General features: G+C 42.7%; 7 protein-coding genes and 1 long non-coding RNA gene across 27 annotated transcripts; 5 read left to right on the top strand and 3 right to left on the bottom strand.

Moving 5' to 3' along the window:
- Positions 1–74,130: 74,130 nt before the first annotated feature.
- On the top strand, positions 74,131–75,640 carry LOC139534195 (uncharacterized). Its single transcript, XR_011666921.1, has 2 exons — positions 74,131–74,302; positions 75,552–75,640. It is a non-coding gene; the product is annotated as an uncharacterized lncRNA (long non-coding RNA).
- Positions 75,641–75,895: 255 nt separating this feature from the next.
- On the top strand, positions 75,896–81,198 carry LOC139533310 (troponin I, slow skeletal muscle-like). The gene is made up of 6 exons (XM_071331371.1): positions 75,896–75,907; positions 76,444–76,485; positions 78,252–78,383; positions 79,787–79,876; positions 80,169–80,345; positions 80,689–81,198. The coding sequence occupies exons 1-6, from the start codon at positions 75,896–75,898 to the stop codon at positions 80,767–80,769; spliced, it is 534 nt and encodes a 177-aa protein (XP_071187472.1). The 3' UTR covers positions 80,770–81,198.
- Positions 81,199–109,047: 27,849 nt separating this feature from the next.
- LOC139534192 (caldesmon, smooth muscle-like) lies at positions 109,048–165,473 on the top strand. 11 transcript variants are annotated; one of them, XM_071333078.1, is made up of 17 exons: positions 109,068–109,290; positions 127,487–127,580; positions 133,137–133,219; positions 142,101–142,235; positions 144,682–145,057; positions 145,155–145,184; positions 145,281–145,484; positions 146,151–146,224; positions 146,879–147,143; positions 148,540–148,680; positions 150,549–150,592; positions 150,713–150,788; positions 153,800–153,934; positions 154,135–154,227; positions 157,260–157,328; positions 160,707–160,743; positions 163,556–165,473. In XM_071333078.1, the coding sequence occupies exons 3-17, from the start codon at positions 133,146–133,148 to the stop codon at positions 163,570–163,572; spliced, it is 1,770 nt and encodes a 589-aa protein (XP_071189179.1). In that variant the 5' UTR covers positions 109,068–109,290; positions 127,487–127,580; positions 133,137–133,145; the 3' UTR covers positions 163,573–165,473. The 11 variants fall into 11 exon arrangements, 10 of the variants coding, with proteins under 10 accessions (XP_071189185.1, XP_071189179.1, XP_071189182.1 ...); XR_011666920.1 differs by lacking the exons at positions 109,068–109,290; positions 127,487–127,580 and adding exons at positions 130,540–130,779; positions 158,804–158,869; XM_071333081.1 differs by lacking the exon at positions 142,101–142,235 and having other exon boundaries at positions 109,135–109,290.
- A 299-nt stretch (positions 165,474–165,772) lies between these two features.
- Positions 165,773–177,694, top strand: LOC139534194 (troponin T, cardiac muscle-like). Of its 5 annotated transcripts, XM_071333087.1 has the most exons (19): positions 165,773–165,858; positions 168,086–168,130; positions 168,939–168,962; positions 169,696–169,722; positions 170,032–170,052; positions 170,707–170,730; positions 170,953–170,979; positions 171,252–171,269; positions 172,279–172,296; positions 172,652–172,669; positions 173,180–173,198; positions 173,312–173,375; positions 173,548–173,664; positions 173,904–173,981; positions 174,088–174,201; positions 174,332–174,444; positions 174,743–174,833; positions 175,927–175,964; positions 177,485–177,694. In XM_071333087.1, the coding sequence occupies exons 2-19, from the start codon at positions 168,109–168,111 to the stop codon at positions 177,522–177,524; spliced, it is 873 nt and encodes a 290-aa protein (XP_071189188.1). In that variant the 5' UTR covers positions 165,773–165,858; positions 168,086–168,108; the 3' UTR covers positions 177,525–177,694. The 5 variants fall into 5 exon arrangements, with proteins under 5 accessions (XP_071189188.1, XP_071189190.1, XP_071189192.1 ...); XM_071333089.1 differs by lacking the exons at positions 170,032–170,052; positions 170,707–170,730; positions 172,279–172,296; XM_071333091.1 differs by lacking the exons at positions 169,696–169,722; positions 170,032–170,052; positions 170,707–170,730; ... (1 more) ...; positions 171,252–171,269; positions 172,279–172,296.
- Positions 177,695–182,464: 4,770 nt separating this feature from the next.
- LOC139534187 (dynamin-1-like protein) lies at positions 182,465–193,842 on the bottom strand. 4 transcript variants are annotated; one of them, XR_011666918.1, is made up of 20 exons: positions 193,611–193,840; positions 192,950–193,094; positions 192,174–192,220; positions 191,998–192,069; positions 191,796–191,882; positions 191,464–191,626; positions 191,112–191,232; positions 190,840–190,971; positions 188,240–188,446; positions 187,724–187,844; positions 187,364–187,519; positions 186,937–187,026; positions 186,745–186,837; positions 185,258–185,311; positions 185,003–185,080; positions 184,620–184,757; positions 184,432–184,541; positions 183,875–184,034; positions 183,608–183,723; positions 182,465–183,361 (listed from the first exon to the last, which is right to left on the bottom strand). XR_011666918.1 is itself a non-coding variant. In XM_071333069.1 (19 exons), exons 1-19 carry the CDS (start codon positions 193,710–193,712, stop codon positions 183,667–183,669), a joined length of 2,133 nt encoding a protein of 710 aa, XP_071189170.1. In that variant the 5' UTR covers positions 193,713–193,840; the 3' UTR covers positions 182,465–183,666. The 4 variants fall into 4 exon arrangements, 2 of the variants coding, with proteins under 2 accessions (XP_071189170.1, XP_071189171.1); XM_071333069.1 differs by having other exon boundaries at positions 182,465–183,723; XR_011666919.1 differs by lacking the exon at positions 184,432–184,541 and having other exon boundaries at positions 182,465–183,723; positions 193,611–193,842.
- Positions 193,843–194,464: 622 nt separating this feature from the next.
- Positions 194,465–197,490, bottom strand: LOC139534190 (dnaJ homolog subfamily B member 9-like). Its single transcript, XM_071333073.1, has 3 exons — positions 197,355–197,490; positions 196,674–196,913; positions 194,465–195,891 (listed from the first exon to the last, which is right to left on the bottom strand). The coding sequence occupies exons 2-3, from the start codon at positions 196,888–196,890 to the stop codon at positions 195,446–195,448; spliced, it is 663 nt and encodes a 220-aa protein (XP_071189174.1). The 5' UTR covers positions 196,891–196,913; positions 197,355–197,490; the 3' UTR covers positions 194,465–195,445.
- An 83-nt stretch (positions 197,491–197,573) lies between these two features.
- On the top strand, positions 197,574–207,226 carry LOC139534189 (sugar phosphate exchanger 3-like). 2 transcript variants are annotated; one of them, XM_071333071.1, is made up of 14 exons: positions 197,574–197,711; positions 198,347–198,546; positions 199,221–199,335; positions 199,736–199,828; positions 200,334–200,417; positions 200,624–200,769; positions 202,405–202,501; positions 202,815–202,899; positions 203,371–203,600; positions 204,061–204,202; positions 204,552–204,653; positions 204,961–205,160; positions 205,268–205,333; positions 205,480–207,226. In XM_071333071.1, the coding sequence occupies exons 2-14, from the start codon at positions 198,470–198,472 to the stop codon at positions 205,570–205,572; spliced, it is 1,530 nt and encodes a 509-aa protein (XP_071189172.1). In that variant the 5' UTR covers positions 197,574–197,711; positions 198,347–198,469; the 3' UTR covers positions 205,573–207,226. The 2 variants fall into 2 exon arrangements, with proteins under 2 accessions (XP_071189172.1, XP_071189173.1); XM_071333072.1 differs by having other exon boundaries at positions 197,578–197,711; positions 198,432–198,546.
- Positions 207,227–207,960: 734 nt separating this feature from the next.
- Positions 207,961–216,195, bottom strand: LOC139534191 (cyclin-dependent kinase inhibitor 1C-like). 2 transcript variants are annotated; one of them, XM_071333075.1, is made up of 3 exons: positions 216,073–216,195; positions 211,780–212,279; positions 207,961–211,191 (listed from the first exon to the last, which is right to left on the bottom strand). In XM_071333075.1, exons 1-3 carry the CDS (start codon positions 216,081–216,083, stop codon positions 211,133–211,135), a joined length of 570 nt encoding a protein of 189 aa, XP_071189176.1. In that variant the 5' UTR covers positions 216,084–216,195; the 3' UTR covers positions 207,961–211,132. The 2 variants fall into 2 exon arrangements, with proteins under 2 accessions (XP_071189176.1, XP_071189177.1); XM_071333076.1 differs by lacking the exon at positions 216,073–216,195 and adding an exon at positions 215,330–215,679.
- Positions 216,196–227,049: the final 10,854 nt, after the last annotated feature.

Genomic DNA, 227,049 nt, shown 5'->3' with positions numbered 1-227,049 from the left:
GCACTCTTGTTGGGACCCAGTGTTGAGGATCAGCGAAGTGGAGATGTTGTTTCCTACATTCACCACCTGGGGACGGCCCGTCAGAAAGTCCAGGACCCAATTGCACAGGGCGGGGTTGAGACCCAGGTCCTCAAGCTTAATGATGAGCTTGGAAAGTACTATGGTGTTGAATGCTGAGCTGTAGTCAATGAACAGCATTCTTACATAGGTATTCCTCTTGTTCAGATGGGATAGGGCAGTGTGCAGTGGGATGGCAATTACATTGTCTGTGGACCTGTTGGGGCAGTATGCAAACTGAAGTGGGTCTAGCTAGGGTGGCAGGTAAGGTGGAGGTGATAAGATCCTTGACTAGTATCTCAAAGCATCTCATGATGACAGACGTGAGTGCTAGGGGGCGATAGTCATTTAGTTCAGTTATCTTTGCCTTCTTGGGTACCTAAAAAAAATGTATGTCTCCAATTTAAAAAAGCTACTGTGGAATCTAACAATACAACAATACTGTACTTCAAATGCTTGGACTTTCAGGGCACATTTTCTCTATCGATTCCCCACTGAAGAGCTCTAGAGGCTGTGTTGGTCTCTGTGGGGCTAGGGGGGGTTAACGGTGGTCACACAGGCTGGAGTCAGTGTTGGAGCCCCAGCCAGGCTAACAGTGCATGAAAAAGGAAGGGCTTCTGTGGCTGCCTCTCTGGGGATGACAGGGAGTGTTGTTGATCAGTAGAATGCTGGAGATGCAGAGAGAGAGTGTGTGAGAGAGAGCGAGAGAGAGAGAGAGAGAGAGTGTGAGAGAAAGAGAGAGAGGGGGAGAGAGAGGGGGGGAGTGAGAGAGGGGGATTGAGAGTGAGAGCAAGAGGCGGAAAGACAAAGACAGAGTGACAGAGAGAATGAGAGGTGGGTTAATACACTGGCTGGCTGCTTGCCTTCCTGCCAAAGAGCCCTCATCCCCAGTCTGGGCTTTGCAGCTAGGCATCATGAGGTGTGGAATGATGTGGAACCGTGCATCATTGGCTGGCAGAGGACCCCCGGCATTGTGGCGCACAAGGGACAAGAACGGGCAGCCAAATCCTGGTTGTCACGGGAATAAACCCAGGTCTTCAGGAGGGTCCTCAGTGGAGGCGATGGAGAGAGCAGGTAGAATCTTTTAGGGGGGTGGATTTAATTGTACCGATTTCTTAGTCATTGCCAAGCAGCTACTGTGCTGTTCGCTGTGTAGGTATGGTGAGTGGAGAGGAGAGAGGGCTGACAGTATGTCAGAGAAGGGGATATCACGCTTGGGTGCGCCAAGAGATTAGACAGCTGACAAGGCAGGGCTTCGGCCGCTCGCTCCCTCACTCTGTGTTTACGAGAACACAAGGGGGAGGCCAGGCCGCTGATAGGCTTTTGGCACAAGGAGGGTTACTGGAGTCCCCTCTCTCTCTCTCATATCCCCCCTTCCCGTCGACCGTCCCTGAGAAATTAGTAAATTCGCATGAAATCCAACCTGGGTTTATGTGTTCACAATATCCCACACTTCAGGGAGATTGGTGCTCCCATTTCGGATGAAATTGTTCCATAATTGGAGCTTTTCTTAGGCAAAGGGATGTCATTCCTCTTTTGTGCTGGACCTTAATCAAGCCATACTCTTTCCATCACAGCAAATCTCATTCTCACCAATAGCCTGTAGGAAGTGATGATACAAGTTTAAAACGCTGTATAGTTGTGGGTCTAGGCTTACACAAGTTGTATGCCTACATATTCTTTACCAAGATCAGGTTAGGTTAACTACACTCTTAGAATAAAGGATTCCAAAAGGGTTCTTCTGTTGTCTCCTTTTTGATTCCAGGTAGAACCCTTTTTTGGTTCCACGTAGAACTCTTTTGGGTTCACAAAAGGGCTCAACTGGAAACCAAAAAGGGTTCTTCGATAGGTTCTCCTATTGGGACGAAAAGCCAAAAACCGTTTTAGGTTCTAGATTCTAGAATTGCAGTTAAACCCCAACAATTGTTGTCAAATTCTTCCCATTACTTTTCACAGACTTTTTGGTCACTGGTGTTATTTTTTAAGCTGTGCCCACTCTATTCTCAACCTGTCACTCTCCTGTCAGAAACTACAAAAGCCGGGGAGAACTGAAGAGTGAAAAGCAGTCTTTTCACGTACTGCAGTTCTGAACACGCTCTGCAATAATGTATCAAAATATCTGTCATCTCATAAAAGTCACCAAGGAACCATGTAACAATAACATTTGTTATTTAACCCTTGTGTAGTCTTAACATTCTGTATACTCCCCTTGTCCTAAGGGTCAAAAATGACCCGCCTTCACTAAACCCCTAAAATAAAGCAGCTTAATTGAATTTTAAACCCCAAATCTATTTTGCATGAAGACACAACCTGTCATTCATCACAAACGTTGTGAATATCTGGGTTTTCCCCTCTTCACAATACAGAAAGACTGCATTTAATCAGTGAACACTCGTTATTATTACAACCCACCTGTCATACTTGTTATCTTTACTAAAGTAGAGGTTTATTATTATTGTTATTATTATTGCTAAAGGTACTGCATAGGTGTAAACATACATTTTTTAGCAAGAGCTAGCACTTGTATAACTACAAAATACTAGTCTTCTCCCATTTTTTTAACCATTGCCACTACCTACAAGGTGTATAAAGAACAACAATAAGAATAAAATAAGATAGATACAAAACAAAAACGTGAAGAACATAAATCAGTCAACTCTAATTAGCACATGTATGACAGTATGCAAGTGTGTGCGCATGGACTATGCAGTTGTATTTCTCACATGTACAGCACATAGTATTTGTTTTACAGTCCTTCTTTTGGGGGCAGAATTGGCATCTCCCCCTCTTGCCTGCCTCATGTGGATCAGGACAAGATTCAGCCCCCTGAACAGCTTTCACAAGCACTGCATAGGCTGCTGTTCGGGGGAGGCGCTCCCTTCTTTGAATGTGTGGGGTTACAAGTGACTTTCCCAGCTACTCCAGGAACTCCCTCCTCTTGTTTCGCTTATCAGGCATCCAGGTTATACGGACACAAGGCGAGACCCAAATGCAGACACAGGAAGCAGATGGTTGAGCTCTGATATTTATTCATCCAAGGGGTAGGCAAAAGGTAGGTCGGGGACAAGAGAGAGTTCATAAACCGGGTCAGAGTCCAAAACAGTACCAGACGAAGGGCAGTCTCGAGGTCAGGCCAGGCAGGGGTCCAGTAACCAGATCCGAGTCCAAACAGTACAAGGGGATAGGCAGGCTTGAAGACAGAACAGGCAGAGTGATCAGGCAGGGGGGTTCGGAGTCAGGACAGGCAAGGGTTGAAACCAGGAGGAATAGAACCAAAAGAGACTGGGAAAAAATAGGAGCAAAGAAATACGCTGGTTGACTGGCAAACAAGACGAACTGGCACAGAAAAACAGGAAACACAGGGATATATACACCGGGGATAATAAGCGACACCTGGAGGGAGTGGAGACAATCCCAAGGACAGGTGAAACAGATCAGGGTGTGACACAGGTAGGGCTGAGCTTGTTCCATATCACGAAGGCATTGTGTATGAGGATACATCAATGATATTATAGAAGATGACCAGGGGACAGTGGGCAGTCATCCTCCTGCAGCTGTAAGTTCCAATAACCTTGTCCAGGTTGTCCACGCCTCCTTTGTTGTGGTTGTAGTCCAGGATGATGGCTGGCTTCCTGTCCTCCCGATCACTTATCTCAGCTGTTTTGTGCAGTGTGCTCAGGAGGACCACATTCTTGTTCCTCTTTGGGAGGTAAGAAACTAGAGTGGTGCTGGGGGTGAAGGCAAACTTTGATGAGAAGGCTTCTCTCCCCCTTGTTGCGAGGAGTGCAGGGGGGTGCGCAGGCTTGTTCTGTCTAACTGTGCCAACCATGGTGATCTTCCTCTTCAGGAGCTGCTGGCTGAGTTCATAAGAAGTGAAGAAATTGTCACACGTGACATTTTGCCCCTTCAGTCCATCTGTCACATAAAGCACAATCCGCATTCCCTGGTTCTTCTCCGGGCCTCCACTGGTCGGCTTCCCTGTGTAGACTTGCATCTTCCAAGCGTAGCTGGATTGTACGTCACAGGCCATCCATATCTTGATGCCATACTTTGCTGGGTTGCTGGGCATATACTGCTGGAAAGGACAGCGACCTTTTGACAAAAGAGATTACTATCAGTAATTAGTATCAGTGTCACAGAAAAATATTACATAATTCAATGATATTACAACAATACATAATAAAATGAACAGTGAAAATCACTTACATTACGGATATGAAAATAAAAATGTACCTCTGAATGGAACCAGTTGCTCATCCACTGTTACTTCAGGCCCAGGGTTGTAGAGGTATGGCAGACGCTCCACCCACTTTTCCCAGACCTCTCTTATGGCCGCCAGTTTGTCTCTCACACGTCTTGCAGGTCTTGACTCACTGTTATCAAATCGTAGCGTTCTTGAGAAAGTGTGAAAGACTTTCAGTGGCATCGTGGTACGGAAAATCGCCCTTCCACTCTGCATCCAAGAGAGTCCTTATAGCCTCGTCTTAGGACCTGTACACACCAGTTAAGATTAGCAGCCCTATGTAAGCACGCAGGTCAATCTCATCCATACTTTTCCAATTGTCTCCATATTTACGGAAACCCTCCAAATGTATCATCTCCAGGATGATTTTTTTCGATGGCTGGGGTGATGAACATGTAAAATGTTGAGGCGATGACCTGGGCATGGGAAACTGCATGTCTTGTAGTCCCTGGGGTCATGCTTATGACATTTTGTGCTGCCATCCTGCCCTGGTTGTCATATGGTTACAAGGACCATGTTATTTTGCTATTCTTTGACAAAAATGTCTTTCTTTCAGCTTGGGGGATCTTCTTCAGATACCTCCTCCTCTTCTAAATCATTGTTCTCTTGTTCTTCCTGGATATCTGAAAAAATCTGATCTACGACCTGTTGGGCACTGAAATGTGTCATCTGCAGCACCTTTATAGCCTCTGACTGCATTCCCCCATTATTAAGCAATGCTTTCAAGAAATGTTTATTTTGTCTGCAATTGTTTTTATTTTATCTGTGAATTTGAGTCATGTGTGGGGTCGTGGAGGGGAGATTCTGCACATGCACAAGAACGTTTTTAAATTAGTAGCACACATAATCTCAATTTCTCATTGTTGTGTGTTTGTGTCTTTGTGCTTTTTGTGGTGTCTAAATTATTTTATAACTGCCGGGTCAAAAATGACCCTAAGACAATCTTTGTACACTGAGTGGTGTACAGTTTTCATGGAAATATGAACAAAGGTAATGTTTCACGTTTTCTAATGTTGGGGTCACTCTAGGAAAAGTCATCAAATTTTAAGTTGAAAAAATATAATTTAGAGGGTTTTCTCTGCTGTTAAACGTAGTGGTGGGTAATTCTTTACCCTTATTTTTACCCTTAATATGTCTTTACAAATACAGAGTGTACAACACATTAACAACATGTTTCCTAATGTTCCTAATATTGCGTTGAACACCCTCGATTCATCGAAGCATGGACTCTACAAGGTGTCGAGAAACGCTCAACAGGCCCATGTTGACTCCAATGCTTCCCATAGCCACAGTTGTGTCAAGTTGGCAGGATATCCTTTGGGTGGTGGACCATTCTTGATACACACAAGAAACTGTTAAGCGTGAATAAACCCAGCATCATTGCAGTTCTTGACACAAACCGCTGCGCCTGGCATCTATTACCATACCCCGTTCAAAGGCACTTAAATCCTTTGTCTTGCCCATTCACCCTCTGAATGGCACACATACACAATCCATGCCTCAATTATCTCCAGGCTTAAATATTGTTCATCTCCTCCCCTTCGTCTACACTGATTGAAGTGGATTTTTAACAAGTGACATCAATAAGGGATGATAGCTTTCACCTGGATTCACCTGGTCAGAGCAGCTGTTCTTGATGTTTTGTACACTCAGTGTATGTTTGCCTGCTCTGTCTTGTAGTTTAACATTTATCTACACACTTAGGAAAAAAATGTGCTATCTAGAACCTAAAATGGTTCTTCAGCTGTTTCCAACCCTTTGAAGAACCCTTTTGGGTTTCAGGTAGAACCCTTTCTTCAAAGGGTTCTACCTAGAACCAAACAGGGTTATCCTATGGGGACAGCCGAAGAACCCCTTTGGAACCCTTTTTTTGTGTACTGTAGTCTTCTCCCAAGGTACTGTTGAGCATTGTTGTCTACCACATCAATTTAGCAGAGTGTCCTCATGCCAGTTTCAACAAAAGTCTGTACTTGAACTACAGGTCAGTCTTAAATGAGAACTTTGCTCATTTTGGGGTTCTGAGTCACTGAGATAATTATAGCCCACTGTTTAATGTGTGGGAAGTTAACTTGGCAATTTGCACAACAAAATATCAACAGGGCCCATGGCGAACTTCACAGGCCCTGTTTTCATTTTAGAATTGGCTCCTCCACTGAAGTGTGTTTTTAGAAACGCTGCCTAAACCTCAAATAGTTAGACAATGGCTGTACATAATTCATGATGGGAAATGTGGAGTGATTTGAACATTTTGAAAATAAATTTTTTAGCTGTAAAATCAAGGTCCAAATTGAATTGGTGGCTTGCTGGACTATTAATGTTTAAATCATCCTCTCAGACAGGGGGCCGGTGGCTACTTGTGTTATTATCACCACCAGGGCATGTTTTAATGTCAGCTTAACCAGAGAACTGATTGTACTTCCTCCATTAGTGACAACCCTGTGGGACTAAGTGACGGGCATTTCACGAATAAATGGACTTGCCATTTAAATGTTACTGTGCACGTCAGTCAGCTAATGTTCCTTCACATATCAAGATGCACGACGCCGTAGGAGAGGAATTGAGTAGAGGCAGTTAAGGTATTGAATCGAATAGCGCCTCGAGAGAACGTAACATTTGTTGTATTAATGAAGTGGGTATAAGCCTGGTCAAAGCAGAGAGGCACAACTCAGCACCAGCAGATGGGAAAGGCCAAGTCTGCCATGTGTACTGGCTTATGAGGATGTAAGGGGAGCTGAGGAGGAAGCTAGCTCAGAGAGCCTAGAGAGATGGGGCTGATTTAGAATGTGATAAACTATCTTTCCGTTGCGGGAATAAGTGGTGGGAGCTTTAGAATGGGGGTTTTTTCGCGGCTCATATAATTCCTCCATCTCGGCTGCGCCAGTGGCAGACAGTCAGTATTAATCCATTCCATCCCGAGGAAGATTACATTGTTTTGGGAGACACGGAAAGTCAGCTGGCCGTTGCTGTACTGAATATAAAATGGTTGAATCAAATTATTCAAATACCACTGGTCACTGTGTTTAATTAGAGATATGTTACATTTAAGGTAATGTCTGACACCTACAAGGAATTGTCACCCCGTGATGGACAGTTAGACAACCGGAGTGATCTGATTGGCTCCCTTAAGAAGGGATGGTACATTGAAGTGGTGATGTGCTGATGAGGCACAGGGAGTCAGGCATAAAGAGAGGCATGCTAAATAACCATCAAACAGAAAGAGTCAATGGTGAGGAAATAATCAGTGATTCACACAGATACCTCTGGGTGTTTTCACCCTGGATGACAACGCTGATTTGATACCGTCAAGGGACGGAGAATACTTTCCCCTCTCTTTCCTCTCTCTTATTCCCTCTTCCTATCCTTCCCTCTGCAGGTGAAAATGCCACCAAGTCATCTTTCCTGAGACTTGTTTATAGAACCGGCGTGCTTGTGCTAGCCTGCAAGGGACCACAATTGATAGTAGCCCAAAATGTTATTGTGTGGACTCATACCAAGCGGACTTTTCAGTCTGCGTATCAAACAAACTCTCACCAGGTCAGATTCAGATGATGAGATGATGAGAAGAAAATGAAGCGTCTTTGTGATGCATATGGGGTCACAAAAACCCACGTGTTTCCTCAGTCCAATGCATTGGGTTGTGTTGAGAGGCATAAAGGGTAAACGCAGACAAACACATTAAGGGAGTGTTGATGTAACCAAATGTTAAACTGCTTATTAATCATGCATTTCCTCTAGTTACATTATTTACCAGAGCAAATCAGTTCAACTGCAATGCTCAACTGTTGGTGTAAATACTTAAACTGCCTACATAAATAGTATTCCATTGTGCTCTTGATTCATGGAGTAATCCAGATTTTTCTCTACAACTACTTTAAATAATTAATGCACTTTATATCAGCCGCCCCATGCATAAATGTTAATAAAGTGTGTGTGTGTGTGTGTGTGTGTGTGTGTGTGTGTGTGTGTGTGTGTGTGTGTGTGTGTGTGTGTGTGTGTGTGTGTGTGTGTGTGTGTGTGTGTGTGTGTGTGTGTGTGTGTGGTGCGTAACGTGTAGTGTACATATAATACTATCCATATATGAAATATATGTATAAGAAATACTAAAATTAGGATACATTAGCATTTTAGGTCCATGTTTTATCCAGGGAAGTTAATTTCAACTTCTGAAAGATTCCAAAATAAGGAAACACTGAATCATTTTGACATTTTTTCCATCTACCGTCAGAAACAACAAAAGTCTTAGCCACTATTCTACTACAATAACACTTTTGATGTCAATATAAAATGATTATAGCAGCATGGCCACTAGTGGTCAAATATTGAATAGCCATCTTCTCAGCAGAAAGACAGTTAAATCATTCTTTATCTTTGTCAAAGTGGACAGAGATTGGAGAAGGGGAAGCACTGTCTGCCACCTGAGGTTACCACAGGTCCGATGTACAAGGCTTCAGACAGTAGTATGCCTGGCTGCATCCTGTATCATGTGTTGTTAGGCCACTATGGTAGCTTGAAGCCTGGGCATACTCAAAGCACTGGTCCACTTTGCTTACCCTTTTGAAATCCGTTATTCAAACATTTCGGGGAAAAGGCTGTGTTTCTGTTCCCCATGCTACCTTTCAACACACATTCACAAACCATGTGCCACGACAAAAGGCTGACCCGGTGCTTGTCGAGATTTGAGACATTGTGCAGATTATCAATAGATGATGGTGTTCTTGTAATTGACCTTGCTAACAACAGAAAGAAAAAACTAAACTAGGAAAACATGGTTATGTTAGCAGAAAGGATAGCAGAAGGTTTGGAAACTTATACAAACCCTATTTTGGGTGTTCCAGTTTTAAACCAAACCTTTAAGTCAAGGTATTTTGAAAGTGCGGAATAAGCAAACATTTTTTTATATAGTACAGTCTCTATGAAAGCCTGCGCTATCAGACAGATTTAGGGTGGCAGGTAGCCTATCGGTTAGAGCATTGGGCCAGTAATCGAAAGGTTGTTGGTTTAAATACCCAAGCTGACAAGGTGAGAATTCTGTTGATGTGCCCTTGAGCAAGCCACTTAACCATCATTTGTTGCAGTAACACACACAATAATAACACACACACACACACACTTGGCTTGGCTTTAATTTAAGAAACTAGTCACAATTTCCATTTTAATAATCAGCGAAGACAGTATCAATCCGATACTCTAAATAAACACTATCCACTTTTGAGATAAGAAAAGATAATGAGGATTGTTTTCAAAATGTCACATTGTCATGTAGCAGTGAACTCCTTATGGCCATGATTTGTTCATGGGGTTATATTGCAGTCTGGGCCATTTAGACATGTTCTTCATCTCTCTCCTAATGTTGTTAAGTATTGGAGGACACCGGGCTGCATGTAAAAGGCTATTCCAGGCCATTTATCTTGCGTTCAGTAGCCTTGAAATGGCATTTAAAGATTTTATTGTGCATTTCATGAAAGGTCGGCATTGCTCGTTGGGCACTTGGTGTGCAGTGGACTGAAAGGTACCTTGCAGCCAGTCCTGTCTAACCCGTCTGCCCCCTCATCCTCTCTCCTCGGATCAGTTCCCTCAGAGAGAGGGTGCTTTTTTGTTGTTGTTTATTATTATTAGTATTATTTTCCCCTAAATGGAGTAAACTAATGGTCAACAACACTTAAACTTCTACTTCCAGCTTATATATACCATATACATTTTACGGACACAATATATTTTACAATAGTTATATTTTATTTGTTTTTAGTCCCATCCTTCAGCTACTTTCAAGCCCTCCCATCTATTTCTGAAGACCAACCAGTGTTGATTTCTATCTTGTCACGTGTGCTCCCTCTCCCGCCTCTGTTATTAATTATTTCTGTGTCATCTCTGTGCGTTGTCTGTTTTTCCTATTTTGTATTATGTTGTATATGTTTATGAAAACACTCACACCCTGGACTTGCTTCTCGACTCTCAGCGCACATCGTTACAGAATAACACCTCACCTAAGGGTGTTATTTGTTTTGTTTCTGTTTCGGAGCTGATGTCAGATCCGGGTGTCAGAACCGGAGATACCTGGGACAAAAAAAAAAGTGCTTTTCTTTCAAAAACAAGGACATTTCTAAGTGACCCCAAACTTGTGGACGGTAGTGTATTTTTCAAATGTGCTGTTTCACAAAAGTTCTGAACCTGTATACATTTTGCTGACACAGTATATAGGAAGGGTACTTTCACTAAACCTGTGTGGGCAGAGCGATCAGCTCCTGATCCGTAGTGCAGCGGATAATGCTGTAAGCTGTGTGTATATGGTACACACAGAGCATGTACACACACACACATACACACAGCGCCCACGTTTACACACGTACACAAGCACAAACGTGCACACATACACACACTGTTTCAGCAGACAATGCAACAACAACAACAAAAAACAGTTTCTTCACATAACAGATTGAACAAGCCTCCAGTACATACTCCCTGTTGTGACTCTGTTTTTAGGACCTTTGTTTCCTTGTTGCCCTGGTACAGTCTCCTGGCCTCGAGATGATCCAACTAACAACCCTAAACCCCTACAGCTACATCGATGTGGGGTCTGTAAGGTTGACGGCACAATATGCAGATGAAAAGATTTCCCACAAGGTCAGAGAACAAGATGTGCAGCCACGCTCTCCTGCTGTTGCCAAGACGGCTGTGATCTCCGGGGTTATACCCTTCTGGGTCCCTACGGGCATTCTGAGTCTGCCTCCGGACAAATTACACATGGTTCTACAGTACTTTACAGTTTTCAGAGAGCATCGCATGCTGCTTTGTGTGAGGGATTCCAAGTATTCACCTACAGTAATTTAAGCTGCCTAACATAGGACTAGGTTATACTCTACCCTTTCATTCTACTAACCAACTACGAATTAAGTGTGGCAGTCAAAGCCAGCTGTAACAAATACCTCAGTATAATGTATTGCGTAGTAGTGTTGTTTTCTTTAGACCAAGTATCCCTCTCCTGGTATGGCAACCTGAACTCAGAGCATTTCGTATTATTCTGTACGTAAATCCGGATTCTCCATTTAGTATGGTATGTTACTTTTGGTATGGTTACATAAGACAAAAATAGGGTGGGTGGATGGATAGGCATATAATGCGAATGTCTAGCAACTTAAAGGTTGGAAGTTCAAATCTCATCACTGACAACTTTGGCATTTTAGCAACTTTTCAACGACTCACAATTTTTTAGCTACTTTGCAACTACTTAGCATGTTAGCTAACCCTTGCCCTAACCCTAACCTTAACCCTTTTAACTAACCCTTCGCCTAACCCTAACATTAACCCTTTTTGCTAACCCTTCCCCTAACCTTAACCCTTTAAACTAACCCCTAAACTTAACCATAAACTTAACCCATAGCCCTAACCCATAGCCTAGCTAACGTTAGCGAGCTAGATAGAATTCGTAGCATATCATACGTCTTGCAAATTCGTAACATATTGTACATTTTGAAAATTTGTAACATATAACACATTTTGCAAATTCGTAACACATATCATGGACATCCACGAATGAATACATACCATACATACTAATTGAGTGTCTCAGATTTAAACAGAATAATACGAAATGGTCTGAGACCAGGTTGGGTATGGTGGTATGGGTGTGAACCTAATATTCGGGTTTATGAGATTACACTACAGCAATTGATGAACTTACTGTAATGTAATTGGATTCGATCTACTGTAAAGCACAGTGTAGAATTCCAAACATCCATGATTATTTCTAACCACCAGTCCAATGAAAAAACAGCAAATTCTTACCTTCTTGTGAAAAGGTTGTCCCCTACCTTTTCACGAGTCCCAATTACCCAACAAAACCATGCATTCCAAACATTGCTACGAGCCCAACTGTGCATTGGCTGCCCTGCGGCACTCTCATTGAAAGTTACATATAGCCCAAATCGAATTCATAATGCTAAAAGATGACAGACAACGATGATCATGTTAACAACCATATGGTAACTTTATTGGTAAACCCACAATGATATTTACATAGCAAAAGGAATGCTGTAACTAACAGAATGTTGTCTTTGCTATTCCTATGCTGAAGATTACAAAGTATGTGTCACGCCCTGACCGTAGAGATCCTTTTTATGTCTCTATTTTGGTTGGTCAGGGCGTGAGTTTGGGTGGGCATTCTATGTCTGGTGTTCTATGTTGTCCTTGTTTTGTATTTCTGTGTGTTTGGCCTGGTATGGTTCTCAATCAGAGGCAGCTGTCTATCGTTGTCTCTGATTGAGAATCATACTTAGGTAGCCTGTTCCCACCTGTGTTTGTGGGTGGTTGTTTTCTGTTTTGTGTGTTCACCTTACAGGACTGTTCGTTTATCGTTTTTGTTGTTTTGTCAAGTGTTTCATATTTTAATTAAAATAATGAACACTTACCACGCTGCACCTTGGTCCTCCTCTCCTTCTCCAGACGACGGTCGTGATAGTATGGATAGCTGCAGCCCAATATAGCGACCGGAGTATGGACGTGTGGGTGTCTCGAAAATAGTGGTTGTATGAAAAGTGAATAAGCTAATTTGGCAGATTTATTGCCACTCAAGACCGTTTTGCGTTGCTGATTGGGCTCCACGACAAGTCGACAAGCTGGCGATCAGTGCACTGTTGGTTTATGGACATGCTTGTCGACCTGAGACCTGACCATGATACCCAGTAAGAAGCCTCATACTGGGTACCACGGGTCTTGTCACCGGCACTAGCTAACATGGCTGTTTTTTTCTCTCTCATCATTGTATTTCAAGTAGGATTGCAGCCCACACAATAAATAACTAATATCAATAACCATCTAGATGTCACCTTGATACATGCAAATACAATCTACTCAACGGGGAGGGCATGAACGTCAACAACAGCGGGACACACTGCCCTTTGCTCCCGCTTGTCAAGCACTACTGTCCGGCAACGGCGTGGGAAGTATCTACCTAGTATCAGGGTGACAGTCACAGTAAGAACACACATACAACGCATGAAGCAACAGTACACTCATCATCAGTACTTTTAATAAAAAACTGTCAGTTTAACGGAAAAATGTACAATTATTTGTGTAAAACTAACAGTGAAACACGACTCAGACTCATCCTCTGGCTTCAAAACAGAAGTCCAAACTCTCGTGGTATGGTAACTCAATATATGGTAGTTGCGTTGTAAGAAACTGAATTATATATTTTTTTGCTCAATCGAAACCTTTAGCAGAGCGTTTGACACACCCACTCTTTCCCACCCTTTTCTTTCGACAAACCCACTCCTTTTCACACACCCACTATTTTGATTACAATACACCCACTCGCCCATCCTCCAGTCGCCATATTGCGCACCAGCTACCCCCTTCTCAAGTTTACTTACAAAGCGGCGAGACAAAGTGTCTCACTTCCTGCCTGGTTGCCCAAACGGGAGTGCAAGAGGGCACGTCAAGTTTAAAGAGAAGGCCTAGTGCCGTACAGTGGCTTGCGAAAGTATTCACCCCCTTGGCATTTTTCCTATTTTGTTGCCTTACAACCTGGAATTAAAATGGATGTTTTGGGGGGTTGTATCATTTGATTTGCACAACATGCCTACCACTTTGAAGATGCAAAATATTTTTTATTGTGAAACAAACAAGAAATAAGACAAAAAAACTGAACTTGAGTGTGCATAACTATTCACGCCCCAAGTCAATACTTTGTAGATCCACCTTTTGCAGCAAGTACAGCTGCAAGTCTCTTGGGGTATGTCTCTATAAGCTTGGCACATCTAGCCACTGGGATTTTGCCTATTCTTTAAGGCAAAACTGCTCCAGCTCCTTCAAGTTGGATGGGTTCCGCTGATGTACACAATCTTTAAGTCATACCACAGATTCTCAATTGGATTGAGGTCTGGGCTTTGACTAGGCCATTCCAAGACATTGAAATGTTTCCCCTTAAACCACTCAAGTGTTGCTTTAGCAGTATGCTTAGGGTCATTGTCCTGCCATTGTCCTGCTAGGGTCATTGTCATCCCAGTCTCAAATCTCTGGAAGACTGAAACAGATTTCCCTCAAGAATTTCCCTGTATTTAGCACCATCCATCATTCCTTCAATTCTGACCAGTTTCCCAGTCCCTGCGATGAAAAAAATCCCCACAGCATGATGCTGCCACCACCAATCTTCACTATGGGGATGGTATTCTCGGGGTGATGAGAGGTGTTGGGTTTGCGCCAGACATAGCATGTTCCTTGATGGCCAAAAAGCTCAATTTTAGTGGGGAGTCTCCCACATGCCTTTTGGCGAACACCAAATGTGTTTGCTTATTTTTTTCATTAAGCAATGGCTTTTCTCTGGCCACTCTTCATAAAGCCCAGCTCTGTGGAGTGTACGGCTTAAAGTGGTCCTATGGACAGATACTCTAATCTCCACTGTGGAGCTTTGCAGCTCCTTCAGGGTTGTCTTTGGTCTCTTTGTTGCCTCTCTGATTAATGCCCTCCTTGCCTGGTCCGTGAGTTTTGGTGGGCGGCCCTCTCTTGGCAGGTTTGTTGTGGTGCCATATTCTTTCAATTTTTTAATAATGGATTTAATGGTGCTCTGTGGGATGTTCGGATATATTTTTTTATAACCCAACCCTGATCTGTACTTCTCCACAACTTTGTACCTGACCTGTTTGGAGAGCTCCTGTTTGGAGGTCTTCATGGTGCCGCTTGCTTGGTGGTGCCCCTTGCTTGGTGGTGTTGCAGACTCTGGGGCCTTTCAGAACAGGTGTATATATACTGAGATCATGTGACAGATCATGTGACACTTAGATTGCACACAGGTGGACTTTATTTAACTAATTATGTGACTTCTGAATGTAATTGGTTGCACCAGATCTTATTTAGAGGCTTCATAGCAAAGGGGGTGAATACATATGCGCGCACCACTCTTTAATATTTTTTGTTTTTGAATTTTTTGAAACAAGTTATTTTTTTCATTTCACTTTACCAATTTGGACTATTTTGTGTATTTCCATTACATGAAATGCAAATATAAATCCACTTAAATTACAGGTTGTAATGCAACAAAATAGGAAAAGCACCAAGGGGGATGAATACTTTTGCAATGCACTGTATCTATTGAATATTATGTTGAAAGATCTACTGCAGTATAAATATTGAATCATGTATTGAGCTCTATTATTATGACATTGATGTTGTGTTAAACCAATGTTAAAAACCTATTGTGTGATCATGTTTAAAAGCATTTACTCTATACTTCCGGTGGTGTAGCCTACCCTCTACTTACCTACCGTAATGATTTAGTACAAGCTGGGTAATTCTTTGTAAATGTATTTAGCTTGGCATTTAGCCCAGACTCTTGGTTGGTTAGTAGTTTGTCCTGAGGCTGTGGAGACTTTTGAATATGTTTATTCTTACTTTGTTTCTTACTTTACATGTACATTCTTTACATTCTCATTTTACATTTATTCTTTACATTTATTCTTTATTCTTTTTGTAAATAAATCCACCACCTCTTTTGTACCGAACCTCTTGCATTCCGCTTCCACCCTTCTCCATGTACCTTCATCTTTAAAGGTTCATCCATTACCAACTAGCCACAAACACATCCCTACTCAGTGGTGCTACTGGCATCACCACACTTCTCATACTATCAGCCTTAAACCTGCCAATATGATTGCTCATAACCCTGGGACTAGCATAAATCTCTATTCAGGCTCTGTCACCGGTTGATAGATGAACGGGTAAAAATTGCGGTATTGGCAACCAAACAATGCCTGCACTATAGTTAAATATGCTGTATCTCTGGAGAAATATAAAAATATGTTCTCTCAAGGACATAGCGAGAGAAGAAAAAAAAAGACACAGAAAGGGCCCAGTTTTTCCCCCCAGCTGTTTACAGGGTGCCACGGAGGCCGTAAATTTAGAGGAGTTGAAGCATATTGGGCATCATCTCCGGCACCCATCATTCCAGAAATTGCCCCTCTTTACCCTCTTTGCAGAAGTACTCAGTTCATTGCTATGCTTGCGGATCCCTCACTCTGTCACTTTGCGGGTGACACTCCTCGCGGGCCCGCTAAACAACCAGGCGCCATGATATCCCAAGTGTAGAGGAGCCGATTGGAATTTGGCCTCCTCGAATATGTAAAGGCTAATAATATTTCCCTTACTAGACCCTTTTCGCACTCTCAGTCGTTGAAGTCAAACCTTTGAAGGCATTGCGAAGAAAGGCTCCAGATGTCTAATCTGTCAAGGAAATGCTCCAGTCATGAGCGATTATTTTGCCATCTAACTGAATATCAGATCTGGCCATCTACACATCAACCACATCTTAAGGGGATTTAAACATGGCTTAACAGATTCCCTTTGACTCAATAAGCTCAGTCCTTTGAATGGGGGGGATCCAAAGGGTTGCCTGGAGGTCTGCAGTCTCTGCACCTAAATTCACAAAAGTGAAATATCCCGACACCAACTGTTATCGAATTCGACACTTTGAAGGGCTTTTTCTGTGCTCCATCTCTCATTTTTAAAACTATTGATTTCCCCCCCAATCATATCTGACCTTGCATTTGTCAATAAGCTTCCTTTTTTCCTTCTAGCCATTTTAGTTTCTTTCCTATAGCCGTACAACGCGTCTCTCTCTCTCTCTCTCTCTCTCTCTCTCTCTCTCTCTCTCTCTCTCTCTCTCTCTCTCTCTCTCTCTCTCTCTCTCTCTCTCTCTCTCTCTCTCTCTCTCTCTCTCTCTCTCTCTCTCTCTCTCTCTCTCTCTCACTCTCAGAGCTGGCAAAATTGTAACTGTAAACACACCATCTACTCTCTGCAATTATCAAAGGGGTTCGAGTGGGAGAGGAATTGATCTACATGCAGGCAGCACAACAGCAAACAAAGCCTCTGTTTCCCCTCTGTGCATAGCAATTATGAAGTGCAAGAAGAAGCAACATTTGCACGAGATATAAAAAGACATCTAGACAGACATCGACAAACATTGTGTCACAAAAAAAAACTGTGACCAAACAGAAACACTTTAGCAATTGGTTGTAATTATCACTTGCGTTTTTGTTTGTGTTCCTCTGCAAAAAAACACATTCTTGATGTTTGCCTGCCCTCTTGACGATCATATTGATCATGTTTACCATTTCCAAGTGAGTGCAAATATCCTCTTGCGAAGGCAGTTAGAAACGACTACATCAAACATTGTCGCTACAGACGACCTATTAGGATTTTGCACATAGGGCGTCCTCATACAACCTCTTTCCTACTTCCATAATAGATTTCATCCCTTTGTTCTGTATGTTTATCACAACTCTCGCCTGTCAACTTTATGTGACTGTGCGTTTGTTCCTCTGCCTCCCATTCAATTTATTCCTGGAGTGTTTGAGGCAAACCCTGACATGAAATGTCCCTCAGTCGCTGGAGCGATATATAGATAAATGAATGACACGTAGGAAAACATTTATTGATGTGACGTAGCAGCAACAGTCTGTTGTTTTTCAGTGCAGTGCATGATGGTACAGTCAAAAAAAATGCTGGGTTGTTTGGTTGACCCAACTTCTGGGTTGCTGGCGTTGGTTCACTTAGTTGGGTTGTTTTCTTTAAAAACGTTGGGTTATTGATGCTGGGTTCTAGGTTATTGGTGCTGGTTTTTTGAGATATGACCCAGTGGGTCAGATCAGAATACTGGAGGTGTAGTTTACTAGGGGCAAGGCATTGAGAGTAAATGTCATTCCTGTTCATCTGTTCCGTTGTATAGTTATTGCATGTGAAGGTTGAACATTGACATATTTGTAGCTTCAATGACACTTACAGAAGTGGATTAGTTCCTTGACAGCATATGTAAATCACATTGTTGGGAGGCAATAAGGTGGTTTACTGTACCTTATTATAATATGCAATAAATAATCTAAATCTTATAGAAGAATGTGTACAAAAAAAAAGAAGGAAAATTGCATTTGCACAATATAAATGTAACATGATGGACAGCTCTAGCTGAAAGCCATGCCCCTCCTGAAAATAGCCTGAAGATTATATTACAAAAGACCCAGCTGCTTGGTCAACCCAGCATCAGATGGAAAAACTACCCAGTTGATTGTTAAATTAACTGATGTTTGGGTAATCCCAAAAACCCAACATGTTGGGTTATTCGCAGGACCCAACTGACTGGGTCCAAATAACTATTTAGCCAAGCGCTGGTTTACCAAATAATACAAATTGGGTTGTTTTTTGCCCATAATCTTGGGGTTTAGAAATGCACTCACAAGGTCTGACGGAATCAAAATAAAAGCTATTATCTTGGTGTGATGTATTAGTGGTGGTGGGAACATACTGGTTCCTTCCATTTACACAGCTATAGTAATAATCATTTCTTACACTTTTATAGAGCTTTTTGTTACAATCTGAAAGAGCTTTATGCAGGAAAAAATGACATGCCCTTAAAAAAAACGTGACAATAGATGGACGATCATGGCAGGCAAGGTAGTTCGTTGGCTTGAGCAGTCAGCACCAGAAGGCTAGAGTAGAGGCAGTTTGGAGATGAAACAGAGTGGGGTCACATCCAGGGGGTTTCAGACATGTATACAGTGCTTTCGGAAAGTATTCAGACCCCTTGACTTTTTCCACATTTTGTTACGTTACAACCCTATTCTAAAATTGAGTAAATCTTTTTTTTCTCAGCAATTTACACACAATACCCCATGACGACAAAGCGAAAACAGGTTTTCTTTTTTTTTTGCAAATGTATTAAAAATAAAAAAAACTGAAATATATGTATTCAGACCCTTTGCTACCCTTTGAGATTCGAAATTGAGCTCAGGTGCATCATGTTTCCATTGATTAGCCTTGAGATGTTTCTACAACTTGATGTCTCCATCATTCTTCATTGGAAGAAGTTTGGAAGCACCAAGACTCTTCCTATAGCTGGCTGCCCGGCCAAACTGAGTAATCGGGGGAGAAGGGCCTTGGTCAGGGAGGTGACCAAGAACCCGATGGTCACTCTGACAGAGCTCTAGAGTTCCTCTGTGGAGAAGGGAGAACATTCCAGAAGAACAACCATCTCTGCAGAACTCTACCAATCAGGCCTTTATGGTAGAGTGGCCAGACTGAAGCCACTCCTCAGTAAAAGGCACATGACAGCCTGCTTGGAGTTTGCCAAAAGGCACCTAAAGACTCTTAGACCATGAGAAACAAGTCTCTCTGGTCTGATGAAACCAACATTGAAATCTTTGGCTTGAATGCCAAGCGTCATGACTGGAGGAAACCTTGCACCATCCTTACGGTGAAGCATGTTGGTGGCAGCATCATGCTGTTGGGATGTTTTTCAGCAGCAGGGACTGAGAGACTACACGGGAACTAGGCATTGATGAATGGAGCAAAGTACAGAGAGATCCTTGATTTTTTTTTAAACTGCTCCATAGCGCTCATGATCTCAGACTTCCAACAGGACAACAACCCTAAGCACATAGCCAAGACAATGGACTGGATTGGCTTTGGGACGTCTCTGAATGTCCTTGAGTGGCCCAGCCAGAGCCCGGACTTGAACCCGATCTAACCTTTCTGGAGAGACCTGAATTAGCTGTGTGGCAACACTCCCCATCCAACCTGACAGAGCTTGAGAGGATCTGCAGAGAGGATTGGGAGAAACTTCACAAATACATTTATGCCAAGCTTGTGGTGTCATACCCAAGAAGACTCAAGGCTGTAATCGCTGCCAAAGGTTGTTTCAACAAAACATATTTCAGTTTTTACTTTTTATACATTTGCAACATTTTCTAAACCAGTTTTTGCTTGATCATTATGGGGTATTGTGTGTAGATTGATGAGGAAAAAAATGTATGTAATCAATTTTAGAATTAGGCTGTAATGTTAAAATGTGGAAAAAGTCAAGGGGTCTGAATACTTTCCGGCTGCACTGCATACTGTCACATGAAGGACGTGTACATACAGGAACGTACACCTGTACCTTTAGTGCTTTCAATACAGACATGAACTCTATGTACTGATTTAATTGATCATTTGCACGGCCTGATTGCCAGTGTTTGGCGTCTCAATTAAAGACATGAGTAAGAGGACCATTTCTATTCTCAGGGAACGTTTGTCCAAGGATATAATTGCTTATTTTCAATAGCGACCACAAGTTATGTACTCCACTTGAAAGATACTGGGAGAGAAATCATACCAAACAGCTCCATTGAGTCTATACAGATGAGATGCACTGGGCAAAAACTATTTGAATCAATGTTGTTTCCACGTAATAAAATGATGTTGAATCAACTTGTAAAACTGATTGGATTTGAAAAAAAGTAATTCAATTAAGGGAATTTTGTCATTTTTTTCACCCAACTTTTAACCAAAATCCAATGACATGGTGACGTTTCACGTTGAATTCACGTTTGACAACAACCAAATGTAAGTCAAAACTAATCTTTGTGTGCCCAGTGGGGAGCAGTATGAGCAATTGGCTGAACATTGGCATCAATCTACAGTAATTAGCCCAGGCAGCCGATAGTGCGCACCAGATCTGCACTATCATCTAATACCCTGAATACACCGCTCGCGCACGCGTTGCAAAATAAATTAAGAAATCTATATTATTAAATTATTGCACCCACACTGCTTGCGCGTGTCAATGACCGTCTGCGTTGCCAAGGGCTAAAATAGAAGTCAGTTCTATTTGTGATGCAGATCGCGGTGCAAGTCCTGCCTCTCCCATCTCCTCATTGGTTTATAGAAGCAGATACCCACGTGCCATCTCCTCATTGGTTATACCCACGTGGGTGATTGAAAGACGAACTATGTTGTCGGTCATCGTGGTAATACTATGAAAGTTTAGATGTCAATCACCATATAAATTCAAAGAAGAAAAAGCCTGGAAGGAGGAGAGATGACTAGAAATGATTTGATTGACAGTTTTATGTGTGGATTAATTGTCGGAGTAGAGGACCTTGTGCATTTTAGGTAAAATAACAACTCAACGCTTATATCCCAGGACAAATTAGCTAGCAACAGCAAGCTAGCTAAATAGGACAATTAGATAGCAAGTGCAAGCTAGCTAGCTAAATTGCCATAAATGTTTAATGCTTCTCGATCTGTTCGTACATAAACCATTCATGATTCAGGCTTTTTTTATTTATTTCACCTTTATTTAACCAGGTCGGCTAGTTGAGAACAAGTTCTCATTTGCAACTGCGACCTGGCCAAGATAAAGCAAAGCAGTTCGACACATACAACAACACAGAGTTACACATGGAATAAACAAACATACAATCAATAATACAGTAGGAAAATCTATATACAGCATGTGCAAATGAGGTAGGATAAGAGAGGTAAGGCATCAATGGCATCATTTCCCTCCTTAACTAGCTTTAACAGTGAAAAGGCAACAAAAGAAACTGGAAATATATGTGTACTGTGAGTAAAACACAATTTTCCACCACCATTTTCGCATTTTCAGACAATTTAGGATGTTGCACACCCTTGGCTGAACGCAGTGTGTCCCACATTGTCAGACATCCAAATAGACATCCAATAGTTGTGGAAAGTTGTTTTATTCAGACAGTACAGATATTTTTGCAGTTTTTTTACAGCCTTCTCCCCTTTCAAGGTAGTTAAGGAGGGAAATTATGCCATTGCAGCCTGAATCGAGGATGTTTTATGTAAGAGCCGGGCCACGGAGTACACGAGCATATTACTGGGAATGCACATCAATCCTAGACGATAGTGCAGATCTAGCATGCACTATCGGCTGCCTAGGCTAATGAGATTTTTTTTATGCATGTGCTGAGAAACTCCACCTGATAAGGATAACGTTGGATTCTTGCTATCCCCATGATTGACAAGAGTCCATGTGACATTATTCTTCGCACATCCTATGAGTGCCAACAGCCGTAATTGGCTTTCTTCCTCACACAAGCACGCTCATTGTTTTGGTTCTCAGATCTTCCGAAGCTCCCTTGTGTGCTCCCTCTCTCTCTCTCTCTCTCTCTCTCTCTCTCTCTCTCTTCCGGGTTCACACATGAGTAATAGAGGCCATCTGCCTAAAAGGGCATTGTCAGCAAAAAGTACCAAAAAGATTTCAATTATCAATATACCATTTAATACATCGCCTCCAGGCCAAACAGTCTGGCATCTAGACAGCGCGAGACGGAGGATGTTATCTCTCAAACGTATCAGCAGTATGGCTACTGCATTACTGTGGCAATTTGGCTTCTCATGGCTGGGGGGATGGCCAGTCCCATTTGAGTACACTGTAGTGTAAAGTTACAAGAGTATGATGCTCTAGTGCAGGTACTCCCAAACTGGGGTACGCGTACCCCTCACAATTTCAAACAATCCATTTATATTTTCCAACAGGTCTAAACATTTGGGTGAGTTGTTTTTCTCGCCAGAGTAGCCTCGTTTCACTGCCAAAAATCAAATTAAAACATTTAGTGTTCAGCGAAATAACAACACAATGTCAAATACAGGAAGCCTAGTCAAATAATTAACATCCAATCACATTAACCGTTACTCTCTCGCGGGAATTCCACTAACGGTCCGTATGTAGCCAAACGTAGCTGCTGTTTATTTTGGTATCTGTACTGATGGTCAAAAGCCATGACAGGGAGACATAGTGGAGTGGTAACACGTGTGCAAGCAGTTGCTCCCAATGCCACTTGGGTACACTGCAGCATTCACCGAGAGGCTCTTGCTGCCAAGGGAATGCCTGACAGCTTGAAAGACATTTTGGACACTACAGTGAACATTTTGTTAAAGCTAGGCCCCTGAACTCTCGTGTATTTTCTGCACTATGCGATGATATGGGCAGCGACCATGTAACGCTTTTACAACATAAAGAAGTGCGCTGGTTATCAAGGGGCAAAGTATTGACACGTTTTTTTGAATTGAGAGGAGCTTAAAGTTTTCTTTACTGACCATAATTTTCACTTGTCTGACTGCTTGTATGATGATAAGTTTCTCACACGACTGGCTTATCTGGGTGATGTTTTTTCTCGCCTGAATGATCTGAATCTAGGATTACAGGGACTCTCCGCAACTATATTCAATGTGCGGGACAAAATTGAGGCTATGATTAAGAAGTTGGAGCTTTTCTCTGTCTGCATTAACAAGGACAACACACAGGTCTTTCCATCATTGTATGATTTTTTTGTGTGCAAATGAACTCAAGCTTACGGACATTGTCAAATGTGATATAGCAAAGCACCTGAGTGAGTTGGGTGCGCAATTACGCAGGTACTTTCCCGAAACGGATAACACAAACAACTGAATTCGTTAGCCCTTTCATGCCCTGCCTCCAGTCCACTTACCGATATCTGAACAAGAGAGCATCATCGAAATTGCAACAAGCGGATCTGTGAAAATTGAATTTAATCCGAAGCCACTGCCATATTTCTGGATTGGGTTGCACTCAGAGTATCCTGCCTTGGCAAATCGCACTGTTAAGACACCGATGCCCTTTGCAACCACGTACCTATGTCAGAGTGGATTCTTGGCCCTCACTAGCATGAAAACTAAATGCAGGCACAGACTGTGTGTGGAAAATGATTTAAGACTGACTCTTCCAATATAACCCAACATTGCAGAGTTCTGTGCATCCTTTCAAGCACACCCTTCTCATTTACCTGTGGCGAGTTAATCACCATTTTCGATGAACGAGTAAGGTTTTATATGTAAGATGGTTAAATAAAGAGGAAAATTATTTCTCCACCGATACAATTATTATTTTATTATTTTTATGCCCTGGTCCTATAAGAGCTCTTTGTCACTTCCCACGAGCCTGGTTGTGACAAAACTCACACTCATTCTTATGTTTAATAAATATATTGTATAGTGTGTGTGTGGCAGGCTTACAATGATGGCAAAAAACAACATTTCAGAGTGCGCTGACCCAGGTGCTAGAGTGGGTACGCAGCTGGAGGTTGAATGTTTGAAAGGATACGGGACTATAAAAAGTTTGGAAACCACTGCTCTAGAGAGACGACTTTGATCATGAAATAGGAAAAGGCTTTTGAGACGTATCAGCTTTTGCATGAACTCACTACATCCTAAGGTATTATAGACGGATCATCATGTTGGTATCATCTATTTGTATTGATTCCAATTGGTTTCTCCATTGACATATCACTCTTATATAAGATGATATATTCATAAACTGTACCATTTTTCAAAAGTACCTATGAAGTCCTTATATAATTTGGTTCAAGTGTGACCCAATTTTCACTGCATTTATTTAACCAGGTAACTTGACTGAGAACCCATTCTCATTTACAGCAACAACCTGGGGAATATTTATAGGGGAGTGGAGATGAATGAGCCAATTGGAAGCTGGGGATGATTAGGTGGCCATAATGGTCAGATTGGGAATCCAGCCAGCATTCCAGGGTTAACACCCCTACTCTTACAATAAGTGCCACAGGATCTTTATTGACCACAGAGAGCCAGGACACCCATCAAAAGTCCCAGCCAAAAGACAGCACCCTACAGTACATAGGGCAATGTCCCCAATCACTGCCCTGGGATATATTTCTTTTAGACTAGATGAAAGAGTGCCTCCTACTGGCCCTCCAACACCACTTTCAGCAGCATCTGTTCTCACATCCATGGACCAACCAGGGCAAACGCTGCTTAGTTTCAGAGGAGGTTCATTCATACAATCAGTCATGTGAGGTGTAACTCCTAGCAGACTTCTGTATCACCCATACTATGTGTAAAAGAGAAAGCTCTATGTGTGCTCATCGAACATATCCCACCCCTTCATATTTTCAATTATATCTCCATTTGTTTTACGGTTCAAAATTCAACTAATAATGGGAATCAACAAAAAGTTATTGAAACAAATTTTGAAGCAAAGTTGTGCATGTGCATAAATTACAGTAAGATATGCGCATGAACAACTGAGAGCTTAAATATTAAAGTTTTATTTGGGTTTCACTGCTCTTAGTCTTCCGCTGAGCATTCACTGTGCACCTGAATGAACATACTGCTTAAAGACAGTGAGAAATATGATTAACTTTTTATACCTTTCACACTGCCAACTATTCAGTTTTGGCAATGGCATCACAAGGTACAAGGCCTTCTTACATACATGTATGAGTGAATAACACAAACACTGCTCAGATTTAAATAAGTCATTGTACTGTAGTGTAAGAGTTGGATTTAAAAGAACGGTATATTTCTAAGGATTTTTTAAATAATTTTTTAAAGGATTTTTACAGTTTCTTTAGGCTAAATACGTATATAACATGCTACGCTGGTGACCAAGTTTTAAGCAAATGTTTATGTCAGTAAATCATGCTTTCAAGGCTGTTATGATCTCCTTTTCTCCTGTTATTTTTTCCAACATCTGCTCCTGAAGCCTCAAGGTTAAAACTGCCTCCAGGGTAACCGTGATTGTTTGGAGCATATGTTGTTTATGAGTTGAGCCAGAGCATCAAAACAGTGCAGACGAGCTAGCGAGCTTCTCCTGGAATGAAGCTGCTTAAAGCTGCATAAGATTAGCAAGGATGTGTGAGTTTTGATGAAGATCTATCGTGAAATATGTTTCGGGCAAAAGGTGGCAAGGTGTCCTGATGAGAATCTAGTCAGCTAGCTGAACTTGTCACTACAAACTGTCATACTGCATGTGTTATTTGCATGTCTCTTGGAAATATTCATAAGTATTCATAACACCCATAGTAGTGCATTGAAAATGTCCACCATCTGACAATGTATTTACAAGGCAGACTACATGTTTCAAATATGTCATTTCACTATTTTGCCAAGAGAAACATTTCGGCTCCTCTGTCCTGTATGTATGCAGTGGATATTAGATTGCAGCAGCTGTCTTGCAGTGTCCAGATTGCGTCCCTCTCCTGTGGCACCAATCACACTCTATCAGGGGATACTTTAGCTCCAGCTCTGACTTTAGACATGGTGACAGAAAACTAAAAACAGTCTGTCCTCAGGGATTGGTCTATAACATCATTCTAATATAGGCCAATTTGACTTTATATTTTTCCCTCCCAAGGACAGGGTAGCACCTGCTGAAAGAATGTGATTTTTATGTGCATGTTTATGGACACCTTGACTCTGGAGACTGGAAGGTGACTGATGGCTCGCTGCTTCCCAGAGAAAAACTTGCCCTACCCACAGACACACCTCTGTTCCCATTAATCAAAATGACACGGAGAGGGGAAACTTCCCCACATCCCACGTCTCCTAAAGACGTCTCCACAACATAAAGAGGACATTATGTCTCTAGCCCCGACAGGTGGAGTAGACACAGGGACAGCACATGGAAAACAGAAACAAATGAAGAAAGAGTGAAAGAGAGGGAGAAAGGTTAAAAGATATATAGAAGCACATTTCTTGACATACCTGTATGTTATTCAGCCAAGAGTAAAACAAAGGTGCATTGATTCTTATGAATTATGTAGGCCTTACAATATAGGTGTGAAAGTGAAGTGCAAACATATTTATAGAGGTTAGTTGGTGGGGCAGATAGGTGGGTGGGAAGGAATGCACATATAGCTGATAGTCAGATACATTGATTGACAGAGACATACATACACAGCAAACGCTCCAGTGTTACATCAACACTGACAGTATTGCATTTAATACTGGGCCAGTTTCTATACGGGTCCACACTTTTCAGTAACAAATGAACACTGTGCTTAGTTCTTATGCTCGTACACTTTGTCAGTGTGAGGGAATTAACAGTTTTAGTGTTACGCAATAACACCTCCTCCTCTTCTTCGTCTTCTGCTTCTTCTTCTTTGGGATTTGGATGGCAGATCGCATCCAACTTGTAGGTGCACACACCGCCACCTACTGTACTGGAGTGTGATGCCAGGCACAGCCTACCTACATTCATTTGCATGAATACAAAATTAATTAATTAATACAACAACAAAAAAATTGCCCTTGCAATTATTAGCCCACACAAAGAAAAACACCACCTATTACACTATCTAATCCTACTCCAGGCCAATGGTCTGGGAAGACAGAACACTACCACTCAACACACCCTGCAAATCTTCTGCAGTAAAATCTTGCAATCCCAAGCACTTCTCTGCAGCTGCCACCACAACCTCTATTTTCCGTGACTTACGTTCCATTTCTCCAGTACAGTTGTCAACCATGGCTATGAATTCTAAGAAACCCACCTTACTGAAGCACATATTATTCCTATCCCTCTCTCTTGGTCTCTGCTTACTCACAGGAATCCTCTCAGGATCCTTCACCCTGTACCCATCTTCCTCTACCACTCTCTTCACTGCTTCAGCATACAACACTTTCTTTACTACTTTGACCCTGGCAACCTCAACCTGCCTTTCTCTCACCGGACACCTCCGATCTCCAGCCCCATGGGCACCCCCACAGCTTATACACAAAACGTTCTCCACCGATACTACACATTCCTTCGTCTCATGCCCTCCAGCATACTTCTCACATCTAGAAATCTCCCTTCTACACGCTGTTGCAACATGACCATTAGCTTGGCACCTAAAACACTGCGGTATATTCGGAACAAAAGCTCTTACGGGATAACTAACACATCCTAACTTGACCTTGTCGGGCAAAGACTCTGTATCAAAACTCAGCAGGACAGACAATGTCTTCACCGTTTCACCACGCTCTCCCCCGGATCTGCGTCTCACCAAACGGAGGGCGTCACAGACACCAGGAATCTTCCATTTCAGCTCATCCTCAACACTTAATGCCACCCCCCATTATAACTCCTTTCAACGGCGCCCTTCTCCGAAGAGCAAAGCAAGTCACAGTTCTTGTCCCTATTCGCATGGATCGGAGCACCCGCTACCTCTTCGTCAGATCTTCCAGAAGGCTTATGAAATCCCCTACTCCATATTTACTCATAGTACGTTCCACTTTCTTCCTTTTTTTCCTGTCCACTATCTTACCGCCAACCTAACCTGCCGCTCTTAGACCACCACCACAATAACACCTCATTTTTTACACCAAGAGGTGTAATTTTTACACCAAGATGTCAGTATCTCTTGACAAGGTTCCTCGCGTTGGATTAAGGACCTTACAATAATATTTACAAGTCTTTAATGCCATATGCTCGTATGTACTTTAAGTGTAATGTGGTAGAACCATCAACCTATTTTAAGGACGTGGTGTAAATGCCTTCCATTTTTGTGTTATTCCAGGGGATCCTTTTTACCCTGTTAAGGTCGACGTGCCTTGGGAGGACGGCGGCAGTGGCTAATCGGCAGTAAGTATGGAACTGTAGCAATTTTAAATGTGGTGTTTAAGCCTCAGTGCCTTTGAATCCCCTAGACCTGCTCTCCTCCTCCCTTGACACACCTTCCGTGAGTGTTGCAACACATTAGTGTCTGTTTGAGTATGTGAATAAAACATATTAACCTAGTGATATTTGTTCGTGAGAAATCTGATATTGCTGTCTATTGAAGTCTGTCTTGTAGGAGCTCCTGGAGCTGAAAATGTTTGGAAATGATGTAGGCCTATTGAGATAGTGCCTTGTGGTGCTGAAAATGAAAATAAATTGCATCCTGATATTGTTGTCTGATTACCATGCTCCACTCCTTGATGCGAAGACCCTGTGCTATATTTAGCTTAGTCCCAAGGACTTCACATTGCATATAAGAAAGTAGCAGGGTACTGCTAAAGAAACTGTAACGCTCGTCCTCCTCCTCTTCTGAGGAGGAATAGTAGGAAGGATCGGAGGACCAATGCGCAGCATGGTAAGTTTCCATATTTTAATAAAGAAATAGAACACTGAACAAAAAAACAACAACATGAACGAACGAAAACGAAACACAGACACAGGAACAATCACCCACAACACACAATGACAAACAGGCTACCTAAATATGGCTCCCAATCAGAGACAACGACTGACACCTGCCTCTGATTGAGAACCATATCAGGCCAAACATATAGAAACAGACAACCTAGACATACAACATAGAATGCCCACCCACATCACACCCTGGTTTACAGGCCACGTTAGGCCTGCAAAGCACATTATGCTGGCTTGCTAAGTGATGTATAATTCCTATTCGAATCCAGACAGAATTAAGAATGGAACAACTAGTTCAGTAACGGGTGCAATACATCTAACTAATGTATGTTATTTATCTTTGTGTACCATAAGATGAATCAATCAATGTACATGACAAAAACACAGATATTAAAAACAATCCTAAAAAGGTCTACCTGCAGTAGATCGAGCATGCTAGGAGATCTGATAATGATCCGTATGGTTTTGATGGGAGCGTTTTACTCTCCACAGAGTAAAACCGACACAATCACACTCTCACACTCAACACTGTTTATTAACACCAACCCCGGGGTTATTTTACACCACTGAGTGTTCATTCAACACTGTCATGACTGGCCTGTTCAGGTCAGGTTGCCGTGGACCATAATCCTACAGAGACCCACACCCACCAGCGGGGGAGAGATCGAGAGGTAAGGAGATAGTTTTTTTATGACACATCCCGCCCATTGTAAATCTTAAGGCAATCTTAAAATCCCTTTGTCCTCTCGGTGTGGAGGAATGGAATGTATGACGGGCCTATGGAGAACCTACCTCAGAACAGTAACATGCAATGAATGGACTTTGGGACAATATGTTTCGGCAGCCAAAATGGTAGTAATGACGACAGATGGGATATGAAAATGAATGTCGTTTTTGTTATGTTATTACAAGTTAAATGACGACGTTATAACGAAAACATTGTAACTTCCACAATTTCACAATATGTACCTGACGTTTGCATACTGTACGGTGTGTGTGGGAAATGTCCAGACCAAAGAGAATGTTTTGTAAAGATGAAATGTGAAGTTAGTTGTCTAAATTGGATCTGAGTAAAATCCAGACCTTGCCTAGTAACTAGTTACGCCCAGAGAACTTGCCCTAAAGGGTATAAAACATGTGAGTTAAGAATTAACATATCAGACTAGGTGACTACGAGCTGCAGCCAAGGTACGAGGTAGTCGCAAACCCAAAACACAACACGAGGTTGAAGAAGACAAGGGAACCTTTTCACAATCTATGCTACGGATGAGTAGCTGTGTCTAAGAGGGTGAATTCAAGCAGGACCACTCGGTTACCACTCTCCAAGGAATTGTGTTTCTACACTGCTTTCAGTCCTACACTGGAGCCCTGAGCTACACGGCTGACCGTACTCAGAAGACCACCTTTCAGAACGAGGGTGAGGAAACAGACCACTAAGAGAAAGGACATTGACATCGTGTGGACACTCAGAGAGCTACACCCGGTAACAACAGAAGTGCCGCCATCAGACGAGAAGGAGGAACTCGGTACACGAGGAGATACCCCATCGGAGACCTTTGGCACGTAAATACATTATTATATTCTGACGCATAAGAGCGGCAGTTTGGGGCAAGGTTAAGGTTAAACTAAGCATAGTTTAGAAATGTACCCAAGTGTGTTTTTCTCTCGTGCACTCTCTCTTTCTCTCTCTTTTGAAATCCCCATTTTGTGTAACATGTGTCATATTTGCAGCATACCTCCGTGCATACATACCACTGCTGGCTTGCTTCTGAAACTAAGCAGGGTTGGTCCCTGGATGGGAGACCAGATGCTGCTGGAAGTGGTGTTGGAGGGCCAGTAGGAGGCACTCTTTCCTCTGGTCTAAAAAAAATATCCCAATGTCCCAGGGCAGTGATTGGGACATGACAGTGACACTGCCCTGTGTAGGGTGCCGGCTTTCGGATGGGACGTTAAACGGGTGTCCTGACTCTCTGAGGTCATTAAAGATCCCATGGCACTTATCGTAAGAGTAGGGGTGTTAACCCTGGTGTCCTGGCTAAATTCCCAATCTGGCCCTCAAACCATCACGGTCACCTAATAATCCCCAGTTTACAATTGGCTCATTCATCCCCCTCCTCTCCCCTGTAACTATTCCCCAGGTCGTTGCTGTAAATGAGAATGTGTTCTCAGTCAACTTACCTGGTAAAATAACGGATAAATAAAATAATACAAATATTGTGTTGGCCCGCTAGGGACCTGTTTCATTGTACTAAGTTCTAATCTATCGTCTAGACTGTGTGTTTGTGTATCTTATATTATCATTTTAGCTTGTTAGTAAATAAATGATCAACTCAATTGGTGTGGTACGGACTTATTTAATGGGACTCGGCTTTGTGCAGATTTCCGGATTACTCAACGTTCAGGATAAGACTGTAGAGGAAACTAATTAATTAGGAATTGTTGTAAAATCGATATTCTGATATTCTTTGAGTTCATTTGGGAAATAGAAACTCAATAAAGCTAAAACCTTCCCATGGTGCCACAGGTTAATGAGTTAATAATTACCTGATTAATTTAATCACACAATTATAAACAGTTAATCATTCGATGAACAGCAGTCGTCACATTAATCAATACAATGTCACGACAACACGTACATCGTTTATTTAACACCTGAATCAACTCTAGAAATGCTACACAAAAAAAATCCACATGAGGTAACAATGGCCAATTTGCTGTGTAGATGGGTGGACAGATACAGTACCATGGATGCATACAGACACACAGAATTTGTAGATAACATAGTTGGATACATGCTCTTCTCAAAATGACTGCATCAGCCTCCCTCCATTACTTAGAGAATACCAAAGTGGCCTTTGCCCTCGTCACTTTCAATATCACACAGGCCACAATATCTGCCTTGACAATATCAACCTCCCGCTCTCTCTGTTCCCTTCACTGTGACGATATTACAGTACGAAGGTGAGCGAGATGGTGTGTTGCTCCGTTTAAAGCATTTTGATAGTGTCCCTCGCCGCGACATCCCCAATCGTTGGAAATGCAATTATGCTAATCATCACAGCCGAGGACAGGGGCAACAGAGCACTGTGAGTTTTTACCTCCTCTCTGCCACGGCCCTCGTCCCCGAGAATAATTACACTTAAAAGCATATAAGTTGGGCCCTCTCAACAGCTCGAACAGAGATGAGTTGGAGAGCTAGGTGCTTTATATGTGTGGCAATGCTCTTTAAAATGTTTACTGGTCAGAGGGCGGAGGTGGTAAATGGACAGCTAGGGCTGCAGCAGAGACTCTGACCTTGTGCGTACTTCCCACCCCCCCCACCCCCCACCCCCACCCCCCCATTTCCTGAATGCTCTCAGCACTGTTGGTCCTTTACCTTCAGCATCTTCACATTCATAGGACTGCGGAGACCAGAGGAACGATGTTCTCCAAATGACAGAGTAATTGTTCGACTAATGATTTAGTGGAGTTCTTCTGCCCTTTACACGATAACATGACTATTACCAGTCTAATTACATGGTAATAACATCATAGTTTGTTGTGTTATTATTATTGCGTTTTATTGATTTTGGTTACATCTTTATAGCGTATTTTGCTGTTAGAATCCTTATTACCTTTTTGAGACTAATGTATAGGACAACTACGCTTCTTTACTCTCACTTCGACCAGAAGCGTACATCTTTATCTACCATATTTATATTTAGTGTTACTTCCCACGCATGGCTGGATTCATAATTGGGGTAGAATTCATGATATTGAGCTGTGCTGTCAAAGAGCGGATTCTCGCCTCATGCCTCTCAAAGTTTTGCGCCTTTAAATATATAACTCTGATCTTTCAGGCCACACTGCCCTCTCACTGGGCTAATTATCCTAAAGTGTTCTCCAAACCAATAATGTCACTTCGCCTCAGGGTAGCGGAACATTCTAGCTTCCTAAAAAGAATCTCGGAATGAACCAGAGACAATGATATGTAGTGTGTGTGGATAGAACAGCAGCACCGGAAGCAGCAGGGGTCAGCTGTGGCTCTGCTCTGTCTGTGTCCCCCCCCACACTAAGTCAATGTAGGTCATTTCTGCTGATTATATTTCCTGGGTTTTTCCCTGTAGAGCCCCAGAGTGTAATTATGTGTGATTATTAGGTCATGGCGAGATATCATTAGCCCACAGAATGTAGAATGGGATGCACTTATCCTACACTGCAGTCTTTGAAGATGTATTTTTCTAAGGATGGGGATGGGGAGGACAGGCTCAGACAAGTTTCCATGTAACTCTAGTCATTTTAAGATTTCAAATGGGGTAATTAACAATGTTACTCGTAGAGAAATAGCGAGAATACTAATAATGGTAGATACAACTACAGTATATCCACGCTGCTGAAGCTCTCTTCTTGAAACTATACAAATAAATGTGGCTGGATGGTTTTGGGGGGACCCCGAAGAGAAACAGTGTGGTCAACATGTCTTTTCAAGAGGTCGTGCACGCTCTGCACTCTAGACCTCACAACCTTTTTCTCCGGGAAACGAGCCCAATCTGACTCGCGTATGTTAATCCTCGGGTGTTTAGAAGTCAAAGGGAGCGCCTCCTAAACATCTGTTACTAGGACTACTGTGCCGGACTTTTCACCCTTTACTTAAAAGAGAAGTGTTTCATTTCATGGGAAATACACAGTAGATTGGATATGCGTTCTAAAGCAGGGAACGGTAAGCCTCTAATGCAAACATTATCCATACATCAGAAGCCATGTATGCTCTCACAGATTAAATTCGCTATTCCTTACATGCTCTCTTTGCAACTATCTTCTGGATACCCCTTAAAACTATTTTACTCTTAAAAGCAAGTTTACACTCTGACGGTCAAGGTGGATCTTATTCAAGAGTAAAGAGAGTCGTCTCCAGCATCACTTGCCTTACACTCAGTGAGGATGGCACTTGGGAATAAATGGAGGATGTGATTGCTGGCATAAGTCATCATTCTCTGTAAACCAGGATATGACACACTGTGGTAGAACGTCCTTTGCTGGCTCATCATAATCGGTCGTTGCATGATGCTCTAACTGTTTTATAATAGTAGCCACTTAATTGGATTTCTTTTAATGTCACGTATACGGTTGTGGAATATAGTTTACTCGTGCTCCAGTTGGTTAATATGACTGATGTTGTTGTCTTTGTTCACATTGCTGGTAGAGAGACTGGATTGCCTAATGTACTGTGGACCGCACACTGTTTTGTAAATGTATTATTTCATTTGACGAGATTGCCGCTGGCAGATGTGTGTGTGCCTCCCATGTCTCAGTCAGTACAGCTATTTAGCCTTTCTCTTAGCCTGCAGTCAAATATCATACCTAGTACATTTGTCCTACAGGATCTTATTAGTGAGGCAATAACTGTTTCTTTGAGAGAGAAAACATCCGCAGAAGTGTGGTCCATCATTTACCCTTTCAATGTTCTTTTTCACTTGTATGCAGAAATACTAGTTTAAATTGAATGTGGGAGGGTATAGGCCAATATACTGTACAAAGCATGTATGCTACGTGCTCAAAAGGAATTGAATTTCATATAAAACACATATATCATTTTATTTCTATTGCTATCTCTGTTGAGTGGAGGAAGAGAGGTGGAACAGGGCAGGTACTGTGGCGGAGCTGCCTGAGATATCGTAGCCAGTACAGAGATGGCGGTCCTGGCCAGGCTGAGGACAAAGAGGTCATACTCAGTGGGACTTGGCCACACACACTATCGCACCTGCCAAGGAGCTATGGGAACTTCAATGCTAGGGCTGGACAGGGCTGGACAGGGCTGGGCTACAGTGCTGTAGACTAGTACTGGTGCAGTGAAATCACACTGGCAATGGCTTTCAAAATCCTACTCCCAAAGAATTTGAAAGAACACATTTATGTCCCATTGAAATATACTCACGTGTAATCAAATAGCCCGTTTGTGATATATGATCATACGATGACATGTTTTTCTGACAACAAGGTCATTTTATTTTGGTTTGAGATTAACAAAGATCTTGGATGATGAAGTTGATGAGAAATCATAATGACTTATGAAAGAAAATTGCATTAGATGTGTTTTCAGGACAGGGCCGAGGCACAATGGAGAGGGATTGCCCCTGACTTGTATTCAGCAGATTACTGTATTAATGTGACATAAACCCGGGCAATTCCAGTCCTATAATGGCCAGGGAGAAATGTCTCAAGCAGGGATTGCTTTCAGCTTCATAGCCCTTTAGACAATTGTAACAACGTATACACAGAGTATGATGACTGTAAGTAAACCCCCAATGAATGGCATGGCACGTAGTCATTGTAAATGACACAATGAAGCCATTTTAAATACACTGTGTGACCCACTGGAGTGTTAAACATGTACTCTCCGATTAGATATGATAACATATGCAGTAGTAAAACTCCAGGGCATGTCCTGCCAGGCCCTGATAATAGCTTGTTAAGATTGACTACTGGTGGATGGTGGTCGAAGAGCTAAGTGTAGGGCACCACATAATCAGCTCATTCAGAGGGAAAACTGACATAGCGAGTGACAAAATGTTTTGGAGTTTTACTCCAGTGTTAATGCAACTCTGGTAATGCTGGAGTAAATGTAAAGCTCTTTGACAACATCTATTGAATCCCTAAAGGAATTAGCCCACCTACAAAACAATGTCAGACATGCCGGTAGACTACGTCAAACAACACCGCATAGAGGATGTAGACCCAAAAAATCCTGTGTTAAAAACAACTCAGCGCTGTGTAAATTGTGGAAAGAACACACGTTGGGTTATTTTGACCCACTCAGTTGGGTCACTTAGTTGGGTTGTGTCCTTTGATGATTGTAGGCATGGCTTAGTAGGGGCTTGGCTTTCAATAGTTATTTTTGGCAACCCTTGAGAGTAAATGTAATTTCAGCTCGTCTGTTCTGTTGTGTTGTCAGCACGTTTTAAGGTTGAGCAAAGACACTTTAGTAGCTCTACATGCATAGCCACTTGAGAAACTCATACTCTTGGGTAAGCCCTGCAAAAGTGTCAGTGCTCAACATACAGCTAACAATATAACAGAACAGATTAACCGGGCTGACATTTACATGACATGACACGCCTCCAGTCTTCTGATCTGACACAGTGGGACATAGCTCAATAACCCAGCATCAATAACCCAACTGAGTGAACCAAATGGCTGGGTCAAAATAATCCAACATGTGTTCTGTCCGATATTTACCCAATTTGGGATGTTTTTATGCCAGCATTTATTTGAGTGTATGCAAGCAGGACACCAATTGTGTCACTGCTCATATTCCAAACTTCAATCGTCCTGTCAAAGTTGGAATCCTCCAATGGATGAGCCCCAAGGCAAGGGTGAAGGAGAGTTCAACCAAAGGAGAACTATCCAATCAAAAGGATGGCTTGAGATGGGGGGGAAAGGAAGAAAGGAGGAAGAGCAATACTCCAATCAAGGAGCTAGCAAGATAGTCTTAGCGAGATAGCCTCGAGTATAAAGCAATGGTTGTGATTAACACTTCTGGTGTCATACACTGAAGATGAACTCTTAAAACCTTATTTGAAACTGTTGGGATTAGCTCAGTGGAAAGGCTTTCAAAAGAGAAGTGCTCACTATCTGATTTCCCTTGCGTTAGTGGCTATTATTCTTATTCATAAAATACTGCCAAAGACCTCTGAGGGTTTTATACGTCTTTGGTGGTTTCATTAAATGGAGACATTCTAATTAGACTGGATGGACTTTGATATAAGAGTAGTTGAACACATTGATGAAACATTGATAATCTGTTACCAACGGTTACAGACTTAATTTGATGTGTACGCTTCTATGCACTGTACTGATCGTGTTCACGCCTGCTCACTCTCCACACATTTTCAGGATCAGCCATTGTACATTCTTTCTTGTGTTTGCAACATTCGAACTTCCTTTGCATGAATTGTCATGTACGTACATAACCCAAAACGATCTCTGGAGCTTTCGACTCCTGTCCATATTTGATCACTGTTAGGGTATTAATGTTAACAAGGATATAGATGTCACAATCTGTTAATACGGAACGTCAGTAGTGATGTAGGGGGGAGAGTATCTGACCGTCCTTGAAACCAACCAGTAACAATGGTTTAATAAGGTAGAATGCATCATGCGTCTCCAGGGCCTGACAACATTAATCTATCTGTCAATCAACTGTAGGCGCCGGGGCCACTTTGATGCCCCCTTGAGTGTGAAATAATTAAGATGCTGTCGTACTAAACGCAGAAGCATTTGGTGCATAAAAATACAATATCTCTCAAGTAATTATCATGGACACTAGCGCACAACCGTGCCTTTATGTAATTACCAGTGACATTTTTTCGAAAGACTTTTGCATAGTGATTTTACGTATTGATGCCATGTGCATCCAAGCGTCGGCCTGTCACTAGCAGTCTGTTCATTGTGAAGAGAAAAAATGCACCACTGGTAAGACAAATTTCAATTGATTTTACTCGCCAACTAAACAACTGCTTGTTAGCATTGTCTACACGTCAACTGATATGACACTGTCAAATGGAACATTTTGAAAAAGTAGAGGAAGTTAAATTTGAACAAATCTTAAGTAACCAATCACACGTGGATGTAAGGAACATTGTGTTCATTGGTCGTTTTTTGGAGCTAGGCTATATTAAGAACCCTGTAAAGTGCCTCAGCGGCAGGGACTTGGTGGTGAAATTAGGCTACCTTCCTCAAGGGTTCCTGTCTGTCTGTTTCAGATGATAATTGAAAATAATGTCAAAATGGTTATTTCCTGCGGACCTGAAGCAGGGTTAAATCTCTGAGGACCAGGTCAAACCTTTGCTTTTTACTTGAATTTCACAACCATTATTTTACACTATTAAAGTTTTACATTGTATTACCATTAATATTGGTTAACCCAGAACTAAAATCTCACGCAGTTTGGTCAGGATCTATCCACTAGAGATTATATTATCATTACCAAATGCGATTACACAAGGTAAAGGACAATCTGAAGGACACGTAAGGGATATTTCAGTGTAAGTGATATTTCAGTATAAGTGATATTTCAGCGCACAAAAAAAACTATTTCAAACTTGTTGGAAATCTGTGTTCTTTTTCTAACAAAATAATGTTTTTCTTGCAAGGTCATTACATTGTCAATAGTTGACATGACATCTCGAATGTAAGGTTTTGTTCAGCCATCAATCCGATTATCAACCTCCAGAGCTGGATAATGACAGTAATATCAGAGTGTTCTCACCAATCAGCTGTCACATACCAAGGAGATCATGAGATGTGCTTTGTTGCTATGGTCACAAGCCCCGAGTGCACCGATATGACACATATCAAATCTCGAAGAGAGGGACACAATTTGAACTGCATCATTGCATCGCCTGTACATACACCAACTAGCTAACCACAGCAACATCTCTTTTAAATATGTTTATCAATTGCAATCAATCAGGTATTAAATAGTATTATTGGATAGTAATACTTTGATTACTGCTTAAGAGCACTTCATCTTTTTAGAAAGCCTAGCTAGGGGTAAGTAATCCTACTTTGATTTCCTCACTGATCACAGCAGCATTGTTCTTATCAAAGTGTTCAATGAGATTACATTCATAATGAACATGATTACTCAGGTAAAGCAGGGGTAGATGTTTTGCCAATGGCAATTCAATCACCACCCAAATGTAAAATCTGGAACAAGATACACCTTTATCTAACTCTGTAATGTTATCAAAATGATCAATGCATTGTATTTGTTTTTATTTTTTAATTTTGAGTGGCAGCCCACATGTAAATATGATATGAACTAATTATGAAATTATCTGAATTTGTATATTGTATCTGTAACCCCTGCCCCCCTAAAAATGGACACATTTTTTAATTTATTTTTTAATCTATTTTTTAATTTATTTGGTCACAAAAAGAAAGATACACCTTTATCTACCACATCTTGAAAACAATCCTTGAAATTAAGGATCTTGCATCTCAATGATGTGAATCAAGCTGTGTGAACCTTCCCTTTAGAAAACAAAGATCACATATAGAAAGATAGAAGACATGGTGTTCCTACATGTGTTCTCTGCACTCATTTGATTTCCTCAACCACACCTCCTTAATTCCTCTAAACCATATGAGTGGGAGTGGGATAAATGTCATAAATGGCAAACCACTTTCCTCCACTACACTACAAGAGACACTCTTTAATGCTCTGTGACATTAGACAACACTATGGCTCTTAAAGGAGGTCTTGCAGTTGCACGTTTATTTCCACATGAAGAATATACTAATGGTTGCGTTTTCCACAAACAACTTGTGAATAATTATTGCAAGCACGCATAATTAAATTTCACACAGATCAAGTGCTCCGACTTAATTCTCCCATGTCTCCCCCGTTATGACATATCGGCTTATCCTGTTAAATCGTTCTGGCTATCAGACGCTGCAGTGTGATTGGTATGTCAAGCTCATATCCAGTTTGGAGAGGAGAGTAAATCAGCAGGATTGGGGACTGCAATATTATGGATACAGCAAAACAGTGTCTCAACAGGGTGTGGAAAACAAATGCACATTTATTTTAAGTGTCTCTGCCCCTCACTGTGAGATAGAGAGATCAGTCAGTCTTTGATGTTGGGGAAAGAAACATTCCCAAAATCAACAGGCCCTGTAATCTACAAATAAACCAGTGGCAGAGTTGCTAGCAGGAGCCCAAAGCCAGAGGGAGATGGATCCAATGCAACTTAGATTTGTCAGTTAATGCTCTCGTGCTATCAGAAACAAGGCTTTCTGCTTCACAGGAAGAATATCACACAACGAAAAACCCCATGGGAAGACTGTCTGAATCTCACCAACGTGGAAACTAGTTTGTTCCAGTCAGTTTTTTGGCATTTCAACTTCTTAACTAATGAATGATGGAAACATGGAACACTTGCACAAGTCCAGACTGCTTATCAAGATGTCAGTATGTTCACACCAACCTGTAGAAATACTCAGATATAATGCTAGCATTTACTGAGGACATACAGAATGTACAGCAGAAGTGATGGGAGTATAAAGTATGTCTGATATATTGGTTGTGTGGTCAATGTCTTCTTGTACTCATCCATGGAGGCGTAAGTGGCCATCATTACCTTTGGAACGCGTAACAAAGCAATGGTGATCATGTTGAAATCATTTCTGTACATGCAATCTTTATGCTCCTGAGATTGGCACCAACTTGCCACCCCTGAGTCTGAAGACTAGACATGGCCATATTGTAAATGTGCAATAAAATATAACTTTAATTGTCAATTAATCTGTGGTTCATCAGTGTTCATTATGATGTACTTAGCGGAAGCGACTTTAACATTGTGTAGGATAAGCATTACATTCTGTGATGCTAAAGCTTAATTTACAAGGTCGTAATTTACGGTCAGGTATCCTCCTCTGATGCACTATTTGCAATTTGGCAAGCAAACACATCTTCGGGCAAAGCCAAATGTCCCTGTGGAGACCAAAGAGCGATGGAGAGAATGTGAATTGTGAAGGTGATATATTCAATTATATGATATAGATATATCCCAAAAATATGATTACATTATTTTGTTATCAGAGCAGACCTTGGGGGCATTGAAGTATTATTACAAAAAAGTCATAGTGCAGAGTTTAAACTATTTACTTTGCTTTACAATGCCGCATTACAATGTCTTCCATATAAACTATGATTACACTATGGGAACGATCCAGACATCCAGTGTGCACCCCAATCTCTTCTCCTACTTAATAAAAGTGTACTTGCTCAAACAAAGTGGTTTGCATGCCTTCCTTCCACCACTTTGGCAAAGAGGCACAAATCAGACACTTGCTGAGAGACAGTTTTACTGCGGCAGTAACTCTCACAAATCAGCCATGTAGTCTGGCCACGGCGCCCCGCCGTTGCTAGGCAACACCTTGGGGCCAGCTCCCCCAGCTGCTGACCTGATTAGTTAATCGCAAAAGTAAACTGAGTGAACAACGAAATCACTAAAAGAGCAAGGCATTGACTAGGCTAACTATCCCTCTTCTATTGTCACCTGGTGACGGCCGACAAGACGTGTTTATAATGCCTCTCAGGAGGAGATAGGCGAGTAGATAGTGCCCTTTAAGTCATGGGGTCACTAGTGCAATAACTTATGTAGGTCTGTCCAACTGCTGAACATGCAATAGCTTTACGACAAATGACCTGATTCTGAAAAGTCTGTTCTGGATCATTTTTCAATCAGCATTAGCTATTCCTAACAATTAGCCGTGATCAGTCTTTGTGAAACAGTGGATACATTTTTTTTATTAGAAGGTGGATACCATTTACATTCCACATGGTCATACAGTTAGTTTGAACCGTACAAGAGACCATTTCATGTCCTCTGGACCACCCGGCATTTGCACCGTCTCACTTCTATGTATAGCATGTAAAGCCATTCCAGTGTCCTCGCTTCAGGTCAACCATGTCACAGTGCTGTAGTGAATGTAATGTGATGACCAGTGTCTTTTTGCTAGCTTATCTCCAACTAACTTGTTAGCTCTGATTCAGAGCTCCTCTCCTTTTGTCCACTGTTGCCATGAGAGGTCTCACCATGGGGACAGCGCTTTGTTACACAGCCAGATATGAATTCATATTCACAAAGAAAGACAGACATGGTAGAGGATTCCAACAGATACGTGAAGGTCGCCAATTTGAAAAGAAGATTTGAATCACGTTGTCGTGTTAGGCTATAGCCGACAATTCTTTGATTTGGCTTAGTGACGACGGCGAGTGGAGATCAAATGGTACTCTACGGTGTCTGACTCACATCAAAAAAGACAGACAGCATTGTGAGGTAAGAAAGCCGGTCTAACCAAGAATTATGTGTTATCTCTTTAGGGTTTCAGCTGATGATGACCAAACATCATAGCAATAAAGAAGTTCTAAACATAGAATGAGTCGACATTACGAGTAGCAGCAGCCACAACAGATCTTCCTAATTGCATTCAAGTTAATTCAAGTGATTTGATTAATTATGTACCTTGCATGTGACAGTGGATGTCGTTTCGAAAGGGACAGACACGCATGCTTTGCCTTGGTTATCCGACGTACAAAGTAGCTTGTACATGTTATTACATGTGTGTGCCTGCTGCGCGTGTCATCGCCAATGCAACTTCAACCACGCACCAAGTCTATTGACAATCAAATCATTTATTTCTCCCTTCCATCTCCATCAAAACACGAGGAGGAGGAGGAGGCGGAGGAGGAGGAGGAGGAGGAGGAGGCGGAGGAGGAAATACTTTGACTGGAGCCAGAAATGACCTTTCTCTAAGAAATCCTTGCGAGAAGTCATTGGTAACCCAATTAACAGGAAATGTCACGCTGGTAATTACGTCCCACAATGTGAATCATCCACGGAGGGTAGCTGCCACTGGCCTCTTGCGGAACGGACGATAGGTGACATTGAAGGCTTCTCTCTCTCTCTCTCTCTCTCTCTCTCTCTCTTCTCTCTCTCTCTCTCTCTCTCTCTCTCTCTCTCTCTCTCTCTCTCTCTCTGTCTCTCTTTTTCTCTGTCCCTCTGTCTCGGTCTCTCACTCTCTCTCTCTCTCTTTCGGTCGTGGTCTCTCTCTCGTCTCTCTCTCTCTCTGCTCTGTCTCGGTTAGTAATTTATGGAGCTGGAGACAGGATGTGGGAGTATTGTCGAGCAGGTGATCAAATCTGGGACATTTGTGAGAACTAACCCAAGGTACAGCAGAGTCTGGCTATAATGACTAGAGTCTGTCTCAGATCAGAAAGAATTCACGAAAATAAGAAAAATTATACAAGAATAAGACATGGAAATTCTGATTTGAAGGCTCAGTGCATGAGAAATGCAACAGTTGGGAGTTGGTGTGTAAACAGCTGTTACAGTCCACATTATCATATTTCACAGTTGTTGTGTTAGGGAGGTTTTGTATATTTAGTGTTTTTCGCAGAAGCTGTATTTTAGATGTATTGCACAGACATATATCACACATATATCACCCTCGTGGTTTATTGCTTCCCTTTACATTTCAAAATATTCAAATATATAATATAGGCTAGATACTGATGGAGAACTAATTAACATGGAGAATGCAGTGATTTGGGGATGTATTTGTCCAACTAGTGTAGATGTAAAAGACAGCTCCATGCACAGATGGTCACAGTACATCTATCCCCCAGCAGAGCAGATGGGAGGTCTTGGCTTCACAGCACTAGATTTATTTTGTTCTCAATTCCAGTTGTAAATTAGCTTTTGATGTTTTCTGTTGTTTAATATCTAGATTTTCCTCAGCCACTGTGGCAGCATATTCACATGTCACAATCAATACATCTAGTAAATAAACCGACCATAACATTCCACGGTTCCTGCTTAATGTGAAATACTGTTTACAGAAGAATATTGACATCGTGACACAATGCACCTAAAATGATTCAAATGCTCGCATCGTTCATGATTACTGACGTAATGTGGGAAGAAATACACTATATTTGGAGATAATGAGGAAAAACTATTCAAAGCTTTACACGAAATGCTTTTACTAAGATTAGCCGTGCACTTCTTACTTACCAAATACCAATGTGGTTAATGTTTATTTTATCCAAAGTAGTCTGTTGAGAAACTTATTGGCAGGCTGAGAATAAAAGATTCTTCAAACAAGTATTTGTCTTTTCACTTCCAAAGACTTAAGTTGAAAATGAACACCCTCACAGCATATACCCACTCCTCCGTACATTTCAGAATTGTTTTGTCCAATCATGAATGTGCCTAGCAGACGCCCTCCCAAAACATTTTCCCATATGTGTTCTTGTCAACGAGGGGTGGGAACATTCTTTCTCCAGAGTCTCAGAGCTTGACCTTAGACATTTTTGTGCAATTCACTTTTGATAGGATTATCTTCTCAATTATTATGAATGATGGAGGCCTTAAAACACGTGGGCCACTCTCTTTCATGTATTGTCCCTATCTATAATTACTTATTTTCATAAATATCATGGTGAAAAGCGCAGTTCATCACTGGTAAATGTTATAGGTGCTCCGTCTAGATAGTCAAATGGAACAAAGAGAGAGGAGAGCTTAGAGAAGACCAATTCTGATAATACGAGATTTTGACCCCGTTTTTTTTATTGTTTTTGGAGTTTTTGGAGTGTATGAAAATAAAAATGGAGTCTGGACAGTTTACCAATAATACGAATATTTCCCCTTGAATAACTATTTGAGAACCATCTGAAGAGTAGTTTCCAGATAGGTTGGCTACAGATTAATGGATTAAAGTAACAATCGTTCAGGATACCGATAAAGGGTACCGATAATGCTTTACGGCTGTATTTAGTGACAGTGAGGTGCCCGACATTGAGTCGAAATGGATTCGAGTTGAGGACATCTGAAGTCTCTCTCTGTTTAAAATATTGAATACCTCAGATACATATTGAAACCCTTTGCAATGACATTAGTGCAGTAGGAGATATACACCCTGTGCCAGATTAAGACAACATACTTACCTAGACTATCACCGTGTCCATGACATCTGAAGATATATATTATTTTTTTTCACCTTTATTTAACCAGGTAGGCTAGTTGAGAACAAGTTCTCATTTACAACTGCGGCCTGGCCAAGATAAAGCAAAGCAGTACGACACATACAACAACACAGATTTACACATGGAATAAACAAACATACAGTCAATAATACAGTAGAAAAAGTATATATACAGTGTATGCAAATGAGGTAAGATAAGGGAGGTAAGGCAATAAATAGGCCATGGTGGCGAAGTAATTACAATATACCAATTAAACACTGGAGTGATAGATGTGCAGAAGATGAATGTGCAAGTAGAGATACTGGGGTGCAAAGGAGCAAGATAAATAAATAAATACAGTATGGGGATGAGGTAGTTGGATGGGCTATTTACAGATGGGCTATGTACAGGTGCAGAATGAAGAATGACTCAATGATTTTACAGATTTTATTGGGGACATTGGCTTATGCAGACAGTTACAGAGTTTGGTTGCAGCAGGGGTAATACAAAGACATGCGCCACTGATTTCTGGAGAGCCTACATGTAAATACCAAGATACAGTATATAATACTGCTTAAGTAAATATAGGCTCATTAGTGTACTTCATGCAGATAGCATTATAAAACTAATGGCATTATTCTATTAGCTCACGACTGTAGGTTATCCAAGGTCCATATCACTTACAGGTCTCACATTAGCTACAGCCACTTTCCAAAAAGAACGTGTTAAAAATATCAGGCTCAATGGCTTTATCATATCATGGGCTTGTCTCATAATCTATATTCGATGCTAATTAGCTGATTAGCCTGCTTAGAAGAAAGAAATGTGCCTGATCGCAGTACGCTCCAATGACTGCCAACTGTCATCACTCGTCTGTGCGAGCGAAGGAGAGAGAGAAAGCGAATGTGGACTACACTTCATTTGGGTGTCTGGCTGGAGGGTAAACGCCATATCTGGATTTTTTTTCTGTCATCCCAGTTTCTGTCTCTACTGCAAACTGAAGAAGAGATTGAAGAAGAAAAGCCTTTGTCATAATAAGTAACATTCTTTTTGGAGAGCGACAGCTGAACACTGAGAGACCGGTGGTGGTTGGAGTTGATCCATGGGAATGTGTCCCAGCTCCAATGGGAGATGGTGTGCTTTGAAATCTTGGTGATGAGAAGTCGATTGAAAGATTTTATCATTTTTATCTTGAAACATTAATATGATGGCGTGACGCTTGGACTGTTGGCACCTTGGTCTGGCTCTTGATTCTTCACAGATTCCACACACCTAGATGCCCAGGTTGCTAAAAGTGCAGGAAGTAGCTAGACTATCTGTCCCCTTTTCCATACTACACTGAACAAAAATATAAACGCAACATGCAATAATTTAAAAGATTTTACTGAGTTAGTTCATATAAAGAAATCAGTCAATTTAAATAAATGCATTAGTCCCTAATCTGTGGATTTCACATGGGTGGGAATACACACGATGCCCACACAATGCCGTACATGCTGTCTGTCATCTGTTCGGTACAGTTGAAACCGTGATTCATCCGTGAAGAGTACACTTCTCCAGCGTGCCAGTAGCCATCGAAGGTGCATCTGTTGGTCATAGATAACTTTAAAAAAAGGTAGGGATGTGGATCAGAAAACCAGTCAGTATCTGGTGACCATCATTTGCCTCATGCAGCGCAACACATCTCCTTCGCATAGAGTTGATCAGGCTGTTGATTGTGGCCTGTGGAATGTTGTCCCACTCCTCTTCAATGGCTGTGTGAAGTTGCTGGATATTGACGGGAACTGGAACACACTTTCGTACACGTCAATCCAGAGCATCCCAAACATGCTCAATGGGTGACATGTCTGGTGGGTATGCAGGACATGGAAGAACTGGGACATCTTCAGCTTCCAGGAATTGGGTACAGATCCTTGCAACATTGGGCCGTCCATTCTCGTGATGAAACAAGAGGTGATCGCGGCAGATGAATGGCACGACAATGGACCTCATGATCATGTAACAGTATATCTGTGCATTGAAATTGACATCAATAAAATGCAATTGTGTTCGTTGTCCGTAACTTATGCCTGCCCATGCCATAACCCCACCGCCACCGTGGGGCACTCTGTTCATAACGTTGACATCAGCAACCGCTCGCCCACACGATACCATAGACGTTGTCTGCCATCTGCCCGGTACAGTCGAAACCAGGATTCATCCATGAAGAGTACACTTCTCCAGCGTACCAGTAGCCATCGAAGGTGAGCATTTGCCCACTGAATTTTGGTTACGATACCGAACTGCTGTCAGGTCAAGACCTTGGTGAGGACAATGAGCACACAGAGGAGCTTCCCTGACACGGTTTCTGACAGTTTGTGCAGAAAGTCTTCTGTTGTGCAAACCTACAATTTGATCTACTGTCTGGGTGGCTGGTGTCAGACGATCCCGCAGGTGAGGAAGCCGGATGTGGATGTCCTGGACTGGCGTAGTTGCACGTGGTCTGCGGTTGTGAGGCCGGTTGGATGTACTGCCAAATTCTCTAAAACGACGTTGGAGGCGGCCTATGGTAGAGAAATTAACATGAAATTCAAATTCCTGCACTCCCTCAAAACCTGAGACATCTGTGGCGTTGTGTTGTTTGACAAAACTGCACATTTTAGAGTGGCTTTTTATTGTGCACCTGTGTGATGATTATACTGTTTAACCAGATTCTTGATATGCCACATCTGTCAGGTGGACGGATTATCTTGGCAAAGGAGAAATGCTCACTAACAGGGATGTAAACACATTTCTGGGATCTTCGTTTTTGACAGTATCTATACTTTACTTTACTATTTATATTTTTGACTACTTTTACTTCACTACATTCCTAAAGAAAATGATGTACTTTTTACTCCATTAGATTTCCCTGACACCCAAAGGTACTCATTACATTTTGAATGCTTTGAAGGTCAAATTCACACACTTATCAAGAGAACATCCCCTGTCATCCTTATTGCCTATGATCTGGTGGACTCACTCAACACAAATGCTTCAGTTGTAAATTATGTCTGAGTGTTGGAGTGGGCCCCTGACTATCGGCAAATTAGAAGAAAAAAAACAGGAACATTTTGCCATCTGGTTTGCTTAATATAAGGAATTTGAAATGATGTATACTTTTCATTTTAATACTTAAGTACATTTCAGCAATTACCTTAACTTTTGATACTTCAGACTTTTGCTCAAGTAGTATTTTACTGGGTGACTTTCACTTTTACTTGAGTCATTTTCTATTTAGGTGTCTTTACTTTTATTCAAGTATGACAATTGGGTACTTTTTCCACCACTGAGTATCTGCTTGGAGTCATGTACCTGCCGTTTACCCATGGGGTACGTAGACCTGCACTATTTCTTAATTTATCTGAGAAATTAAACAGGGTTTACTTTACTCTTAAACACTAACTGAATAATTATCCTCTGCCATTCATTAGCATTGGCAATTTCCTTTTGTTGAGATGAGGAAAAGGAGGGCTGATTGAATTCCAAATAAAAAATGAAAGGACTGCAAGAGCTAAACACATGAACAGTCCACTTTACTTTACTCTGCTCCGCCTTATCTCAGTTCACTGGTCACGATGGCTACACCCACCTGCAACACGCGCTCCAGCAGGTGTATCTCACTGATCATCCCTAAAGCCAAAACCTCATTTGGACGCCTTTCCTTCCAGTTCTCTGCTGCCTGCGACTGGAACGAATTGCAAAAATCTCTGAAGTTGGAGACTTTTATCTCCCTCAACAACTTTAAAAATCTGCTATCCGAGCAGCTAACCGATCGCTGCAGCTGTACATAGTCCATCTGTAAACTACCCACCCAATTTACCTACCTCACCCCCCATACTGCTTTTATTTATTTACTTTTCTGCTCTTTTGCACACCAGTATCTCTTCTTGCACATGATCATCTGATGATTTATCACTCCAGTGTTAATCTGCTAAATTGTAATTATTCGATTTATTGCCTACCTCATGCCTTTTGCACACATTGTATATAGATTCTCTTTTTTTTTCTTTTTTTCTACCATGTTATTGACTTGTTTATTGTTTACTCCATGTGTAACTCTGTGTTGTCTGTTCACACTGCTATGCTTTATCTTGGCCAGGTCGCAGTTGCAAATGAGAACTTGTTCTCAACTAGCCTACCTGGTTAAATAAAGGTGAAATAAAAAATTTAAAAAAAAGGTGTGGAGTTGTGCAGGATGTAAAAAATTAAAAACACAGTTTGTGTTTGACAATCTTAATATATTCTTTCTGAGATCAGGTAAGGATATGAACTGAGTTGATCAGCAACACTCCACTTCTGAAATCTACAATTGTGTTACATTTCTTTTGACTTTTGACTACTTTTTCTAGAGTTAGCAAGATACAGTCTCAGTCATGTTAACCATCGAGAGCAACTAGTTCCAGATCTAAGGAATACAACACATTACATGCACAAGACTAAACCGCAATATTGGTCTGTCTTGCAGATAAATTCTACTTCCTGTCTTTGTCATTTACAGGCACACAGTTTAATGAGGAATGTACTGTATCTCTACACCAGAGCCATTAACGACATCCCTCTACCCACTCAGTGCTGTACTGCAGCCCAGTTTTGGCACCACAGATCTTCTTTGGCACCTCAGATGACATAGCTACTACAGTGACACAATTATTATAAAAATGGCTAAATCTGTTCTGTAAATTGTTAGACATTTATCATCATAAGTGGGTTAGAATTGAATGAGAATTCAGGGGTTTGCGTGCTCAAAGTGATTAACGTGAAGCATGTCCGTCTGCAGCGCACAGCATGTAGCATAGTGAGTTAGCCCTCAGCTAATTAGAGAAAGAACACTGAGGTCAAACACAGCACTCAAAAGAGATGCTAAAAGCATTTTAGCCTATTCAACTCCCACCGCTTCTCCAAGACCTGAACATTTACTGTATTTTTACAGTGTATCTAGCGTGAATATCCTTAATGAAAAATGTATGTTATCGTTTATGCCGTTTTATCCACATCTCCCTCTGTCCAATATCTTCAGGAAGTGGAAAATACCTATCTGAATGCATTTTAGTGTGTATATACAGTATTTGAAGGTTTTCTGCAGGCAAAGGCAGAGTAGTGCCCTGCGGTACACTACCTTCCATAGGAATTGTAAAATAGGTGGTCATACGTCAAATTAGATCACAAACTGTTATTGAGGCAGGGCTCCTCATTTACCCTGTGGGATTCAGCTTGGCAGTAAGGACACTTTCAATAGGCGCTAATGCGTTTTGCTGTCTCATAACGCTTATATTTGATAGCAGCCAGGCAGAGCTGAAGGGCAGGTGTGTGTGTGTGTGTGTGTGTGTGTGTGTGTGTGTGTGTGTGTGTGTGTGTGTGTGTGTGTGTGTGTGTGTGTGTGTGTGTGTGTGTGTGTGTGTGTGTGTGTGTGTGTGTGTGTGTGTGTGTGTGTGTGTGTGTGTGTGTGTGTGTGTGTGTGTGTGTGTGTTTCCTCATCCCAGCCAGCTCTGTGATATTTTGTGGCTCTATACTCCATACATACCAACTCCTGAAAAATGACCTTTAATGCAACATGGATGTCCCCAAGTTCTTTTCCCATCTAAATCTCCCTCCCTCCTCCCTCCCTCCATAAATCCCAGCTCTCTCCCTCCTTTCCTCTCTCCAACATCAGGCGGGTGGGTGGCGGTCTGGTTGAATAAAGCGAAAACAACTCTAACCTTAACAATTCAGAGCTAATGCCTAATCTTAACCTTAAACACTTCGAAATTAGACGTTTGGAATAACTTCAACATTTTACATGTGAGAAACATGGATGAACGTCTACTTCTGATGTGAGGCTGTGAGAGCTTGTTGATTTCTTTCAGCCTATCTGGCATTAGTGAGTAAGCCTATAGCTTTACGGCCTAACATGCTGACCAAACTGGCTCGGCGCGTGTGCCAGCGTGCGCATGCTGGTTTTGTCTATCCCCACCACACGGGTTCACAACACTCATGTTCAAATATTTAAATCGGGCGCCTCCTGAGTGGCGCTGCGGTCTAAGGCACTGCGTCACAGCAGTGGGGTAAAGTACTTAAGTCAAAAATACTTTAAAGTACTACTTAGTAGGTTTTTGGGGTATACTGTATGTCATTTACTTGACTATATATATTTTGGACAACTTTTATTTTACTACATTCCGAAAGAAAATAATGTACTTTTTACTCCTTACATTTTCCCTGACACCCAAAAGTACTCGTTACATTTTTAATGCTTAGCAGGACAGAAAATGATCCAATTCACACACTTATAAACAGAACCTCCCTGGTCATCCCTACTGCCTCTGATCTGGTGGACACATGAAACACAAATGCATCGTTTGTAAATTGTGTCTGACTGTTGGAGTGTGCCCCTGGCTATCCGTAAAAAAATAAAAAGAACAAAATAGTGCCGTTTCCTTAATATAAGGAATTTCAAATTATTCATACCTTTGATACTTTATACCTTATTTGCCTGCTCATACCTTCTTTGCCCATTTTGAGGATAATACAGTGCCACCGACACGGCCCGCTACCAAGGACTGTTCCCCCCCCCCCCCCCCCCCTCCTTCTTCGTGGCCAACATAAGTAAGACATTTAAATGTGTTCACCCTTGCAGGGCTGCCGGCCCAGACGGCATCCCAAGCCGCCTCCTCAGAGCATGCGCAGACCAGCTGCCTGGTGTGTTTACAGACATATTCAATCGCTCCCTATCCCCGTCTGCTGTGCTCACATGCTTCAAGATGGCTACCATTGTTCCTGTACCCAAGAAGGCAAAGGTAACGGAACTAAATGACTATCACTCACTTCTGTCATCCTGAAGTGCTTTGAGAGACTAGTCAATGATCATATCACCTCCACCTTACCTGCCACCCTAGATCCGCTTCAATTTAAAATCAAATCAAATTTTATTGGTCACATACACATGGTTAACAGATGTTAATGCGAGTGTAGCGAAATGCTTGTGCTTCTAGTTCCGACAGTGCATAATATCTAACAAGTAATCTAACAACGACTACCTTATGCACACAAGTGTTAAGGGATGAATAAGAATATGTACTGGATGAGATGAGCGATGGCCGTGTGGTATAGAGTACAGAATATACATATGAGATGAGTAATGTGGGGTATGAAACCATTATATAAAGTAGCATTGTTTAAAGTGACTAGTGATGCATTTATTACATCCAATTATTAATTATTAAAGTGGCTAGACATTTGAGTCCGTATGTTGGCAACTGCCACTCAATGTGTTAGTGATGGCTGTTTAACAGTCTGGTGGCCTTGAGATAGAAGCTGTTTGTCAGTCTCTCGGTCCCAGCTTTGATGCACCTGTACTGACCTCGCCTTCTGGATGATAGCGGGGTGAACAGGCAGTGGCTCGGGTGGTTGTTGTCCTTGACGATCTTTTTGGTCTTCCTGTGACATCGGGTGGTGTAGGTGGAAGAGTTTTATGGCAACATATAATGACAGAAGAGAGGCTGCATGTATCTAATTACAGACAAGATGACAGACAAATAAGAATTATACCTAAATTAGGCAACAACAAACAAATCCTGCACCTCCTGTTTTGCTATCTCTGACTCTAGCCTACACCACATTTTCTATATTTGCGGGTTAAGATCAGGTGCGGGCTTTATCACAGTGGGCATGTGTGGATGAGTTGCTTAGCAATTGCGGGCGGTTGCGGGTGAACGAACAGCTGACCCGGGCACCACTAACACACAAACATCTTGAGTATTTTCATTCCCATCACATACCTCCTGAATCCTCATGAGGCAGCTGTATTTGAAGAGGAGGAGGAGGAGAGAAGAGAGAAGAGAAAATAATAGCATCAGATTTTTTCATTTGCTATAGTTTCATAAAGACAAGTTATTTGTGACCGTTTTAACAGAATCTGTCACATCTGACTCATGGTGTAGTTTACCTGCTCTGCAGTCACATATCACGAAGAGAAGCCTGAGGGGGTGGAGGTTTCCCCCGCCCCCCGAATACACACACACAACACACACAAACACATGGATGACGTGTAGATGACACACACACACACACACATACACAATTTCAACAGCACAACATACAAATGAGTTTGTTCACCACTGCACCCCCAAACTCCACACCTGCCAACATGTGTTAGATGTTAGAGATGCTGTGTGTCTGGGATATCAGCAGAGCTCCACGCTCAGCATTCATGTCACTCTCCTTTTTGTGTGTTTCTTCTTGCCTCGACTACTGTGCAAACGGCAGATTGAGTGAGTGTACTCAAAGCAAAGTACTTTGCTGTTGTTTTCGTTGGCTTTTACCAGACAAACAAACACTTTCCCAAACTTCCTCCCCTAAATGAGGAACACATGCTGGATGCCCTGTCTCAAATGCAGACAGTTTAACCAAATAGAAAGGTCAAGATGAGGATGATGACGGGGGGAAATTGCAGTGGGTTTGACCTCTCTAGTGTTGCCAGGGGGAAGTAAATTGAACTAATCATCTTTGATTAAGGGATGGACTCTGGCCGCGAGTTAAGGTGACAACAAAAGTCATTATTCATAATGTGAAATGACGCATGGCCCGCAGCACCAACCAAGCAGCGCCACCGAGACAGACACCAGTATGGCAGTGCTTGTGGATGCATACGGTAGTTAAGACAAATCATAGTTTCACATCATTCATTTATACGTCTGAATAATGCCTGACAATGTGATGTGAATAAACTACGCTGAGCTCTTGCATTGTCAGCTAAACCCAAGAGAAAGTCACTCTGAATCGAGTTACAGTGCATTCTGGAAGTATTCAGACCCCTACACTTTTTCCACATTTTGTTACGTTACAGCCTTATTCTAAAATGGATTAAATAAAGATTTAATATCCTCATCAATCTACACACAATACCCCATAACGATAAAGCGAAAACAGGTTTTTCAAAATTGTAGCAAATTTATAAAAAATGTATTAATAAAATATCTTATTTACATAAGTATTCAGACAATTTGCTATGAGACTCGAAATTGAGCTTGTTTCCATTGATCAACCTTGAGATGTTTCTACAACTTCACTGAAGTCCACCTGTGGTAAATTCAATTGATTGGACATGATTTGGAAAGGCACACACCTGTCTATATAAGGTCTCACAGTTGACAGTGCATGTCAGAGCAAAAACAAAGCCATGAGGTCAAAGGAATTGTCCATAGAGCTCTTGGACAGGATTTTGTCGAGACACATTTCTGCAGCTTTGAAGGTCCCCATGAACACAGTGGCTCCAGAGTGCTCAGGACCTCAGAATGGGGCGAAGGTTCACCTTCTAACAGGACAATGACCCTAAGCACACAGCCAAGACAACGCAGGAGTGGCTTTGGGACAAGTCTCTGAATGTCCTTGAGTGGCCCAGCCAGAGCCCGGACTTGAACCCGATCGAACATCTCTGGAGAGACCTGAAAATAGCTGTGGAGCGCGATGCTCCCCATCCAACCTGACAGAGCTTGAGAGGATCTGCAGAGAAGAATGGGAGATACTCCCAAAATACAGTTGTGCAAGCCAAAGGTGCTTAAAACAAAGTACTGAGTAAAGGGTCTGAATACCTATGTGAATGTGATTTTTCAGTCGTTTTTTTATACATTTGCCAACATTTCTAAAAACCTTTCTAAAAATACATTATAGTGTATTGTGTTGATTGATGAGGAGAAAAAAAAGATTTAATCCATTTTAGAATAAGGCTGTACCATAACAAAACGTGGAAAGAGTCAAGGGGTCTGTTTACTTTCCGAATGCGCTGTATAATTGTTCACAAAATCTGCCTTTGTTCCTAATCAACAGACAATCTTTGGTGCTGAAACTTTGCAGATGTCGAACGTACAATACATGTAACAGCACAAGCGATGATATTGACAGTCTTTTGCAGTTTACTTGTCCGCGGGGAACGAGCAGCTGTACATATAATTCATCTTTAAACACATGTTAAAGGTCTGGATGCTGGGGTTGTTTATTTTACTGTCATGCTGGGGTTTTTTTTGTTGCAGTTTGTCTCTCTGCTAGCTAAACGGATGCAGGCAGAATCCAAAATCGAGTGTGTGGGTTTAGGAATTCAATATTCCATGGTTCTTGTTAGAGATTGAAGTGCAGACAACTCTTGCTCATTAAAATAATTTCTGTCTCAAAGTCTGGGTGAATTCAGGCTGACCTTGCTCTAATAGTTTAACTCGGTTTCATCACCTAAGGGAATGGATGGAGTCTCACAAGTTAACCGTTGAGTTGTGCTGTGTCTTCTTTGAAATGTGCAACCCAAACTCCTACAGTTAACCCCTTACACTCTTGGGAATTCTCCTAAATGGATATAACCACTGTAGAAAATAAAAGGAACCGTTTGGAGATAAGGGGAATAATTATAAGACTAAAGATGAGGACACAACACTTCACCTGTCACAAGACTGAATCCAAATCCAAATGACACTGTTGATTTCATGTGCATTTGACATGTACTGTACTTTCCGCCTCATTTGTTGATAACGAAATCTGAAAATACTCTGGATACATTCAGTAACATAATACCAATATTCTGGGAAAATTTGGGGTAGGTGCAATTTAAGACCAAAAAATGGCAATGGTTTGAGTGAGAGGTCCAACTGGTGTTTCCAAACGGCCACACACCTCTCCAAAGTGTGCACAGTTCCTAAGTAATTGCAATGCGCTTTTATGACTTAAAAAAAGATTCTTCAACTTTAAGGTGCTTTTTTGAGGTCTCATAGCTGTGCCGTTTAGGAACTAGGAACTCCTTTATACAATTACTGTTGTAGTTTATGCATTCCAAACACAGTCCATTATAAATCGCAATCTGGGTCAGACGGGCATAATTTGAAAACTGGTTCTATTGCCAACATGACTAGCTTAATTATAAAACATGATCTTACAGTGTTAGGCTTTTTTTACGAGACAATTCATAGAAGCAGATCATAACTTTGGTGCGTATAGAATGGAGTTATGAGTGCATTTAGATGCAAGGACCGTGGCAAATATTCTTCAAAATACATCAAACATAGGCTCATTCTGTTCAGAACAACCCAGGGTATAACGCCATGTCATCTTGTAACTGTACATCAAACATCGCGATCATAAACGTTGACACTCTATATTAAGAGTTTTATGATATGGAAATGTGAAGCGCACATTTGGACTCATGGGTGTTTGGCTTGCTTGAATGACATCAAAGCGGCATTTATTATAATCCTCAAAGTCTCATCTTTCAAAATACATAGAGTCCTCGTCATTTATAGCTACTCCCTCACTCAGACAACAAATATTTTCAAAAGTACCCAATGAAACCACTGTCACTGAGTCTGCATTCTTCTGTTTACAATACAGAAAGTTCAGGTCTGTCAATGTTAGACATTTGTGAGAAAAAATGTCATACATGTTATTCAAAAGTCTTTTTGTGAGTCTTAATCCATTTATGTCCTTGACTAAATTAATTTCCCAAACAAGACTAGTTTATTCAGGGCCACAGTTTATGTGCTTCTGGACGCAAATGTTTGCAAAGCTACTTATCATGACTTCTGCTGAGGATCTAAGCTCATCTTGTTTATATGAGAAGAAAAATATGATTTGAATAAGCTTTTAATGTGCAGAGAAATGGCCCAAAGGACATTGGCAGTCTGAGGAAAGCATTTAATCAGTGGAGAATCTATTTAGCGGGACAGTTTTCTGTTAGAAAACTTGGGAAAACCTATACTGTATCAAGTGAATCAAGCAGGGGCTTGACAAATATGCACCTTTTCATTGGAGGATCCTTAGAGAAGTACACATTTGTGTCAATGTAAAGGCTATAGTTCAGTGAGCCGTGCTTGTGTAATGAGTAACCTTGCCTAAGGCGTTTTAGCTCCCTAAGACTTGTGTTAGCTCCCCAAGTGAATGCCCAGGCTATAGCTCAGAGGACTAGGCTGACAGCCTTATGAAGCACATGAAACCCAGGTTCAAATTCAGTCTATTAAATTGGTATCGCTATCTTCTTTGGGATCGTAATGTACACTTCTACTATATCTTGTTAAAGTATTTCATAAGTTGACGCAGTAGACCATATTGGCAAAATGAGGATTCTTGGAGATTTTGTTGAGCGATACTTATCTCAAATTCAATTGCATTGTGCTGGAGAAGAGCTGTGCCTCGCGGTTGCAGCACTGCGGCGTGGCGTTTGTCTCGATACGGTTGCTGCTGTGGGCTCAATTCGCTGAGATTGCAAGCAACCCATTTTCAAGGGGACATTTTCTAATATCCAGTGACAGAGAGACAGAATGTTCTCGCTGGTTGAATTAGAATATGGTATTATGTCACACCTCACCATCACTGATCTAGACAGACACCGTTATGTGAGGCACTTGAACAGATCCACCATTCCCTTTCATTTCTTCGCTTAGAAACATATTGATGAACGCCAGATGGAAAAAGTACTGCACAGTATCAAAATCCATTTGAATCTCCCGTCATTCTTGGCGTGTAATGCTGAGATGATGCATTCACCTCCAAAAAACAGAATTAATGCAATGCTCAAAACCCACTGGGGGAAAAAGATAAAAGTCAATGTGCTAAATATACTGATCTCTGAGATAAAGAGTTAAAGTTGAGGCTTCTCAAACACATTTCTGCCAGCCGTGTGTCATGGCTCAGCTGTGAAGTCAAACCATTATGTGTGGAGAGAGAGGAACTATCGCAGTTCTGGGTCTTGACTTCATTGGAATTGCTGGTAAGTGCATGGGCTTCGGCACGCTAGTCCCCAAAGTGAAATAAGTACCATGTGATCAAATATATTACCAAAAAAGAACTAAGTATTTGAGCCAGTGGGAAAGTGGCCTGAATTTATTTCCCTTCAGGGAAGGTTGCCTCCACAGGTAACCAAATTGATGAAAAATCAGCTACACTACAGTATCACCATGGGCGCTATTGGCAGTGGTAAAATGACGTTGACCTCCAGTTATTTGACAGAGCTGAAATCCCTCCATTTGCACAGATACTGCTGGGAGGCATCTGAATGCAATGCAGTATTCTACCTACCTGGGACACAGTTCATTCAGCTGTGTATTTGACTTGATGTGTTTTTATGTTCCATGTTTCCACCTACCAAAATGTGTCGAAATACATAATGACAGAGTTGAAATGTAAAATATTTTCTATCTTCTGTTTCCCACCCCTACGTTGTCACAAACAACTGATTGGCTCAAATAGATAAAGAAGGAAAGACATTCCACAAATTAACTTTTAACAAGGCACGCCTGTTAATTGAAATGCATTCCAGGTGACTACCTCACGAACCTGGTTGAGAGAATGCCAAGAGACTGCAAAGCTGTCGTCAAGGCAAAGGGTGGCCACTTTGAAGAATCTAACATATAAAATATATTTTTATTTGTTTAACACTTTTTTGGTTACTACATGATTCCATATGTGTTATTTCATAGTTTTGATGACTTCACTATTATTCTACAATGTAGAAAATAGTAAAAATAAAGAAAAACCCTTGAATGAGTAGGTTTACAGGTACTGTATATATACAGTTGAAGTCGGAAGTTTACATAAACTTAGGTTGGAGTCATTAAAACTCGTTTTTCAACCACTCCAAAAATGTCTTGTTAACAAACTATAGTTTTGGCAAGTCGGTTAGGACATCTACTTTGTGCTTGACACAAGTCATTTTTCCAACAATTGTTCACAGACAGATTTCACTTATAATTCACTGTATCACAATTCCAGTGTGTCAGAAGTTTACATACACTAAGTTGACTGTGCCTTTAAACAGATTGGAAAATTACAGAAAATTAGAAGCTTCTGATAGGCTAATTGACATCATTTGAGTCAATTGGAGGTGTACCTGTGGATGAAAACTCAGCAAAAAAACAAATGTCCTCTCACTGTCAACTGCATTTATTTTCAGCAAACTTAACATGTGTAAATGTTTGTATGAACATAACAACATTCAACAACTGAGACATAAACTGAACAAGTTCCACAGACATGTGACTACCAGAAATGGAATAATGTGTCCCTGAACAAAGGGGGAGGGTCAAAATCAAAAGTAACAGTCAGTGTCTGGTGTGGTCACACGCTGCATTAAGTACTGCTGTGCATGTCCTCAAGGACTGTACCAGATTTGCCAGTTCTTGCTGTGAGATGTTACCCCACTCTTCCACCAAGGCACCTGCAAGTTCCTGGACATTTCTGGGGGGAATGGCCCTACCCATCACCCTCCAATCCAGCAGGTCCCAGACGTGCTCAATGGGATTGAGATTAGGGCTCTTCGCTGGCCATGGCAGAACACTGACATTCCTGTCTCGCAGGAAATCGTGCACAGAATGAGCAGTATGGCTGGTGGCATTGTCATGCTGAAGGGTCATGTCAGGATGAGCCTGCAGGAAGGGTACCACATGAGGGAGGATGATGTCTTCCCTGTAACGCACAGCGTTGAGATTGCCTGCAAACTCAGTCCGATGATGCTGTGACACACCGCCCCAGACCACGACGGACCCTCCACCTCCAAATCGATCCCGCTCCAGAGTACAGGTGTAACGCTCATTCCTTCGACGATAAAAGCGAATCCGACCATCACCCCTGGTGAAATAAACCGCGACTCGTCAGTGAAGAGCACTTTTTACCAGTCCTGTCTGGTCCAGCGATGGTGGGTTTGTGCCCGTTGTTGCCTGTGATGTCTGGTGAGGACCTGCCTTACAACAGGCCTACAAGCCCTCAGTCCAGCCTCTCTCAGCCTATTGCAGACAGTCTGAGCACTGATGGAGGGATTTTGCATTCCTGGTGTAACTCAGGCAGTTGTTGTTGCCAACCTGTACCTGTCCCGCAGGTGTGATGTTTGGATGTACCGATCCTGTGCAGGTGTTGTTACACGTGGTCTGCCACTGTTAGGACGATCAGCTGTCCGTCCTGTCTCCCTGTAGGGCTGTCTTAGGTGTCTCACAGTACGGACATTGCAATAAGGCACGTTCATGCAGATGAGCAGAGACCCTGGGCATCTTTCTTTTGGTGTTTTTCAGACTCAGTAGAAAGGCCTCTTTAGTGTCCTAAATGTTCATACCTGTGACCTTAATTGCCTTCCATCTGTAAGCTGTTAGTGTATTAACAACCGTTCAAAGGTGCATGTTCATTAATTGATCATGGTTCATTGAAAAAGCATGGGAAGCACTTTACAATGAAGATCTGTGAAGTTATTTGGATTTTTACTAATTATCTTTGAAAGACAGGGTCCTGAAAAATTGAAATTCATTTTTTTGCTGAGTTTATTTCAAGTTCTACCTTCAAACTCAATGCCTCTTTGCTTGACATCATGGGAAAAACAAAAGAAATCAGCCAAAATTGTAGACCTCCACAAGTCTGGTTCATCCTTGGGAGCAATTTCCAAATGCCTGAAGGTACCACGTTCATCTGTACAAACAATAGTACGCAAGTATAAACACCATGGGACCACGCAGCCGTCATACCGCTCAGGAAGCAGACGCGTTCTGTCTCCTAGAGATAAACGTACTTTGCTGCGAAAAGTGCAAATCAATCCCAGAACAACAGCAAAGAACCTTGTGAAGATGCTGGAGGAAACAGGTACAAAGTATCTATATCCACAGTAAAACGAGTCCTATATTGGCATAACCTGAACGGCCGCTCAGCAAGGAAGGAGCCACTGCTCCAAAACCGGCATAAAAAAATCCAGACTACGGTTTGCAACTGCACATGGGGACAAAGGTCGTACTTTTTGGAGAAATGTCCTCTGGTCTGAGGAAACAAAAATAGAACTGTTCGGCCATATGACCATCGTTATGTTTGGAGGAAAAATGGGGAGGCTTGCAAGCCGAAGAACACCATCCCAACCGTGAAGCATGGGGGTGGCAGCATCATATTGTGGGGGTGCTTTGCTGCAGGAGGGACTGGTGCACTTCACAAAATAGATGGCATCATGAGGGAGGAAAGGTATGTGGATATATTGAAGCAACATCTCAAGACATCAGTCAGGAAGTTAAAGCTTGGTCGCAAATGGGTCTTCCAGATGGACAATGACCCCAAGCATACTTCCAAAGTTGTGGCAAAATGGCTTAAGGACAACAAAGTCAAGGTATTGGAGTGGCCATCACAAAGCCCTGACTTCAATACCATAGAGAATTTGTGGGCAGCACTGAAAAGCGTGTGTGAGCAAGGAGGCCTACAAACCTGACTCAGTTACACCAGCTCTGTCAGGAGGAATGGGCCAAAATTCACCCAACTTATTGTGGGAAGCTTGTGGAAGGCTACCTGAAACATTTGAACCAAGTTAAACAATTTGAAGGCAATGCTACCAAATACCATCTGTCCTTAGACAACCTGAATGTGATGAAAGAAATAAAAGCTGAAATAAATCATTCTCTCTACTATTATTCTGACATTTCACATTCTTAAAATAAAGTGGTGATCCTAACTGACCTAAGACAGGGAATTTTTACTAGGATCAAGTGTCAGGAAATGTGAAAAACTGAGTTTAAATTTATTTGGCTAAGGTGTAAGTAAACTTCTGACTTCAACTGTTCATACAATTCTATGTATAAAGGCATAATGGTAGAAATGTAAAGAGCATCCGTAGGTGGTGTTGTGAGTAATAGTAGGATCCAATGTTGTGAAAGGGGACCCGCCGCATGATATTTACAGCTCCCGTTCATCATTAGTGACATCCAATCTGCACTGCATAGAAACTACCGCGATAAATTACTACAGACGAACAAAAGATGTTCCAGCACCAGCCAATTTGACAACTCCCAATTACTACTAGACCTACACTGTAAAACAATTCTGTTGTTTTAACGGTAACTAACTGGAACCAGTTACCTGTAAGTTACTGTAAAATAAGGTACAGTATGTTACCGTAAATTCTAACTAAACTTTGATTTAACAGTACATTACTGTAATGTAATGTTAAACCAATGTTTCTTTGGTATTTACGGGTACATACTGTACCTTTTTTTACAGTAAGTTACTGTAATAACGTATTATTTAAATGTTTTACTATGTATCAAATACCTGGCTTACTGTCAACCAAAACAATTATTTCATAAAAATACACGCCAACGTGTGTACCATAGGACTAAATGGTCTCTTATGGATACATTCTTAGAAGAAAAAGAGCCTGGAAGAACCTTTTGGTGTTCTAAAAATTGCCACACAGGGGAACCTTTTCAGTTCACAAAGGTTTCTCTAGGAACCCCTCTGAAATGTCTTTGAGGAATCCCTGTGTAAAGGTTCAAACCGGAACCTTTTGTGATGGGAGGGGTTAGATGTTTTACCTTTTTCATAATATATTGTAGAGGTCGCAGCCTACCAGAAGATTGTAGGCGTGGCTTATTGGAGGCATGGCTTTCAGATAGTTATTTTTGGCCACCTGCTACAGCAACTTTAATTCCTGTTCATCATGTAGAAAATGAATACACTACAAAGTGACATTTTTTTATATTTATGCATATTCTAATATAATGTTAATGACTAAGTATTGTAATAAAGTGGTAACTAGTCCAACTTTAGCACTAGAGTTACTCTGTAACCTCATTGAAATGACAAAACCGTCAATATTCAACCTTAAAATGTGATGACAATTACAACAGAACAGATGAGCAGCATTGACATTTACTCCCATGGCTGGTTTAAAAAGGATATATCTTAAAATCACGCCGCTACTAAGCCACACCTCCAGTCCAGGGTTCCTCCAGGAACCCTTTGCTACATTAAAAACAAGAAAGGTTCCTCCAAGAACCCCTCAACTAATCCAAAGTTGCAAAGATGAACCATTGACTAGCAATGAGGATCTCCATGGTTCCTCGAGTCACCACTATTTCTAGGAGTGTATAGTGATAATCGCTTTGCAATGACTCACCACATTCATCAGCTAATTTATATTCATGTTTATCCTCGGAGATTGTATCAAAATGCAGGAGAAGCGTCTCTTCAACTTAGAATGCTAGCTCTTCTGAAAGCAGGCCTGGGAGTATCAGATACTAGCTATACCCGCTTCTGTTACACCCAATCACATTTCACCTCTCTGCCAGATGCAGTGGTTTAGCATTCAGGGAGATTCATATATCCAAATTTACTTGAAATTAAACTTCAGATTGAGCCACTGAGGACTTCCTTGCAAAATTGTTCAGCTCCAGTGTGCGGAGCAAAGCAGAGCAGAGTGGAGCTCTCTTGGATAAGGCGGGCGGTGCGTTAGCTAGCGCGGGTTATGAGATACCCTTATCAAGATGGCAGGCAGGCCTACATAATAAATGTGGAAATAAAGCAGCCAGCATCTGTGATCTGCTGCAGCAGACAGCCCTTTTTTCTGGCTATATCAGAGGCACATAATAAAGCTTTGTTTAATGCCACAGCTCCTCTCCTCTGCTCTCTTCTCTTCTGTCAGGGCAGAGCTGACAAATGAAAGGGCCCTCCTGACTCCCAGATAAGCCCAGGAGATCCCGGGCTAGGGATCATGGGCCATGGAAAGAGCTGTATGTAGTCCTGTAATTATCCCATCCCGGCTGGCCGGCTGTGAGTGAGAGACAGAGACATGTGCCTGCTACCTCTCAATTAGAACACAATTCAATTGTACACCGAGGGGGTTGATGTGCGTGTGTGTGTGCATGTTTGCGCGCGCGTGTGTGCGCGTGCATGCGTGTGCGTGGGACAATAGCCAGATAGTCTGAGGTTGTGGCATTGAAGGTTTCTCCTGTAAGCTGTCTTGTGGTGACTGTGTCCGCCGCTTAGCTTTAGCCAATTAAAAATCAATTAATGAGTTCAAAGTCCTCTTGCGGGCTAATGGGATATGTATGGTTGGACTGATAAGATTCACTGTAGGTATCCTCATATGCACTACGTGCTTTATCCACCATTATATTTCAACAATAGCAGTATTTTTATATCTGTACAATCTGTGCAGACAGAAAGCAATTTGTTCGAGGTTATAAACTAATTAGCTAACACCTTTTGTTTCTAACCCCAATGAAACATTGAGCTAATTTCTTGTTGTATTTTTCAGTATTTGTGTCCAGAGGGGTTTATGAAGCAACTCGGGAGAAAATGCCCTACTTTCACATCGGATTATGAGGCATTACAATATTGCAATCGCACAAGCAAACCTTAATTCTTACAATTTGTATTTATTTATTCAGAGAGTTGAGGAAGTGGTGTACTGTATATCCTGTATGTGTTTACAATCCACATCCTCAACAGAGAGATTGACAGGAGTCAGGAGAATAAATTGCTTGATGTAGCCTGCTTGTCCATTTCTCAAGATGCCTGATCTGACATTAATGGTAGATAGACTGTACTGTTTATTGTCTTTCCCCACTTCTCCTCTCTTCCTCCCCTATCCCCCCTATCCCATCCCCCAGTAGCCCGGCGCCTTATAGGCCCATCCTCCTTTATCTGTGGTATGTGTAGTCATCCGCCCAGCCTGCAGCGCAGCAACCCACACGAGGGTCAATGGAGGTCATCCAACCGACAAACCAATCTGAGACATGCGTGTACTTCTCATGACCCAATCCGTCACTCAGAAACACTCCGCCGCCACCCTGTCTCATCCTACCGTAACCTGTCTCATGCCCCAACAATCCCAATGACAGTACACGGGATCTTATCAGGGCTGCTGAGCCTGCCCGGGGACAAGGAGGGCCGGCCCAACACACAGGTAGGTAAACCAGTCCCAGTCTTCTGGGAAGAGGTGGTTAGGTTGAGTAAGGAGGTAGGGTAGAAGCAGAATAGGGCCTAAGAGGATGCAGGTTAGCAAAAGTGTTGGTGTGCTATCTGTCCTTAGACAAGCTGAAGTTGTTTACATAAACTAGTATTAACATGTATGAATTTCTTATGGATGTGTGATATGGTCCTTATGTAGGGGCCATGTAGTAAATCATTATGGATAAAATGTCAAATCATTCAGAAATATAACCTTTCCGGAGAAGCAGAGAGTTGTGCAGTGGACAACAGGTTGTAGTGCAAACCTTATTTGACAGTAGAATGTCAACAGAAGAAATGCTGGATCCAACCATGTCAACTCCTACTAGTCACCTATGTCAACAGCCTGTCTCACCAGTCAACCCTGCAGTAAAGACTGTCAATACAATACACACCCACATTTACCATAGACAGAGTTAGCGTGACGGTGATCTGGAACTGTCTACAGCAACACAATAAATAAGCACCGTTAACGTTGACAACAGAAGTTTAATATGCTGTCAAATGGATGAAGGATTTAATGTTGCATTATGTCTTCTAGCTGGACGAGGGAGAATTCTCCACTCCGTGCGTCAGAGATGCCTCCACTCCCCGTTTTCAATGTACATGTGGGAATTGGATTCAATGTGTAGCGGACTGCAGTGTGTCACGCTCCACCTTCTCTATTATCATCTTTAACAACTGTATGTGACATGTTTACGAGTCCTCTCATTTGGAACCATTGCGTCATCTATTTTCTCCCTCCGTATGTGATCAGTCGTGAAAAGCTTCTCCCTTGTGGGCGAGGAGAGTAATGCATGTCAGAGATCAGTAGCAGCTTGGCTAGAGAGAGAGAGCGAGCGCGAGAATGAATTAATTGGCCAGTGTTACATCTGGGGAGAGTAAAACGTTCCCATCAAAGCCACTCCCATCATTATCAGATTCCCCAGCATGCTCTACTGCAGGTAGAATTTTTGTTGGATTGTTTTTAATATCTGTGTTTTTGCATGTTCATTGATTGATTGATTAATTTTCTGCCACACTAAGATAAATAGCATACATTATTCTAAACTAATCCATTCTGTTAGTTAGATTTATTGCACTGAAATGGTTGTTCCAGTTTAAATGGTTTAGATAGTCTCCTCACAATTGTTCTAACCCTGACAATCATCCTGAATGCAGGTTGTGGTTGACTAAAAAGTCCAACTGTTGGCTGGATTCCAATAGAAATTACACATCTGTAATGTGGCATATAATCCACAAGGTTCCTAACATCACTGTGTATGGGCAAAATTTGGCCATCCAAGTAAGGCATTATGACATACAGTGCATTCGGAAAGTATTCAGACCCCTTTACTTTTTACACATTTTGATACGTTACAGCCTTATTCTAAATTGGATTAAATAAAACATTTCCCTCATCAATCTACAGACAATACCCCATAATGACAAATTTCGTTTTTTTCGAAATGCTTGCAAATGTATAAAAAACAGAAATACCTTATTTACATAAATATTCAGACCCTTTGCTATGAGACTCGAAATTCAGCTCAGGTGCATCCTGTTTCCATTGATCATCCTTGAGCTGTTTTTACAACTTCATAGGAGTCCACCTGTGGTAAATTAAATTGATTGGACATGATTTGAAAAGGCTGTCTATATAAGGTCCCACAGTGCACGTCAGAGCAAAAACCAAGCCATTAGGTCGAAGGAATTGTCCGTAGAGCGCTGAGACAGGATTGTGTCGAGGCACAGATCTGGGGAAGGGTACCAAAAAATGTCTGCAGCATTGAAGGTCCCCAAGATCAAAGTGGCCTCCATCGTTCTTAAATGGAAGAAGTTTGGAACCACCAAGATTCTTCCTAGAGTTGGCCGCAAAGCAAAACTGAGAAATCTGGGGTGAAGGGCCTTGGTCAAGGAGTATACCAAGAACCCGATGGTCACTCTGACAGAGCTCCAGAGTTCCTCTGTGGAGATGGGAGAAACTTGCAGGACAACCATCTCTGCATCACTCCACCAATTAGGCCTTTATGGTAGATTGGCCAGACGGAAGCCACTCCTTAGTAAAAGGCACATGACAGCGCGCTTGAAGTTTGCCAAAAGGCACCTAAAAGACTCTCAGAGCATGAGAAACAAGATTCTCTAGTCTGATGAAACCAAGATTGTACTCTTTGGCTTGAATGCTAAGTGTCACGTCTGGAGGAAATATGGCACCATCCCTACGGTGAAGCAAGGTGGTGACCGCATCATGCTGTGGGGATGTTTTCAGCGGCAGGGACTGGGAGACTAGTCAGAATCGAGAGAAAGATGAATGGAGCAAAGTACAGAGAGATCCTAGATGAAAACCGTCTCCAGAGCGCTCAGGACCTCAGACTGGGGCGAAGGTTCACCTTTCAACAGGACAACAACAGCTAAGTGCACAGCCAAGACAACGCAGGAGTGGCTTCAGGACAAGTCTCTGAATGTCCTTGAGTGGCCCAGCCTGAGCCCGGAGTTGAACACGATCAAACATCTCTGGAGAGACCTGAAAATAGCTGTGCAGCAATGCTCCCCATCCAACTTGACAGAGCTTGAGAGGATCTGCAGAGAAGAACGGGAGAAACTATCCAAATGCAGGTGTGCTAAGCTTGTAGCGTCATAGCCAAGAAGACTCAAAGCTGTTATCGCTGCCAAAGGTGCCTCAACAAAGTACTGAGTAAAGGGTCTGAAAACGTATGTAAATGTGATTTTTCAGTGTTTTATTTTTTATTAAATGTGCAAACATTTCTAACAACCTGTTTTTGCTTCGTTGTTATGTGGTATTGTGTGTAGATTGATGAGGATTTTTTTTAAAAATGTTTTAATCCATTTTAGAATAAGTCTGTAACATAACGACATGTGGAAAAAGGCAAGGGTTCTGAATGTTGCATGAATTCAACAACCACGTCTCTGTTACTAACAAATACAGTCATGGGTGGCGACACCCGGAAAGTATGGCTCAGTGGGGGCGTGGCTTTCAACTTGTTGTTTTTGGCCAAACGCGAGTAGAAGTGGTGCACCAGTTTAAGTGGTCTATGGTTATGCCAGGTATCGATTCATTATGTTTGTGGACAGTTCTGAAGTTTTGAAAATGGTTGCTTAAGACCGTGTGCCATTAAAGAAACGTTCTTAATCCAACATGGTTGTCAAAAGTGTACGATCTCTTTGTGTAATGGTTAAAAATACAACAAGGCATTATTGCATGACACCATGGGTGTCAAGTAAATACACTTCCTAGTGTTACAAAATACCATATGAGGTGTTATTGTGTAACACTTAAAGTGTTCATTCCTTGACACTGACAGAGTGTAACAGAGTCAGCGCTAAGCAGTGTTAATTTAACACTAAAAGTGTTATTACATAGACACTGGCCCAGTGTTAAATTTAACACTGGAGAATTTGCTGTGTAGCATAACATTACATTGAATGTCATCCATTGTTGCTATTTACTGAATATCATGTTTGTTGACTCGCACACCAATGAATGGCATTGGCTGTTATTGAATAGGCCTCTAGGGAGTCTTTACGCTGTATGTTTCCCTTCTCGCTTTTGAGAAACATTTAAAATGGATTCTGAGTAAAAGTCATTCTAAAATGCATAGAGCAAAAGAGCACCTTTAATTGTCAGCGTAGTGGAATTGGGTTTTTAAAGCTTAAGTCATTGGTGTGTGGTGAGTTTGCCCATGCATGTGTTGGCAAGATTAGTTATTATTGTTAAATGCAAATAGCCTCTCATGATCCCCACATTGGATGAATTGTAGCTTGCATCCCTCCACTTTGAAAGAAAAAATTATATACTGCCCTAAATATTCATTCAACTGAATTCAGGCCATGAGAAGAATGGGAAACAGTTTCCCTTTTTCTACATTTCCCCCTATTCGGAGGGAGTGGAGACTAGAGAGGAGCCGACACAGTACACAGATGCTTTTCAAAAGCCTTATGCCAAACATGCCCCTTGTGTGGTGATAGGTACAGCGATTTGGTAAATATTTGATAGCGTGGCCTCGTGTCTTTGAATCATTGCGTCCTTTAGGAGTTGTTTTTAGGTCAGTCTGAGAGACCGTCAATGTTGATACAGGGCAGTACAGGACGTGATAGGCGGAGGAGAGTATGTTTGAAATTGACCCAGTTCAGAAAAAAAAATACTTCAACTCTGTACAAAGTATGTCAAAAGATAGCAGCGAGCCGCCGCTTCTCGGTTCTTTTCCTGCAGAGCAGTAACTCTCTATCCAGCCTCAAGAGCTTTCATCCGTGTTAAACAATATGCCCCCCTCTGTGACTGAACAGAAGCGCTGAAGAGTGAGGGTGGAGAAAACACTAAAGGCAAAATAAAGGTTGTTTACTTCAAGACATTGATTGAGCACCAAATAGTAATATGATGGGGTGTAGACTGAGAATAAACTTTAGCTGTTCAGTGAACTTGAAGATGATGAAGAAGGACCTGTATCGACCACGAGATGATTAATAGCGTGTACTTGTTATGATAAACAGGATTCTTGACATGGGAACTTCGGTCTTCTGTCTTTCTCACCTTGTTTCAAATCTGGCACTACAAAGTAATGGCAATTTGAGACTAGTGACATAACCATTCATGTACCATCGTGTCAAGTAGAACTGTAACTGATTTGGGCCTAATGCATGAATCTCTTCACATCATCATGTTCCACAGCTTCAATTGCTTGTGTCCTCGGATACCTTCTATAACAGCAACAATAATATCCATTGTATCATGTGTCGTGTGTTGATAATAGTGCAATACTTGATTCAGTATAAGTGGGTCCATTGTCCAAAGGCCTAGGCAGCCATGATGGCGATTGAACTGGATACAGACAGACAGAGGAGTGACGTCACCAGGCTTTATTAGCAATGTGGGCATTGGGGAGTAGTTGACGCTATCTGTGAAGGCTCGTTGGGGACCCTGTTAATGGAAAACTGTTATGTAAATCCAATCGAATTAAAATTAGAACCACACTACTCATGTCTAAGGTATGCAGAGGGAGAGTGGAGTTGAGTGGGGGGAGGGTTGTTAAATTATATTATTACTGCAGCTAATTTGCATAAACCAATTGGCTGTAGGGCAGTATTTCCTTTCACCCTGGTATTAACTACCATTACTAAACCAAATAGGGAAAATGAGTCGTATTTTGTTTAGTTTTCGGATTGATGAATGAAATCTGTTGGAAGGCATAGATCTCTTCTTTCAAAATAAGTAATTATTTCATCCCACTCCTTTATTTGGTTGGTCGTACTTCAGCAGATATAGGACAAAGTTCATAGTTTGTCAGTATGCATTTTTATGATCAGATCCTGTATGCAGCGTGTATCCCTACTGAACACGGCATGCATGGTGTAGGGCCCGTCAAACTCGACTCTGGACCTCGAAGCACGTTTCTCTGCATTTTGTCATTGTTCCCCTCTTATCGGGGACTTAGGCCTAAAACACCAGGTGGGTGCAATTAATTATCAGGTAGAACAGAAAACCAGCAGGTTCCAGACTTCGTAGGGTAAGAGTTGCATACCCCTGGTGTAGGCTATATATTGTCATCTTCCTCTAGAACACGTGTCAAACTCATTCCACGGAGGTCCGAGTGCCCGCTGGTTTTCGCTCCACCCTTGTACTTGATTGATGGCGGTTATTAATTAATAAGGAACTCCCCTCACCTTGTTGTCGAGGTCTTAATTGAAAGGAAAAAAACAAAAACCTGCAGACACTCAGCCTTTAATGGAATGAGTTTGACACCCCTGCTCTAGAAATTATGCAAGAATCTCAGTGTGCATCAGTTCATTCCTGAGGACTCATATTGTCGTATTATCCTCACGGTTAATGGTGCGTTCAAGACAACTGGGAACTCGAGAGAGAAAAAAAACGAGGTCAAAACATGACATCGGTGATCTTCAGGTTGGAAAGTCGGAGCTCTAGAAAGAGGATCGAGTTTCGGACTTGGAATTCCGAGTTGGAGGACCGTTTAAAAAGATATTTTTCTCATCCCAGCTCATTTTTTTCCAGAGTTCCCAGTTGTCTTGAACACACTGAAGTTGAATATTTCCGAGTTCCCAGTTGTTTTGAAAACGGCATAATAGGCGAGTTATCCCGTATAATGACAAGCATTCTCTCAATCGACAAATGCAGCAGGGAGATCATTGTGATGCTAACACACATACAGCGCATTGAAAATAGTGTTGAGGACTCCACTGTGGCACTAAGTACACGTGACAGCACCTCAAATCTCTCTGATTCCTCGCTGAATGGATTATTAATTAATAATGCCTGCCTGCTTGCCCACCTGCCTGCTTCAAGTTTAAGGCCCTAAGACCCAAGTGTTTGCTATCTGTTTATGACGGATTAACCTCTAAAATTAGATGTGTGACAAAGGGCATGTGGCAGACCAGGTTGAACAGCACCTTAAATACTGGAGCACATTTATGCTTCATCCCAAATGGCACTCTATTCCCAACATAGTGCAAAACGTTTGACCAGAGCCTTATGGGCCCTGGTCAAAAGTAGTGTACCATGTAGGGAATAGGGTGATATTTGGAACGCTTACTCAGTCTCATGGAAAACAGCACCGTGAGACATATCGAGTTACTGTGTGTGCATCACTATGCAGCAGTGAGATCAACCCCAGCTATTTTAGAGCATGGAACAGTGGGCATTGTGTGTGTGTGGATAGTGCCCGATGTGTGTATGGGTGGGAGGGTTTTGTGAGTGCTGCATACCTGTGTGCATGTGTGGGTGTGTATATCACACCACACATTTCTCTGTGTCATATGCCAAGAAATGGCCTGTCCCTGCACCCTCTGATTTTCTCACGTGTGCTGGACGCCACTAACTTGACTCAGATCTCTAAATAGAGAGATACAGTAGTTACCTAGAGAGTACCATCCTTCCTACCACCAGGCCCAAGACTATACTACACTGAAGTAAGTGGCGCAGTTGGCCATTACATTACCCAGAGTAATATCCACCTGTAATTAGGCCTGCGCTACTGAGCTCAATGTGTTCTCATTTACAAGCCAGAGCCCCTGGCTGCATGGCTCCACTGAATCATAGTGTCAGACAGCTCCATAAAATGCTCAGTTAAACAATTATGTGCTTTTATAGCTGCCGCACCTGACCATGAGAATATCATAAGGCTTTGTTGTCTTTGAAACTGGTCTTGGGAGTATTATACACATTGTAAAAAATTATTTTGATTTTATCAACTGAAAAAAAACACGTTCTTTCAACACTCAACCGACTTTTCTGCTTTGGTTAAACGTAATAAATAACATAAATACAAACTAAATTATACTGTATATACAACAAATATTTTTCCATGTTGTACCAAGTAGATTTTTCACTTTGGAATGACTTAATCAAGATATTAAGTTGGTTCCATAAAATAAAATAATGACTCATAAAGACTTTCGTCACATAAAACTTCCACATTAGCTGGTTACAATACAGTAACCAAATGGTGATCTCATCAATGGATGGCTTTAGTATCACAGTACGTACAGTTGAAGTCGGAAGTTTCCATACACTTAGGTTGGAGTCATTAAAGCTCGTTTTTCAACCACTCCACAAATTTCTTGAAGACAAACTATAGTTTTGGCAAGTCGGTTAGGACATCTACTTTGTGCATGACACAAGTAATTTTTCCAACAATTGTTTACAGACAGATTATTTCACTTATAATTCACTATGTCACAATTCCAGTGGGTCAGAAGTTTACATACACTAAGTTGAGTGTGCCTTTATTAAACAGCTTGGAAAATTCCAGAAAATGATGTCATGGCTTTAGAAGCTTCTGATAGGCTAATTGACATCATTTGAGTCAATTGGAGGTGTACCTGTGGATGTATTTCAAGGCCTACCTTCAATCTCAGTTCCTCTTTGCTTGACATCATGGGAAAATCAAAAGAAATCAGCCAAGACCTCAGAAAAAAATTGTAGACCTCCACAAGTCTGGTTCATCCTTGGGAGCAATTTCCAAATGCCTGAAGGTACCACGTCCATCTGTACAAACAATAGTATGCAAGTATAAACACCATGGGACCACACATCCGTCATAACGCTCAGGAAGGAGACGCGTTCTGTCTCCTAGAGATGAACGCACTTTGGTGCGAAAAGTGTAAATCAATCCCAGAACAACAGCAAAGGACCTTGTGAAGATGCTGGAGGAAACATGTACAAAAGTATCTATATCCACAGTAAAATGAGTCCTATATTCGACATAACCTGATAGGCCGCTCAGCAAGGAAGAAGCAACTGCTCCAAAACCGCCATAAAAAAGCCAAACTACGGTTTGCAACTGCACATGGGGACAAAGATTGTACTTTTTGGAGGAATGTCCTCTGGTCTGATAAAACAAAGGGCATTTGGCAGACCAGGTTGAACAGCACCTTCAATACTGGAGCACACTCTGGTCTGATGGCCATGATGACCATCATTATGTTTGGGGGGGGAGGCTTGCTAGCCGAAGAACACCATCCCAACCGTGAAGCACAGGGGTGGCAGCATCATGTTGTGGGGGTGCTTTGCTGCAGGAGGGACTGGTGCACTTCACAAACTAGATGGCATCATGACGAAGGGAAATTATGTGGATATATTGAAGCAACATCTCAAGACATCAGTCAGGAAGTTAAAGCTTGGTCGCAAATGGGTCTTCCAAATGGACAATGACCCAAAGCATACTTCCAAAGTTGTGGCAAAATGCCGTAAGGACAACAAAGTCAAGGTATTGGAGTGGCCATCACAAAGGCCTGACCTCAATCCTATAGAATATTTGTTTGCAGAACTGAAAAGGCGTGTGCGAGCATGGAGGCCTATAAACCTCACTCAGTTACACCAGCTCTGTCAGGAGGAATGCACCAAAATTCACCCAACTTATTTTGGGAAGCTTGTGGAAGGCTACCCAAAATGTTTGATCCAAGTTAAACAATTTAAAGGCAATGCTACCAAATACAAATTGAGTATTTGACCCACTGGGAATGTAATGAAAGAAATAAAAGCTGAAATAAATCATTCTCTCTACTATTATTCTGACATTTCGTGTTCTTAAAATAAAGTGGTGATCCTAACTGTCTTAAGACAGGAAATTTTGACTAGGATAAAATTTCAGGAATTGTGAAAAACTGAGTTTAAATATATTTGGCTAAGGTGTATGTAAACTTCCGACTTCAACTGTACATCGATTAGACGCCGATGTCATTTAAGAATCAGTGCTGGTACAGAACATTCAATCATCAAAATTAGAAAAAATAGAACAGAACAGAACACATAGGATGAAATTCACTCTCACGGGTGGCCAAAAAGAACAATAAGAAAGCCACGCCCCCAACTATTCTGATAGACTTCTGTCGCTACGTTCCACCCAACGCTATGTAATGTGTGTGTAATCTTTATTTAACTAGGCAAGTCAGTTAAAACAAATTCTTATTTACAATGACGGCCTGCCCCGGGACTGTAGTGACACCTCTTGCACTGAGATGCAGTGTCTTAGACCGCTGTGCCACTCGGGAGCCCACATGTGAATGCATACAATGTTTAAAAGCTTTAATTTTATTTTTGTATTTCTCCAGTATCTTTCCTGAAGGAGAAAGCCTCCACTTCTATGTAAAACATAATCAAATGAAAAGTAAATACTACAATATAGTACAGTCCTGAGTAACACAACAGTAAAAACTACAGTATAGTACAATCCTCATTAAAACTTTGTTCCAGACATTATTATGAGCCGTCCTCATATAAGTCTTCTACATATCAAAGTAAAGTGCCATTGTGCCACTTTATGTCTATATCAGGGCAGTGATTCAAGGGTTGAGGACACGGAGGGGCAGGGTCCACACACACACACACACACACACACACACACACACACACACACATGATGATCATAATGTAGCCAATGTGTGTTAAGGAGGCGTATTAAGGGGCCCTATTTTAGAGAGCCATTCACATGAGGCAGCAGAAGCCATAAATCAATCATTCAAAATAAATCATAAACCGCTTTTTCCTGCACAACATCACTGCCACACGTTCACTCTCTGATTGGCTTCTCTTTTAAAGGTAAGTTATCCGATCGTCTCGGCTCAGTCTATGAAGGCAAATAATATTCTGAGAAATATGTGAGAGCAATTAAAGCAGATAGGTCTTTTGAATGTTTCAAGTATGTGTTATTTTTTGGTTAAGACCGTTGTCGATAGCAATCTGCCATGTAAAGTAGAATTTGGGTTGACATTGTTCAAATAGGAAATGTGTTCGCTTTTCAGGGATTATTTCCTGTAAATTAACGATACAAATAGATTAAGTGTCAGTAGTTGCCAGCAGTGTGTATGGTTTGTGTTTACCTCATTGGGGCTAGTGTGTTAACGCTTAACCAGTCACACCTCATATCTTTGCGCATATTTACAATGAGTAATTCTTGTTATAAAATTGTATTTTAATGGTGTTTGACCTGCTTGGTTGTAAAATGGGGCATTGATTTTGAGTCCCCTCCCACCGTTACTCAGTGGCAGGAGAGGGCAATCTGAGACGTGTGTGTGTGTGCGTGTGCGTGTGTGTGTGAGCCTGGGTCCGTTCACACGCGTGTCTCTACTTTGGTGTAAGGAGCCAAGAGGGTTTATTTTAACACTGGGGACTAATAAGGCTTCTCTACCAGTAGAACAGCATGTCACCGGAAAGGTCACAAGTTTGATCTTTCCTTGTAATGTCACAATGGTGACATTAAAGCAGACAGCCTTTTTACTCAATGGACCTCAGTTATTTGGTGGCCCGGTGCAGTATATACTGCAACAATGCCCTTGGTCGGTCAAAATGTCCCCTTGCACAGTAGCTCATGCTAGCACCAAAGGTGATAATGGCTCAAGGGTATAGCACCACACACTTGAGGGGAGAGGAGAAATCCTGAGAAAATGTAAGGAAAAAAAAAAAAAAAAGGATCTTGAGTATTTAAACCTTTTTCTCCTTCATCGTTTTCTATCATCGGACAATTCCATCCAAGGACCCTGTTAACCCTGACAGTCAACCCCTGTTCTCTGGGTAATAAGAGAGCCAAGGTCAGACTCTTTTATCTAAGTCAGGACATGAGGACCTTGTGGGGGACCTTGATTATCACCCAGATAATCACAACTGTTTTTTCCAATAACTTCTATGATAAGAGTGATTTTTTTTTTTTTTTTACTGTAGCCCATACTAATCACAAGTCTAATACATGTGTGATGTAACCTATTACGGTACATTATTTTCATAAGTGATAATTGTTCCTAGTACGACACATTGACTCTTACATCTCTGATACTTTCCATATGATGTCTAGTGTTGGGAATGTTCTGCCAATAAACCTCTGACCACAACTATGTTGGCTCCCCAGCAGTACTCATAAACCAGAACAGCCATGTCTGAGGGGTGAGTCTGTAACTGTCACACTCTGTGTCTTTCAATCAATCACCCAACTATGGCAATGTTGTCAATATGGGACAGAAAATAATGCCTTCTTTCGATTTGTTTGTTTGTTTGTTTGGTTTGCAATATGTTGAAACAGACCGGTAAGTCAGTTTTGGACATATTTTTCCCCCCCTCATACCCTTTGTTGTACCTCATATCTTAGAAATGCCCTTTTGTTCATTACTTTGCTTTGTTTTGCACAATCAAACCTTTGTAATGGTCATTTTGGTACTGTATACATATGCTATGCAGGCAGTTAGCATGTCATGCTTATGAATAGCCACACTGACATCTTGGCAACAGCTTGTGGGACTTAACATGTTAGACGTTATAATCTATCAGCAATTACTGAGTAATTGTCGTGTCGCAAGGCCATTTGTCTCGGGCTAACTGATAATCATCCAAATGATCCCAAGACCACCGTCGCAGTATCAACACGGAAGGATTCATTTGGTATCAATAACGAGCCACATACACAGTAGAAATGAGCCCATTGCTCTCTAAGACTGTGCTTCAATGAAGTCTGGTGATTTGGTGGCGGAGCATTACATTCTATTACATTAGGAACCACAGCTCATCCTAATCAATAGAGACAGGCGGTTGTATGCTCTGTGGCTCCGCTGTAATAGAGACCACATATGACTATAGGCTAACATCATCAGTGACTGTAATGAATAAGCCTACCTACATATGAAGATGTGCTAACATGATTAGTGACTGTAATGAGCCTATAATATACCTGGTATGTCTCATCTCTCTTTCAGAAAAAGACAAAGTACTCAGCAACCCGCAGGTTACTGCTGAAGGTAGGTCGGTCTGGTGGGAGTTTCTTTCTGTATGGAAGTGAACAAGAAAATGTATTCATAGTACTGATAGCATACTGTATGTATGTTTAGCAGGCTGCATATGACTAGTACACATGTTCAGATGTAGGATCTTAATTTGACCTACAGTATATTGTCACAGTAAACAATCTGGATCCGGCCCACAAGGATGTCCAAACCGGCCTGCGAGCGGTTTGAGGACAAAAAAATATACGCTACCGTTCAAAAGTTTGGGGTCACTAAGAAATGTACTTGTTTTTAAAAGAAAAGCTACTTTTTTGTCCATCAAAATAACATCAAATTGATCTGAAATACATTGTAGACATTGTTAATGTTGTAAATGACTATTGTAGCTGGAAATGGCTGATTTTTAATGGAATATCTACATAGGCGTACAGAGGCCCATTATCAGCAACCACCACTTCTGTGTTCCATTGGCACGTTGTGTTAGCTAATCCAAATGGATCATTTTAAAAGGCTCATTGATCATTATAAAAGCCTATTGCAATTATGTTAGCACAGCTAAAAACTGTTGTTCTGATTAAAGAAGCAATAAAACTGGCCTTTTTTAGACTAGTTGAGTATCTGGCGCGTCAGCATTTGTGGGTTTGATTACAGGCTCAAAGAAATATGCCTTTCCAGCTACAATAGCCATTTACAACATTAACAATATCTACACTGTATTTCTGATCAATTTGATGTTATTTTAATGGACAAAAACATGTGCTTTTCTTTCAAAAATAAGAACATTTCCAAGTGACCCCAAACTTTTGAACGGTAGTGTATATTATATATACTGAGCATACAAAACAGAACAGCCTCAACTCATCGGGGCATGGACTCCACAAGGTGTCAAAAGCGTTCCACAAGGATGCTGGCCCATGTTAACTCCAATGCTTCCCACAGTTGGCTGGATGTCCTTTGGGTGGTGGACCGTTATTTAGACACACAAGAAACTGTTGAGCGTGAAAAACCCTGCAGCGTTGCATTTCTTGACACACTCAAACCTGGCACCTACTACCATACCCCATTCAAAGGCACTTAAATATTTGTCTTGCCCATTCACCCTCTGAATGACACACAATCCATGTCTCAAGTGTCTCAAGGCTTAAAAATCCTTATTTAACCTGTCTTCTCCCCTTCATCTACACTGATTGAAGTGACATCAATAAGGGATCATAGCTTTAATCTGGATTCACCTGGTCAGTCTATGTCATGGAAATATGTTTTTTTTTGGGGGGGGGGGTGGACAAATCCAATACAAAAACTATGGATAGAGGACCATTTTTTTTCACATTTTGACGGTGTGAAAATATAACACATTTTCAGTGAGGCCGCCCCGGACCTCATTGGAGACTGAATACGGGCAAAATTTGTTTGACACCCCTGCTTTAGTCCATAATGTTGCTTGATAGGTGGTTAGGCTATTACCTTGCCAAACGTAGGCTAGATGAAAAGTGCAATACTGTTAATTTAATATAACTGTGCGCTAGAGTGGGTTTTCAGTGAATTTATGTACATCACAAAATTCTCAGCACCAAAGAATTATCAAATGAAGATCCTACAACTGTACACACACAACAACAACAACAACAACATACAAGTGCCTAGAAAATCATGTTCGTCTAAACTAATTGCAATAATAAATACAAGTTCAAAAACACTTGAAAACAGACTATTTTGTACGTCATTTAAACTATGAATTGTATTGTGTTATCATTAAGTTGTTCAGTCATGTTTCCTTACAGCAAAAACTACTGAAGAAAGCTGGGGTCTTGCTGGTCCAGGAGCAAAGCAACAAGGTGACAGAGAGGGAGAGCACCTTGAACGAGAGAGTACCACCGCTGAAACTCTCCGGCCTATCTGTGCAAGAGCTTCAGGTATGCTTACATAGCGCTAAGGCCCAACGTTCAAGTACCTATATAGTGCACTTCTATTGTCCAGGGTGTATATGGCTCTGGACACAGATGAGCAGTATTTCTGTTACATGTTTTTGAAATATGTATTTCAATTTGTATTTCACTGGCCTGAACTACAATTCAATGTATTTTGTAACAAGATACAGTACTTTTGAGATCTGTATTTTTATTTTGTAAAATACAAAATACTTTTCTAAACCATTTTTTTTATAGTGGTTCACAATTTATCGGCCCCCTTTCACCCTGCATTGGTATCAGAAGTCTGATGGCACTATGGTGTGATAAAAGTGTCTGGTAAATGACCAAGATGTAAATGTAAAAATGAACACTTGCAGGGAATTATTCTAATGATCTCCTCACCATGAAACAAGGCCAAAACGAATACCCAGTGTGCTTTGCAATTGTTTCTTTTTACATAAACATTTACATTTTGCTCATTTAGCAAACACTCTTCTCCAGAGTAACTTACAGTCAGTGCATTCAACTAAGGTAATTAAACAACCAAATATCAAATTAAATCAAAGCTTATTTGTCACGTGCGCCGAATACAACAGGTGTAGTAGACCTTACAGTGAAATGCTTACTTACAGGCTCTAACCAATAGTGCAAAAAGGGTATTAGGTGAACAATAGGTAAGTAAAGAAATAAAACAACAGTAAAAAGACAGGCTATATGCAGTAACGAGGCTATAAAAGTAGCGAGGCTACATACAGACACTGGTTAGTCAGGCTGAGTGAGGTAGTATGTACAGTATATGTAGATATGGTTAAAGTGACTATGCATATATGATGAACAGAGAGTAGCAGTAGCGTAAAAGAGGGGTTGGCGGGTGGTGGGTGGCGGGTGGTGGGTGGCGGGACACAATGCAGGTAGCCCAGTTAGCCAATGTGCGGGAGCAGTGGTTGGTCGGACCAAATATTGTACTTGCAAATGAATTTAGAAAATACCTAAAATAACTGTATTTTGATTAAATACAATACTTTGCAGAAGTATTTGCTCTTTTATTTTGATACATTGGTCTTTAGAGTATTTTTTAATTGTAGCAAGATAGTATATCTGCCCATCTCTGGCTCTGGTCAAAGGTAGTAGGAAATAAGGTGCTATTTGGGGCGCAGATAGTAGCCATCCAAGCTTACGTTGTCAGGATTTATTCCCTGACGCGCTGTTGGTAAAGAACACCATCTCCTTTTTTGTTTAGACGTGTCAAAATAAATACAAATTGTAGCGCCCTTCTACCTGTCTCATTGATGAGTGAATGGAATTTTAAAGAGGTGGCTTTTGTAGTCTGTTTGATGCATCCTCCCAGAGTACTTTTTCAATAGTCCTTGGTGGCTTATAGATGACTGAGTCTTTTTTCTTCACAGGAGCTCTGTAAGGAACTGCACAGGAAATGTGACACAGTGGACGAGGCACGATACGATATCGAAGCCAAAGTACTCAAGAATGAGAAAGAGGTTTGCTTTTTGTAATGTAAATGAAATGAGTTTACACTGTCAGACTCAGGACAGTTACCTGAAGTTACCTGACATCTATGAAAGTGCCTCAAAGTGTATTTCGTCGAAGATAACTATTTTTATACTGACTTCTATTGGTGACTTCAATATTCTGGAAGTTCCAAAAGTGCCACAAAATGCATTCTTTTTCAAATAAAAGCATTTTGATTTTCATTGAAATGCCAAGACCATAAATGGCAACATGCTTAGCTGATAAGGGTACAGGAGAGTGAACCTTTTTTCTGTATCTCAGCTCGTGGACCTGAATGCAAAGATCACCGAGCTGAAGGGGGGGAAGCGACCTAACCTCAAGAGGGTCAAGAAGTCTGCCGATGCTATGCTGGGGGCTCTGACTGAGGCCAAACTCAGCTCCAAGTCAGACTTTAAGTCCAACCTGAAGACAGTCAAGAAGGACAAGAAGGAAGAGGAGGTAAGACTAGGAAGTTTAGAATAATAAACTCATGCAATGGCGTCAGGTAATGTTATAGTTTACAGCGCAGTTTCAGCTGGTATTGTATTTCCTTGGTGCATAGTACACAAACATGTGGTACCAATGGGTACTTAGTCCAAATAATTCAACACATTTGGTAAAGGTTTGATTCAAATGATACTGATCAAGATACAGAGTTCACTGGTCTTGTTGCCGTGTCCGAGTCGTGGTTGATCATCCATACTGTATGTGACCATGGTAACCAGGCCGTCATTGTAAATAAGATGTTTTTCTTAATTGACCTTCCCGGTAAAATAAAGGTTACTGTCCATTCTCTTCGCAGAAAGCAGACCCGGGTGACTGGCGTAAGAATGTGGAGTCCATGTCTGGAATGGAGGGCAGGAAGAAGCTTTTCAATAGCTGAAACAGTTGAAATACACTGGCTCTGTAGAGATCTGTGGCTGCATTACCTGATTGTTTACTAATTCATATTTAGGATTTTCATGAAAATATATTTTTGCAGTGAGATTGTGTGTTTTCGGAGAAAAGTATGAAGTGTGAGGTATTTTACACTAAAGACTATGGGAACTATTTCGACTGTGGGAACTAATCAATATTTTTATTAAAAACGATTTAGTGTTGGCTACTTTGGATAATTATTTTTCGACGTCATGTTTGATTTAGATTCCTATAAAGAGAAAATAGTACAATGTGGAACAACGTAATATACTCATCATATTAGTTCATTTTGTAAATATTCAATTCCAGTTTGTTATTAAAACATCAATGATTCTGTTTTGGTTTAATATCTGTGTGTCTGCCAATATTGCTGATAAAAAAAAAATATGATGAAGTTAGTTGTCTTTCATGTTGTTTACCTTTGTCATATTGCAATATGCAAATATTAAATACACATACAGCGTAGATGCTGTTTATAACATGGATAAGCCACTCAATGTGTAGTTCTGGCTTTTCAAGAGCAGTTCTCCTTTCAGCCTGTGGGTGACGCTATAGACAAGCAGTTGGACTGTTTAACCAAGGTTGCCCTTTTCAGTTCATTCCTATCACCACTAGGGTGTGTTAAAACATTACCCTTTCATTTAAAAGTTGACCTGTGGCTGGTTTGTGCTTACAAATGATACCTGGGAGGTATCACTCACTCTCTCTGGCCTTTGGTTATCAATGCCAAAGTCAACAATTAGCATGATGATCACAGTCTTCCCTGGGCCAAAGACTCCTTGCAAAGTAAGGAGACGTTTGAGTAGTTGTGTAGTTCAGGTGAATTACACCTTGAAGTCATTGAAGCGACCGAAACTGTTTGAATTCAACAGACATAAACATAAGAGCTTTCTAAAATGGGTGCCATACTGCGACCAATATGCTGCTATAAATGACCTATAAAACCAGTCATAAGAGTGTCTAAGTCCATAGTACTGCATTGGAGAGGGGAGGCAATGTTTTGGCAGAGAAAGAGGTGGCTAGAGGAAGGGAAGGGCAGTATGGAACAATGTATCCTCTCTGCAGATCATACAGATGGTACAGAGGCACATATAGGTGTGTGACCTGCCATAGGGGCACAAAGGGTGGAGGAAGTCAAGCAGCATGCTTCAGCATTCATTTTTATATGGCAGTGACGGGTTGTTATTGTTTTTCTGTGATAAAGGACATAACCCTTTCCACAGCTCTCTTTGGCGTGAGACACGTTTGCCAGTGCTGATAGGAAAATGGTCAAGGCAAATGTGATCGGGGTAAACATTTGCAGTGTCTGACAGAGGCTCTAAAACGATCGACATGCTGTATGCAATGTGTTGTGGGAAACTTAATTTTGTTTATATTTACAATACAGTACAATGTGATTCTTCAGGTAGCAGATACTCCTCTAATAAAGTTGTTTTTACGTTTTATGATTAGCAGATGGCCCAGTTTTGAACGAAAGCAGATGCGGGCCCCGTAGTAATATTAAACATCCCACACGATGTTATACGTGACCTTGCTGTGACTGGACTGCAGGAATGATTTCAATGGTTTGTTGTCTGTTGCTTTCCTGTATGTCACTGTTATTTACACTGAAACAATCAAGGAACAAGGCTTAAGATCCACTTTGAGTACATGTAAAGGGTTGGTATTAAAATCAGTTGCTCAACATGCAGTGGCCTGCAAAGCTTTGATTGGCTCATATAGCATCAGTAGACAGCTTGGCCAGGCTTGTGAGATACAATAATTGGCTAGGCTACATTGAAGTGTGGGAAATCAACTTTGCTATAAAAGAAGTATGTTGTTCATTGCTCTCTCTTCCATGTCTGGCAATCGTTGACAGTGTAATATTTCCTTTCAGCAGTCGCCCTGTAAAATGCATGCATTCTATATCAGACTAGTGACATTTCCTTAAATGACAATAAACAAGGGTTACCCACTAGGGAGGTTGTTGAAGTCATTCTTTCAGAACTAACCAATGAAAGTACCCAGTCTTCCATTTATGGGCATCAGTCGGCATGGCAAGATCACTGGAGGGCCGTGGGGGAGATGCTCTTTAAGGCCCATTGAAAGTAGTGACCTGAACCACATGCTGAGGGAGAACAAACTCAGCAGATGTGTGGAGGAGTGGTCCACCTCCTGCCTTAGTGGGATGTTTTATTAGGCTTCCTATGGAGCATAGGCTGTTGGGCACGTGCCAGGGCCCATCACACTTGACAGTGTCTTTATGCTATGGGATTTAAGAATGCAGCGTTAGACGTCTCTGAAGCCTCCGCCTTGTCATGGTGATGGTTCCCCACCTGCTCAGAATGGAGATGGCTCAGTTACTGTAAGGGGCTGTGCTGCTTAAAATGTGCAGCAAATTATGTACGCCATTTCATCACGAGTTAAGTAAGGGTGTTTTCACACTTGTTCCCTTTCAGTCAGTTTTTGTGAACTCAGTTCGCAACAAAAAAATGTGCAGTGTGAACACTCCAAAGGAACTTAGACCCAATAAAAAGAGCCCCGAAGCGAACCGAACTTGAGACTATCTCGAGAGGTGGTCTGAGTTCGGTTCGCTTGAATTCCGAGGTCCGGTTACTTTTTTTAGGACAATGTGAACGCAAAGCTCCCCCAGTTCGCGTTTCATTATTCCCTCACCACACGCTAGACTACTGCAACACCGTTTCCCCTGCCATAAACCCTTACATTGGTACCACAAAAGAGAGATGATGATGTGCAAGTTCGCGGGAAAAAACGTGTGCTGTTTGTGGATATTGATTAGCGATCGTCAAGGACGCACAGATATTCCAAAATGAGTTTTTGGTTCAGATTATTTGTTTGCAAAATATGTGATCTATAGGCTAAGAGAGTTTCATAAATTGTTTATTGATTGTGGGGTTTGTGAGTTCCGGAGTTCCAAATTAAGCAGCAGCAGCTGAAAAGATGAGCTCCTACAAATATTGAAATTTAAATGTTTTTTTAGAGTAAAGTACATCGAAAAAAAATCAAAAGAAAACTGCAAACTGAATAGGAGACCAAACAAGCAGCAAACAAAGAAGAAAGGCTTTTGAAAAAGTAACAATTTTTCATAAAATTATACCGTTTTCTTAGCTAGCTAAGTTGTTTACCTGTTGCTAGGCAGTTGCTAGGGACATTCCTGAAAGAAGCTAGCTAGCTAACAAGGAGTGTCTAGTTGGCAGAAGAGAAGAAGGGACAAAGTGGGACAAAATAAGGACAGAAGAAAAGGGAAAGGGGACATTAAGGTGAAGCAGTCCTCTAAAGACACAAAAGACAATAATACAAGAAACAACACTTCTATTGCCTCTCCCTCTACGATACGCACTTCCGGTTTGGTTTGGAGCGAGTAGTTGCATTCCGCTTTGCTCCACAGGTAGTATTACAGGTAGTATTACATTTCATTTCATTACAGTACAACAGTTTGATTTGTTTGATCTTAGCTGGCTACATAGCCGTCTTTGTATCCAAGATAATTGTGTAGTCTAGAGTAATTGTCGAGGTTACCTAGCCAGTTAGAGGTTACCTAGCCAGCTACACTTTCAAACAAAGTCAACAACGCAGCCACTGCTAGCTAGCCTATTTCACCAGCCAGCAGTACTATATCATTTTAGTCAATAAGATTTTTTGCAACGTAAGCTTAACTTTCTGAACATTCGAGACGTGTAGTCCACTTGTCATTCCAATCTCCTTTGCATTAGCGTAGCCTCTTCTGTAGCCTGTCAACTATGTGTCTGTCTATCCCTGTTCTCTCCTCTCTGCACAGACCATACAAACGCTTCACACCGCGTGGCCGCTGCTACTCTAACCTGGTGGTCCCAGCGCGCACGACCCACGTGGAGTTCCAGGTCTCAGGCAGCCTCTGGAACTGCCGATCTGCGGCCAACAAGGCAGAGTTCATCTCAGCCTATGCTTCCCTCCAGTCCCTCGACTTCTTGGCACTGACGGAAACATGGATTACCACTGATAACACTGCTACTCCTACTGCTCTCTCCTCGTCTGCCCACGTGTTCTCGCACACCCCGAGAGCTTCTGGTCAGCGGGGTGGTGGCACTGGGATCCTCATCTCTCCCAAGTGGACATTCTCTCTTTCTCCCCTGACCCATCTGTCTATCGCCTCCTTTGAATTCCATGCTGTCACAGTTACCAGCCCTTTCAAGCTTAACATCCTTATCATTTATCGCCCTCCAGGTTCCCTTGGAGAGTTCATCAATGAGCTTGACGCCCTGATAAGTTCCTTTCCTGAGGATGGCTCACCTCTCACAGTTCTGGGTGACTTTAACCTCCCCACGTCTACCTTTGACTCATTCCTCTCTGCCTCCTTCTTTCCACTCCTCTCCTCTTTTGACCTCACCCTCTCACCTTCCCCCCCTACTCACAAGGCAGGCAATACGCTTGACCTCATCTTTACTAGATGCTGTTCTTCCACTAATCTCATTGCAACTCCCCTCCAAGTCTCCGACCACTACCTTGTATCCTTTTCCCTCTCGCTCTCATCCAACACTTCCCACACTGCCCCTACTCGGATGGTATCGCGCCGTCCCAACCTTCGCTCTCTCTCCCCCGCTACTCTCTCCTCTTCCATCCTATCATCTCTTCCCTCTGCTCAAACCTTCTCCAACCTATCTCCTGATTCTGCCTCCTCAACCCTCCTCTCCTCCCTTTCTGCATCCTTTGACTCTCTATGTCCCCTATCCTCCAGGCCGGCTCGGTCCTCCCCTCCTGCTCCGTGGCTCGACGACTCATTGCGAGCTCACAGAACAGGGCTCCGGGCAGCCGAGCGGAAATGGAGGAAAACTCGCCTCCCTGCGGACCTGGCATCCTTTCACTCCCTCCTCTCTACATTCTCCTCTTCTGTCTCTGCTGCTAAAGCCAATTTCTACCACTCTAAATTCCAAGCATCTGCCTCTAACCCTAGGAAGCTCTTTGCCACCTTCTCCTCCCTCCTGAATCCTCCTCCCCCTCCTCCCCCCTCCTCCCTCTCTGCTGATGACATCGTCAACCATTTTGAAAAGAAGGTCGACGACATCCGATCCTCGTTTGCTAAGTCAAACGACACCGCTGGTTCTGCTCACACTGCCCTACCCTGTGCTTTGACCTCTTTCTCCCCTCTCTCTCCAGATGAAATCTCGCGTCTTGTGACGGCCGGCCGCCCAACAACCTGCCCGCTTGACCCTATCCCCTCCTCTCTTCTCCAGACCATTTCCGGAGACCTTCTCCCTTACCTCACCTTGCTCATCAACTCATCCTTGACCGCTGGCTACGTCCCTTCCGTCTTCAAGAGAGCGAGAGTTGCACCCCTTCTGAAAAAACCTACACTCGATCCCTCCGATGTCAACAACTACAGACCAGTATCCCTTCTTTCTTTTCTCTCCAAAACTCTTGAACGTGCCGTCCTTGGCCAGCTCTCCTGCTATCTCTCTCAGAATGACCTTCTTGATCCAAATCAGTCAGGTTTCAAGACTAGTCATTCAACTGAGACTGCTCTTCTCTGTGTCACGGAGGCGCTCCGCACTGCTAAAGCTAACTCTCTCTCCTCTGCTCTCATCCTTCTAGACCTATCGGCTGCCTTTGATACTGTGAACCATCAGATCCTCCTCTCCACCCTCTCCGAGCTGGGCATCTCCGGCGCGGCCCACGCTTGGATTGCGTCCTACCTGACAGGTCGCTCCTACCAGGTGGCGTGGCGAGAATCTGTCTCCGCACCACGTGCTCTCACCACTGGTGTCCCCCAGGGCTCTGTTCTAGGCCCTCTCCTATTCTCGCTATACACCAAGTCACTTGGCTCTGTCATATCCTCACATGGTCTCTCCTATCATTGCTATGCAGACGACACACAATTAATCTTCTCCTTTCCCCCCTCTGATAACCAGGTGGTGAATCGCATCTCTGCATGTCTGGCAGACATATCAGTGTGGATGACGGATCACCACCTCAAGCTGAACCTCGGCAAGACGGAGCTGCTCTTCCTCCCGGGGAAGGACTGCCCGTTCCATGATCTCGCCATCACGGTTGACAACTCCATTGTGTCCTCCTCCCAGAGTGCTAAGAACCTTGGCGTGATCCTGGACAACACCCTGTCGTTCTCAACTAACATCAAGGCGGTGACCCGTTCCTGTAGGTTCATGCTCTACAACATTCGCAGAGTACGACCCTGCCTCACGCAGGAAGCGGCGCAGGTCCTAATCCAGGCATTTGTCATCTCCCGTCTGGATTACTGCAACTCGCTGTTGGCTGGGCTCCCTGCCTGTGCCAATAAACCCCTACAACTCATCCAGAACGCCGCAGCCCGTCTGGTGTTCAACTTTCCCAAGTTCTCTCACGTCACCCCGCTCCTCCGCTCTCTCCACTGGCTTCCAGTTGAAGCTCGCATCCGCTACAAGACCATGGTGCTTGCCTACGGAGCTGTGAGGGGAACGGCACCTCCGTACCTTCAGGCTCTGATCAGGCCCTACACCCAAACAAGGGCACTGCGTTCATCCACCTCTGGCCTGCTCGCCTCCCTACCTCTGAGGAAGTACAGTTCCCGCTCAGCCCAGTCAAAACTGTTCGCTGCTCTGGCACCCCAATGGTGGAACAAACTCCCTCACGACGCCAGGTCAGCGGAGTCAATCACCACCTTCCGGAGACACCTGAAACCCCACCTCTTTAAGGAATACCTAGGATAGGATAAAGTAATCCTTCTACCCCCCCCCCCCTTAAAAGAGTTAGATGCACTATTGTAAAGTGGTTGTTCCACTGGATATCATAAGGTGAATGCACCAATTTGTAAGTCGCTCTGGATAAGAGCGTCTGCTAAATGACTTAAATGTAAATGTTTGAATAGCGTGAGAAGACAATATTTGGTGAGAGTCACAACATAGCGTACAAAATCTATTCTAGCTCTTAAAGTACCCTACCTTGGCTGTACGACAGTATTATTTATTCTGCAGTTATTGTATTGCTTATCTTCTGTTACCAATCACATTTACATGTTAATAATATATTCTGATTGCAATTAGTAGGTCTCATCTATTAGCGTCCAAAATGTAAGTAGGTATATCTAGCTGTCCATAGCACATTCTGATTGGATAGCTTGTCCTGCACTTTGTAAAAACCCAGAGTGCATGTTTTTAAAAAGATCTTAGTTCCCTTCTAAACATAGCAATATGAATGCAAAGAGGACTCGGCCCACAAAATAGGTGAAGTGAACTGGCAAAAGAGTTGAGTACTCACTCAAACAGGGAGGAAAGTAGCCTAGTGGTTAGTGTTGGACTAGTAACCGAACGGTTGCAAGATCAAATCCCTGAGCTGACAAGGTAAAAATCTGTTGTTCTACCCCTGAACAAGGCAGTTAACCCACTGTTCCTAGGCCATCATAGAAAAGAAGAATTTGTTCTTAACTGACTTGCCTAAAATAAGATGTATAAAAATGCAAGGGTAGTGTGTATGCGAAGAAAACTGAGTTATTTTGCTTTTCTTTACCCCAGAATTCACTTTAAAGAAGACTGAGATTGGTTCTTTTAAAGTGGACTAAATGAAAACACCCTAATTTATTGGCAATTGAGGCATAATTTTTCAGTTTCATTATTAAACTCCACTGTAGCTTATGGGAACAAGTAACATTATTCAACCTCGTTCCATGTTCAACGTTTTATATTCTCTGCCACGATTTGTCCAATTCGGCATGAAGGCTCAAGTTTAAATTAGGTCTAGAGCTGAAGATGTAAGTAAGATAGATTCTCTGTATGTGCTTTAGCCTTATAGCTGGGGATGACGGTGTCCCCCAGGGATGTGTTCTGGTGCACCTTGACATGTAGAAGAGGTGGAACCTGAGCCAGGTGGGTCACAGCTAGGCCTTCTAATCTCTCTGTGGGCCCGTAACACGCTACATGTAATTGATCATAATAAATCATTTGGCATAATGCAGAGTGGAAATTGGCCATGGAAGGAGGTCATTGGGGGATGGAGCAGGGATATGTTCAGTCCCATATACGAATTCATCATGCAGCTTAAAAAACGAGTATCCACAGAAGGGGCTTGGGTTTCACGAGACCTGTGGGGGATTTGGGAGATTAAGCACATGTATGGATGTTATGTTACCGTCATGCGTTCGTCAGTTTCATTTCGAATTTCGGGTTCAATAACAGTGTTCATTCATGAATGAAAATGTGACACATTTTTTCTCTCACATTTTTCAAGTACAGAGTGTTTCTGGTTCATCTACTATGCTGTCACTTGCCGTGCTTGTGTTGAGGCCAAGCACACCAAATCCACTACAACTTTGTAACAACCTTTCCATGATGTTTCATTAGTGTCAAACAGCTTTACAGCAGCGTATTTACAACAACATTGTGTTTTTACTAGGATTCACTTGCCACAATTCACTAAAACTGGGATCGCTGCTCTGGAGACAGATTTGTGAAGCTGACGTTCTCAGACTAATGTTTTCTTTGCCCATGGTCCGAGGAAGATCAAAGGTCAATTTTTTATTTTTTTTATTTAACCTTTATTTAACTAGGCAAGTCAGTTAAGAACAAATTCTTATTTTCAATGACGGCCTAGGAACAGTGGGTTAACTGCCTGTTCAATGTTGAGTCAACCATGAGATCAGAAGCTCTGGGAGTGTAGCCTTGATTGTGGCTACTGCTGGGCATCCATCCTCAGGTTGACCAAACACAGGGAGGAGAAAGCACAGCGTTAATCCACCCTGTCTTTGATGTCGGCCGTGGTGTCGGCCGTTGTTTTTCTGCCGCGGTGCTGAAGGTCAACACAGCTGCTGATTGAGGCTGAATGCTTCTGATAGAGCAGCAGAGAGCGTTTGTAGCCAGCTTCAGCATGGGTAACATTTTAACACTCACACTTGGTTATACTGTATATGGGTGTGTTTGTTTGTTCCGTAACACCTAGCGATCATGAGAGTGCTCAGGGAACTCCCTGATTGTTTTTTTTTTTACCTGTCTAATAGACTGACACACAATTAAAATCAAATCAAATGGAACTGCATTGGTCGAGTACACGTATTTTTAGCGAAATGCTCATGTTCCTTGCTCCAACCGCGCAGTAATACCTAACAATACAAAACAATACACGGAAGTACCCAAAAATGTAAAGAAATGAATTAAGAAATATAGAAATATTAAAACGAGTGGTGTCAGAGTCTGGAATATAAATATATATGTACAGTGCCGTCAGAAAGTATTCACACCCCTTGACTTTTTCCACATTTTGTTGTGTTACAAACTGGGATGAAAATATATTTGTCATTTTTTGTAAACGATCTAAACAAAGTATTCTGTAATGTCAAAGTGGAAGAAAAATTCTAACATTTGTAAAAAATAAAATATTTGAAAAAATAAAACACAATTTAAAAAATAAGTTATTTATTTAACTAGGCAAGTCAGTTAAGAACAAATTCTTATTTATAATGACCGCCTATCAGGGAACAGTGTGTTAACTGCCTTGCTCAGGGGCAGAACAACAGATTGTTACCTTGTCAGACTCAGGGATTCAATCCGGCAACCTTTCGGATACTGGCCCAATGCTCTAACCACTAGGCTACCTGCCACCCCTAATATAACTTGAATAGATAAGAGTTCAACCCCCTGAGTCAATGCACATTAGAATCACTTTTGGCCGTGATTACAGCTACCATGCTGTGTTGTCATGTGTTGCTGCCTTGCTATGTTGTTGTCTTAGGTCTCTCTTTATGTAGAGTTGTGTTGTTCCTCTTGTTGTGATGTGTGTTTTGTCCTATATTTATATTGTATATATTTATTTATTGTAATCCCAGGCCCCTGTTCCCACAGGAGGCCTTTTGCCTTTTGGTAAGCCATCATTGTAAATAAGAATTTGTTCTTAACTGGCTTGACTAGGTAAATTAAATTAAATGTAAAAAGCTGTGTGTCTTTCTGGGTAAGTCTTTAAGAGCTTTGTTCACCTGTGTTGTATAATATTTGCACATTATTATTTTTTAAATTCTTCAAGCTGGTTATTGATCATTGCTAGACAGCCATGTTCAAGTCTTGCCATAGATTTTCAAGCCGATTTAAGTCAAAACTGTAACTAGGCCACTCAGGAACATTCAATGTCATCTTGGTAAGCAACTCCAGTGTATATTTGCCCTTGTGTTTTTGGTTATTGTCCTGCTGACAGGTGAATTTGTCTCCCAGTGTCTGTTGGAAAGCAGACTGAACCAGGTTTTCCTCTAGGATTTTGCCTGTGATTAGCTCTATTCCGTTTCTTTTTATCATATAAATATCCCTCGTTGGTGCCGATGACAAGCATACCCATAACATGATGCAGCCACCACCATGCTTGAAAATATAAAGATTGGTACTCAGTGATGCTCCAAACATAACGGTTTGTATTCAGGACATGAAGTTCTATTCTTTGACACATTTTTTTCAGTTTTACTTTAGTGCCTTATTGCAAACAGGACGCATGTTTTGGAATATTTTTATTCTATACAAGCTTCATTCTTCTCACTCTGTCAATTAGGTTAGTATTGTGGAGTAACTACAATGTTGTTGATCCATCCTCAGTTTTCTCCTATCACAGCCATTAAGCTCTGTAACTGTTTTAACGTCCCCATTAGCCTCATGGTGAATTCCCTGAGCGTTTTCCTTCCCCTCCGGCAACTGAGTTAGGAGGGACACCTGTATCTTTGTAGTGACTGGGTGTATTGATACACCATCCAAAGTGTAATTAATAACTTCACCGTGCTCAAAGGGATATTCAATCTCTGCTTGTTTTTATTTTTACCCATCTACCAATAGGAGCCCTTCTTTGAGGCATTGGAAATCCTCCCTGGTCTTTGTGGTTGAATCTGTGTTTGAAATTCACTGCTCAACTGAGGGACCTTACAGATAATTGCATGTGTGAAGTACAAAGATGAGATAGTCATTCAAAAATCATGTTTAACACTACTATTGCACACAGAGTGAGTCCATGCAACTTACTTGACTTGTTAAGCAAATGTTTACTCCTGAACTTATTTAGGCTTGCCTTAACAAAGGGGTTGAATTCTTATTGACTGAAGACATTTATTTTTTTCATTTTTAATTAATTTGTAAAGATTTCTAAAAACATAATTCCACTTTGATATTATGGGGTATTGTGTTTAGGCCAGTGACAACATCTCAATTTAATCCATTTTAAATGCAGGCTGTGACACAACAAAATGTGGAAAAAGTCAAGGGGTGTAAATACTTTCTGAAGGCATTGTATCCTCCCTGGTCCCTCCCTGGTTCCTCTCTAGGTTTCTTCCTAGGTTTTGTCCTTTCTAGGGAGTTTTTCCTAGCCACCATGCTTCTACACCTGCATTGCTTCCTGTTTTGGGTTTTAGGCTGCGTTTCTGTACAGCACTTTGAGATATCAGCTGATGTACGAAGGGCTATATAAATAAATTTGATTTGTATGATGGTGTGTACAGACAGTTTGGACAGTATATGAATAGGAAAGGTGTGTACAGCAGTACTGTAGTTGTATAGGATGAGCCTTGACTAGAATACAGTATTTACATATATAGTGGGGAAAACAGTATGTAGACATTATTAAAGTGACCAGTGTTCAATTACTATGTACATAGGGCAGCAGTCTCTAAGGTGCAGGGTAGAGTAACCGGGTGGGAGGCCGGCTAGTGGTGACTATTTAACAGTCTAAAAGTCTGATATTTAACAGTCTCCCACCTCCTCATTGGTTTTTAGGAGCATATACCCACATGGGTGATTGAAAGATGAACAAGGTCCACACTCCAATCCAGCTGATTGCTGTAATGCATCTTAAAGTTCTTTGCCAACGCCATATAAAATCCACAGAAGAAGAAGACTGAACTAGGAGAAATTACTAGAAACTAACTAGGTTTCCACTTTTATCTGTGGATAGATTTTTGGAGTAGAGAACACACGATTTTGTGTGACTCAAAATGGGTCGATATTCTACAAAGATCCAGCAACAACAAAAAAACTTTGACATTTCAGGTAAAATAACAACCCAATGTTTATATCTCAGGACAAATTAGCTAGCAACAGCAAGCTAGCTAGCTAAATGTCCATGTTTCATGTGTTTCGTCCTGTCCCCAAATTAATATATTTGGTTCAGAGTTCGTTTTCATATTTCAACCTGCATGTCCTGATCGCGTCTGGTGTGGATGGACAAAAACAACATGCGCGCGTGTCACGTTCCTGACCTTATTTCCTTTATTTTGTCTTTGTTTAGTATGGTCAGGACGTGAGCTGGGTGGGCATTCTATGTTATGTGTTTCTATGTTGGGTTCTTTTCAATTAGCCTGATATGGTTCTCAATCAGGGGCAGGTGTTTTACGTTTCCTCTGATTGAGAACCATATTAAGGTAGGCTGTTCACACTGTTTGTTTGTGGGTGATTGTTCCTGTGTTAGTGTTTATGCCACACGGGACTGTTTCGTTTGTGAGTTTGTTCCTGTTCGTGCGTTCTTCGTTGTCTGTAAGTTCTCATGTTCAGGTCTGTTTACGTCGTTTATTGTTTTGTAGTTTGTTAAGAGTTTTTCGTGTTCGTCTTTCTTTAAATAAATCATTATGTCTTCATACCTCGCTGCATATTGGTCCGATCCTTGCTCCTCCTCTAACGTTTATTACGTTACAGCGCGATAGCGCACGCGGACACACTTGCGTGCCCGGTGTAGACACCATGTCAGGGGCCAAGCCAAATTTCTTCAGCCTCTTGAGGTTGAAGAGGGCTGTTGCGCCTTCTTCACTACACTGTCTGTCTGAATGGACCATTTCAGGTTGTCAGTGATGTGCACGCCAAGGAACTTGAAGCTTTTTACCATCTCCACCAGATTGTTGTTGACTTCTCTACTAATTGGGAAGCTGCCATTGGATATCTATTTCCTAGAAAGGAAGGGGTATATTTCACTGGGACCGAGCTCCTGCCATCAGGACCTCTGTACCAGGCGGTGTCAGGGGAAGGCCCTAAACTCCAGCCACATAGACTGTTCTCTCTGCTACCGCACTGCAAATGGTACGGATGCACCGCTTGCCGGGAACCAACAGGACCCTGAACGGCTTCTACACCCAAGTCATAAGACTGCTAAATGGTTAGTTAAAGAGTTAAAGAAATAGCTACCCAGACTATTTGCATTGACCCTTTTTGCGCAAACTTTTTTGAATCATCACATAGGCTGCTGCTACTGTTTATTATCTGTCACTTTATTCCTAGTCATATGTACATATCTACCTCAATTACCTCGTACCCCTGCACATCGACTTGGTACTGGTACCCCTTTTATATAGCCACGTTATCGTTACTCATTACTTTTATTATTGTGTTTTTACTTTTCGATTATTTCCCTATTTTCTTTCTCTCTGCATTGTTGGGAAAGGCCCGTAAGCATTTCACTTTTAGTCTACACCTGTTGTTTACGAAGAATGTGACGAATAAAATGTAATTTGATTAGATTTGGCCTAGCATAAACCACAGTGTATTGCTGAGGTAAACACCTGAGATCATGATGTAATTATGGAGTGAACATCAACAGTCTGCAGAGCTCCAGGTTATTATAACAACTATAAACATACCTTCGCTACATGATATTTTAAGCAATCAAATTATGCATGAGAGTGGTTTTGCATGAGAATAGTGAAGGTTGGCGATTTGTGGGGCTGGGGATTTGTGAGTAAAGGAGAAGGGGAAATGTGCCGGTCTGAATTGTCTACCTTGACATTAAATACCTGGGACTTTATCTCGATTTACGCACAGAGCAAACAGACATTTCATATTTTGTGTTTGCTGGATTTATCTGATATGAGCAAGGTTGATTGGAATTCTGTTTATGCAGAACATGACAAAATATAACAAACACTTTGTCACACACACAAAGTGGCACTCACTCACACACACACACTCACAACGTATTGCTTATACCATAAGTGTACGGATTATGACTTAACATGTGCAATAGAGAATTACTATGCATGTGTATTCTTCTGGTTCAATGGCCTCATTTGCTTAAATGCAGCCTTTGTCTATAATATCATTGTTTTAAGAGGAGAACAAAAGAGCAGAGATGCCCTTCTGCTATTTCCTAGTAATCTGCAGAACACTGGCTCTATTGTTTTATTATGGGGTGGCGGCTCCTTACCAATCCACTAACATTTAGACCAGGGTTGGAGAGACGTTTAATATTAGTTCAGATTGCGATCTGAGCCCGTAGTTATCAAGCGTCTCAGAGTAGGAAATGGCCCCAAAATGTGGTTCTACAGTACTTTTACGCATAGGAGTAAGAGCATGTTATCTACATTCCTGTGACAAAAGTACTCATATCTCAGGGTGTATTTATGAGAGCTTGAGAGGTGTCCTAACCGGCTAAGAGTTGCCAGAAGATGGATGCCTTGAGATGACCGCAAGCGCACACATTTAGGGAGAGGAGGGATGTTTTAAAAACGTTTAATAATGGCAATTTAATCAAAAGATACTGGTTAGATAGGGATGGTATACTTTGTGACTGACCTTGTCGATGATGCCATTTCTCCACCTACTGGACGATCGTGTGCTCTCACCGCAGAGATCAAAGTAATTGGCAATTAACACTTCTATGGCAACAGGAAAAATGCAACAGTGTAACAGCGATGATTTGCGTCCATCACAGACTACAGAGCAATCCGTCAAACCCTGATGGCACTTACGGCACCTTAAATCAATCGAAGGTTCATTGATTTTCCCACCACTCAACGCCAGATTATTCAAAAACAAGCTGCTTTCATGCAAATCGCTGGTTTTCCCGGAGTTGTTGAAGTCATTGACTGTACCCACATCAAAATCATTGCCCCACACATGGATGAGGACACGTTCATCAATGGAAAGCGGTACCACAGTATTAACACCCAAGCGGTTATTAATGCAGTCTATATGATGCTTGATGTTGTAGCCAACTTTCCTGCGTCTACACATGACTCCAGAGTGCTCAATGAGTGGCCTCAATGTGCTGTTAGAGCACAATGTTGTTCCCCCTGGATGTCACCTGCTTGTTGACAAGGGGTACCCCCAGAGTAGATGGCTGCTGACCCCTTTCATACGACCTCTTCCCGGTGCTCAGCTCAAATTATATACATTTGTTGTAATGGACTTTAGGCCAAAACTTTTTTTTATTGGACTTTATCTGAGCATATTAAAAATATGAATCTACAGTTGAAGTCGGAAGTTTACATACACCTTAGCCAAATACTTTTAAACTCAGTTTTTCACAATTCCTGACATTTAATCCTAGTAAAAATTCCCGGTCTTAGGTCAGTTAGGATCACCCCTTTAGTTAAGAATGTGAAATGTCAAAATAATTGTAGAGAGATTGATTTATTTCAGCTTTTATTTCTTTCATCACATTCCCAGTGGGTCAGAAGTTTACATACACTCAATTAGTATTTGGTAGCATTGCCTTTAAATTGTTTAACTTGGGTCAAACGTTTCGGGTAGCCTTCCACAAGATATTGGGAGAATTTTGGCCCATTCTTCCTGACAGAGCTGGTGTAACTGAGTCAGGTTTGTAGGCCTCCTTGCTCACACACGCTTTTTCAGTTCTGCCCACAAATTTTCTATAGGATGGAAGTCAGGGCTTTGTGATGGCCACTTCAATACCTTGACTTTGTTGTCCTTAAGCCATTTTGCCACAACTTTGGAAGTATGCTTGGGGTCATTGTCCATTTGGAAGACTCATTTGCGACCAAGCTTTAACTTCCTGACTGATGTCTTGAGATGTTGCTTCATTATATCCACACAATTTCCCTTCCTCATGATGCCATCTATTTTGTAAAGTGCACAAGTCCCTCCTGCAGCAAAGCACCCCCACAACATGATGCTGCCACCCCCATGTTTCAAGGTTGGGATGGTGTTCTTCGGCTTGCAAGCCTCCCCCTTTTTCCTCCAAACATAACGATGGTCATTATGGCCAAACAGTTCTATTTCTGTTCCATCAGACCAGAGGACATTTCTCCAAAAAGTACGATCTTTGTCCCCATGTGCAGTTGCAAACAGTAGTCTGTCTTTTTTATGGCGGTTTTGGAGCAGTGGCTTCTTCCTTGCTGAGCGGCCTTACGGGTTATGTCGATATAGGACTCGTTTTACTGTGGATATAGATACTTTTGCACCTGTTTCGTCGAGCATCTTCACAAGGTCCTTTGTTGTTGTTCTGGGATTGATTTGCACTTTTCGCACCAAAGTACGTTCATCTCTAGGAGATAGAAAGCCTCTCCTTCCTGAGCGGTATGGTCCCATGGTGTTTATACTTGTGTACTATTGTTTGTACAGATGAACGTGGTACCTTCAGGCATTTGGAAATTGCTCCCAAGGATGAACCAGACTTGTGGAGGTCTACAATGTCTTTCTGGGGTCTTGGCTGATTTCTTTTGATTTTCCCATGATGTCAAGCAAAGAGGAACTGAGTTTGAAGGTAGGCCTTGAAATACATCCACAGGTATACCTCCAATTGACTCAAATTATGTCAATTAACCTATCAGAAGCTTCTAAAGCCATGACATCATTTTCTGGAATTTTCCAAGCTGTTTAAAGGCACAGTCAACTTAGTGTGTCACGTCCTGACCATAGTGCGTATGTGTTTTGCTTGTTTTAGTGTTGGTCAGGACGTGAGCTGGGTGGGCATTCTATGTTGTGTATTTAGTTTGTCTGTTTCTGTGTTCAGCCTAATATGGTTCTCAATCAGAGGCAGCTGTCAATCGTTGTCCCTGATTGAGAATCATATATAGGTGGCTTGTTTTGTGTTGGGATTTTGTGGGTGGTTGTTTTCTGTGTCAGTGTTTGTGCCACACGGGACTGTGAAGGTTAGTTTGTTTTGTAATTGTATATTGTTTTCATGTTATTAAATCATGGAAACTTACCACGCTGTACATTGGTCCTCCGATCCTTCTCGCCTCTCCTCGTCTGATGAGGAGGACGAAATAGACTGCCATTACATAGTGAATGTAAACTTCTGACCTACTGGAATTGTGATACAGTGAATTAAAAATGAAATAATCTGTCTGTAAACAATTGTTGGAAAAATTACTTGTGTCATGCACAAAGTAGATGTCCTAACCGACTTGCCAAAACCATAGTTTGTTAACAAGAAATTGGTGGAGTGGTTTAAAAACGAGTTTTAATGACTCCAACCTAAGTGTATGTAAACTTCCGACTTCAACTGTATATAAAATTACAAGTAAATATGTTTTTATCAGAAGAGGTGTGTCACAGCTCAAGGATGGTCTGCCGCATAATAATGGCTTGTGCAATAGACTGGTTGGTTGTTTAGCAGTAAAACAGACAACCCCATGTTGACAACATGTGAACATGTTCCTCTTCAATGTTTATTGAAAACATAAATACATTTGTACAATGAGCACTTGTTTCTCAAATACATGGTTACAGTTGTTGGTTAGCTAGCTAGCGAATTTTAACCATATTAGCATTGACATAAAATCTGTCAAAACACCTCAAAACAAGACATGGTATCAAGTACAAGATGAAACTAGCTGAAACAAGTCACTTACGATTCCCCACAGTAAATTAGGTCACAGTCATACTTTTATCTCAATAACCTAGGAGTAATTCTGAGACGCTTGATTACTAAGGGCCCTGATCCGCACTGACCAAATGTGTACGTGTTTGGAGGCGGAACTCATCACAATAATTCCCAGCATGCTTGCAATTGTTTGTTTTTACATTTACATTTTGGTCAGTCAGCAGACGCTTTTATCCAGACCGACTTAGTCAGTGCATTCAACTAAGGTAGATGAACAACATATCACAGTCATAGCAAGAAAAAATAACATTCTGTAACCGTTACTGATGATGTTATTGTAAAATGGCGCCAACAGAGAGGGCCACATGCTTCTAGTCCTCAGGAAACGTTGCAATATTTTGTTTTTATATGTATTATTTATTACATTGTTAGCCCAGAAAATCTTAAGTGTTATTACATACAGCCGGGAAGAACTATCAGAGCGATGTCAATTTACCAGGAATACGACTTACCCGAGGCGGATCCTTTGTCCGAACCACCCAGGGCATTGGAGCTGAATCCAGAGGTTGACCCAAAACAACGTTGCCACAGAAGAGGTAGACGGAACGGCCTTCTGGTCAGACTTCGGAGGCGCACACACCACCCACCGCTTCCGAGTATATTACTCGCTAATGTCCAGTCTCTAGATAACAAGGTAGGCGAAATTAGGGCAAGAGTTGCTTTCCAGAGAGACATCAGGGATTGTAACATACTCTGTTTTACGGACACATGGCTCTCTCGGGATATGCTGTCAGAATCAGTACAGCCACCGGGATTCTTTGTGCGTCGCATCGACAGAAATAAACATCTCTCCGGGAAGAAGAAGGGCGGGGATGTATGTTTCATGATTAACGACTCATGGTGCAATTGTAACAACATATAGGAACTCAAGTCCTGTTTTTCACCTGACCTAAAATTCCTCACAATCAAATGCCGACCTTATTATCTCCCAAGAGAATTCTCGTCGGTTATTGTCACAGCCATGTATGTCCCCCCTCAAGCCGATACAACAACGGCCCTCAAGGAACTTCACTGGACTATGCAAACTGGAAACCATATATCCTGAGACTGCATTTATTGTAGCTGGGGATTTTAACAAAGCAAATTTGAGAACAAGGCTAAATTCTATCAGCATATTGATTGTAGGACGTGTGCTGGCAAAACTCTGGATCACTGCTACTCTAACCTCCGCGATGCATACAAGGCCCTTCCCCGCCCTCCCTTCGCCAAACCTGACCACGGCTCCATTTTGCTCCTCCCTTCCTATAGACAGAAACTCAAACAGGATGTACCCGTGACAAGGACTATTCAACGCTGGTATGACCTTCAAGATTGTTTTGATCACGCAGACTGGGACATGTTCCGGATGTCTCAGAGAATAATAACGATTTATATGCTGATTCGGTGAGTGTTTATAAGGAAGTGCATAGGAGATGTTGTTCCCACTGTGACTATTAAAACCTACCCTAACCAGAAACCGTGGATAGATGGCGGCATTCGCGCAAAACTGAAAGCGCAAACTGCCGCATTTAACCATAGAAAGTTGACTGGGAATATGGCTGAATAGAAACAGTGTAGTTATTTCCTCCGCAAGGCAATCAAACAAGCAAAATGTCAGTTTAGAAACAAAGTGGAGTCGCAATTCAATGGCTCAGACACGAGACATATGTGGCAGGGACTACAGACAGTCACGGACTACAAAAAGAAAACCAGCCATGTCACGGACACCGACGTCTTGCTTCCAGACAAACTAAACATCTTCTTTGCCCGTTTGAGGATAATACAGTGCCACCGACGTGGCCCGCTACCAAGGACTGTGGGCTCTCCTTCTCCGTGTCCAACGTGAGTAAGACATTTAAACGTGTTAACCCTCGCAAGGCTGCCGGCCCAGACGGCATCCCTAGCCACGTCCTCAGAGCATGCGCAGACCAGCTAGCTGGTAAGTTTACGGACATATTAAATCTCTCCCTATCCCAGTCTGCTGTCCCCACATGCTTCAAGATGGCCACCATTGTTCCTGTACCCAAGAAGGCAAAGGTAACTGAACTAAATGACTATTGACCCATAGCACTCACTTCTGTCATCCTGAAATGCTTTGAGAGACTAGTCAAGGATCATAGTACCCTCCAAACTCATCATTAAGCTTGAGGCCCTGGGTCTCAACCCCGCACTGTGCATTTGGGTCCTGGACTTCCTGACGGGCCGCCCTCAGTTGGTGAAGATAGGAAACAACATCTCCACTTCGCTGATCCTCAACACTGGGGCCCCACAAGGGTGCATGCTCAGCCTCCTCCTGTACTTCTTGTTCGCCCATGACTGCATGGCCATGCATGCTTCCAACTCAATCATCAAGTTTGCAGACAACACAACAGTAATAGGCTTGATTACCAACAACGACGAGACAGCCTATACGGAGGCAGTGAGGGCACTCGGAGTGTGGTGTCAGGAAAACAACCTCTCACTCAATGTCAACAAAACAAAGAAGATGATCGTGGACTTCAGGAAACAGCATAGGGAGCACCCCCCTATCCACATCAACGGGAGAGCAGTGGAGAAGGTGGAAAGTTCCTCTGTGTACACATCACGGGCAAACTGAAATGGTTCACCCACACAGACAGTGTGGTGAAGAAGGCGCAACAGCACCTCATCAACCTCAGGAGGCTTAAGAAATGTGTCTTGTTACCTAAAACCCTCACAAACTTTTGCAGATGTACAATTGAGAGCATCCTGTCAGGCTGCATCACCGCCCGTAACCTCAGGGCTTTCCAGAGGGTGGTGCAGTCGGCACAACGCATTACCGGGAGCAAACTACCTGCCCTCCAGGACACCTACAGCTCCCGATGTCACAGGAAGGCCAAAAATATTATCAAGGACAACAACCACCCGAGCCACTGCCTGTTCACCCCGCTACCATCCAGAAGGCGAGGTCAGTCCAGGTATATCAAAGCTGGGACTGAGAGACTGAAAGAAGCAATTTATCTCAAGGCCATCAGACTGTTAAACGGCCTTCACTAACACAATGAGGCTGCTGCCTACATTCAGACTTGAAATCATTGGCCACTTTAATAAATGGATCACTCGTCACTAATAATGGCACTTTAATAACGTTGACATATCTTGCATTTCTCATCTCATATGTATATACTGTATTTTATACCATCTAATGCCTATGTCGCTCGGTCATTGCTCATCCATATATGTATATGTGTATATTCTTATTCCATTCCTTTACTTAGATTGTGTGTATTAGGTAGTTGTTGTGGAATTGTTAGATTACTTGCTGCACTGTCGGAACTAGAAGCACAAGAATTTCGCTACACTCGCAATAACATCTGCTAACCATGTGTATGTGACCAATAAAATTTGATTTGATTTGAAGTGTTCTGTTGGTTTATTTAGTAGGTTATATTATTGTGAAGAGCATCACTGCCAGTTTAATGCTTTTGAAAAGTGAACATAAGTACAGTGCATTTGGAAAGTGATCAGACTACTTGACTTTCTCCACATTTTGTTACAGTACGTTACAGCCTCTTTTTTTTTTATCTTCCGCAATCAACGCACAATATTCCAGAATGACAAAGAAAAGCAGGTTTTTATAAATGTTTGCACATTTATTAAAAATTATAAACAGAAATACCTTATTTACATAAGTATTCAGACCCTTTGCTATGTAACTCGAAAATTCAGCTCAGGTGCATCCTGTTTCGATTGATCATCCTTGAGATGTTTCCACAACTTGAGTGTAATCCACCTGTGGTATATTAAATTGATTGGACATGATTTGAAAAGGAACCTGTCTATATAAGGTCCCACTGTTGACAATGCATGTCAGAGCAAAAACCAAGCCATGAGGTCGAAGGAATTGTCCGTAGAGCTCCGAGACAGGATTGTAATTGAGGCACAGATCTGGGGATGGGTACTAAAACATTTCTGCAGCTTTGAAGGTCCCCAAGAACACAGTGGCCTCCATCATTCTTAAATAGAAGAAGTTTGGAACCACCCAGGTTTTTCCTAGAGCTGGCCGCCCTGCCAAACTGAGCAGTTGAGGAGAAGGGCCTTGTTCATGGGGGTGACCAAGAATCCAATGGTCACTCTGACAGCGCTCCAGAGTTCCTCTGTAGAGATGAAAGAACCTTCCATAAGGACAACCATCTTTGTAGCACTCTACCAATTAGGCCTTTATGGTAGTGTCCAGATCAAAGCCACTCCTCAGTATAAGGCACATGGTCAGAGTGACCATTGGATGCTTGGTCACCCCCCTGAACAAGGCCCTTCTCCCCAACTGCTCAGTTTGGCAGGGCGGCCACTTGGAGTTTGCCAAAAGGCACCTTAAGACTCTCAGACCATGAGAAACAAGATCCTCTGGTCTGATGAAACCAAAATTGAACTCTTTGGCCTGAATGCCAAGCGTCACGTCTGGAGGAAACCTGGCACCATCCCTACGGTGAAGCGTGGTGGTGGCAGCATCATTTTTTTTATTTTTTTTATTTCACCTTTATTTAACCAGGTAGGCTAGTTGAGAACAAGTTCTCATTTGCAACTGCGACCTGGCCAAGATAAAGCATAGCAGTGTGAACAGACAACAACACAGAGTTACACATGGAGTAAACAATAAACAAGTCAATAACATGGTAGAAAAAAAGAAAAAAAGAGAATCTATATACAATGTGTGCAAAAGGCATGAGGAGGTAGGCAATAAATCAGATAATTACAATTTAGCAGATTAACACTGGAGTGGTAAATCATCAGATGATCATGTGCAAGTAGAGATACTGGTGTGCAAAAAAAGCAGAAAAGGAAATAAAAGCAGTATGGGGATGGTGAGGTAGGTAAATTGGGTGGGCTATATACCGATGGACTATGTACAGCTGCAGCGATCGGTTAGCTGCTCGGATAGCAGATGTTTAAAGTTGTTGAGGGAGATAAAAGTCTCCAACTTCAGAGATTTTTGCAATTCGTTCCAGTCGCAGGCAGCAGAGAACTGGAAGGAAAGGCGTCCAAATGAGGTTTTGGCTTTAGGGATGATCAGTGAGATACACCTGCTAGAGCGCGTGCTACGGGTGGGTGTAGCCATCGTGACCAGTGAACTGAGATAAGGCGGCACTTTACCTAGCATAGCCTTGTAGATGACCTGGAGCCAGTGGGTCTGACGGCGAACATGTAGCGAGGGCCAGCCGACTAGGGCATACAGGTCGCAGTGGTGGGTCGAATAAGGTGCTTTAGTAACAAAACGGATGGCACTGTGATAAACTGCATCCAGTTTGCTGAGTAGAGTATTGGAAGCCATTTTGTAGATGACATCGCCGAAGTCGAGGATCGGTAGGATAGTCAGTTTCACTAGGGTGAGTTTGGCGGCGTGAGTGAAGGAGGCTCTGTTGCGAAATAGAAAGCCGACTCTAGATCTGATTTTGGATTGGAGATGTGTGATATGAGTCTGGAAGGAGAGTTTGCAGTCTAGCCAGACACCTAGGTACTTATAGATGTCCACATATTCTAGGTCAGAACCGTCCAGGGTGGTGATGCTAGTCGGGCGTGCGGGTGCAGGCAGCGAACGGTTGAAGAGCATGCATTTGGTTTTACTAGCGTTTAAGAGCAGTTGGAGGCCACGGAAGGAGTGTTGAATGGCATTGAAGCTCGTTTGGAGGTTGGTTATCACAGTGTCCAAAGAAGGGCCAGAAGTATACAGAATGGTGTCGTCTGCGTAGAGGTGGATCAGGGAATCGCCCGCAGCAAGAGCAACATCATTGATATATACAGAGAAAAGAGTCGGCCCGAGAATTGAACCCTGTGGTACCCCCATAGAGACTGCCAGAGGACCGGACAGCATGCCTTCCGATTTGACGCACTGAACTCTGTCTGCAAAGTAGTTGGTGAACCAGGCAAGGCAGTCATTAGAAAAACCGAGGCTACTGAGTCTGCCGATAAGAATATGGTGATTGACAGAGTCGAAAGCCTTTGCCAGGTCGATGAAGACGGCAGCACAGTACTGTCTTTTATCGATGCCGGTTATGATATCATTTAGTACCTTGAGCGTGGCTGAAGTGCACCCGTGACCGGCTCGGAAACCGGATTGCACAGCGGAGAAGGTACGGTGGGATTCAAGATGGTCAGTGATCTGTTTGTTGACTTGGCTTTCGAAGACCTTAGATAGGCAGGGCAGGATGGATATAGGTCTGTAACAGTTTGGGTCCAGGGTGTCTCCCCCTTTGAAGAGGGGGATGACCGCGGCAGCTTTCCAATCCTTGGGGATCTCAGATGATACGAAGGAGAGGTTGAACAGGCTGGTAATAGGGGGTGCGACAATGGCGGCGGACAGTTTCAGAAATAGGGGGTCCAGATTGTCAAGCCCAGCTGATTTGTATGGGTCCAGGTTTTCCAGCTCTTTCAGAACATCTGCTATCTGGATTTGGGTAAAGGAGAAGCTGGGGAGGCTTGGGCGAGTAGCAGCGGGGGGGGGGGGGGGGGGGGGCTGTTGGCCAAGGTTGGAGTCGCCAGGAGGAAGGCATGGCCAGCCATTGAGAAATGCTTGTTGAAGTCTTCGATCATCACGGATTTATCGGTGGTGACCGTGTTACCTAGCCTCAGTGCAGTGGGCAGCTGGGAGGAGGTGCTCTTGTTCTCCATGGACTTTACAGTATCCCAGAACTTTTTGGAGTTAGAGCTACAGGATGCAAATTTCTGCTTGAAAAAGCTGGCCTTTGCTTTCCTGACTGACTGCGTGTATTGATTCCTGACTTCCCTGAACAGTTGCATATCGCGTGGGCTCTTCGATGCTATTGCAGTTCGCCACAGGATGTTTTAGTGCTGGTCGAGGGCAGTCAGGTCTGGAGTGAACCAAGGGCTATATCTGTTCTTAGTTCTGCATTTTTTGAACGGAGCATGCTTGTCTAATATGGTGAGGAAGTAACTTTTAAAGAATGACCAGGCATCCTCAACTGACGGGATGAGGTCAATATCCATCCAGGGTACCCGGGCCAGGTCGATTAGAAAGGCCTGCTCGCAGAAGTGTTCTAGGGAGCGTTTGATAGTGATGAGGGGTGGTCGTTTGACCGCGGACCCGCAGCGGATACAGGCAATGAGGCAGTGATCGCTGAGATCTTGATTGAAGACAGCAGCGGTGTATTTGGAGGGCAGGTTGGTCAGGATAATGTCTATTAGGGTGCCCATGCTGACGGATTTAGGGTTGTACCTGGTAGGTTCCTTGATGATTTGTGTGAGATTGAGGGCATCTAGCTTAGATTGTAGGACTGCCGGGGTGTTAAGCATATCCCAGTTTAGGTCACCTAACAGAACAAACTCTGAAGCTAGATGGGGAGCGATCAATTCACAGATGGTGTCCAGGGCACAGCTGGGAGCTGAGGGGGGTCGGTAGCAGGCGGCAACAGTGAGAGACTTATTTCTGGAGAGATTAATTTTTAAAATTAGAAGTTCGAACTGTTTGGGCATAGACCTGGAAAGTATGACAGAACTTTGCAGGCTATCTCTGCAGTAGATTGCAACTCCTCCCCCTTTGGCAGTTCTATCTTGACGGAAAGTGTTATAGTTGGGTATGGAAATCTCAGAATTTTTGGTGGCCTTCCTAAGCCAGGATTCAGACACGGCAAGGACATCAGGGTTGGCAGAGTGTGCTAAAGCGGTGAGTAAGACAAACTTAGGGAGGAGGCTTCTGATGTTGACATGCATGAGGCCAAGGCTTTTTCGATCACAGAAGTCAACAAATGAGGGTGCCTGGGGACATGCAGGGCCTGGGTTAACCTCCACATCACCCGAGGAACAGAGGAGTAGTAGGATGAGGGTGCGGCTAAAGGCTATCAAAACTGGTCGCCTAGAGCGTTGGAGACAAGGAATAAAAGGAGCAGATTTATGGCCGTGGTAGAATAGATTCTGGGCATAATGTGCAGACAGGGGTATGGTGGGGCACGGGTACAGCGGAGGCAAGCCCAGGCACTGGGTGATGATAAGAGAGGTTGTATCTCTGGACATGCTGGTCTCAATGGGTGAGGTCACCGCATGTGTGGGAGGTGGGACGAAGGGGTTATCAGAGGTACGGAGAGTGGAACTACGGGGTCCATTGCAAACCAAAACAATGATAACTAAGATAACTAGCCTGAACAACAGTATACAAGGCATATTGATATTTGGCAGAGACATACAGTAAGGCATAAAGTGATTGCAGGTCTTGATTGGGAGAGCTAGCTAAAACAACAGGTGAGATAACAGCAGCTAGTCAGCTAACACAGCAACAGCAGGTAAAAATGGCGACGACTAGGCAGAGAGGGTCGGATTAACTACACACAGAGCCTGAGTTAAAACACAGAGCCGACAGATAAAACACAAGTAAACAGAATGGAGTACCGTAAATTAATGGACAGTCCGGCAGGCATCAGCTATGTAGCCAGGTGATCATAGTGTCCAGGGGGCAGCCGTAGATGGAGCAGGGAAGTCGCCGCTAAGCTAGCACGCGGTGTTTAAAGTTAGTAGCCCTGGGGGGTGAGTCTGCTCAGACGAAGGGGGTCTGCTCAGACGGAGGCCGGTTGAGGGTACAGCGGATGGGGTATTCGTCTGCAGACCAGATGTGGACGTGTCGACAGAGAATCCAGGCCGGATGGCGAGAGAGAGGTTGTGATTGTAGAATTGTGTTTGCTAACTGATGCTAGCTTCGTAGCAGTGGCACTAGCTGTGCTAGCTGCGTTAGCTGCAGGCTAGCTGTGAGGATCAGAAGTAGTGGCTCAGGGATTACGGCAGGGATCCGGCGTTGTTGTCGAGAGACAGTCCGATGCTGTTAAATTGGTGAGTAATATCCAGGCTAATAACAGGGCTGGTGTCTGTGCCGAAAGTAAAAGCTGCTAGCATCGGTTAAAAATGGCTAAGTAGCTTGTAGCTGGTAGCTTGTAGCTGGTTAGCTACTGGGGGTTCTTGAATGTGTTCCACAGTTCCAACGGTAAAAGCTGCTAGCATCGGTTAAAAATGGCTAAGTAGCTTGTAGCTGGTATCTTGTAGCTGGTTAGCTACTGGGGGTTCGTGGATGTGTTCCAAAGATAAAAAATTATAGCGATTCCGTACCACATTGGGTGAGGTAGGTTACCGGAAGGTATAATCGAATTGAAAATCGAAAAGAGATAGAAAAAAAATAATAAATATATACAAGAAGTACGAAAAAATACAATGTGCACGAGAGCACTAAAAAATACACGTCTACACTGCTACGCCATCTTGGATTCATGCTGTGGGGATGTTTTTCAACGGCAGGGGACTAGTTAGGATCGAGGGAAAGATAAACTAAGTACAGAGAGATCCTTGATGAAAACCTGCTCCAGAGCGCTCAGGACCTCATACTGGGGCAAAGGACAACGACCCTAAGCACACAGCCAAGACAACACAGGAGTGGCTTCAGGACAGTGGCCCAGCCAGAACCTGGTCGAACATCTCTGGAGAGACCTGAAAATAGCTGTGCAGTGACACTCCCCATCCAAACTTATTTTTTCCTCCCTTTAATTAACTAGGCAAGTCAGTTAAGAACAAATTCTTATTTTCAATGACAACAGATTTTTACCTTTTCAGCTCGGGGATTTGATCTTGCAACCTTCCGGTTACTAGTCCAACACTTTAACCACTAGGCTACCTGCCGCCACTCAACCTGACAGAGCCTGAGAGGATCTGCAGAGAAGAACGGGAGAAATACAGGTGTGCCAAGCTTATAGCGTCATACCCAAGAAGACTTGCGGCTGTAATCGCTGCCAAAGGTGCTTCAACAAAGTACTGAGTAAAGGGTCTGAATACTTATGTAAATGTGATATTTCCATTTTTTATATATAAATTTGCAAACATTTCTAAAAAACTGTTTTTGCTTTGTCATTATGGGTTATTGTGTGTAGATATATGGGGGGACAATTTAATCATTTTCTGCTATAATGTAACAAAATGTGGAAAAAGTCAAGGGGTCTGAACACTGTCTGAATGCACTGTACACGTGACGGATGGGAAAAATAATGAACATTATGTTGCAATCTTCAGTTGGCTCCTCTTTCCTATAATAAGAGGTTTGGAAAAGTATTCTTGTGCTTACCCTGAAAACATCTGGAAATGAAGTATTTTCAATGTCCAGACAATATGTATTTTCACCTTTCATTTAGCACCTAAAATGCACCTGATGTCAACATCTGGAAAATACGCTTTTCAACTTAATTTTGCTCAAAATTTGTTGACAAAAAAAGGTCACAATGGACCAGAATGATAAGAATGACATCTCAACCAAATTAATCACACAAAAATGTAGGCTATTACATAACTGAATGAGTAAAAACGTTGTCTATAAATTTTTAAAGGTGCCCTGCAATACACGAATGTGTAAAAAATCGCACTTTATTACCTGGTTAATCCCAGCATGTATCAGAAGAATGGGGGATATTTTGAGTCCTTTCTAAATAGGTTTTACGCTAGTCTCTAAGTGTTTGTTTGAGCAAACGGCCGCCTTTTTCGCCAAGATTAACATTTCATATGATCTTTCCTGACAGAGGATTTTCTTTCAGAGGCCCCTTGAAGGATAACCAAAAAAAGGGTATTCTGCAAGTGAGTTTTGGCTGCTTCGATTTTTTGTGCTATTACTTTCAATGTCGGCATTTATTTCTTCACTTTTTTACGAAGTGATGGACTGAGTTTTTGACTTTTGACATCGTGTATTTTTTTTCACTGACAAGTTTGGCCAGAGTGAATTTTGAAATACATAGGTTTGGTAGCTTTTGGACCAGACTACGGACAATGCATAGGGCTCTCCAGCTGTAAACATTATGAGAGATGTGTGCGATTATGTTTTGAAGGGAGGGGCTTACGCTTTGTAGTAGCCTATTATTGAATACTGTGGAGCAGACCGATCCGAAGGCCGATTCTATCTCTCTACATTGACTGGCCTGCTTCGTGGTTGTTTGCTAACCAGGTGAATCAACAATAGTTTACTTTGTGAACTCAATAGGTAAGTTTCGCGCCTCCGAAATTGTTTGTGTTGTTTATCCAACTTGGTGAAATGTGTGTAGCGCGCACGAACGTAGTGCTTATGTTGACAACTTGTGCAATGCTCTTTTGGGGCTATGCAATGCTGCAATTTATTATGTAATTTTAAAACGATAGATTTTTACAGCAAACTGCACAACCAGCAGATTCCTAATTACTTTTTCAAAAACGAAATTGAAACTATAAAGAATTAAAGAGTTCATGTAGATTATTTGTGCATGGCAATGAAATGTGGTTGTTCTCGAAAATAATATGTTTTATTATATGGAAAATCACTTTACAAAACCTATTACCGATCTGGATGTGAATTCTGGAATGTCCCCTCAGTCCCTACCCGCCCCATGCCATAGATTCTTATCAGACAAATATGAGGCAGTCTCCAAACTCATGGAGAGGGATGGGAGCCAGATCTCTCTCCATTATAATAGACAATACATAGGCTGCATATTAATTGACAATTTCAGGTAATGTGGCATGTGATGATTTAATTATGCTTTTGATTGGTATTTGCCAGTGGGCTAACTTATATAAATAATTACGTTATGAATGCATTAGTTTTAACTTGATAATGCCTCAATGAAAAACAAACAAAACAACATCCTCCTTTACACAAAATAAAGAATTTTCCACTTAAAAGCATTTTCCTTTAATTTTCTGTCTACCCAAAATATATCCCCAAATATTTGTGGGGAGCCTTTGCCAGCACTGGACATTCTCCAACAGTAAACTATGGCCTTTGCGCTGTGGTGTGGGATGTTACTGTCTCTTGTAGATGAATACTAGCTGTCTTCAATTGCCTGAGCCAAGGGATGTCATGAAAGCAAAGGATCCGTCAGGTCCTCTCCACTGGAGGTCTAAATGACAGCCTTGGCCCACATCAGGGGTAGGCTTAACCATCTGCATTGGGTTGGCTAGAATCCTTATCCCTATTTAGATCTAGCTGATGCTACACAGCACCAGTTGAGCCCAGTTAAACCATGATTCATCTGAGTAATCAACTTGATATCTAAGTTTATCAAAGCAACAGGAAACGCTGAGGTTATAACTGGCTTTAGGAGGCCACTCACTGATTCAACACTGTCCAAACAGTGTGTGGTATTCCAAGAACCTTGTCTCTCTCTCATCGGAGCGCGTTGTGGTACAGTAAACCATTGCAGTGAGATGCAATAACTCCAAAATGAATCCACCCAACTAGTTTGAAGGAATCATGTCCTGTGCAATCCCACCATCACTTGAATCCCACCATCACTTGAATCCCACCATCACTTGAATCCCACCATCACTTGGGCCAACCAGCCAACCACCTCTTTTTATTTCAACGTAGTTTATCTCAGCCTTCCGTTTGATCTCCGGTTGATTACAAAGCAGTTACTGTGAAGTGAGTGAACGGTAGAGAAGGGGGTTAGGGGGCTATGGAGCTGTAGAATTCTCCAAGCTAGACAGCACAGTAATTGTCCATGAAGCTGTATCTGATAACACTGCGGTGTTTGGAAAATATGAGGGGAATGCCTTATAAGGAACAGATTGAACCTGCTGACAGACGATTGGAATAGCCTTTGGAATGCATAACAGCCAGGCTTAGTTTTTTCGTCTCTTTCTGCCTTTTTTTTTTGCCTCTTTCGTCTTCTTTTCTTTAGCGTATAAAGAGCCTGGGTAATGCGCTGTGCTGTGCGGAGAGAGAGAGGGAAGGGGGGTCTGAAGGTAATTCTGCACAGTGATAACAAGGGTTTGGCATGGGCTAGGGCCCGGGCAGGATGTAGGGAACACTGCCCAGGGTTTCCGGAGCCTGGTGTGCCCTGTGTAGTACAGGCTGTAGTTCCTCTGCTCTCTCTGCCCTTCATTTACAGACTGTTTCAGGATCAGTTCTTCCATAACCGTAATCATGACTCAAAAAGACATAAAGATGGCTTCAGACCAGTGGTGAAGGGAGGAGAATACACCCTCAAGGACCAGAGAAGGGAGTTTAGGCCTAGTTGGCCGAAGGTTGGACCTTTGGGATGGGACTTGGACATAGACTTGAGGCTTGATCCTGGAGCATGCGATAGATTGTGGCCAAGGGCAGGGCTTAAATGCAGCCTTTGGATTCACAAACAATATAGTAGATCCCCCTTAACTGTACTAGATAACTTTTCATTGCTCTCTGACTGAGCTGAGCTACTCGTGTTCAAGGTCCCCGCAGGTGTGAAAACACACATTCTACTCTGGAATCAATACCACTGTCTTCAGGGTTGAGAAGCTGATGAAGTTATTGAGGACGATGTGAATCCAGGCCCTCTCTCTTTCAAGGAGTGCCTGGAGACACTGTGGTTATGAGAAGAGGCTATTTGTTAGATGCAGTTAGTATTTGAGAGAAGGCTAGTTGAAGCATAATGTCTTTTAAAGGTGGCGTCCTCTTAGGACTCATGAGAAATAGCGCCGTTTTTTTTCTGTGTGTCTCTCTGGCTGCGTTTACAAAGGCAGCACAATTTTGACCAATCACATCAAATCTTTTCATATCAGATATTTTCAGAGCTGATCTGATTGGCCAAAAGACCAATTAGAGAAAAAAATATCAAAATTGGGTTGCCTGTGTAAATGCAGACCTAGAGTCCTGCAGTGCCTCTGTGATGCGAGGCAGAGGTTTAATCCACTGCAGTATTCAGTTCCAGAAGTTCTTAATATCTCTGCTGCAGCCTGCAAGCCTACAGTTACTATTACCACGACTGAGAGAAGCTGCCAACTAAACTGAAGTACGAAAAAGAGAACTCGCATCGGAAATTGTGTAACACAAACTATTCGTTTGTTCGTTTTTCCTCTTACCATTGTAATATATTCAATTTATGTTTGTCAAATGTTCTGCAAGGAGTTGAAAATTATTACATGTTGACATGTAAATCAAATCATACACAGTGTTCTTAGAGTTCGCCAGAGCCTATTTTCTGGTTTGTCTTATTATGGACAACTTAAAGTATGTCAAGCATGTTTTGCCTAGTTCAGTTTATTGCCACTTGGGTTGATTTTATGCAGATTTGCCGCCTCAAGATATATTGTGGGTTCGAGGAGCCATCTTTTATATGCTGTCAGTTACACAACAAAGATGTCTCTTCTTCATTTTTTGATCAAAAGAGTCAACATCATCAATGTCTCCAAGGGAGAAATCGAATTGGAGCACAAAGCTCAAATTTGTGTCCTCTCGACAACTGTTCCCGTGGAGTGTTCAGTTCATTTGAAGTGGAGGATGATTGACATGGAACTAAACCTCAAGTGATTCTGCCCTGGACTCTGGCCACAGCATACTCACTGTTATTTATTTTCTGCTTTGATAGCATGTAATTTGAATGCACTGTATCCAGAACCACACAGTAAGTTGTATAATATGGTAAAGTTGGAGCACATTTGGAAAATTTGAGGGGGGAAAAGGAATCTGCTTAACTCTTAACTGGTGACGATCAAAAAATGGGTCAAATGTGGCATTCCTAATTTGTGAAGTAAGAGCGGCCAGCTGAAACTGAAACTCTAGATTTAGTTTATTTAGGACCCAGCAAATATGCAATAAGTGGCTTACAGATGTTTTGTTAGTAATATATAAATCAAAAATTCCTCACTCTCCTTTTTAATCTTTCCTCTCATGGCATGAAATCCTCTCTGTAATTCAACTTTATATTCTGTTTGTTGTTCTTCATTACCCAGCCAGGTTGCAATGGAAAGGTTCTGCATTGCTTTAGAACCCGTGCCAAACCAGGCTCGTATGTCTCCTCAGTCCTTGGTATGGAGAGTCTGGCAGTAGTAGAACTCTTCTGGGGAACGAAGAGTCTGGATTTCTCCCTGGTGACGAAGAAGAACACTGACACTCGTTCTTTTTTTGCTGTGGCTCAGATTAGAAGGCCTTTTAGATCAAACCTCTCCTACATTTCTTAGACTTTGAAGTGCTATCGTTCAAGGCCAGATTCCCTAATTGGTAGCATGGCAGACTGTGTTGATAATTGGCACATTTACCCATCGAATGCCAGTTGGCAGGCAGCGAGGCCTCCAGAACTCCACCAGCTGTATAAGGATATTTTCACATCCAACTCACTCACAACAAATTCTCTTTTTAGTAGATGGGCGATGGTACAGGATCCCTTGGCTTACTCAACCCAAGTCTTATAAGGTAAAAGTAAAAATTTTCACCCCAAGGTATAAACCTCAAGGCTGGGGGTAATCGTGGGAGCGTGAGTTCAGTTCACTACCCCGAGACTCATACACTACTACTTATGTCATCCTCTAAAGATGTGTTATGTTCAGCTCCAAAAATGACGACGGGGCTGAAAGTGTGTTACATTGTTGAGCAGGCCTTTTGCCCCTGGGCTTCTTTCCTCATCTGATAAAACAAGCACAGGAAATGTCTCTGCGAGCTGATTTGCTCTGTGTTTTCCTTTGGCGTCTAGTCATAGGGACCACAGACATGCCTAGCGCTTCGACCAGTCCACCGGCACTAGTCTCTTCACGCCCCCCCTTTACAGCCAGCTAACATTCCTCCTTCTCTCCCCACCTCTCCTCAGCCACCAAAACTAAATAAACATAGCTGATCAAGCTGATCGTTCATCACCTTTTTAAACGTCCCATATTGTAGGTTACTGTGGGAATTACAGGTCATATAGGTAATATAGTGAGGTAAATCCCAACAGTGTGTGTGAAAGATGCTATTGAGTGGAGGACCAGTGAGGTCATGTGTTTGGAGATGGAGAGAGAGTCTATGAATAGCGACACAGGTATGCGGGAACGTGTGTGTGTGTGTGTGTGTGTGTGTGTGTGTGTGTGTGTGTGTGTGCGTGCACTTAAAAAAATAAAACACCCTCAAATCTAGTTGTTTCAACTAATTATTATTAAATAACTGGTTCCACAGCCTTTTTATTTGTTTACTCAACTTTTCGGTCAAAGTGTTACCTGAACTTAACATTTTAAGTTGGCCCAACAGTAGAAAACATAGGCAAAAGTTCTGTCAACTTAAAATTATGTCTTTGCTCAATTTGTCTCATATACTCTTTCAACAAGAAATTATTATTGTTTTTGTAAATTATTACCTAAAAAAGGCTGATTTTAACTTTACAATGTTTTCAACTTACATATTTGACACACATGATTACGTTATGCACATTCATTTATACAGTAATTAGTATTCAACATGTCCTCACCTGGGACACAGGCACACACACACACACACACACACACACACACGTTTGTTCCCTCATACCCGTGCCGCTATTCATAGACTCTCTCTCCATCTCCAAACACATGACCTCACTGGTTAAGGTTTGGCCCGGGGTAGGCCGTCATTGTAAATAAGAATTTGACTGACTTGCCCTAGTTAAATAAAGGTTAAATAAAAAATGTGAACTCACAATCTCTTGGTTCATGGCAGTCCGAGCTTCCTGCTCTGCCACCATGTCTGTGTTATCAGTTAATCTGACTATTCTCTCATTATTTGATTTGATTGATTTATTTAAGCCATGTTTGGTTTTTCTGTAAGGTTGTTGGTGGGGCATATTACTCTTGTTTTAATGTTATTCCTTAATCACAATGATAAATAAAATAGTTTTTCTTGAGTGTACTTTTAACAGATCTGAGGTTTACTTTTAAGTCCAATGTGTAGCGATACAGGTGAAATCAGTTATTGACACAGACATGGTGGAGTAGCTGGAAGATCAGAACGCTGTGAACTGTGTCGTTGTGAATTCAAATCCCAGGTGAGGAAATGTTGAATATTAATTACTGTATAAATGAACACGCCAATGTGTGTCGGAAATGTTGTATGTTAAAAGCAGTGTGTGTGTGTGTGTGTGTGTAACTAGTTCCACAGCCCAAAAAATCATTTCTAGTTGAATGAACATTTTAGCAAACACATTATTTTAAGTTTACTGAATTTTTGCCTACATTTTCTTGTGTTGGAACCAGTTACTTAATAATAATTTGTGTGTGCATGCGTGCGTGTGTGGTACTGTATGGATGGTGGAGGTGGTGAGAGCAAAGGGGAGTGTGGTGATTTCATGATGAATGCTGGCTCTCATGGGACAGAGCAGCTGGAGGAATCAGGCTCTTAGGTAACAAGGGGATTTTACCATTCATATACAGCCATTGGATTTACCTCAGGCTCAGACACGCAGAGTGGTACCTTTTTTTAATTTGAGAAACTGGAGGATTTGCATCGAGTTCTCCGATTGACATCAATGGATGATTTGTGTGTCTGTGAAACCTCGAGTTATGCAGGCGTAGGGTTCTGGAGGCAGGATGCTGCACTTTCTTGCTGACTCTCCATACTGTGGGAGCACACGAGAGATGAGGATATTACTCATCTGTGTGTCACACAAGTCTAGGCTCTGGCTGGTATGACGCAGGATGCTGATGTGCTGCGCTAGTTGTAACACTACTCTACTTTGAGTAACACTTTATTGGGAGATCATCTAAGTCCGTATGTAGTTTACTCTTAAAAAAAAATGGTGTAACAAACTTTGTCGCTTCATTATGTTGATTGGGCTGCTTCAGTTCAAAAGATGTGACTTTTGGAACTACGGTATCAATACAGTTAGACTGAGTTGGATCCTTCTGATCTGTCTGGATCAGGGCTACAGCTTTGGACAACGCTCCCTTGCACAGCACAGCAGCAATCCCGAAGCGATGACGGCTGCAATTTTTTCCTGTTGGAGCCAAATGTTATGTTTTAAAGGTGCAGACCTTCAAATTGTCTCCAGTAATGTTATCCACCTGAATTAGCCAGCCCGGTCTGTGTTCTGGCTGGTATTAGGAGCAGTAGTAATTGTTTTAAGAGTGTATTTATTGAGTGTACTCTCTCCCTTGTAATCAGAAGCATATTCCGGCATTGACATATAAGCCTCTGAGGGTTGCTCAGGAATGTATTACAAGCAACGAGAGGAGCGGAGCAGCGAGCAGATCTCCCCTTCCATTTCTTTTCCACTTCACATGTCATTGCTCCATACAGAGGAAGGCAATGAAATCTGATTAAAGCTGGAGATCAAATCATCGAAAATGGCTGACATGGAGGATCCATCCCCAATATAGCAGTTATTTTGTGTGTGTATGTGCGCATTACTGTGTGTGCGCGCATTACTGTGTGTTGTTTTTCTCTCTCTCTCTCTTTCTCCTGGCATCTAATAATGCCAAAGACTTATCCCCCACTTCAGAGAAAGGGGAATGTAAGTATCCCCCTCATCCATATACAGTACTGTGCGAGACCCGAGCCCAGCTTGAATTTGTTAGTTTTGGAATCATTTCAGTATCGGGTAATTCATAAATTCACTTCATTGTTGGGTAACATGAAGCTGGCAGGTGGACAGGCTCAGTCCTAAATGGTGCCCTATTCCCTTAATAGTGCACTACTTTGGACCAGGGCCCCATAGAGCTCTGATCAAAAGTAGCGCACTATAGAGGAAATGGGGTGCCACTTGGGACGTAGCCACTGCCTTTTGAAAGGGTTTTAATCAGAGCTCCTCTGCAGGCAGAGAGGCTGGCAAACGAGAATGTCTGACCTCATGAGAGACCTGCTCAAGGTGATTGGGAGAAACCATCAGTCATGTTATTGTTACACAGCCCAGGTCTAGGGCAATGTGTCTGGTGCTAATGGCTGTTGAGGTGCTAGCCGGATTCATGCTGGGTTTCAACTCTCCTGCGTACACTTGTAGGAAGATAGCTGAGTCATTGATTCAAGTATAGTGAAGTAGTTTTATTACTATTGAAAATCAACCCTTCTACCTAACAGGTCGGCCATCTTGAGTTAAAGATAAATTGATGAGTGGGCCTAATTATTTAATGGAACAAGACCCAATCTGTAGCATCAATAGTCTGACAGACCGAGAAAACCGGCTAACAAATTGAAATGCAAAAAGCAGTGGCAGTCAGTCAATTCCACACATGCCAAGATGAGGACACTATGTCAACAAAACAACAACTCTTAACAAGCAACTCGCTAACAAGTGTGATGCTAGGCTACCCAAAGACAATGGAGCAAATCTGCTAGGCTCCGCTGCTTATTTACGCAATGCACGGTTAGACTAAACGAAGTGCTCATTAATGGAGCGTGAGCGCTTCTTAATTACAGGCCCGTTAGCGCTAATGGCTCTCCTCTCGTCAGATAAATGCAGACGGGTCTTCACGAGGAGGAGCGTTCTTCTAGCTAGCTAAGACGAGACAAGGCTAACTCTGTCTGAGTGAGACGGGTCGAATAGATTGAACACATGCGATTGGGTGGGGTGGAGGTTTCGGGAGAGGAGTGTGGTGGGGGCGATGGAAGGGGTGTGGGCGTATGACGTTGGGTGAGATGGGAGTAGATTAAAGGGTTGGTTTGGTGGATGGGTGTGAGGCAGTTGAGTAGGGTAGAGGGTTTGGATGAGGAGGGTAGAAGGGGGTGTGGTTGATGGGGTTGGAGATTTGGGATGGATAGGGTTGGGTACTAGGGGTGAGGGTTAGAAGAGAGAGGGGGGCTGGGGGTGACAAGCTGGCAGGCCTCATTTAAGCCCTGCTTTAATGAACCCAGCAGCTGAGTAACAAAACACAGGAAAAAGTAGAACAATGGTGGCTTTTTAGGGGGGAGGCCTGTGTCTATGTCTGCCCCGGGTTGGCAGGTTCTCTAGGACAGAGGAGAGGATGTCTGACTGGTCTGGGCCCTGAAGCTCTGTGCCACCCGTTTACTATGACAGACATGTGGGGGACCGCCTTGGATAATAAGCAGCCATTAGTTCAGGTTAAAGTTAATGACCAGTAATAGTACACCACCTCTGCCTGGCCCAGGGTTTGAGCCCATCCGAAATGAAATACCAGTCACTCAGGTTCAATACATAAACAGAGGGAAGAGACTGGAAGTGAATAAGGTGTGTGTGTGTGTGTGTGGCACAGGTGGATGGGTGTCATGTGAAAAGGAGATGGGTTTTCCTTCAGATCAGATTACTAGCAGAAAAGAAAACGGGGGAGTGTTTCGGATTTGTTCCCATTATACTTAAGTTTACAGAGTAATCTCATTTCCAGTTTTGCCATTAGCTAAAACTGAACGAACCCCTATAAAGTGAACCTGAGCACTCTCCTGAACTGACTACTTAATTATTTACAACTTCATGGTTGTCTGAGATGTGTTATTCTAATAGATTTAGGAATTAGACGGTTTAAATAGCATGCATTAACCTATAAAGCTGAATTTTATCCTTCGTTTGGCAGTAAAAGTCACCTCATGTTGAAGAGAGGAGTAGTGTTCTTACCTAGAGTTGTGTCAGTGATGTAACATTAGTAGTCACGTAAAAATACTTTATAGTCTGAAATTGTATAACTGAGGCAACGAGCCATTATACAAAAATACTTAAGGCACTCACGAGAAGACTAACCATGAGGCTTCCAAGACTGGACGAGACAGAGAGAGATGAAAAAAGAGTAGTGGGAGAGAGCGAGAGGAGACAGTGTTGCGAGAGAAACAGAGAGACGGGGCAGATGGGGAAAGAAAGATAGAAGGGAGAGAGAGAGACTGGGATAGAAAGAGTGAAGGAGGAAGAGAAAGAGACAGAGCGAGTGCTTTGTTATGTCTCCTAGAGCTCTATTGTTTCCTGGAATGCCTGGCAGCAGAGTCCGAAGTCAGAGCCACGGGGAGAAGAAGAGAAGGAACGGCCTTCTGTCCTGACAGACAAGCACCGCTGAGTTGACATAATTTAGCAAACTGCCAACGCTCAAGAAGTTTCACTGACAAAAATGGCTATGCTACTGAGATCTATTGAGATTTTGTTTTGTTTGCGTGTGGAAGTTGCGTGCGGATGGGGCCTATTGACAGACAGGACTAGGAGAAGATATATATATATATACCTGTGATTTATGGAGATCAATGGCTTCTGGCCCCCACTATCGCCTCGGGGGGGCCACACAGAATTACAACCCCTCCCAGACAGACCGCTGGCCCTCTGCGACGCTAATAATAGCATCCAGCAGAAATATGCACAGAAACGAGATCTCCTATGGTGTAGCCTAGCCTCCTGGATAGGAGAACACTGAGGCACAAGAAGGGTTGTCTCCTCTCTCCACTCAGACAGGAATGTATGGTCTTGAGGAGCTGAACCTCACCACTATCGATTCCAATTATATCACACTCTCCTTACACTGAGCTAGCTGCAGGCTCCGAGTCTGAAGGAGCGCAATATTTACACTAGAGGCAAACGCACTGTGTAGGCGTTCATATGTATTACACACAGACAGACCTAGACATTGCGTCGTAAGCAAGGCATCTCTAGAACACCAAGAGGGTTGGAATAGGAGACTCCTGGTTTCTGTCTAAGATGGTGGTGTTGTTGATATGGCTCTTCAAAATGAAGTGGATGGTTTAGAATGGTCCAGTTCACTCGCGGATATCTCGCAGAGGGATTTGGTTGTGGTGGTGGGAAGTAGACTTGACCAGAGGACAGCTTCGTTACGTCCGTCACATCACAGTTAAGACCATTGTTTTAGCAGTGCAATGAGAACCTCAACAGATAGGAGTTTACGGAAGAGAGGAGCTTGACTGATAAATTAGCCCTTGTCTCTGGTCACGGTTTCCACTCCCATTCCCATTCATCAGTCTGTACTGCTACTGAACACATCTCTTCGTGTTACACCTTGCCTTTAGCCCCAATGCAGTGACCCCCCCCCCCCCCCCTCCCCATACAGATGTGCTCAGGCCTGCTGAGTGACGCTTGGATGCAAAGAGCAACAGACCTCGTCCTCTATCTCTTCCTCGTATTTCAAAAACAACAACAGCGCCGGCAGCCATCACAGCTAAATTCTCCAAACTCCGTCACAACGAGCTCCATTATAATCAGTTATCTTGACAGTTTTTTTTTTTTTTTACGTATTTGTTCACTAAACAAACCAAAATGTTTTCCCAAGGGGGTCTCGAAGTAGCCTAAATGCTGGACCTCTCCACCTTTCCCGTCCACTCAGAGTAATAGCCCTCGGGTGAGGTCATCGTGCTAGAGCTAGAATCTTAATCTTCTCTCTCTCTATCTCCCACCCCTCTCTCTCTCTCTCTCTTTCTCCTATCTCTTCCCAGGAATGCAACAGGCCCCTTATTTTGAAAGATCTCTTGTCACATAATAGCCTTGAATATCCTTGCGCAACGCTTCAGAAAGCACATTCCGCAGCCTGATTTACAGATTTGCGCGTGGCTAAAGGATCGGATTGATGAAAATGTATGCTCTGAGGCAGTGGTCATGGTACCAATTTTCTGTGGGGCAACACGGCCCCCTGGGTATACACAGACAGAAAAAAAGGCGATACACAAACATCTGTCAGTGTCTGTGTCATGTTCTGAGCAGGCCTCACAAGCTTCTCCTGGTGTGTAAGCGGTTGCGCCATGGCTTCGTTGCGGCTCGTGCTGCTTGTATGTTTCCATGTAAGGCATGACAGGAAGGCATTTCTCCAACTGTGATACAGACCAGGCACATAAATCAGTCAGATGTTTTCATTCATCTTTTTTTCCAGTAATTTTTTCTCTCGAAAGTATAGCCACATTTTTTTCCCTCTGGCAATCGACGGGTCTCTCAATCTCCGCAAAACATAATTACGTTTTTTTAGGGGAAACTTGTCAGAAATGTTTTGGCGTACGATACTTGTTTTCTTTCTTTACAAGACACATCAGGAACTTCTCAGGGCTTTATGAGAAATACATTTGTATGTTCCAGAACATGTGTTCCAGGTGCCGTGACAGATACGGTGTCTGTCTGAGTCCATTCCCCACTGCTCTGGGTCATAATAATTATGTGGAGAAAATTGGGCAGCTCAGCCCAGATCCCCAGGGACCCTTAAAGAGGCTGTGTTTTAAATGCCTTGTTCTTGTCAAATCAAGAGGGGATTACAGCAGGAACACTGGTCTGTAGGCCTGGTGGCTAAGTGCCTGTCCTGTCTAGCTATATGAATCACTATGTGATTCACTATGTATGTACCATATGGGAGATTGAATATGAATAGGGGCCCAAACTATAATAAGCTGCTTACCAGGGGACATTCTAGCCTCTGTGGCTATGACGTTGTCATGCTATACATGTACTGTATAGGCCTGTGGTCCCCAAACTTTTCTGAGTCAAGATCACTTTCTGAGTCATAATGAAGACCGAGATCTACGCCTCAGAATTCTTTAAAAAATTTGACTTAAAAAAACGTAGGCCTTAAAAAACATGCAACGTTACAAACAGTTCTGTAGCAACGAGGTCTGTGCAGTAGGCTATAGTCCCAATACGTTATCAGTGCATGTAGGCTACGCTTGAATTGCCCCGCCAATGTTGTTCTTCTCAGACAATTTTCAAAGTATATTTCAAAACTCGAGGTATATGATCTTGTTGTATTACTTGTGAGGCACAGCTCAGTGGGTATAAATCATGTGATTTCTTTATTTTACTGGACTGATTGTGTCTGGATTTGTGGGTCAGTCTCAGCGGAGGGAGAGCATCTCACAGTCGGACCGTCCCTCAGCTAAGACTGACCAAAAAGGGGCGACCGTATTCCAGCTGGCGGCGAAACTCGAGTCACACTGCATTATTTCTGCACCAATTCATGTTGTTACTCCTATGACCAGAGAAAGTGAAATATTCCTTGATTTTAAAAAAGACACAAGCTGCTAATAATAATAATAATATTAACAACAACGCAAGCCTATAGATACTCTTTGCTACTCATTCATTGAAGCTGCATTGCTGGTTGCAGCGCAAGTGGAGAAGCGCATTTTATGGCATATAGCAGTGTTTTTATAAAAAAGTGTTGACAGTGCTGCTGAGTATGAACTTAAACATGAACTCACTCATAAAAACGAAAGCTCTTTGCTGTATTCGTTGACAGTCTCTCTCTAGTCGTGGTTTTCGATGTTTTGAAATCACAGTATCAACTTACTTTGCTGTACGCTCAAGGAAGCTGCAGACAGACACGTGATCTGAGCAATCCGATTGGCTAGCGGTAGGCCTATAGGTGCGCTTGATTTGCTCTCTGGGCACGCGGAGTAAGCGGAGTTTGTACCTTCAGACACATGAAATGGTAAAGATGGGAACACTTCGCCTACCCGGCATGCAGGGCAGCTGAGACAAGTCCACCTACTGCCAACAGCGCGAGACAGAAAAATGTAGGAATGATTGGCTTTATCGTTATTCTTTTCTAGAAATGTTTGGCGATCGACTAGGAATGCCTCGGATCGACGGTTTGGTGGGGACTGTTACTCACTATGTTGTCATGCGCCATACATGAGTAAGGGCCCCTACTATGGGGCCTCTAGTGACACACAGGTCTATTTTGGTACAGGATGTGCTCCCGTCCCGAGTGACCCCCAAACTGCAGACAGAGAGCAATACCAGAGTAGCAGATTCAGACCTTTTGGTTGTGCTGGCATCAGTAGTGCTTTGCATTGAGTAAAACACATCATGTAGGTGTCAACACCCCAGCCCTGCTACTCTCCCTGGTCAGTGCACCTCAGATGAATGATCTGTTGAGGAGTGGTTCAGGGCCCGTTCGGAGGGCGTTTCTACTAAAAGACGGCAGGTGTCAAGATGGCGGGTTGTCACGAACGGGACGTGTCCCATAATGGCGCCCTATTCCCTACATAGCGCACTACTTTGGAAGAAGGTGCGCTATATAGGTAATAGGGTGACATTTGGGACGCAGACAGGATGACGGAAGAGGAAGCCTTTCTCCTGGGGTGAGAGAGTCATTCGTCAAAGTCTCCGGTCGTGAGTAAGTGTGTTTTCACTGAGTGAGTTTCCTGTCCACTAAATAGGATTCATTCAGTACACCCCCCCCAACCCCTTCTGTCAAACTGCTGCAGAGTGGTTTCATACCAACGTCGGTATAGAAAGAATATGGAGACAGTTAGTGTACTGTATGTCCTAGTGGAATTACACGAGACAAAGGCTGTTGATATCCTGTGTGAAGAGCGCAGGTTGACATTTATTGTCATGAATCTTGTCCTGTAGACAGAACTGTGCGATTTCCGCTAGATAGGCCAGCTGCAAAGTCAAAATTGGCTATATTGTAAAAATTCAGGATTTTAATTATTTTAGTTTTGGTCTTAATTCAAGGTTAGCAGTGTGGTTAAGGTTATGGTTAGGTTTCAGATCAGATGGTATGACTTTGTGGCTGTGCCAGCTAGTGACCACTCTACAGAGCTGCCTCCAGAACAATATTCATGATGAAAAACGCTAACCTGCGTCAAGAGCGGAGGCAGATATTTATTGAGATGAGTTGACGTTCTGGATATCTGGACTAGAGTCTTGATGTATTATTTCAAAGGTTACATGCTGAAAGTTAAAACCACTCCATGTTGACTAAATACGAGAGAGAAAAAAGCTAAGTGAGCCTCCTTATTGCTTTGTTCTACTGTGGAGTTGAGTGTTTTTCCTCTTGGCCAGTCGTTTGGTTATCTTCTTTGATTGACAATAGTGGCAGGCATTTGTCAGAGACCAAATAGTCTGGGGGCTGATAAACAAACGGTTTCTAACTGCAGCGCAGGGCTGAGACCCCTCGGATTGAGACTGTTTAGCCAAGAGGAATGTAACCTACGGTACAACCCTTCCGGCTTTAGAGTGCAGAATGCAAGCACTTTCGTGAAAGAGGAAAATGTATATTTTTCTAAAAATGAACAAAGAAAGGTTAGGTATTTTCAACTCCCTACTGGCTTAAAATGGAGTCAGCCTTTACCACAGGTTCACACACGCTTGTGCCATAGAGATCCAGCCAGACAAAGATAAAGAGTTGCACACAATGTGGTCCTTCTTGTCCTAGGGCAAGCCAGGCTAATACTATTCTGGGTTTACTTTGCACTGTCCCAGAGATGCCACCAGAGAGACTGCATCATCCGTCATGTTGCTTAGAGATACAGCCAGCCCTAACCAAACCTGGGTTCAAATAGTATTTTAAATCTTTCAAATAGTTTAACTGTGCTTGATTGAGCTTGCCCGGGGCAGTGGAACCACTGTGGACTAGCCGCAAAAGTGCAAACCCCACCCCATCTGGCACGCCAGGCAGACTTCAAGCAAACACTCAACGTACTTCAACAATTCCCAATACTATTTGAACCCTGGCCCTTTTTAACCCCGCTCTTTTGTGGTCAGTATGTTATGAGTGTGAGAGCTGCCTGTATCTCACTGCACAGCATGTTAGCTAGAAACATTTTTCTCTCTCCCAGTTATGTTACGGGAAAGGGAGCTTTTTTTTCTTCCATATTTGGTCATATGGAGTACAGCCAGTGAGCAGTAGCCTTTTGATGGTGTACAAAAAAACATCCCTATTTTGTGTGGGATTTGTTCTCCTTGGGCCGTGCTGCTCTGATACGGGCTGATTGTGAATCTGACGTTGAAAATGCACCATTAAGGCACAGCACAAGCCGTTTATAACACAACAAGGACAAGGGAAAAGGCCTCATCTCATGTACTGAAGTTGCTCGTCGTTCTGAACCCAGCTGCGTCTTCACAATGTCATTTAGGGTTCACTGTATAAACTAATCCTAATGCAAATGACTCTCTTAAAACAGTGTTTATAGCAAGATAATGTTTTACTGACATCCTCCTTTGTCCACTCTTCTCAGCTGTTGGCAGTTATCTCATTTGGACTGAGTCTTGGGCTAGGGTTGACCGGTTCAACCCATGATGATGGGAATTAACTATGGCGTGATGGGTGTATTGTCTTTGCTGACATAGGAAGGCCTCTCTGGGGGGGGGGGGAGATGTGTGTGGGACCAGAACCGTGTGTGGGACCAAACCAGAAGGGTAAAAATAGATTATTGCAATGACTGTTCTATTTAAAAACACCAGTAGAACATGCCATGCCGAAAAAACCCAAGTTAATCACACTGGCATTGGGACATGTATCAAGGTTCCATCATGGGGCAGAACTTGTAATCTCTTATCAGAATGATGAAATGTAAGGCATTCGGAGGCTTTTTTCCTTTCCAAAATGTGACTGTGAGTAATTTGACGAAAATGTTACATCACACACTACGTTTAGGAACTGAGATGTCAAGCATATCAGGGAAAGAACCTTGTCTAGCACCACCCTGATTGGACAGCAACATCCAGTAATACGTTGGATCAGTTTGTGCCTGTGATGATTACAGTGTGTCTCAGTGGTGGATTCTCAGCTGTGAGCTGTTCCAGATAACCTTAGGCTATAGCTAGCAGTCAGTCAGAATATGAATCACTGGGCAAGGAGATGTGTCAGGAATTGTGAACCATTGTCTGGGAATGCATGCAGGAGTCTCCTTTTCCATCCCCAAGTGGAGACTCAAAGTCTTAGACCTCTTATTTTTTTTAGCCCCAATACTTTCCCCTCACTCGTCTCAATCTTACAGCCAAAGTCAGCACAATAGCAATCTGTGGTGATTTGGGAGGGATCGTGTGTGATCATCAGACTAAGTCACTAATGATGGTGTGTCTTAAGAATTCAAGGATGCATGGCAGGCAGATTCTTACCCAGTCACTCACCCAGTTTAGTCAGTCCTTATACTGTCATTTCCAATGGGCTCTCAGCTCTCCACTATTCCATGAATAGTGCTTTAATTTGACGAATTCTTCCGTATTGGAGCTAACCGAAACCTCTCCCGGAATGAATTTCTTTTGGAGCGGAGAGAGCCCTAACATATGAAGCAGATGGTATTGAGATCGAGCCGAACAAATCTGAGCTCAGACGCTTTTGGCCACCTCATATCCTGCCCAAAGAAAGATGTGTCCCAGCTAAAGTCTTCTACTCTGACACCACGAGATCTGTCCTCAGGTCAGCTGAGTTGGCTGACATTCCCTTGGCATCAGTATGTAGGGGAGGAAGTATGTGCAGTCACACACACATGCACACAGCCATTACACTCCTCCTCCTCCTCACATTCTCCCAGTGTTCACGATGAGCACGTAGTCAGCAGCTGGTCTGATCATGCCTTTGTGGTCCAACAGCAGTGTCTGTACCATGACAGACGAGGAGAGGGGGAGAAGGGGGAAAGAGAGAGAGAGCGGGGGATAGGGAGAGAGAGGCAATGAGAAAGAGAGTCAGAAATTATGGCCTCCCCCATGCCAAAAACTCCAGTGAATTTATGTGGCCACATCCTGGCGTGGTTCACAGCCTGGGCTGGGCCAGAGGCAGTAAATGTGTTAATGGACCCGAGGCGGGGCCAGGGGCCCGACGTGTGAGAAGAGAGGCAGATCACGCTGAACGGGACCAAGGGAGGACAACCTCTTCCAAACACATCATTACAGGTGGCGATGGACAGGACACACGCACGTTGGCTGGCCGCACAGAGACACGCACAGACCAAGACAGACACGTACACACACACTCCCAGATGTTCTCAGAGATGGAACATTTCTCTGCCCTCTGCATTGCTATCCACATTTGGATACATACCCATACCCCTACAGGTATCCTTTTGGCGTTTGGTCAAACTCAAACTGCCCCTTGAGCACCTGCAAAGCATTAGTCAGTCAGTCAGTCTGCAGTCAGCCAGCATATAAAAGACCATGATATCAACTACAGTTAAACTCTGCTCTGTTTCTCTACTCTGTGTATGAGTAGACAGAGCGCAGACTGTGAGACAGTCCTGATGGCTCCTGTATAAACACTGCTGGGTGGGAATGGGGAATCCTGGCCTGTCACCTGACTGACAAGGATTGACTGTTACACTGTGCAGAGCTTAGTTTAGCTCCGGAGGGGACGATGTACAGTCTCATTACTGTACAGGCCATTAGCTGGTCTACTGCACCGTAACACAGACACAGACAGTCAACACACATACAAGTAGACACAGACCTGAACTAAGACCCGAGTCCACCATAAAACATCACACCAATAGGTTCTACTCCAGCAGGTCTGAGATCAGTGTAATATGATTTTGGCTCACCACCTAAATGACACTACACCGGGATCAGGAGGTGACACACCTACAGCGTTGACAGAGCCCTGACTCCGAGTAAGCCAGTCAGACGGAGTTGAGGTGCTCGGTTGGGGTGACCTGACCCAGGTGAATGTCAAAGTCATAGTCTAGAATGGTAGATTTCACTGTCTTGGCTCTCGCACCACACTCACTGACAGAACTGGGCCTCGAAACAGAAACAGCCCTTTGATCACTAGGTTTCATTGGAACTCATTAAGTGAATAGCACCCTGTGAGGGGAATGGCATGGAATGAAGTATTAATAGCTTTCTCCTTTTTCCACACAGATTTAAGACCCCCCTCCTCCTCAACGTGGAACAGGCCGAGGCTGGAGTGACCGACAGACTGACTGGTGCTCAGATTCTCTCTCTCTCTCTCCAGGTGAGAGTGCGCCTCCCGTTTCCTCCCTCGGGCAGCTTCTCGCTCACCCTTTTCCTCCCTCCCTCCCCATCCCTGTCTGTCAGTGCCAGAGCCAGACATGATTCATGTCTCCAACCGTAGGACAGGGAATCAGGGATAGTGTTGTTGCTGCCTGAATCTGTCGCTCAGACCATGCATGCCATTGTCAGGAATTTAATGGATTGGTTAGATTATATTACAATATGATGATCAGGGGGATGATGAAGAGGAGGATGGTGAACTCAAGATGGTGATGATCAAGCTGATGAGGAGGATTTATAATGGCAACGATTGTGATGAAGACCTTTATTGTACATGGCCATGCCAGGCTCTCACAGTAGCCTATGGATAGACTGACAGTGACTAAGAGTGACAGCAGCCTACCTCTCCACCCCACCTGAGAGGCCCAGACAGGGGCCAGAGCAAAGAGCACATAGCTCACATTCCTCCAGCATCTCCTAATGAGTAAGCCCCAGCGAGGGAGAGGAGGTGAAGGATGGCCCTGGCCCTAGCCTCTCTCTCCCCTCCCCTCTCAATCCCTGGCCACACAATCCCTGGGTCTTGTGCCAGCCCAGCACTGACATGGCAGATACCTGGGATACCTCTATATCTCCCAGCGCCCTCTCTCCAACCACACCTGGCCAACCCTCACACCTGGGTCACCATGGCAATGTGCACACTGCCTGCTCTTTACCTGCAGGTACAGGCAGAGCCAGGGAGCTGAGAGGGTGGGAGCCGGCCCACAATCCCCTTCTCTTCTTTTCTTCTCTTAAAGGGAAAAGAACAGAGCATTCCTTGGGATGCCAAAAGTAGAAGCCAGAGTCCCATAGCATGACCATGTTTACTTTCATGTCCCCGCTACAGTAAACTGTGCATGTTGGTGCTGTTTAAGGATATATTGGAATATATTCTAAGTAGACCAAGTTTGTGTAGGCATCAATATTTTCTTCATTCGTTCTGTCTTGTCTTTCTTTCGTTCTGCCTCTTTTTCTCGGGAGTTAATTTTAGTCCCACGCTCAAGTCGGTGGGTGGCAGTCCAAATATTGTGTATTTTAATCAGTTTTGGACTCAGGCAATCTTTGGATAACATGGACTTAAAGCTGCTGTCGTATCCCGGTAGAACTCCCTCTCCCCTCCCGCTCTCGTTTTCTTCTGTTTATCCGGCGAAGAAGTGTCAGGGGGTGTAAGTTATCTGCTGACAGGCCTGCCAATGTTAACGTTACATTTGACAACTTTTTTTTTCTTCTCAACAACTTAAAGTGCTTCGTTCTCTGGAAGAATCTTCTGGAGTTGTTTTTAAAATGGCATGTGAATGAGTAACTTAAAGCTCCTTTCAAGACGCTAGGCTAACATCGGAATGTAAAATGCTGCATTCCTCAAATAGTTTCCGAGGCATACTCTTGAGATGAACGTGTTTGTGCTAACGTGGTGAAGACAAAGTTATTCGGTTGTGTGTCACAATAATGACTCATGGGGAAAAAAGAGGCCTCTATGTTCTATGGACTCACAGAGCAAAACAGTGCATCAACATTTCACTGCATATTAACATTGCAATGCCTCTAAGAATGAAATGGTGCCACATTTTTTTCCAGCTCTCTCCTTGTGAATAGAGGACATATTGTTTGGGTGGTGTTAACACAAACCTGTCCTAAAATGATAGGGGGAAATAAAGCTAGCGTTGTCTGGATAACATCAACATGGCTTTTAATATAATGTTCCTTAAGCGCTGGGTAGTGTCAGCCAGAGAGTTGCGGCAGAGCATTAATTTGACTGGTAAATGTTTCATTATTGCCATTGTAGCTCTCAGGAGCTGGCAGACAGAGGGAACGAGAGAAAAAGTAATCGGTTTACAGTGGGGAGAGAGAGAGAGAGAGTTTACAGTGGGCGAGAGAGTAGAGTGAGCGTGGAAGAGAGAGAGAGAGACCATAGTTCAGAGGGAGAGAGAGAGCCCTTAATTTACAGTTGATAGAGAGGGACCGGAGAGAGAGCTAGTGAGTGGAGAGAGAGACCATAGTTTACAGTGAACAGGGAGAGGCAGGCTAAAATCGGTTCTGTTATGAAACCCTCCGAGGGAAAGTCAGAAAGATGTAATTCCAGGAAGCTCCCTCTCTCTCTCTCTCTCTCCATTCTTCTGCTCTGCTCCGTGTATGTTAGCTTTGACGGAATATGGGTGGTCCCCTCAAGGAATAGGTACGACACTGACATCTCTCACAGGCAAACTCAAAATCCTGTTGAATATAATATCAAATTATTATCATTATTCTTAAATATTCCCCAAATCATAGTCATACTAATAGTGCGCTCTCGGCCCCAGTGTTGCTTTTAGGAAGTATGTGATTAAACTAACGCTGGGGATGGCTTTAGTGTTTTTGTTATTGCTCTCATTTTGTCTAATTACAGTTGTACGAATTGCCGAAATCCAAGTGCCAATTTTCTTCCTCCTGCTAATGGCGTAAGTGTATTTAAACATAGAGAGCAAATTATTGCTGTGTTGGAAATAATCTGTCCCGAAAACACACGGGCATCGTAGTTTGACTCTGATAGTCCTCTAGTTAAAATGAGAAGGAGGTGAGAGGAGAGAGAGAGAGAGGGAGGGAAAGAAAGGGACAGAGGGACTAGCCCTTGGAGTGATGGGTTTTGTTTAAAGCATACCTCCCGTGTCCCTGTGTTTCCTGTAAGGGTATGTATGCGTGTTGGAGACCCTTTTTGGTCCTCTCACTATGTGAGGCTGCAGAGGGGCACAAAGCAGGGAGGCTACAGCATGATCTACAGCACAACTCAGGAAGCAAGCCTGAAGAACCCACCCTGCCTCTCTAAAACTGATCCCAGATCTGATCCTAGCCAACCACTGACAGCTCTACAAACAAAACAGGAAAAGTAGTAGAGATTTGGGAAGGAGAGAACAAGGGGTGGTGTGTGTGGGGGGGGAGACGTAGAGTTAAAGAAGGGAAAGACAGGGAGAAGGAGGAAGGGAGGGAGAGTGGGAGGGAGGGGAGGAGTAGAAGGGCGAAAGGAAGAGGCGTTTGCCCTTTCTGTTGACTGCTGAAGCCGGTGAAAGATTGTGCAGCAGCAGGAACTCTTTGTGTTGTAGCCGTGCTGGGATAAAGCAGTGGGAGAGAGGCTGGAATGGTTTAAGAGGGAATACAGTATATTTAAAAGTCTAATCGTCACAACTGCTAAGGTACAGTACTGTAGCCTTTTCACTCAATGCACTTTACTGGTAGCTGCAGCAGTAGGCTAGATTGTGGTTGTGTACAGTTGTGTTATTGTAAGAGAAGAGCGTAGGTTGATGATGACAGGCTAAGGATCTTCTGGGTGGTCCCGCTCCTCTCCTCGGTCACGTACCCAGGGTATTTTTTTAGTGAATAGCGTTAACGACATCCTGCGCGAAACATCTCTTCCTCCTCACACACTTTCTTCTCCTTTCTCCTCCTCCTTCATTCCTTCACTTTCTCCTCCTTTTTGTTTTTTGTTTTCATCGTGAAATGTGACTGTGTTTGGCTTGGAGAGATAGCAACGTTTTCGTAGTGCTGTACGGCTAGTATTGCTAGTGAATATCGTAGTAGGCACACAAACGTGCATCCCTGTATCGAGGTCGAGAGCAGGAAGGCATCGGGGTCGTATTCACTACGCATCAAGCAGAAGAAAACAAAATGAAACAGGGAGGGACTACCTATCAATAAGAAACGCCTATTTTAGTTTTTCTGTTGCGTGCCCTAATGAATATAACCCAGCATAGGATACAGAGGTTGGTGATAAGTGAAGAGTTTATAAATAAACAAAGTTTATTTGTCACGTGCGCCGAATACAACAGGTGTAGACCTTACAGCGAAATGCTTACTTACAAGCCCTAACCAACAGTGCAATTTTTAAGTAAAAAATAGGTTTTTAGGTAAACAATAGATAAGTAAAGAAATTTAAAAAACTAAACTGACAATGGAAATAACAGTAGCGAGGCTACAGTATATACAGGTGGTGCCAGTACAGAGTCAATGTGCGGAGGCACCGGTTAGTCGGGCTAATTGAGGTAATATGTACATGTAGGTATAGTTAAAGTGACTATGCTTAGATGATAAACAGAGTAGCAGCAGTGTAAAAGAGGGGTTGGCGGGTGGGGGGTGGCGGGACACAATTAAAATAGTCCGGGTAGCCAATGTGTGGGGGTACCGGGCTACTTGAGGTAATATGCACATGAATGTATAGTTAAAGTGACTATGCATAGATGATAGAGAGTAGCAGCAGCAGCGTAAAAGAGGGGTTGGGGGTGGCGGGATACAATGCAAATAGTCCTTGTAGCCATTTGATTACCTGTTCAGGAGTCTTATGGCTTGGGGGTAAAAGCTGTTGAGAAGCCTTTTGGTCCTAGACTTGGCTTTCCGGTACCACTTGCCATGCGGTAGCAGAGAGAACAGTCTATGAATGGGGTGGCTGGGGTCTTTGACAATTTTTAGGGTCTTCCTCTGACACCGCCTGGTGTAGAGGTCCTGGATGGCAGGCAGCTTAGCCCCAGTGATGTACTGAGCCGTACGCACTACCCTCTGCAGTGCCTTGCGGTCAGAGGCCGAGGAATTACCGTACCAGGCAGTGATGCAACCAGTCAGGATGCTCTCGATGGTGCAGCTGTATATCTTTTTGTGGATCTGAGGACCCATGCCAAATCTTTTCAGTCTCTTGAGGGGGAATAGGTTTTGTCGTGCCCTCTTCACAACTGTCTTGGTGTGTTTGGACCATGATAGTTTGTTGGTGATGTGGACACCAAGGAACTTGAAGCTCTCAACCTGCCCCACCACAGCCCCGTTGATGAGAATGGCGGCATGCTCGGTCCTCCTTTTCCTGTAGTCCACAATCATCTCCTTTGTCTTGATTACGTTGAGGGAGTGGTTGTTATTCTGGCACCACCCGGCCAGGTCTCTGACCTCCTCTCTATAGCCTGTCTTGTCGGTGATCAGGCCTACCACTGTTGTGTCGTCTGCAAACTTAATGATGGTGTTGGAGTCGTGCCTGGCCATGCAGTCGTGGGTGAACAGGGAGTACAGGAGGGGACAAGGCACGCACCCCTGAGGGGCTCCAGTGTCGAGGATCAGCGTGGCAGATGTGTTGCTACCTACCCTCACCACCTGGGGGCGGCCTGTTAGGAAGTCCAGGATCCAGTTGCAGAGGGAGGTGTTTAGTCCCAGGATCCTTAGCTTAGTGATGAGCTTTGAGGGCACTATGGTGTTGAACGCTGAGCTGTAGTCAATGAATAGCATTCTCACGTAGGTGTTTCTTTTGTCCTGGTGGAAAAGGGCAGTGTGGAGTGCAATAGAGATTGCATCATCTGTGGATCTGTGGTATGCAAATTGGAGTGGGTCTAGGGTTTCTGGGATAATGGTGTTAATGTGAGCCATGACCAGCCTTTCAAAGCACTTCATGGCTACGGACGTGAGGGCTACGGGCCGGTAGTCATTTAGGCAGGTTACCTTAGTGTTCTTGGGCACAGAGACTATGGTGGTCTGCTATGTAAACTACAACACTGTTGATGATGATGTCATCCTGCAGGGCGTAACCATGGATGACGACTTTGACCGGCGCCGAGAGCTCAGGAGGCAGAAGAGGGAGGAGATGCGCCTGGAGGCTGAGCGGTAAGACTGGCCTGCTCGTCTTCCTCTTGTTCCCGTCTCCTCTCGTTACTTTTCCTCCTCTTCGTCTTCCTCCTGCTCCTCCGTCTCGTCTCCAACCTTTACTCCCGCTCTTCTTCCCTCTCCTCCTACATCCCTTCTTCCTCCTCCTCCTCTTCCTACTCATCCTCCTCTGAACCTCAGACCTCTTCCATGTCCATCAACAACTACACACACACTTACATATTTACGATATTGTTGTCTTATCTCATTGGAGTTTATCAGTATAAACTGGGTGGTTCGAGCCCTGATTGCTGATTGGCGGACAGCCATGGTATATCAGACCGTATACTATGGGTATGACAAAACATTTTATTTTTACTGTTCTGATTACGTTGGTAACCAGTTTATAATAGCAATACGGCACCTCGGGGGTTTGTGATATATGGCCAATATTCCACGGCTAAGGGCTGTGTCCAGTAAGAACAGCCATAAGCTGTGGTATATTAGCCATATACCACACCTCCTTGGGCCTTATTGCTTAAACATACCACTCTGAACATGACGTCATAACGGTAAGTGTGCAGCCAGAGGGAGTCACAGGTACACGTGTTGTCCAGCGGGGGTGTTGATGACACAGCGAGTGCTGTGATCATATGACCTCAGTGCTCTTCAGAGCCCAGTTGAAGTCAGTTAAAGGGCTTTGAGCTGGGCTCAGGTTGTTACAGGTCCCTGTGATCTCCATGCCAAGTTGGAACCAGAGAGCCAACCCTTAAATAGTTTGGACTCTCCTCAGGGCTTTAAAAACATCACTCAGCAAATATTGGCTTCCTCCTCCTCATGCAGGCAGTAATCTACCACTGATCTGATGACCTGTGTTGTGTTCTCTCTCTCTCTCTCTCTGACTCAATAAGTTCTGCTTTGTCTCTCATCGTGTCAGTGGTAGAATGTACTGTTGACCTCATATAAAAAGCCTCTGTGCATCCTCAAGTCAAATGAGTTACATACTGTAACAAGCCCAGACATTTCAAATGAGCTCATCTCAAATGGATCACCTCAACCATGTCTCATTTTACGGAGCAAGGATACAGGATACCAGGTTGAAAAGCTGAATCATGTTGGTTACAACTGGGGTTGGAGTGAAAACCTACAGGAGGGTAGCTCTCCAGGAACAGGGTTGGAGAACCCTGCAGTAGGCTACTTAACTCCAGGAGCTTAGTTTGCCCAGCCTGTCTGGGTAGCTTCATCACTTATCCCAATTATACTTACAAACAACAGTCATTTAACCTGGCCACACACATCATAAAACATGAAAATGCATCATGGGCAATAGGATATGCAAATGTGTATCTCTGGAGGTCCAATCCCTTACTGAGCGATATGGCAGTGACATTTACTGAAGATATGATAAGAGCTCTCTGCAGACCGGAGCTACTGAACAAGTCTGTAAGGCCACACACTATGTTAGTGTATGTTTGGCAAGATACAAAAATGTCAGTGCTCACCCTTAAAATGTGTTGACAATACAACAGAACAGATTAACCGGAATGACATTTACTTTCACGGGTGGCCAAACAGAACTATCTAAAAGTTACGCCCCTACTAAGCCACACCTCCAGTCTTCTGATCTGACCTGGTGGATCATAGTTCGTAAACCCAACTGGCTGGGCAAAAAATAACCCAACGTGTGTTCTGTCCACTATTTAACCTAGCATTTTCTTTTCTTTTTCTTTTTTTTTTAAAGAAAAACTTTATCTATGACACTGTCCTCTTGAATTGTAAATACTGTAATGTGGCTAGAAACAGAAAATACTTCTTCCCAGTCAACTGAATCAGTGAATATAATCTCATACATTTAATTGTGATGTGTGATTATGTTGTACAACAAATGTAAACCTCTGTAGCAATGTTGGCATCTATTGTTGTACCTTTAGGCGTGTACCTACGCCTCATTGCTCCAGCTCTACACCAGTTGATTGAACGATAACTTAATGCGGTCGTTATATATCTCACAACAGGTCATAAAACCCATGTTTTATATTATTTATATTATCCCACAGTGTTTATATTATATGGAGAATATGGAATTTGGTCGAAAATACAGACCGTATGAGAGAGTAAGAGTAGTAAGCTATAGGCATGGTGGGAGTTTGTTCATGTCTGTTTATTTAGTTGGAGTCGTTTCAGTTGGCGGGACCATGCACGATTTTCAACCCACTCATGTTATTGATAAAAGATTCAATCGCTATATTTTGCAAATATGCTGTAACAATCAATATTTCCATGTCTCTCCTTATCTAACAAGTCAAAAACACATGTTCTCTTGTTGGACCAATCCAGTCAACCGTCACCAAATATGATGTAAAAAGAAAACAGATATGCGCACACACTCACACACACACACACACACACAGAGGACTGAGAGCACTCCAGTCTATACAATAAGATCTGCAGTCAGGGCTGCCAAACACTTTTACATTATAAGTGTTTACTAGTAGAGATCACAAGGAGCTGTTTCCTAGTCGCTAGGCCCTGGAGGAGGACTACATGGCTGGGCTAATGTGTGTGTGTGTGTGTGTGCGCATCACAGAAGGTTGGTGGCACCTTAATTGGTGAGGACCGGCTCGTGGTAATGACTGGAGTAGAATGGTATCCAACACATGGTCTCCAGGTGTTTTGATGAAATTCCATTTGCTCCGTTCCAGCCATTATTATGAGCCGTCCTCCCCTCAGCAGCCTCCACTGGTATGCATGCATGCTTGGGTTACTGTATAGCCCGTGTACATGCAATCTGGAGGTCTGAAAGTCCTGGAGGGGTTCAGCCAGATTGGACCGTCATCAGGTGGTGAAGGCTTGACAAGCTCCATTCGCCTCCTTTAGCCCAGTGAGCCAAGATGTGTGTGTGTGTGTGTGTGTGAGAGAGAGAGGCCTAGGAGTTCCCCAGCACTCGGGGCTCTGCATTGTGTCAGATCCAGTCTAGAACAAAACAATCTGTCTTGTTGACAGAGAGGTGAAGCTCCAGCCCTAATCACCAGCAGGCCAGATACTACCAGGCCAAGGTGAACTCCGCTTCACTATCTACTGTGTAGTTCTCCTGGGTGTGTTTATTACTCTGTACATACTGGAATGAAAGTTTGATGGAATTAGTCAATCAAATGAATGTAAAGGCATCCACACTGCTCCCCTAAAGAATGTGGTATAGAAACCAGTGTTTGTGTTTCTGGTCACTGTGTCCCCAGGGTTTGCCTGACTGGGCCTTTTGTATTGCGCTCTGTGACAAATGACATACAATGATACAGCTGGGATCTCAAGCTGTCTGGTTGGTGGCCTGCACAGTGGAGTTCACATAGCCCTCTGCCCTCTGTGACTGACCAGGGCTTTGCTATGACAATGTAACGCAGACACACACACTGGAATGTTTTGAGTGCTGTTTTTATTTGTCCCCTTTAAAAAAGTATATTTTGTTGGAATGTTCCCAAACCTTAAAACTTATGGCTGCAATCCCACTACCGGGGTCGATATGACAACAGCCAGTGATAATGCAGGGCGCCAAATTCAAACAACAGAAATCTCATAATTAAAATTCCTCAGACATTCATGTGTCTTATATCATTTTAAAGGTAATCTTGTTGTTAATCCCACCAAAGTGTCCGATTGTCAAATATGCTTTTCAGCGAAAGCACTACAAACGATTGTTAGGTCACCACAAAACCACAATAAGCACACCCATTTTTCCAGTGAAAGATAGCTTTCACAAAAACCAGAAATAGAGATAAAATTAATCACTAACCTTTGATTATCTTCATCAGATGACACTCATAGGACTTCATGTTACACAATACATGCATGTTTTGTTTGATAAAGTTCATATTTATATCAAAAGATCTGAGTTTACATTGGCGCGTTAGATTCACTAGTTGCAAAAACATCAAGTGATTTTGCATAGCCACATCGTTTCAACAGAAATACTCATCATAAATGTAGATGATAATACAAGTTATACACATGGAATTATAGATATACCTCTCCTTAATGCAACCGCTGTGTCAGATTTCAAAAAAACTTTACGGAAAAATAAACCATGCAATAATCTGAGACGGAGCTCAGAACAATAGCCAAATTAGCCGCCATATTGGACTCGACAGAAACCAGAAAATACATAATAAATGTTTCCTTACCTTTGATGAACTTCATCAGAATGCAGTCCTAGGAATCCCAGGTCCACAATAAATGCTTGATGTTCGATAATGTTCGTTATTTATGTCCAATTAGCTACTTTCAAATTGTTTACCAAACGCCCTAACCAAAGTCTCAAAGCGCGTCCACTATAACGTGACGAAGTGTCCAAAAGTTACGTTACAGTCAGTAGAAACATGTCAAACGATGTACTGAATCAATCTTTAGAATGTTGTTAACATACATCTTGAATAACGTTCCAACCGGAGAATTACATCGACTTCAATTGACCAATGGAACGGAGCTCCCTCTCACATGAGAGAGTGAGATAGAGATAGAGCGATTGAAAGAGAGAGAGAGCGCACAGGGAAAGGGGGGGCCAGTTCAATGCGTGGGCACCTCATGGAAGTGATTACTCATTCCTGTCTCCTTCGGCCCCCCTTCACATTAGAGTCATCAGACAAAGTTCTATTGACTGTTGACATCTAGTGGAAGCCGTAGGAAGTGAAAACACATCCATATCTCTCTGTATTTTCAACGAGAGCTTGGTTGAAAATTTGGCACCCCCAGAAAATATCCAAACAGGAAGTGGAACTTCTCAGGTTTTTGCCTGCCATATGAGTTCTGTTATACTCACAGACATAATTCAAACCGTTTTAGAAACTTCAGAGTGTTTTCTATCCAATACTACTAATAATATGCATATATTAGCAACTATGACATAGGAGCAGGCCGTTTACTCTGGGCACCTCTGTGCACCTTTCATCCAAGCTACTCAATACTGCCCCTTCAGCCATAAGAAGTTAGTGTTCTGTCATGTCACATGCCTTTTTTTCTGGTGACAGAGCCCAATGCAGTTTACTTCATTTATATCACATTTCATAGCCTAGGCAACATGCAAAACAGTTCTGTGCAGGCCAGTGTTTGTCAGTCTGCTGCCCTTTGAGAAGCGAAGCTACCATTTTTCCCCCATCTCCTCCACATCTGTGTGTAGGCCAGATCTCCAGGGAGGCCAGGAAGAGGCCAGGAAATAACACCCATCCTCAGTGAATGGACCGTTCCAAACATGCCCTCCCCAACCGGCGGCCTGCACTATAAACTCTCACTGGGCCTGCTTGTGTCTGTATCTGTTAGGGCCTCTGTCCAGCTCCGAATGTTTGGGGTGGACTACAGTACAGTAGGAGCAGTCTGGTTCCCTCTCATTTTGGTGCTCCTGTGACCCACCCACTCCATTTTTGGGAGAGTTTTTTGTTGTTGTTGCCCCACAATGTATATAAACCGAACGAATGTGTCTAGACATGAGCCATAATGTCAAGCTGTAACTCAAAAGGAACCCACGCCCCAAGCGGGAATCTCACCATGGGAGGCACTGTACTTGTCCTTACTCAGGTGATCAGAAATAGGGGCAGCAGCTATAGAGGTGGGTGATGAGCAGGTTAAAAGGTATGTAGGTCTAGCACTGATAACAAGATAGAGGTCTCTAGAATGTCTGTAGACTTCAGGATAGGGGCTATGGCGTTGCTGTCTCTTGCTCTCTCTCTCTGGGCCTAGAGGAGAAAGTGAAGGACGGGGCGAAGCGTGGGAATGGGCCAGCCGTTCTGGCAGGAAATCACGCCCCCCCCACCCCCCCTTCCCTGTGTGCTCTCTCTCTCTTTCAATCTCTCTATCTCTATCTCACTCTCTCCGTTTTAGTCCAGTAGAGGTGAAGAAGTATTTTCTCATGGGCTTTCCGAAGTTGTTTTCACGGACATTGCTGAGATATTTTGCCGTAAAGAAAATATTTGGAAATATTTTCCCCTAATGTGTTTGGTGACTGAACCTAGTGTGACTGGACATTTTCTACTTACTCAAGTAGTCAGGAACTGAATGCAACATTAGGCTTAAATCAACTTTATTGTACACATTGTAAAAACGGACAACAGCAACAAATTCTGTTAGGATTTAAAACAAATGCAGAAGTGTTTACTGTTAAATTCCACACACTTGCAGTAAAACGATTCCCTTCATCCTCCAGCTGCAGAATTTACTCCACAAGGACAACATGTTCATGTAATGGCCGACATAAGTTATACATGTCATTGCAAGGGAAGCTGGCTAGCCAAAGTTTGCAATGCACTTTATTAACTGTCAGTCAACGTAGTTGTACTGTAAATACTCCTCGAGTAAGGCCACCCTTTAATAATGGCTCGAGAGAGAGAGCGAGGGAGAGAGAGACCTACCTGAATGTGATTGCTGTGGCTGGACTCTCAGGCTCCTACTGTATAGGACGATGTATTATCTTGAACATAGGATAAGACCTCTCCCTATATTCTCTATCTGATGGCAGGAGAGGCCGTACTAAAGTGGTAGGTGGTCTATAAGGAATTAGGATATTGCATTGGGGCCTTCATTGGCGCAACAGTCTAGAGCCAAGAACGCCAAGCGTTTGATTGACAAGAATGCTAACGAAGCTGTTTGTTGGATTTTCATAAGGCATCGTCTTCCCTGAGATCCTGTGATTCTAACTGCGCTGTGCCACTAAGGACTGGTCGGATCCATTTTTAGACGCTGTTGTCTCAGTTTCCCATGACATTTAGGCTGTTTCTGGGACTATACTATTCTCCAGAGGTTGAGTCAGTCTTTGCTACTCTGTTTTCTACAAACTGCACTTGGTAATATAGCCAGTCATCTATGTGCATAATGTTAAGGGTGACGAGCGATATAGACTGTTAGAATAGAGATTCTAGTGAAAGAGAGTGTGTGTGTGTGTGTTTCTCAATATACATACTTCCGTGCTCCAAGTCCGCAAATTGGAGCAGTCTGAGTATGAGCGCGGAGGGCAGTTCTCAGATGCGTACTTTGTTTGTACACGTTTTGAAGCATGCGTCGATGCGAGCTTCAGCCAAAATATTCCCAGGATTGTTGATGTAAGATGACACAACCAGGTAAAAAACGAAGACACATTTCTTGGAAACAATGGCGGATTGTGTTATAAACTGAAGTGAGAGAAAATGATTACATTTTTTGGGAGTAACACCCACGCTCTCTCTCTCTCCTTCGGTCCCTCTCACTTACAGTGCATGGGAGTGTATGTAAGTTTGAGTGCCAGGGAGAGAGTGTGTATGCTAATGGTATGCACCTCTCTACAATTTGATACACATTTACAATCCCATCAGACTAGAATCTCTATTCTAACAGTCTATATCGCTCTTCATCCTTAACATGCACATAGATGACTGGCTATATCCCCAAGTGCAGTTTTGTAAAACAACGTAGCAAAGAGTGACTCAACAACCCACTGTGGAGCTAGGACCAGCCAATCAGAATGAGTTTTCCCCTGCAAAGGGCCTTTATTACAGATTGTGTTGTGTGACAAAAGTGCACATTTTAGAGTGGCCTTTTATTGTCCGCAGCACAAGTGGCACCTGTGTAATGATCATGCTATTTAATCAGCTTCTTGATATGCCACACCTGTCAGGTGGATGGATTATCTTGACAAATTGTATCTTGTTTTTTCTGTATTGGTCAAAGGTAATGCAGTATTAGGGGAGTGCACAGCGCTTCTCAAAATTACGTTATCGTTGGTTACGTTATCGTTGGTGAACGAACTCGGAGCATGAAGCATGGTAGTATGCATATTGAGAAACACCCTGTGTGTGTGTGTGTGTGTGTGTGTGTATGTGTGTGTGTGTGTGTGTGTGTGTGTGTGTGTGTGTGTGTGTGTGTGTGTGTGTGTGTGTGTGTGTGTGTGTGTGTGTGTGTGTGTGTGTGTGTGTGTGTGTGTGTGTGTGTGTGTGTGTGTGTGTGTATGTATATATATATATGAGATGGAGAGAGAGAGAATACAGTATCATGATGTCACTGTCCCCCCAGGTTTAGCTTGGGCGTGAGCAGAGTTCTGTGTTCAATTATAACAACATTCCTCAGTCAGTTGACCCAGCAGGAGAGCTTGCTGTTCGCAAGCTGTAAAGTCTCCCATAAAACCACTCCGCTTAACATGTTAACTGCACATGCTTCAGTAACATGCAATACACACTGCCAAACAGCCATATGGTGTTTGCTTAGCTTAGCCGATGCCTGACACGGACTTTGAAGATCACACAGAGGCAGACAGACTGGAGCTCTTCTCACAAACAAAACAGAGGCGGGGGAAGATAAGAAGTTGGTTCAGTCCTTTAGGGGAGAGGCTTTCCCAATGTTTTATGAAGTTGAAGAGGAATCTAAATAGAATGGACTGGTACCTATCTGTGGCCTAGAGACTTTCCTGTCAGACTGTCAAACTGCAGGGCGTTGAGATCAGTGATCTGGCCTTAGTATAGTTCTCGGCTGGCCAGCATAGTACAGGCAAAACGCACTCACACACTATACACACACACACAAACACTATACACACTAGGGCCCTTCACACACTACAGCTCCCCACCACTCCACCCCTCCACTGGGCCGAGCCGGGGCTGAGGCAGGCGTAGGCCAGCGGCCATGTTACTGTCGGGGTCCTCTCCTCTCATCGCTGGCCAAGCCACATCTCCAGACACTGTTTTCATCAGGCTGTGAAAAGTGAAACCTCAGCAGCAGCACCAGTGGCCTGAGCTCAGCAGAGCAGAGCAGAGCAGAACAGAACAGGGTAGAATGTGAGTACAGTGAGTCAAGTAAAAGACACTGTGAGTCTTTTGTATTGCACAGTAAATAACTGGAGAATTATCTGGAGAACAACTTGACTCTCTCTCCTCTCTCTTTCTCCCTGCCTCAGGATGGCCTTCCAGGGTAGTAATGAGGATGAGGAGGAGGCTGCGAGGGAGCGTAGACGCAGGGCGCGTCAGGAGAGGATGAGAGGGATGGGAGGCGAGGAGCCCGGTGACAGCGTGGTGATGACCAACAGCCATAGGTAAGACCTGAAGACTTGTGTTAGCTCCCAAACATAATGTCTAGGCTTTAGCTCAGGGGCTAACAGTATTGTGGTGCGTAGGAGATTGTGGTTTGAACCCAGTTTAATGGATGTGTGTGTAACACGGTTGTTATAGTAAACTGAAACGAAAACGAATCATCAAAAAACTATTAAGTAAACTGAAATAAAATAATTAACAAATCTGTTTGAAAAACTATACTGAATAACGGAAACTATTATCGTTGACTCCAAAACGAATCAAATCAAATCAAAAGTTCAGTTTGCCAAGAGCAGCACAGCAGATATTTGGCGCGTTTGACTGGTAAGGCTAAAGCGACAGTAGACGAAAGTCAAGGAGGGAAGCCGGGGGGAGTTGCATCTGCGACAGCCGAAAGTCGGACACTGACGTGGTTTTCTAACAGCAAGGCTCAGATCAACATGGCAGTGTTGCCATTGTTTACAAACGGCTTTCTTTACAATGCCGAAATTAACATGTACCTAATCCCAATATCACACACCAAACGAATAAAATTCTAATATAATATAATCTGTGTACACGTAGCACAGTCAATAATGGAGAGAGACCCTGAAATATCACATGTATTTTTTTTATTATTTTTTTTTTCACATGTATTTGTAAATATCAACTGTGCATAAATCACAGCAAATTGGTTCCTGTTTCAGTCATGTTTGCGTGGGTCAAACAGAAACACCCTAATGATTGGTTGACAATAGAGCCTCCAACGATGCAGACGATGGCCGCGGGACGAAGTCGATGAGTAGCAACTGCAGAAACATCATGCAAACACGCGTTGAAAGATTTGACAAAAGTCATCTGCTCGAGCGCGTCATTTGAGACGAGCACGATGCAAGACTTTGCTCTCACGCGGTCACACAGAGTAATCTGCACATGTGCATGGGTACGGCTTCACGTTGCTACAACGTGGTAGCTACGGGACCAGAATCTTGCACTACAAAGTTCCTGGTTGTTGGGGAAATTGACCCACTACTACTGTTTACTTTGTGCATCTACGTCATCTCGCTGAGTCTACCTTTTTAAATCTAACCTATGACCTGACCCATCACCTTATGCATTATTGCACCACAGTGGCAAGAACTGACGTCCCAAAAAACACACACTAAACACAAATAGGCTTCTTTCTTTCTGTCCCTTAAGCTAAAACTGAAAATAAATGACATGAAAAACAAATTATTATTTTTTTAAATCAAACTTGAACTAAATAAAAACTAGTAAAGTGGATCTGAAAACTTACTGAAACAACTAAACTGAATTTCAAATAAAAATCTTAAATCTAATAACAAAACTATAACAACCTTGGTATGAAACCCTGAACTCATCCACTGATCTCATCCACTGAATGCAGCTCCGGGCCATCCCTGGAGGAAGTCCACGGAAGCTCCAGATTTCCTGTCAGCTGTCCTATCCTTTCCTATCCTCTTCTGTTCTTTTTTTCATAGTATACTCTCTCAATGGAATAGGTGCACTGTGGGTCCCCATCATACTGCAGGCTAGTACCCTTTCTAAAGTGTTGAAGAAGCACAAGTCTTACAGTAGAGTATCGCAGACATAGACTTACATAGTTTAAACAGAGACCCTCTTCTTTTGTCTACCAATCAGTCATAAATAGCTCACCCTGCTGTCCGCCCCCATACCATGTCCAGTTGAGGTCAGTACAGCAGTTGACACTGGAAGTAGTGGGCTGCTCTGCTCTCCACCAGTACAGAAGCACTGTTGTAGTGGAGAATGGTTTCTCTCTGTGAGATCACAGCCATATCCTGTGGTTATTGAACAAGTCCGGGATTGTCTCGACCTGTGATCGGACGTAACCCGACCCGTTGTTGATTGTGTTTGGTTCTGTGCTAACATTTGCCAAGCGGTGTCGTCAGCCTGTATTCAACTCTGTCGGTATGTGTGAGGTGGTTGGAGGGTTGGATGCAGACCCACGTACGGTATTGTATGGATGCCCTGTCAGCTTGCTATGAGGCTGGGCAAAGGAGGTAGCTAGTCGCTAGTGCAACGTGGACTGGATACGTTTCTGGGAGAGAAAAGCCGCCATGAACTTTCGTGTAGGCCTAAGTTACGCTGTTGGACCTAACCTGTGGATAAAAGAACAACCTCAAGCAAGGAAGCCAGAAGACTCGGTGAGGTAAACTGATTAGACGTGTGAACTGGGAATGGAGCTGAAATGCTATTTCCCCTGTCGTTGATGTCCATGTGAGCCGAGTAGAAATCCATATTCGTGGTGTCCAGATATTGGGGAATGTCCAGCAGAGTGGTGGTAGTTTAACTTCAGAAGCAGTGACCACATAGCGAACTCAGTGGTTAACTGTTTTTGTCCCTCTGTGTGGTAGTGATTGGCTGTGTAATTGACTGTGGCATGTGTCTCTCTCTCTCTCTCTCTCTCTCTCTCTCTCTCTGTCGCAGTGTGACAGAGACTGTGTCTGTGTCCTCCTCCTCTATGACCTCCTCGGGTGGAGGAGACGATGATGAGCAGGCCCTGCTGGAGCGCATGGCCAAACGAGAGGAGCGCAGGCAGAAAAGATTGATGGAAGCTCTGGAGCGAGAGAAGGATCAGAACCCCGGCAATGACGGTAACCACGGCAGCGGGGAGAATACTGTGGAGGAGAGGTCCGTCGGCCGCAGGGGCCGTTACCAGGACAACGAAGAAGAGGTGGAAGAGCGGAACTGCCGAAAGGAGGAGGAGGGGGAGGCTGCTCCGGAGGAGGAAGAAGCTGAGCAGGGAGAAGTTGATGCGGAGGAAGAGGAGGAGAAACCGAGACGGTCCTATATGAGAGAACAGGTCAGTCTATTCTTCTTTTAGGGACATTTCTGTCCATTTTCATTTTATTTTCCATCGGCATGTTTTCATTCATAAAATGTACCTTATTTATCCATAGGAATCCATTGACGAAATAACTCTAAACGAGGTATGATCATGGATATATTGATTGGAATGGTGGCTGGAGTTTGCTGATTACTTATCTGATTTTGATAAAACATGACACTCCCATTCCTTCTCATAGGAAGATACAGAAGAGCAAGCAGTGGTTTTAAATGAGGTTGAGGAATCAGAGGCAGAGGTTGAAGAAAATGCTGAATTAAGTGATAAGGTAGAGGAAGAGGTAGAGGAACCAGATCAGTTAGAGGTAGAGGGCAGAACAGTGACACTGAACAATGAGACTGAGGAAGACTGTGGGATGTCAACCATCCAGAACGGCTTGGATGTGGTAAGACTTTAACATAGAGGTGTGAAATGGGAGCATGAACATCTCTGGATAACTCAAATGTCTCCGAAATAATTCTCCGAAATCGTAGCGTATAGTAACTCTAAAGACCACGCATAGTGTCTTTGTCAATCAAGCAGAGTAGCGGTGTAGCCTAAATTAATATTTCCCAGACATTGAAGTTCTCCAGACGCTAAGTGTGGTCTTGCATCCACGGTAATAGAGCTACATCTCATAAGGTGTGGTTGAGGTCACGGTCATGTGGTTATCTTTAACGTGGTTTAATGCCATGCCATCCACGGAGTGGTCACAATACGGTCACTGTGTGTTCAGCTGCATGTTTGCCTCTGTGGGGAAGAGGTTGTGTGTGAAACCTGTGTTTTGTATCTGTTGTCATGTCTACTCACTTTCCGCCACCCCCTGTTTTGCTTTCAGATGTGTGTCCCCAAATGACACCCTATTCCCTATATAGTGCACTACTTTGAAGACTTGTGCCAAAAGTAGTCCAGTGGGGAATAGGGTGTCATTTTGGACAAAGCCAGGGTCACAGAGTGGAGTCACTGGTCTGGTTGGAATGGTGTGATGTCACATAGAAGCACCCACGCACAGACACAAGCATTCCTTCATTCCCAGAGTTCAGTGTGCTCAACGTGTGTTCTGTGCCTGCAGGTGAATGAAAAGCAGAATGGAGGTCTGCACGAGGAGACTCCTCAAAAACACAAAAAAACTGAAAGGACCCTGAGGTAGGAGCCAGAGACTTATGTGCGCTAATGGTATAATGCTACACGCAACACATGCATGCGTACACACACATACAAACGCACACGCATTCTGTGGTCTTGGCATTCGGGCTCCTGAGTGGCTCAGCGGTCTAAGGCACTGCATCTCAGCGATAGAGGCGTCACTACAGACACCCTGGTTCAAATCCAGGCTGTATCACAACCGGCCGTGATTGGGAGTCCCATAGGGCGGTGCACATATGTCCCAGCTTCGTCCGGATTTGGCCGGTGTAGGCCGTCATTGTAAATAAGAATTTGTTCTTAACTGACTTGCCTAGTTAAAAAATAATAATAATTCATTGATTCAAAACCTAGGGGGAGGAGAGAGGTGGGAGAGTATTGCCCAAGGTGTCTGTAATGTAATTGAAAGGCATATTTATCCCAGCTCACACAAACACACTGTTGTTTAGCCTGATTGGTTTCTAGAGCAGAACTGCTGTATTTGACACGGGTCATGTAATCCTAGCTCCCCAGAGGGAAGCACTGGAGTGAAACCTTAGACACACTATTACCTTAGACCTTAGACAGCGCCAGAGTGTCTGTGTAGGCTTGTGTGTGTGTGGCTGTCTTTCTACCTGTGTGACGACATTAACCTGTCTTCCTGTGCGTGTCCCATAGCCGCAGCAGCGTGCGTTCCCCGGAGGCGGGGGCAGAGGAGCAGGACGACACGGCGCGCCTGGAGGCGGAGCTTAAGCTGGAGGAGCTGAAGCGCCGCCGTGACGATGCGGAGAGCGAGGAGTTCGAGAGGATGAGACAGAAGCAGCAGGAGGCTGAGCAGGAGCTGGAGGAGCTGAAGAAGAAGAGGGAGGAGAGGAGGAAGATCATAGAAGAGGAGGAGAGACAGAAGAAACAGGAGGAGGCCGAGAAGAAGGCTAGAGAGGAGGTAGGGGTTCTCTCTGTCTGTGTCTCTGTGTCTCTGTCTGTCTCTGTCTGTCTCTCTGTCTCTCTGCCTCTCTGTCTCTCTCTCTGTCTCTCTCTCTGTCTCTCTCTCTGTCTCTCTCTCTGTCTCTCTCTCTGTCTCTCTCTCTGTCTCTCTCTCTGTCTCTCTCTGTCTCTCTGCCTCTCTCTCTCTCTCTGCCTCTCTCTCTCTCTGCCTCTCTCTCTCTCTCTGCCTCTCTCTCTCTCTCTGCCTCTCTCTGCCTCTCTCCTTCACTCTCTGCCTCTCTCCTTCCTCTCTCTCTCTCCCTTCCTCTCTCTCTCTCCCTTCCTCTCTCTCTCTCCCTTCCTTCTTCTCCTCATCTCAAGACTGTACACTTGATTTAGTTATCACACCTGTTGAAGATAACAGTCATATTCCTGCCTGCTTCACCATGACATGATCTTACTATACTGCATCCTTATCGGCGCACTCCTATTTGAATCCCAATAATAATTCCTTTACAGGCCATCATTCTTCTTCCCCTGCTATATGACCTCACCTTCACATCTAAGCTATGATAGTCAGTCCATAATTTGCGTGTACATACTTGCACTTGACACCGCGCCATTCGCCGTCCAATCACCTAGTCTATTGTACTCTACTCTGTCTTATGCTGACAGGGTTTCTCTGGTTCCATCTGAAATGGCACCGTATGAAGTGGACTCATTTTGTTCAGGGCTCTGCGGATATGGCTCTGGTCCAAAGTAGTGCACTATATAGGGAATAGGATGCCGTTTCAGACACAACTTCTGTCATTTCCCGACAGGTCTCTGTGCTGTGCTTGGCTTTGAACGTGGGGTCGTCTCATGTTGTGGTGCATAAGAGACTGTTTTGTGTCAGGGTGGGAGAAGCCTGGATATAGGTGAACATCAAATAGAAGCCTGGATATAGGTGGATGTCAAATAGAAGCCTGGATATAGGTGAACATCAAATAGAAGCCTGGATATAGGTGGATGTCAAATAGAAGCCTGGATATAGGTGAACATCAAATAGAAGCCGGGATATAGGTGGATATCAAATAGAAGCCTGGATATAGGTGAACATCAAATAGACGCCTGGATATAGGTGGATGTCAAATAGAAGCCTGGATATAGGTGAACATCAAATAGAAGCCTGGATATAGGTGGACATCAAATAGAAGCCTGGACATCAATATAAATAGTGTTACCTACTGCACCTACTGTACAGTACCAATAAGAACAGACTGTAATATAGTAAAATAAACTGTTAAGTATTTTCACTAGAGAAGTGGTGCGTTCAAGTTAGAGGAGTATACCCGCGCTTAGTTATTGTTTGCGTGCGTACATGCGTGTGTGACCGTTTAATAACTGAGAGTTCTGCTGTGTTCCGCATCTCTCAGGAGGAGAAGAGGAGGATGAAGGAGGAGATAGAGAGGAGGAGGGCGGAGGCGGCCGAGAAGAGACAGCAGATGGGGGTGGAGACCGTCGACGCAGAGGCCAAACCCTTCAAATGCTTCAGTCCCAGAGGATCCTCCCTCAAGGTCAGTCGACAACTTTTGACCTTTGACCTCTCAGTCACCTCCATCTATGATGTCTGTCTATGACCAGGTTCGAAAACTATCACATAGCTTTAACCTATTCAGCCCTTTCATAAATCTAGCAAGTACACTGCAGGGATCCAAAAGCTACTACAGATGTAACAGTTGCCTCCCATATAGTAGCGTGTACTTCTTAGTCTTTTTCGTGGCATAATCTCTACCTTATCCTAATTCACCTCATTGTAGGTGACAGGACCGTTTTACTGGGAACGTTATGGCGTCATTGTTGTTGACAATAAGTGTCTCTGTTCTATTGTCTTCTGTCTGTGTGGGTTTGTCTGTTGTCTTGCTACTGCGTTAAAGGCATGGAAACTGGAAACGCCCCAACTTATCACTTTAAAGATAGTATTTGTCATGGAGTAGTGTGTTCTATCAACTTATGTGAATAAACGCTCCAGTGTTGCTGAAATAAACTCCCATGCAGTGAGTGTCCATGGGGGTTTTCACTTTTCTGCCAGTGGAGAAAATCTAATTACTCCAAGTTTAGCAAATATCCATCTCACTGAAACCTGCCCTGAAATAGTCTTACTTTGTGTGTTAGTGGTAAAAAAAAAAAAATGTTTTTAAGGTAATCTAATTCCATTTGTTGTTGTTTGTGGTCTGGTCTGTTGGCAAATGTTAACATCCTTCCATTCCCCTCCGCAGCTTTACTTTGTCATCATGTTCACTGTAGGTACAGCTGATGGTAGAAGTTGCCCGTAGGTCACAGATCTAGGATCAGATTACCCTTCCCCATATCTAAACCTGAACCATTAGGAGGGAGGACCGTAAACCCAGACCCTAGATCAGTGTCTATGGGCAAACGTTGTTCTACTCATAGCTAATGCGTGTGCGCTGCGTTATTGTGAGGTTATACTCATTCCAGTGTCTGTGCTAACGTTATTGTTTTGCATTGGAGTGAGTTGTGTACCTGTTTGATTCAGACTTACACACTAGCCGTTTTAACAGTAGTTGTATTTATTTCCGTTGATTCCTCCAGTGTGTTGTTCCTGTAGTTCAAGTCACAGTACTGTAATTGTGCCAAAATGACCTGTAGTTCCAGTGTAACGGGAACACATGAGTACACACTCGGATCCTCTTGCACTAGTCCAGAGTAGTTACGTTAGGATACAACGTTCCGGAAGCTGCAAATGGTAGTCAACACAGTTAGCTAGATAAAGAGAGCTGCTCCCTTCAAAAACTCTGAGGATGCAGGAAACCGATTAGGTTAATAGGATTAGTGTACCCGCGTTGGAATGGTGCTGCTGCAGCCGGAGAATGGGTTATTTCCTGTCGAGAGGAGTATTTTAGGAACACCCACATTTCGGTAGCAGAGCCGAGCTAGAGACCAAGCAGGTTCCTTTTTTATTTAATAATTTTAGAGGGAGCGGGGATGGATGGTTGCTTTCTTTTTCTTTTCAGGATCGCATCCCCCCCCCCTCTTAGCCCTGTTGTCGTATATCATAAACAGCAGTCAGAGCGAGGTTCCCACAGCGCAGGGCCTGAAAAAGGCCTGTGCTGTTCTGCTCTCTGCTTTTCCTGGCTGGGTGACAGTAGCTGTAGCTAGTGCTGTGGAGAACAGAACAGTCAGTCACATTGTGTCTCGCTGGGCTAGGAAAAGCCCAGTCTAAACAAGGATGCAATGGGTCTGGTAAAAAAGGGAAAGGTAGAACAGGAGAAAGGGGGAGAGGGTGCTGTTGGGTTTGGATGGTGCGTGTGATGTGGGAGTGCTGTGTGTATTTGGTAGGGGTTGTTTTTGTGTGTGTGTGTGTGTGTGTGTGTGGCTACTGCCTAATAAATGTTTGATGCAAAGTTCACTGATCTTTCAACAGATTGGTGAAAGGGCAGAGTTTCTGAGCAAGTCGGCACAGAAAAGGTGAACAGTCGTTTCCATTCATTGTTTGACTCACATCTGGTGCTTTCGGTGTGAAGTCATACAGTTCAGTAATACAATGACCCTTTGGCTAATTCTGTTGTTGTTATATGTTCTGAGCAGCACGGTGAAGACGACTCACTCTCCTGTCGTCTCTAAGATTGACAACAGACTGGAGCAGTACACCTCTGTTGCCCAGGTCAGAGGTTACACATCAACACAAATCACCTGACTAGTACTGTTACTAATGAGCCCTATGAGAACAAAATGTCGAAAAGATGTACAAAATGATATTTTTTTTGTTGAAAAAACTTTGAAAAGACATCTTGTGTTGACTGGAATTGTATAACTGTTACCATTGTTGATGATCATATCTAGAACATACAGAATATTTCAATACTGCTCTGAATCTAAAAGCTACAGTACATGCTTTAGATAATGGTAATGATACTATACTACATTAATTTTGATTTATAAGCCAAGAGAGTTTTCATCTATATTCTTCGTAGCTGTCTATTTACCACCACAAACCGATGCTGGCACTAAGACCGCACTCAATGAGCTGTATACGGCCATAAGCAAACAGGAAACGCTCATCCAGAGGCGGCGCTCCTAGTGGCCAGGGACTTTAATGCAGGGAAACTTAAATCAGTTTTACCTCATTTCTACCAGCATGTTAAATGTGCAACCAGAGGGGAAAAAACTCGAGACCACCTTTACTCCATACACAGAGATGCGTACAAAGCTCTCCCTCGCCCTCCATTTGGCAAATTTGACCATAATTCTATCCTCCCGATTCCTGCTTACAAGCAAATACTAAAGCAGGAAGCACCTGTGACTCGGTCAATAAGAAAGTGGTCAGATGAAGCAGATGCTAAGCTACAGGACAGTTTTGCTAATACAAACTGGAATATGTTCCGGGATTCTTCCGATGGCATTGAGGAGTACACCACAACAGTCATTGGCTTCATCAATAAGTGCATCGAGGACGTCATCCCCACAGTGATTGTACGTACATACCCCAACCAGAAGCTATGGATTACAGGCAACATCCGCACTGAGCTAAAGGTTAGAGCTGCCACTTTCAAGGAGCGGGACTCTAACCCGGAAGCTTATAAGAAATCCCGCTATGCCCTCCGACAAACCATCAAACATGCAAGCATCAATATGGGACTAAGATCGAATCGTACTACACCGGCTCTGACGCTCATCGGATGTGGTAGGGCTTGCAAACTATTACAGATTAAAAAGGGAAGCACAGCCGGATGCTGCCCAGTGACACGAGCCTACCAGACAAGCTAAATTACTTCTTTGCCCGCTTCGAGGCAAGTAACACTGAAACATGCATGAGAGAATCTGTGTGATCACGGTCTCCATAGCCGATGTGAGTAAGACCTTTAAACAGGTCAACATTCATAAGGCCGCAGGGCCAGAAGGATTACCAGGGCGTGTACTGCGAGTATGCGCTGACCAACTGGCAAGTGTCTTCACTGACATTTTCAACCTCTCCCTGTCTGAGTCTGTAATACCAACATGTTTCAAGCAGACCACCATAGTCCCTGTGCCCAAGAACACTAAGGTAACCTGCCTAAATGACTACCGACCCGTAGCACTCACGTCCGTAGCCATGAAGTGCTTTGAAAGGCTGGTAAATGGCTCACATCAACACCATTATCCCAGAAACCCTAGACCCACTCCAATTTGCATACCGCCCCAACAGATCCACAGATGACGCAATCTCTATTGCACTCCACACTGCCCTTTCCAACCTAGACAAAAGGAACACCTATGTGAGAATGCTATTCATTGACTACAGCTCAGCGTTCAACACCATAGAGCCCTCAAGGCTCATCACTAAGCGAAGGACCCTGGGAATAAACACCTCCCTCTGCAACTGGATCCTGGACTTCCTGACAGGCCGCCCCGAGTTGGTAAGGGTAGATAATAACACATCTGCCACGCTGATCCTCAACACGGAGCCCCTCAGGGGTGCATACTCAGCCCCCTCCTGTACTCCCTGTTTACTCATGACTGCATGGCTAGGCACGACTCCAACACCATCATTAAGTTTGCCGATGACACAACAGTGGTAGGCCTGATCACCGACAACGATGAGACAGCCTATAGGGAGGAGGTCAGAGACCTGGCCGTGTGGTGCCAGAATAACAACCAGTCCCTCAACGTGATCAAGACAAAGGAGATGATTGTGGACTACAGGAAAAGGAGGACCGAGCACGCCCCCATTCTCATCGACGGGGCTGTAGTGGGGCAGGTTGAGAGCTTCAAGTTCCTTGGTGTCCACATCACCAACAAACTATCATGGCGCAAACACACCAAGACAGTTGTGGAGGGCACACAAAGCCTATTCCCCCTCAGGAGACTGAAAAGATTTGGAATGGGTCCTCAGATCCACAAAAAGTTATACAGCTGCACCATCGAGAGTATCCTGACTGGTTGCATCACTGCCTGGTATGGCAGCTGGTCAGCTTCCGACAGCAAGACACTACAGAGATAAGTGCGTACGGCCCAGTACGTCACTGGGGCCAAGCTTCCTGCCATCCAGGACCTCTATACGAGGCGGTGTCAGAGGAAGGCCCTAAAAATTGTCAAAGACTCCAGCCACGCCAGTCATAGACTGTTCTCTCTGCTACCGCACGGCAAGCGGTACCGGAGTGCCAAGTCTAGGTCCAAAAGGCTTCTTAGCAACTTCTACCCCCAAGCCATAAGACTCCTGAACAGCTAATCAAATGGCTACCCAGACTATTTCCATTGCCCCCCCCCCCCCTGCTACTCTCTGTTTATTTTTACCTCTATTACCTCGACTAACCTTCGCCCCCTCACATTGATTGACTCTGTACCGGTACCCCCTGTATACAGCCTTGCTACTGTTATTTTACTGCTGCTCTTTAATTATTTGTTTCTTTTATTTCCTATTTTTTACTTAACACTTATTTTTCTTAAAACGGCATTGTTGGTTAAGGGCTTGTAAGTAAGAATTTCACAACACCTGTTGTATTTGGCGCATGTGACAAATACAATTTGATTTGATTTGTATGGCTCCTTCCTCACGGCCATTTTAAACAAGTCACAAAAAGAAATCCAGATATAAAAACACATAAGACATTTCTCTTCTCTCCTTTGCCAACACCGATCATTCCCCACTCTGAATCCAACACTAACATCGTCCCTCATTCCCTTCTCCCTATACAGAACAAGGATATGCGGTCCCCACGCTCCGGTGCCGTGGACCTGCCCATGGTGACAGATGGGATACGCAACATTAAGAGCATGTGGGAGAAAGGCAGCGTGTTCAACTCGCCCGGGGGCGGCGGGGGCACGTACAAGGTGGGGACCGGGAAACAACCGGGAATCTGGAACTCCATTTGGGAGCGGTTTGGGAGGAAGTAGGGAGCAAAGGGGGGGGGGTGGGGGGGTTCGTTTCACTGCCACTTCCTGTTCATCCTCGATGACGACCAGCCCAGGGCGTTCTGCTGGAGTTGAACTTTGCCAATGTCTTTTTTTTTCTGTTCCCCCTCTCCACACAGGAAGCAGCTGGGATGAAGATAGGTGTGGCGGGCCGCATCAACGACTGGCTGAATAAAACCCCCGAGAGCAAGACGCCGGGAGGAAGGCCCGCGGTAGGTCGTCTCCACGACAACCACTTACTGTACAGTGTGTCTGTCCTCTTTGCACCTCTTAATCTAATCCTATATTTATCCTTTATTGAGATGAACAACGTCTTTGTCAAGGGAGACAGCGAACAGACACTCATTATGAAACATACTATATGTGCGGCCCCAACTCAGTGTTGCTCCTGCACTTGAGCTGTAGTGTAAGCAAACATTCATCAGACCAGAGACTTAAGCTCATTTAATGATGATGGATAGGGCTTTCCGTGAACTAGCCTGAGTGTAAAAAAAAATTAAGGACGCCTGCTCTTTCCATGACATAGACTAACCAGGTGAATCCAGGTGGAAGATACAATCCCTTATTGATGTCACTTGTTAAATCTACTTCAATCAGATTTTAAGCCTTGAGACAATTGAGACGTGGATTGTGTGTGTGTGCCATTCAGGTGAATGGGAAAGACAGGTGAATGGGAAAGACAAAAGATTTAAGTGCCTTTGAACGGGGTATGGCAGTAGGTAGGTGCCAGGCGCACTGGTTTGAATGTGTCAAGAACTGCAACGATGCTGGGTTTTTCACCATCAACAGTTTCCTCTGTATCTCAAGAATGGTCCAACACTCAAAGGACATCCAGCCAACTTGACACATGGGCCAGCATCCATGTGGAACGCATTCGAAACCTTGTAGAGTCCATGCCCCGATGAAGGTGCCCTTTATGTTTTGTACACTCAGTGTATACAGTATTTTCTAATAGTTTTGAGAAGTGCTGTTAGCTACCATGTATTTTTTGTACTTGTATTAATAATTTCCTGCAAATAATGGAGCGGAGTAAGATGATGTGCCCTGTTGGGAGAAATAGTCCAGCGTCACCTAGTGAATTTGAAATATAAATCATATTAAAATAAAAATTAGCAAAGTGGATGAGCTGTTGAGTTATAACCATGAAGTCATGAAGGGGAAAAACACATAGCACATAACCGCAGTCATTTATTTGTGTTGTAAAAAGTACATATCACATATTATCGGAGTATGTATTAGCTTAATATGAAATGTGGCATGGTTCCTACCATGGATCACATGCTGGTTATCAGAAGGACTTAGGGCTTTGGTCGGACAGGCTGCTTCCTATGCTGGGCTGCATGGATGCATTCCAACATACCAGTGCTTCATCTCAAATGGCACCCTATTCCCTATGTAGTGCACTACTTTTGACCAGGGCCCATATGCCGTATTTATCCCAGTATTTTACCCAAAAGGCTCAGACTTTTCTGTTTCCATCTACGCGGGCCGGCCCCCGTGTCTCACTGAGCCATGGCTATGGGGGACCTGCTCTAATTTGGAGCCAAGGCCCTCGGTACTTTTCAGCTGGCATTTATATAACAATTGTTAACTGTGAACTTTTTAACACCTTCTCACAAAGCAAAAGTCTTGAATGATGCAGAGGTCGTTGATTCTGCTCGTCACAAGTCACAAGTCTTTAGGCGGCAGGTAGCCTAGTGGTTAACAGCATTGGACCAGTAACCAAAATGTTGCTGGTTTGAATCTCTGAGCTGACTTGGTGAAAAAAATCTGTTGATGTTGCCTTGAACAAGGCACTTAAACCTAACTGTTCCTATAAGTTGCTCTGGATAAGAGTGTCTGCTAAATGACTGAAATGTCGTGTCACACAATAATGCAAGAGCTGACATTACCATAAAACTTCAAAACTCTGGGGCTCCCGAGTGGCGCAGCGGTCTAAGGCACTGCATCTCAGTGCTAGAGGCATCACTACAGACCCTGGTTTGATCCCGGGCTGTATCACAACTGGCCGTGATCGGGAGTCCCGTAGGGCGGCGCACAATTGTCCCAGCGCCGTCCGGGTTAGGGGAGGGTTTGGCCGGGGTAGGCCGTCATTGTAAAATAAAAATGTGTTCCTAACTGACTTGCCTAGTTAAATAAAGGTTAAGTAAAAAAAAATCTAAACCCTGGCGGCCTACTGGTATGGGTTAAGTCTCAATGGAAAGCACTTATAGAGTAGTCCATAGGGCTCTGTTCAAAAGTAGTGCATGGAATAGGGGTGCCATTTTGGACGCACCCCAGTCCTTTAATCTCTGTAGTCCACTCCTGGACCATATTTAAACTTCAGACCGTGTTTATTTTAAGACGTTCATGCTGCACCCAGACCTGTTTTCAAATAGGCGCAAAGTGTGAGGGCAACACTAGAACGCAAACTTACATACAGTAGCCACTGCCATATCCTCAGTCGGAGTCATAGATCACGGTGGCGTAGTGATACACCATGAGGGCCGTTGCCATGGTGACGTGGTGTTGAGAAGTAGTGCAGAAGGTCAGGGCATTGTGAGTGGCTTGGTGTGGCTGGTTATACGGTCGGTAACATGATACCTACTGCCAACCTTTGATGTGTAGCTTTTTAACCAGCAAAGAACCCCTGTGAGTTTTGCGCGGACATTAAAAGTGACTTTCACTTAAATAATTGACATAAAAGACTTGCTTGATGAATCATGATCGCTCTCTGATATAGATTCTGAAATGGCTGAATTACTTGCTCTTTGGGGATGTTTGGTCTGGTCTGCCTCTCTGACCTGCGGACAAATGATGTCTTGAAATGACTGCAACATCTCTGTGTCTCCCTCTTGTGGTTAAATGGATCATAACAGAATTGCATTTCTGAAATATTCTTTACTGACTGTCGCTCTTTCTTCTGTCTTCTTTCCTTTAGAAGCTTCTTCCATTCTTCAATCTGAAGTGACTGTTTCTCCTTTCCTCTCCTAGCTCAGCACCTCTCTGAGGTAGTCCTTCTCTCTGTCATCCTTTCTTCTTCCTGCTGGACTTCTCTTTCTGCCTCTTCTCCCATCCCTTTTCTCAGCACCTCAGGTATTACAACCCAATTGTTGACGTACTTCTGTTTCCTCAACTAAAATACTGCAGCCATTGTTGGAATTGTGTGTCTTGAATGTGAGTTGACGAGGACTACAGACACTGATGGAAGGCCCCCCCTCTCTCTCTCTCTCCTTTTTTCCATCCCTCCTTTCTCTCTCTGTAGGACCTAAAGCCAGGAGATGTGACCAACAAGAGAAGTCTGTGGGAAAACAAGGGCTCCTCCCCAGCCAAGGTAACCTGAACCACCTGAACTCTTCATAGTACACACACACACATAGTACCTTTTTTTCTAAGAGTGTATCTAGAACCTAAAAGGTTCCCATAGGTCCCCATAGGATAACCCTTTGAAGAACCCTTTTTGATTCCAGGGAGAACCTATTTGGTTCCAGATAGAACCTTTTTGGGTTCCATGTAGAACCCTTTTCACAAAGGGTTTCCTATGGGGACAGCCAAAGAACTCTTTTGGAACCCTTTGTTCATATACATAAACACACACACCTGAGTTTAGACCATGGCTAATGCCATGAAGAATGTACACTGAACAAAAATATAAACGCAACATGTAAAGTGTTGGTCCCATGTTTCATGAGCTGAAATAAAAGATCCCAGAAATCTTCCATAGCAACAAAAAGCTAATTTCTCTCAAATTTTGTGCACAAATTTGTTTGCATCCCTGCTAGCGAGCATTTCTCCTTTGCCGAGATAATCCATCCACCTGACAGATGTGGTATATCAAGAAGCTGATTAAACAGCATTATCATTACACAGGTGCCCCTTGTGCTGGGGGCAATAAAAGGCCACTCTAAAATGTGCAGTTTTGTAACACAACACAATGCCACAGATGTCTTACGTTTTGAGAGAGGGTGCATTTGGCATCCTGACTGCAGGAATGCCCACCAGAGCTGTTACTAGATAATTTAATGTTCATTTCTCTACCATAAGCCGCCACCAATGTCATTTTAGAGAATTTGGCAGTACTTCCAACCGGCATCACAACCGCAGACCACATGTATGGCATCGTGGCATTGCTGATGTCAACGTTGTGAACAGAGTTCCCATGGTGGCGGGGGGGTTATGGTATGGGCAGGAAAAAGCTACGGACGACGAACACTACTGCATTTTATGAATGGGAATTTGAATGCACAGAAATACCGTGACGAGATCCTGAGGTATCTGTGACCAACAGATGCATATCTGTATTCCCAGTCATGTGAAATCCATAGATTAGAGCCTAATGAATTTATTTAAATTCACTGATTTCCTCATATGAAGTGTAACTCTGTAAAATATTTGAAATTCTTGCATGTTGCGTTTATATTTTTGTTCAGTATAGTTACAGAAATGTCAAAACTTAGCAAAAATCTCCAAAATTACTGGAATTTGTACCGCCATCCTTTATCACACATCTGTGTCCCAAGTGGTACCCTACTCCCTACACAGAGCACTTATTTTTTTAATATAATTTTTTTACTACAGCCTTATGGGCCTTGGTCTAAAGTAGCGCGTTACGTAGGGAGTAGGGTTTCAATTAGGACACATACACACTAAATTCACATGTCACACAACAGCAGTACACTTAAAAGTATACCTGGGGAATGTTTTGAGGCCCTGTAGTATTCGTCTGTTAGTTAATAATATCATATGATGTACATTTTCCAGCTAGGGGGATAACAACGGCTTGTTGCTTTGTCTTGTTTTTGTTTGAAGAGCTCTGAAGAAGAGCTCTCTTAGCTAGTTGACTTCACCGTTAACTAGTCTGGAAACCCTGGAGAGGTAAAGATGTTTTAAAGATGTCAACTTCACTGCACTAATATTATCACTGGAATGACCTCAGTCTGCTATGATGTCAGGTCTTCTTCTCTTTTATTGGTAATAGTTCGCCCTGGCCTGGTCCCAGATCTGTTTGTAGCAATGACCATAGGCGTTGGAAAGGCAGCACAAGAAGATCTGGAACCAGGAAAGCTGCACTGTAAATAGAAGTCAATGTTAAGAGCCATGTATTGAGCTATTGAAATATATAAACTTGGTGGTTTGAGCCCTGAATGCTGATTGGATGACAGCCGTGGTATATCAAGGGTATACACGGGTATGACAAAACATTTATTTTTACTGCTCTAATTATGTTGGTAACCAGTTTATAATAGCAGTAAGGCAACTCGGGGGTTGGTGGTATATGGACAATATGGACAATATACCACGGCTAAGGGCTGTGTCCAGGCACTCCGCGTTGTGTTGTGCTTAAGAACAGCCCTTAGCCATGGTGTATTGGCCATATACCACACCCCCTCGTGCCTTATTGCTTAAATATACTATACTATGGGTAATTAGTGCCTTTCACAAAATGGCTGTTCTATATTGTTTTCCATCCTCTCATTTCTATGCCCCTCTTGACACAGCAGCACCCACGCTTCCTGTATAGTCCTTTCTACTCTACTGTATATTTCAGTTCATGTTGTTGTAGAGACACATAATATAACCAATCCTTGCTACTGTATGTGTGGTTCCTTTTAACCACATCCTGAACAGGCAGTTGAAAGGACAGCTATTTCCAACCTCTACTGTGACCCTCACAATACAGGACCCCATGGCGCTCCAACGACCACAGTGTTGGCCACAACCCCATCAAGTGGCCTCCGTTATTTACTAGGATGATATTTCACCGATAAAAGACACAATAATGATATTTATTTATGGAATGGCTCTAAATGTGGCCCCGGGAGCAGAGAGGCTTGTGAAATAGGCCCTGGCATGCCTTGCTCTGCTGTCTCCCTATAGCGGAACACACAGACAGAGTACAGCAGCCTGCCAGCAGTGCAGTCCAATGCTGTGGCGAGCCACATAGAGCTGGAGGGGCACTAGACTGCTGGTTAGTGCTGACGTAAACCAGGCGTGGCACAGGGGAAGGTAGCGGGCTAGCGGTTATGAGCTGTGTTATTAACTAACCACAAATTGTGGTGATGTCAGGGGAGCTGTATGAGGGGATAGGGGACGTAGGAGCCTGATGGGCTTGGGATGAGTTCATGGGAGTGGGCGGGATATTAGTGGCAACCTATTCCCTAATATAGTGCACTCCTTTTAAGGCTCTGGTCAAAAGTATTGCACCATATAGGGAATAGGATGCCATTTTGGACAGGATGCCATTTTGGACACAGTCAGGACAGTGTTACCACAGGGAACTATGGGAGACGTCGTCCATGAACCACCGCGACCGGGCTTTACTGGATAGGCTTAGTGTGGCTGTGTGTTTGTGGATGTGGATGCAGGGGTTTGGATGTGTTGAGCAGGATGTGAACCCTGTTCATGTTGTTTCCCAAATCCCCCGTTTGGCTGGAATAAGCTTCTTGGTTCATTACTGTGGCATTTGCACTCTGTCTCAAACCTCTCAACCGAAGGCCCTAAAAAGAATGGAAATCATACTCAAATGAACATCAACCCTTCCTTATTAATGTAGAAGAGGTACATTTGGTCGAACCACGGCCTGAGATTGAAAGATTCCAGTGCACACAGCATCTCTCAGGATATGGCAGCATTGACTAAATGGACTGTTGAAGTGACTGCTACCTCAGATGACTTTCTCTCTTGACTTATTTCTCCACCTATCTTCTCTCAGGTGACTGGCAGAGGGGAGAATAAATCTGTCGCCAACGGTGAGTCCATTCTGTTACCATTACCAACATAGTTTTAAGCCTTAGGCTGAGGTCAAAGGTGACTGACTGTGTGTGTATCTGTGCCCATCTTGTTTGGGCCTATGCATGTCTTTGTATCTACGTTCTTCATAAGTCTGTGCTCTACTGACAATACACACCCAGGGTCAGTGAGGTTAAAGGGTTCTGCTCCATCTGAAAAAGGACAGGGAAAGGAGCCTGTTGTAATTCACCGACGGCCATGTGGCCCAGCAGCACCCATAACTCCCTCCCTTCCTTCCCCAGCTCCCATAACTCCTTCCCTCCCACCCTGTAACACCATCGCCCCTGGGACCTGGTGTCAGCTGTAAATCATCTCTGTGTGCTGTTTGGCTCTCTGGCGATGGCGTTTTCAGATGCCACTTTCGCATTGTGTTCTATTTCCAAAGTGGCCCGCGCGCCACAACTCTTTTGTCCCGGTGGAGAGAACTGTTTGACCTTCAGGGATGCCGGACGTGTCTGTGTAATGTGTCGTTTCTCCAACCCCCCCCCGCCCCCCCATCCTCAACTCCCCTGCATCAACCCCCCTCACCCATTCGCTCCTCACCCCGACCTCGATTCTATTGTCGGGGTCGGGCCTTTCCAGGCTGTGAACAAATGAACAGCTGTTGGGTTGACACATTACTAGCTCGTGTGGTGGAAGATTATCACGCGATACACCTCATTTTGTCAGGGGCTAGCAGAGCAGAGGCAAACTCAATATAACAAGCTCACTTCACAATTCAGGCAAGGTGTGGCTCCATAGTTGGTGCATTCTGAAAATCTCGACCCAAGACAATCTGTCTCTCTACTTTAATCCTAAATGTGTTTAAAGTAGAGAGAGACACTTGAAATAGCTGCAGACATCCAACGTTTCTCGACACACACACACACATTGTATTCACCCCCCCCCTCTTTGTTGTCACTGAGAGAAGGGCAAATGACAACATGACAGGCGTCAGTTATATAAATGTCAGCAGAGACAGGTAGGCAGGCAGGGACCTCACAGGCATCTGACACCACATTGAGCAGCATGCAACAACCCCAGTCTCATGCAGATAGGCCTGCTTAACTGTTCTTACTGAAGGCTCTAGTCATACTGCAAAGACTTAACACCAGATCAAGATTGCAACCAAGACAGAGGTCTCTTTATCTGGCTAAATTTGACTGACTGTGGGTAAAGGCATAATGGTTTTGTCCTTAGGTGAGACATCCTAAATCTGGATGTGTGGGTTTAACCCATCATACATATAGTACCAGTTAAAAGTTTGAACACACCTACTCATTCAACTATAAAATAGCACATATGGAATCCTGTAGTAACCAAAAAAGTATTTTATATTTGAGATTCTTCAAAGTAGCCACCCTTTGCCTTGATGACAGCTTTGCACACGCTTGGCATTCTCTCAACCAGTTTCACCTGGAATGATTTTCCAACAGTCTTGAAGGATTTCCCATATATGCTGAGCACTTGTTGGCTGCTTTTCCTTCACTCTGTGGTCCAACTCATCCCAAACCATCTCAATTGGGTTGGGGTCGGGTGATTGTGGAGGCCAGGTCATCTGATGCAGCACTCCATCACTCTCCTTCTTGGTCAAATAGCCCTTACACAGCCTGGAGGTGTGTTGGGTCATTGTCCTGTTGAAAAACAAATGATAGTCCCACTAAGAGCAAACCAGATGGGATGGCTTATCGCTGCAGAATTATGTGGTAGCCATGCTGGTTAAGTGTGCCTTGAATTCTAAATAAATCACTGACAGTGTCACCAGCAAAGCACCCCCACACCATCACACCTCCTCCTCCGTGCTTAACGGTGGGAACCACACATGCAGAGATCATCTGTTCACCTACTCTACGTCTCACAAAGATACGGAGGTTGGAACCAAAAATCTCAAATTTGGATTCATCAGACCAAAGGACAGATTTCCACCAGTCTAATGTCCATTGCTTGTGTTTCTTGGCCCAAGCAAGTCTCTTCTTCTTATTGGTGTCCTTTAGTAGTGGTTTCTTTGCAGCAATTCGACTGTGAAGGCCTGATTCACGCAGTCTCCTCTGAACAGTTAATGTTGAGATGTGTCTGTTACTTGAACTCTGTGAAGCATTTATTTGGGCTGCAATCTGAGGTGCAGTTAACTCTGAATGAACTTATCCTCTGCAGCAGAGGTAACTCTGGGTCTTCCTTTCCTGTGGTGGTCCTCATGAGAGCCAGTTTCATCATAGCGCTTGATGGTTTTTGCAACTGCACTTGAAGCAACTTTTCCATATTGACTGACTTTCATGTCTTAAAGTAATGGACTGTTGTTTTTCTTTGCTTATTTGAGCTGTTCTTACCATAATATGGACTTGGTCTTTTACCAAATAGGGCTATCTTCTGTATACCCCCCTACCTTGTCACAACACAACTGATTGGCTCAAACGCATTAAGAAGGAAATAAATTCCACAAATGTACTTTTAATTGAAATGCATTCCAGGTAACTACCTCATGAACCTGGTTGAGGGAATGCCAAGAGTGTGCAAAGCTGTCAGGGCAAAGGGTGGCTACTTTGAAGAATCTCAAATATAAAATATATTTTGATTTGTTTAACACTTTTTTGCTTACTACATGATTCCATATGTGTTATTTCATAGTTTTGATGTCTTCACTATTATTCTACAATGTAGAAAATAGTAAAAAAATAAAGAAAAATCCTGGAATGAGTAGGTGTGTCCAAACTTTTGACTGGTACTGTAGGTTAGTGTATTCAACCCTTAGATTTTGACTGTAGCTCTTATCGAGTTGTCTCTGTCCCTCAGCAGGTATGGGACACGAATGATACAAAGAGCTTCTTCTGATGGCTGGTGGGGACCAAGACAATCCAAGACTCTTCCTTTTCTATGTGTATTATACCAAAAGAATATGACCACCACACTGAGGGACCCCAAGGAATGGAGAGAAACAGGAGATTCTATTTAATAAGCACTGTACTGAAACGAACAGCCACCATCTCGTACCATGACAGTGTAGTGCCTTTGCACAACGATTTACTATGACTTACTTTCACAACAAACAAACAAAAGAATATGCTGTGAAATTTGGAGGTTTTATGATATGGTCATTTTGTTTTATATGTTATAAGCAAAAATTTACAGAAGAAAAAAAAACTTCATTGAAATTAGATATATTTCCCATACGCTCTTCAGTACATGTGTAGTTTTGATATAGTAGAGAAATGTTTTTATATGAGGTTTCCAGTTCCACAATCATATCCGTGTTCCAAAGAGAGACATCTCCCACCAATGCTCTGTCCATGTCGTCCATCTCACTTTTTTTATTTATATTTAAAGCAAAGCTTCACACATAGCTTTTTTATTCATGTTCACCAGTTCAGGAGAGAGATTATACGGACTCCGTAGATTTGGCTTATTTCACTTTTTTTGTCTTACCAATAGTGCAACAATGGCCTGAGTTAATATATGTTAGCACATAAGTACATGTCGTTATGAATATTATACTGTATCTTCTATTACAGCTTTATACTCAAGATTTGTTTCGCTTTTGTACTCTAAAATTGAGTGACTACCAACCGACAAGAGGCAATGAAAGGCAGTGCAAGCAACTAAAGGAAAGTTATATATTAAGACGGCTATTATAACGTTTATTATGCTAGTTTCAATTTATTTATGTTTTTTTTATGTGTTTTGTCATTGGCTGTCTTGTAGCTTTTGTACCTGCTGTTTGAATCTCTAATTCACTTTGTTAAACTTTCAAACAACCCACAATGCAGCAGGTGTACTTAAGAGTTACATCCTCATCTTAGAGACTCTCTGATCCACAACATTCCACACCACTAAGCACGCGCACGCCGCCGGGCTTATTCACGTACATGCTCCAATGGCTTCTATTTAGGAGGTAAAGGACCTCAGATAGCCCTGATACACATTTATACACTATGCCTGTACCTTGAGACGGCATCGGTTTAAGCCGTATGTCGCCTTGCCATTTAAGCCCAAATCCGATGTACTAACTATAGGACTCTGAAAGAACGGAAAGTGCACATTTCGATATTGACGATGATAGAGGATTGAGTCAGTCAAAAGAAGACAGATTTTGACTCCAGCCAACAATTGCGCTTGACGCTTGTTCTGGGTTTGAGTTTTCCTAAAAGTTCCATAGTGGTATGTAAGATCGTGTTTACAGCATAAATCCTTTACATACAACGGTCTCAAGGCCTTGTTTTTGCGTGTAATAAACTGTACCTTACACGTTGCCAACTCAGTTTGACTTCAGCTGTTTCCTTCTTTTTTTTAAACCGTTTCATTATTGATGTTCTATGTTTCACATTTCGTTCATTCATTTTGCATGACATGCTTTGATAATATGGGTATTAAATAAAGGTTAGCAGGGGCATTGTAAGATTGTTCTGTGTAAACCTTTGCCAATCACATTCCATGACTCCTTAGAACGACAAGCAATGGAGTCTGACCAAAATATCTTAACATTATTTTACATTGCTGTTATTTCATATTTTGGTCATTAGCTTTTTTTTGTCCATTTTGAAATTGTATTTTTATTTCAAACACCCTCATTTATTGTGTAGAGTTAACTATGCAAGGCACTCTATCTGTCATTTCAGATACAACTTTGTTATAGTAGTGGGTAGTTTCCTACAGAATGAATGTTATGAAATATTTGTACCGTTGACTCAACAACAGCAATAAAGAGATATAAATTGTTCCAATTTGTCTAATTTATTTTCTCTTTCTTTCTAACACGGAACTCACTATATCATTGACTGCTTAGACAGCTTTACCTCTACCTATCTTGGAACTCAGAACCAAATGAATGTTAACAGCCTGTGTGAGTATGACATGACATGACTATAGCTCGATTAGATGAGCCACGGTTAAGTCCTTGTTCCTGCTTTTAATGGTTGAGATATATATCAGGCTTCCTTTATCTCTAACAATAGACTTCACTGCCCTAACCAATCAGATATAAGAGGTGGTCACATGGGTGGCAGGGCTGCATTATGTGAGCATTAGAGTCTCATTTGAAGTTGTCTGTTTCTGGATCTGAAAGAATAAGACCGGTCCATTTCTCTTTCCCGTGGGGTTTGGAGGTAAGGCTATTGACTGTGACCCCTGATTTGACTGTAACAATGACACTTTGCTGGGATGCATGTGTGAATGAATGCCTGCTCTGAGGCTAGACTCCTGTTTTATAATCCATGTCAATCTGGGCACTGGGGATGTGGAATAAATGAATTCTGGGCAAGAAGGACCATATCATATTTTTTTGCATTAAGAAATGCTGAACTAATACATTTCAGGCAATGCCAGAGAGAAAAGTTTATGGATTCTGTTTCTTTGCGTCTGTTTGATTTGCTTCTCATGGCCCAGACTGGACAGGGACAGACAGTCAGTGGGCACTAAGCTCGTCTTCTGTAGGGGGAACTGGGTGTTAGCATGCTTTGGGCTTTGACTTAATGCTGGTTAATGCTGAAAGCGGCACCCGCAACATTCCTGCCACTGTCAAACCATTTTATTCCAGCGCTCAAGCCAGGGCCCAATGCTGACCGTGCACATTAAAGCGAAACGCATTTAATTCCACGGGGAAACAAGTCTCATCGCCTGTGAATTCTTGGTGGATTTGAGTTAATACGTTTTGAGACACAGCTCTTTAAACAGATGGTGTATATTCTACTTCACATCTCTCTTAGCTAGAGTTCTCTGTTGTAGCCATTCGGAGGTCGGACTGGGACACTATGTCCTCAACTGAGTTGAAGTCTGTTTTGAAGAAATGCACTCTAGGCTAGTTACTTCCGTCCAAATGTATGTTATGTGTAGGAGTGTGTCCCGAATACACTTCACTTGTCATGAACTGGCATGTAAGGTCAGAGGATGGGCGGAGGGAAGGAGGGACGGGTGAGGTGAGGAGTACTGGTTTTCTAATCCAGCCCTCTAGGTTTGCTTCAGTTTTATCCTTCATGGCAAATATGGTCAATGTTAAGATTGACTCGCATCTCCTCTGATAGATAGTTTCATAATGGGATCATCTTGGGAATGTAACGCATGTTGTTAAAAGCTGTGGAGTTGATGGGTGCTGTATGTACAGCTCTAGAGGGTTGGCCAACCCGTTGTCCAAAATAGCTGGCCTTGACTGGCATGTTATTCATTGACTTAATGTGTGTGTGTGTGTGTGTGTGTGTGTGTGTGTGTGTGTGTGTGAGTACAAGCATGTAGGCGCTCAATAAGCTCAGCCAACTTCATTGTCTAGAATAGCACCTAACACCTGCTGGTGAACTGTGCTTTATTATTGTTAAAAATAACCCCTCCCGTATATCAACGGAGTGACTCTAGTTTTATGATCTGATGATTTATCCTTCAACGGAAAGTTCCTCCACACGATAGCATTCTTACATTTGTTAGTTAAATATAGAACTATATGACCTCATGAATCTGTTCCTGTCTGTAAAGTAATGATAGCCTTCAGGTTGTCCCTAAAATGCACCGTATCTGGTATGACAAGGCCATCGGCTTGAAATAATACGTTGGAGTTTAATTAATGCCCGTACATATTTGGGGAGATATGTGCTATTCCTTAGCACCTGTGCAAAGTGTTCACCTGCTATTTCTAGAAGAGTGTAAACACATTTATAGTACACTGATTTACGATTGGGATGGCAGGGCAGTGGTTGTAAAAATAAAATAAAAAAGTTTAATTTACTGTTATCTGTTTGTCTTGAACTGGAAATCTATAAATAAAGTATTGGAAAGTAACAGTGCCTTTTAGTGCCTGGTGCAAAAATACTAAAATGTGGCCCTCAAAGTGTCCATTGCTGTCCCAGTCCCAGTGGAATGGTTAGTGTGTTATCCAGACATCAGGTTATGCTGCCCATAGAGCAGAGAGGAGAAGCCCTCCATGCCAAGAGGAAATGGCTGAGGATTAGTCTTGGAGCTGTTTAGAGCTGAGGGCCTCAGGGCAGCCAGTCCCAGTGGTGAAAGAACACCACATACAGACACTCAACTCAAACACATCAGATATCACTGTACTGTGTATCTCTATGTGCCGCAGATGAAAACGTCAGTAGGCCTGGGTGCGTTTAAAATGGTCCCTATTCCTTATCTAGTGCACTAGAGCCCTGGTTAAAAGTAGTGCACTATATCAGGAATAGGGTGCCATTTTAGACCCAGCTTTGTGTGGGTAGGGAAGATTCAAAAGTTTCAATCGTTATCTCGTGTTTTTGCAATCCATCCATGCCCCAGTCATTTCACCACTATATTCCTTCTCCTCGTGCTTATTTGTGTGAAACAGAAAACATCAGTAGTCTTGTCTCTCATGTCCAGGTAATCCGATCTAAACATGGCAGATGAAGAAAATGAGTAAGTATGGTATATTTATCTTTGTCGTCTCAGAAACTATAGCCTACACTACAGTGTATTTAGTAACGAAAATGTTTTTCAAAACAATGTCTTCCAACAAAATGTCTCATGTTTTTTTGTTTGTTTTCTTTTCAGGGAGGAAGGTACAGTAAGACTTTGAGAATTGATTATTACTTTTTTGGCTAAACGAAATACGCTTCAAGCCACTTTAAGCTGAGTGTACAAAACATTAGGAACACCTGCTCTTTCCATGTCATAGACTGACCCAGGTGAATCTAGGTGAAACCTATGTTCCCTTATTGATGTCACCTGTTAAATCCTCTTCAATCAGTGAAGATGAAGGGGAGGAGACAGGTTAAAGACGGATTTTTAAGCCTTGGGACAATTGAGAAATATATTGTGTGTGTGCCATTCAGAGGATGAATGGGCAAGACAAAATATTTAAGTGCCTTTAAGAGCCAGGCGCACCAGTTTGTGTGTGTCAAGAACTGCAATACTGCTGGGTTTTCACGCTCAACAGTTTCCCATGTGTATCAAAAATGGTCCACCACCCAAAGGACATCCAGCCAACTTGACACAACTGTGGGAGGCATTGGAGTCGACATGGGCCAGCATCCCTGTGGAACGCTTTCGACACCTTGTAGAGTCCATGCCCTGACGAATTGAGGCTGTTCTGAGAGCAAAAGGAGGTGCAGCTCATTATTAGGATGGTGTTCCTAATGTTTTGTACACTCAATTGCACATATATTGCTAAGATTGACTATATTAGCTGTATTGCAAATATATTGCTGAGCTGACTTAACCCATGTCTGCGCAGTTGCAGAAACCCCCACAGAGGAAGGTAAAAGCTGTGTATGGCTTCGTGCGTTACTTAGACGTTGTTTGATTGAGTGCATGCTAGATATACTGTAGCAAGTCCTTCTTGTGTCATTGTCAAAGCCTGTTATAGGCCATTCTTTACTGTTTAAACAAAAATTATTCATGTTTTTTTTTTAAAGCATGCTTCGTGTACCTGATCAAAATATACGTTAAATTATAAATTTCAAATGCTATGTCTACATTTGTCTGTCAAGATAAACATTTGGAATTTGCATATCATTTGTATACTGGTTTCCTACCCATCTGTCTTTGTGGTGTGTGCTTACATGGATATCCAAGGTGTATGAGACTTATACCCTTTTCATGTGTCCGACTCCATATTCCATCCAATAGCTAAACAGATGTTACACCATGCACTCTCCATTCCATAAACAGAATGTGTTGTTCACTCTAGAATGGTTTTCAATGTTCTGACAAAGGTTGCATGAAATGTTTGTATGTACTGTATGGAAATCATACTGATACTGAATCAGATTCAAACAATTTGATCCAATCTGATCACTATGTATGAAAATGTGTTTCATACCAGTTTGATGGCCCTGACTACAGATCTAGGATCAGATCACCATACACCAATTCTAAACCATAATCATTATTGTTCTTAAACAATATCTGACCCTAGGTCAGTGGTTAGGGCTTCTACCAACTCATTGCCTTGTATTGAACCACTAATTCATCTTCTGTCCACTCATCAGTCGAGGTTGAAGTCCCAGCAGAGGAAGGTAAAGTGTCCCATGTGCTGTGAACTGCATGTATACAGTTCCATAAATAATAATATTATCAAGATATGCATATTGTACAGCTAGAGATGCAGTTTTCTTCAGTGTTGAAATACTCTATATTCCTATGTCATACATACTAGTTTCATAGAATGCACTGTAACATTTTTTGCTCTAGTCACTGGTATCTTAATTTCAGATGGCATACAGTATTCCTGTAGTTAACGCTGCATTAATGATTTTGGCTGTATTAATTATGAACAAAACAATGCACTTTAAGCTTTATTCAGATGTCTGATGTCCTTACAATAGATGCTGCTCCTGCAGAGGAAGGTAATGCTTTTCAACGCTTCATATGTACAGATTCTGCATGCTAATATACATGTAATGTACCCCACATACAAGTTATATACTGTGCAACAACAAAAAAATGTGGTATGAGCAGTGTTTTTGTAGTCAATGAAGTTGAAAGCAATTGTCCCGCAGATATTCTGTCACGTATAACGTACATAATATCTCTCCTCGCGGAGCTGCAAAATAATATTTGCTTCATAATCAGACCAAAGGCTGTATTTCTCTCTGCCTTATTGACTCTGCCTTAGCATAACAGTGGCTGACACTAAACAATCCTATGCTTTTAGCTATAACAGAACCTGCCCCAGAACCTGTAGAAGGTACATATATATTATTATTATTATTATTGGCTTAGTACCAAAAAAGTAATCATCTTTATCAAAGTGATAGTTAAGCGATTTATCTACTGTAGGTCTAAATGTGTAGAATTGCTGAACTATCCCTTTTTAAGTTATTTGCTTCACTCATTGCAAATTCACTAATCAACGATATGACTTTACCACAGAACCTGCCCCGTGCAGTCGTAGGTAAACCGTGTCATGGCTTGATATGCTTCTTGTTTTTGCACATTATTATTATTAGTGAATAATAATCATTCATCCACTTACTAATCATTCCCTACCGTTACCGTAGAGCCCACGCCAGACGTAGAACCAGGTAATGCTTTCTTGCGTTTAACATTAAATGTCATTGCTGCATATTAAGATGTACCCTAGCTACAGTATCATTATTAGACTTAAGTGTCGAGAGCAAAAGTATACCGGTGTTATTATTTTACCCCACAGTAGTTTGGCGTTATGTCGTGGAACATGTTTGTTTTGGTTCTGTCTTCTTTGCTTCAAGCTTTATTCGCATACTAACATTGTATCTTCACCGTAGAACCAGAGCCAGAGCCAGACGTAGAAGGTAAAGACCTGTTTTTGCTTTACCATGGTCTTTAGTTTCTAGTATAGATGTGTATTTGTGCTAATAGTACACGTTCCTTAATGCCAGTGAAGTAATCTAAGACACATACGCAATCGGCATTATATTAATGCAACATACAGTGCATGCTTATTTTCACAACACTGACTGAGTTATTTTTATTATTATATCAATTATAATATATATTACTTTTTCTTTACCTCATATTTTTACACTCAACTGATCCACTCCTCATTTTTTTATCCTTACAAAAGAGCCCACTGCAGTAGAAGGTAATTTTGATCTTTTACCTCTACATCACAAAGTTTTCCCCTGCATGGATTATACTGTAGCCTTCTATCTGCAATAGTAACATAATGTATTAACTAGGCACGACAACAGCTTGCAGCTAATCTGGCCCACAGGTGCTGTCAAAGCCGCAACAAATATATTTTTGCACATTCATTTTCATAATTATTTGCTTCCTGCTTTATTGATTCCTTCATGTGTCCTCGCAACAGAGCCCCCCACCTGTTGTAGAAGCTAAAGCTTTTTTTTGGCTTCATCTTACAAATACGTACAGTGCATCATCTCATATTCTATTGTTCGCTTCATGCTTTCCTATCTTTGCTAATCAGTCTGATGATGCTTTTATAACAGACCCGCCCCCCCCGTAGTAGTAGAAAGTAAAGCTTTTCTTGGCTTCGAATTCACTTAGTTTCACCTGCATTTGATATCCCAGATGCATGTATGTTATAAGCTGTATTATAAACTGGGTGGTTCGAGCCCTGAATGCTGATTGGCTGACAGCCGTGGTATATCAGATGTATACCATGTGTATGACAAAACATGTTTTTTTATTACTGCTCTGCTCTATTACTGCTCTCATGCTAAAGTGGCTCAAATGGTACCAGTGAAAGATGTGCTATATAAGCAATAAGGCACCTCGGGGGTTTGTGGTATATTGCCAATATACCACGGCTAAGGCCTGTGTCCAGGCACTCCGCGCTGCGTTGTGCATAAGAACAGTCCTTAGCCGTGGTATATTGGCCATATACCACACCCCCTCGGGCCTTATTGCTTATATAGCACACCTTTCACTGGTACCATTTGTGCCACTTTAGCATACCCAGCTAACAAACGTATCATACTGATTAACCCCCATTACTGACTAATATGTACTGATTCAATATCAATAGACCTTTACAGCGTGCGCTTCACAACGTCATATTCTCACACTCCACTGATCCACATTTCAGTCTATCGACTACTAAACAAATCATTCTCATGTCCCTCACATAGAAGCGGCTGCAGAAGAAGGTACCTGTTATACGTTGTTGTCTTGTACAGAATGCATGAAGTGTACTCCTATAACTATAGACTGTGACGGTCTGCTGTGAATGTTCTTTTGTATTCCTTAGTATCTAATACTTTGTGTTTCATACCATTCCGCTGCCTGTCAGAACATTGAGCCATCACTATGTGATAATGCATTGGTTTTGGTTGCGTAATACACACTTTCATACAGTAGGTTTCAATAGATAAGGCCTATGACTGAAATATCCTGCAGTAATAATCCAATGTGTTACCATAGTGTACTGAACATGTATGAGTCTTGTGTTGAAAGCTCTGTGTGTAATCATCCCTTCTTTTTCTGTATGTTTTTCACCAACAGCCGGTGGAGAGACTCAAGGTGAGTGTGGTCTAGTTCTTTGTAACTATAGTTCTAGGTCTATTCTTGTTCTATGTAACTAGTTCTAGATCTACTCTTGTTCTATGTAACTAGTTCTAGGTCTATTCTTGTTCTCTGTAACCAGTTTAAGGTGTAGTTGTCAAGTTTGGATAGAATTTCAGAAAATCACTCTTTAGAGTCATGTGTCTCAGTCTAAAATAAGTTATTTCTTGTTTTATTATTTTTTGCTATAAAACAACAGACCATACTGAAGGCACAATTAGATTTCGTATTAAAATGTTTTGAAGTTTTGAAAAACGTCTGTTGAATCATTTTCAAAGACATTTATGTTTTAAAAAACACTTCAAACCTAATGATTTTTCTAAATTTGGTTAAGAGACATTTCAAAACGTTTAGATTTTTACTAATCAGATTCACTTCTTATTTCTACTTTGAATGAAATATAATATATAATATATCATATAATATAATAGAATAGAATATAATAGCCTTTTCTGTTGTGACTTACAGATTCCAAAGCCAAACCAAAGTAAGTGTTTGATTCTATTTCGGCCAACAACTTTCTCTTGTGGTTTTCCGTGTCACTTAATCAAAGTAATTAAATGTAGAGTATTTGATGGAATCATCTTTGGTGTTTTTCAGAAGTTTTATGCCAAACGTTGCCCCTCCAAAGCTACCAGAGGGAGATGGTAAAGTCGATTTTGACGTGAGTGATGCAATCCTACCAGCTAGATTACCTGAATATAGCAAAAAGAGTACACAACACACAACACTCTGTGCGTGTGTGTGTGTGTGTGCGTGTGCGTGTGCGTGTGCGTGTGTGTGTGTGTGTGTGTGTGTTTTTTTTAATTTATTTATTTTTTATTTATTTTTTACAGGACCTGCACAGGAAGCGTCAAGAGAAGGACATGGCTGAGCTGACCTCTCTGATTGAGTCTCACTTTGTCCAGAGGAAGAAAGATGAAGATGAGCTCATCAGTCTCGTCAACAGGATCGTAAGTCCTCTACTGTAGCACTGCTGGAGCTCACACACACACACACTGCTGGGACACTACGTGGGCGTGTTGGTGAACTGCACACGTAATAAGTGACATTGCAGACCTGACATTCTGGTTGGCTCCCATAGCTTAAGCCCAGACTCAGTGTGCCAACATAGTCTTGAGGTACCCAGAGGAATCAGGTTGGATACCTTATCTGTCACGGACTGTAACTGCGTGTGTGTGTGTGTGCGCAGGAGAAGCGTCGTACCGAGAGGGCAGAGCAGCAGAGGATTCGTGCTGAGCAAGAGAAAGAGAGGCAGGCCCGTCTAGCCGTGAGTCTCTCATTGTGTAATGTTTCAATTGTGATGTCAAGGCCAACTGCGGCCCAAGTTGTTTTCTCCTCTTCTTTAACCTTCTGTTGCTCACTCCCCGACGCAGGAAGAGAAAGAGAGGAGGGAGCAAGATGAACAGCGTAGGAAGCACGATGATGACGCCAAGAAGAAGAAGGCCCTCACTACCATGACTCACACGTACGGTGGCATCCAACAGAAGGTCAGCGCTAACTCCGCACGCACTCGCTCTCTCTCATGATCACGACATTTGCATCAGAGTTGCTGCCCCCTCGTGGTTATCTTGACACTTACATGCCCTCTCGCTGCGCTGCGGTGATGTCCTTCCACAGCAAGAGGGCAAGAAGGGAGCCAAGAAGCAGACTGAGAGAGAAAAGAAGAAGAAGATCCTGGCCGACAGAAGGAAGGCTCTGATCATCGACCATCTCAACGAGGACAAACTCAAGTATGACATATTTAATTACCCCGAAATACTCACAGGTCTTTGACTGAGTCTCAAATGGCACCTTGGCTCTGGTCAAAAGTTATGCACTTTTTAGGGAATAGGATATCGTCACAGACACACACTGAAAGCTCTATTTCATTGTTGAAATGATCTATTGTACAGGTTTACACATCGAAGAAAACATGAGATGCAGATAAATACACATAGTTGCTTAGAAAGTCTCCTGTGAAGGAGAGACCAAAAGTAGAACCTCATGCGCTGGCTGAACGCTGGCGTCCCGTTGGTTGTCGTCCTGCAGGGAGAAGGCCAATGAGCTGTGGCAGTGGATGATGGAGCTGGAGGCGGAGAAGTTCGACCTCAGCGAGAGACTGAAGAAGCAGAAATACGACGTAAGTGTTCTCACGCCGGTCCAAGCTATGGTGACAAAACCCATGGCTGTACTGTGCATAGTGATCCACAGGGTAAAAACAAGATCACTGGTCGTGCCAATGACATGACAGTATAATACGGTGATGATTACAAGATTGTGATGTTTTACTTCAAATGGGTCTTTTTCATGTGTCCTGACCTCCATATCATCTCCTCTGAACTCCTTATCATCTCCTCTGTCATCCAATGACTGCATACCACAAGGGGCTGGTGAGGGGAGGACGGCTCGTAATAAATGACGGGAGTGAATTGAGGAAAAATGTACTTACTACAACTGTGATCGGGTTGTCTCACCTATCTTAAAATTAATGCACTAACTGTTTACGTCTCTCTGGATAAGAGGGTCTGCTAAATGACTAAAATGTTCATGTAAAAGGAATGGAATCCAACATGGAAACCATGTGTTTGATACCATTCCATTTATTCCGTTCCAGCCATTCCTATGTGCCCGTCCTCCCCAATTAAGCTGCCACCAGCCGCCTGTGCTCTATACCAAAGCATTACATGTGTCCTTTTACATGCTGTGAATGCAGTCTATTTCACAGAGAGTAACTTACACTCATGAAATACAAAGCAGTTTAAACATATACATGCATAACAAGCCACATCCCCCTACTCTGAAACTGGTAGTGTTAATCCTACTGCCTAAGAGGACTTCCTACGAGGGGCGCAGCTGTCTAAAACTCTGACTTGATTCCAGATGAATGTTCTCCAGACCCGAATCAATGAGCAGCAGAAGTTGTGAGTAATCGGCTGTGGGGGCGTCAACCTCACTGTTGTGTAGTCCGCTGTCAGTCGTTGTTGTCAGAGTGAGCGTTTTTTATTTTACACTCGGGGCTCAGGGAAGCGCAACCGGGTGACCGGGTCAGGTCAGGTGGTGGACCACAGGTGAATGCTTTCGACCACAGGTGAACCACACACTCCACACACTCAGACAGGTGGTGGTGCAGCCAGGCCGTGGCTCCAAACTGCAGGATCCCAGGTTTCCCTACAGGTTTCAGTCAGTGTGTTGTCTCAGTGCTTAGGCAGCCTCCACTGTGTGTCCCTTCACAGATCAATCAGCTTCTGGCCCGTGTCCAGGACCACCAGAGGTAAGTACCCAGAGCCACACTGGTCAGTTTCTCCTCTATTTAAAAGAGCCTGGGGGGCCTAAAACAACCAACAAATGATAATTAATGCTCCTCATTAAAAGAAAACATTAAATAAAGCCAAGTTTTGGAATACTATCAAGACATTTGCAGTTGGGAACATTCAATGGAGTGTGTCTCAAAAGTCTAAAGTGGCTTCCTCTCTTCGTCTCCTCTCATTAATCGGTATTGATCTGAAGACACAGAGTATGTGAAAGCAACTTTTCCTGCTTTTTTTCATCAGTGCAGATGAAGGAAAGGAGACAAGGAGAAGGAGCTACTTTAGACTATTGAGATACACCCATTGTCCCTCATCCATTCACTGTTCACGGTCTTAACCCCAAGGCCTTTTAAAGTCACATGATCCTGCTTGAAGAGAACTAGCTCGGAGCATATGATCCAACCTGGGAGAAAACATTAGGATCGTAGTGCTGCATCCTAAGTTGACCAGTCTTTAGAGTGGCTCCTTCCATTCCATCCATCCCTCTCCATTCATCTAGAATAGACCCCAATAGTCTGGGAAGATCGTGATCCTAATCAACAGCCTACTATTGGCCCCAGAACATTGTGTCATCATCAAAACTGACAGTACATTATAGTCTTTGTAGGTTAAGGAACTTCGTTAAGTCGTATGTATTGCAGTTCATACAGTATATGTACTGTAATGCCTCTAAAAAATGACCTCTGGGAAAATGGGTTGACTCCTGTCCACTAGTTTCTGATGGTAAGTTGAATTTTACATACAGGTATTGGCTGGCTATAGCTTTCTAACTCATCTGTCAGGCTTGAGGAATGATAGATTGATAGCCTATAATAAATTCTACATTTAAATGGTGCATTATGGGTGAAATTCTAACTTTCAATTCAGTCAAATGTCCACTTAGTTTCCCATTGACATCAGTGCATGACTAAGAGAAAATGGGAGTTAGGATTTGGCCCTAAGAGAACATCACGGTAAGACCGCTGAAGATAGGACACGATCGCCATGTCATTCATTCATCCTCGTCCTTTACTAACCCTCGGTCCTGTGTGTGAAAGTTCTGTGTTCCCTTTCATCCTGCGATGCATGCCAACTCTCACAGAACTGTCTCCGTTTCCATTCCCATCCCCCACTCCCCCCTCTTTCATACATCAATCTATCTATCTCTAACTCATTCTTTCAAAACTACTCTTCCTCTTTGGTGCTGTAAACATCATAGAAAATGTTTAGGATAGATTTGTTGAAGATGTTCCTGGTAGAACCTTTGAATATACATGTACTCGATATTTAAAATATTTTGTTGGTCTTATGTATTCACTGACATTAGTATAGTAATCGCTTATAGAATTCCTTTTAGGTCCTTGAGGAGCTTATGTCTTTCAGCTCTTAGTATAACTACGTGTATTGTTCCTAAGTATACCAATATAATAGCGCCACCTACTGGTCAGATAGAAAGAGTGACAGAGGTGTTTGACTGGTCTGTCTACGCTGTGTGGTTTCACAGTGCCAAAGGCAGAGGCAAGGCCAAGGCAGTCAGGAGATAATGAGACCTGGCAGGATGAAGTCTTCAGGACTGAGACGCCAGACGATGACGGAGGATTGTTTTGTTGTTGTTCTTGTTATCAGTGTACATGCAAATTACTATGGAAATGTACTGTTATCACGGTCACTGTTTGCATGAAGCTAGAAACAATAAAGAGATGTTTGCTTTTGATTCAGTGTTTGGTTAGATTTTAATGAAAAATCTGAAAAGTTTTAATGAAAAGTCTGAGGCTGAAAAAATGTACAAGACTGGTGCTACCCATTTGAAAATGCACGGACGACTGTTATAAGTCGCTTTGGATAAAAGCGTCTGCCAATTGGCATATATTATTATTACATAATGTACAATACTGTGGCTCCAGTAGTGCTAAAGCTTTCGTCTCAATTCCCTGAGGTCGTGAATTCAAAATCTAGCTTCCTTCTCTCCCTCCATCTCTGGCTCATAACTTAAAGCGTAAAGCGTTTTGAGCATCTGGAAAAAGCGTTATATAAATCCAATCAATTATTATTAGACAAAGCAACAAGTTATTGAAATAAATGTATTTATTAACCACACATATAATACTACAGTACGACATAACACATAATATTGCCTGCACAGTGCAATCCCTTACAGAAAAAACACACGATTTCACATGTAGAAAATCACGATGTCGCATAAGAAATTTCACTTGACAACATGCTTTTGGAACACTTCACATGTGACATCGTGTTTTTGGAACACTACACATGTGAAAACAAAAATTAGTTATGATACACACAGCGCTTTTAACGTAGTGTATTCAACTTACATATTTGACACACATGATTACATTGTATATGTTTATTTATACAGTAATTATTATTGTGTCCTTACCTGGGATTTGAACAGCATTCCGATCTTCCTGCTACTCCACCATGTCTGTGTCAATATCTGATTCCACCTGTATTCCTATACTTTGGGACTTAAAAGTCAATCTCAGCTTTGTTCAAAAATACACAAGAAAAACTATTATATTTACCATAGTGATTCAGGAGTAACATTAAAGCAGAATAATATACCACACCAACATTAGATATCTATACAGAAAACCCTCAAATGTTTGAAATGCGTCAATTAAATCAATGATGTGAAAATACTCTGATTAACTGATAACTAAAATAGCAGTGCACATGGCACTCTTTTGCTAAGTGCATAGGTAATGAATATGTAGGGGAATACTACAGACTTTGTGGCGCAGCAGAAATATCATCCCACCTCAAATCCCGGGTCATATTTTAGCTGAACAGCGAACCACTTACTTTAAAACCGCCATACCTTTTCATGACTTTACTTATAAATAGTTTGGGATGGTTTGGGACCATCACGAGATTTCCTGACGACTGGTAAAACAAATGTCTTGAGAACATCTTACAAACATCCTAATATGGTCCTCACCCTTATGGAAAAACCACATGAATTTCACGAGATCACATGTGATCTTATGTGAAGTTAATGTGATAATGTGACAACATGTAAAACAATATGTGATAACATGAAACTACAAATGACAACATGCAAGCACATCTGAAAACATGATCTCATGTGATGTTCCAAAAATACGTTTGCAAATTGTTTCAAATGTGAAATTTCACTTGCACATGATGTTCCAAAAACACGTTTTAACATGTGAAATGTCATGTGAATACATATGAAGTGTTCCAAAAACACGTGTTCACATATGAAATGTCATGAGAAGTGTTCCAAAAACAGGCTTTCACCTGATATTTCACACATGAAATCATGTGGGATTTCCGTAAGGGGGATACCAGCAACCTGAATTTCCTGGTCTGTGGCCATGACAGAAATCAACCACTGATTTATTGGCAAGAATACATTTCTGCACTGTAAAAAGTTGCACAGAATCAAGTCAATAATTGTGCGATTATCTGACAACACCAACAAAAAAGTAGCATAGCTCAGGGACACAACATTAAGTGGGCATAAATGCTCTTGGGCTTGTACTTGCTAACTTTTGGTCTGCAGTGCTTTGTAACTTATTTGTTATCTAGAACATATATCTACACACTCAAAAATAAGAATACGGTTACGGTACAATGTTGTTCCCTGGTTTACAAAAGGTCAAAGGTACACTTAAGGTACCTTCAGAGGTATACATGGTACTGGTCGGTACCTTTTAGAGTACATGTGTGGATAATCTAGTAAAATGTATATATATTTTTTTTTTTAAATGTACCCAATATATTTAATAATTACTGCAGTTTTAAATGTAGGCGATGCAATATGCTGACAGGGGCTCATTAGCATATTTGGGGACAGTTGTTGTATTTGTGCCAACCGTCAGTGGAAATGTTGTACCAGTTTAACTGGTTCATCGTGGTTTTTCGTTATGTTGATGAAGGTTGAGCCCCTCTTTTGACACGGTCAGTGCTGCAGTCTTTGTAAGAACAGCTGACAGTCAAGAGTTGCACTGTTAAGAGGTTACTGCGCCTTTCCAGTAGCATAATGGCAGCTAGTTCATAGAAAGTTTCATTTTCAATAATTTACTGTCAACGAGCTGTAAGTGGGTTATTGTAAGATTCACAGTAACTTACTGTAGCTAATCTGTCACACTCACTGACCTGACGGTCTGGTAGGAAAGTGAGTATTACAATGACATGGTGACTAGCTAAGATTGAAATATTGTATGGCTCTTTGACATCACATGCACTTATGTTAGCCATTAATAAGACTGGACAGCGTACAAGCTTAGTGGTTATGAACAGAACACAACAGACCACATTAACTGGGACGACATTGCTTCTCATGGGAGACCAAAAAGAGCAAGTTGAAAGCCATGCCTGCAATATTCTGACAGGCTGCTGTTACAGTATGCTGCCAATCAGCAAGTGATGTGCATGTTGTCAACAGAAGATTCAGTGAAGACACAATAGGTTACTAGCATGTATTGCTAGTGGCAGCAAGTTGCCTGTAGGTTACTGACAATGTTTTGCCAGTTAGTTATTGTGAATCTTACAATAATTTACTGACAAATGGTTTTCAGTTAAGAAATGACAAATTCACAGCAACAAGCTGCCATTTAAGTTACTGGAAAATACACACTACCCTCTTTACAGTCCAGCTCATTACCAACACATCCTCTTACAAAGTTTGCAATGTCAAAGGAGGTGCTCAACTTCCATTGGCAAAACCATCAAACGTTTAAACTTCTACTGATGGTTGCCACAAATACACATATATTTGACCATGCCCCCAAATATGCAAATGAGCCCCACAATGAATTCTACCTTCTATTCAAAATATTGGGTGGGAAAATGTCCCATTATACCTACAAGGTACCGAACTGTACCATGTGAGGTCATATGTGTACCTGTGAAGTTTACGTTTGAGTTTTTTGTACCCCAGGTAACAACACTGTACCCTAACCATACCCTTATTCTTCGAGAGTGTGTGTAAATATTCCTGCCTAGAAGCCCAGCATCCCGGAGTCACCTCTTCACTGTTGATGTTGAGACTGGTGTTTTGCGGGTACTATTTAATGAAGCTGCCAGTTGAGGACTTGTGAGGCGTCTGTTTCTCAAACTAGACACTCTAAAGTACTTGTCCTCTCGCTCAGTTGTGCACCGGGGCCTCCCACTCTTTCTATTCTGGTTAGAGCCAGTTCGCGCTGTTCTGTGAAGGGAGTAGTACACAGCGTAGTACGAGATCTTCAGTTTCTTGGCAATTTCTCGCATGGAATAGCCTTCATTTCTCAGAACAAGAATAGACTGACGAGTTTCAGAAGAAAGGTCTTTGTTTCTGGCCATTTTGAGCCTGTAATCGAACCCACAAATGCTGATGCTCCAGATACTCAACTAGCCTAAAAGGCCAGTTTTATTGCTTCTTTAAATCAGGACAACAGTTTTCAACTGTGCTAAAATGTTTTTCTAATGATCAATTAGCCTTTTAAAATGATAAACTTGGATTAGCTAACACAACGTGCCATTGGAACACAGGAGTGATGGTTGCTGATAATGGGCCTCTGTACACCTATGTAGATATTCCATAGAAAAAAATCTGCCGTTTCCAGCTACAATAGTAATTTACAACATTAACAATGTCTACACTGTATTTCTGATCAATTTGATGTTATTATAATGGACAACAAATGTGCTTTTCTTTCAAAAACAAGATAATTTCTAAGTGACCCCAAAGGATAGTGTGTATATATATATATAAAAAAATAACAGAATACTGTCATTTTATAGAAATAACACCTTCAAGTTGCTCGATATACTTTAGGCAAAGTGCAAGAAATTGTTTTTGCCAATATACACTGAGTACACAAAACATTATGAACACCTGCTCTTTCCATGATATAGACTGATCAGGTGAATCCAGGTGAAAGCTATGATCCCTTATTGATGTCACTTGTTAAATCCACTTCAATCAGTGTATATGAAGGGGAGGAGACAGGTAAAATAAGGATTTTTAAGCCTTAAGACAATTGAAACATGGATTGTGTATGTGTGCCATTCAGAGGGTGAATGGGCAAGAGGAAATATTTAAGTGCCTTTGAACAGTGTGATAGTAGGGGCCAGGCGGACAGGTTTGTGTCAAGAACTGCACCACTGCTGGGTTTTTCCACACTCAACCGCTTCCCGCATGTATCAAGAATGGTCCACCACCCAAAGGACATCCAGCCAACTTGACGCAACTGTGGGAAGCATTGGCGTCAACATGGGCCAGCATCACTGTGGAACGCTTGACAACTTGTAGATTTCATGTCCCGATGAATTGAGGCTGTTCTGAGGGCAACAAGGCAAACTCCAACTCAATATTAGGAAGGTGTTCCGAATGTTTAGTATACTCAGTTGTATGTATAATCAATCTCCCTTAGGTCCACAGACCTGGTGGTGCAGCACAAACTTCGGGTAATTATCAACCAAGAAGCTGTGAGGTTGATTCCCAAGTAATCAGAAATAGAGCAGTATACTGTCCTTTAATGTTAACGCCTTCACTTAGCTGTAAAAATACAGTAACTTCAACAAAGAAAACACAATAACGTTCTTGGCGGACGTCTCCGGAACAAACCGGAACTGTTAAATTTGAATGTCAATTATGCCTTTTTTTAAGGCCAAAATATTCTCAATGACATTTGACACTTTCACATGCAAAAATGTTCATGGTATCAAGTTAACATTTTGCATCCCCATGTCACATTTATTTAACACGTTTTCACATGTGCTCAACTGTTGTCACGTGTAGCTTCATGTTTTCACGTTGCTTCATATGTTGTCACGTTATCACATTAACTTCACATAAAAATCACACGAGATCACGTGAAATGCATGTGTTTTTTTCCGTAAGGGATGCACCACATATTGCCTACACATTGTAAACATAAAATGACATAGAAAGCGGCACCAGTGTTTTTGACATTGTAACTTAAATACATTTAATAAATAAAGATCTTTAGGGTTACGGTATATTTCGGAGTGTTATACATTTTCATAACCAATGTGGGATGGCAGTATCAAATGTATGTGAACCGGAGAATATTTACACAGATAAATATTCTCCAGTTGAAGGCTAGGGTGTGAAGCTGAGGTTAGAGTTTCAGCTTTGATTTATGCTAGAGAAAGAACAATCCAGCAATCTCTCCCTGTTGTGTTACACTCAGACGGCTGACGATAGGACAGGTTTGGCCTTCAAACAGTGCAAGAGGCGTCACTGCAGTACCTGGTTCGAATCCAGGATGTATCACAACCATCCGTAATTGGGAGTCCCATAGGGCGGCACACAATTGGCCCAGCGTCGTCCGGGTCTGGCTGGGGTAGGCCTCCATTGTAAATAAGAATTTGTTCTTAACTGACTTGCCTAGTTAAATAAAAGGTTAAATTAAAAAAATTAAATCAATTATATTATCTTGGTTATAACTACACAGTACAGATATGCCTTAATGAGGTATCAGTTTCTTATACAGGTGAGCGAAGATATGTATATAGCCTTAACATAGCTGTGAACCAGTACCATGTTTCAATCAACACACTTACATGAACCACAACAGTGCATTTTCACATTGGCAAATCCCAAGTCTTCCGGACATGATAAGTAGATACACACCTTCTGTCTTCCAGACATGATTAGTAGATTACAGATTGACTTCAGTGGAGTTCTCCTCCTTACCACAGATGAGTCTCTCTGATCTCAGCAATGACCTGACTGGCCTTCTGCAGAGCCTGTAGACACACAATGAGATACACTTGACTATGAAGCTTGTGAATAATATAATATTGAAGTGCTACCTTTAGTTGTTGCTTTTTTGATCTACTTCCTGTACCAATGTTTGGGTGTATGTCAAACCTCTCTGTTCATGGTTAAGGTACCAACCTCTAGCATGTCTGCAGCCTCCTTGCGTCTCTGGGCCATGTCCTCAGACTCAGTGAGCAGGTCGTTGAGAAGACCAGACTTATAGAGCTGACCCACCAGCTCACTCTGCAGACTGTCCTTCACATGGTTCACCAGGAAGTGCATCACTGCCTTGGGCACGCTACAGGACAGAGGAAGGGAGAAAGAGAGAAGAGGGAGAAATCTGAGCTTCTGGCCTAATGAGAGCAAATACCTCTAGACTTCAACACTGCGCAGAAATACAGCGGGCGGCAGGCAGCCTAGCGGTTAAGAGCATTGGGCCAGTAACCGAAAGGTCGCTGGTTTGAATCCCCGAGCTGGCAAGGTGAAAAAAAATCTGCCGCTCTGCCCTTGAGCAAGCCAGTTAACCCCAAACAACAACTGCTCCCCGGGCACTGTAGATGTCAATTAAGGCAGCCCCCTCTCTGGGGTGGGGTTAAATGCAGAAGACACATTTTGTTTCAATGCATTCAGTTGTGCAACTGACTAGGTATCCTCTTTCCCAAAAAGAGAGGGACAGTGTCAGAAAACACATGCACCTGTCTTGGATGTTTTTCCGGACGATGAGAAAGTAGGACTTGATGAGTCTCTCGATGACCTCACAGTCACGCTGCTCCCGAGAAGACAACTTCCTGGCAACGGGAACGGGCTGCGGGAGGAGCATCAGCCAATCACTGAAGGTCACCACACAGCATTTTGAAATTGAATAACTTTATTATTCGCTCACCACATCCAGCAGGTTGACGGCAAGGCCCTTATGGGGGCTGGCGGGGCCAGAGCCGTTGGCCCCCTCGTCCCCTTTCTTCAGCATGCCTCTCCAGTTCCCTGTCCCCTCCTGGTCCCCCTGGGTCCCTGCTCCGGGAGGCTGAGGTTACACACAACACAAACAATCAGATGTAAAGCCATTTTTACAGCAACTTGTACCACAAGTTGCAGAACCACAACGCAAACCAATCTATTTAAGTCAGAGCCAAGCTCAAACGCACAGAGAGGGAGAAGGCAGAGAGGACATTGTTAAGAGAGGGCATGAGTGCTGGGGAGCAGACTAAGTACACAGAGCAGAGCAGAGCACAGCAGGAAGCACTGAGCATGCCCACACCCATGCCCCACCTTGGCACCCTCCGCGTCCACAGAGGCAGGGGGCTCGGTAGGATTGGGAGGCTGGCCGACTGGACCATTAACTACTGACTAAGAGGAAGAGAGGAGAGGAGGAATGGAGAAGGGACTTGTGAAGTCAGGAGAGGTAAAGACCAGGGACAATTGGCATTATATTGCGATTAAAGAGAGGTGGAGAGATTGCGCATGGGATCCATTTTGTTTAGAGTATTATAGAAGTGATTTAAAGTACGGTGGATAGTTAGTTACCTTATCCCTGGGGACTGCAGCGGGCAGTTCTCTCATTCTGTTTCTCCTCGACTCCTACAGGACATAGACAGCAAGGAGGAAAGTTACATCACTTTTACAACACACAATGTCCTCTGTTGCTCAGTTGATTCCCGGTACCACCCATATGTAAAATGTATGCACGCATGACTGTAAGTCGCTTTGGCTAAAAGCGTCTACTAAATGACACTACCCGTCAAAAGTTTTAGAACACCTACTCCTTCAAGGGTTTTCTTTATTTTTACATTGTAGAATAAAAGTGAAGACATCAAAACTATGAAATAGCACATATGGAATCATGTAGTAACCAAAAAAGGGTTAAACAAATCAAAATATATTTTATATTTGAGATTCTTCAAAGTAACCACCCATTGCCTTGATGACACTTTGCACACTCTTGGCATTCTCTCAACCAGCTTAACAGGGAATGCTTTTCCAACAGTCTTGAAGGCGTTCCCACATATGCTGAGCACTTGTTGGCTACACCTCCTCCTCCATGCTTCACGGTGGGAACCACACCACGTCTCACAAAGACATGGCGGTTGGAACCAAAAATCGCAAAGTTGGATTCCTGACCAAAGGACAGATTTCCACCGGTCTAATGTCCATTGCTCGTGTTTCTTGGCCCAAGCAAGTCTCTTCTTCTTATTGGTGTCCTTTAGTAGTCGTTTCTTTGCAGCAATTCGACCATGGCCTGATTCACGCAGTCTCCTCTGAACAGTTGATGTTGAGATGTGTCTGTTACTTGAACTCTGTGAAGCATTTATTTGGGCTGCAATTTTTGAGGCTGGTAACTCTAAATGAACTTATCCTCTGCAGCAGAGGTAACTCTGCGTCTTCCATTCCTGTGGCGTTCCTCATGAGAGCCAGTTTCATCATAGCGCTTGATGGTTTTTGCAACTGCACTTTAAGAAACTTTCATGTCTTAAAGTAATGGACTGTCATTTCTGTTTGCTTATTTGTGCTGTCCTTGCCATAATATGGACATAATATGGATAATATGGATCTTTTACCAAATAGGGCTATCTTCTGTATTCCCCCCCTACCTTGTCACAACACAACTGATTGGCTCAAACGCATTAAGAAAGAAAGAAATTCCACAAATTAACAAGGCACACCTGTTAATTGAAATGCATTCCAGGTGACTACATCATGAAGCTGGTTGAGTGTGCCAAGAGTGTGCAAAGCTGTCATCAAGGCAAAGGGTGGCTATTTGAAGAATCTCAAATATATTTTGATTTGTTTAACACTTTTTTGATTACTACATGATTCCATATGTGTTATTTCATAGTTTTGATGTCTTCACTATTATTCTACAGTGTAGAAAATAGTAAAAATAAAGAAAAACCCTTGAATGAGTAGGTATTCTAAAACTTTTGACCAGTAGTGTATATTATCATATTATTATTACATCACACAACTATTATTATGCAGAATTCATGTCAAGAGAAAAGGTAATGAGCTGTCACCTCTATGTTGTTGTTCATGACCCCACAGGCATCAGCAAAGTCAGGGTGTTTGGTGTTGACGTAGGCCAGCTCTATGGCCACCAGATTATGCACCTGGAGTAAGAAAGTTGTATGTGATGTGATACAATAACCTGATGCAATTGGCATACAAATAACCCACATGCACATTAAACCGTTTGAACCTAAATTTACCATCTCATTGGTGATAGGCAGCCTTTTCCTGAGCAGAGAGGTGACCACTTCTACTATGGCATCATGGAGCTTTGGAAATCTCAACAACTCCTATGGAAAACACAGGTATCAGGTGTGTGTGTGTGTGTGTGTGTGTGTGTGTGTGTGTGTGTGTGCGGGGATATGTTTAGAAGTCCCCACAAGTATAGTAAGCAAACAAAAAGTTGACCAACTGCGGACATTTTGTTGGTCCCCACAAGGTTAAATGCTATTTATATGGGGGTTAAGGTGAGAATTAAGTTTAGGGTTAGGAGCTAGGCTAAGTTTAAGGTTATGGTTAGATTAAGGGAAAAAAATATTTTGAATAGGACTGAATTGTGTGTTCCCACAAGGTTAGTTATACAAGACCGTGTGTGTCTGTGTGTGTCTGTGCGCGCACAGTGTCTACCTGTGTGCTGTAGTTGCTGCAGTGCTGGATGATCCTCTGCAGCTCCTCGTGGACCAGCTCCACACAGCGCAGGCTGGGCTCCTCCAGTCTCTTCACCTGCTTCTTCACCAGCAGCTCAAACGACACCTCGGGCACAAACAGAGACGGACGAGGGCCCTTGAGAGAGAATGAAAGAGGGAGAGAACGAGAGAGAAATCAGAGTAGAGACAGACATGTACCCTGTGTTGTTCAGACAAAGTAGCATTGATCGAAAGACACCGATTACTATTTATTCATTCCCCAGTTCAAAGGTATGCCCACTCTTTGGCCAATACTGTTGTTATAAGGAGAGAAGAAGAAGGTCTCAGAACTTCCACTCACAGTGGCGTTCCTGATGGCAGTCAGGATGTCTATGGTGTTGAGTCCTCCTAGGGGATCCACTGACTCTAATGTTCGCCCAAAAGTCTCGTGAAATATGTAACAGATTCTGGCACCACCGCATCTGCGAAACAAGAGGATAGATAAAGTTGACATGTTGTGATAAACATGATGTGCTACTATGAATCAAAGTAATAGTGCCAACACTCAAACTCATCTCAAGCATTTCATAATACAGGTACTACTACATGAAGTGTAGGGGAGGCAGGTAGCCTAGTGGTTAGAGCGTTGGACTAGTAACCGAAAGGTTGCAAGATCGAATCCCTGAGCTGACAAGGTAAAAATCTATCGTTCTGCCCCTGAAAAAGGCTGTTAACCCACTGTTCCTAGGCCATCATTGAAAATAAGAATGTGTTCTTAACTGACTTGCCTAGATAAAAAAGTGCATCTGGGTTTTCACAGGCATTTTGCCCAGACATCGGCACCACCTTGTGGAATAGAGACGGTACTACTACTCACAGCTCAGCCGTCTCAATGTACTTGGCGGTGCCCTCGATAGTGTGGCAGTACTCTGCAGCGAATTTGGTTATGAGCTGCAGAAGGGTGGCATTCTGGTCCTCAACGGGCTGGCCGTAGCTGCTCAACAGAGACTGGTACTGGGCCGCCAGCACGTTGATACGTGTCTTCAGCTCCGGTAGACAGTCTCGGATGTGGTGCATCAGTAACCTAGCAGGGACAGGAGAAATAGAATCATTTGATTTGAATGGCACTTCAATGGGTATTCCAATCTAATATTTCTAATTCTATGGGCACAGTATCTGAGACCTTGAGGATTCATTAGACACAGTAGGTTACTGTAATGAGAATATTTAAGATGAATATAGTTCATGTTCAGTTAAGTGTGACATTTACCTTTCTGTATTACACATGATTTCCAGTGTTCCGTTTGTGACACTCGGGTTGATGGTCACTAGATTCGATGCTGAATGTTACGGATTAAACTCATATCTGTTGATAGTGATTGACGCTAGACTGGAGGTACAAGGACCGAGGACACAGTGATTATTATTGTATACTGTGTGATTCTGTAGTAGCTGACAAAGTCACTGGCCTTTTGTTTTGATTTCCTACAAGTCTCTGAGCTGCTGTTAACAGAACAGTTGTCAGCTGATTAGGATATACAGTGCGTTCGGAAAGTATTCAGACTCCTTTACTTTTTCCACATTTTGTTACGTTACATACAGCCTTGTTCTAAAATGGATTACATCGTTTTTTTCCTCATCATCAATCTACACACAATACCCTGTAATGACAAAGCGAAAAACGTTTTTTAAATTTTGAAAAAAAAAGAAAAAAAAGAATTCCAACTTATTTACATACTGTAAGTATTCAGACCCTTTGCTATGTAACTCGAAATTGAGCACAGGTGCATCCTGTTTCCATTGAACATCCTTGAGATGTTTCTACAACGTGGAGTCCACCTGTGGAAAATTCAATTGATTGGACATGATTTGGAAAGGCACACACTTGTCTATATATGGTCCCACAGTTGACAGTGCATGTCAGAGCAAAAACCAAGCCATGTTTTTGGAATTGTCCATAGAGCTCAGAGACAGCATTGTGTTGAGGCACAGATCTGGGGAAGGGTACCAAAAAATGTCTGCAGCATTGAAGGTCCCTAAGAACACAGTGGCCTCAGTCATTCTTAAATGGAAGAAGTTTGGAACCACCAAGACTCTTCCTAGAGCTGGCCGCCCCCGGCCAAACTGAGCAAACGGGGGAGAAGTACCTTGGTCAGGGAGGTGAACAAGAACCCGATGATCACTCTGACAGAGCTCCAGAGTTCCTCTGTGGAGATGGGAGAACCTTTCAGAAAGACAACCATCTTTGCAGCACTCCACCAATCAGGCCTTTATGGTAGTGGCCAGACGAAAGCCACTCCTCAGTAAAAGGCACATGACAGCATGCTTGGAGTTTGCCAAAAGGCACCTAATGGACTCTCAGACAATGAGAAACAAGATTCTCTGGTCTGATGAAACCAAGATTGAACTCTTTGGCCTGAATGCAAAGCGTCAAGTCTGGAGGAAACCTGGCACCATTCCTACGGTGAAGCATGGTGGTGGCAGCATCATGCTGTGGGGAAGTTTTTCAGCGGCAGGGACTGGGAGACTAGTCAGGATCGAGGGAAAGATGAACGGAGCAAAGTACAGAGAGATCTTTGATGAAAACCTGCTCCAGAGTGCTCAGGACCTCAGACTGGGGTGAAGGTTCATCTCCAACAGGACAACGACCTTAAGCACACAGCCAAAAAAATGCAGGAGTGGCTTCGGGACAATTCTCTGAATGTTCTTCACTGGCCCAGCCAGAACCCGGGCTTGAACCCGCTCGAACATCTCTGGAGAGACCTGAAAATAGCTGTGCAGCGACGCTCCCAATTCAACCTGACAGAGCTTGAGAGGATCAGCAGAGAAGAAATGGGAGAAACTTCCCAAATACATGTGTACCAAGCTTGTAGCGTCATACCCAAGAAGACCAGAGGCTGTAATCGCTGCCAAAGGTACTTCAACAAAGTACTGAGTAAAGGGTCTGAATACCTACTGTATGTAAATGTGATCTGTTTTTATAAATTAGCAAAAAAAATTGTCATTATGGGGTATTGTGTGTAGATTGATGAGGAGGAAAAACAATGTAATCAATTTTAGAATAAGGCTGTAACATAACAAAATGTGGAAAAAGTCAACGTTTCTGAATATTTTCCGAATGCACTGTAAGGGCCTTAGTGATGACCAGTTAGACATTTTATCTGCTTCTGTGCTGGAGGAGTCTTTCTGCTGCAACTTGTAATAAAAATCGGATCGATTTTTGATTGCCTTTATTTGAAAATCCTATTACAGAATTCCATTCTATTAGCGGTAATTCTATGGGCACCATATCTGAGATCTCAAAGTTCAATTAGATAAAGTAGTTTGCACTTTGTGATTTATTGGCTGATCAGAGTTAAGAACCTTTACTGGCAAGTGTTGTTAGACGTCACTACTGTCGTTGCTACTACCATTTCTGATGTGCTTATGTAATACTTATACTAAACTGCAGTACGGAGGGAACAATAATATTCTCACCTGTTAAGAGTCCTGGCCAGATACTTGGTTCCATTTCGATTAGCGAGAGAGGGATACTTCTTCTGCAAGAAAGCATCTTCATCTCGGATGGCATCGCTCACTGACTTCTTATTGTTGATGTCCAACTGGCTCCTGCATGAAACAGACAGAGACATGTCGGCTTCACAATAGCACCAGGCAGATTTCAGCTACTGTTCATTTTTATGTAAGGTAGAGTAGAGGTTACTATTGGGAGGGAGTGTAACGTGCTACAGTAGAGTATAAAGCCAGACCTGTTGACCACTCCGATGAGGCCCAGTTTGACAGGGATGACCCGGCCCAGCAGGACGTCCATAGCATCAGTACCAGCGTCCATCAAGTCCAGCTTGGTCACCACCGCCAGTGTCCTCCTGCCTGTGCACAACAACAGACTAGAGAAATGAGTCTAACACAACATACTGTACACACCATACACTTTTACCAGTCGCAGAGAGAGATAAGTGGCTGCCCAAACATTGTGGATGAAAATGAGCATTATAGCCCTTTTACATTGATGTGAAAACTGAAATGCGGGTCAAAACCCTGACATCCAAACTGTTACCATCAACTAAATAAGCGGGGGGAAAACTCAAACCCAGTACTGACCGTCGGGATCGACCTCACGGGCCACTTTGAGGGCCTCTGAGGTGGCCATGTCTGTGTTGGCAGCGGTCACAGCCAGGATGATGGAGTTGGGGTTGGAGATGTGCTTCAGGATCAGCTCTCTGATCTGCACCTCTATGTCTTGGGGCTGGTCGCCCACTGGGACCTGTATGGGGGGGAGCACAAACACTAAGGAGTAACTGACGACGGAGTCTTTCTAGTGTATCAAGCTCCAGCCAAGGTTTCGGTTGTCCTGCATGTCTGCTAGGCTTCTAGGTTCTCCTATGCAGAGCAGACACTTAGTACAGTCCATCTCCATCTCCAGTCACTGTTACCTTGGTGATGCCGGGTAGATCCACCAGAGTGAGGTTCACCACATTAGGAGAGAAAATCTTCAAGTGAATAGGCTCATCGCTGATCCCCTATAGGAAATACAATGACAAACAATGACTAGCTTTGTTGAAATTGTTAGGGATGTATGTATGTGAAGGAGATCAATTTACGATGTGCTAAATAATTACACTGCGATTGTCTTACCTTGTTAATACCGGAAATTCTTTCCGTTTCATTTTCGATTTCCTGCCTGATTTCACTGAAGTCTGGGTAGATCTGAAAAGACCAGCTTTGTTAATGTAGATTTTCTTCAAATCAACAACACAGAAAACAGAATATCATGAGTAGCAACACGTATCAATGTTTGAGATAAGTCACACCTTGTTTTTGGTGTGTAAGAACTTGCCCCATTCATCTCCTTCCACGCCTGTGGAATACAATAACACACGGTTTAGATGCACATTTTCACCTAACCAAAACAAGGTAATGGAATACGGGAGAGGTATCGATAATATAATGTATCATACATGCCATTTAGCAGACACTTTTATCCAAAGCAGCTTACAGTCATGCGTGCATACATTTGACATATGGGCAGCCCCAGTGGGAATCGAACCCACAACTCTTTGCTTTTTGTAAGTACAACGCTCTTCCAACTGAGCCACACAGGATCACAATCATAGATTAGAATACTATATTAATAAGATCTCTACAATCCCAATCGTCTCAGGAATAACCCTAGATAGACTACATGTTCAGGTGTGGACGATCTGTTCTACAGGTCCCTAATAACTGTCAACGGAGGCAGGTATGCATTGTGACGCGTTTGTCCACGTTGTGAGGTCTGCAGTCAGAGACAGAGGAAGTTTCAGCTCCTATTGTCAACAATGTGGTTGTTGCAAAAACAGCTCCCTCTGGGTTTAACATGATACAGTAGCAAGCGTGTGATCTGAGTTTCACGGCTTGCTGAAGTATGAAATGGTACAAAACGCTGAGTCAGAAACAACAACATGAGTGGCAGGTCAGAAACAATGACACAAAGGTGGTCTGAACATACAGAATGGGGAATCTCTCTCTCTCTCACACACACACACGGTTAGTGGTCAGTCAGTGTGGTCACATATGGTGGTGTACCATCCCAGGTAGGCCTACGTACCATTCTCATCTCTCATTTTCCTGCCATCTCCAGGATCCACATGGACTAGCTGTAGGATGAGTGGCCGGCGGGTCACTACACCTGTCCCACGGGGCAGCATGTCCTTGCCAACCAGGCTCTCCAACACAGAGCTCTTCCCACTGCTCTGGAGACAGGCATCACAGTATGTCACATCATGGAGTTGGGTTAACAGCTATCTCATAAGGACGGATGTGAGAACAGCAGTGTTACAAAATAATATGGCACATAAGGTGGTGATGACCTGACTTTAGGGGAACTGATAATGAAGATGATGATCTAAAAATTGTCCTACAGTAATTGACAGATGTTCTTCATAATGGCTGCTGCCATAAAGCAGGCTTTGCCCGGGTCAAATGGAACATTCCAGCTGTCTGTTAACACATGCACACCAATAATAGCCACACAACTGACTCGTGCACAAGCAGAATAGAAAGAGGTGTATTTTTAACTGCACCACGCTCCAGTTCAATGGCTCATTTTCAGCAAACCTGATGTTTTGCCTGAACATAATGAAATCCTCGAACACAAAATAGCTGGATAGATAGCAATGCATGTAGCTAGCCATGTAGCTATCTTTCAGGGTCATGTGAAGAGCCTAGTAGTATAGCCCTATTTTGACAGCTAAGTGGAAGGATTTTACCTGGGTTCCAACGACTGCTATCTGCGGCAGCTGTATTATGTCTGCTCCCACCGTATTGAAGACATCTTGAAGCTTGTTTATAACGGGGATTAGAGCCTCCATGTTCAAGCTAAATTGACACCTTTCTAGAGAGATAAATTAATGGAGCAGCTATCCACCAGCTCTGGTAAAAGTCATTCAATGTCCCACAGACACCATTGAAATAAGCCATTCCAACCAGTCTGCGACTGCGTTATGTATTGTTGGGACTTGTAGTCTTCCAGATGCCAAACGCTGCTAGAATTTTACAAATAAGACTGCATTTCCCAGAATAGGCCTGCTGCTCAAAAACGTTTGTTTTTCCATGGACGTGTAAGATTAAGATCACTTTACTGGTCATTTGCACACAAGCTCCAACCGAAATTTGACTTGAGCTTTTAACCCAACCCCTCCAAAAGACACACTGGGCACCCAGGGAGCTCCTGTGGGGGCTTAAGTGCCTTGCTCAAGGGCACAACGGCAGGCAATCGTATATATGATTTGATACCATCAACACCCCAGTCGCCAGCTCACTTCAAGACAGATTTTTCCCGTCAGACCCGGAGTCAAACTGGCAACCCTCTGGTTGCTGGCTCACCTCTCAAATCACTAGGCTAAAAATAGTAGCTACATTATAGTGGCAGGCGAAAATAATGTTTTGTAAATCGATTCTGAGATTTACACAAATTGATCAAATGTCAGAGCATGAATAGAATAGACACACATTTAGAAGATACTACAGTAATCTAAACCCCTGGATTTAGAGAATAGAATGTGATATAGAACATGACAGCATAGAATGATAGAAATTGTAGAAATACATTTTAGTCTGCAGGGACCTTAGAGTAAATATATTTTTAATTCCAAACAAATACCACTCCTCGTTCTTTCAATATTTAAAAATAGATCATCCTTGGGATTAACAAAGTGCAGACAGCATTCAATAACTGAACATTGGTTTCACACAAAATGATAAATCAGGCAGCAAAGTCAAAGAAAGAGACAACAGAACAAAAAAAGGTGCCAACTGCAAATATTGCACATAACAAAATGGCAAAAGAGGCACACTTTGCAGAAAAAAAACTAGAGGTAACAGTTGATAATGGTGTATAGCCTTGTTAAATACACATTTATAGCTAGGTTCTCTTCAACTTCACGATGAGATTCAACTCGTGCTCTATTCACAACTGGGAAAGGTTTAAGATGGGCCTTGAAGTAAGTGACAGCAACTTAACACACAGGGGGCAGGATGCCATAATAAGTCCCCAATCAAATGCAACAGCTCTAAAATTACAAGGCATAAGCCATATAAAACGCACTATAACACTGACTTTCTTTCACGATATTGGAAGGACTCTTTCTGAAAGAGAGAATTACTTTGGTTTTGCTTAGCCATTTTAATGTTCCAGAATGAAAATAAAAGAAAGCGTGATATTTTTTTTCTCCCAACTCAATACATTTGCTACTCTCAAAAGATGGAAGCCAAGAGAGAACCTGAGAAATGGGAGAGTCGGAGTTTGTCATAGCACGATGTAAACAAAAGTAAATTTAAATCTGAATGGAGGCATCGTAACATGCAATGATATCCATAAGAACCTAATACATAAGCCCAGCTAAATTATATCCTAAATGAATGAAAGGTATTGCTTGAGAACAGTTTGTTTTATGGCCCATAGGCATCAACACAGTTATAGCACACTTTCTTTCTTTCCAAAACCATGTTCCACAAAGTGCTAAATTTAAAGTTATTACAAAATAACCACAATAACTAAACCCATACCCAGTGAGTAGTGGGATGCATTTCTGGTAGTGATAAATCAAGAACAGTCTGTGTATGTGGTGACCATGTTCCCTCTGCGCTGTGTCACTGTCCTGCAGTGTTGTTTTGCTGAGCCCTGGAACCGGCTGTCCGCCCCGCCTGTGTGTCCATTAAACGAGAACATCTTCTCCATGTCCTCAAACACGTCATCAAAGAGTTCTCCACCAAAGGCGCCCTGGAAGTGTCTCTTGTGCCTGTTCTGGGCCTCCTGATGGGCCTCCTGATGGGCCTGGAAGTGGCTGTTGAAGGCCCTCTTGTGATGGGAGTGCTGGTTATGACCGAACAGGTCAGAGTCTCTGAACAGGTCATCAAAGTTGAAGTTAAAGTTCTGGTGGAAGTGCTGTCCACTCCTCCCACCTCCTGTGCCTGGCTCACCAGGGGAGGGGCCATGTCCAAACTGGTCATACTCCAGTCTCCTCTTATCGTCTGATAGTGTCTCGTACGCTGGCAAAGGAAAGGAAACATAAGTCTCTTGGTGGTGTCCACAGACATAAGAAAAACAGCAAATGCTTTAACATTTAAAAACTTAATAACTGACTGTAATGGGAATATTAAGATCAATAAAATTCATATTCAGTTTAGAGTGATTCACTCAATGTTAAGCATCTTTATGCGTCTTCCCTTTCTGTATTACACATGATTTCCAGTGTTCTGTGTGACACTCAGGTTGATGGTCACTAGATTCGATGCTGAATGTTATGGATTAAACTCATATCTGTGTATAGTGATTGATGCCAGACTAGACGTACAAGGACTGAGGACACAGTGATTATTATTGTATTGTCTGTGAACACTGCAATTCTGTAGCAGCTGACAAAGTCACTGGCCTTTTGTTTTGACTTCCTACAAGCCTCTCGGGCTGTTGTTCGCAGTACATTTAGTGTTGCTAATTAGACTATTGGGCCTTTCGGTGAAGGCCAGTAAGACATTCTCTGCTCCTGTGCGGGATATTGTTATCCCTGTTTGCAAACTTGTAATTAAACCGGATAGATTTTTTTATTGATATTATCAATGACTGCTCTCCTTGTTCACCTGAAAATGTCTATTACGCTGACAATATCAAAAGATAGAAAAACATCTATTACTTGTTGAAATGTTTACAAAAAGTATTAATACAGTTACAGGATGAATAACTAACACCCCATCCAATACATTTGATGTGGACTTGATGTAAGGAGCCCTGATGTAACAGACAAGGGGAGTGCGCAGAAGTTGACAGGACTCACCCTCAGCTATTTCCCTGAACTTTGCCTCTGAGTCAGGACTCTTGTTTCGGTCAGGGTGGTACTTCATGGCTAGCTTATGGAAGGCCTTCTTGATCTGGCGCTCGGAGGCATCTTTTGGCACACCTAGGATGTCATAGTAGTCCCTCTGTGCCAGTATGAACTCAGTTATCATGAGAATACATACTGCTAACATTAAGACTGACTGTGCTGTGGCCATATTGGTGGTTAGCACTTGCCTCCCTGCCCAGGAAATAGAGAGGTTTGACAGTTAGTTTACAGTTTGCTACTTACACAAGCAAATTATAAATGTAAAATTGACAAAAGTATAACTATGTAAGCATGTTTTAACCTGTACTGTAGAAAGGAAGCACGGCAAATCTGTAAAACTTGCTGTGTGACATAGGCTTTTCTTTTTAAAATCCCACTTTAGCTAGGGACATGATCTACAAATGTATTTATCCTAGTGAATAGATGGTTGAATCAGCCACAGAATGATCCAACCATTTACATTGTGTTTAAAGCAATTGGTAAATCGGTTTAAACCATTGGAAGGTGGATGGGGGAGAAAAAGAGTGTCAGAACAACAAGCACATAGAGCCTGTGAAAACTATGAAACACATCTGTTCTGTATGCTAATTCTAAGCAACAAAAAAAAAAAACACAATAAAAGAGAGAACTTACCTTGAAAAGCACTAACAACAACGGCTCTTCTATCAGACGATAATCGCACAGCTGATCCGTAGGTGACAAACGATAGCAGGTTGCATTCCCGAGCTGTAACACCACGACTCGCAATCTTATTGGTTAATTCCTTCACCTACTGACTCGAAACACCACGATTGGCTGAAACTAGGGGCATGTGGATCTGTGTTGCATGCTTTCACTTCCGGTACACTCCAGCCCTGTTGGTGGCAGTAGGAAACGTGAAACCAGAGCAGAAGAAAACAAAAAGAAACCGTTTGATACATTGTACAATAGCAGACTGGACTGTAAACAGATGATCTCAAGCTAGCGTCGCTGTTTAGGTGAATTAAAAAGGTAAGTCCTTATCCGTTTGACTTCAATCTTGATTACATATTTGCTTTTCCATATAGTGTTATCCAATGCCAAATGTATATTTAGTGAAAGAGAAGTATCAAGCTAGTGTATTCCATATGCATTACCTATCACCAGAGTGAGTCACTTGAATTAAGTGCTGCACTGCTGGCCAGCAACAGAGGCAGACAGAAGACAGCTACCATGGCTATTTATTGCAAACCAATAGCTATATTCTTCCTATCTAGAATCAGTACATGGAAAAAGTAGGCAAGGAAATCTCAATATTCTTTTGTATGTTGCTGCCTTTATTGGCAGAGTGTGCTTCAGAGGGTGTTTACACCAGATAAAGGGTTCAGACCAGATTCCAAGGTTTGTTGGCTGTATAACTAACATTAAGGTCCCATGATGAGAAGTAGGTTCATGGTAACAAGCTTTGTGGTTTTATTCTTTGGAAGAGGCTAACCAAGACCTTTGGTCACCTGTTTGTGGCTTTATATCCTATACCTTTTACCTACGTTTACTATGGTAAAAAAATATCCACTTGGTCTCATAGGACTTTAAATCCCAGTTCTCTCTTTTCAGGCAAAGCTGTGTTTCTGACTTAGAGTTGTGTTTCCTGCTGTCCTGTGATCTAGGCTGTACTGCTGGATAAGCTAGTGTGGTGCTGTTCCCTTGCTGAACCCCCTCCCACTCCTGCCTCCTACTGCTGTTCCCTTGAAGGCCTCCACCCCCTCCTATCCCTCCTGGTGACCCCTGTGATGTCGTCCCCGTGCTGTGGCTTCCTGGCGCAGTACACCCACCATCACCTGGTCGCCTTCCTCCTCACCTTCTTTAGGTAAACTCAACTCCTGAACTCCCACCAGCCTTGTAGGGATCTGGTCTAAGACCCTCTGAATGTTCAGAGTTCTCATTCCAGCTCTCTTTGCCCTAAATGCTCTCAACACAAGCACTTAAACCAGAGCATACATACACATTTGATATGCAGGCTCACTTGTGCTCGTATAGGCCTACATCCTCCTTAAGTAAATACAGTTCTAAGCCAGAGGCCCCAACACGTGCTAATGCCTGGACCGGAGCTACAGTACTCACAGTCTTATACAGGTCTCCACTGTAATTACACTGTAATTACACTGGTTGTTATCAGAGTAGGAGAACGTGAACGTATCAGACAGTTGAGCAGTAAGAATCCGATTAATATTGAATCTGTCCCTGTGTTTCTCACATTACCTTTCCTGACCTCCCTACTCTGAACCCTGACCGTTGACCCCACTCAGCTGTGCCAAAGATTTTGTGGCTGTGCTTTCCAGGCCCTGTCATCAGGAAGTGAAGTATAGCCTAGAGTTCTTATTACAGGTTATATAGTAGTTGTAAACGGGTTGAGTACTGACCTACACACCAGCTGCTTTAAACAGCCAAACACAGCATTGGAAGGCCCTGGATGTTTCTGGTCCCTTGTTCTGCTAAGAATGTAACAGGGCTTTATTAAGTCTCCCCTCCCTCTCTCTCCAGCTATGTCCTCCTGCACGCCTCAAGGAAGACCTTCAGTAATGTGAAAGTGAGCATCTCAGCCCAGTGGACTCCCTCTGTGCAGAATGCCAGCTCTCCTGCCTTCTCACCCGGAGAGGTACGTACTCAGGAGGATGCGGATTCACTTCCTTGAATTATCCCCCCTTTTCGCCTCCCCTAAATGATGGCCTATAATGACTTAATTCCTGGATTATGACTTAATTCCTGGATGTCTGCTATTTTGCCTTAGTTTGCACTATTGGATTTGTTTAGTGATATCTTTAGATGCAGTCCTCAATATTTACTTTTTGTGTAGTGAATGAGGAAGTGTTATCACGTGCGGAGCTACTGATGAGTGCTCAAACAGACCATGAAGTACAGCTAATACTAATGGTCAAATGGTTAAATAAATCCCTTTATTCAGATGCTCTGACAAAGTTTTTGTTTGATATGATATAACGTTTATTTATTGTGTTACTGTATGTATTTTTGATTGTCTATTCGGAATCTTCCTCCAGACATGGGAGGAGAATAACCTGTTTGCAGACTCCGATGAAGCCACTCTGTTCCTGGGTGTCCTCGACACCATCTTCCTGTTTTCCTACGCCGTGGTGAGTGTCAGGGGCAGCTGTGGTCATGGGGGGGGGGGGGGTGTACTGGTAGTCTAGCAACGGTGAGTCAATGTGACCTAATCAGTCAGATCAGATTTACTTCTCTCTCCTGCCCCACACTGAAAGTTGACTGTGGTGTTCATTCGTGAATATTATCTTTCATTATCAACATGGAAACAAGCAAAGCACACTGATGCAGTCTTCTCACATTCCCTATTCTGACCTCCCCACTCTGAACCCTGACCCCACTCAGCTGTGCTAAAGATTTTGTGGCTGTGCTTTCCAGGCCCTGTCATGAGGAAGTGACGTATAGCCTAGAGTTCTTATTACGGGTTATAATCTTGAGGGTATATAGTAGTTGTTAACAGGTTGAGTACTGAGCTGCAGTGGAGGGTTTGGCCGGGGTAGGCCGTCATTGTAAAATAAGAATTTGTTCTTTACTTACTTGCCTAGTTAAAGCAGGAGGACAGAGTAAACATGCGTGTGTTGTTCAATATTCATGCAGGGCCTATATATGAGTGGAGTGATCGGAGACCGCATGAACCTCCGGTATGTCCTCTGCTTTGGTCTGTGTGGTTCAGCCATAGTGGTAAGTGGGGCATTGCTTTTTATATTTTATATACATCTACACGGTTGTTACATCAGATTTTTACAATAGGTACTTAGTTAAAACGTAGTTACTACAATAGTCGTGTATACTGCAGATTCTGCATTTTGATCCCATTACATTTCATTCTGGTCTATTGATGACGTAATCCAATATAACCTTCTGTTTTTCCCTCCTTCACTTCCCAGGAGTTTGTGTTTGGTACCCTGACTGAGTGGCTGCAGTTCTATAACATCTACCTGTACTGTGGCCTTTGGGTGCTGAACGGCCTACTGCAGTCTGCTGTCTGGCCCTGTGTGGTGGCAGTCATGGGGAACTGGTTCGGCAAGTCGGGGTGAGTATCTTATCCCTCTCTCTGCCATGACACTAGTATACTCCATCACTGATCATTAGGGCTGGGAATTGCCAGGGACCTTACGATACGATATTATAACGATACGATATTTGTTGCGATTCCCACAATTCTATATGTATTGTGATTCGATGTTGTGATTTTATTGCGATTCGATGTTCCAAACATATTGCTCACCATATGTCAGAGAGAGAGCCATGAGAAAACTCGTTTTGGTCAGTCAGGGAAATAAAAGTGCTGAAAACAAATGGGCTCCCTAAAAATAAGATGGAGAACAAGCTATGAAGGAAAAATACTGGAGTTTAGGTGCAGGTACAGAAAACCAGCGGGAAAATAATATTGCAATATTGTCAAAATGATCTGCATTGATCACTACTGATCAATGCCGATCACTCACACAGATTGAGTAAGGCTCCCTGATTGTCAACTATCAGAAGTTGTCTTTACAAACAGTAGCCTTAGGGGATTGCTTTAACTGTGGGGTCGTTCCATATGATTTCAATCACTTTCTGACTACACCCCTTTTGATTTGCCAGAAACCTTTCATACAGGTTTGCCCATGGTGAAATTGGTCAGAAAGTAACATTTTAGACCTGAATGCCAAAACATTCAGAAGATAGGTGTTCAAAGTTGACCCATTTTGCATACTGTTACGTTCCCCAGCAAGAAAACCGAAAATGTCACGCAAACAGAAGGGGGAACTAACAGAGTCACTGACCAACAACCAAGATGAAACAGGTGGGGTTTCAGGAGAGGTTCTGAAAGACACGGGCGTGTCCACTGAAAGTTGACTAGCAACAACAACTGGAACCTAAAAGACACCAACTAAATTTGCCCAAGAGGCAATCAAAAGAAAAACCCACACCAAACTTAAAAGACAGGAAGCAAAACAAAATCAGATAAGGGATTGTTTGTCTAGAGATCAAAATAGGAAGCGCCAACTAAAGGTGTTAACCCTCCACATCTATCAAGACAACTGAGGCACTGGGCCAGCCACTCTTAAATAGCACCTGGGCCAGGACAGGTAAAACACTTTCCCCTAACGTGATGGAAATTAGCACAGGTGTAACACATACTGACTAACGAGGTGACACCAATCGGTGCGCCCTACGTGCTAACAAGCTATACGTGCTAAAGTCCAACCTCAAAACATAAATGGAAAAAACAAAACCTGTAACAATACCCCACCCTACCATGAGACGTCCATGTCTTTATCTCTGATAGAAACGTTTGAGTTGAGTTTGATATAATTTAAAAGTTTACAGACGGGCTTGTCAATCTAGTCTATGATTTATTTTTTAAACATTTTTAATAAAAAATACATTTTTTTAAGCATTAACGCCAATTATCTAAAAACACGTGAACTCAGACTTGACTCATTTTAATGTTGGAGCTTAGACCCTATTTTAAATAATCTAAGATCTTATTTTACATCGAAGGGGTGCGGTCAGAAAGTGATTGAAATCATATGGACAGGAAGTGATGTACTGATTTCTTCTTGGTTCTATTGTATTCTAGAAGAGAAGGTTCTAATTGAGTATTGTGTTGAGTATGTTGTATGTATTGTGCATGTTCTTTAGAGCGTTGTAACTGCTGTATGTCTCCTCCTCCCTCCAGGCGAGGTTTTGTGTTTGGCCTGTGGAGTGCCTGTGCCTCTGTTGGGAACATTCTGGGAGCTTTCCTGGCATCCAGTGTTCTCAAGTACGGATATGAGGTGAGTGCAGATGCACACAGATATTCATATTACAGATCTGCTCTGGGATTCACCTTTTTATAAGGTCTAGATATTAAAGGGACATGTTGCATAGACAATACCTAGTATGGTCTAGTCAGTAAGTCGAGAAGAAAAGGTCACTACATTGTAGAGAAAAGTGAATTTATGCGGTATTGTCTTTCTCTCAACCCCTTGCTACATAGTTAGCTATATAGTCCATCTGTGATCCCAGGGAAGAAAACATGAAAGCACAGAGTATGAACAGCACAATTCACGATACAAGGCACCTCGGTGTTATGCTGTGTTTCTGCAGTATGCCTTCCTGGTCACTTCAGTGCTGCAGTTTGCCGGTGGGGTGGTGGTGTTCTTTGGTCTGCTCACCTCTCCTAAAGAAGTGGGTGAGTATTAGGTCCACGCATGCCCAGTTTCCCTCATTGATCTGGTATTGTCGCCCTATCATTGTATCGTACTGTACTCTTTCACTTCAAGTTTCGAGTTCTATTAGTCACGTGTACAGGATCCGCATGGTATACACCGTCCAATGAAATGCTTACTTGCAGGTTCCTTCTCGATAATGCAACAAGAATAAGAAATAATAAAAAGATAAGAATACGAACATAAAGTAAATGGCTCGGTAGAATAGAAGAAACATTTAAGCAACTTCAAAGGTCATCTAATTGTTTGTGTCAATTCTGTTGACATGAATCTTTATTGTCCCGTGAGGAAGTAAAACATATATTTTTTTTTATATTATTTCTTTTTTGTGAGGAAGTTGTAATACTGTATGTGGAATATGATATAAAGCTCATATAGCTACAATGTACTGTGTGACTCTTTTGATGAAGAGTGTCATTTCTCTGTCCCATCAGGTCTGTGTTTGGAGTCAGAGACAGGTCTGAGTCCAGTGGAGAGAGATGCAGACAGCCACAGGCCTCTGATGAGTGATGAAGAGGATGAGGAAGAGGAGGGGGAAGAGGAGGGATCGGAGGAGGTGTGTGACGGAGGGTATTACACCATCCAGCAGGGGGATGAGGATCCGCGGGAAACACCCAAAGCCATCGGATTCTGCCAGGCCTTCTGCCTGCCCGGGGTGCTGCCTGTGAGTGGGATATTACTAGAGCTCTCTGTGTGTCTCGAATGTCTCCCTCTTTCTCTCTCTGTCTCTTTCTCGTGATCCCTCTAACTCTGGCTGGCTGTCACCCACTCACTCTCTCGCACTCACCCTGCTATCTCCCTCTTTAATTCACCCCTCCCCGTCTATATCCCTTTCTATTTCTATATCTCTATCATCTTATCATCCTCCCTGCCTCTCTGCTATCTGCCCCTCCCTGTTCAAGCGTTTCCATTCTGTCTCTATTCTTTAGCTGACAGTTTTGTTTAGGGGGGGTGAAGACGCCACTAGTTGCGTTAGTCTCTTTCTCTCAACCTCTCCTCCCAGGACCTTGCCTGTGCAAATGGCCCAATAAAGCAAGTATTGTATTATGGAGCATCTGACGATATGAAGATTTTAGTTCTGGCTTTCTGTGATGACTCTGGTGACTGTCATCCTCTCTCCCCAGTATTCCCTGGCGTACGCTTGCCTGAAGCTGGTCAACTACTCCTTCTTCTTCTGGTTGCCCTTCTACCTGAGCAGGAACTTTGGCTGGAAGGAGGCCCAGGCCGACAGGCTCTCTGTGTGGTACGACGTGGGAGGCATCATCGGTGAGTGTTCCGGCCCAGGCCTAGTTAACACTAGCTGTATTGACTGGTTAATATGAATGACATTGGCATTGGTGTTGTTGACTGCGGTTTAGATGTGTTAACATCGTAGCTAGCTATGCAGAGTCATTTATCTATGCTGTCTAAAAGGGTCTACGTGGTCTACGCAAGCCGACGGAGGTCCGTTTGCGTCGCTCTCTACGTAGTTCCACGTACATTTGTGCGACTGAATTTTTGGAACGCGACGCAAACGGACCTCCGTCTGCTCCGTTTGCGTGGACTGTGTAGAGCCCTTAAGACGGGACCGGAAATTGTGTATTCATCTTCTGCTCTCTGGATCTCTCTCTCACAGGTGGTACGATCCAGGGCCTGATCTCAGACTGCATGGGGAAGAGAGCTCCAGTGTTAGCCGTCAGTCTGCTGCTGGCTATGGGAGCCCTGGTGGGGTACAGTCGTGAGTACTCCTTTTTTCATCCGCCTTCCTCCTTTTTCTAGCCCAAAAGATCTCACTATATTATTCATGCCAACATTCAATTTTAATGTGATCCCATTTATTTAAGAAATAGTATTCCCATTTTTTTTAATTTTTTTTTAGGTCAGAGAGAAGAAATGGAAATTGTTCATTATTGTGTTATGTCAATTCTAGACCACCAAGGGGAGCCCTTGATGGGGGGGAAAAGAAAATTAGAACCATATCCCTCCCTGTCTCATACATAATCCACAAAAAACATGTGAATTAACCCTGTGTTGTCCCCCCTCAGACTCCCCTCCGGACCAGGTGGTGAATGCAGCTCTCCTGGCCACCACGGGTTTCTTCATAGGAGGGCCGTCCAACATGATCAGCTCAGCCATCTCTGCAGACCTGGGGCGACAGGAGGCCCTCAGGGGCAGTCAGGAGGCTCTGGCTACCGTCACCGGCATAGTGGACGGGACTGGGAGTATTGGAGCTGCAGCGGGACAGGTAACACACACTAGAGACCAAGAAAGTACACACAAACACACATACATACACACATAAATATGTGCTTTCCAGTGATTTAATGTTGAGTATTTTACCTTGTCTTTCAGTACTTGGTATCGCTGATCGAGAGCAAACTGGGCTGGATGTGTGTGTTCTACTTTTTCATAGTCATGGTAAGATCATGTGTCTAATCCATAATGTGAGACAATGTTCATCTATTCCGTTAATTGGTCACTAATTCTCCTCAGGAGCATCTTACATAAGGTACTGTGTTGTCCCTGTTTGTGACATATTTGGTCCTGTCGTGATTGCCTCACAGACGGGGGGCAGCATAGTCTTCATCTTGCCGCTGATCGTGACTGAGATTCGGGCCATGTGGAGGGACAGACAGGCACGGACACACCAGCTGTGAAGCCTTCCTCACGGCGGCCATGTTGTTTCCTACTCCTTCTACTAGCTGTCAGTCAATCAGACTATGTCCACTGATCACTACTGTAGTTGTATGTATAACATGTCTATGAATGTGTGTGTCCAATCTATGTATATATTTGGTCTGAAATACGTTTTTTTAAAGATATTACTTCAGCGCCTTTTACGAGTGGGGGCAGGGCCCTCTCAATGTTTGTGGTCCGAGATAGGAAGTTCCAAGCAGCTGTCAATGATTCAAATTCCTTTACCTGTTTACTGGAGAGTATAATGATTACTTGTATAGAATGATTGGATCTGCTCATTTGCTTAGTGGAGATCAGATTTCAAAGACACGCAAAACACACACTCACTGAAGTCCGTCACTCACTCTTAGAATCTCAGTCACACATCCACTTGGTGGATCTTCAGTCATTGCCTGTAGCACATACAGTAGTCAGTGACCACGTTTACATGCACACAGTATTCTGGATAGTAGATCATTCATATGGGTTAAATAGTAACTGAAATATGGCCTATAACCTCTCACATGTAGCATAATATTAACTCCTGCAGAATTATGCATTTTTTTGCAGTAAAATTAGGCAACAAATGTTAATTTTGTCTCGGGAAGTGAGTGGAGAAATAGTATTTCTTTCAGCATCTCTTAAGAAAATTAGTGTGTAATGTGTTATCTTTGATGCTGTTATGCAAGCAGACAGTCTTATCATAAATCTATTTAATCGTTTTCTCAGCTTTTAATTTAATTAAAACCGGTCAAACTGATGACTTTTGGACATTTTGCACAGACCAATCGTTCCATTGTTTTTGGAATCTTTCCACGGTTCTCCCCGGTCGCTAAACGAAACAGACAACTTTACCGGTTTTAGCTAGATTACTACTGCATTCATTCTATCGATGTAAGACATTATTCTGGTGAGCACTACTTTATTTGGTCTTCTGGGACAACAAGTTATGACAGAAGAGAAGCTGCATGTATCTAATAATAGTTGGCAAACAAATGGCCTACCAATTGTCAGTAATTATAAACAGAAAGTGTCTAAATTAAGGGTGAAATTAGCGGGTAGGCTACACGGTCTAATACGAAGCATCAGCAAAACTTTTTCGGGTTATTGTAAACGGGATATGATGTTTACGTGTGTCAACCCACTTGAGTACCCCGAATAATAACGGAATATTGGTGTGCATTTAAACGTGGTCAGTGTAAAAAAGTACGTTTGCCGAAAAAGTTTTTAAGCAGCTTTTTAAAGTTTTAAAGATTTTATTTATTTAAAGAACAGTAAGATTACATCAATGTAAAAAAAAATGGTCTTATCAAAATGAGTTAAAAGTATACTGATTTTATTTACTGTAGGTACATAAATTAAAACGGTACAAGTAGTTCTCCTGGTTGGACTGGGATCAGTTGCTAAATTACTGTAGTGGTTTTAACCAAGGTCACAAGTGCATTTCAGCTGGTCCAGGACCTGCTAAACTTAATGAAATGGATTGTGTATTTAATTGTATCATTATCGAATGTCTTAATCTGTGATGTATGTTAATTTTTGTTCTCCATATGTGCACTTTAAATTCATATTTTAATGAGCCTATGTGATGTTCTTTTTTTTCAAGAAAATGAAATTGACTTTTTCAAAACTGTTGACTCCTATATTTTATTCTTCACTAGGGAATTTACGATATATTTTGGGAAACCATCTCAATGAATTTGAACTTCAATGACCTAAACTGTATTCACACAACTGACTTATTTGTAGAAATCTCATAAAGCAATGAAACCAGCATTTAGAAACATTGAATTAATTGTCATATTTGGCAGGATGATTTATTTTCACATATAAAATGGACACAAATTAAGAGGATCTGTTCAGAAGGACTTTCGCGGTAAATTACTAATGGGATAGACACCCTGTAAGGCAGGAGTGGATACATTCTGCTCAGCCTGCTCAATCCTGTTACAGACGTGTTACGTCACTTCAGAACCACCAGGAGGACCCTTTAAGGCAAAAATAATACCATCAAAATATGTGTCGTATTAGTAGGCCTAATTTTTTATTTAACTAGGCAAGTCAGTTAAGAACAAACTATTATTTACAATTACGGCCTAGGAACAGCGAGTTAATTGCCTTGTTCAGGGGCAGAACGACAGATTTTTACCTCGTCAGCTCGGGGATTCGATCAAGCAATCGTTACTGGCCCAACGCTTTAACCACTAGGCTACCTGTCACCCCTAATATAATTAGGTTTAATATAATTAGTAGACTTAATATATGTAGAATTAGTAGGCCTACTAGATTTTCCAGGTGTTGACACTGAAGATCATATTAATGTACAAGGAGGTAGTAAATTATGAATGAAGACGAGTCTAAACAAACAATACTTTTTGGTATATTTATATCATTTATTTACATCTTTAATAATCTGAAACATACTGTAACAAATTAACATCAAAGTCAACAGTGCACCAAAAACCGGTCATTGAATCCTCCACAAAAACGTTCACAATTTTGAAATGTGTCATTTTATTTTCAAACTATTACCAAACCAAATCAAAGCTAATAGTCTGTTCCCATGTAATTACATTGTAATATACTTTGCATACATTAACCATTATCTTATCAAAAACATATGAGGATATTATCCATTGATGCATATAAGGCATGCAATACTATGTTCTGATATACCTGCGATAGACAGGTTAATTAGATTTAGATCAAAGTTTATTTTGCCACTGTGGGACATACTATGGGCCAGGGAGGATGCAGGATTGAGCAGCCCAGTAGCTGTGTACAGATCTATGATCATTAACTTATCACAGTTCGCTTGCCAAGGGAATTCTGGGAAACCAGTACAGTCAGTAATATTACGGCTGAGTATTACCTTGTTTTAACACTGTTGTAATACCAAGAAAGCACCTACTATCTATTTATCATTTTGTGTCCGACCCAAACTATGATAGCCCATAGTCTGTGTCCCAGTTCAGCAGTGAAGGTTTTGTTTTTTATAAACACTTCCCCTTCCATGAGAGTAGCTCTATAAAATCAGAAATATAGAATTATCTTGTCAGTAATGTTTTAGTGCAAAGACAGTTCAACAATACACATAAGCAATTCGTTTTACCGAAAGGGTATTTAGAATTATTTCCCTACAAAAACAAAATATATAGTTAAAAATAAGTTAACAGACTTTTAAAGATTTGTTTTGAACACGTTGAAAGACAGGCGCATATATACCTGAATGCACATATAGACTCCAGTCCAACCACACACACAAAACAACAAAAACACCATAAAATATTATTAAATAAAAATGGATAATCGATTCCATTTGTGAGGTGAAGTGTGTAAACGGAAATCAAGACGTTCTGTTGACATGTCTCTCTACGTTGGCAAGTCAAGAGGGCGGTGTTATAAGGACCTCTTTGGATCCAGACAAAAGCCCTCTAGAACACAGGCCACTTGTCTGGCTATAGAACCACTGATTCAGGGTCTCGGACATCATTCTGTTGCTGTCTATTAATAAAGTCCCTGCCCCCTATCCTCCATTCTGTCTAGTTCTGGGAAACCAGTCAAAGCAAAGCAAGCCAGAGAGCTAGAGATAACAAAGCTCAGGACTCCCAGAGGACTTGAGTTTCCGAAGTCCTGCTTTGAGCTGGAATGGGCCTATCACGCTGACACACTGACTATTTTACCTGATGTGTAACTAAAGCCTATGGTCTGAACCCGCTTTCCCACTGAACCAGCTATGAACAGTAATACAAAAGTATCTCCTGTAGTTTCCAACAAATAGCTTGTAATTATTTGACCATTTTTATTTTGTATATCTTTTTTCTATTATTTTCACTTTTTATGTCAATCGTTCAATGAGGTAGGTAATCCAGATTATGGCTATTTGTTCAAACATGACACATTTAGGGAAAGGCACTCCCTGTAGGATTGCTATTTTTGCCACTATTATTTACAGTATTGCGATGTGACTCTGGCTATGGAGAATGAATGGTATAAAGTTTGGAATGTAATGCCAATGGATAAATCTGTGATACTGTATGTTAATCACAGGTATATCTGAGATGTATTTGGAGATGCGTAAGGCATGTGGATTTCTATGGCTATGTCCCTTGACTCAAGCCAACGCTTACAGATGTCTCACAAATCATATATGTTTTCATTTTTTTGGTCAACTGCCTCAGGTGTCACAACAGTCTAGTATTTAGCACAGCAATGGAAATGTGTTACAGCTCAGCTCCTCATAAAAATAATAATTTACTGACAGAACTTGGAATGTTCTGTATGCATTAAGGATCAATGTACTTTTGTGAACTACAACACCAATATAACTTCAACTCCAAATAATGTCACCGCTACATTACCTTCATACAGAAAAGAGTCGCGTTCAAAACCTAGAGGCTGTCTTTATACAAAGACAAGAGTAGAAAGGGATATATTGTAAAAAGGATTTAGCCAACAAAAGCCAACATACAAGGCATATTCAGTTTTGTTACCAAACAGTTTCCAAGAATATGTTTTAATACCTTAATAAGATAAATGGGGCAAAATTAAGCAGGCTAAATAGATAATGGAAAGATAAAGGGGGCTAAATAAAAACATTTGACAATTTTATTCAGTTTTGTACTGAAGTTTTTGATGAATTTTACAGAGACGGTGGTGCCAACGAGGAAGTGTATGTCTGCCATAATAACAATGTTTGAGAATGAATTTAAGCTAATTTAATCTTGTTGCCTACTGACACCTTATATCACTCTGTAATACTACTCAAACCAAAAAGCTGATATGACGCTTTAGTATCTTGTTAAGAATAAAACAATTACCGTAATAAAATACATATATTGAGAAGCATTATTACTCAATAAGATGTATCATTATCATAAAAGTCCCAACCGATGCAGCCATCGCCTGATAGCCTAAGTGCTGGAACTTCACCGTTGACCTTTGTACCCTAGGCTAATCATGGTCACGTTGCCAATTTGACCTGAGGTGACCCCGGGGCCTCTTACTCGAGTGGCTGATACTTTTACAGCCGTGGTGAAACTGAAGACGACACGTGGAGTGAGGTCAGGAGTAGGTGAACTCCTCTTATCAAAACTCAGAGAGAGGCTGTTAGAGAGTGGGCTGAGGTGGTTAGAGGTTAAGAAATACTATACCAAGGTTACTGTTGGAAGAAGTCTCTTACAACAGAGCCGTTTAGGTTTTTTCCTGATGAGTGTATTTGAACTATTTCACAGTATAATCTAAAGCTTAAGACAATCATACAAGCTTAGGAAATATAGATGAAATACAGCTATATAAATATATATACAAACATATCCATCATTTCCACTCAGAGATGTTTCACTCTGAGAGGACGTTAGTTAGCTTCCTTGCGAGGAAATCAACAGAGTTTGTCAGGAGTTTTTAAGACATTTTGTATAGCTATGAGCTTTTTGACAGTCAGAGTCGCTACAGAAAGCTGCAGAGATTATAAATGCATCTTAATGAGTTGATTTCCAAACGAAGCATGCCCACTGAATGGTGCTCTTTCTTGGGATGCGTCTACTGCAGGGAGGACCGTTTGTGGTGCATGGCCCTCCTCTTCTTCACAACAAAGAATTCTGTGGATGACCAGCAGAGAGAGAGAACAGGTGTTAGTTCCCAGTCCCAGTAATGTAAGGGAAATAATATTTGCCTCCCAAATGGCACCCTGTTCCCTGTATAGTGCACTAATTTTGACCAGGGCCCATAGGGTTAAAAGTAGTGCACTAGATATAGAGGAGAGGGTGGAATATGGGACACACACAACAGGCTTTGTAACTGGGAAACTGTTTGGGAAAATGGCATAGGTAACACAGTGTTGTTGTAAGGCCTGAAATACAGTGCTTTTGCAAGCACACTGAGGTATTCACTGCTGTCACTCAAGGGTTATTAACAGGTTAATAACAGGTTCATATGAAGTTCAAAACAACCTATAAACTTCTATTATCTCTCTTTAAATGAAGACCTCATGGCTTGTGGGTGTAATAATAATAATAAAAAATATACAAATGTATTTATTATTAATTTATTATCATTATAATGATAGTCAAGTTAACCTTTGGACTAACTCTCTATTGCCTTTTTTCGTATGGTTTTTGTACCAAGCCCAATAGAAGGAAAAAAATAGGGGGAAAAGTGCAGCACCTCTCCCGTTCATTGACACTGACCTGTTATGGCGGCTTGTCTCCGTTTGACTGCTCCTGCCTTCTGGCTGGCCACCATGTTCTCCGGCCTCTGGATCCTATAGCTCTCCCTGGTGGTCACCTCCAGGTACTCCTCTCCATAGCTGGACGACCCTGGATACGATGCCGGCGCCAGCTTGACATTCTCGCTCTCTGCCCTCCGCCCGGCGATGCCAATCACCGGCTTCTTTACCACACAGCTGTGGTAGAACGCCGGCACATCCTGGCACTTCATCTCCTCCCACTCCACGCGGGCGCCGTTGGTGGCCGGCCGGCCGGTGTTGAAGTCAAAGTCCCAGCGCTTGTTGGCCGACTCCACGCTCATACACAGGTGCCTCTGGAAGTCCTGTTGCAGCTGCTCGTGGTCCACAGGCCCAAACAGGTTCCTCCTCACCGGGCCCTGGGCCCTCCGCTTCAGCGCCTCCATACTCCCACAGACCAGCATGGCCCCATCAGATGATAATGATGATGCCATCTCAATGTCCCTGAGAGAAAGGGAGAGGGTTAAAGGTGAGGTCTCTGTTTTTCTATGAGGTGTGGCCCAGGTCACTACTGGTGTGGCCTAGGTTTAGACACACACACACACTCATACCAACACACACTAAACACACAGAACACCTGTTCTGTTCAGCGTTTGCCCTTTCGGGGCATCGTTGAATTTTATGTGATCAAACACACATGCCCTACCTCCCTCAAACTCAACTCTGGACCTTAAAGCCAGTTCCACTGCATTTTCCCCCTCTAATCAGGGATTGATATAGACCTGGGACACCAGGTGTGTGCAATTAATTATCAGGTAGAACAGAAAACCAGCAGGCTCCGGACCTTGTAGGCTAAGAGTTGAGTACCCTTGCCCCACCTAACCCACTTGGTCTCTTAGCATATGGTTAATTACTCACACACCAAATAAATCTCCAACATCCATAGAATCAGAATAGAAGAACACCTGAAGTATGTAAAAACTGAACCTGCTCCACCTGCTCTGGTCTCTGCTCTGGCTGCCAGAGGTGAGAGGTCAGGAGGAAAGGTCACATGGTGCGGCTCGGGAAACGTATGGAGAATGTTTCACCTCATGTGAGAATGTTTTATGTGCTCTTCTAGTCACCCCATGTAATTACAGGGATACATTCGGAACTTCAGGAATGTTACACGTTTTTGTCATTTACGAGTTACAACTGTCCAATACTAGTGTTTTAAATGAACACGTTCTTATTTTTTGTGACACGGAAACATTCTACACACCAAGGAAACCTAGACTTCTCAAGAGTAGGAGTGCTGATCTAGGATCAGTTTTGCCTTTTAGATCATAATGAATATGATTATATGGACAGGTCCTAGATCAGCACTCATACTCTGAGACTCTTTGTGAATGCAGGCCCTGATCAGCTTTTTTATTTTTTATTAATAGGTTCAAAATCACATAATTCCCCACAGCAATTCAATAAAAAAATCTATAGCAAGTAAACCATTATACAGCATAGGCCTACATTACAACTTCCAAAGTCTAGAAAATATTCATTCATATCCAATAGATCACATGTAACAGTCTGAATTGTTTAAATAAATACCTGTTAGGTTGGTCAGATTTGCCTTGCTGAGTCTATCCCTAGTCTATAATGAGAACTTCCCTTCCCTGGCCTTTCTTATCAAAGTTAGAAACATCTAGATCTTTTTTTCTTATTATTTTGCCTCCTTGAAATACAGTTTTACCCGCCAGAGTGTATCAGTCAGTTACCCACTATCAGCATCAGTGAATGGGAAGGAAGCACACTAAAAAAGGTGTGCCACAGGCAGTGAATCATTTCTGCGCCTTTGCTTATCTAAAAAATCGTTACTCGGTGGGATTGAGCAAACTTTACAGCGTCTGGGATGCAACTACGTCTGCATTAAAATGCCAGCCCCCTCATACAAAGAAACACGCTTGTGTAACAGAAACCATTATTCCACATTGTGAACATGAGGTTTTATGCATCAGATGGACAACCTTTTCAGACGTTCATCTATGAAGAAAACGCAAAGAAACAGCCAAATTGAAAATAAAACGCATACAAAAAAATGTATAATAAATGTATGAATCAAACGGGTAAAATAAGATTTTTTAGGATGTTGTACTTTGAGAGATGCATACACTATGCTGGGTTGCTTGGATGACTCAACTGCTGGGTTGCTTGAATGACTCAACTGCTGGGTTGCTTGGATGACTCAACTGCTGGGTTGCTTGAATGACTCAACTGCTGGGTTGCTTGGTGGCAACTGCTGGGTTGCTTGGATGACTCAACTGCTGGGTTGCTTGGATGACTCAACTGCTGGGTTGCAGTTGTTTTCTTTAAAAATATCAAGGTTGGGTTGTTGATGCTGGGTTATTGATGCTGGGTTATTGATGCCGAGTTAAGACCGAGCGGGTTAGATCAGAAGACTGGAAGCATAGCTTTAGTAGGGACCTAGATTTCAGACACTTGGTGACCCGTGAGAGTAAATGTCATTCCGGTTCATCTGTTCTGTTGTATCGTTATTAGGAGTGTGAACGTTAACATGTTTAAATGAAATTGGGATCTTTAACGTTAAGAAAAATCCCTAAATGAAAAACAAAGAATTCAGCATGTGTTCTGTTCAATATTTACCTAGTGCTGGGTTACCAAATAACACAACTTGGGTTGTTTTTAACCCAGCATTTTTTTGAGTGTAAGAATCTTAAGGAGAACAGGGGCGAGAGCCAGGGAATTGATGAGGTGGAGGTCGACTCAATTGAGCATTGCGCAATGGCCTGTCAACTGTTTTAAAACAAATGTACAGACTTAAACTGGGAGTTTTTACATTATATTCGTTGCTCTCTAGCTATAGATATTGAATATATTATACAGTAGGACTAGTAGGATATAGGTTAGGCCTACTATGCCAAAGATGCCTATTCTCTACATTGCGTTCATGACGCAGTTTGATAAAATTCTTAGCCTGTTCCACGAAGAAGAAAAAAAGTTACGTAAAATCCTTTGATTAAAATAAGTCTTCATTCCAATAACATATTTTCATGAAAATAAAAACATTATTCTAAACGAATATAAACTGCCATTCCCTCAACAGCAACAGCTCAACTCCTTGGAGTGAAAGTTGTTTGCGACGAAAAAGTGGGCGCGGTACCTAGATCATTTACAACTCTCTGGAATCCCCAGACCCACACAAACATTCTCAATCTCCGATCATAATTGTGCCCAACTTCTCCAAATAGGCGATAAGAGGAGAAAAACGTTGAAACTCTACCACAATTTAAGATTACAGCACTCGATATCATTGCCAGATGTTAAAATAGATTCAAAGTAGCCTTATTTTGAACATAACACAGAAGAAGTATAAATCACAGATGACGCAGTTACATTCGCATACTACATGAGATGTTGGTCAATGAGATGCAACAGAAAAAAATACACATTGACAATAAAAACCCGAACAGCACAGATTTGCCTATGTTTTTACTCTGCAAAGTCTGAATAAGAATAATGCAAAACTTCTCAAATGTTGCCAATGTGACTTATCTTACCATCAGTGTCCAATGATGCACTCAAATCTGAAATAATGTTGCGAATTCCTGACGTTGTGGGTCAAAATTGACGCGCCTCACCGAAGTATAGACTGATGCTCTTCACTGTCCACGATAAACTAATATCACACTAATATCACCCAGTTATTGCGCTCTCTTGTCCCCTTATGTGACTTGTTTGTTCCTAGAAGGCAATGGGACGTCCTACCGCCACAGAAGATTTAATCACGTGATAATCACCGCTGAAGACTTAATCACGTCATAATCATCATAACAATCGGGTTTTTGGAGCTGGACCATTGAGCTGGACAATGCCCAAGGAAAACACCTTTATATAAATCAGTGATTCAATCAATTTCATCCAATGACACAAAGAGTTGGTATAAGTGCGCATTCTGGCATTGCATTCTTAATTAAATACACTCTTTGAAAAAAAAGGTGCTATCTAAACCCGAAAAGGGTTCTTCTATGGTCCCCATATGAGAACCCTTTGAATAACCCTTTCGGGTTCCAGGTAGAACCCTCTGTGGAAAGGGTTCTACATGGAACCCAAAAGGGTTCTTTCTACCCGGAACCCAAAAGGGTTATCCTATGGGTCCAGCCAACGAACCGTTATGGAACACTTTTTTCAAGACTGTAGGCTAATGTAAAATCTGTCATGCAATAAAAATCATCTTGGTATAGACTACTTTTTTTTTAATCAACCAACACATTTTCTATGAGTTTTTCAATATATTTCCTACCTCGTTTGCATTATAAGAACGTTTTGATGTTCGTTTTGAAAATGGCACAAAGCAACAAAAAAACATTGTGTGCCTAGTCAGTCCCATTGAGAACTTTTTGAGCGGGAGATGACTGTACCTAAATGAAACGTAGGCTAAACTGCGGGAGAAAAAAATACAAAATGGAGTAGAGGGTTGACTAGCTCACGTTGAAATTCAACGTGACTTGTGGTCTTGGAACGGAGCCAAGGCAGAACGTGACGCAATGCCAACATAAGAATGTGTCACATTCAAAAGAGCTGGGTAAATGAGTCCAAGATATTTTACCTAGAGAGGAGAACTCTGGCACAGTGCAACAAATCTTTGCGCGCAGTTCGAATCTTACAACCGAACATCAAAACGTTCTTATAATGCAAGGTCCATGTTGGTCTATTATGTTAGTCAAGTTAGTCTATTTTAATCTATTGCGCTATCTGTTAGTATTAGTCTGAATTAACATGAATTACTTATTCTAACTAACATTAATTACAATGTTAGTGTAAATAAACAAAAATTCCATGAAAATGAATTAAAACATGTGAAAAGCTTTATTAATACACTATTATAGTAGGCTGCGTTTACACAGGCAGACAATTCTAATCTATTTTTCACCAACCGGTCTTTTGACCAATCAAATCACCTCTGAAAAAGAGCTGATGTGAAAAGAGCTGAAGTGATTGGTAAAAAGACCAATCACATCAGCTCTTTTTCAGAGGTGATTTGATTGGTCAAAAGACCAATGAGTGAAAAAAAATTATGGAAAAATATCAGATTTGGGCTGCCTGTGTAAACTGCAGCCAAAGTGTCATGTTATTATTGATGATTTATGTCTTGTTATACCTTTAATTTATGTGTTTAGTCTCCTGGTCTTACACTCTCACATAGAGATACATTATGTCAATAAGAGATGTTTGCTTAGGCTATACAAAATTGTTAAACATTTCCAGTGAATGACTGAGTGAGGTGTCTGTTTTTCAAACTAGACACTCTAATGTACTTGTCCACTTGCTCAGTTGCGCACCGGGGCCTCCCACTCCTCTTTCTATTCTGGTTAGAGACAGTTTGCACTGTTCTGTGAAGGGAGTAGTACACAGCGTTGTACGAGATCTTCAGTTTCTTGGCAATTTCTCGCATGGAATAGCCTTCGTGTCTCAGATCAAGAATAGACTGACGAGTTTCAGAAAAAGTTATTTGTTTCTGGACATCTTGAGCCTGTAATTGAACCCACAAATGCTGATGCTCCAGATACTCAACTTGTCTATAGAAGGCCTGTTTTATTGCTTCTTTAATCAGGACAACTGTTTTCATCTGTTCAAGAGTTTTCTAATGATCAATTTGCCTTTTAATATGATAAACTTGGATTAGCTAACACAACGTGCCATTGGAACGCAAGAGTGGTGGTTGCTGATAATGGGCCTCTGTACGCCTATGTAGATATTCCATAAAAAATCTGCCGTTTCCAGCTACAATAGTCATTTACAACATCAACAACATCTACACTGTATTTCTGATCAATCTGATGTTATTTTAATGGACAAAAAATGTGCTTTTCAAGGAACAGTCTAAGCGACCCCAAACTTTTAAATGGTAGGTTATATGGTATCACTATTAAAGTAATATCTCCTTCCTTGTATCTTTATTACATACCAGTGTATCCCCTTCCTCATAGGTCCTTTCTCCTCTTTCAGTTATTACATAGGTTCTGTCATACTTGCATGGCTGTGGGGTGACATCATAGGGACTGTTTGTTCAGGGGCCAACACCCAACACCACTCCTCAGTCTGAGATGAGGTTGTTCCAGGTTTCCAGACCAACGGCTATTGCTATTTATACATCAGCTGATGTAAAGACATACAGCATCACGTTCCCACTGAATTGGCAACTAGAGGTCACTTTTAAACATTTGACTCTGAAGTTGATTGCACTGCATTGTACTCTGCTTAACTTAACGTAGGCCTACTATACGTTCTGGAGCTTTGATGCCGACTTTTCTGGTGGTAGTATTATCATAACACATAGCTGGCCGACCAGGCCTTCTCCCCTCTTCACCTATCTCTCCACCCCCCCCCCCACCCCCCAGAGATGAGTTTAAAACACAGACAAGTATGATCTGTAGAGCTGGCAAGGATGTTTTTGTGATATAGTTTTTGTTTAGAGTGCATTTTGTTAGTTGCACATTATCGAATAAGGGTTAGGCAGGATTCTTCCAGAAGGGAATAACTGGGCGTCTCCATTTGATTCCAACTCAGTCATGGTGACGATTGTCTAATGACAGAGTAATGGGTTGACTCACTCACTGACTGTTCCCACTCTTGAGAACATGCCCATGACAGTGTCCACGACTCTCTGAATTCAGCTGGTACCCTTAAGAACAAATCAGTCTTTGTGCATGGCAGGGTTGGGCTCAATTAGAATTAAAGGCAGTCAATTCAGGAAACTGAAATGAAAATTAAATAATTGAAAAAGGGGCATCTATTTTTAATGGCTTCTTAACTAACTGAAAAGGTGAAGCTATTCATGTCAAAAGTTTTATCACTTTGAATTCAAATTCAATTTGAATTGAGCCCAACCCTGGTGCATAGCAGTTTGATTACATTGTAATGTTTGGATTATCATCAGCAGACAATGAAGCTCCTCAGTGTTTGTGGGAAATGTGTCCCTCCATTGTTTTCCCTTGACCCTGTCCTTATTTACTGTCTATCTATTGTTCTCCAGGCCAGTCTTTAATCCTCCTGTCTGTCTACAATATAATTTAACCTTAATGTTTGTTGATTCTTCTGTTCACAACACAGTATTGCTAAGGACAGCACATTTGTCTATTAGCACATTGACCCATGTTGTCTACAGAGTACAGGCCCTTTAGAAACACACACTTAGCACAACAGCCAATACCCTAACTGGCACAAAGTACATTGTATTATATGGTTGAGTAGGCCCTATTATGTATTGTGTTGGATCATAATCATATAATCTAAAAATAGCTATCATTGGTTTGACATGTAAAATGTTTCAGAATAATCATATAAATATGTATTGGTGTTGTAAAAACACTACAGAAATCAGTAACTTTTTCGCTATCATTACAATAATATCCCACACTGAATACTATTTGTCAAACTCAGGATGTGGAACAATTTCCTTAAAGGAAAAAAAATGGAGAAATCTTGTCAATGAGCTTCTGGGTGTGAGGAAGCTCTGAAATGAAATACTTGCAGGCTTATACAGTGGGGCAAAAAAGTATTTAGTCAGCCACCAATTGTGCAAGTTCTCCCACTTAAAAAGATGAGAGAGGCCTGTAATTTTCATCATAGGTACACTTCAACTATGACAGACAAAATGAGAAAAAAAAATCCAGAAAATCACATTGTAGGATTTTTAATGAATTTATTTGCAAATTATGGTGGAAAATAAGTATTTGGTCAATAACAAAAGTTTATCTCAATACTTTGTTATATACCCTTTGTTGGCAATGACAGAGGTCAAACGTTTTCTGTAAGTCTTCACAAGGTTTTCACACACTGTTGCTGGTATTTTGGCCCATTCCTCCATGCAGATCTCCTCTAGAGCAGTGATGTTTTGGGGCTGTTGCTGGGCAACACGGACTTTCAACTCCCTCCAAAGATTTTCTATGGGGTTGAGATCTGGAGACTGGCTAGGCCACTCCAGGACCTTGAAATGCTTCTTACGAAGCCACTCCTTCGTTGCCCGGGCGGTGTGTTTGGGATCATTGTCATGCTGAAAGACCCAGCCACGTTTCATCTTCAATGCCCTTGCTGATGGAAGGAGGTTTTCACTCAAAATCTCACGATACATGGCCCCATTCATTCTTTCCTTTACACGGATCAGTCGTCCTGGTCCCTTTGCAGAAAAACAGCCCCAAAGCATGATGTTTCCACCCCCATGCTTCACAGTAGGTATGGTGTTCTTTGGATGCAACTCAGCATTCTTTGTCCTCCAAACACGACGAGTTGAGTTTTTACCAAAAAGTTATATTTCGGTTTCATCTGACCATATGACATTCTCCCAATCTTCTTCTGGATCATCCAAATGCTCTCTAGCAAACTTCAGACGGGCCTGGACATGTACTGGCTTAAGCAGGGGGACACGTCTGGCACTGCAGGATTTGAGTCCCTGGCGGCGTAGTGTGTTACTGATGGTAGGCTTTGTTACTTTGGTCCCAGCTCTCTGCAGGTCATTCACTAGGTCCCCCCGTGTGGTTCTGGGATTTTTGCTCACCGTTCTTGTGATCATTTTGACCCCACGGGGTGAGATCTTGCGTGGAGCCCCAGATCGAGGGAGATTATCAGTGGTCTTGTATGTCTTCCATTTCCTAATAATTGCTCCCACAGTTGATTTCTTCAAACCAAGCTGCTTACCTATTGCAGATTCAGTTTTCCCAGCCTGGTGCAGGTCTACAATTCTGTTTCTGGTGTCCTTTGACAGCTCTTTGGTCTTGGCCATAGTGGAGTTTGGAGTGTGACTGTTTGAGGTTGTGGACAGGTGTCTTTTATACTGATAACAAGTTCAAACAGGTGCCATTAATACAGGTAACGAGTGGAGGACAGAGGAGCCTCTTAAAGAAGAAGTTACATGTCTGTGAGAGCCAGAAATCTTGCTTGTTTGTAGGTGACCAAATACTTATTTTCCACCATAATTTGCAAATAAATTCATAAAAAATCCTACAATGTGATTTTCTGGATTTTCTTTTCTCATTTGGTCTGTCATAGTTGAAGTGTACCTATGATAAAAATTACAGGCCTCTCTCATCTTTTTAAGTGGGAGAACTTGCACAATTGGTGGCTGACTAAATACTTTTTTGCCCCACTGTATGCCCCAAGATGGTAAATGTGCACATGTATCGTAGGAGGCACTGCAGAGGACACAGTTCACAGTTTCATTTCTACAGGAAGTCTATAGTAAGAGGAAGCGGAGAACCACAGGGAGGAGGACCTCAGTTCACACGTGTAGGGGGTTTCATATGCCCTTCTGACAGAATTAACCAAGGCTCACAGATACTACAGAAAGTATACATTTATACGCTCATGGAGACCATACAGTATGTCCCACATGCTAGTATCAGAAGCACATGGGGTTTCATTTGATGGTTGTCAGAAATGCAGGACACCCCATAATATTAAAATGTTATTTTAAAATGCACACTATTTTCAGGAAATTCTCAAGATTATCCTATAAATTAGGACCTTCACTGCCTTTGCTGGCTCTTGTGTGGTTCTGATAGTGATACCACATCATCAGACTTTGGCTGCAGGGAAAGAAGGGAGGCAGGCTGTAGATTCCAGTAGTGACATGCCTGCTGCTACCGTCGATTAATCGAAAATATAAGAGTACTACTACCACTCATTTTCTGTCTCCCCAAGGCTCAATATCATACTCCCTCAACATGCAGCCACGTAGGATATATTGCAACCCAAGCTGTGCAGAGCAATAATGGCACGGCAATAACAAGCAGCAAACCATGACGGACCCCCCCATACCTCCAACCTCCCCCATGCTCAAGTAAAGGAGGTGAAAGGAGGTGCCAGTAGGGTAGTAGTAGTCCTCCAGCTGTAGGAGTTACAGGTGGGTGAGGAGGGGAGAGGGGGACTGGGTTCAATTTCATGGGGGGTGAGTGGGGATCGGTGGGGGTGCAGGGGGGTAGGTTGGAGAGGGAGAGAGTGCAGCAGCTGGATATTGTCAGGGGGTGCACTGGGGGAGTAACATTTCAGGGTAAGCTGGTTTAAGACGAACTGTGCCTGGAAAGGCCAGGCATGGTGCTTATTTTTGGGGGGCTAGCAGGACTGTTTTTGGGGGGGCTAGGAGGTTCTGTGGTGTAGAGCGCAGACTTTCAATTTCACTCTCTTCCTTTGGAGTGAGCTACAGTATGTGCTTTTGTGCGTGTTTGTGTGTGTGTGCATGCTCATGTGTGTATAGATACAGTATAGACATTTCTAGATACAGTATACAGTGGATTCGGAAAGTATTCAGACCCCTTGACTTTTTCCACATTTTGTGACATTACAGCCTTGTTCTAAAATGTATGGGGGAAAAATATCTTCATCAATCTAGACACAATACCCCATAATGACAAAGCAAAATAAGGTTTTTAGACATTTTTGTTAATTTATTAAACATAAAAAACAGAAATACCTTATTTACTTAAGTATTCAGACCCTTTGCTATGAGACTCGAAATTGAGCTCAGGTGCATCCTGTTTCCATTGATCATCCTTGAGATGTTTCTACAACTTGATTGAAGTCCACCTGTGGTAAATTCAATTGATTGGACATGATTTGGAAAGGCATACACCTGTCTTTATAAGGTCCCACTGTTGACAGTGCATGTCAGAGCAAAAACCAAGCCATGAGGTTGAAGGAATTGTCCATAGAGCTCCGAGACATGATTGTATCGAGGCACAGATCTGGGGAAGGGTACCAAAAACTTTCTGCAGCATTGAAGGTACTCAAGAATGCAGTGGCCTCCATCATTCTTAAATGGAAGAAGTTTGGAACCACCAAGACTCTTCCTAAAGCTGGCCACCTGGCCAAACTGAGCAATCGGGGGAGAAGGGCCTTGGTCAGGGAGGTGACCAAGAACCCGATGGTCATTATGACATGGCTTCAGAGTTCCTCTGTGGAGATGGGAGAATATTCCAGAAGGACAACCATCTCTGCAGCACTCCACCAATTAGGCCTTTATGGTAGAGTGGCCAGATGGAAGCCACTCCTCAGTAAAAGGCACATGACAGCTCACTTGGAGTTTGCCAAAAAGCACCTAAAGACTCTCAGACCATGAGAAACAAGATTCTCTGGTCTGATGAAACCAAGATTGAACTCTTTGGCCTGAATGCCAAGCTTCACATCTGGAGGAAACCTGGCACCATACCTACAGTGAAGCACGGTGGTGGCAGCATCATGCTGTGGGGATGTTTTTCAGCGGCAGGGACTGGAAGACTCAAGTCTGTAATCGCTGCCAAAGGTGCTTTAACAAAGTACTGAGTAAAGGGTCTGAATACTTACGTAAATGTTATATTAACATTTTTGGGGGTTTTATACATTTGTAAAAGTGTCTAAAAACCTGCTTTTGCTTTGTCATTATGGGGTTTTGTGTGTAGATTGATGAGGGGGAAAACGATTTAATCCATTTTAGAATAAGTCTGTAATGTAACAACATGTGGAAAAAGTCAAGGGGTCTGAATACTTTCCGAATGCACTGTATACAGGTGTGTGTGTCTGTATTTAGGGTACCGAGTCGTCTGTTATTTTCAGTGTGTCTGTGGTTTAAGGTGATGAGGTCCCTACTCTTTGAAAGGTGTTTTTCAGTAAATGTATTTGTGTCGGTGGGCCAAGGAGATAACTCTATCCTTTGTTTTCTTCCCAACGTGTGTGTATGATGGGAAGTGACTCTCTAGCCCACTCTTAATGACACCCTAAACCAATAGCCCATTTTCTACTTTACCTATGTAATCCAACATACTTAAGGTAAAGTTTTGGGCAAAATGTGTACGTTTCAGACCCAAATGCTCTCACGCATACTATCCTTGAATAGCATGTCTGTTCATTGTCTTTTGGAGGTAAGGTGAAATGCTGTTATGATTCCTATGGTGTGTTGTAATCCTTATCTTCATCTGGACCCCGTCTGGTTTACATCTGGTCACAGTGTATAGGGCCCAGGCCTGCGTGTGAATGTGTAAGCGTGTGAGCATACGTGAGTGAGGTTGTGCGTGCAACTAGCAAGGACACTCTCTCCTCCACCTGGATGGAGTTTGCTTGAACTGCTGGACAGCAGTGATGATGAGGCTTTATGGGTTAAAGCATGTGTCAAACTCATCCCACGGAGGGCCGGGTGTCGGCAGGTTTTCGCTCCTCCCATGTACTTGATTGATTCATTAAGATCAATAATTAGTAAAGAACTCTCCTGGTTGTCCAGGTCTTAATTGAAAGGGAAACTCAAAGAACCAACAGACACTAGGCCCGACTCCATGGAATGAGTTTGACACCCCTGTGTTAAAGTAAGAGAGAATACGTCCAGATAACTGAGTGTCTCCTGTAAGGGGAAACATTAGGGAGGGGGGCAGAGAGACTGTGCTGGGGTCCGCTCAATTGTTAAGGGAGGTAGGGTGTTGATGGTGACTGGGTCAAGTGGGCTCATCTCCATTCAAATTGATCTGGTCTGGAGTGAGTCTGATCTTATGAACCTGACTGAAAGAGAGAGAGGGAGAGACAAAGCGAGAGAGAGAAGAGAGAAAGGGAAAGATTCTTCCCTTCCCAGACTGCGTCCCTCCTGTCTCACGGCTCGCTTCACTGCTCGCTTCACCTTGCGAAGTCAAGGTCATTACATGGGGTTGTGTGTGTATGGCTCCACGGACCTACTCTCTGGAACAATGGGCCTTGAGCAGTGAGCAGGGTTGAGTAGGAGACATCTGGCTATCTGCTCCAGAATAATGTTTAAATTATACCTCTGTTAAAGAGACCCTCAGTGAGTTCTATTACACTGGAGGACTGACTGGGGATTCAAGATCAGGTAGGTCCTTGCGGGGTTGACCAATGGCATGTATGTGTGCACGTGTGTGCATACCTCTGTGGTTGCTTGTGTGTATTTATGTTTGGAAACTGTATGTGCTTGTTTGAGAGAGCTGTACAGGAAGCAGGGGCCAATTCTAAATCACCAACTAGAGGTAGTGGACAGAAGTCGCTACTATGATGAGTGCTTTGGGAGTAGTGGTGCGTTACAGTGCTAATGCATTAGCAATCATCAACAAATAGCACGTTTAAAACTTGTGGGGGTTGGTAATAATAATGTTTGGTAACAAGTAAAGTAGAACAGACAGAGAAAAAGCAAACAAAGAACATCATCAAGACAGTTTGAGTTTCATACTCTTGTTTTTATCTTTGCTTTAGGGCAAGAGAGAACTGTTTAAGCCCTGAGGCTATGATTTAATTAGGGGTGTTTTCCACCACGCTGATCCTCAACAAGGGGACCCCACAGGGGTGCGTGCTCAGCCCCCTCCTGTACTCCTTGTTCACCCATGACTGCGTGGCAACGCAGGTCTCCAACTCAATCGCCAACTTTTCTGACGACATAACAGTGGTAGGCCTGATTGTCAACAATGACGAGACCGCCTAAAGGGAAGAGGTTGAGGGCCCTGGCGGAGTGGTGCCAGGAAATTAACCATTGCCTCGTTTTGTATCACATTCCAATGATAAAACTGGGGGGGACAAGAGGACAAGTACATTATAGTGTCTAGTTTGAGAAACAGAAGCCTCACAAGTCCTCAACTGGCAGCTTCATTAAATAGTACCTGCAAAACAGGTTGCCTCTTCACTGTTGATGTTGAGACTGGTGTTTTGCAGGTACTATTTAATGAAGCTGCCAGTTGAGGACTTGTCGTCTGTTTCTCAAACTAGACACTCTAATGTAATGTACTTGTCCTCTTGCTCAGTTGTGCACCGGGGCCTCCCACTCCTCTTTCTATTCTGGTTAAAGACAGTTTGCGCGTTTGTGCTGTTCTGTGAAGGGAGTAGTACACAGCGTTGTACGAGATCTTCAGTTTCTCGGCAATTTCTCGCATGGAATAGCCTTAATTTCTCAGAATAAGAATAGACTGAATAGTTTCAGAAGAAAGGTCTTTGCTTCTTTAATCAGGAGAACAGTTTTCAGCTGTGGAACACAGGAGTGATGGTTGCTGATAATGGGCCTCTGTACGCCTATGTAGATATTCCATTAAACATCAACCGTTTCCAGCTTCAATAGTCATTTACAACATTACACTGTGTTTCTGATCGATTTTAATTCATTTTAATGGACAAAAACAAGGACATTTCTAAGTGACCCCAAACTTTTGAACGGTAGTGTATATATACTGTATATTCCGGACTCTGACATTGCTCGTTTTGTAATTTCTTAATTTCTCTTTTTAGATTTTTAGACTATGTGTGTATTGTCTTGTATTGCTAGGTATTACTACACTGTTGGCGCTAGAAACCAAAGCTTTTCGCTGCACCTGCGATAACATCTGCAAATCTGTGTACGCTAAACTTTGATTTGATTTCTATGGCGCAGACCAGAGTTATGTTGTTTATCTTGCTGGAATCCTACAGCACATAGCGTGGCACAAAGTCAAGGGTTCTCTTTAGCCTGACATTTCAAAGATTTTAGAGCATGGCCCAATGACGTGTCAGCATATTCCTTGTTTTTTTTTTATCTAGACTGACTCTGGTTGATTTTAGTTTTAGGATTATGTTATGTGAGTTGGAGATTAAAGTCCTCCTGAGACAATTTGTTTTGTCCTGGGAAATCTTAGATTGGCATTGAACCAACATAACCAGACTGCACTGAGTTCTACTCTTTTACTGCCCCCAAGTGGTTGTAAAAGGGTACAACTTTGTTTAGAGAGTTAGAAAACGTCATACGTGAACTAGCTGCTACCAGCAGTGAACAGGCACTACCGTTACAACAAGTAGCTTTATCTCTATCTGCTGACTGCATTGCGAGCAAATGGAAGGGAGGGGCCCATTGACTCTATGTATGGTATAGGGACGAACCCAGGACATAATTTTTTTGTACCAAACCCTCTTGAAAATTGGGAACATATAGTTCTATTTGCTGTACATTCCTCGTCTGAATTAGCCTGTTTACACGTCCCCTTGCTGTAGTCATGGAGCTGTCAATCGCTCAACTCATCATTTAAACGACACTAAGAGGAGATTTAGATTGATGTGCTTTCACAGTAGGCTACATTGTCTTGACCCTTGTAAAAACAAAATGGGGCCCAACCGCTCTCTGTGCCATGGTCACATTTGGACCAAGGTTACATTTTGCCAGGGGTTATCTGCAGCAAAACGCCCATGGTAATCATAGATTTTCTTCTCTATGGGAGTGACAGCGTGTTGCGTGCCGTGTCAATTTGCTCTGTTCAGACAGTGTATTCTACATATTTAAACCAGGCTTACTGGGCTCTCA

This window comes from Salvelinus alpinus, chromosome 11 (assembly GCF_045679555.1).
Source record: "Salvelinus alpinus chromosome 11, SLU_Salpinus.1, whole genome shotgun sequence".
NCBI lineage: Eukaryota > Metazoa > Chordata > Actinopteri > Salmoniformes > Salmonidae > Salvelinus > Salvelinus alpinus.
This window is presented reverse-complemented; position numbering and strand designations above follow the sequence as displayed.

Bases quoted from the DNA above. Each gene is read 5' to 3' on its own strand.
- LOC139534190 (XM_071333073.1), bottom strand. From the start codon at position 196,890: ATGGCCACAGCACAGTCAGTCTTAATGTTAGCAGTATGTATTCTCATG. The intron at 195,892-196,673 runs GTGAGTCCTGTC...TTCCTTTGCCAG, and splicing joins GTTCAGGGAAATAGCTGAGG to CGTACGAGACACTATCAGAC.
- LOC139534187 (XM_071333069.1), bottom strand. From the start codon at position 193,712: ATGGAGGCTCTAATCCCCGTTATAAACAAGCTTCAAGATGTCTTCAAT. The intron at 191,883-191,997 runs GTAAGACAATCG...TATTTCCTATAG, and splicing joins GAATTTCCGGTATTAACAAG to GGGATCAGCGATGAGCCTAT. The intron at 184,758-185,002 runs GTGGGGCATGGG...GTGTAACCTCAG, and splicing joins TGGACGCGGAGGGTGCCAAG to CCTCCCGGAGCAGGGACCCA.
- LOC139534192 (XM_071333078.1), top strand. From the start codon at position 133,146: ATGGATGACGACTTTGACCGGCGCCGAGAGCTCAGGAGGCAGAAGAGG. The intron at 145,485-146,150 runs GTAAGACTTTAA...CTGTGCCTGCAG, and splicing joins TCCAGAACGGCTTGGATGTG to GTGAATGAAAAGCAGAATGG. The intron at 146,225-146,878 runs GTAGGAGCCAGA...CGTGTCCCATAG, and splicing joins AAAACTGAAAGGACCCTGAG to CCGCAGCAGCGTGCGTTCCC.
- LOC139534191 (XM_071333075.1), bottom strand. The intron at 211,192-211,779 runs GTCAGTGTCAAT...GGTCATCCACAG, and splicing joins GAGACAAGCCGCCATAACAG to AATTCTTTGTTGTGAAGAAG.
- LOC139533310 (XM_071331371.1), top strand. The intron at 78,384-79,786 runs GTATGCTTACAT...TTTTCTTCACAG, and splicing joins TATCTGTGCAAGAGCTTCAG to GAGCTCTGTAAGGAACTGCA. The intron at 80,346-80,688 runs GTAAGACTAGGA...TTCTCTTCGCAG, and splicing joins AGGACAAGAAGGAAGAGGAG to AAAGCAGACCCGGGTGACTG.
- LOC139534194 (XM_071333087.1), top strand. From the start codon at position 168,109: ATGAAGAAAATGAGTAAGTATG. The intron at 170,053-170,706 runs GTAATGCTTTTC...CCGTTACCGTAG, and splicing joins TGCTGCTCCTGCAGAGGAAG to AGCCCACGCCAGACGTAGAA. The intron at 174,834-175,926 runs GTAAGTGTTCTC...GTCCCTTCACAG, and splicing joins TGAAGAAGCAGAAATACGAC to ATCAATCAGCTTCTGGCCCG.
- LOC139534189 (XM_071333071.1), top strand. From the start codon at position 198,470: ATGTCGTCCCCGTGCTGTGGCTTCCTGGCGCAGTACACCCACCATCAC. The intron at 199,336-199,735 runs GTACGTACTCAG...ATCTTCCTCCAG, and splicing joins CTGCCTTCTCACCCGGAGAG to ACATGGGAGGAGAATAACCT. The intron at 205,334-205,479 runs GTAAGATCATGT...ATTGCCTCACAG, and splicing joins TCTACTTTTTCATAGTCATG to ACGGGGGGCAGCATAGTCTT.